The sequence below is a fragment of the Monodon monoceros genome, unplaced genomic scaffold (assembly GCF_005190385.1).
Source record: "Monodon monoceros isolate NGI ecotype Baffin Bay Population unplaced genomic scaffold, NGI_Narwhal_1 Super_Scaffold_16, whole genome shotgun sequence".
Lineage (NCBI taxonomy): Eukaryota > Metazoa > Chordata > Mammalia > Artiodactyla > Monodontidae > Monodon > Monodon monoceros.
The window spans coordinates 19,004,236-19,287,137 of record NW_021703772.1 but is presented as its reverse complement, the minus strand read 5'-3'; the positions used below and the strand labels follow the sequence as shown (position 1 = coordinate 19,287,137).

General features: G+C 44.1%; 10 protein-coding genes and 1 pseudogene across 33 annotated transcripts in view; 7 read left to right on the top strand and 4 right to left on the bottom strand.

Moving 5' to 3' along the window:
• The window catches only part of USP37 (ubiquitin specific peptidase 37), an 89,690-nt gene extending 37,695 nt beyond the window's left edge, over nt 1-51,995 (bottom strand). Inside the window, exons 1-14 of one of the 6 annotated variants that reach the window (XM_029225058.1) lie at nt 51,842-51,995; nt 47,689-47,829; nt 45,142-45,215; nt 43,272-43,496; nt 39,304-39,475; nt 34,658-34,758; nt 31,790-31,968; nt 31,370-31,447; nt 22,911-23,008; nt 21,280-21,364; nt 15,308-15,469; nt 10,525-10,656; nt 10,242-10,365; nt 4,080-4,270 (exon numbers count right to left, since the gene is read on the bottom strand). In XM_029225058.1, coding sequence (XP_029080891.1) covers nt 4,080-4,270; nt 10,242-10,365; nt 10,525-10,656; nt 15,308-15,469; nt 21,280-21,364; nt 22,911-23,008; nt 31,370-31,447; nt 31,790-31,968; nt 34,658-34,758; nt 39,304-39,475; nt 43,272-43,427 — 1,478 coding nt within the window. In that variant the 5' untranslated portion in view covers nt 43,428-43,496; nt 45,142-45,215; nt 47,689-47,829; nt 51,842-51,995. Of the gene's footprint in view, nt 1-4,079; nt 4,271-10,241; nt 10,366-10,524; nt 10,657-15,307; nt 15,470-21,279; nt 21,365-22,910; nt 23,009-31,369; nt 31,448-31,789; nt 31,969-34,657; nt 34,759-39,303; nt 39,476-43,271; nt 43,886-45,141; nt 45,216-46,178; nt 46,498-47,688; nt 47,840-51,656; nt 51,690-51,841 lie in introns of those variants that run through there. The other 5 variants (XM_029225059.1, XM_029225061.1, XM_029225060.1 and 2 more) reach the window with 5 other exon arrangements.
• A 231-nt stretch (nt 51,996-52,226) lies between these two features.
• On the top strand, nt 52,227-86,771 carry CNOT9 (CCR4-NOT transcription complex subunit 9). Of its 2 annotated transcripts, none has more exons than XM_029224579.1 (8): nt 52,227-52,627; nt 62,283-62,462; nt 64,297-64,412; nt 66,327-66,436; nt 71,103-71,212; nt 76,436-76,534; nt 76,750-76,841; nt 78,266-81,948. In XM_029224579.1, the coding sequence occupies exons 1-8, from the start codon at nt 52,604-52,606 to the stop codon at nt 78,432-78,434; spliced, it is 900 nt and encodes a 299-aa protein (XP_029080412.1). In that variant the 5' UTR covers nt 52,227-52,603; the 3' UTR covers nt 78,435-81,948. The 2 variants fall into 2 exon arrangements, with proteins under 2 accessions (XP_029080412.1, XP_029080413.1); XM_029224580.1 differs by lacking the exon at nt 78,266-81,948 and adding an exon at nt 86,625-86,771 and having other exon boundaries at nt 52,480-52,627.
• A 5,738-nt stretch (nt 86,772-92,509) lies between these two features.
• Nucleotides 92,510-106,624, top strand: PLCD4 (phospholipase C delta 4). Of its 2 annotated transcripts, XM_029224578.1 has the most exons (12): nt 92,510-93,118; nt 94,236-94,371; nt 94,952-95,183; nt 98,728-98,929; nt 99,885-100,029; nt 100,662-100,814; nt 102,516-102,689; nt 104,165-104,321; nt 104,657-104,773; nt 105,006-105,178; nt 105,730-105,865; nt 106,200-106,562. In XM_029224578.1, exons 1-12 carry the CDS (start codon nt 92,595-92,597, stop codon nt 106,520-106,522), a joined length of 2,472 nt encoding a protein of 823 aa, XP_029080411.1. In that variant the 5' UTR covers nt 92,510-92,594; the 3' UTR covers nt 106,523-106,562. The 2 variants fall into 2 exon arrangements, with proteins under 2 accessions (XP_029080411.1, XP_029080410.1); XM_029224577.1 differs by lacking the exon at nt 92,510-93,118 and having other exon boundaries at nt 93,180-95,183; nt 106,200-106,349; nt 106,433-106,624.
• A 1,540-nt stretch (nt 106,625-108,164) lies between these two features.
• Nucleotides 108,165-125,812, bottom strand: ZNF142 (zinc finger protein 142). Of its 5 annotated transcripts, none has more exons than XM_029224571.1 (11): nt 125,761-125,812; nt 125,339-125,494; nt 125,110-125,227; nt 123,483-123,796; nt 120,113-120,712; nt 118,867-119,031; nt 117,124-117,948; nt 114,780-114,957; nt 111,124-114,037; nt 110,382-110,487; nt 108,165-108,705 (listed from the first exon to the last, which is right to left on the bottom strand). In XM_029224571.1, exons 4-11 carry the CDS (start codon nt 123,760-123,762, stop codon nt 108,236-108,238), a joined length of 5,538 nt encoding a protein of 1,845 aa, XP_029080404.1. In that variant the 5' UTR covers nt 123,763-123,796; nt 125,110-125,227; nt 125,339-125,494; nt 125,761-125,812; the 3' UTR covers nt 108,165-108,235. The 5 variants fall into 5 exon arrangements, with proteins under 5 accessions (XP_029080404.1, XP_029080406.1, XP_029080408.1 ...); XM_029224573.1 differs by having other exon boundaries at nt 125,339-125,525; nt 125,761-125,784; XM_029224575.1 differs by lacking the exon at nt 125,110-125,227.
• Nucleotides 125,813-125,874: 62 nt separating this feature from the next.
• LOC114896479 (mitochondrial chaperone BCS1) lies at nt 125,875-130,626 on the top strand. 2 transcript variants are annotated; one of them, XM_029224478.1, is made up of 8 exons: nt 125,875-126,133; nt 127,583-127,951; nt 128,053-128,192; nt 128,637-128,831; nt 129,136-129,199; nt 129,438-129,607; nt 129,825-129,942; nt 130,314-130,626. In XM_029224478.1, exons 2-8 carry the CDS (start codon nt 127,632-127,634, stop codon nt 130,564-130,566), a joined length of 1,260 nt encoding a protein of 419 aa, XP_029080311.1. In that variant the 5' UTR covers nt 125,875-126,133; nt 127,583-127,631; the 3' UTR covers nt 130,567-130,626. The 2 variants fall into 2 exon arrangements, with proteins under 2 accessions (XP_029080311.1, XP_029080312.1); XM_029224479.1 differs by lacking the exon at nt 125,875-126,133 and adding an exon at nt 126,226-126,639.
• Nucleotides 130,627-131,292: 666 nt separating this feature from the next.
• On the bottom strand, nt 131,293-137,985 carry RNF25 (ring finger protein 25). Of its 2 annotated transcripts, XM_029225653.1 has the most exons (10): nt 137,914-137,985; nt 135,123-135,197; nt 134,779-134,881; nt 134,619-134,686; nt 134,451-134,520; nt 133,199-133,270; nt 132,967-133,110; nt 132,537-132,629; nt 132,129-132,263; nt 131,293-131,931 (listed from the first exon to the last, which is right to left on the bottom strand). In XM_029225653.1, the coding sequence occupies exons 1-10, from the start codon at nt 137,952-137,954 to the stop codon at nt 131,353-131,355; spliced, it is 1,380 nt and encodes a 459-aa protein (XP_029081486.1). In that variant the 5' UTR covers nt 137,955-137,985; the 3' UTR covers nt 131,293-131,352. The 2 variants fall into 2 exon arrangements, with proteins under 2 accessions (XP_029081486.1, XP_029081487.1); XM_029225654.1 differs by having other exon boundaries at nt 131,296-131,931; nt 133,199-134,520; nt 134,779-134,934; nt 135,123-137,967.
• Nucleotides 137,986-138,323: 338 nt separating this feature from the next.
• Nucleotides 138,324-166,589, top strand: STK36 (serine/threonine kinase 36). Of its 5 annotated transcripts, XR_003793987.1 has the most exons (28): nt 138,324-138,371; nt 138,795-138,969; nt 139,662-139,802; nt 139,913-139,990; nt 145,104-145,234; nt 145,683-145,932; nt 147,361-147,454; nt 147,748-147,917; nt 148,077-148,264; nt 148,790-148,892; nt 150,274-150,420; nt 153,780-153,962; nt 155,130-155,227; nt 155,670-155,775; nt 157,471-157,621; nt 157,808-157,935; nt 158,466-158,570; nt 158,927-159,025; nt 159,112-159,200; nt 159,457-159,520; nt 159,716-159,826; nt 160,910-160,984; nt 161,410-161,584; nt 161,843-161,990; nt 162,222-162,369; nt 162,946-163,692; nt 163,814-163,968; nt 164,927-165,148. XR_003793987.1 is itself a non-coding variant. In XM_029225650.1 (27 exons), the coding sequence occupies exons 2-27, from the start codon at nt 138,886-138,888 to the stop codon at nt 165,068-165,070; spliced, it is 3,954 nt and encodes a 1,317-aa protein (XP_029081483.1). In that variant the 5' UTR covers nt 138,324-138,371; nt 138,795-138,885; the 3' UTR covers nt 165,071-166,589. The 5 variants fall into 5 exon arrangements, 4 of the variants coding, with proteins under 4 accessions (XP_029081483.1, XP_029081482.1, XP_029081484.1 ...); XM_029225650.1 differs by lacking the exon at nt 163,814-163,968 and having other exon boundaries at nt 148,793-148,892; nt 164,927-166,589; XM_029225649.1 differs by lacking the exon at nt 163,814-163,968 and having other exon boundaries at nt 164,927-166,589.
• Nucleotides 166,590-172,392: 5,803 nt separating this feature from the next.
• On the top strand, nt 172,393-212,249 carry TTLL4 (tubulin tyrosine ligase like 4). 4 transcript variants are annotated; one of them, XM_029225854.1, is made up of 19 exons: nt 172,393-172,651; nt 193,075-194,653; nt 195,545-195,654; nt 196,008-196,071; nt 200,912-201,033; nt 201,478-201,588; nt 201,950-202,026; nt 202,740-202,931; nt 203,032-203,114; nt 203,347-203,475; nt 204,850-204,972; nt 205,262-205,360; nt 205,694-205,828; nt 206,223-206,360; nt 207,646-207,748; nt 208,374-208,584; nt 208,725-208,795; nt 209,200-209,285; nt 209,618-210,149. In XM_029225854.1, the coding sequence occupies exons 2-19, from the start codon at nt 193,173-193,175 to the stop codon at nt 209,874-209,876; spliced, it is 3,594 nt and encodes a 1,197-aa protein (XP_029081687.1). In that variant the 5' UTR covers nt 172,393-172,651; nt 193,075-193,172; the 3' UTR covers nt 209,877-210,149. The 4 variants fall into 4 exon arrangements, with proteins under 4 accessions (XP_029081687.1, XP_029081685.1, XP_029081686.1 ...); XM_029225852.1 differs by having other exon boundaries at nt 172,411-172,651; nt 207,553-207,748; nt 209,618-212,249; XM_029225853.1 differs by having other exon boundaries at nt 172,411-172,651; nt 204,850-205,002; nt 209,618-212,249.
• LOC114896544 lies at nt 174,298-174,774 on the top strand (annotated as a pseudogene).
• Nucleotides 212,250-223,003: 10,754 nt separating the features above from the next.
• Nucleotides 223,004-266,333, top strand: LOC114896746 (sterol 26-hydroxylase, mitochondrial). Of its 2 annotated transcripts, none has more exons than XM_029225034.1 (9): nt 223,004-223,375; nt 260,095-260,285; nt 263,670-263,869; nt 263,994-264,191; nt 264,344-264,516; nt 265,120-265,286; nt 265,492-265,573; nt 265,654-265,866; nt 266,004-266,333. In XM_029225034.1, exons 1-9 carry the CDS (start codon nt 223,004-223,006, stop codon nt 266,121-266,123), a joined length of 1,716 nt encoding a protein of 571 aa, XP_029080867.1. In that variant the 3' UTR covers nt 266,124-266,333. The 2 variants fall into 2 exon arrangements, with proteins under 2 accessions (XP_029080867.1, XP_029080868.1); XM_029225035.1 differs by having other exon boundaries at nt 223,213-223,917.
• Nucleotides 266,334-273,668: 7,335 nt separating this feature from the next.
• PRKAG3 (protein kinase AMP-activated non-catalytic subunit gamma 3) lies at nt 273,669-281,960 on the bottom strand. 3 transcript variants are annotated; one of them, XR_003793952.1, is made up of 14 exons: nt 281,920-281,960; nt 281,483-281,540; nt 280,853-281,008; nt 280,103-280,506; nt 279,027-279,108; nt 278,489-278,547; nt 278,342-278,387; nt 278,093-278,147; nt 277,767-277,893; nt 277,466-277,631; nt 276,000-276,037; nt 275,675-275,821; nt 275,089-275,323; nt 273,669-274,516 (listed from the first exon to the last, which is right to left on the bottom strand). XR_003793952.1 is itself a non-coding variant. In XM_029225348.1 (13 exons), the coding sequence occupies exons 3-13, from the start codon at nt 281,004-281,006 to the stop codon at nt 275,207-275,209; spliced, it is 1,395 nt and encodes a 464-aa protein (XP_029081181.1). In that variant the 5' UTR covers nt 281,007-281,008; nt 281,483-281,522; nt 281,920-281,949; the 3' UTR covers nt 274,737-275,206. The 3 variants fall into 3 exon arrangements, 2 of the variants coding, with proteins under 2 accessions (XP_029081181.1, XP_029081183.1); XM_029225348.1 differs by lacking the exon at nt 273,669-274,516 and having other exon boundaries at nt 274,737-275,323; nt 281,483-281,522; nt 281,920-281,949; XM_029225350.1 differs by lacking the exons at nt 273,669-274,516; nt 281,483-281,540; nt 281,920-281,960 and having other exon boundaries at nt 275,207-275,323; nt 277,466-277,634.
• Nucleotides 281,961-282,902: the final 942 nt, after the last annotated feature.

The following is a 282,902-nucleotide window of genomic DNA, read 5'->3' as shown; positions in this document are numbered from 1 at the left end:
CAAGGGGGAAAAGTCGGGGGGATAAGTTGGGGGATTGGGATTTACATATACACACTACTATATAAAACAGATAACTAGTAAGAACCTACTATATAGCACAGGGAACTCTACTCAATACTCTGTAATGACCTATATGGGAATAGAATCAAAAGAGAGTGGATGTATGTATATGTATAACTGATACACTTTGCTGTATGGCAGAAACTAACAAAACACTGTATACAACTATACTCTAATAAAAGTTAATTTAAAAAAGAAAAAAAAAAAAGAATCTGTCTGCCAATGCAGGGGACACGGGTTCAGCCCCTGGTCTGGGAAGATCCCACATGCCATGAAGCAACTAAGCCCGTGTGCCACAACTACTGAGGCTGCGCTCTAGAGCCCACGAGCCACAACTACTGAAGCCCGTGTGCCTAGAGCCTGTACTCCACAACAAGAAGCCACCACAATGAGAAGCCCACACACCACAATGAAGAGTAGCCCCCACTCACCGCAACTAGAGAAAGCCCATGCGCAGCCACGAAGACCCAATGCAGCCATAAATAAATAAACAAACAACAAACAAATAAATAAAAAACAAACAAATAAAGCAAGAAAGCTAGTTTGGTCGAACAGAATGAGCAAGGGGAAAGAGTGATAAGAGATGAAGTAAGAGAGTTAACTGGGAGAGAGGGGTTGCTGAAAGGCAAATCTTATGGAGTTTTGTAGATCATAGCAATAATTTCAGCTTCTATTTTAAGGGTTATGAGCAGAGGACCGACATGAACTAATGTCCATTTTAAATGGATCACTTTGGCTAATGTGTTTAAAATAGACTACAGAGAGACAAGGGCAGAAACACAGTGATCAGTCAGAAGGTATTGCAACAATCCAGTCAACAGATGATGGTGGTTTGTACCACAGCGGTGTCAGTGGAGGTAGTAAAAAGAGGTCAGATTCTGGTTGTATTTTTAAGGAAAAGCTCAAAGGATTTGCTGACATATGGGATGCAGGGGTGCAAGAGAAAGAAAAGAAAAGTTAAGAAATACACCACACTGTTGTACTGATAAACTCTAAGTACTGAACTGTCATTACTGAGATAGGGAAGACTGCAGAAGGAGGTTTTATGGGGGATTATTAAGTACTTAGTTTTAGATGTTTTAAGTTCTTTAAATGGAGAATTCATACAAATTCTTCATATTCAAGAATATATTACTAATATATTGAAATGGCTTATAACCATCGAAAACCAGTCAATCTAAACTACAACAGTTTAAAAAAATTAAGTACATTTGGCAAACAGGTCAAACTAACTTACAGCCAGATGGGACAGAGGCTAAACATGGAAAATTACAATTCAGGGATAAGGTGTATAGAATCTTCCTTCAGCCAGAAACTATTTTATCTTTAAAGAGTTGTCTTAAAGAAAATGACTAATAAAGAAACTAAGGCAAGGCCTTCGAGGAGGTAGTTGTACTGCTGCTGCAGCCCCAGAGAACCTTGTTACCTCCTGGACTTGCCAACTCTTGGGTCACTGTTCAGTCTGGATGCCTGGCATTCAGCTTCATGCTTACACACTGTGAGCCAGGTCACTTCATGCACTGGTACACACACCTCAACTGCACACCCAATATTTGGGTGCTGCATAACTGGAATGGCTGACTGATGCTGTTGGCCCAGTGAAGCAGGCATCACTTTGACATAGCTTTCTTTCTTCCTGTGATGCCTGTGGCCATTTCTACCACAGGCAACAGAAATTTTCCTATCAAAAGAAACTTGGTTGACACCCCACAGTTAAATGAAATATTAACAGTGACAAACTGCTTCTCTCTCTGACTTGAACAAATTTTGTTTGGAAAGTGCATTAGAAGAAACGGAGGGATGGCTATCATACTGTGGGCTCTCTAGCTTTTGCAAGACGATCAACTGTATTTCTAAGACCCAGACCTTTTCTTTAAAAAATAATTTATCGGGCTTCCCTGGTGGCGCAGTGGTTGAGAGTCCACCTGCCGATGCAGGGGATGCGGGTTCGTGCTGCGGTCCGGGAAGATCCCACATGCCACGGAGCTGCTGGGCCCGTGAGCGCCATGGCCGCTGAGCCTGCACGTCTGGAGCCTGTGCTCCGCAACGGGAGAGACCACAACAGTGAGAGGCCCGCGTACCGCAAAAAAAAAAAAAAAAAATTTATCCACTGGGGGAAAAAAAACACTGAAGAAACCATGAAGATAAAAAATGTCACAGACTAATGATGCAAAACTACTGTCTTGTAGTGTCCATGTGAATGTTCAAAATTCTAGTAAAAAATATTAGAGTGTCATAGCTGGAAGAGACCTCAGTGAACACTATCATTTTGAGCAGCCTAAGAAAAATAAATAAAGGGGACTTCCCTGGTGGTGCAGTGGTTAAGAATCTGCCTGCCGTGCAGGTGACATGGGTTCGATCCCTGGTCTGGGAAGATCCCACATGCCAGGGGCAACTAAGTCCGTGTGCCACAACTACTCAGCCTGTGCTCTAGAGCCCACGAGCCACAACTACTGAAGCCGGCGCACCTAGAGCCCAAGCTCTGCAACAAGAGAAGCCACTGCAATGAGAAGCCCGCACAGTGCAAGGAAGAGTAGCTCCTGCTCACTGCAACTAGAGAAAGCCCGCGCGTAGCAATGAAGACCCAATGCAGCCAAAAAATAAATTAAAATTAAAGAAAAAAGAAAAATAAATAAATATGAAAGACAGAGAATGAAGAGCCATCATATGGCTAAATTTCCTAAAGAAAATTCCAGAATAAATGGAAGAGAAGCAGTGTGTAGAGAATAGTTTTTCTGAGCTGAAAAAAATCCCAAATCTTCAGATGAAAAAGCCCCATCATGTTAAATGCAAAATGCATGAAAAAGGGTCAATACCTAGATGTAAATTAGTGAAACTCTGAATTTCAAAAATTAAGAGTATCACAGATTTTCAGGAAGGAAAAGATTATCAACAAAATCAGACTTCTTCTAAGTGTCAGAGTAACAGGATATGATGGGACAGTATATGTAGTATGTTGAGGGGGAAGGCTGTGTCTCACTTAATAATTCTGTATTAAGTCATGTGTGAAAGCCACAGAATTAATTCTCATTTATATGTGGACTCTGAAGAATTCCACTCTCTGAAAAAAAATGTATTCAGAGATGTACTACTGATAACTGGAAGATTAATCAAAATAGAACCTTTTAATGTCAAGTACCTGGTACAGAGTTCTGATAATGAGTATGGAAATTAATTAAATGTAGAAGGTAAGTCTCAATAGTTAATGTAAACATGGTTAAAAAGCATTGCAAAAATTAAAAATAATTCACATTTTAATGTATCTTGTAAAAAAAAAAAACCAACCCATTTTTTATAAAAACAATTTGGTTCAACAAAATAAGCAACTAATAGGAGGGAGTCTTTTCAGGGAAAAAAAGACGAGGGCTTCCCTGGTGGTGCAGTAGTTAAGAATTTGCCTGCCAATGCTGGGGACATGGGTTCGAGCCCTGACCTGGGAAGATCCCACACACTGCAGAGCAACTAAGCCCATGCGCCACAACTACTGAGCCTGAGCTCTAGAGCCTGCGAGCCACAACTACTGAATTCCGCACGCCTAGAGCCCGTGCTCCGCAACAAGAGAAGCCACCGCAGTGAGAAACCTGTGCACCATGATGAAGAGCAGTCCCTGCTCGCCGCAACTAGAGAAAGCCCGCGAGCAGCAACAAAGATCCAACTCAACCAAAAATAAATAAATAAATTAATAATAATAAAAAAAAGATGAACAAGTATTCTCGAAGAGCTTGATTTTCCACACAGTGATTAAAAGGAAAAAAACCACACACACAGTAACACACACTCAAAAGGCAGAGCAAAATTAACCATTTAGCCAGCACTAAAGCATTTGACAAACTAAGTTCACTTTAGTTCTCACCCCACCAAGCATTCTTATAGATGATAAAGACACTGAACAAAGATATTTATACTCATGTTTCCCCATGACACAGGAATGAAGATAAGAATTAAAACCTTCTAGAAGAGTTGTAGTCACTTGCTGTAAAGAATTAAAAGGGAAAAGAGTTCTCTTAGAGACTACTTACGCTTTACAGATGATGGAGTGCTGAACTTCAAACTCCAAATTACTAATAACAGGGCAAGTGTATACTCTAGTAGCTGAAATATCTGGTGAATTTTCTTCTCCAGGAACAGGTTCAGTCTTCCAGGTTTTATTTAATTTTTCCATATCCTCTTTCAGCTGGTCTAAGCACTGACTTAAAAATTCATGAGCGTCCTAAGAAGGCATAATATCCTTAATAAGGTCAAAACATTTCTTGTCACAACAACAGCTTATTAACACTGTGATCTATACGAGTAAAGCACTTGCAAGTCAAAAACACGTGTGGAAAAAGGCCAGATTTACTCTAGTGATTTTGCAGTACATATTTTGTGGAAACAAAACAAAATGACAAACGACATATTTTATATTCCTAAGTTAGATTAGCATAACCAATAAATGAATCACTCCTTCATTTGTTTTTTAAAAATAGAGTGATTTTTCTAAAATAGCCTTTGTAGCTAAAATAGTCCAAGGTCCTACACTGGCAAACCACATCTATATTATTAATATATGATAAAATACACAGAAGAGTCATATTGAACCTTACCAGAAGTCCTCAGGTTTTCCAACCTGTGATGAACACACATACACAAATCTCATTTTAAAATAAAATTGGGTAACACGCTAAAATCATTTCAATTTTCCCTATCTCTAAGGTGTTTAAAAACAATTAGGCCAGCCTCTTAGATAGCTTCATCCACCAGAGAACAGACAGCAGAAGCAAGAAGAACTACAATCCTGCAGCCTGTGGAACAAAAACCACATTCACAGAAAGACAGACAAGATGAAAAGGCAGAGGGCTATGTACCAGATGAAAGAACAAGATAAAACCCCAGAAAAACAACTAAATGAAGTGGAGATAGGCAACCTTCCAGAAAAAGAATTCAGAATAATGACAGTGAAGATGATCCAGGACCTCAGAAAAAGAATGGAGGCAAAGATTGAGAAGATGCAAGAAATGTTTAACAAAGATCTAGAAGAATTAAAGAACAAACAAACAGATGAACAATACAATAAGTGAAATGAAAAATACCCTAGAAGGAATCAATAGCAGAATAACTGAGGCAGAAGAACAGATAAGTGACCTGGAAGACAGAATGGTAGAATTCACTGCTGCGGAACAGAATCAAGAAAAAAGAATGAAAAGAAATGAAGACAGCCTAAGAGACCTCTGGGACAACATTAAACGCAACAACGTTCACATTATAGGGGTCCAAGAAGGAGAAGAGATAGAGAAAGGATGTGAGAAAATATTTGAAGAGATTATAGTCGAAAACTTCCCTAACATGGGAAAGGAAATAGCCACCTAAGTCCAGGAAGTGTAGACAGTCCCATACAGGATAAACCCAAGAAGAAACACACCGAGACACATAGTAATCAAGTTGGCAAAAATTTAAGACAAAGAAAAATTACTGAGAGCACCAAGGGAAAAATTACAAATAACATACAAGGGAACTCCCATAAGGTTAACAGCTGATTTCTCAGCAGAAACTCTACAAGCCAGAAGGGAGTGGCATGATATACTTAAAGTGATGAAACGAAAGAACCTACAACCAAGATTACTCTACCCAGCCAGGATCTCATTCAGATTTGATGGAGAAATCAAAAGCTTTACAGACAAGCAAATGCTAAGAGAATTCAGCACCACCAAACGAGCTCTACAACAAATGCTAAAGGAACTTCTCTAAGTGGGAAATACAAGAGAGGAAAAGAACCTACAAAAACAAACCCAAAACAATTAAGAAAATGGTAATAGGAACACACATATCGATAATTACCTTAAACGTGAATGGATTAAATGCTCCAACCAAAAGACACAGGCTTGCTGAATGTATACAAAAACAAGACGCACATATATGCTGTCTACACGAGACCCACTTCAGACCTAGGGACACATACAGACTGAAAGTGAGGGGATGGAAAAAGATATTCTATGCAAATGGAAATCAAAAGAAAGCTGGAGTAGCAATACTCATATCAGATAAAAAAGACTTTAAAATAAAGAATGTTACAAGAGACAAGGAAGGACACTACGTAATGATCAAGGGATCAATCCAAGAAGAAGATATAACAATTATAAATATATATGCACCCAACATAGGAGCACCTCAATACATAAGGCAACTGCTAACAGCTATAAAAGAGGAAATCAACAGTAACACAATAATAGTGGGGAAGTTTTAACACCTCACTTACACCAATGGACAGATCATCCAAACAGAAAATTAATAAGGGCCACAAGCTTTAAATGACACAATAGACCAGATAGATTTAATTCATATTTATAGGACATTCCATCCAAAAACAGCAGATTACACTTTCTTCTCAAGTGCGCACAGAACATTCTCCAGGATAGATCACATCTTGGGTCACAAATCAAGACTCAGTAAATTTAAGACAAGTGAAATCATATCAAGCATCTTTTCTGACCACAACGCTATGAGATTAGAAATCAATTACAGGGAAAAAAACGTAAAAAACACAAACACATGGAGATTAAACAATACATTACTAAATAACCAGGAGATCACTGAAAAAATCAAAGAGGAAATCAAAAAATACCTAGAGACAAATGACAATGAAAACACGACGATCCAAAACCTATGGGATGTGGCAAAAGCAGTTCTAAGAGGGAAGTTTATAGCTATACAAACCTAACTCAAGAAACAAAAAAAATCTCAAATAAACAATCTAACCTTACACCTAAAGGAACTAGAGAAAGAAGAGCAAACAAAACCCAAAGTTAGCAGAAGGAAAGAAATCATAAAGATCAGAGCACAAATAAATGAAATAGAAACAAAGAAAACAATAGCAAAGATCAATAAAACTAAAAGCTGGTTCTTTGAGAAGATAAACAAAATTGATAAACCATTAGCCAGACACATCAAGAAAAAGAGGGAGAGGACTCAAATCAATAAAATTAGAAATGAAAAAGGAGAAGTTACAACAGACACCACAGAAATACAAAGCATCCTAAGAGACTACTACAAGCAACTCTATGCCAATAAAATGGACAACGTGGAAGAAATGGACAAATTCTTAGAAAGGTATAACCTTCCAAGACTGAACCAGGAAGAAATAGAAAATATGAACAGACCAATCACAAGTAATGAAATTGAAACTGTGATTAAAAATCTTCCAACAAATAAAAGTCCAGGACCAGATGGCTTCACAGGTGAATTCTATCAAACATTTAGAGAAGAGCTAACACCCATCCTTCTCAAACTCTTCTAAAAAACTGCAGAGGAAGGAACACTCCCAAACTCATTCTATAAGCCCACCATCACCCTGATACCAAAACCAGACAAAGATACTACAAAAAAAGAAAATTGCAGACCAATATCACTGATGAATACAGATGCAAAAATTCTCAACAAAATACTAGCAAACAGAAGCCAACAGCACATTAAAAGGATTATATACCATGATCAAGTGGGATTTATCCCAGGGATGCAAGGATTCTTCAATATATGCAAATCAATCAATGTGATACACCATTTTAACAAATTGAAGAAGAAAAACCATATGATCAGCTCAATAGATGCAGAAAAGCTTCTGACAAAATTTAACACCCATTTATGATAAAAACTCTCCAGAAACTGGGCATAGAGGGAACCTACCTCAACATAATAAAGGCCAAATTATGACAAACCCACAGCAAATATCATTCTCAATGGTGAAAAACTGAAAGCGTTTCCTCTAAGATCAGGAACAACACAAGGATGTCCACTCTCGCCACTATTATTCAACACAGTTTTGGAAGTCCTAGCCATGGCAATCAGAGAAGAAAAAGAAATAAAAGGAATACAAATTGGAAAAGGAGAAGTAAAACTGTCACTCTTTGCAGATGACATGATACTAGACATAGGGAATCCTAAAGATGCCACCAGAAAACTACTAGAGCTAATCAGTGAATTTGGGAAAGTTGCAGGATACAAAATTAATGCACAGAAATCTCTTGCATTCCTATACACTAATGATGAAAAATCTGAAAGAGAAATTAAGGAAACACTCCCATTTACCACTGCAATAAAAAGTATAAAATACCTAAGAATAGGGCTTCCCTGGTGGCGCAGTGGTTGAGAATCTGCCAGCCAATGCAGGGGACACGGGTTCGAGCCCTGGTCCGGGAAGATCCCACATGCGGCAGACCAACTAAGCCCATGCGCCACAACTACTGAGCATGTGCTCTAGAGCCTGTGAGCCACAACTACTGAGACCGCATGCTGCAACTACTGAAGCCCGCACTCCTAGAGCCCGTGCTCCACAACGAGAGAAGCCACCGCAATAAGAAGCCTGCACACTGCAACGAAGACCCAACACAGCCAAAAATAAATAAATAAATTAAAAAAAAACACAAAACCTAGGAATAAACCTACCTAGGGAGACAAAAGACCTGTATGTAGAAAACTATAAGACACTGATGAAAGAAATTAAAGTTGATACCAACAGATGGAGAGACATACCATGTTCTTGGATCAGAAGAATCAATATTGTGAAAATGACTATACTACCCAAAGCAATCTACAGATTCAATGCAATCCCTATCAAATTACCAATGGCATTTTTTACGGAGCTAGAACAAAAAATCTTAAAATGTGTATGGAGACAGAAAAGACCCCAAATAGCCAAAGCAGTCTTGAGGGAAAAAAACGGAGCAGGAGGAATCAGACTCCCTGACCTCAGACTATACTACAAAGCTACAGTAATCAAGACAATATAGTACTGGCACAAAAACAGAAATACAGATCAATGGAACAAGATAGAAAGCCCAGAGATAAACTCACACACCTATGGTCAACTAATCTAGGACAAAGGAGGCAAGGATATACAATGGAGAAAAGACAGTCTCTTCAATAAATGGTGCTGGGAAAACTGGACAGCTACATGTAAAAGAATGAAATTAGAACACTCCCTCAACACCATACACAAAAGTAAACTCAAAATGGATTAGAGACCTAAATGTAAGACCAGACACTATAAAACTCTTAGAGGAAAACATAGGAAGAATACTCTTTGCCATAAATCACAGCAAGATCTTTTTTGATCCACCTCCTAGAGTAATGGAAATAAAAACAAAAATAATCAAATGGGACCTAATGAAACTTTAAAGCTTTTGCACAGCAAAGGAAACTACAAACAAGACGAAAAGACAACCCTCAGAATGGGAGAAAATATTTGCCAACGAATCAACGGACAAAGGATTAATCTCCAAAATATATAAACAGCTCATGCAGCTCAATATTAAAAAAACAAACAACCCAATCCAAAAATGGGCAGAAGACCTAAATAGACATTTCTCCAAAGAAGACATAAAGATGGCCAGGAAGCATATGAAAAGCTGCTCAACATCCCTAATTATTAGAGAAATGCAAATCAAAACTACAATGAGGTACCACCTCACACCAGTTAGAATGGGCAGCATCAGAAAATCTACAAACAACAAATGCTGGAGAGGGTGTGGAGAAAAGGCAACCCTCTTGCACTGTTGGTGGGAATGTAAATTGATACAGCCACTATGGAGAACAGTATGGACGTTCCTTAAAAAACTAAAAATAGAATTACCATACGACCCAGCAATCCCACCACTGGGCATATACCCAGAGAAAACCATAATTGAAAAAGACACAAGCACCCCAATGTTCACTGCAGCACTATTTACAATAGCCAGGTCATGGAAGCAACCTAAATGCCCTTCGACAGACAAATGGATAAAGAAGATGTGCTACATATATACAATGGAATATTACTCAGCCATAAAAAGGAATGAAATTGGGTCATTTGTAGAGATGTGGATGTCACACATCCACAGACACATCTACAGACTGTCATACAGAGTGAAGTCAGAAAGAGAAAAACAAATATCGTATATTAACGCATATACGTGGAACCTAGAAAAATGGTACAAATGAACCAGTTTACAGGGCAGAAATTGAGACACAGATGTAGAGAACAAACGTATGGACACCAAGCAGGGAAAGTGGCAGGGGGTGGTGGTGTGATGAAATGGGAGATTGGGATTGACGTGTATACACTGATGTATATAAAATGGATGACTAATAAGAACCTGCTGTATAAAAAAATAAATAAAATTCAAAAATCAAAAAAAAAGAAATAGAAAAAAATAAAAACAATTAGTACTCACATTCTGCATATAACCAGAGAATCTCTCTGCTGTAGCTGAAATGGCATTTTTAACCTTCTTGAGTAAATCTTTTTTTGTCTCTGAATTACAGATATCTTTTTTAACAAGCAAGTGTGCAAAGCGCCTGGTAAAAGAGACAAGTTTAGCAGGTTTTACAAAACACTGGATGGTATTATATTTTAAGGACTGCTAACAATGGCACATAAAATTTTAAGTGTCTAATACTCCATTATTCTATAATAAATAAGGTAAAAAGGTTACTCAGTAAGTACATAACAGTTACCTGATGAGTGCGTTGAGTGGAATTTTCTTCCATGGGATACCTTGCTTGAGCAAGTCATTTGCAAATGATTGGAGTGAAAATAGAGACTGTAAAATAGCATTCATATAGCAGGTATTTCCCAAATTGGAGAAGCTGAAAATGAAGGAAATAGTACTTTTGAAGACAACAGTAGTTCCGGAAGTATGTTCATCTGAGCAGGGGTTCTCCACTATAGCATGCATCAGAATCACCTGGAGGGTTTGTTAAAATACATATTGCTGGGCCCCAACTCCAGAGTTTCTGATTCTGTAGGTCTGGACAGGGAAGGTGCAAAAAAATGTGCACTTCTAACAGGATCCCAGTTGATACTGATGCAGTATAACATTAATATAACTTAGTTTCATCTCAAGGAAAATTATACATTTTCAAATGAATGCTAAAAAGGACTGGGGACTTACCCAGAATATATATATGCTTAATGGGTACCGCCAAACATTATTCCAAAGTACGTATTAAAAAAAAACTTTTGTTTGGAAATATTCTCAAACTTTCAGAAAAGTTACACAGAATAATATTCTTTACCTAAATTCACCAATTGTTAACCCTTTTGTACTCTGTGCTTTATCATTTAACACCTCTCTCTATACATTTTTCCTGAACCATCTGAGAACAGGCTGCATAGATCATATCCATTTAGTTCTAAATACTTCAAGGTTTATTTCAAAAGAACGAGAACATTCTCTTATATAACCAGAGTACAGTTACAAGCATTATAAAATTTAATGCTAACATAATACTCTTATCTAATATACCTTCTTTAATCCAATTTTGTCAATTGACCCCATGTTTCTTCACAGCATTTTTTTCTCCCTAAGCACAAGATTCAGTCCAGGATAACATAATGCATTTAGTTTTCATGTCTCTTTAGTTTTCTTCAATCTGGAATAATTCTTACATTTGGACTCAACTCTGTCATGTTGTTATAATTTTACTTATCTATTTGGTGTGTTTTAGAAATATTTCTTTTGGTTTTAAGAAAGGCTTTTTTTAAAGTGGTTATATCTGTATTTGTACTTTTTTATAGTGCTCATAACCCTTGTTTTTTAAGCTTTTTTTTTTTTTACTATCTAGTCTGTCCATTTTAAATAGTACTCTTCCCTGTAACCAGTAAATAGCCCCTTCCCTGTAACCAGTGCTGCAAACAACCAAGATCCAGACCTATATTCAATATTTAGAAACTTAGTATTTGAATTTCTCTTTCTGAGAGTGATTTTTTTCTGTGCTTCATCTAAGTCTTTTACTCCTATATATTCTTTTTTCATGAAATCTCTTAAGCCTCTTGTCCCTGACTCTCAGCACCCACAGGCTTAAAGCGGTGGGAAACAGGAACACTGCTAGAATCTGCTTTGCTTCTCTACCTAGAAAGTAGTTTAAAGGTGATGGTATTCTTTGTCTCCTAGAATGCTAAAGGTTATATGTGTTTTTCTTTGAACTCCTCATACTTTTTATGTTTTGTGGGGGATTTGTGAGGAATACTGGAATTAGGTGGCCTCCATTATCCTCTAGACTTGGCAGTTTTCTACTCGGTATTTTTGTTTATTTGTTTGTTTTTTAAGGAGTTCTTAGTCCTGGGTATTTAGCTTACTTGAAATACTGCACTCAAATTCCTGCAAGAAGTCTGAAAAAAGGAAAGTTGGGTACAGGTAGTATACAGAAATTAAAGAAACACTGGAGGTAGAGAGGGAGCCTGGAGCACCAAGGGTAACTCAAGGATATCAAAGGACTCAGAAGGATATGAATGACAGAGACCAAAAGTACACTATAAAATACATAGGAGGAGGCACTAAGAAGATGGGCCAAGTAAGATCAAGGTAGATAGAAATAAGATATGGATGAAAAATGGTCACAAAATAGGACAGACTAATATAAAAACGTTGTCTGGTAAGGAAGCAGCAAGATAATAATTTGAGGCAGAACAATTAGAGTGAAGAAGAAAGGAAATTAAGAATTAAACTGGAAGGTAAACATTTTAGAAGACAAAGCAAAAAAGAAGAGACTCAGAGAAGAACAGTAAGTAGAGAAGAAAGTGAAATGTTTTCACTACAAGTTTTATGTTTTTTTCTGCTAAAATATGAGGCAAATAAACTACTATGGATAAACCAAACTGGCAGACACCAGTCACTCAAGTAAAAAGGTAATCCAAAAGCTGGGGAAAAACAGTAATCTGAGTGAGATTGAAAACAAAAAAGCTGGTAGGTTTTGGGAAAGCAATGTGGTAAGAGTAATCAAAAATTTCAAAGTGCCTCTCTTAGTCTTAACAATTCTATTTCCAAGAATTTTTCCTATAGAAAAGTTCTAACAAATATTAAAAACACATGTGTAATAAATGTTCGTTTTAGCCTGGATTATAATTGGAAAAAAGGGGAATCTAAATGCACACTAACATGGTTAAAGGTTATGTACTAGCATAAGAGGATGCCCATAATTAATGTGGGGTAGAAAGAAATCAGGGAACAGAGAAGTAATATAGCATAGTGATTAAGAATGCAAGTGAACATGGTGATCATTTTGAAATGTACAGAAATACTGAATCACTATGTTGTGCACCAGTACTAACATAGTGTTGTAGGTCACTTATACTTCAAAAACAAATAAATAAACAAACAAACTCACAGAAAAGATCAGATTTGTGGTTACTGGATGTGGGGAGTAGGGGAAGGGGGAACTGGATGAATGTGGTGAAAAGGTACAAACTTCCAGTTATCACATAAATAATTACTAGGAATACAATGTACAACATGATTAATATAATTAACACTGCTATATGTTATATAGGAGAGTTGTTAAGAGAGTAAATCCTAAGAGTTCTCAAGGATTCTTGAGAAAGGAAAAAATATTTTTTCTAGGGAACTCTCCTACACTGTTGGTGGCTATGTAAATTGGTGCAGCCACTGTGAAAAACAGCATGGAGGTTCCTCAGAAAACTAAAAATAGAATTACCATATGATCCAGCAATCCCAATCCTGGGCATATATCCAGACAAAACTATAATTCAAAAAGATACATAAACCCCTATGTTCATAGCAGCAACTATTCACAACAGGCAAGACATGGAAACAACCTAAAATGTCCATCGACAGATAAATGGATAAAGAAGATGTGGTACATATACACAATGGAATATTACTTGGCCATAAAAAAGAATGAAATACTGCCATATGCAGCAACATGGATGCAACTAGGTATTACCATACTAACTGAAGTAAGTCAGAAAGAGAAAGACAAATACCATATGATATCACTTATATGAGGAATCTAAAATATGACACAAATGAACCTATCTATGAAACAGAAACAGAACCACAGACATAGATAACAGACTGCTGATTGCCAAGGGAAAGGGGGCTGGGGGGAGGGAAAGAGTGGGAGATTGGGGTTAGCAGATGTAAGCTATTATATATAGAATGGATAAACAACAAGGTCCTACTGTATAGCACAGATAACTATATTCAAGAGCCTATGATAGTATGATAGGGCTTCCCTGGTGGCACAGTGATTAAGAATCCACCTGCCAATGCAGGGGACATGAGTTCGAGCCCTGGTCTGGGAAGATCCCACATGCCATGGAGCAACTAAGCCCGTGCGCCACAACTACTGAGCCTGCGCTCTAGAGCCTGCAAGCCACAACTACTGAACCCGTGTGCCACAACTACTGAAGCCCGCACGCCTAGAGCCCATGCTCCACATCAAGAAAAGCCACTGCAATGAGAAGCCTGTGCACCTCAACGAAGAGTAGCCCCCCGCTCACCAAAACTAGAGAAAGCCCATGTGCAGCAACGAAGACCCAACACAGCCAAAAATAAATAAATTAAATAAATTTTAAAAAAATAGCCTATGATAAACCATCATGGAAAAGATATTAAAAAAACAATGTATATATATGTATAACTGAATCAGTTTGCTGTATAGCAGAAATTAACACAACATTGTAAATCAACTACACTTCAATTAAAAAAATATTTTTTCTTTTTCTTTTGTTTTATATCTATATAAGATGATGGATATTCCCTAAACTTATTGTGGTAATCATTTCATGATGTATGTAAGTCAAATCATTATGCTGTACAATTTAAACTTACACAGTGCTGTACATCAATTATATCTCAATAAAATTGTAAGGAAAAAAATACAAGTGCAGTCCAACTGCCTAGATTTACTACTGCTGTACTACAACACCTCAAGTAAGTTAATTAACTTCTCTAAGGCTTAGTTACGTCATCTATAAAAACAGATTTTTTAATACGTCTAGCTCAGAGAGCTACTGCGAAGATTTAAAGAAAAAAATTCATTTAAATGCTTAGCACAGTCTCTGGCACATAACAAACACTTTAGATAAAGCTGCTATTATTATTATAGTTATTATACCATGGTCTCATTTTTGGGTGTTTAATAAGAATATAAGCATGAAGGGGCTGGGAAGGATATAAATAAAATTAATGTTGAAGTATCTCAGGAGATGACATGTATGGGACTTAAGAATATGCACTTTCTGCTTTATGACAAATGTTTATATATATATATATATATATATATATATATATATGCATATATATTTTTTCAAAGTTTGAAAATTAGAGGCCAGATAATGGACTGAATTTTATGGATGTGATAAATCTTTAATAAGTGAGCAAATATTTGAGAACTAAATTAATATGACTCCTTTAATCATTTTTTTATACCAAGTAAAACATACTTCAGTTGAATCACTTTATAAAAAGAAAGCGAAATAGAAGAATTTACCTACCCCTGCAGTTGCTGCTGCTGGTGAGAGGAAAGGGGCACTCTTGGTTTGTTCCAGCCGGTGTAATCCTGGTTACACCTCAGTTTTTTAACAGAAAGAGGAGCTGGCTGAGGAAGAAATCCCAAACTTCTTTTGGCAGAGGGAGTTTGGCTTGAAATATTAGTCCTATAAAAAAGAAAAAATGAAGAAGCATAACAATTTTGAATGTTACTTTTTTCGCCTAGTAGATTCAGAGAAGTCAAGGTCTAAGGGAAAAAAATCCTAAATTTGAGGAAATATCAGTAATAATGATCACCTGGGAGAAAATTTCACAAATGTAAATCAGCAAATCTGTTGATAGGGAGCTGAAGGCATAATACTGTACCTACATAACCTATAATCAAAATAATCCAAGTTAATGGCTTGAGAAAAGCCATAAATAGTTTTACTTCTTTATTCACTTTTATCCACTTAATGACTATCATACATTAGTTTACCTAGTCTTGAAAACATTTAGGCAGTGAACTTTTTCCACTGTTAGACAACAAATATTCTTACCCAATCTCCTTGAGAACTTACTCTAATTTATATGCTTAGCAGTGAAAATGGTAGGAGTATTTTCATTTAAAGTTTTCCTAGATAGTGACTGTTTTCCAAAAAGGCTGTACTAATTTACATTTCCATCAGTAGTGAATTTCCCTTTCTTTACATGGTCTCCATTACATTATTATCACTCTAATGAGTGAAACATGATCTCATTGTTATTTTGTTTTATATTTTCCTGATTACTACCAAAGCTGAACATATCAATCTTTTCTTTATGGTTTCAATTTCTGTGTCTTAAGAATCACTCTGTAGGGACGTCCCTGGTGGCGCAGTGGATAAGAATCTGCCTTCCAATGCAGGGGACATGGGTTCGAGCCCTGGTCTGTGAAGATCCCACATGCCACAGAGCAACTAAGCCCGTGCACCACAACTACTGAGCCTGCGCTCTAGAGCCTGCAAGCCACAACTACTGAGCCCACGTGCCACAACTACTGAAGCCCGCATGCCTAAAGCCCATGCTCCACAACAAGAGAAGCCATCGCAATGAGAAGCCTGCACACCGCAACTAAGAGTAGCCCCCACTCGCTGCAACTAGAGAAAGCCTGCACACAGCAACAAAGACCCATTGCAGCCAAAAATAAATGAATAAATTTTTTTAAAAAAGGAATCATTCTGTAATGTAAGGTCAGAGAAATGTTTTCCTATATTTTCTTTTAAAAGTTTAAAATCTTGTTTTCCCTCCTACTCAGGTCTTCAAGCTGTTTGGACGTTTACTTTTTGCATCTTGTAAAGCAGGAATTAGGATTTACTTTTTTATAAGGAAAAACCAAGTGTCCCCAAACAACTTGTTGTCTGCCTAGGCCATCTGTTAGCCAGTGTCTGGTTTTTTACTCAAGAAAAAAAAAAATTGTGAAATAGAATACAGAAAAATATATAAAAATCAAATGTGTAACACTGTGGTACAGGATGTTGATACTGAGGAAAGTTTTGTGTGTGAGGGAGGATGGGGGTATTAGGTACACTTTGTACTTTCTGTTCAATTTTGCTGTGAACCTAAAACTGCTCTAGAAAGAAAAGTTTATTAATTAAAAATCAAGCGTGGAGCTTAACAATATTTTTATAAAGCAAACACATATGTAAACAACCATTAATGTCAAAAACCTCCAAGTACCCCTTCCCAGTCACAACCCCGTGCCTCTACCCTAAAAGTTACCATTAGCTTTCTATCAGTTTTATTTCTTACTATGTACTCCTACATATTGTAGTTTGGACAATGAAAGGTATATCTGTTTTCATCCTTTTGCTTTCAACCTTTCTCCATCTTTATGCTGTAGTTGTCTTTTAAACAGCACATGGATTATTATTCTTCCTTTAAAATCCAGTCTTTCTCTTTAACTGAAATATTTAGTGTATTTATATTTAATGTCATTACTGATTTAGGTTAATAACTCAAAATCTTTGTCTACTAATTCTATCATATGTGTCATTTCTGAGTATTTATTAATTTTTCTCTTCTTATGAGTTATATTTTCCTGTTTGTAAGCTTAGTAATATTTTCTTGGATGTCAGACATTGTGAATTTTATCTTGTGGGGTGCTGTGTATTTTTTATTTCTATAAACATTCTCAAATTTTGTTCTGGGATGTGCTGAGGTTACCAGGAAACAGTTTGATCTTTTTTGGTCTTGCTTTTTTTTTTTTTTTTTTTTTTTTTTTGCGGAACGCGGGCCCCTCACCGCCGTGGCCCCTCCCGCCGCGCAGCACAGGCTCCAGACGCGCAGGCCCAGCGGCCACGGCCCACGGGCCCAGCCGCTCCGCGGCATATGGGACACTCCCGGACCGGGGCACGAACCCGTATCCCCCGCATCGGCAGGCAGACTCCCAACCACTGCACCACCAGGGAAGCCCTGATCTTGCTTTTAAGGTTTGTCATGTGGGAAAAGAGCAGCAATTCGTCTAGGGATAGTTTTTCTTCACTAATGAGGTGAGACCTTTCTTAGGCATTCAAATTGCTGCTATTAGGAACAGGAACTATGCCTGGCTTTATGTATACTCCAAGTATTATTCCCTTACATCCTTTTGGATGGTTCTTTCCCTGGCCTTGACTAGTTTCCTCACCTGCATATGCTGCTCAGCACTCAAAATGAATACTCAAGGGGACCCTCTGCAGATCTCTGCAATTCCTTCTCTGTGCAGCTTTCCCCTCTGGTACTCTGCTCGGTGAATTCTAGCTGCCCTTGGCCTCCCTGGACTCCTAGCTCCAGTTCTTCAACTCAGGAAGAGCACAGGGCTGGCTCTGCATGGTTCCCCCTCCTTGTGTAGCAACCTGGAAACTTTGACTAGGAAGCAAGCTGAGGCAGTCATAAGCTTAATTTGTTTCCCATCTCTCAGGGATCACTGTCCTTCACTGACTCATGTCCGATGTCTCAAGATCCATTGTTTCATACAGTTTGCCCAGGTTCTTAGTTGTTTCATGAAGGAGGGTAATCTGGTCCCTGTTATTCCATCTTGGCCAGAAGTGGAAGTCACCTTTAACTTTTTAATATGTCTATGTTAACTGTGGCCTCCTCTCAAACAAAAAATGAACTTAAAATGTTTTAATTTCCCTGTACTTTTCTCCACTCCTTTATTTCTTCTTATTGTATAATATTTTATTAATTTTTTGTTTTTAATTCTATCATCATTTTATAAAAACTATCAAAATGTATTTAGATGCATAGAATAAGCCTGGAAGGATATTAGTAACAGTAGTTGCCTCTTGAAAGAAAATGAACAAGCAGGAGTTAGGAGAGATTTATTTTTCACTGTATGCACCCTGAAACTTTTGAAGTTTCTACCATATGCCCTTATTACTTATACAAAAGAATAAATTTTAAAGGTATTTAATTTTTAAATATGCTTAACATTTTTTTTGCTCACTGATTTTTCTTACTTCTACTCCTTTTGTTCAGTTTTCTTCTTGCTAAATAAATCCTGTCTTTGTATATCTAAAACCAGCAATTTTTTAGAAGTTGTTTTCATCTTTTTTTTTTTTTGCGGTACACGGGCCTCTCACTGTTGTGGCCTCTCCCGTTGCAGAGCACAGGCTCCGGACGCGCAGGCTCAGCGGCCATGGCTCACGGGCCCAGCCGCTCCGCGGCATGTGGGATCCTCCCGGATCAGGGCACGAACCCGTGTCCCTTGCATCAGCAGGCGGACTCTTAACCACTGCACCACCAGGGAAGCCCTGTTTTCATCTTTTGAACTTAATAAACATGTCGTTCTTTTTTCTTTTTTTTTGGCTGCACGGTGCAGCATGCGGAACTTCCCTGACCAGTGATCGAAACTGTGCCCCCTGCATTGGAAGCACGGAGTCTTTCTTTTTTTAATTAATTAATTTACTTATTTTATTTTTGGCTGCCTTGAGTCTTCGTTGCTGCGTGCAGGCTTTTTCTAGTTGTGGCGAGCGGGGGCTACTCTTCGTTGTGGTGCACCGGCTTCTCATTGCAGTGGCTTCTCTTGTAGTGGAGCATGGGCTCTAGGCACGTGGGCTTCAGTAGTTGGCAGCAAGGAGTCTTAACCACTGGACCACCAGGGAAGTTCTGTCTGCATTCCTGAATTAAAATTTAGCTGGATATGGAATTCTTTGATATTATTACTCCAGTGTCTTCTGTTTCTATTGTTGCTAATGTCAGTTTTCCTTTTATAGACAATATTTTTCTTTCTCTTAGCTTTTAAAATTTCTTTACCCATCATCTTCTACAATGTGGATTTAAAAAAAATATATTGGCTGTTTGGCATTTGTTGAGGCATTTCAATGTGGACTTCCATCATTTTCACCCATTCTTTCTTTGACAAATTCCTTGCCTTTATTCTCCAGTCTTTTTCTTTTTTTTCCAAAATGCTATTAAGACATGGAGGGTAGACCAAGGAGCCCAACATAATTCTCTTAATTTCATTTACATTTACCATCTCCTCTCTGTGCTACATCCCATGATCATGCATTTTTGATGTGTTTAGTAGCTGTGTCAGTCTGGACCTCTAACCTGCATAGGACTTTATATCAGGGGTTCAGAATTCTTGCCCCTATGCAGGTAACACTACAGCAGATGCCAATCATTGCAAATCCCATTTTTGGGTTTGCTCTCTGTTTAGGGAGCATCAGGCAAGCAGCATATTTATGGTTCCAAACTCAGGTAGTTACACAGAAGTGTTGCGCCTTGGTTTACTAGCACAGAGAACAGTTCTAGATACCCAGCTTCACGTAGCTTCACATAAGAAATCAAATTCTAGTCTGGGGTCATGTTCAGTTCCCAATCTCATGCTGGTTTTGAAGACCCAGCCCTAAATACTTGACTCCAGTCTGTGTTTTGTAAGTGCTTTATGGCTTCAGCCTTTACTCAGTATTAGTTTGCTCACCAATCTGGAAATTTTCACCTTATCCTTGAGTGCAGCTTTGCATTAAAAGAAATTTTTATTTCCTCAATCATTCCTAGGTGCAATGAATATTCTCATTCTATTATTTTGAGAAGAAATTTGTATTGTATTTAATAAATCATTTGAAAACCAAATTTAGTTCTTTTTTTTTCAACTTAGATTCCTTTAAGATTCTTCTAATAAGCAGAAATGTCAAGCTTCCTCTGCCTTAAATTCAAAAAACTTAGTTACCACTGCAGTCACAAAGTGCTTGATAGATACCACCCAAGGTTAAATATACCTAAATATACAATATCAGATTCTTTATTTCGCCTTAATCATTTAATGCAAAAAATCCAGATGTCTTTACCACTTTGAATTAAATTCTAGTAAAAAACAAAATATGACTTAATAGGTCATTACACATCGTATCTATTATACACCATTACCCTCACTTTTTATCATTATCATTGCCCCTCTGTGCAGCATTCCATGATCACACCTCCTTGACAAGTGCTTAGCAGCTGCCTTACACATTCATACCCAATAAACCTCGAAAAATTTAATCTATATCTCTAGAATCAGCAGTTAAATTTCTGACTAGCCTTTTCCAGTTAAAGATACCTACTAATGTGAAACTTTTGCTTTTTAAAGAAAATGCCTTAACTTTTGGTAGGTAGCTTAACAAATACACAGGCAACAAAGGCAATTTTAAAATGCCCCAAAGGACAGATCATATGTTCATCACTCGGAACAATGGAAAATACACTGGTCTAGTATCTGATCACACTGCCAGTCATAACCTGTGGCCTCAGTACAAATCTTCCTACACATCAGTTTATTCTTGTGTTGAAAAACATAAAAAATAAGAGTTTGAACTAAAACATTTCTAGAGTAGTTTCTAACTAAAATGTCATGAATCTATAATTCTCATCAATTTTGTTATTTTAAATTAGGGTATTCATTTACAGCACAATGCACAGCCCATCCCATCATTTAATATTCTGAAGAAGAAAGCTCTTCAAGTTCTTCACAAGGCATATAACCAATGCATACCTGTCTAGGTTAGTGCTGCCAGGAGAGTAGTCCTTGGATGCAGCTCTGCTACCATAAAAAGATGATGACTGCAAAGGTAAAAGCCCTAAAAAATGAACAGACACAGGAAACGTTTAATTCCTAAATCAACCATTCAAGTTCATTTAATAATAAAATTATGCATTGGGCCTGTTTATATTTAAACTCTTTTTTTCCCCTTCTTTTCATCAAAACAATACATATATACACATGTTAAAAGATCGAACACTGTGGAAAACATTATAACAGGTCATAAAAGAATACTCTCCAGCCCTAAAGCTCCACAAATTTTGCTTCCAATTTCTAACCATTTTTTGAAACTTAGTTTTTCTGATTTCCTCCATAACATTAAATAATGTTTCTATAATTTCTTGATTTATTCATTTTTAAACAATATCAGCTGACTCCCTTTTTGAAAAATTAGAAATAATTTCTTATTTACATCACCCCTACTCTTGTTCTCCTCTCTCCAACCAATTACCAGTTGTGTTATTTATTTATTTTTTGGCTGTGCCACGTGGCTTGCAGGATCTTAGTTCCACGACCAGGGATTGAACCTGGGCCCACAGCAGTAAAAGCGCCGAGTCCTAACCACTGGACTGCCAGGGAACTCCCCATCAGTTCTGTTATTTTAGTTCTACTGATTAACTTTGCAACTTTAACACACTTAAACTTTCTACATTTTATTCCATGAACCTTTTTATCACTTGACCGTTTACTTCCTTCTCTCTCTCCTCTTCTACATCAACTTTTGTAAGACGTACCTTAACTTCAACAGTATTAAGCATCATTACATCTTTAAGTATTCTGTTTTCTAACTATAGGTTGATTGCAAAAACTTAAAACCAATAAGTGGAGTTTACATAATGTATTATTATTTCAGAGATAAGAATTATATTAGAGATACTTCTTTCTGTAGGAGTCCAATGTTACAACTCTGAACCACTAAAAGGAGACCGTTCCTACAGTCCTGATCAAATGAATTCTCGTAAACTCCTAAATTATCAAAATCATGCCGTATTTTAGCTTGCTTCAATTTAATTTCAAGTTGAACACAGTATTCAAATCAATACCAGATACTTGAGTCTTTAAGGAGTTTAGAGGATCAGAGAGATATGTTAAGTATAGGAAACACTAATAAAAATTCAGGGACAGTCTAACTTTTAGTTTTTGTAAAAACAAGGAACAAGTGAACTTAAACAACTGCTTCAGGCAATAATTTCAAGATCTTCTGGAACTTCTAATAAGTAGCAACACTGATGAACTTTAATTTCAACCGCTTTAACTCCTTGGATTCATTCCATGGTTCAGGTACTTTGACAATGGTTCAGGTACTTTGACAATGAAATAATTTAATTCTAGGTAGTTAAACAGGGGAAAAGGCAAAGCTTAAATTCCTTGCAAGCAAAATAAAAATTCCCTTATAGTTCTAATATTTTAAAAAATATTTTAGCCAAGTACTAGATACAAATTGGTACCTGATAACTAGTACTGAATTACACAGTATTCCTGAATAATGTAGAGAAATATGCCCCAGTTTAGGTTTCTATTTCTAGTCTAATACCATCCATCATACAATAAATGAGTATCTTATAAAAAGACCAAATACTTACCTGATGTCCTATTCTCTTCTGACTGTTTCAAACTCAGCTGCTTCTCTCTACTGCTGGTTAAATACTTTCTTGAGGGATCTGTCATAGCCTTGTTGTTCCTACAGTTAATAATTTAATTCAAATATATATATATGTATAAGGATACAATTCTTAATTTTAAATAGTCATTAAAAATCTACATTTCAATTGCCAAATTCATTGATTTGCTGGAAGTTAGGTTACAAGGTGTCAAAGCCTTAAGCAAATGAGGATCATAAAAATAAGCTTTCATTACCTAGTCAAAAGCCAATTTAATCCATAACCCTGGTAATTAGGCAAAAATGAAGGAGTATTTTCTTTATACAAAAGTCAAACCAGAGACAGCAATATTATATAGGTTTTCTTAGCCGAAAGCAAGGCCAGATGAAATGATTCAGCTACTAAGACCAAAAGAATCAAGAACTAAGCTAAAAAAATTAAAATTAAAAAAAATTTTAAATAAATAAAATTTTAAAAAAAGTAAACTATTCAAGCTTGATACTGAATAGGTTTAAAAAGTAAAACAGGACTTCCCTGGTGGCACAGTGGTTAGGAATCCGCCTGCCAACACAGGGCACATGGGTTCGATCCCTGGTCCAGGAAGATCCCACATGCCACAGAGCAACTAAGCCCGTGTGCCACAACTACTGAAGCCCACGTGCCTAGAGCCCGTGCACGCAAGAAAGAGTAGCCCCCGCTCAACGCAACTATAGAAAGCCTGCACGCAGCAACGAAGACCCAACGCAGCCAAAACTAAATAAATACATTTATATATATATATATGAAAAGTAAAACAAAATTCAAAATGTTCTTAAAGTTTATGTAATTTGAAATACTATTTACTAAATGTCAACATTTCAATTCACAGTGATTAAACAATTTTAAGTTCATGAACACAAAATTAAAATTTCTTAAGCCCCCTTTTCCCCCTCTATTATTCCCAAATACCTGGACCTATATTAAGTAGAGTGGGTCCATTCAGAAACATGCTCATGCTTTGATTAAAAGTGCTAATTTTAGGAGAACCATCATGAATAAAGCCTGTAAGCAGACAATGTAGACGCTCCACCCAGATGCCCTCTGGCCCCATTTTTGTGTCCTCTCGTCCACACCAATTTAGGTATTTTTTGTTTGTTTTCAATTTTTTTTTATATTGGAGTATAGTTGATTAACAATGGTGCGTTACTTTCAGGTGTACTGCAAAGTGATTCAGTTATACATATACGCATATCTATTCTTTTTCAAGTTCTTCAATTTAGGGTTGTTTTTTTTTTTTAATTTTTTGATAGCCTATACCTAGGGTTCTTCTTCACAGGATTGCCCTCAAGCTACTACAGAGACTTTGCCTGCACTCTCAGAGAGTCACAAGTAAGGTCAGGTGCTAAAGTACAGAAGCCCAGCTCCCCTGCCTTGGATTAGAACAGTTTTAAGGTGAAATTTATATAACAGATTTTCCTCTCTGGGATTAGGATGAATCCTAACCTCTGCATTTTTCTGCTCAGAGATCAGATCTCTGTCTGAGATCACACGCATTCTTTGTTTCTTGCACTTCAATATCTTGCTTCCCCCACCCCCTTCCTGGGTATCCCCCGGGAATAATTCCTAAATAAATCACTTGCACACTACCCTCTATTTCAGGGTTTGTTTCTGGGGAACTTGATCTACAACCGTTAGTGCTAGAAGTGGGTCTAGGAAGCATACTGTCTAAGGACAGGATTCTGGAATTGGATCGATTGTTTGGCAATGGCAACAGAAATTCCATTCCTGGTGGTAAAATTTTTGGTATCCTATAGTGTTACACCACCAAGATTTTTCATATGTAGTGAACAACCTGGATAAAGTAGAAGAGAATATGGCTCATGCAATCTCTCCAGCATTTGAAAAATGTGGTAGAATGCACAATGGATCGTTAGGGTTATAGAAATGTTCTAAAACTGGACTATGCTGATAGTTGCACAACTCAATAAATTTACCAAAAATACAGAATTATACATTTAAGACAGGTGAATTTTATGGTGTGTAAACTGTACCTCAATTAAGCTGTTTAAAAAATGTCCCAAATTATTCCCTTCCTTGTACCCAAGTCCCCTATTAAGAAATGCAATCTATTTCCCCAACCCTTAATGAGGCTGGCCTTGTGATTTCCTTTTCCCAAACGAATGTGACAGACATAACAGCACATAAGTCCTATGCTAAGGCTAAAGGCACCCTGCAAATTTCCACTCATTCTCTTGGAACCCTACCACTGCTTTATGAATAATTCCAGGGTAACCTGCCAGGTGACAAAAGAAAACATGGCCAATCTCCCTCATCACTCCAAGCACTAGACAGCCAATGGCCAGTCATACAAGTAATGCCACCTTGGACCAGCCAACCCTTAGCCAACCTACCAACTGACCATGGATGCATGAGAAAATGAGAGAATCCAGCCACAACTGGCCAAGCCAGACCCAGATAAACAGAACCACTCAAGTGACCACTGACCCGTAAGCGATAATAGTTACTATTTTAAGTATCTTGTTATATAACACTAGATACCTGATACAGTGATATGGGGTAAATAATAATCATAAAGACTGTGAGTCATCAAGGGACTATGCAACCAGAGCAAGCCATCATGAGCTGGGTGCTATCATACCCACAAAGCTGATCAGGAAGTTACAGCAGTAATCCATCATAAAATGTGAGTGGTATATCCAAGCAAATAGGAATAGATAATGAGAACAGACCTATGAGCATTCTGGTGACCAGCTGGAAGAAGAGGAAAAAAACCTGTGCCTGGTTCATGGATGGATCATCTTGGTACATTGGTACAAGCTGAAAATGAACTGTTGCTGCACTGTAGCCCCACTAAGGGACTGCCCCAGAACACAGGAGTAAGACAAAATCCTACACTGTGCAGAGTTTGAGGAATGCACCTCATTAACCACTTTGTGTGGAGAGAAAAGTGGGTCAATGGACCCCTGGATGGTGGCAAATGGTTTGGATGGATAGTCAGGGGCCTGGAAGGAATGACTGGAAGATCAGGGAGAAATGATTTATGGAAGAGGTTTATGGATAGTCATATAGAAGTATGTACAGGGCATCCCTCGTGGCGCAGAGGTTGAGAGTCTGCCTGCCGATGCAGGGGACACGGGTTCGTGCCCTGGTCCGGGAAGACCCCACATGCCACAGAGCAGCTGGGCCCGTGAGCCATGGCCGCTGGGCCTCTGCGTCCGGAGCCTCTGCTCCGCGGCGGGAGAGGCCACGGCAGTGAGAGGCCCGCGTACTGCAAAAAAAAAAAAAAAAAGAAGTATGTACAAAGGGTGAAGATCTGTTTCACATGTTAATGCTCACCAGAGAACTCCACTAAAGACACATTAAGTCTCTTAATGTCTCCACTTAAGAAACAATCATGCAGGGTAACTTGTCCAGGAGATGTCATTCAATTTCTGTACTCAGCCATCCAAGTATTTCCACAAAAGGGCCCATGAATAACAGCCATGGTGGCAGAGATAAAAGCTCTGAATGCACCCTACAATAGGGGCTCCCCTTCAATAAGGCTGGTTTAGCTACTGATGCTGCTGAATGTCCAACTGGTCAGCAGCAGAGGCTGATCCCCAGCCCATGATTGAGTACTATCCTTTAAGGAAATCAACCAGTCATTTGGTGATAAGTTGATTACATTAGACACCTTCCATCCCAGAAAGAGTAGCAATTAATTCTGGTTGGAATTGGCATATATTTTAGGTTTGCTTTTGCCTTTCCTGCCCACAGTGCCTTGGCTGCACTGCTATCTGAGGACTCATAAGAGTATATGATTTATTAACATGAAATCTCACATAACACCATCCTGGAACGAGAAACCCACTTTATACAAAAGAAAAGGAGGTACAATAAGGGCATATGACCAAAGGCTCCATTGGTCCTACCACATACCATATTACCTCAAATCTGATGGCCAACAGCCTTTAAAGGTGCAGCTTACAGATGATCTCATTAGGAACTGGGTGCCCTTCAAGACACAATATATAGCACAAACCAACAAGCCATTACATTTATAGAGAATACATGGGTCTGGAAACCAAGAAGTAGAAGTAGGAATGCCCCCACTAAATATCACTCTTGATAACGCTCTTGTGCTTCTTGTCCCCTCAATTTAGATTCTGTGGGTCTAGAGGTCCTGGTTTCCAGAGTGGGGACTTTTTCAACGGGGGGACAGGAAGAGTCCCATTTAATCTAAAGCTATGGCTGCTACCTACTCATTTGGGGCTTCTCATGCTGGCAGATCAACAGGCAAAGAAAGGAGTTACCATACTGTAACTGACTTTGATTATTATAAGGGGCAGGGTTGCTGCTATATAATGAGGGCAGGAAGAATATGTTTGGAATAAAGGAAATTCACCAGGGAATCCTTAGTGCTCTCATGCTCAGTTTTAACTCTGAATGGGCAATTATAGCAATCACAACCTGAGAAGTACACAGTGACCAGGGGCTCAGCCCCCTCAGAGAAGAAGATCTCAGTCATACCACCAGGCAAACCATTAAGACCAGCAGAAGTGTTAGTGGAAAATGCAGTGAATCTAGAATGGATGGTAGAAGTAGATAATAATATCAGTTATAGCCTCAAGGCTATTTGTAGCAATAAGGACAAAAAGAACTGCAGCTTATCCCACTAACCCTCCTTTTTTTAATATTCTCACCCAGAATGAAAAGCATCAATGTGAAGAATCTATAATAAGATGGAATGAACTTAATAGTGATGCTCTATCAGAGCCCCCTCAGATTGCTGTTTATACTTCTCACGCATCTAGACTATTATGTCTTCAACTGCCAGCACGTGCAGTTCTTCAGAAGACTGCCTTTGGGCTATTTCAAATATTTTACACATCTAGGCAGAGCCAAAAGCCCCAAGGCAGCTGTTAACCAAAAACAGTGCAGTATGGAAATATGAAAGCTCATCTTCCTTACTTCTAGTTGAAAGAAGCCCAGACCTCCTGCTGGATCAAGATGAGGCCCACTCTCTGTGGGACTTTTATCTAAGGTGACATCCTTAGTTGGCTTCTTCCCCTTCCCAGTCCTGCTTTCCTTACTCTGTTACTGGTCTCGCCTATGAGTGCTTCCTTAATAAGGCGCTTGCAGAAGTATGTTCATCTAGAGCCTGCTTCTAGGAAGTCCAAACTTTAAAAAATTTAATTGTGATGGTATAAAAAGTATTATTAGCCCAGAACAAGGATTAGAAATTTAGGGTTCATCAGACAACTCAAAGTGGAACAACTGAGACTTCCCCAAAGTGTGGTGAATAAGGTGGACTGGCGTGCAAAGTCCATTACTACCACCTTTCAGTGTACCTCCCTGTTCTACAGAAGCCAGAAAGCTAAAAAACTACATTTCCAAGTTAGTGTTCAAGATTTAAGGTAAATTACATATACTTGTGCAAGATATGGGAAATGGAAATAGGGAGAGGTCATGTGTTCTGCTACTTCTGGTGGTTAACAACGTGAGGGTATCTACTTTTCCTGTAGAGGATTTCCGCATTTGGCAGTGGCAGCACAGTTCTAGAGATAACAGTTTTCATGCCAGCTTCCAATTCAGCTGTTCACTTCATGACAGCCAGGAGCATCTTTGGTGACCTGATCTGGGGCATGGCTCTCAAAATCATTCCTGAAAGCTTAACCCAGAGTCTACATTTTCAGCTTTCCTAATGATTCTGTAAGCCATTTAATGCTCTCTGTATGGAAATACCTTTGTGTGTAAACTAGCTAGAGTGAATTTTGTTCCCTACAACTGGACTCCAAATACACAAATTTTGTTACTAGAAGTGGGATGCTACCATAACAAACCTATAATATGCAGAACTAGCTCAGTAGGAAGGTAGAGGGTAAGAACACAGATATTACAGACTGGAAAGCTGGTGACTATTGTTATATTTCAGCAAAATATTTACAGAACTGTTGTCTGTAATGTCTTGGGAGGCAGACCTCAAAGGAAAAGGTTGAGACAATTAAGAACACTGGTCTTTCTTACTGCTTTCAGTGAGGTTCTATTCAAGACAGATAAATCTGGGCAAGAACTAGCCAGCTTGCAATCAAGGATGAAAAGGAATACATTTCTCTGTGCCAATGGCCTAGAATTAAAATTGTGTGGTAACTTGAGACCATATGGGACTAAAAAAATCCAACTGCTTCTAATTCTCAAATTGAGGCAATGATAAGAGGTAACTGGAGAAGTAGTTTTGTGAAAAACTGATGTTAATATTAGGGAAAACTGCGTGAGGGGTATACAGGTACATTTTATACTATCTTTGCAACTTTCCTGTAAATCTAGAATTATTCCAAAATTTAAAAATTTATTAAAAGAACCAAAATAACAACAAAAAAATTGGCTCTAATTCTTTCTCAAGCCTATAAAAGCCTGCTTGTTCTACCTTTAAAGAAACTTCTAGACTTCTAAAGCTTACAGATTTCTAACTTCCAGAACTACACCAGCATGACTTAGGCTACAAAAGCTGAATGGCTCCAAAGAACATAGTCTTCAAAACCCCCTTCAGCTATGGCCTTGAAAGATAACAGACAAAGGAAATCAATCAAAGGGCAAAGCCAGGAGTCGTATGGAGTAAAATGAGCAAGTGTTTCTCCCAGAGGATAGGACAGAGACTGCTACATGGGCTAATGAAGAACTTATTCCACTGCTTTCACTGTCTTCACAATTTCTGCCTAACAAGATTTTATCTCTGCTATAGACCAATGACTCCTCAGTTTCCTATTCTTATCTTTTCTAAATGGTAACTTTTACTGTGGTTATCCTGTGCCTACTCCAGCAATGTATAATGAATGATATGCATATGGAGATGGAAGTGAGGAATGCAGATTAACCTGCCTCTTAGTTTTTATGTGTCAGACCATGAGGGGCATGGTCCAAGGCACACCTGGACCTTATGGAGAGAACTGCACATAACCCAGAGATCCTGGACTCTGAGCTGGATACAATGACTAAATGAGACATGGAGGTTGTCTCCAGCAGGGTGAAGGTAGGAGTACTCTATATACGGGAAGAATGATAAACAGAGGTAATTCTGTGGCTAGAAGAGTAAATATGGCAGACTGTTAGTTGTCCCCAAATAACCATTGTAGTCTTCTGCCATAATAGTAGAATTTGGGCTAGGCATTTCCCAGACCTTCTCATAACTTGATATAACCACATGACTAAGTTCCAGCCAATGTGATATGTACAACAGTGGTGTGTACAATTTTCAGCCTACACGAGAGCAGTATGCCCTCCCTTTGCTCCTTTCCTCCTTCCCGATAGGAATACAGACATGAGAGTGGAGGCTGAAGCTATCCTGGTTCATAAAATGGAAGCTACTTATTAAGAATGGCAGTTCAAGAAGATAGAAGGAACTTGAGTCCATGGTCATTGTAGTTTAAGATACCACACCAGTCTTATCACCTACGTAGATTTTTGTATCTGTTACAGCAACAGAACCAAGAACCCAATTACTATATAAAGTTTCTTTATCTTTTTCACAACTCCTTTCTGGTGACCCTTTGATCTCGAACACCAGTTAACTGAATAGCAACTGATTTCTGTTAAGGTATTACCTGGCAACTGTGTAATAAGTTTTCTCTCCCAAAAGACAGACAGACAGACAAACAAACAAAACCCACAACCCACCCATTATGAGGAAGAGAACTGTGAGCTGGTGACTATCCTATTACAGGTATGCCCTTTTGTTCAACACAAAAAATAGCTCCAAAAGATTGATGCTCCTTGCCTAGAACCTATGCAAGGTTTTATTTTTTTATTTTATTGGAGTATAATTGCTTTACAATGTTGTGTTAGTTTCTGTTGTCCAATGAAGTGAATCAGCTATATGTATACCTATATCCCCTCCCTCTTGGACTTCCCTCCCAGCCCCCCATCCCACCCATCTAGGTCATCACAGAGCACCAAGCTGAGCTCCCTGTGCTGTACAGCAGGTTCCCATCAGCTATCTATTTTACACATGGTAGTGTATTTATGTCAAACCTAATCTCCCAATTCGTCCCACCCTCCCCTTCCCCCACTGTGTCCACATGTCTACCTAAGCTAACTTTTCACATGAATAAGGTAAAAAAAATTTTTTACAGGTAAAGGGAAGAGGGAAGGAAGGGGGTCCATGCTAAAAGAGCAGCCAACAAGAAACACTTATCTAGAGTTCTTCAGCTCTATCCTTCTTCTAAGTGCTGCAAATAAAAAAAGCTAGGATGGGAAAAGTGCACAGAAATGACCAAAGCAGTACTAATGGCCAAATCCTCTCCCTATTGAGCCCACAACCTACTGTCACCAAAATACTCTAAATCCTGTTCTTCTATCTTTGGGATTCCCATAAACTGAACACCATCCCAATCTTCTCTAGTGGTTGCAATTACCAATATAAGAAACACTGATCTAGTGCCATAAAAGTTCTTAAAGCAACTTACGACGATGAATCATTTTCTTTAGGGTAATCTTCATTCAGCTCTGAGCCAGATGACAGCATTCTTTTCCTCTTTTCAGTCCTATAGAGAACAGAGAAAAAATGTTATTTTTAAAAAGTTGTAATTCATACTATTAAAAAGTATAAACCAACATACTCAAGAACAAGAACCGTGACTACTGCTATCTAATTCTCTACACCACATTTAAATTAATATACTGTGTATCTGCAAGCTCTATACGTGTCACTAACATAAATCACAAGACAAATACTAATTATCTCCAAAAAACACACTTCACACTTTCTTCTTCTAACTGGAAAAATCTCCTTCTTTTTCTCAAATTATTGGTCTTTCTAAAAGGCCTGAAAAACATTTATAAACAGGCAGAGCTAATGACTAAGAAAGAAAAAAAGTCTTTCATACCTATTTTCTAATAACCCTGATCTAAGAGGTGTGGATGCAGATGTCAAAGAGGGAACTGTCCGGGTAGCAGTTACTCCACTTCCTGCTGCGGCCTTAATCGATCCTCTACCTGGATTACCAAGAACTTTTCGAAATGGAATATCATCTTTAGTTTCCAAACTTCCTCTTTTTGAAGAGACCTATAAGAATAAAGTTTAACACAGCCAGTTCTTCAAATTAATTGGCATACTTTTAGACTGGTGATCCTCATATAGGGAACTTTTAAAAAATACCCACAACTGGAGACCCAACTCCAGAGATTCTAGCCTATCTGGTATGGGGGTGAGGCCCATTCATCAGCACTTTTTTTAAAGCACTCTAGGTGATTCTAATTTACGGTCAGTGTCAGAAATTAAGCTTAACGCATATTTTCCTATAGTATTCTTGTAAACTTACAAATTCCACAGCATTCCTGGAAGCAGAAAGGAATTTGCTTCGAATTACTGATTAAAAAAAAAAGGACTCACATACACAAGACAAGGTTCTAGTGACCAGCATGAAAACACAGCTTTAGGGAAAAAAATCCAATTTTGATAATTTAAAGTGACATAAATGTGAGAAAAAGGAGCAATAATGACATTTGGTTGCCACAATTTAAATGCCAAGTCATATGTACAGCATGACTTTTGAGGGGGTTCTAGTTTGGAGAAATGAAACAAATATATATAACAATGGAGAGACTGAAAGTGAAATAGAGCCTACTGGCAGAAGATGAATCAAAGAATCTACCCCCAAAACACATTAAAAACATTCAGAGTTAATGCACACTTTACACATATTAGTTGGGAAACAGTGCTTTTGACCAGCATTGTGCCAGTTAAGTTTTATAACTCTACATTAAGAGCTATGTGATTATCTCTATGGAAAATATTGCCAATTACCTTCTACAGAATTACAATCTTAGAAGAAGAAAGAAAAAATCTCTGAGGTCATCTGGATGAACGATTTAAAAGTTAAATTTATTTTCAAATGGGTAAATCATTCTCAAGATTCAAAAAAAATAAAAATACTATTATAAAAGCCATATACTGAGAAGTCTCATTATCACCCCAATGCCATTCACCCAGTCCTTCCACTTCCCATCCTCCTACACCTTATAAGTATTCTATTGTTTTTTTATGCAAATGAAAATCAATATTTTATTCTTGTTATACAAACAGTAGCATACTATATGCATACTGTTTTGCATATTTTTCAACCTTTTTTGACCATGACCCCATAGCGAGAAATATTTTACATCACAACATATTACACATACACATAAATAAAACCAGAAGTTTCAGAAACCAATACTTTTCCTTACTATGTATAATACCTTCTCTATTGTTTTCTCCTCTATTCCTTTTTTATTTAATGCTAGTCACAATCCACAAAATTGATTTTATAATCTCACTAATGGGAATCATTATTTGTGAAAGTATATTTGCTTCTGCTAGATATAATGTTAACATCTGCTAGATGTTAACACTTATAGTTTAAATATTCTAACACGTTAAATTTCTACCTGTAAATGGATCAATCTCCAAGTAATTATAATGAGTGAAAAACCCAGACAAAAAAAATTATACACTGATCCCATTTATATAAAACTCTAGAAAATGCAAAGTAATCTAGAGTGACACAGAGCAATTCACTTGTGGCTTAGGGATAGGGGCCAGACAGGGAGCTAGAGAGAAGGATTACAAAGGGGGGTGAAGAAGCTTTTAAGGGTTATAGCTATGTTCACTAGGTTATGGTGATGATTTTTGCGGGTATGTACATAAGTCAAAAATGTATCAAATTGCACACTTTAAATATGTGCAATTTACTGCATATCAATAGTATCTCAATTAAAATGTAAAAAAAAACAAAAAAACCCCAACTTGTAAAAGGAAATTAACAAAAATGAAATCTTATTCATTGATTGCTTAGTCCAGTAAATGGTTTAAGTAATCAACCTATCTGCACAGCCAAACAGAATTCATGCTTTTACTTACAGGGGAGCTTCAAAGTTTCTTTTCACACCTGGTTTACCTTTGTTAAGACAAATTAAAAGAGACACAGGACTGCTAAGCCGCAATAGTGCACAGTAAGTCTCATGGCTGGCTGAATATTTATGAAAGAAAAACTGTTTAAAAACCAAACAGGGGCTTCCCTGGTGGCGCAGTGGTTGAAAGTCCACCTGCCGATGCAGGGGAAACAGGTTCGTGCCCCGGTCTGGGAAGATCCCACATGCCGCGGAGCGGCTAGGCCTGTGAGCCATGGCAGCTGAGCCTGCGCGTCCGGAGCCTGTGCTCCGCAACGGGAGAAGCCACAACAGTGAGAGGCCCGTGTACCGCAAAAAAAAAAAAAAAAAAAAAAAAAAAAGCAAACAGAAGACCCAACAAAACAGTCTGGTATCATGTAGTATAGAGGCAAAGTTCATAATGTAGAACAGACCCAAAAAGCATCACAGAAATAATAGCAGCAAACATTTATGGGGTTGTTAGTATATGGTATCACGGGCTAAGCACTTTTACAACATGCATTATCTCATAACAACCCTTAAAATATTATTGCTGTCTTAATTTTACAGATGGGTACTAAGGCTCAGGGTACTTAAGGAACTTCTCCAATGACCTACAGCTAGTAAGTGGCAGCACCAAGTCTCAAACCCACATCTAACTTCAAAGCTATGTTCTTAAAAATTACACTGTGGTAAATTTCAGATATGTGGAAAGTACCCTTGAGATAACGCAAGAATTACTAGACATTACAGTCTAAATTCTACTTCCTGCAACTACTTTATAGAATGTCTATCTAAGATTATCTTTTTTTTAAAAAAAGCTAAAACGATTCAAATAAACATACCTGATTGTCTGAGTAAGAGAGCTGCCTGTTGGTTTCCTTCTGTGAGGTCCTGCTGCCCAGAATAGCTCCAAAACTACCAGAACCCTGAGAAGGTTTCATGGCTGGTGGGAAAAAAAAAAATCTCAAATCACTTACTTTAATAAAGAGATGTCATTATTATTATTTAATCTTGAGGAAACAGAAACAGGAAAAATAAAAAAAATCTAAGTGCTTATCTGACAGAAATTAATTCTGATATATACAGTAACTAAAATTTAGAACTAGGATCAAGCAAAAAATTAAATAACAATGCAAAAATCTGGAAACATGTATTGATGATAGAAGGGTAAGTTTTTAAATGCAAAAAGAAAATGCTAGAAATTCTCCTATATAAATATTTGGTAATTAACACTATAGAAAAGTTAGTCACTGTGTATCTATGGCATGAACATGGACACTGGATGCTAAGGACATGTGTCAGAACCAGTGACTGATATACTTCCAGTAATGTATATGCCAAAACACTCTCTGTAAGTTCAGCAGACTAAATGGCTTCTATTCTAAAGAAATCAATGCTAGTTTAAAGAACATGCAAAGTAATGTATAAATATGAATTTTTATACACTTTAAAAAGTATTTTGGGCTTCCCTGGTGGCAGAGTGGTTGAGAGTCTGCCTGCCGATGCAGGGGACACGGGTTCGTCCCTGGTCTGGGAAGACCCCACATGCCGCGGAGCGGCTGGGCCTGTGAGCCATGGCTGCTGAGCCTGCGCGTTCGGAGCCTGTGCTCCGCAACAGGAGAGGCCACAACAGTGAGAGGCCCGCGTACCGCAAAAAAAAAAAAAAAAAAAAAAAAGTATTTTAAGGGAATTCCCTGGCAGTCCAGTGGTGGTTAGGACTCTGTGCTTCCACTGCTGGGGGCTGGGGTTCAATCTCTGGTCGGGGAACTAAGATCCCACAAGCTGTGGCGTGGCCCTTCCCCCCCAAAAAAAAGTATTTTATATTTTAATTTCATTAATTTCTCACTGATGATCATTTGGAATGTTTTAATTTAAAAACACTGCAAATAATGCCGAACATCCTTTTACATATCTTCTTGCACTAATGGAACAACTTTCATAGGATAAAACTCTTTAGAAAAAGAATGTTGGTGTAAAGGATGTACAATTTTAAACTAAACTGATACTATCACTATTCCTCAAAAAAAAAAAATCTCGGGACTTCCCTGGTGGCACTGTGGTTGGGAATCCACCTGCCAATGCGGGGGGAAATGGGCTCGAGCCCTGGTCTGGGAAGATCCCACATACTGCAGAGTAGCTGGGCCCATGTGCCACAACTACTGAGTCTGTGCTCTAGAGCCTACGAGCCACAACTATTGAGCCCGAGTGCCAGAACTGCTGAAGCCCGTGCACCTGGAGCCCATGCTCTGCAACAGGAGAGGCCACCGCAATGAGAAGCCCGCACGCAGCAACGGAGAGTGGCCCCTGCTCACCGCTACTAGGGGGAGCCTGCGCACAGCAACAAAGACCCAAGGCAGCCAAAAATGAATAAATAAATGTATTAAAAGAAAAAAATCTCTAAGCTCCTACCAAGTATATGAGAGTATCTTGCCTCCCCTCACACTACTGCCAATGTGACAGTAAGAATCTGAATTTAATTACTGGTGAAGTTGAGAATTTTTTCGTGTTTATGGGCCACCTGTTTTTCTTCCTGAATTTCCTATATGTCCATTTCTCTACTGAATTGTCTTTTTTCCTACTGATTTGGAAAGTCAGTATTTATATATTAGCAATATTAACTCTGTCACTGTGGCTAAAGTTTTCTTCGTTTTTTCTTTTTTCCTTGTCACAGAGATCACTTAAATTTTTTACACAGTCCAAGTTATTAATCTTTTCCTTTATTTATTTTAAAAATTTATTTATTTATTTTTATTTTTGGCTGCGTTGGGTCTTCATTGTTGTGTGCGGGCTTCCCTCTAGTGGCAAGCGGGGGCTACTCTTGGTTGCGGTGCACAGGCTTCTCATTGCAGTGGCTTCTCTTGTTGCGGAGCAAGGGCTCTAGGTGCGCGGGCTTGAGTAGTTGTGGCATGTGGGCTCTAGAGCGCAGGCTCAGTAGTTGTGGCGCACGGGCTTAGTTGCTCCGCGGAATATGGGATCTTCTTGGACCAGGGCTCGAACCCGTGTCCCCTGCATTGGCAGGCGGATTCTCAACCACTGCGCCCCCAGGGAAGCCCTCTTTTCCTTTATTGATTCTGGTTTTATGTCATACTCAGAAAGGTTTTTTCCATCCATATATTATGTTAAAATCCATTCTACCCTTCTAATAATACTTGTATCACCTTTTTTTTACATTCAAATCTTTGATCAATGTAAAATCTATTTAGATGAAGGAGTAAGATAAGGATCCAGTTTTATTATCTTCTTAAATGGTTAGCTGGTGGTCCTATTTATAGACAACAACGTTCATCTAATATTAGTCTTTTTCCCATTCATTTCAAACACCACATATTATACTTTAAATGTTTCATACTTTTCAAAGTATTTTTATATTCATTAGCTTACTCTAGTCTGTAAAGTACATATTATCACTTTTGGGCAGCTAAGGCAACTTAAACCTAAAGATTAAAACAACTTGCCTAAGAGTACAGAGTCCACAGCTAGCCACTCTAAAAGCAGTAATGACTTACTGAGTGCCTATCATGTGCCAGTCATGCTTTACGTTAATGAGCTCTAATTTTTTATTAAGCACTGAAATTAAGGTGATAAAACATTCATTTTAGAGATGAGGAAACTGAAACTCAGTTATTAAGGGAGCTGCCCAAAACCACACAGGAAATAACAAGTAGAGCTAGGATTCAAACCCAAACCTGTTTAGGTCCAAAGCTCATGTTTTTCCATTATGCCATGTTGTTCAGACTCAAACTTGGGCCCCAGTCTACTGTGCTTTCCACTCTAATGCGTTTATTTATTTATTTGTTTTTAAAATTAATTAATTTTTAAATTTTTGGCTACATTGGATCTTCGTTGCTGTGCGCGGGCTTTCTCTAGTTGTGGCAAGCAGGGACTACTCTTCACTGCGGTGCGTGGGCTTCTCATCGCAGTGGCTTCTCTTGTTGTGGAGCGTGGGCTCTAGGTGCGTGGGCTTCAGTAGTTGTGGCGCGCGGGCTCTAGAGCTCAGGCTCAGTACTTGTGTCGCACAGGCTTAGTTGCTCCGCGGCATGTAGGATCTTCCCGGACCAGGGATAGATCCTGTGTACCCTGCATTGGCAGGCGGATTCGTAACCACTGCGCCACCAGAGAAGTCCCCTCTAATGCATTTAGAGACATGCTTTCCTTACACACATCAATTCTTAAAACAGTGATTCAATTAATATGATGGAATAAAACAAATATAGAAATACAGACATAATCCCTGATATATTCTAAACTTTCAAACAGTACTCAATTCCTTGATTCTAAAATTCAATATTTAGAAGACTGACATAGTTCAGATTTGGTAACATGAACACATAATGAATAGAAACCAAATGGCAAACAACCATAAAAAATTTTTTAAACAAGAAAATAGTGTGTGAAATAGAGGTATTAATTAAATCCAAGCAAGGCAGCATTGCTACATCTTCATTTTTAAAATGTTTTTAATGTGTTATATTTAAGTTAAAAAACTCAAAAGTTTGTCAACTGTAAAATATCAGTAATAACAAACTACTGATGATGATAAAGCTGGAGACTAACAATAATAGTGGAAAACTCATTTTAAGCAACAGATTATTCCTCATTTTAAGCAACAGATTATTCCTAAAAATTATTCCAGATTATGCCTAAAAATTATTCCAGATGCCTATAAATATATATTTTTAAAAAATCAAAACATTTTAAATGAAAGGGGTTGGAGGAGGTAGGGGAATCTTATCATACTGTGTGATTTTCTATAGTACCTTCTGTTTTCATAGCAAGAATAAAACCTCAGAATAAGTTTCATATAAAAAAGTAAGTATATAAGATTTATGTAACAAGGTAAGTTTTCCCAATTGTAATTTAAATCCTACTGCTTTTCTAGACACACTCTTTCGTGGAATCTTTAGGGTGTTCTACATATAAGATCATGTCATCTGAGAACAAAGATAAATTTACTTCTTCCTTTCCAATTTTATTTCTTTTTCTTGCCTAAGTGCTCTGGCTAGGACTTCCAGTACTATGTTGAATAGAATGGGTAACAGAGGGTATCCTTTCCTGTTCCTGATCTCAGCGGAAAACCTTTCAGTTTCCCATCATCGAGCTATCTGCTGTTCATATAAGGCATTTATTATGTTGAGGTAAGGTAGTTTCCTTTAATTCCTACTTTGTTGAGTGTTTCTATCATGAAAGAATGTTAAATTTTATCAGACACTTTTTCTGCATCAAGATGATCATGTGGTTTTTGTCCTCCATTCTGCTAATTTGAATAATCACATTGATAGGTTTTTTTCATATCTTGAACTATTCTTGTATTTCAGAAATAAATCCCGCTTGGTCATGGAGTATAATTCTTTTAATGTGCTGTTGAATTAGGTCTACTAGTATTCTGTTGAAAATTTTTGCATCAATATTCATGAGGAATACTGGTCTACTACCTAGTAATATTTTTTTATAACTGCGAATGTCAGACCCTGGGAGGATTAGTGCTCACCTGCATTAAGTCTGTTTTGATGAACTGCATCTAGAAACAACCTCATTTCCTCTGCATCCTTACTTGGTACTTTATCAATAGATAAGAAGCTGTTATCTTGTAGAGTTAACATTAGGCGGCTTTGTTTTGCTCCACTGGGTCGAAGCACCACATTTTTAATGTTATGACTTAGCTGATCAACACAAAAGGAAAAGTATCATTAAAAACGAATTATAATGAAGCAGAAAAAGTTGTATAATGAATACTAAACTTTATACTTTCTAAGTTACACATTTCTTACTTTTTCCCATATTAATTTAGTTGTGTTTTTTTTCCCCCAACCAAAAAGAGTTTCCATTTTTGACACAATTTAAATCAAAGATTTCACTTCTAGGAGAGGCAAACACATACTATTAAAATTTTACACAGTAATCCTAACACTCTTGATTTTTTTGGTAGGAAACTGCATATTTTCAAGTATAGTTATAAAGTTATAAAAACTAATAAGTTAATTTACAGAGCCTTGATGGTTATACCATCACCAGTTTAGAAAGCCATATTGGATTAGAGGCTTTTTCTTTCTTTTTTTTTTTTTTAAACAAGAGCTTATAAAATATCTAGCAAGTGGTTTAAGCAGCTGCAATATAAAAGGATATACTAATCCAGACTGTAATCCTCGAAAGAATTCCACTTCTCAAAAACACATCAACATAAACCTTTACCAGCATTAGAACATTCTTTTTTTCTTTTTTAACTGTCTAAGCAAGGTTCATTTAACTTTCAATCACAAAGGTCATAAGTACCCTGGAACTCCCTTAGCTTACTTCTCCCACTCCCCAGAACTGGTTCAATAACTTGTCTTATACTCTTCCAGACTCTGGATATGTGCTATTAAGTGATAACTTTTGTTTTCTCTTGGTTGAAATTTTTCCAAGACTAAACTAATAAATCTTGCACTTTTTTAATATAAATAATTCCTGCCAACCGGGCATCCTTATTCTCTAACACTCCCCCTCAGCAGGCATATTACAGAGGTTTCTAAAGCTGCCTTTTGCTGAAGAGATAGCCTCTGAACAGCATAAAGAAAGAAGTAATAGCTTTTCACAATTTTTTTAAATTAGGGAGAACTGACCTTTGACAATTTTTAGATAAGAATGAAAAATCAGTATTACCAGCCTTAATTTATTTATTTCAAACTTAAATGACATTTTTTAAGCTTCAAAGTTGGTCTTAAATTCATGTCCTTGAGTAGAAATTCTATCATAAAACACAATAACTAGTTTCAGATGCTTTAACTCCAAAATATTTAAATCAGCAGTTTACCGTGCAAAAAGGAAAAGAGACTGCATAAAACCATTATTTCAGTCAATATGAGAATAATCTTGAACTTTATCATTTCAACAACTGAAAAATCCTAGCTAGTCATACAATTTTAGTTACTACCCATATGGTGAGGCCTCTCAGCCTTTTCTCTAAGTCCAGATCTCTGCCGGAGCTCCAGTTTTTTTTACCAAATGCCTAGTAGATACCACTATCTGAATGCCTGACACCTCAGAAAACTCATCTCTCCCAATCCTCATGCCCCAATTCTTCCCCTCTGTCCCCTATCAAAGAGAAGATGAAAGGGACTGCCATCCACTCAAACCTAAGAATCTCCCCAGACTCTTTTCTCTCTCACCCCCCAAATCTAATGAATTAAATCTTCTTGAAATCTCTTCAAATCTACCCTTTCCTCCACTTGCTTCTCCCACTGTCTTTTCCTTCGCTCAGGACTTTCATTTCTCATCTAAACTCTCACAATAACCTCTTACACGTCCTTATTCTCCCACTAGCTCTTGAAACAAAGTCATCCGCCTAGCTGTCAAATAAATTTAAACTTAAGATTCTTGGCTCCTTAGTATCTAAGTTCCCGTTAGTATGACAAACAAGATGCTTCAAGATCTGGTTCCTATCTAGCTCTTCAGCTTCTACTTCTGCCATTCACTCCCCACTGTGCATTTATTTTAAAATAATTTTCTGGTTCCCTGAGTGTTGACTCACACTAGCATGTTTGTCCATTATAGAAATCACCTCCACCTTACCTCCACTGTGTCTGGCAAATTCCTATCTATCCTCTAAATCCTCAGAGCACAAAACACTTCCTTCTTTGTGTTACCTCAGTATCTCTGAGATAATTTTACAGCTGAGAATGTATCTGGTTACTCTTAAGTTTGAGAAGAAAAGTGTCTCATTCAGCTCTGTATTCTTAGCCCTTAGCACAGTACCCACCACGGTAATCTGTAGGTGGTTGACAAATGAATGCTGAATGCAAATTCATCTAGAACTGAGATGAAGGTGTAATCACAGGTAGATTCCTCATGCTTCTAAAGATCTATGTTTGTTTAAGTATTTAAATATTTACTCAGTGCTAATTTGGGATGAGGACTGAAAGACTGAACCTCTATTTGAAAAAAATCTTTCTTTCATTGAGATGGGCAATTAGTAGATATATACACGTGGTAGAAACTATCATTTCTATTACCCATGTCACCACCTCCAATCTATTTAAGAATATCTTTGATACATAAAATCATAATCAATGTATTTCCATAGTTTAAAAGCAAAGATAAATAGAAATTTTACTTCAGCTCTGGTTCTCAAGCATAAAGTTTTATAAATTGTTCTTCAAAAGAGTACTTTAGAATGAATATTATACTTTTATATAATCTAATTAACAAATATAGCATTTTTAAGTGCAGAAAAATGTAGGTAAGACATTAAATTCAACTCTTATCAACACAAGTAGTTCTTGGCTGCACAAGACAGAAGTGAAAACAACATAACTATCTTTTGCAGTGAAAAAATAATGAGATCCTTCAAAAGTTAACAGTTAGAAGAAAACAGCTGTAAGGATGACCTTGAATAATCATCCTTGAACGGTCTATACCACAACCTTTGGCAGGATTATTTATGAAGAAGTAATTAAGAAGACACTAATGAGTCTTATTAAAAGCTAACACTAAAAATAAAACGAAATTGAGTTATTTGTAGTGAGGTGGATGGACCTAGAGTCTGTCATACAGAGTGAAAGTAAGTCAGAAAGAGAAAAACAAATACCGTATGCTAACACATATATATGGAATCTTAAAAAAAAAAAAAAAATGGTACTGATGAACCTAGCTGCAGGGCAGGAATAAAGACGCAGACATAGTAAATGGACTTGAGGACACAGGGTGGGAGGGTGAAGCTGGGGTGAAGTAAGAGTAAGCATCAACATGTATACACTACCGAATGTAAAATAGTTGGCTGGTGGGAAGCAGCAGCATAGCACAGGGAGATCGGCTCGGTGCTTTGCGATGACCTAGAAGGGTGGGATAGGGAGGATGGGAGGGAGGCTCAAAAGGGAGGGCATATGGGGACATGTGTATGCATATGGCTGATTCGCTTTGTTGTGCAACAGAAACTAACACAGTATTGTGAAGCAATTATACTCCAATAGAGATCTATTTAAAAAAATAAAAATAAACTCAATATTGCAAGGATACAACAGTCGGGGAAATTCAAAAGACAGGACTTGGTCCTACATCAAAAACTTGAGGGATGTTTTAAGTTAAAGGCTTAAGGAATGATTCAAAAAAAAAAAAAAAAAAAGCTAACACTAAATGGTGATGAATTTATCATATATGTTGAGGGGGGAAAAATAACTGAAGTTATCCTAATGTGGTTTTAAACATAGCTTAGATAGATAGTATCCAAACTCAGTTCCTTTCAGCTTCCTCCCACCAGTTTTCTTTTCAATAATGGTGACTACTTCCTACTCTTCATTATACACCATCAACCATTTTGCTGAATAATTTATAATATATATACCTAATAGTATTAGTGTCCTGGAAATAAGAAGCAAGAAATAGTAATCTAGGAGGGCTACCATGATACTTAGTATGGCACAGAACAGCTATTCACTAAAGGATGTGACTGAAGATCTATTCCAAATCAAAATTTGGTAATACCTGAAATATCCTTGGAATTCCTCCAGTATTGTAGTGAACTACTAGGCTGACTTTATTCTCTTTTTCCACAACTTCAAAGGATCCTTCTTTCCATTTTGTAATCCCAGTCTGCATACTTCGAATTCTGATAGGACCATGTATCTTCAGAGGAGACATACTTTCTTTAAAAATAAATTGCTTCTAGCCAAATTAAAAAGAAAAAAATATACCTTCACCTGACAGATTCTAAGGAAGAAAAATAAAATAAAATAATAAGTTACAATTTACTAGTGATTAAAACAAGAGTTTGAAAGAGAACATTTAATGAACCATCTTATGTCCTTTTCTCCATTTCAATAAACTACCTCTTACTAAGTATCCTCAAAGGCTTTGGTTAGCTGGATGGCACAGGTAAGAAAAACAAATGAAGCAGTCACTGACATTCAGTGACTGAATTTACCCACCTTTTATTTTTTCTGCACATGTTCTCTCCTTTGCCGTGTACCCGTGTCCATTAGTGCCTAAATTTTGCATTTTGTACCATTAACAGCCATGCTATTGCCACTAAAGGCAAGACAATCAGGAATACTAAAGATTCCATTCTCAGTGTGAGTGCCCATGGCAATATGAGCAACTTTCACCTTCCTTCATGATGTTAAAGGATCTTGAATTTCAAATATAAGTAAAAAAATATTTTCAGTCAGCTGACTGCATTTGTTAGAATTGAGTTCCTAGCAAAACATCAAATCATATCACCAAATAATTCTTTCTACCAGTTGGTAGTCTATACATATCCATATGTGAATAAATAATAAATAACTATGAGAATAATGAGTAATTGTGAGAATAATCAAATTAGTTTAAATGAATAAATAATTGTGAGAATAATCAAATTAGTTTAACCTAAAGAATTATATTACTTCAGAAAATCATTTATTCTCTAGGGAAAACAGCCTAACCAAAAAAAAAAAACCCTGTTCCTAAGATCCACCTACCATTTATGCTTAATATTACCATCCTTGGAAAGAATATTTACCAATTTTATCTTTGACAAATATTCAAATTTCCCAAGTGAACTTCTGATACTTACAGAAATGACAGAATGTCTAAGACTCTTCAAACCAGCTTACCAGATGTCAGCAAGTAAATACAATTACAGTAACAGCAAAAAATGTTATCAAATAGTGCGTGTGTTACACATATACACACATATATGCAATCATCTAAAATTAAAACAAAACTTATACTGTAGCCTTCAAATCTCTAAAAACATTGCCTTTAATACAGATTCTTGCTTATAATTTAATAAATTAAAAATCATTAAACTTTGCCTCTGCCTAAACAGCTCAACTAGAAAAGCTAAAAGTAGTAGTATAAGTACAAAGGAAAAGCATACTAGATCTAGATATCAAGAGCCAGCTCTGTCACTTACTAATTTGTAACTTACCTTTCCTAACAACTAGTTTTCTCAACTGTAAAACAGGAATATGAAAATGCTATAGTGTTGCAATATTAAATGAAATAACACACATTAAGCACTCAACAGGCAGCAGCTTCAATATGAATGGAATTACTGTCCACTTTCTGAATTTATTCCTTGTCTGCAACACCTCTTTATCCAAAGATCCCAGACAAATAACTTGTTAACAAGGGTCACCAACTCACTGCCTATAGAGGCCAGGTAGGTGACACAAATGATTTAGGCAGGCAGAATATGAAAACTGCTACTCAAATCTAGCCGGTTTTGCCATGTAGAAAGTGAACCTAGCATTGCCAGATCATCTAATTCTTCAAGAAAATGACATCCAAATTTTCTGTCAACTGCCCATTTTAAATTGTGGGCAATGAATTCAAACTTATTTTTTAAAGCCACAAATCAAACAAAACCCACCTGTAGGTAGAATACAGCCTGGGGAATCCTAGTTCGAGGCCTCTAGGTGCTGTACATCAAACAGCTAAGAATAACTTTAAAGAGAGATATGAAAACACTTTGAATAGTTAAAGATATTATGCATTGTAAGTCCTCTACTATCACTCACTCATCTCATCAAATTTTTTGAGTGCCTAATTGTGGCCAGATTCAGATAGTATAATTGGCTGGGTGTATGAATCCATCAAAGTAATAAAGGCCACTACTGTTTACAGACCTGTTAATGTGACATTTTGCTCAAACTAGTAACTACAAAATCTGGGCCAGCAATGTGTTTGTAATGCTTTTTTTTTTTACAATTAATAATTTGGTGCTTCATCATTTAGATACAGCCTTGAGATTTTTTCCACTCTGTCTCTCAGCACTGTCAAGAAAATGTGGCCCCTCTCCTACTCCAGTTGCCCATGCCAGAAACATGAGTTATCTTTGACTTCTCTCTTGATGATTATTGGTATTGGACTGGAAATGGAAGGTAAGGTTGTCATTTCTACTTCCATATACCTTCCAGACATCTTTATAGTGAACTTCAGGTCAAATCACATCACTCTCTTCAATATCATTCAACAGCTCCCCAATGCCCTCACAATTAAATCTAGACTCATTAACATGGCATAAACACTCTTCATGATCCAGGGCCTGCTTACCTCTCTATCCCCAACAAACCCTCCAAATCCAGCCATCTGAACTACCTACAATTTCCCTAAAAAAGGCATATGTTCTCAAGCCACTGTACCTTTGCACACACTGCGGTCTACCTCTGCAGGATTTTTACCTACTCTCTCCATCCCCCACCACCCCCCTTTTTTTCTTCTCCTGGCTATAAAATCAAAACTCAATTTAGAAATTATTTTCTCTAAGAAGGCTTTCCTAGCTATCTTTCACTTTTTCTCTCACCCCATATCCACACTGACAGCATTGAATGCTTTTCTCTTCTGTTGTACCCTGTGCTTACCTCTAGTAGAGCATTTACCATATTGTATTATAAACTGTCTATTTACCTCTTTGTCTCTCTCTAGCTAGACTTTGCTGTTTGAAGACAGGGAATATGTTCTTTAATCTTTGCATCCCCACTAGGACAGTGTCTGGCACACAAGAAACAAACTCATTATTCAAGAATAATGAACAAATCAGCACTATCAACTTTATTCGATTTACTGTTAAAATATACAGCAGCAGATACCAGAACCATAAATCCCTTTTATATGGCTGATATAGGATTATGTTTACTAAGCTCTCTACAAGAGTATCACTCTGCACTGTATACCTCATCTTCTGAATACTACATATAGGCTTTTTCTATGTGCATCTGAATTTCTCCTAAATGCAAAGCTGTCCACATATCTTGTTAAGATTCAATGAGAGAAAAATCATTTATGAAAAACAAGAATATGCAGTTACAGAATGCATTATTAAAACAAAAAACATTAGTAAACTTGCCTAAACTGGGATTCATATAATTTATTGTTCAATGAAGAAACTCCACTTAAAGAAAGAGGTTTATCAAATTACCTCGTCTTTCCTTATGTCAGGGTGCCAAATTAAAAGCGAATAACATAAAACCCAATTATCTTAGTGCTTTCCTTAAAGACCAAAACACAAGTAAGGACATTGACCTTGAATTCCTCCAACAAAAACATATTTAAAAAAATTAGATTATTTAACAAGATTTGGAGGTGAAGATATGAAAGTTCAATAAAAAAACTTTATTGGTTACTTCTGTTTCCCTCTATATAATTCTCTCTATATGTAATACATGATTTCTCTAGATATAATTCTCAAACATTTTGATGCAGAGTTTTGGTTTGTATAAAATTTTACATCAGATATTGAACATTTTCTTAACCATTTCTACTAGCAATCTCTCTTTCTTCTACGAGAAAAAATGTAAAAGGTACAGGACATAAAATTGGCAGAATCAATAAGATTTTTTCTTAATGCCTCAAGCTAGTCCATTATCTGCTCTTGCACTAAATGAATTAACTATATTTACTTTTGTGCACTGATCATATTATCAGGGTTTGCCCTACCTGGTTAAGAGAAAGAACACTAAGTTTCCTTTTTGGTATCTAGCATGATCCAGTAACAGTTAAACTTTCTATGAACCTAGGACAAAGACAAGGTTTCACTGAACTCTGTAATGCTAATTCACTATCAAAGCAATATTAGGAAAACAAAGTACAAGGAAAACCAATTATTCTTTAAGTACATCCAAAGAGATTCCCCATTCCCTAAATTTCTTCACTATTGTTAAAATTACTGTTCAATTTTGAGCAGTCTATGCAAGCTCAATCAACCACACTGGCAAAAATGTTTCTATACCCTCTACAGTTATTTAAATGCTCATATTTTAGGTACTTCTTTGAAAACATTCTTATCCGGAGGGTATTCTGTGGTTTATGAAAGCATGCTAAAGCACAAAACTATTACTACAAAATAGAAGAAAACTGTCAATTCTTGCCAGTTTGCATACTCTTGGAAACATATAACCAAAATAAAAACATTACTTACTTTTCAGTGACTTTTACTGAAAAACCCTATGTAATAACAATTCACCTTTATTCTGATCCTTGTGCCAAAGGCAATGCGCTCTTCTTGGGGAACTACTCATATTCTGCAGCTATGCCAGTTCTCCGGGAGCCATCAACTCAGCTAAAGAAAATGTAAGTGTGCCTTTTTTAAAAAAAATTCATTTACAAAATTAAAATTTTTATACAATTTTACAACAAAATTTTGTTACAAAATTTTATACAAAATTAACCCTTTGACTACTTAAAAACCACAAATTACTTTATAGAAAACATTTAATGCTCAAGATACACATATACACACATACACATAATCAACAGAACTCTAGGGATATATCTGCTGTGGAAAACGAGGGACTCCAGGAGCACGCACCTTCATCAATTTGTGTCTTGTTTAATTTACTCCTGCTACATTTTGAAACTAAGAAGGCAATGAAAAAAAGAATATATCCTTTGTTGACTTTATAAACATTGTTACATAACTGGATGTCTTAAATCTTAAAATACCACTTCCATGATGTGTTGATACAAATTTCAAAAGGTGAGTAAACTTGGCTTTTACTTTTCTTTCAAAACTATCTTCATGGGCTTGTTTCCCAAATTTAGGCCTCTCAAAGCCTCAACTTTCCCTGAAGCTCTACCCAAACATTTCTCACTGCCTTCTTGAATACTATAACGTCAACTTTAAACTCCTTTGTTCACTTGGTAAAAAATCATTTATTGAGCTACTCCAATCTGTTGGCACTGTGTTAGGGATACACATGTGAACATGATACAGTCCACGCCCTCTTTAAGAGACTCCCCAGACTTCCCTACATTTGTCCTTCCACTGTCATTCAGACAAAAAGATCTTAGCATCAGCTTTAACCTCATTCTCATTTATCTAAAACAGTCTTTCCATCACTACTACCCTAATTCAGAAATGCATCACTTTGCCATTCTTCCCACCTAATATTTATTATGCAACATTTACTAAGCACAGTACTAAGCACCATACATGCAATATCTCATAATCGTCACAATAATCCTAAAGGATGGGGATTATTAGTATCTCTATTTTACAAACGAGGAAGCTGAGGCTTACAGAGATCAGGTAATTTATGCATGGTTACAGAGTCAGTAAGAGACAAAACTAAGTCTAGCACCAGAAGCCATGTTTTTAACCACTACCTTATTGCATCCCCAATGATTTGTAGCAACCACTTTCCAGTCTCCATTCTCTCAAGATTTTTCTATCCAATAAATCCTTTACCCTATAATACCCTTTCTAAAGGACTATTCTTTTTTATCTCTTACCAACTAAAGTGTGTCTCCTTAACTTTCTCTCTAAAGGGGGCAGGGGGAGGGTGGAGGGGCCCTGTCTTATTTTCTTTTGTACTCCCAACAAAATAACAGGCACTTAGTAAACGCGAAAATATGTGCTACTGATGCTAATTCCCCTCCCAAACATTAAAAAAAATTTTTTTTATTTTCCTGTGGTAAGAATACTTAACATAAGATCTACCCTCTTAACAAACGTTTAAGTGTACAATACAGTATTGTTAACTATAGGTACAACGTTGTACAGCTTATCTCTAGAATTTATTCATCTTGCTTAACTGAAACTTTCTCCCAAACATTTTTAACAGCTCATCACTATCTACAAAATAAATCCAAATGCTTCTGTGTTTGGCACTCCTACTTTTAATTTTCAATTTCTCAACATAAATCCCGTTCTACACACACAAATTACTAAATTTTAGTATTTTCTTCCATAACTACCACCAACCACTTACTTAAACATGGAATTTTCCTTTATATATTTTTGGAAACCTCATCTTCACTGGTCTCATAGTTTAACCTGTTGTTAAAATATATAAACACTGCTCTGATTTCTAAGGGCTTTCTTTCCTAAAAAGATCCATAAAACAAATGCACAAAGAGATAAAATTAGTGTGGTCGCTGAAAGTAAAGAGAGAAGTCGACCTAGATAAAGTTTATCTCCAATTCAAAGAGTCTAAAATCTGAATGATTCTATGACATAAGAATGGGTAAAATCATCCAAAGCTGGAAAACCCTTTGGTCTTTTGTGTCCTTTAATTTGTCTGCAGAGTGAAAAAAGATGTTTGTCATCAGATGACAAGAATATCAATAAGCTGGTGTTTCCCAAAGACATGATGCTTCTTATAGCAAGCTCCAATTTATTTATTTATTTAACAAATTCTTGAGAAATAGAAATGAAATAGTTCCTAACCCATATTCTAGTAGAAGACACATTTTAAATAATCACACAAGTAAATATATAATTAAAAGTTCTGAAAAATGGTATGAAGTTCGGGCATGATGAAAGATTATAATAGGGTACCTGATTTAAGGACCGGGGTGGGTTTTTAAGCAGAGAAATGATGTGTTATTGCTGAATGGAAAAGTGATGTGGTTTGTTTGGGTCTGGGGAAGAGAGTGAAAGGAGCAAGAATGAAAGAAATTAGGACAACCAGACAGGAGAGTATTGAAGTGATTCGCTTATAACGACAATTACAATAACAATGAATGCTCACTGGCTATTTACTTTACATCAGGTGCTTACCATGGTTATTTAATTTAATCCTCATAGCAATCCAATAAGGTGATTATTATTGCCACTTTACAGATGAGAATATAGGAAACATTAAGTCCAGGTGAGAGAGGACTGTGGCTTGAACTAGAAAAGTGCTAATGAAAATGTACAGAAATATATTCAAGACATATAATGAAAGTAAGAATAAACAGAACCTGAAGAGGGTATAGATACATGGGATGAGGGCTTTCAAGTTTCTACACTATGTAAATGGATAAATGGATATACCACTTAATGAAACAGGATACCGGAAGAGAAAGCATTTGCGTATGGAGAGAATTAAGACTGGTTTCAGACATGTTACATTTGAAATTCCTAAGAAAAAAAATCAAGTTGAGATGTCAAGCAGACAGTTAGCTATTTAGATCTTGAGCTGAAAACAAAAGGAACACGCTGGAAATAAAACTTCTCATCAATATACAGGTAGAATTTAAAGCACAGGGTGGAAGGGAAGAGTAAAAGGAGAACAACCTAGGACTGAACACAGATAACCATTTTACTCCATCAAACATCTCTCCCTATGATCATCGATTACTTTGACGTCAACAGGCCTTTCAGTCCTCATTCAACTTTACCTTTCAGCAGAATTCAACATTATTGATAACTTCCTTTACCTTTTCTACAAGACTTGTACTCCTCTATCCGATTACTAAACACCAAGAATCCCTCAGGTGCTCCATCCTAGGTCCTTCTTTTCTAGCACTGTACTCTGTTTAGGTAATTTCATCCACATCCATAGCTTCAATTACTATCAACATGACAGATGACATCTATGTATTATATACGTTTACCTATATATCCAGCTCAGAGCTCTCCTCTGAGCTCCAACCCAGTATATCCCAACTGCCTACTTGACATCCTCTGATAGCTTTTCCTGTTAGAGACTTGTCAGACACTGCCACCCCAAAAAAGGTATTTACACAGAGCCTAAATTTTGAAAGGATTACAAAACCACTACAGGTCAACTCTTCAGACAGAATTTTGTCGTCAATTATCATTTCCTTTCACGGATCATGAACTAAAACAGGTAAACCTGACAACCTGATCTGATGGCTAGAGATGGGGACCAACCAAAGGCACTAAAAAATACAAATCATGCCTTTCAGTGAGAAATGGTTAGGAAAGAGAAGGTGAAGAACAGCCAAGAGAGTGAAACAGTATCATATCCCAAGGCCTGATGGACGTGCGGCAACGGAAGTCACCTGAAGAGATAGCAGGCCTCTCTAAGGGACGAGTGGCGGACGACAACAGCCCCTAGCAAAGAGGGGTCAGGTTCGGGTCGCGGAGGGAGCGAGTGACGGTAAAGACCAGGTCAAAGGAGAGGAAAAGCCTGGGAAAAGACCTAAGTGGAGTACCTGTGAGGCCAGAGGGGGCGTCGCGAGGATGAGGGCGGGCTGAGCAGCAGCCGGGCGAACTCCAGAAGAGTGAACGCCAAGTGGGCGGACCGCACGGGGTGGTTGGGCCGGGGGAGCTAGGGGAGCCAGGGTTGGGGCGCCAGGGTAAAAAGGCTCAGTTGAGGCGCTCGCCGGGCCCACCTTACCTGTGCCTGCGAGTCCGGAGCCTCGGACAGGCCTGCCGGAAGCACGGAGTCCTCACGGAGGGGGAGGAGCCGGGGGTTAGGAAGGAAGGGACACCGGGCACGAAAGAGAGGGGCCGCTCGCTCCCCCAGTCAGGGAGAGCGGCTGATGGCGGGAACTGTGACCACACGCAAAGACGCACGCACGCACGCACACCCGACGCGAGCAGATGAGGCGCGTGCGCGCCAGCCTGAAAGCTCCGCCCCTTCCACTCCCTCGCCCCGCCCCAGTGCCGAGCGAAGTCTCGCCCCAGCCCTGACCGTAGTACGCATGCGCACTTCCTACTTCATTCACTTTCGCCCTCCCACCGTTTCCCTTCTACTCAGCCCAGTTGGGCATGCGCACTACTTGTCCTCCCGGGACTGCCCGGCTTTTCCCGCCCTTCACTGGCCTCCGGAGAAGGGTCAGAGTTCACGGCCTTCTCTGGAGATACCTGCTCCAAGCCGGGGACGCGGGGACTAGTAGGTGGCGGATGTCCTTCCTGTCCTGAAACTTAAGGGACAAAGGACAAACTCTAGAACTGTTAGCTCCAAGAGCTGGGAGGCGGGAAGTGGTTGTGTGGGCGGGGTCAGGGGTGAAAGGTCAGAGGGGCTGCGAAGGGGCGGAGCCAGCCGGAGGCGGATGGCGGCTGTGGCGGCTTATCTGCTTCAGCGGCAGAGGCGGTGAAGCTGGGACGCGGGTCGGGCGTGTCCGGCGGTGGGAGGAGAGCGGCGGCCGCTCCCAACATGCACAGTCTGGCAACGGCTGCGGTAAGTGACTGGGCCGCCCAGCCTGGGCCCAGAACGCCTCCTCAGCCCGGCGTTTCGGCCTTCTTTCCTAGCTCCCTGTGTCGGGCTGGGAGTCCTGCTCCTCCTGCCCTCAACCCGCGAAGCCCCGGCCCCCTTCCTCGCCGCGCTTGGCTGTGGCGGAGCCGGCCCCCGCTTTCCTCGCCGGCCAGCTCCCGCGGCCTCTGACGCCGCGTAGCGCGTTCTTTTCTGGCCCCGGGGCCTGGTCCCGCGGCTGGAGCGCCTCCCTCGCGGCCCGGACGGGCCATTCATTGATTCATTTCGCTGACCAACAGTTTCAGGGCGCCAGTTCCGTGCTTGGCGTTGGCGGGGGCGAGGGGACTTCCGCAGTCCGCCTGACACTGCCCGTGCTCTTGGAGCTCCCTGCTTAGGCACATCGCGGCGGGGAGGAAATGGCTTCTAGCTCAAACCACTTGCTTTACAGATGCAAAATCCGAGACCTGGAGAAGCGAATAGTTACCATGTCCGACTGACGGTTCTCTGCGCTTAAAACCTTTTTTCACACATCTCATTTTACCAGCGTGATCTTTTACCAAGAAAAACAGATAGTGTAAATTAACCTATGTGAAGTAATCCTGTGGTCTCCCATTGCATTGAGAGAAAATCCAGACTCTTTGCCTTGGCCTACAAGGCCCTCTGAACGTTATGTTCCTTACCCAGGTTTTCAGTCTCTTCTGTCACTTGCTCCGCAGGCTCCAGCTACACTGGCCGCCGTTACATCTCTTCTACTTAACGCTTTTCCACTCCAGGTTGCATCTCTTACACACACACACACACACACACACATACACACACCCATGTGGGTGTCCGGCTCCTTTTCCCTCAGGTCTCTGTCTAAATCTCCCTAGAGTTGCCGTCCCTGACCACCCTATTTAAAGTAGTTCTTTAACCCCCCAACTTTTCTCTGTTAGAGTACCCTTCAAAGAATTGATCTCAATTTGTAATTCTTGTATTAATTTACTTGTTTGTTATTTGTCCCCCTTTTGAGGTCAGGGACAGGGATCATGTGGATCCTGTTTATATGGTTACTCCAGTGCCAAGTCAGTTCCTGGCACCAAGTAAGGGCTGAAATATTTTGCTGAATGACGCCGTATAGATGAGGGAGGTGACTACTGAGAGCAAATAGCCGTAATGGGCAGACAGGATCTTGTGATTCGAGCATATTCTTCTGAATGCCCATCCAACTTTTTCAGTTTAACCAAGGTGAAGTGACTTAAGGAGAGAGTAATATACTAAAGTTGCATTACCAGGCAAAATAACATAAATCCTAAATAGAGGACAAAAGTTGCCTCAACTTTAAAGTCAGAAAGTGAGCTGAGTGTGACTAGGCTATAGACAGCATTGTCATTTCCAGGGCAAGTGGCATCTCTGCCTCCTGGCACCAAGTTTCTAAAGTGTTTGTAACTTTTCACAGAGAGAGGTACCTTTTATATATCTCTTAACTAGGTGACTGCAATTTCCCCAGCTTTTTTGTTTCTTCCAGATTTTACATGTAATATGGGAAGAAGCTAGTCAGAAAATGAGGTTGTTGCTGGTAGGAGGGGGGCAGGTTAAACAAAGGATTCTGCTAAGGTTGGCTTATTCATCTCTCAAAATCTGATTGTCTTCTCTAGGCTTTGATACCAAGCTTTTCTTTCCCCTGTGCCTCCCCAGACTCTACCTATTCAGTTCCTTTTCAATTGCTCCCTAATACATCTTTTGAACAGATATTAGAGCTGTGGTTCATTACTTAAAAACTCAGTATGTGTTTCTTCAAGTAAATTTATAGTGCCTTACCTTTATTTAGAAATTGAGCTTTTGATACTTTTTAACCTGTTATGCTGTTTGGACTACACAAACGCTCTGACAAGTTCATTTGTACCACTCATTCACTGGAATATTTGGTTAGTGAATCTGAAGCAAAAAAAAGTTGAGCCACCTCTTTCCCAACCCTTATTGCCTTCCATTAGGCTAAACTGCCTGTGTTATTCTGATCTGGGTAAAGGGACACTAATGGTATATATCCCTCACTAGAAATTGAGGAGTTAATAATACATGCAGCAGTGCCTGCAGTAATCTAAACAGCTTGAGAAGATGCTTACTTTTTGTCTAATGATGAAAATTTGTGTGTATCTTTATTTCTTTTTTTAAATAACAAGTAAATCACTTAAGCTAGGGAGATAGTACTATCAAAGGAGAATGTGATCACATACGAATGCAGGATGTTATTCACTAGATGGAAGAATTGAGATCATTTGGGATGTGTCTTAAATTTTGACTCTTTTCTTTAGTATTTTATTATGCCAGCAGTTTGTAGTATAGTGGACTCTTCTCATTCTTTGCAGAATACATCTTAACATCTTCATTATTGCCATCGCAGAATGTAATTTCTTTCTCACATCTACTAAATAGAAACAGAAATACCCCACAGGATTGTTTTAAATAAGAATAAGAGAGTGCTCAGTGGTTGGCTAGGTTCATTCATTGGTTAAAAGACTTGCTCCCAGACTTTAGCCTTGGGACTCTAATTCCTGCCTCAGCACAGTAACAAATCACCTGTTATGGACCTTGAAGACTGCTTCAGCTTAATAGTACCACAGATCTTCACATACAATGGGTCTTTTGTAATGAATGTTATACTAGTGATTTAAAACAGCCAAACGTAAACCTTTAGGAGGTGCATTGGGTATGCTTCGTTTTTTGTTTTTTTTCTCCACTAATTTCCAGTGGCAATTCTGACATCCTTAAACCCTTGCTTTTTCCTCACTTTCGATGTAACCAGCAGCTGTATTAGTCATTTTATATCTCTTCGCTGAAGCAGTGCTAGACCCCTCCTCTTTGGCAAGTAGAAAGAACATTAAGCACTCTGAAGGATCTAATTCAGACAGCTGTCTCCCATTGAAGATTTAAGCAAATTAACCAACTTTTCTTTGTTTATTCACTTCCATTTTTAAAAAGTTATTTTGAAGAACATCCTGGCCCGTATTTTATAAAGATATGAGGATAGTTAAGCTAATTTAGTGTTTCCCTGTGGCACTATTAAGAAAGGTGTTTTCTTGTTATATCATCATTATGTAGACACCCAAAGCCACGTGTTGAGTCATCTCCAGACCAGAAATAATCTCTATTTCAATCTAATTCCATTTTTTATTCACTATCATGTATTCATTGATAAGAAAACCAACAGCTGTTTTGGTCCTCGAACATGAAATTTTATTGATAGATTTGGCCATTTTCTGTTTAAGAGAGCCATCAACAACAATTTTTTAGTTTACTCAAGAGGGGGGATCATATTTCTTTCCCATTTATGGGTAAATGTGGATCTTTTCTAAGTTCTAAATATCTTCTTTTCACATTCTGTTAAGATTTTTCAGAAGTGGAAGACCAACTATCAGTACCCTTTGTTAGTGACACTTGGAGTTAACCATTGGTGACTCACTTTGATAAATGTCTTAAGCTTCACTGAAAGAAAAATGTTACTTGAAATACATTTTCCACATACAAACCAATAAACAGGAAGGAGGAGAATGAGTCCCTCCTAGTTGATAGTACAGACATTTTTTAACACATCTGTTAAAAGGAAAGGACCACTGACTCTAAGTAGGTTATAGCTAAAAGTATATAGTTACATGTAATTGATCTTGTTTTTGTCGTTGGAAGTGTTGAGGGTGATAACTAATAGTCCAAATCAGACTTCTCATAAATGACTTTACCTCTGGGTATGTTAATTGAACCCACTATTTACTCAAATCCAACTGTAACAGAATATCAAACTTAAACTTCTGTATTGGGTTCTTAAATAATTTCTTCAACTTGGAGGAATATTTGTGATTTCAGTCCTATAGACAAAGTAGAACTCACTGATTCTAGAGAGTAGACTAGAGTTTAAATGTAATTCTGCCATATACTTGCTTGTGTAAACTTCAGTATATTAAACCTTCCTGAACCTGTTTCCTCTTAGAATTTTGAGGTAATCCACAGTGACTGGCACATAGTATTTCAGTAAACATTGCCTCCTATTAAAAGTTCTTAGAAAAAATCAAACCTAGTCTATAGTAGAGGGCTGGGTGTGGGGTTTTCTGAAAGGAGTATAGAGAATTTGGGGGGGATAATGGAATGTCCAGTAATGTATCTTGATTGTGGTGGTGGTTACTTGGGTATATAGGTTTCTCAAAATTCATTGAAATGTACACTTAAATGGGTGCACTTAAAAGTTGTATGCAAATTTACCTCAGTAAAATTGATTTTTTTTTTTTTTTTTTTTTGCGGTATGCGGGCCTCTCACTGTTGTGGCCTCTCCCGTTGCGGAGCACAGGCTCCAGACGCGCAGGCTCAGCAGCCGTGGCTCACGGGCCCAGCCGCTCCGCGGCATGTGGGATCTTCCCGGACCGGGTCACGAACCCGTGTCCCCTGCATCGGCAGGCAGACTCTCAACCACTGCGCCACCAGGGAAGCCCAAATTGATTTTTTTGTAGCCAGTTAGATTAGTCTCTCACTTGTAACTAAAGAAAGAAATTTTTGAGATTTTAGAGCTGAGACTTTGATAATTAATTTAGTTCCCTCATATAACCAATGATAAAATGGAGGCTTAGAAAAGTAAATGATTTATTCTAGGTCACACAATGGTAAAAATGGCAAAACTGTTTTGAAGCCACTTCTAGCTCCCAATCCAGTGTGCATTCCAGTTATGTACTTGTGTAGCTACTTGCAAATCAAGGTCTTTCTTTCTTTTTTCTTTTTTTTTTTTTTGCGGTACGCGGGCCTCTCACCGCTGTGGCCTCTCCCCTTGCGGAGCAGAGGCTCCGGACGCGCAGGCTCAACTCTCAACCACTGCGCCACCAGGGAAGCCCTTTCTTATTATTTTTAATTCTTTTTTGGCGGCACCACACACGGCCTGCAGGATTTTAGTTCCCCGATCCCTGGATCAAACCCGGGCCCCCTGCAGTGGAAGGTCAGAGTCCTAAACACTGGATCACCAGGGAATTCCCAAGGCCTTTCTTATTCTTAAACTTGACAACATGTTCTTAATTCTAGGTCTGTAAAAGGGGTACAGGCAGGATCTATGAGTTCCCTGAAATTATGTATAAATTTTAGGTAAAAATAAATTATGTGCAAAACAGTTTGAAATTGTGTATTTTTCTAAGGAAAAGATCCAGAGATTTCAATTCAAGAAATGCTACCCTCTGCTTTTGTGGTAGTATCCTGCCGTTATTGTTAATGTGTTTAAGTTAGGTAGTTTCCAAAAGGGAAATCAGATAAATTTGCTTCTCTGCCACTGGACGGTGTGTGCTGGTAGATTGTATCAGCCACAGCCTCAGAAATGTATTAGTAAATTATAAATTTAAAGAATTATAGCAATTGAACTAGGAATCTTTAGAGGTAATCTTTAAATAGAGAATTGGAGGAGGAGGAAGTCTGCCCACCGTTTACTCATAGTTCCATCAGTTGTAAAATGAGGATTATAACCACGGTGCTGTGATCATTCAATGAAACCATGCTTTTTAAAAGTACAATACAGGGACTTCCCTGGTGGCACAGTGGTTAAGAATCCGCCTGCCAATGCAGAGAATGCAGAGAACACAGGTTTGATCCCTGGTCTGGGAAGATCCCACATGCCGTGGAGCAACTAAGCCCCTGTGCCACAAGTACTGACCCTGCGCTCTGGAGCCGAGCCCGCGTGCCACAACTACTGAAGCCCTTGCACCTAGAGCCCGTGCTCCGCAACAAGAGAAGCCACCACAATGAGAAGCCTGCGCACCACAACAAAGAGTAGCCCCGGCTCGCCGCAACTAGAGAAAGCCTGTGTGCAGCAACAAGCACCAAACACAGCCAATAAATAAATTAATTAATTTTTAAAAATAAATAAACAGGGCTTCCCTGGTGGCGCAGTGGTTGAGAGTCCACCTGCTGATGCAGGGGACACAGGTTCGTGCCCCGGTCAGGGAAGATCCCACATGCTGCGGAGCGGCTGGGCCCGTGAGCCATGGCCGCTGAGCCTGCGCGTCCGGAGCCTGTGCTCCGCAATGGGAGAGGCCACAACAGTGAGAGGCCCGCGTACCGCAAAAAAAAAAAAATAATAATAATAAATAAATAAATAAAAGTACAATACAGTTCCCTCTCTTTCCTTATCTACCCCACCCCCTCTTTTACTTCCCACTCCCTTTTAGGAAGGCATCAATTTTCAGATTCTAACATTTTTGTGACAGGTGTGCCTAAATGATCTTTGGGATTCAGAAGGAGAGTCAGATGCATTTGGGGTTTTTATTACCATCAAGATCTAGTAAGATGCTGGAGTTGTGCTTTGGGGCTTTATTCAGGGATGAAGTCCAAAGTATTTTATCAGTCGTCTGGTAATGTAAGTTAATATAGAAATCAGTGCGTAATTCAAAATGTAAAAATATGGGAATTCCCTGGCGGTCCAGTGGTTAGGACTCGGCGCTTTCACTGCCAGGGCCCGGGTTCCAAGATCCTTCAAGGCAAGCAGCATGGCCAAAAAAAAAAAGAGCAAAAATACTTCCTTTTTATTCTCCAAAATAACTAACTTTCCTTGTGTGTTATAAAATTACTTGTTGATGTAGGTAGGGAAGGGGTGTGTGTGTGTGTGTGTGTGTGTGTGTGTGTGTTGGTGGTTATCACTAGCTGAATTATGCCCATCTGAGCCATGATTTGACATAGGGAACTATGTCAAACTATTTCACTGACTTTTCCCATTAAAATGATGGTTATTAAGTACCTCATAATCTCAATAAGTAGAGAATTTCTCTTAGTATCAATGATATTGTTCATGGGTGTTGATTGTTTTTCAGATTCTGCTGAACTAACAGCAGTAACATTTTAATTTTTGTCTGAGATTTTTATATATTTCCTATCTCTTTTGTCTAGGTCACAGGAAATAGTTTTTTGGAAAGTTGTGTTTAGATCAGACCTAATCTTTCAGGCAAGTGAGAAGCAGCATTAGCAAGGCAGTTAAGAGTATGGACTCTGCTGCCAGACTACCTGAATTCAAATCCTAGGCTTTGCCACTTAACTTTTAAATAACTTCTCAGTTTTCTCATCTATGAAATGAGGGTGGTAATGACAAGTATTTATTTAAGACAGTGCCTGACAGAGTAAGCACTATGTATGTGAGCTCTCACTTTTATTTTAAGAAATAATTGTATTCATCCGATAACAAATAGGTATTCAGTGGGTTTAAACTAACTCCTCCTATTAAATTTGGGGCAAAATTCACCAGGGGTGATGAAAAGGAGGGTCCCTACCTCAGATATTTCCTGGTACCAAACTGCCCTAACTGCCTTCTGGTTGTTAGAGTGGCTGCAGAACTCATCTCTAAGCTTATATCTGAGGGCCACATTACCACCTACCTGACGTCCATAGCTCTCTTAGAACTAAAGTCCAATGGAGGTTGCAGAAGTTGGAGTATTACTGGCAGCAGGTGGTCATGGCCTTAGGGACCCAAGTAGGCACCAGATATTGACCCTCCAGAGTGCCAGCACCACTCCAGGGGCACGATCTCCTCTGCTGTAGTCAAGCCAGCTCTGGAAACGTCATATGTGGAGATAGGACCTGGTGTTCAGAAGCCACAACATGCTGACTGGTGTCTACCAATGCAGCCTGGCGTTGTTCACCTAGGGTTCCCCAGGACAGGATAGGGTACAGGGTGCTGGGTACAAGTCACACATTGGCTTTAGAGAGGGTGATGGAGTTTACTGATGGTGGTGTCTGGATGACAGGCCTCTAGGAATGAGTAATGACTAATCAGGATAGACACTATATTGCTGGAGCATTGTCTGTGGGGCCCTCTTTAGGATTGTGGGTCATCCAAGAGACTGTGGGCAGGAAACCCAAAGCTAAAATTTCAGCCCTTGTTTCTACTGAGCTTTTAAGGTGATGTAATACTCTAAATGTAAACATATCCTATCTTCTGGTGGGAATTACATTTCCAAAAATAATTTTTAAACTCAAGGGCCTATCTGTGGCAACATAGAAAAGTCAAGTGCTTGGACCATACTGTTTTTGCTGTTGGGAGCGGAGGGCAGGAAAACTATTCCTTCTGCATCATTTAGGAGCCTATGTTTTCCTGAGGAGCATCACTGATGGGAATTACAAAGCAACTTTTAGCAGATTACTCTGAGGCACTTAAAGAGGACTTAAATTACATGGTATTTTAGTCTGTTTAGCAGAACACCTTGTGGTTCATTCTGGCAAGCAAGAGAAATGATAAACGTTAAACTAAAAGCTTCTAATCAAGCTTCCATTTATAGAAGGCAGTTGTTCAGCTTGAGTAAACGTGACTACTCCTCAAAGTCCATCTTAGACTTCATTCTGTTCTTCAGCAAACACAGTTTTCCTTTTTGTTCCTCATTTTTATATCTGTGCGATGGATAGGTCATCATTCTGTCACACTAAGGTGTAGTGGGAACATGTGCATAGTGTGAGAAGCTGGTGTAATATGGTTCAAGAAAGATTGGAATATGCAACTTTTGTACTTGGGTGAATTGAGCAAGTTAATTCCTCTGAGCATTAGTAGTTTCATCTGTAAGTGTAGATCCCTTTTTTCTGTCTACCTACCCTATAATTCCTCATGGTTTGGGGGGAAATTAAGTGAGAAAATATTGGGCTAGGGATGGAAATCACCGTGAATTTGTTAGGACTTTAGAGCCAGAAATAGCAATGGTTATCATCTTTCTAGTTTCCCATCTTATCTTCCAGATAAGAATAGTTAAGGGACTTAACCAAGGTACAAGCCTGTTTGACAAATGTGAAGAATTATAGAAGTGCTCAAATTTTTTGGAATATTGAGATTCTTTAGCACAATAAAGAAAGCATGTTCTGTTTATATAGTCCCTACATGAGTAAGGAATGAATGAATCTCTGAGGGGTGGAGGTACAATATGTATAAGAATCATTAGAGGGGGGAGTTTTTCCAAATTACGTAGATTTTCTGCTTCATGGAGGGGGATGCTGGAATTACTGGGGAAGGAAGAGCAATGTGGGGGAGGGCTTTTTCTTTCAAAAACCATCATAGGCACATGGTTAAAAAAAAGAGTGTAAACTACATGCAGAAGATTTTATTGTATACAATGACAAGTAGGTCTCCCATATAGATTCCAACCTTAGAGGTAACTACTGTTAACAGTTTCTTATGTGTACTTCTAGAAATGTTGTATATAAATATATAAGAATATATGTGTGTTAATGGAAGCGTATATGCTGTTCTGCACCCTTTTTGGGTTTTTTTTTTTTCTTATTTAGTATCAGCACAGTATAGAGCTAACTCTTTTTTAAGGGGCTATGTAGTATTCCATATAAAAATGTACCCCTGTATATTTAACCAGTTCCTTATTGATGTTGATAGACTTCAAGTTTTCTGCTTTTAAAATAGTGCAGCAGTAAATATTCTGGTATATCTTCGGTACAGCCCAAGTAGACCTGTAGGATAAATTTCTAAACATGGAATTATTAAAGAGTGTGTGCCTTTTAGATTTTGATAGATTTAATTCATTTACATCAAGTATATGTATTTAGAAAAGCTCCCCTAGTATTTACAAAAAATATGTTCCCTCCAAAGGCTACTGCAGAGTAAGACTTGATTTGACTCTAATGAAACTCACGTTTACTTTCTTGTTTTCACTTGAAGCCTGTGCCTACTGCACTGGCTCAGGTGGATAGAGAAAAGATCTATCAGTGGATCAATGAGCTGTCCAGTCCTGAGACAAGGGAAAATGCTTTGCTGGAGTTAAGTAAAAAGAGAGAATCTGTTCCTGACCTTGCACCCATGCTGTGGCATTCATTTGGTACTATTGCAGCACTTTTACAGGTGGGTATATATCCATGAGTTGCATGTCATTCCTGTTTATCACACTTGTATCTCTCTGTCTTTGCCCAAATGATTATGAAAACTTTGGTAGGATGGTTTTTTTCTTTTTATTATTTTTTTAAACTTTATTTATTTTTTAATATAAATTTATTTATTCATTTATTTTTGGCTGCGTTGGGTCTTCATTGCTGCGCGGGGGCTTTCTCTAGTTGCGGTGAGCGGGGGCTACTCTTCATTGAAGTGCACAGGCTTCTTATTGCGGTGGCTTCTCGTTGCAGAGCACGGGCTCTAGGCGTGCAGGCTTCAGTAGTTGTGGCATGCAGGCTCAGTAGTTGTGGTGCACGGGCTTAGTTGCTCCGTGGCATGTGGGGTCTTACTGGACCAGGGATAGAACCCATGTCCCCTGCACTGGGCAGGCGGATTCTTAACCACTGCGCCATCAGGGAAGTCCTAAACTTTATTTTTTTAATTAGTTTATTTATTTATTTTGACTGCGCTGGGTCTTCATTGCAGCACGTGGGCTTTTTCTTGTGGCATGCGTGCTTTTCTACTCGCGGTGCATGGGCTCTAGAGCATGCAGGCTCAGTAGCTGCAGTGCGCGGGCTTAGTTGCAGTATGTGGGATCTTAGTTCCCCGACCAGGGATCGTACCCGGGCCCCCTGCATTGGGAGCACGGAGCCTTAACCAGTAGACCACCAGGGAAGTCCCAGAATGTATATATATTTTTTAATGTTAGCATTTGTAAGAATCTGTTTTAGAAAAGTCTAAGGTACTTGTTAAAATGCAGATTCTTGGATCCTACCCAAGAGATTTCATATATTTAGTCTAAGATGAAAAATCTATTTTTAACAGGCAGCTCCCCCACACCCAGGTGATTCCAATGTACATGGTGTAAGAGCTACACTTTGAGAAACACAACTTTAGGAGTGCTACAAAATAATATTTACTACATGGTGGGGGGGATGGAAAGGAAGGTATAAGAACTGAAAGGTATATTCTGGGGAAAGAAAATGTTAAGATAAAGGTATAACAGCTGTAGGATTAAAGGTGGGTATTCTTGTACATTGAAGAATAAATAGCTGAAATTTGGTTCTGACCAGAACGGTCATTTGTGGGGAATAAATTGATACGGTATAGTCCTAAGAACCAAGATAGAATGATCATCCTTTAAAGTATTGTCCATAATTCCCAATAATTAGATCAATTTTTTTAATCTGTTAAGTAAATTCATATTCTGTCCCTACAACACGTACCCAAGAAACTAATCTTTCTTATAGGAACATTTTCTGTGTAAAAGTTTTACAATTAAGATAAATGGAATTGTGTTCAGCAAATCATTGCCTTTCGGCAGAGAATACATATATTCCCTGCTGTTTGTACATATCCCCACACATACACCCATGTTCTTATCTCCCCCTTTTTGCAGTTGCTACCTGACCAAACAGAAACTTTTTTGTGAGTCACTGTGGTTGATTTACTAATGCTTCCTGGCTAGCTATCTCATCACTGCAACTAAAAGTAGGGTGTTGACAAAAGGGGGGATTATAAATATGAGTCCCTCAAGTGAAAGCCTCAACAGGTGATGCAGGATATAGGAGGAAGTATGGTTGACCACAGTTGCCTCCATAGAGATCTTCCTAGAGATATATGTAGAAATGTCTCAGATAGTCTCAGTCAGGTATATTTATGATGAAAGGATAGGAGTATTGTTTATTTCTTCCCCCTCTTTTAATGGTTCGCTTCTTATAGGATACGTGGAATTAAAGTTGTTTGCTTTCATACCATGGGAATTAAAGTTGTTCCTTGTTCATCTGGTGCTGATTTCCATTTTTAGGAAATTGTAAATATTTATCCATCTATCAACCCACCCACCTTGACAGCACACCAGTCTAACAGAGTTTGCAACGCTCTGGCATTATTGCAATGTGTAGCATCACACCCAGAAACCAGGTAAATACTTTGAATGAGTGTGTGGGTAGAGGTTTGTGTTGAATGTGGTCCTAACTTCTGAATGATGAGAGGAGGGTCATGCAAGTAGGGTACATGTGTGTGGGTGTGGATCTTCGGGACTCTTCTTTTACTTTTTTTTTTCCTCAAGAATTTCTGGTCTCTAATTCACCAGATTTTAGTGTAGTAACAATATGGTATTGTTTAACATGTTCTTTTATAATTAATTTTTTGCCTTTTCAAATTATGGTAAAATATAAATAATGTAAAATTTATCATTTGAACCATTTTAAAGTATACAGTTCAGTAGTATTAAATACATTCATAATGTGCCATCATCACCACCATCCATTTCCATAATTCTGTTCATCCTGTAAAACTTAAACTCTATACCCATTAAACAATAACTCCCCATTCCCCTGCCCCCCAGCCCCTGGCAACTACCATTCTACTTTCCGTCCATGATTTTGACTGTTCTGAGTACCTCGTTATAAATGGAATCTTATAGTATTTGTCTTTTTGTGATTGGCTTATTTTACTCACCGTAATATCCTCAAGGTGCATCCATATTATAGCATATGTCAGAATTTCCTTCCTTTTTAAGTCTGAATAGTATTCCATTGTCTTATTTACTTTTTACCCATTGGTAGCAAGGAACTTTAAAGGATTGGTGGTCACCTCTCAGGAAAGGTCAGGCATACAGCTACTTCTCCCTCCTGAATCCATGGTAGGCGTCACTGTGCCACGCATGAGGCACAGTGCATGGCATTTAGTAGGAGTTCAGTTAGTATTTGGACTCAGCACTTTTTTCTCACATAGTAAGCCAGATTTGGCTTCAGAATCTTTTTTAACACAGGATTTTAGGCAACCTCTGTAATAAATGAGAATTGGCATTCAAATTGAGACACTTTTGCCTTCCTGCTATATCTGACAAATTAAGAAAGGGGAGATTCTGTTCAGGAATCTGCTTTGTGACTTTTATGGCCTTAAAGCACTTAATAGTCATTTTATTAAAGCCTTTCCTCTCTTTGTCAAGTTTTCCTTATAAAATCTGGGTGCTAGGTTGGCACTGACCTTTCGGAACTTTAGAAACATTGCTAAGAAAATTACTTTTAAGTACTTAAAAATGCAAGAGTACTTTCTTAAAATTTTTGGGTGTTGGCTCTCCTGTAAGGTATAATTATAAATTATATAAAGTAATAGACTGATTCCATATTAGTTGCTGAACATATTAGCTGCAGATTGAAATGTTTTTAGGATACTTAGTGTATCTGAAAGCTCTAACCAAAAGAGTATTTAAGCATAACAGATAAACCTTGATAATGGCTGCTTTATTTTGTTGTCTTGGTTTATAAGTTTTTGTCAGCTCCTACCTGTGAATATTACTGTTGACCCATAAACTAGATGAGGGAGGGCATCTAGGAGAATCTCTTGGGCCCTTAAGTGCATTTTATGACCTATTTTTTAAAACTTGCAGTTGGATATTTTATCAATTTTTAAAGTACTTGGTACTGAATACAGGGAAAATTGTGTGTTCTCTTAACCATTGGTCTAGGCTAGGGTTTTTCAGCCTTGACACTATTGACATTTTGGGCTGGATTAAGTCTTTGCGGTGGGAGGAGGGGGATAAGAGGGGACTGTCCTGTGCGTTGTAGGATTAGCAGCATCCTGGCCTCTGCCCAGTGGATGTCAATCCCTTCAGTATGACAACCAAAAATATATCCAGACATTGCCCCTGAGGGGGCAAAATCACCCCAACTGAGAACCACTGGTCTAGACTAATGACCAGTAACAGTCTTTCCTAGAGATTCCTTGGTCAAGCAGTGTTATAGGCCTTACAGAATTAACCACCTGGGAATGTTCAGAATCCTTAGAAATTAACTCTGGGCTCTGAATGTGATTATTTTTTTCTTTTAGGTCAGCATTTCTTGCAGCACACATCCCACTTTTTTTGTACCCCTTTTTGCACACTGTCAGCAAAACACGTCCCTTTGAGTATCTTCGGCTAACCAGTCTTGGAGTTATTGGTAAGTTATGAGGATCGTTTTGCAAGCCTGGAATCATCATCATTCATAATAGTGGTCTTAGGTGTTTTGTCTGTTCTTTTATAGCTTTTGTTCACCAGTTATTCATTTTTGTCTTTGGGGTTGAGTCTAATAAATTAGTTTTTACTAATAAGTGAATATCAGAACATTATTGCTCTTACCAAGTACCATTCTGACTATTGTTAATAAGTCTATAAGACCCAGCATTTTGGGATTAAATTCAGTGTGTATGTAGAAATGTTTAATAATTGTAGGGAAAGTAAAGAACAAGAGTGTTAACAAAAAAAGATTATTATTACAGGAGTAAGAATTTGCGTTTGTTTCTTGGTTTGATTTTTCATCTTTGTCACTTCTGAGCTGTTCTCCCATAATTCCAGGGATTTACCTTGTTTTAGCTCGTTGAATTTTTGCATGCTCAAATTAATGTTTCCATGTACATTTATTATGGGAGATGTGTCTAAAACGCTATATCAGCTATTTCAGATCTTAGACTCCAGGGTAGTAAAATCTTTAGATTTGTGAAATGTAAATACATTCAAGAAGATTTCTTTCCTAAATTGCCCTTCCTTTTTTCAGTGTCTTTTTCTCATAGTTTTTGCTCGACATACTAACCAAATAATAAGAACATCAGTTATACAAACTTTGTTTTGTTTGGTTATTATTTTTATGTTCAACCTGTGTTCACATCCTTATGTTTATAAACCATGAATCAGGAAGTATAATTTAAAAGTTTGGTATTTCTCAGGAACATTTTATTCTACTTTTAAGAAGTAACTGTTATCTCATACTCCAAATGAATGTTATTGTTTTTTACATCTTCTCCCAAGTGGTACTGTAATTAGAAACATTTTTCCCAATATATTCTTTCCAGCTTGTAAGATATAAAAACGTCTCGTGTAGGATTTAAAACATCAACATGATTCCAGCCAAAAGAAAACACTTGTATTCATTATTCTAATTCAAATCATCCTACTTCTGCTGTTTTTTTTACTACTGTGGTTGGATGATGCACTTATGTGTTGTTAGGGTAAATGTTGACTGTGGTGGGGGGTGGAAACAGTACTTGGACGGTATTAAGCCAGTTGTCTACCCTTGCATGTATTTTTAGAAACTCAGTTTCTCCCAAGTCATTGAGAGTACAAGCAGAAGGTGAATGTTTGGGCCTAGACTTTTTCCTGCAGTTCAAGGGTTATCAGACAAGTTTGAATATAAATGAAGTGATACATAACATAGATTAGAAAATACTTGAAACTGAGTAAAAGTAAAAATACAACATATCAAAATTTATAGGATGCAGCTTAAAGTAGGGCTTAGAGGGAAATTTGTAGCATTAAATGCTTTTACTAGAAAGAAAGAGAGGTCTTCAATCAGTGAGCTAAGCTTTTCTTTAAGAAACTAGAAAAAGGAGCAAATTAAACCAGAGCAAACAGAAGGAAGGAAATAATAAAGACTAGATATCAATGAAAATATGAAAAGAAAATCAATACATAAAATCAGTGAAACCAAAAGCAGGGTTTTTTTGTTTTGTTTTTTGAGATATAATTGACATATAACATTGTATTCGTTTTTGGTATACAACATGATTTGGTATATGTATATATTGCAAAATGATCAGTACAGTAAGTTTAGTTAACATCCATCATCACACCTAGGCAACATTGTTTTTCCTTGTGATGAGAACTTTTTACGATCTCTCTTTTTAAGATTTCTCTTAGAAGCTTTCAAACATACAATACTGTATTGTTACTGTGGTCACCATGCTGTACATTATACCCCTGGGACTTAGTTATCTTATAACTGGACGTTTATACCTTTTAACCACCTTCACCCATTTCATCCACCCCAATTTTTTATTGAAAAAAATTCAATAAAATTAATAAACCTCTATCCAGACAGACTGATAAAAAGAAGAGAAGACACAAGTTACAAATACCGTAAATGAAAGGGGGTGCATTATAAAAGACTCTACAGACAATTAAAAAGATAATAAGATAATACTGCTAATAACTCTTTGTCCATGAATTTGACAACCTAGGTGAAATGCACAAATTCTTTGAAAAATACGGTCTGGCAGAGTGCACTCAAAAAAAAAAAAGATAAGCTGAATAGTTTTTGTAGTTAAAAACCTTCCAACATAGAAAACTCTAGGCCCAGATGGTTTCAACTGGTTAAATCTACCAAAAACTTAAAGAAGAAATAACACAAATTCTGTTAAAAACTTTTCCATAACATGGAGAGGAGGCTTCTCAACTCCTGGTGAGGGCAGCATTACTCTGATAATAAAAACAGAAAAAGAAGTAAAAAGACTATAGACCAGTATCCCTCATGAACACAGATGCAGAAATTCTCAACAAAATGGTAACAAATCAAATCCAACAACATGTAAAAAGGATCATAATGACCATGTGGGTTTTATCCCAGGAAATCATTCTGGTTCAGCTTTCAAAAATCAGCCATTATGATTGACCGTATCCACAGACTAGAGATGAAAAATCATGTGATCTTCTCTGTAGTTTATAAAAACAGCCTTTGACAGAATTCAGTATCCATTCGTGATAAAAACTCCAGCAAAGCAGCAATAGAGGGGAACTTTCTCAACCTGATAAAGTACAAAAACAAAAACAAAACCCTTCAGTTAAGATCATAGTTAATGTGAAGAACTGAATGTTGTCCCCCTAAGATTGAAAACAAGGCAAGGATGTTCATTCTCACCAGTCTTATTCATCCTCATCCTGGATATCCTTACCGGTGCAATAAGGCAAGAGAAAAAAAATAAAGGACATACAAATTAGAAAGGAAAAAATAAAATATTGGCTACATTTTATAGCTATAAATGGAGTATAATCTTTAAATATTGTGAATCACTATATTGTATACCTGTAACTTGCACAGTATTGTACAGAAACTATACTTCAATAAAAATTTTTTTTAAAAAAAGGAAAAAGAAAACTGTGTTCACATACAACATGATTAACTGCATTGAAAAGTCTTGAAGAATCTACAGAAAAAAGCTACTAGAACTAGTGAGTTTAACAAGGTTGTAAGTTATAGAGTTATTATACAAAAATCAGTTACATTTTTGTGTGCTTGCACTAAACAGAGATTGAAATTTCACCAAAACGTGAAAAACTTGGGTGTAAGTCTTACAAAATATGTGCATAGTCTATAGCTAAAAACTATAAAACAAGGACAAAAGAAATCAAAACCTAAATAAATGCAGAGATACACCATATTCATCAATTGGTTTATCGTTAAGATGTGGTTAAGATGTCGTTCTCCCCCAGATGATATATAGATTTAGAGCAATTCTAACAAAATCCCAGTAGGATTTTTTTAATAGAAATTGACAAGGTGATCCTAAAATTTTATCTGGAAAGACAAATGAAATAGAATATGCATTTTTTAAAAAGAAGGATAAAGTTGGAAGACATATACTACCCGATTTCCAGACCTACTGGAAAACTACAGAGTCAAGACAGTGTGGTATTGGAGAAAAGATAGACTTGTAGAGCAGAATGGAGAGTACAGAGATAGACCCACACAATTATGGTCAATTGGATTTTTGACAAAGCTGCAAAGAGAATTTAGTGAAGAAAGGATAGTCTTTTTCAGTAAATCGTGCTGGACAATTGGATATCCATATGCAAAGCAATGAACCATGACCTATACCTTGTACTCTATACAAAATTAACAAAATGGATTTTAGACCTACATGTAAAAAATCTAAGTGAGATAATAATCTGCCATCTGCAGCAGGCCACGTTAGTAAATTATGGTATGTGCTGTTTAGAGATGTAGCGTTTGTAGGTTGTCAGTTCTGGTTAAAGTAAATGATATTACTCTCTCCTGAAGTGATTGACTTTAGTTATTACAGGTCCAGTTAACTAAGGCCTTTCATATAAAAGCTAGTGATGCATTGGGCAGCTCAGGGAACAGTCATTTGTTTAATGGGACTCTGCCTCCCTATATGCAGAATGGAGAGGATATCAGTGAACTGTGTCTGACACCCGGTCAGTGGTGTAAGTTTAGAAACCAACAGAGTAATAGAATTGGGATGAATTTTAGAAGTCATTGGTCCAACTCTTATTTTATAAAGAAACAGAGGCTTGCAAAGGGAAGGTAACTTTGTCAAACTTAGGTAAACTAGTTGTGGAACCAGAATTGGAATCCAGGTGTGTGTGTTTCTTGTTTAGGTATGCCCTACAGTATTTGTGCTCTTTGGGAAAAGAGGGGCAATTGAATAACCAGGAAGTAATGTTTGTTTATGCCTATTGTGACTTAAGTAGGATTCAGACTGACATCGTTTCTTTGCTACCTGGGAATGTGCTTTAATACTGATGTAGAATTCTTTTCTCTTACCTAAGGTATATGGAGAAGAGATGGTGATATTATTGTATGAATGCCTACCAAGAATGATAGAAAAATTATTTAGATAGCTAAACAGATGCTAACTATATGATAGACCAGACTTGGTACCTGATCTTTTGGTGTTGACTGATAACAGTCAACCTGTGCTTTTCTTCCTTTTTTTTTTTTTTTAATGAACCACAGTTTGTGTTGTATGTTAAGTTCCACAACTAGCTGGATGAACAATTTTAGTTGGAAACCCTGACTCTGAAATAATTTTGTTTGTCCATATTTTCTTTAGGGGCCCTGGTGAAAACAGATGAGCAGGAAGTAATCAACTTTTTACTGACAACAGAAATTATCCCTTTGTGTTTGCGCATTATGGAATCTGGAAGTGAACTTTCTAAAACGGTGTGTGTTTTTCTCTTAATTAGATTCTATATTGTTGACTCTTGGGCTACTTCTTCATGGTTATCATTTTCTGCCTCTCTTCAGGTTTTTTGAAACTTCCATGAATGTTTTTTCTCTTTTAAATAAAAATTGTTATATAATGATGATTTAAAAACCCAGACCCGTCAGAAGAATATCATGTTAAAACACTAAATTTCTCCCTTTCATCTGAACCCACTTCTCACTACACAGGTGTATTATTCCAGACATTTTTTTATGCATAATCAAGTGTATATATACTTGAGCTTCTCCCTACTTTGCACTTTAACCATGGATGATAATGTGACTGGTATAAATTCTTAACCTCTATTTTCCCTCTCAGAACTCCATTGCCATAGCCCTGTTGTCTTCTGGTATTGAATGTTGTAGTGAAATCTTGGGTCAGCCTAATATTTTCCTTTCATTGGTGAACTTGCTTTTTCTGTGTGGTATCTATAAGCTTCTTTTGTAATTTTTAAGTTCATTTGATAATTTTTTTTTTCTTTTGGCTGCGCTGGGTCTTCGTTGCTGTGCGCAGGCTTTCTCTAGTTGTGGCGAGCAGGGGCTATTCTTCGTTGCAGTGTGTGGGCTTCTCATTGTGGTGGCTTCTCGTTGTGGAGCACGGGCTCTAGGTGTGCGGGCTTCAGTAGTTATGGCACGTGGACTCAGTAGTTGTGGCTCATGGGCTCTAGAGCACAGGCTCAGTAGTTGTGGCACACAGGCTTAGTTACCCCACAGCATGTGGGATCTTCCCAGACCAGGAATTGAACCTATGTCCCCTGCCTTGGCAGGCGGATTCTTAACCACTGGACCACCAGGGAAGTCCATCATTTGATAATCTTATATCAGATTTTTTTTCTGGAAGAGCGTACTCTTTGTGTCTCTTTTTTGGTTAATTTTATAGTTTTCCCTTTGATTTGTTTTGGCCTCTTGCTTCAGCAACATCAGTTATGCTATATTGTCTATTTTTCAAATATATATTTTTTCCCTCTCTACTTTCTATCTTTAATTTCATATCGTGATTTTTCTCAGGCTACTTTTCCATGTTGCTGACTATTTTTAGCAATATCTTACTTCTGCTTCCAAAGTGTATCTAGTCACATTGACTAGTCACTCTAATTTTTAATTTGGTAAATACTTATTGCTGAGTTGGACGTAAGTAGATGTAATGATTTAAATTTTTTTTGTTTTGAATACACAATACAAATAAAGTAAAAATTCAAATGCTACTACAAATGGCTATACAAACAAATGGAAGTCTCCTACCATAGCCTCTCAGTTCTTCTCTCCAGTGGTAACCAGTATTACTACTTTCTTGTAGAATCCTTCCAGAAATATTCTGTGTATACATATAGCAGTTTAATTTTGTATTAATTTTTTTCCTCTAGTCTCTGCCTCTCACTTCTCATGTCCTTTCAGCTCTTCTTTGAATTTTTTATGTTCTTTGAATTTTTTAAAATGTTCTTTAAAGTCCACATTCTCTTCAATTTCCTTGAAAATGCAGATAAGTATTACTTGTTACCCCTGTGTAGGGTATGTCTCAATAGAAGTTTCCCTGTGGGCGTCTTTTTATCCAAGATTGCCATTTGTTTAAAAATAATGGATGGAAAGAGAGATGTTATGAGCTGAAGTTGGCAGCTTTCAAGTCAAGTGTTTTACCTCTGAATACTTTTCCACCCAGCCTGCCACCTAAGGTGTGTGTGTTAGGGAGGATTTAAACCTCTCTCTTCAATTTTCTACTAACACACAAAGAATAAGTGACATGTGATCTATGTTCGTGCTTTTCTTTCTTTCTTTGTTTTTTAAATAAATAAATAAATTTATTTATTTATCTATTTATTTATTTATTTATGGCTGCATTGAGTCTTCATTGCTGTGCACAGGCTTTCTCTAGTTGCGGTGAGCAGGGGCTACCCTTCGTTGCAGTGCACGGGCTTCTCATTGCAGTGGCTTCTCTTGCTGTGGAGTACGGGATCTAGGTGCGCAGGCTTCAGTAGTTGTGGCTCATGGGCTCTAGAGCACAGGCTCAGTAGTTGTGTCTCCCGGACTTAGTTGCTCCGCAGCATGTGGGATCTTCCCGGACCAGGGCTCGAACCCATGTTCCCTGCATTGGCAGGCGGATTCTTAACCACTGCATCACCAGGGAAGTCCCTATTCATGCTTTTCTTCTCTCATTTGTCCCTTAATTTTATTCCTTTTGTTAATTTCAGTGGCTTTCCCGGACCGGATTGGAATGGTTACAACTGTATTCTGTCATTTTTTATTCATAGTTGCCTATGAATAGGGTTTTTTCAAGTTGGCTTCTTATGGCTGGGACAGAAAAAGATTCATTTCTTCTTTAGTGACATTTCTTCCAGGAGCCCCCATCCTAATGATCCCTCCCCTATTTACATTCCTTGCCCATTACTAGAATTAATTCATCCTTGATGTGTAGATGTTCCCATTGACCTTTACGCTTCAAGTAGAATACTTCTCCTATCCTACGTTTTATGGTTTGTAGTCACTTCCTGGCAAGTCTTTCTTCTTTTGCTCCATGCAAGCAGACACCTCGTTGTGTTCACTTTTTATGTACAATGCTTAGTCAAACGTCTTGCCATAGTAGACACCCAGTAAAGCAGAGGTTCTCAGTCAGAGCTGTGTGGCATGATCACCTGTGAAGTGTTCTTGTTTCTTTGGGGTTTTTTTTTTTTTTTTTCTGCTGTGTTGGGTCTTAGTTGCGGCACACAGGCTCTTTCGTTGCAGCGAGCAGGCTTCTCTCTAGTTGTGGCACGTGGGCTCAGTAGTGGCAGCACCTGGGGTTAGTTGCCCCGCGGCATGTGGGATCTTAGTTCCCCGACCAGGGATCGAACCCACATCCCCTGCATTGGAAGGTTGATTCTTAACCACTGGACCACCAGAGAAGTCCCTGTGAAGTGTTTTTAAAACATCAAGGTCCAGGTCCCATATCTGACCTACTGAACCGTTCTGCAGGGTGATAAAGTATGGACATTTGTGTTTTTTTTTAAATCCCCCTGGGTGAGTGTATAGTATAAGTTATTTTGGAAAGCTGTTATTTTGGAAAGCTGTTTGGCAGTATCCACTATAAACATAAACCTACCCTATCACCCAAAAATGTATACCCAAGAAAAATGAGCTCTCGGGAATTCCCTGGCGGGCCAGTGGTTAGGACTCCATGCTTTCACTGCAAAGGGCCCAGGTTTGATCTCTGGGCAGAGAACTAAGATCCCACAAGCCACACAGCATGGCAAAAAAAAAAAAAAAACTCTCATGGGCATCAAAACATATATAGGAGTATTTATAGCATTTTTACTCATGAAGGATAAATTGTAGTATAGTTACAAAATAAACTACACAATAGTTAAGAAGCATGAACTGCTGATACATGCAATGTGGCTGATATTATGTCAAGTGAAAGAAGCCAGATATATATGAGTTCATACCATATGACTCATATATGTATGTGAAATTCAAGAACGGGCAAGAACAGTCAGTGAGGATAAATCAGAATAGTGATTACCTCTCAGGGAAGGATATTGACTGGGAAAAGGCACAAGGGAATCTTCTGGGGTGCTGGAAATGTTCTGTATTTTATTTTATTTAAAATTTTTATTTTATTTCATTTTTATTGAAATATAGTTGATTTACAATGTTGTGTTAGTTTTGGGTGTACCGCAAAGTGATTCATATATTTTTTTTTCTTTTTTTACATTCTCTTCCATTATAGGTTATTACAAGATATTGAGTATAGTTCCCTGTGCTATACAGTTGGTCCTTGTTGGTTATCTATTTTATATTTAATATTGTGTATGTGTTAATCCCAACCTCCTAATGTTCTGTATTTTAATCTGGTTGTGGTTCACAGATGTGTAGGATGTAAAAATTAAGATACACTTAAGATTAGTGCACTTTACATATTTTACTGTGTATATGTTTGTATTAGTTTCTTATTGCTGCTATAACAGATTGCCACAAGCTTGGTGGCTCAAAACACCACAAATGTATTCTCTTACAGTTCTGGAAGCCAGCAACCGTAAATCAGTTTAACCAAGCTAAAGTCAGGGTGCCAGTAAGGGCAACATTCCCTCTGGAAGCTCTAGGAGAGAGTCCCTTTCCTTGACTTTTCCAGCTTTTAGAATTGCATTTCTTGGCTCACTGCCCCCTCTTCCATCTTCAAAGCCAGCAGCGTAGCATGTTCAAATCTCTCTCTGCTTCTGTCACATCACCTTCTCCTCTATTGTCAAATCTCCCTCCACTTTCCTCTTTAAGGACACTTGTGATGATTATATTTAGGGCCCACCTGGATAATCCAAGATGATTAATCTTCCCCTAAGATTCTTAACTTAATCACATCTGTAAAGTCCCTTTTGCCATATAAAGTAGCATCCCCAGGGTTTGGTGATTAGGACCTAGATATCTTTGGGGGCCATTATTTAGCCAACCACAATGTTATACCCCAGTAAAATAGTAAAATAAAACAATTCCCACAGTTGTTTCTGAAGAGCAGCTGAGGAAGAGAATCATAATAATAATCATTTGACTTGAATTAAACTAGTATTTTTTTAATCCCATCTATGTAAGAGTTAATGAGCTTAAAGTGAGTATATTCTTTATTACTGTTGGAACAATTTTCGAAGGGAGGCTTAAAAGTCTTATTTTCTTTAAGATCTTTTAAGAATAAGAAAAGATTTACCTAACTCATTCGGAAGAGATGAGGCATAGCTGAATTGCTAAAATCATCTTGGCCCATGGAAAAGGGAAGAGGCTCTGTGTTTAACTAGGTTTGATCTCAACTCTGAGTTAGTAGCTTTGTCACTTGGGACCTTAACCTGGCAAGTTATTGATCAACAGTTACACCTGGCACATAGTAGGTGTTCAGTAACAGACAGTCTCTCTGTTTTTAAGACTCTGATAATTACCTACCTTTTATGTAAAATGAGAATAACAATGGTACCTACCTCATAGGTTTGTTGTGAAAATAAGATAAGGCATGTTATGGCTTAAGGAAGAATTCCAGCACATAGTAAATGTTCAATATGGTAATATTTATTAATTTTTTTGTACTATGCGTGTCTCGTCAAGTAAGTTATATAGAATGCAAGGGTATTTGCTTAGTTTTCTGCTTATGGTTATTACTGGGAGAAAAGCAGACAGTTGGAAGACAAGTCTGAGCAACGTTTTGGACTCCTTAATTTTGTTTTACTCCAGGTTGCCACATTTATCCTCCAGAAGATCCTCTTAGATGACACTGGTTTGGCTTACATATGTCAGACGTATGAGCGTTTCTCCCATGTTGCCATGATCTTGGTGAGTTCTTTCATTTGCCTTCTTTGTAACTGCTTCTGATCACACAGCTTAGTCGCTTTGCAGTCGACACTGAGCTGCTTCAGTCTCCCAACTAGAAATAACAACTGTGGAATCTTGTATAACTGTTCTTGCAATATCTGCTCTCTGATATCAACTAGGATTATTTTGTGTTTTGTGTGTTTTTTTCCTATCCCACCTTGTTTTGGGGGAAACAGGGTAAGATGGTCCTGCAGCTATCCAAAGAGCCTTCCGCCCGTTTGCTGAAGCATGTAGTAAGATGTTACCTTCGACTCTCAGATAATCCCAGGTAAACATTTATAGGATTTATAGGACTTAAATACTCTGGTGAGTATTTCAGGGGAAATACTCTAGTGAGCAGTTGCCCCATCTCATGGGGTAGCTCCTATGTCTTTAGGACAGGGAAGGGATAAAACTATATTTAGCTTGTCTGAGACAGACCTTGATTAATTCCTTTTAAAATCTGAAGTGCTGAATTTAAAAATCCATCAGAGTTTTATCTCCCCACTGGAACTCCGTACCCTACTCTAAAATTCCAGAGAGTTCAGACAGTGAATCTTATGATACATTACTCCTGTGGTTTGAGCTTTCTGTTGCTACTCCAGGTGGTCAGAAAGAAAAGTATACTTTCAAAGGTCTCTTAAGAAAGGAACAGGCCCAGAGGGCTCTTGAATTATATTTCCAGTTCTCTTCCTGTAAAGTCCTTGAGCTAATTGTTTTATCTCCCTATGTTCGTAATCTTTCTGCCAGAAATCATACATTGTAGATACAATGCATTTTAGAAATATTTGACCTTTTGCTTTGTAAATCCATAATTCATGCTGAAAGCCACTTGCTCAGATTCTGCTAAACCACATAATGGGTTGATTTCTGTGTTCTTAGGAATGAGGATAACTTGATTTAATGTGAACTCAGCCTCCTGCCACTGAGGTTATTTAAGCCCTAACTATTTCTTTGACCATTTTGTCTTGTTCCTTAGTGGTTCCTGTTTTCACCAAAGTTTGAAAATATGTTTATTTAAAACTCTCCTTGTACAAAGAAACTAGGCTGAGTACAAAAGCTATAACTTTTTTTAAAAAACAGCCTTATAAATAGTTAACATTTACCTTTTTGAGTTTTCAGATTCGACTTTTACTGGTCATATTTTAAAGTAAATGAAACATTTAAAAGTTCATCTGATAATAATGTTACCATAGATTTGTTTTTACTGCTCATCTCTTATTAAGGGTTTTAACTATAAAACTGAAGCTGTTTTTGGAAAGACACAAATTTATATCAGTTTAAAATTCATTAATTTATCATACTATGAGTGAGGTCATATCCCCTGTTAATGTACTGATTTTGGAATATTTCATTTACTATATAATCCATATATTTCCAACATGAGTATTATGACAATGTTTACTGTAATAAATCAGAAAGCAGTTTGAATTGAAGTAAATTATTGCACCATTTTATTCCATTTGCTTTGTCACAAAATTCTACATTGGGGCATCATTCTGAAAATGTTTGCAGACAACAATCCTGGAGCAATCTGAGCCTATGCCTAACATAAGCTTTAAAGAATTTTAATGGCTTCTTAAAGTACCTTGACAGAACCATAGATTCCCAGGATTCTATGTATTTATATCTAAGAAAAGGGCTCTTCCCTGTCCCCCAGATATGGGTTTATTTGTTTGGTCTCCCTGGTCGGTTTGTTTATTTCTGACGTAGGGCACGTGAAGCACTGAGGCAGTGCCTCCCTGACCAGCTGAAGGACACGACCTTCGCCCAGGTGCTAAAAGATGACACCACCACTAAACGCTGGCTTGCACAACTCGTGAAGAACCTGCAAGAGGGCCAGGTCACCGATCCCCGGGGTATCCCCCTGCCCCCTCAGTGATCCTCCCCCGTCCCCTCCCACTACTCCCCCAAGTTGGGGAAGGGAGGGGGAACCTGCGAGGAATACAGCTCAGGTTTTATCGCTGACTGGGAATAGACGACCTCAATGCTGAACTGCACTGGAGAAAAGGGGCACGGTACCCCTGCTGAGGTGTATGAGCTGCCATCAGGCTGCCTTGAGGACCTGGGCTCCTTCTGCTACTCCCAGGAAACGGGCTCCTGACACAGTGTTCTGCCACCACAGCCAAGGAGGGTGTCAACACCAGCAAATGCTGTATTTGCAGCATGCCCAAGATGACCGTTCTCCCTCACCTCTACCCAGCCACTGGCAGGGAGGGGAGACAGTGGTGACAGCAGCAGCACTCTAGGCATGGTGAACACCTGGGACCAAGCCATGTGGCGTTTTCTTATTTTGCCTTCCTGGAAGACTCAAGATATGTCTCTTCATCCTCTCTCTCAGTATTTGTTTACTTTGGTTTTTTGTTTTTAATCTCAGAGAGAGGTGTATTTAGTGGACACAAGCTGTAATATTCAGCAAAACTTTGTCAGTTGGTACTGTTTACAAGTCTGTTAGATGTGTAAGCTCAATAAAAAGTTGGTCTGGGCATTACATCCCCTCTAGCAGGCCAGTAGCTGCATGAGCTGTTGGGAGGAATGGGAGGCAGGGGAAGGATATAAAGCCAAAGGACAGCAGGAACCCACCACCTGTTTCCCTTCCCTTTCCCATTCTTTTACCCCTAGTTCTGGATGCCATAAGGACCTTAACCTTGCTTTTGGCTTTAGCTGCTAGCATTTCCAAATCTCCGTGCTTTTCCCTTCTTCACTTCCCTCCTATTAAACTTAAAACAGACGTCTTAATTCATCAGGCTGTCCTGGAAGGGTATTGTATTGGGGGAGGAGAGGAGATGGTGGACGTCACCTTCAGTTCAAGTCCTCAAAGATATTTTCTAGATGACTTTTAAAAGGGAGGTGTCTGTGCTTAAGATGATAGGCTACTTGATCCTATTCTTTGCCCTAGTGTGAATCTACAGTTCCATCTGTCTTCATGATTGTACTTGAAGCAGTATTAGCTGAATGAGTTAATTTTATTCAGATTTAAGATAGAGGGCTGGACTCTGCTTCCTCACTTATTCTGTCTTTTTTTTTTTTGACACATTCCCCTATGGTCTATGGGAACTACAGGGTTGCCACTAAAATATTTTACACTTTTTCATATTGTGTCAGAGAATCCCCCTTCCTGCTCTGGAGCTTTAGGTGACTCTATTCACAATCCAGAGGCTTGAATCTGCAGTGTAAACTGCCTTGCTTTCCCCCAGTCCTTCCCCCTGCCATCACCTGCTTTCTCTGTCTCTAATCCCCATCTGCAGTCAAAGATGGGGTTGTTAACCCAACTAGAGAGAGACCAAGTATTTTTGGCCCACATCTCACACGATTGAAGGTGTCCCTGAATACATTTGGGGAGGGTTTATAAGGGGCAGGCTCAGAGAAACCTTGGCAGAGGCAGTTTGCCAACCCAAGGGCTCTTTCAAGCCGACTTTCACAAAGGGAGCCGGCTTGTTAGTTGGCTTCTGTCTCTTTAGAGCCAAGAAAGTAGTAATTAAGCAGCCTAGATGTAGAAAGGGTCGGATAAGCACTTATTCCCCTGCTTTCCAAAATGAAGAGGAGAACCAGGCCAGCTCTCACTAATCTCAAGCCTGAAGAGAAGAGGTCTTGGAGAAATCAGAGAACAGCATGGACTGGATAAATGTCTTGACTCCCTTCAGCCCGTAGTTTTGACCTGGAGAGTCCAGCTAGGGTAATCCTGATTTTTGCCAACCGCCTTCCTTCTGAGCCAAAGTTTTCTCATTCCCCCTCCTCTGGGGAAGCAGCTGAGGGCCAGGCCTTGCTCCCTGAAAAATTCTCTTCTGCATCTTCCGGTGCATTGGCCATTGTACTGTGCCAATAGTATCTTAATTCTTGTACCATCTATTCTCAGCTGGCCTTGGACCCCATGTAGGAGTTGCGGGGAGGGGTGGAAATGGGTATTGTTCCTTGTAGTTGATCCTGATGTCCTGTGTGTATAAAGAGGACCCCTCCCCCGCCCCGCATTTTCTGTGTTCCATCCTCACTCCCTCAACAGGATTGAAATAAAACATGCTTCTGTTTTTGTAACAATAATTTTTCTTTTAAACTGGAGATTTTATTTTGTCAATATCGAGGTATCTAGGCACTGTGGTCAGATGATCCTCATCAACCTTGCCTCTACCTCTGTTGAACTACACACACACTGCCAAGAGGGCAGTGATGGTTCCTTTCTAGATAGGTCCTTTGGGAGAAGATTACTGATGTATAAAAGCTGTTTGCAAGGCTGAGATGGTGCCCTTTTTCTGACAAAGTATCTCTTGCTGGGGCAGAACCTCACTCCTGGCTGTAGTAGCTAGAACAGTACTAGTGTGGGAGAGACTTCTATAAATGAAGAGGTAAAGCTTGAAACATTTTATCAAAGACTTTAATATTCATTTCTTTCCAGGGTTCAAGACTTAGAGCACATCTCCAGAGTTGTTTCCATCCCTGTTCCTGGCTCTTAATGGGAGAGAGCCAACCTCTGCTTCCAGCTTCTTTTTTCCAAGGGTTGAGGGCCTTCATTTCAGTGATGGAACAGGGCAAGGAGAGGCATTGGTAGCCTTCAGAGCTTCCTTACTGGCTATATGTATGATTCCCTTGCTCACTATTCCTGCTGCTCAAAGGCTGGGAAAGTATGAGGGGGAGGGGGGAATACACAAAGTTAATTGCTATCAAAAGTCCAAGGAAAACATTTAAAATAGGAAACCATAGAATGAAATGAGATTTTTCTTTCCAGAATGTTGTGGAATTTAAATTTTTTTTAATAATACATTTATTTAAAAACCAGATATAATAGGTAAGTTGAACAACACAATTAAACCTAGCTTAACTGACATAAATAGAACATTGTCACTGAACCAACAGTATACATATTTTTAATAGCACCAAAAGCTTTTACCAAAATTGATCATAGCTGGACCATCAAGTAAGCCTCAGGAAATTTCGAAAATAATTTAAAATAATACAGTGTTCTCTGAACACAGTGGGATTAAGCTAGGGAAAAAAACAACAACAACAACAACAACTGGAAAGTCCCTAACTGTTTATAAAACAGGCAGTAGAGTTCTAAATAACCCACTGGTCACAGAAAAAAAAGCACAAAGGAAATAAAAAAAATTAACTGGTAATAAAGATATGCCATATCAAAACCTGTGGTATACAGGTAAAGCACTAAAATATATAACTTTAAACTCACACATTACAAAAGAAAGGCTGAAGTCAGTGATCTAAGTTTTCACATCAAGAAACTGGGAAAGAATAGCAAATTCAAAAGGTAGAAGGAAGAATGCAGAAAAAAAGAAAAGCAATGAAATAGAAAACAGATGTACAATAAGGAAAATCAGTGAAGCCAAAAGTCATTCCCTCAAAAACAGTAAAACTGATAAACCCATAGACTGATCAGGAAAAAAACCTCAACATTAGAAATGAAAAAAGAGGGACTTCCCTGGTGGTCCAGTGGTTAAGAATCTGCCTTCCAATGCAGGGACGCAGGTTCAATCCCTGGTTGGGGAACTAAGATCCCTCATGCTACGGGGCAACTAAGCCCGCATGCCACAACTAGAGAGCCCGCGTGCTCTGAAGCCCGTGTGCCACAACTAAGACCTGATGCAGCCAAAAATAAAATCTTTTTTTAATGGAAAAAGGGACATCATATCTTAGAGTCACCAGTATCATAAACTTCCAGAAACTATAGAAAAGGGGAACAGATCTCAATTCACTTATTAAAAATATATATATTTATTTATTTATTTGGCTGCATCAGGTCTTAGTTGTGGCACACGGGATCTTTAGTTGCGGCATGCGGGATCTAGTTCTCTGACCAGGGATCAAACCCGGGCCCCCTGCATTGAGAGCATGGAGTCTTAACCACTGGACCACCAGGGAAGTCCCTCAATTCACTTTTGAAGCAGTATAACCCAGCCACCAAAACTATCAAAGATATCACCAGAAAGGAAAACCAGGTGCTAATCTCTCCCGGGAATGTTAATGTAAAACGCCAGACAAAATAAGCAAGTCAAATCTAGCGATATATAAAAATGATAATAGGTCATATCTAATTTGAGTTTACTGCAAAAATACAAGATTGATTCAACACTTGAAAACTAATGGATTCAATTCACACAATCAACGTATAAGGAGAAAAATCAATCTAGACAGATGCAGGAAAGAACACTATTCAACAGCTATTCATGATTTTTAAAAACTTTGAAAACGAGAAATAGAAGGGTATATCCTTAATCTCATAAAAATCTTACATATGTATGTAGGTAGGTTAAATATAGGTAGGTAGGTTAATTGATTACACACAAATATATATATGTGTGTGTGTAATCACTTTGACCCAAAATAAAATTTAATTATAATTTAAAGAAGTTAAAAGTTTCATATTCATGAAAACAAAAATAATTTTTTAATAAAATAAAAATCTTAATAAAAGCCCTACAGTAAACCTCTCAATGATAAAATATTGAAATCATTCTCCATGAGATGAGGAATAAGATAAGGATGTCCACTATCACAACTCCGTATACCATTATACTGGTCCCAGCCAGTGTGATTAGTCAAGAAAATAAAAGAAGGGACTTCCCTGGTGGTCCAGTGGTTAAGACTGTGCTCCCAATGCAGGGGGCCTGGGTTCAACCCCTGGTCAGGGCTCTAGCCTGCATGCTGCAACTAAAGATCCCGCATGCCATAACTAAAGATCCCTCATGGTGCAACTAAAGATCCCACATTGCTGCAACTAAAGACCCCGCATGCTGCAACTAAAGATCCCGCATGCCATAACTAAAGATCCCTCATGCTGCAACTAAAGATCCCATATTGCTGCAACTAAAGATCCCGCATGCTGCAACTAAAGATCCCGCATGCTGCAACTAAGACCCAGCACAGCCAAATAAATATTTTTTTTAATTAAAAAAAAATTTTAATTAATAAAAGATTTTTAAAAAAGAAAAGATTATAAAGGAACAAAAAAAGTGGTGACAACATAATTGTGTATGTAAATAATCCAAAAGGATCTACAGACTCTTAGGATTAAGTGAATTTAGCAAGGCCACAGAATACAAAGTCAATATACTGCCCCCCAAAAATCAATTATGTGTTTCTAAATTAAAATTTTTTTAATTAATAAAAGATTTTTAAAAAAGATTATAGATACAATAAATAGAAAATGAAATTTCAAAAATATGTTGTTTATAATAGGATAACAAATAGCTAGAAATATCAATAGATTTATCAAAAGATATGCAGAATCTTTACATTGAAAACAATGAAACATTCTTGAAAGAAAGACTGACAGGTGTGTGGTCAAATCATGTATAGTCAATTCACCAAATATTCTTCCTTGTTATAGGTTAGCTTCTGTCTGTTGGAAGCAAAGGGGAAACTTGCCTATGTTCTCAGCTATTTGGAAATCTCACTGTGAAAGTTTCACAATAACTTAGTTTTATTTCTTGAAATTGTATATAAGATAACATTAGATTTGAGAAGCATTTTTAACCCTGATGAAATTTCAGGGATGACTTTACGATCTGACAATAACATAAATGAATACATTTTGAAAATAAAAAAATTGAAATGCCTTAAGTGTAAAAAAAAAAAAAAAAAGACAAAGATGAAGACATATATCAACTCCATGGATTGGAAAATAATATTGTAAGGATGACAGTTCTCTCAAATTGATCTGCTGGTGAACCTCAATTCTAAGTAAAATCCCAACAGGTTTATTTTTGTGAAAATTGACAAGCTGATTCTAAAATTTGCATGGAAATGTAAAGTGCCAAAACAGTCAAGGCAATCTTGAATAAAAATGAAATTGGAGTCCTTCCACACCCAGATATCCTCCTTTAACTTTCAACATTTTAGTACCACCTTTCTGAGATATGGCTTAAAAATAGCATACACTTGTATTTTGTGAATTTTCTGAAAGTTTTACCTCTTACACCCTTTGCATTTACACCCTTTGCATTTTTAGTTCTCACTTCTATCATCTTGTTTTCTGGTTTATTTTATACCTCCTTGTTCCCACTCCCCTTGGTGGTTTTGGTGTTTTTTGTTTTGGGGTTGTTTTTTTTTGTTGTTTTTTTTTTTGCTGGAATGGAAGAGTGGCTACATATTCTGTGGTCTTTCGAAGTTATATATCTTGGCTTTTAATTCAGCAGGTGGTCTCATATTGATTTTTTAGATGGAATTTAATATTTTGAGTTGCCTTTTTGACCAACAAGAAGGGGGCTTTATTTCAGAAGTTTGAGTAGTTTGGTTGGATGGTCTGGGAAAGAGGTCTCTGAAACCCCAACCTGACTCCTGAGAAGCAGAGAAGTTTAGGGCATCTCCCCTGGGTGTCAGGAGGAGAGTTTAGGCTTGCCTACGTAGCAGTAAGAGAGTATACTGTTTAGATCTCCCTCTTTGCCAGCTGCCCCTTCATTTCAATTTAGGGCTTCTAGGCCTTTCCTGGGCATGGTTCCCAGAAAGTCCCTCTGCTGCTGCTACCCTGATCAGGTTTCTGGATCTGTTAATAATAGACAACAGTGGGGGAAGGGCCAGGATCATTATGGAAATAGGAGCAACTAAACCAGATGGACAGTTCCTATGCACAGGGCCCTGTCTGTCTGCTCCTGTCCTGTGTCTGAGGAGCATTCTGCAGTGAACATGTCTTCTAAGCCATTCTTTGGAGCCACATTAACCTTGTGAAGGTCTCCAAGTGCCTTTCCCCAAAATCAGAACACATGATCTGGGGTGCTTATGAGGACACTGAAACAGAATGTTTGAGATTCAAACTCTACCAGGAAACCCTGGAGGGGTGATAATACCCCTCACAGAACACCCAGAAGGGAAGGAGGTTGGGCCGCAATTAGGTGAGGCAAATAGTGACTCAGAGAGGCAAACTGTATGTAATCCTGGAATCCAGAAGGGGAGTGGGGAAGGGGAAGGGGAAGTATGGAAGAATAAGGACAGGATGATGTTGGAGAAGTGGAAATGGGAGAGTAAGACGAGCATGTGACACAGGACCACTATTAAGTAAAATATGAAATCAGCACAGTTTAAATCTTGATGCCTCCTAATCTTCCTGTTCTCCATGAATGGACTTCCGTCTTCTGCCTCTACTCCCTGCATACTCCTTTTCCTTTACCAAAACCTGCTCGTAGTACAGTAAACTCAACTTAGGTCACGACTCCTCCCTCCTCCCAAAAGTAACCACTATCCTGACATTTATGGTAATCACTCAGGATTTTATTTTAATGGGACTAACGATTTAGCTATAAATAATCACTGATGGTAGACTATTAGGCAGTTGAGGGATGTTTGGAGGAGCCACAAGAGGCAGCTGGATCTCAGCACACTCAAAAATCACACCACTTCGTACAGTTAGTTCCCTCTGTGCCTATGATTAAGACACACCTCACCAGAAGACGATCCCACAGAGCTCCAAGTACAGTGCTGTGCCCTATGCCCTCAGCTCCATACTGTCATCCACTGATCCAGAAAGAACCATACCCCACAGTCTTCCCAAGGCAGAGCAAAAGTAGGTCCCAGCTCACAGTACTTGGGCGAGTGTAAGGGACTGGCAGTCTCTGCTGCTGACATGTGAGGCTAGGACATGGCCTAAACTTCCCTGGGCCTTAGTTTCTCACTGTGAAGTATGGGGCCATGATAAAGCCCTTTACAATCCCCTATTCCTCACCTAACTTGGTGCCCTTTCCTCAATCTTGGTTTCTGTTTCCACTGCCTATTTATACACGCTGTAAGAAGCTCATTACCTTCCTTTCCCAGTTGGGTGTCTTTCCAGCCTTGTGCTCCTCTTTTTGCCCTTGATCCTCAGACACCATGATTCTGCTTCATTTCTACATGTACCATTATAAAAACACATATACGTCCTTGCATATTAGAGGTGCTGAACAAATGGTTGTAGAATGAATTAATATATGAAGCAAATTGTTTTCTACATTCACGTACGCATTCCTTCAATATTTAGCAAGTACCTAATATATACGTAGATACCAAGCTATCCCTCTACACAAATCATTCCTCTCCTCCTTTTCTCATCTTCCCCCTTTCCCATTCTATCTTTTTTCCTTTCCCTGAGCCATAGAGTTAGACTGAGTGCCCGGCAAGGCAGGATGCAGAGACACTTCTGCCAGTGGAAACAGACACCATGGAAAGGAGCCAGATGAAATAAGGGCAAAGACAGCTGTACAACACGCAGAGAGAAACCAACCAGAATGAAAAGCAGTGATTCATGGAGCACTGCAACTCGGATACTCCTTGGGTTTCACTCTGAGAGCTACTGCAGGACTGAGGTCAGTGAGGGCTGGCATCAAGATGAAGGACAGACAGGCTCCTCCTCCCTGGAGATGTGATGCCCGTCAATCCCTCCCCTTAATCCTCTTCTGCGCACCCCACCCCCACTACTCCCTCACACTGACCAGTGTCCTGGGCCTTTAAGAGTTGGATGGGCTGGACTGAGGAGAGCGCTCACACCTCTCCCCACCCTACTCTTTCTATCTGACTGTAAGTCTGCCAGTGACAGCAGCAAACTGCAGCAGAAGAGGGGAGGAAGCCAGAGAGTGCAAGAGAAGCAAAGGAGAAAAGGAGCCCTCCTGGGTTTCCTCGGCCCACAGCAGAAAGCGTCGCAGATCTCAGACACAGGACTCCTCTCCTGCCCACGGTAAGGGCCTGGAGGCTCAGACCAGCCTCTGCTCCAAGCTCTGGCCTGTCTGAGTCCCTAACTCTGCCCTCCACATGCTTACCCACCCTGACTAAATCATACCCTGGACTCTTTTGCCTGAACAGGCCTACAGGGCTCTGACCTCCTGGTTTTCTCTAGCTTAACCTCTTTGACTTACAGTTTTCCTGCTGGTTGTATCAGTCACCTCTTTATATGAGGACCTCTTAGCTACCCAGGCTACCACTCAGAGGTGAGCCCCACCCTAGTAAGGGAAGAGAGAGAATTGGAGCAGCCATTCTTTAGCACAAATTCAATTACAGATTGTTGAGGATTACCAAATGAGGGCCGGCCAAGACCCATGGGAAGTACAGAAACCCCTGGTAATAGGGAGAGTTGTGAGACTTCCTTGGAAAGAGCCAGGGTTTGAGTTCTATGCCTGGTTCTTAGCCTGCTCAATGACCCAGGGCAGTTTGTTGGTGTGCCAGAGTGCTGTGCTGGGAAGAGCACTTGCTTCTAGTCCTGACTCTGATGTTAACTAGCTCTGTGACTTTGGACCACAACTCCCTGATCTATGATCAGAGGGAGTAGAGGCTTCCCCAGATTTGCTTGTGTATCAGGAGTGCTTATTAAAGATAAATATTCCTGGACCCCATCCTTGGAAATCTGGATCTGGTAGATTTGAGGTGGAGCTAAGGAATCTCTATTTTAAGACACTTTCCAGGAGATATTGATATAGCCAGGAACTGCTGGATTGATGTGTTATAAAAGAGGAGTCTTCAAGCTCTAACATTCTGAGGGCTATGACCCATTCTGTCCTCTTTATGTGAACCAGGTCTGTCATAATCCTGCTCCAAAGCAAGAGAGTAGACAGAATGATTCTCTTCCTTCCTACCCTCAGAGAGACCATAGACACCTTGAATTCCACTATTAGCCATTGGCGCCATTGGCAACTCTGCCAAAGTCCATCTCTAGGTGACATGAAGCCACCTGGCAGTTGAGGACCAAATCTTGCTCGGCAGTCCTTGGCTACTTCCCACTTTATTTTGTGTCTCTATTTTCTCATCTGTGTTATAGAGGTAATTATCCATATCCTCAAGGATCTCCACATATGTGCCTAGGAGTAAACAGTTAAGACCCAATCTCTCTTACTCTCAGTCATTATCCTCTGCTCCTTGCCTTTTGCTCTTGCTCCCACTTCCAAATCCTTTTTCCCTCTTCTCCTAACTGCACCTACATCAGTTGTGACCATACTTCCCATCCTACCTTCAGGCACCAAAGGAAACACCAAGACCTAGAACACCTGGGTTCTAAGTCTCATTCTCTGGGCAGTTTGTTTAGTCAATCTCCTAGGATACAGGGGAAAATGAGGCCGAGCAGAGGGATGTGCTACTCAGTATCCGAACCCAAGTGTCCCCCTTCCAGGCTCTCAAACTCCTCACAGTGGAAGAGAACCAGAGCTATTGAGAATTAGAAGAGAAACAAAAGAGGAAGGAGTAATGAAGAGAAGGTATAAGGAGAAGGATGAGAAGAGGAGAGCAAAGAGAGGCTGACTTAAGTGAGCAAACAGGGAGGCAGAGAGAGGATGAGAAGAGTGAGCTGGGGAGAAAGGAAAAGGAAGGGGTCAAGCAGAGAATGGGGAAGGGAAAGAAAGAAAAGAAGGGCTATTAAGTGGAATACGGTGGGAACAGAAAATGATGGGGAGGAGAGACAAAACACTGATGTCCCTCATTCAGTCTTATCTCTGCTTTAATCTGCTTCCTAGAGAAAGCCCTTTCTAAGGGCAGAGCCTCAGTGAGACCTCTGAGGTGGTCATATAGAGACCTCAGTTCTAGTCCCAGCTCTGCCACTTAATTCATTAGGCGACTGGCAGTTCAGCTAGTCCTCTGTCCCCTTCTCTATAAAATGCAGTCCAGCTCTGACATTCTGTGGCTCCCTGAGTTGAAATTGGCCCTCTAATGGCCACATGTCACCTAGATACAGGTTTAAAATAGTGATTCAGGAGTGGGAGCAGGATTGGAAGAGCATGCCGAGCTCTGGGATTGGAAGAGTTTGACAAGAGAGGTTAAAATAATTTTCTAAGGCTGGTTTGAGAGGAGGTAGGGGTGTCCCAGCAAAATAGGGGTGTCCCAGCACTTGGGCTCTGTTCTCAGGCTTCCCATGTTTCAGGACATCATGGTGAGGCTCCCAGACACAGGCATAAGGGAAGGTAATTCTGTCTTCTTCCAGGGCCAAGGCCCACCCATCCCAGAAGTTTAGAAGAGAGATGAGGCAGGATGTTGGCAAGGAGGATTAGGCTTCAGCCCGGGTTACCTCAACCTCCCTTAGAGTCTGAGGACCTAAGACATTTAAGAAAGACCTGTTACTTTTCAGTCTTCATACAGCTTTTGTAAACCTCAGATTCCAAACTGTGCATCCCCACCCAGCAAAGCAGAGATGATTTTCTGTCTTCTTTTCTTCCTTCTTCAATCAGAGGTTTCTTCTGGTCTCACCCAAGCTTACACATTTGGCATCAGCCAGCAAAACCTTTCCCTGACAGTTGGAAGTGTCTCAGGGTTCTTGCTCTCCTGAGAGCTGCCTTGAGTTATTTCTTCTGCTTAGGCTCAAACTGATTCCCTGCACATTCCTACTCCTTTGGAAAGCCTTCTCTAGGCCCTGCAGTCAGGAAAGCTGTATTCTCAGTGATCTCCACATTATTCCTGAAGACTTAGTCACCCTGGGTGACTTTATAGTCTCTTCCTACCTAAGGGAGATAGGGCACTAATATGCTGTGTGACCTCAGACAAGTCACATCATATTTCTGGACTTCTGCTTTTTCATTTGTAAAACGTAGGGAGTTGAACTGCATGATGTTTCAGTGGAGTACTAACTGAATGATTGGTTTAAGGATTCTTTCAGTTTTTTAGATGTTCACCACTGTCAAAATGTTAAACTTATTAATTAAAAACCACAACATTTTTATTCAAGTGTAGATCCGTTGCTTATACAAGAGCATAGAGCTTTATGTTTCATGGGCTTGGCCAGTTTCAGCATGATTTGGTTAAGAGTTGAGTATATTTCTTCTTGAGGCAGAGCTAGAATCAAAGTGGCCACAAATCAAATCTTCTAGTTCTTTTCAAGGCAAGTTTGTTGTTAGCTATTAGGACAACCTAACCAGTCCTAAATTAGACAGCACATATTTAAAGGTAGGAACTCTTTTTTAGTAGGTAGAGAAAACTTGAAAATGCAGTTCTGAGACTATGTAACTTATCTGGTGCATTAAAACTGTGAGAATTACTTTTATGAAAAGGAGTATAAAATATACTTTATCATGTGAAGGTAGAAGTGGCTTATTTAAGTAGGTGCAGCACCAAGCGTTGTAGAAGAGACAAAAGAAATACTCTGGGGCTTCCCTGGTGGCGCAGTGGTTGAGAGTCCGCCTGCCGATGCGGGGGACACGGGTTCGTGCCCCGGTCCGGGAAGATCCCACATGTCGCAGAGCAGCTGGGCCCGTGAGCCATGGCTGCTGAGCCTGCGCGTCCGGAGCCTGTGCTCCGCAACGGGAGAGGCCACAACAGTGAGAGGCCCGCGTACCGCAAAAAAAAAAAAAAGAAATACTCTGGCTTAGCCCTTCTGGAGCTGGATGACCTACTTGGGAGCATGGGGAGGGCTTCCGGAGGAGGGAGCTGGGATGATTCCACTTGGAGAAGGGAAGGCTAGGATGCAGAGAGAGTCTAGTTTCTGAAAGGGGACAGGCAGCAAGTTGGTGATTCCTAATAATGGGGAACTGAGACGTGTGGTCAGCATTACCTCGTGGATAGCAGGATATTGGGAAGGAAGGGGTATTTGGCAGAAAGCCCTGGTGTGGCCCTGTCGGGGATGGCTGCGGGAAACAGCATAGGCTCTGGAATCAGATATATTTGGGTTTAAATTCCGAGTCCCTGTGTGACTGAGGCAAGTTTCTTAGCCTCTCTAAGCCTCAGAATCACCAAACTCAAATCAGAAGTAAAAAGAGCTACAAACTATGTAGATGAAGTAGCTGACATACAGTGTGCAATCAAGAAACACTAGCTTCCTTCTCCTCCTCCGCTGATCTGTTATTCTAAGACCCCGAGATTAACCTAAAGCCTCTTGCTGCTGCTCCTTGCTCCTTTAGGTGACTCTGGCATCAGCTGGTGAAGCAGTGGGTGATGGCATCCCTGCTGCAAGGCCGTGAGTACCCCTGCAGGAGAAGAGGGCTTGGGGAGACAGCCCAGGGACAGGGAGGAGGCTGGACCCCTGTTCAAGAGCTCCTCCTGGGCCCTCCACCCTCCCCGCCGGCTACCCAGTCCCTGCTTCTCCCGGCTCAGGGCTGCCTGTTCATCAAGACCTGCTGCTGATGCAGAAAGGCACGCTGATGCGCAAGGTGAGGTCCAAAAGCTGGAAGAAGCTAAGATACTTCAGACTTCAGGACGATGGCATGACAGTCTGGCATGCCCGGCAGGCCGGAGGCAGGGCCAAGCCCAGCTGTGAGTGATGTGGATAGCTAGGGGCGGGCACATGGGTGGATAGAACCCTGAGGACCCAGCAGCCTGAGAGCAGGGGGAGGGACCAGTGTCCTATGACGTGCCCTTGTGCTGTCCCTTTTGTGTCTGTGTCTGAGCCTGTAAAATGGAAATTATAACAGTACTTGCCTCTTAAGTGTGTTATGAGGATCAAATTGGTTATCACATGCAAAGACCTTCGAAGAGTCCTGGCACATTATAAAGCTCAGTAAATCATAGATTATATATTATTATACTGTTATTATTATTATTATTAGAGCTTGATCTCAGGCATCAGAATGTTTGGATTAAAGCCCTGGCTCTCCCAATTTCTAGCTGACTGGCTTTGGACAAGTTACTTAACTTAAACTAATATCAGTTTCCTCATCTATGAAATGGGGATTAAACAGTACCTGTCCAGTATGTTACAGAGGCTTAAGAAGTTAACGTATAAATCACCTAGCATGAGGTCTGAAAGCAGGATGCATTTACTAAATGTTAGTCATTATAATGAATACTCCTAGATATCATAAATGTGTCATAATAATGTGCATCCTATTGGCCAAACACTTTATGATCCCTCTAAAAATTTGATCACAGGACACATCTAAGAGAATCTACTTTAGAGACATAACCAAAGCTCACGATCCACACCAGCTCCAGCTGAAGAAGTGGGGGGAAGGATTTCTCTGGCTCCCTCCCAGACATCTGGAAAGAGGAAGCCCTCAAACCTGGAATGGGAGAATTGAATTTGGGCACATCATGCTTTGGTGTAACTGCTTCTACCCTGCAAGTGTGTTTCCACTTGTCAGCCCCGCCAGTCCTCCTGTGATCACCATGTAAACTGGCCATGGAGGGGACCATCCCTTATTTAAGATGAGGGCACTGAGGGGTTATGTCATTTTGGCCCATGTCACGCCGCCAGCTGGTGGCTGGAAGCCAGGTCTTGCCACTCCCAGAACAGGCCCCTTGCCATGCTGCCTATGAAAACAGCAATGACTTGTGGCATCCTGAATTCCAAGGGTCTGCATCTCCCTGTACTAAGGCTTTGGGGGTTCCAACCTGTGGAGGCTGGGGTCCCTCCTCCTGTGGCTTCAGAGAAAAGAGGGGAGTACTGGTTCTTGACCCTCAGCTGCTGCAATTTGGCGGACCCTCTTCCTCAGTGCCCGCACTTGCCTCTTCTCCGGCAGTCTCAATATCCGATGTGGACACAGTGCGTGAGGGCCACGAGTCTGAGTTGCTGCGAAACCTGGCAGAGGAGTTCCCCCTGGAGCAGGGCTTCACCATCGTCTTCCATGGCCGCCGCTCCAACTTGGACCTGGTGGCCAACAGTGTTGAGGAGGCCCAGATCTGGATGCAGGGGCTCCAGCTGTTGGTGGACTTTGTCACCAGCATGGACCAACAGGAGCGGCTGGACCAGTATCAGCAGGATGGAGTCAGAGTGGGCTCCACGGGTCACTGAAGGAGCCAGATGCTGCAGGGCTAGGGACCGGTGGGAGGGGGCACGGGGCTAGGTAAGCCCGAGGGTCCAGATGGGGTGGGTAAGGACTGCTCAGCCGAAGTGAGGCTGAGATACTGAGGGAGGAATGGAGGCTTGCGATGGCACAGGCATAGCCAGGCAGAGTTTGGGCAGGAATCAGGGCCCCCAGGATTGGGGGAAGGGACAGTGAGAGGCAAAGGACCAAACTAGGTGCTGATCCTGAGAGCTGAACAGAAGATCCCAGTGACATTAACTACAATAGGAATGGGAAGCAACTCCTTAGAGGGCTTAGTGGGGTCAACTCACTTCAACTTTCCTAGATTGTATTCACCTTCTATGCCAGTTCATTCATTCATTCACCATCTATTAAGCAGAATGTATGAGGCACTATGCCAGGCTTTAGGAATACAAAGATTAATGAGAATCAGATACTGTTTTTGTCGGTAAAGAAAATAGAATTGTATAAATAATTTAAGTACCTTAGCAGTGTTATGGTACTCTAGATGATATGTGGGTGTCCAAAGGAAGGAGAAATATTTATTTCTAGCTGAGATGGTTCTGAGAAAGCTTCAGGGAGGAAGTAGCATTTGAGCTGAGCCTTGAAAATGAATAGAATTTGAACATGAAGAGAGGAGGAGGGAAAGGTACTCCTGCCTGAGGGAACAGCATGAGTAAAGGCCCAGAGGTGGGAAACTGAAGAGCAGGAGAGAGAGTGGGACATCAGCGAGCAGGGGAGTTGCTGAGTCTGGCTGAGGTACAGGGAGGTCAGTGATGTGTTGAGAAGATGAGGTTGGGGCCAGATCATGGGGGTGAAGGAGATCTTAACTTCTATGTTAAGGAATTTGGGCTTCTTTCTGCAGGCAACAGGGAGGTCCCCGCAGGCACCTGAGCCATGCAGGGACAAGGTAGATCGGTGCTCTGGGGAGATTATTCCAGAAACTAATGTGGAAAATGAATTGGCATTGGGGAGAGACTGGCGACAAAGACAGGGGCGCAGATGTCAATGGATGAGCGTGCACACACAAACACACACTCAGTGCTTTTGCCTTGACTCAGACCTGGATGGCTGAGTGATTGGTTCCAGCACGGAGACAAAAACCAGGATGGTCGGATGAGTTTCGGAGAAGTCCAGCGGTTACTGCACCTGATGAACGTGGAAATGGACCAAGACCATGCCTTCCAGCTTTTCCAGGTGAGTCTTCTGGGGAAGGAATAGCAGAAGCCAGCCAAGGCCACATTCTCACTTGGCCGGAAGTCCTCTGACCCTCTCAAGGAACACTCATCTGGTTGAATCTCTCCTATGCACCCTAGCACTATGCCAGGCTCAATGGGAAGTGTGGGCAGGACATGGTTCTTAACCTTCAGTCTTGTTGGAAAGATGACTCATAAACTTATGAAAGGTAAATAACAACATGTTATTACATCAGACCTCAGGGATCTCTCTGCTCTTGGCCAGAATTTCACAAGTGCCTAGTACAGTGGAAAACTCCAACTGGTAGGTGAGTAAATAGGAGGAGGGATCTTCTGATCTTTTAGGGACATGTTGGGGTATTTAACTCTTTCTGGTTGAAAATTATCTCCAGTAGCAAATGGTATGGCTGAAATTTTGCTTTTTACTTACTGAAGTGGCTTCTTCTATGAACACTGAATGTCAGGAATTCTGTGGAAGCACGTTTGGCTCCACCAGTAATATTGCCCTTACAGGGCAAGTCAAAGCAAAAAATCTGCTGTTAATAGGGTCTGTCCACTCTCCTCTAAACCCTCTTTTGCAGAGAGCAGATGCATCCCAGTCTGGGACTCTGGAGGGAGAAGAATTTGTAGAGTTTTATAAGTCATTGACTCAGCGTCCTGAGGTGCAGGAACTGTTTGAAAAGTTTTCATCTGATGGGCAGAAGCTGACACTGCTGGAATTTGTGGATTTTCTCCAAGAGGAGCAGAAAGAAGGAGAACGGGCTTCTGACCTTGCTCTAGAACTCATCGACTGCTATGAGCCTTCAGATAGCGGTAAGAGGACAAGGGTGGAGAGGCACCAGACGTGGGGGCCGGATGGGGGACTGTGGCTAGAAAGGTGCAGAGACAAGCAGCCTTCTGCTTAACTAAGGGAAGGCTGAGTCCACCCCTGTCCAGGCCCCCTGCCCAATCAGCTTCATCTCATTCAACCACTCTTTCGGAAGGAGAGAGCCATTTCCTGCCCACATAAGACAGGAGTCTCCTCTGTAGTGCTGGATTTCTCAGAAGGAACATTCCATAAGTCCCCTTTCCTCCACCATGCTCATGTTTCTCATCCTTCACTTTCAGGAAGTTCTTCCTGATATCAACATTTGTCCTCAGTGGAAACGGAAAATCCTTGGTCCTCTTGCTATTTTTTAAAAAAATAATTTATTTATTTATTGGCTGCGTTGGGTCCTCGTTGCTGTGCACGGACTTTCTCTAGTTGTGGTGAGTAGGGGCTACTCTATGTTGTGGTGCGCAGGCTTCTCATTGCGGTGGCTTCTTTTGCTGCGGAGCACAGGCTCTAGGCGCGCGGGCTTCAGTAGTTGTAGCACGCAGGCTCAGTAGTTGTGGCTCGTCGGCTGTAGAGCACAGGCTCAGTAGTTGTGGCGTGCGCACAGGCTTAGTTGCTCCGCGGCATGTGGGATCTTCCTGGACCAGGGCTCGAACCCATGTCCCCTGCATTGGCAGGCGGATTCTTAACCACTGCACCGTCAGGGTAGCCCGGTCCTCTTGCTTTTGGCCTCTTCTCTAGTGCATGTGATTCCTTTTCCTCCAGCTCCCTTCATGGTTCCTGTTGGCTGTCTCTTTAAATGCTGGCTCTCTATCCTTTCCTGGGCTTTCTCCAAATTCTCCAAGTGGTTCTTGAGTCCTGAGCCCCTGAGCAGGGAAACTAGTCAGTCCCTGGCTGAGGGGGATGATGAGGTGGCCAATCATTTAGCTCTTTACAAGCACAGCTAAAATATGCCCTGTCTGCCCTCAAACCTTTCTCTTTGCCCCTTTACTAGACACCTTCCTACCCTCCATTCCCTGCAGAAAGTGAAGAATTTACATTACTAATATTAAGTGACTTACAAGGCATTTTACATCTCTTACTTCTTTTAGTCCTCACTATATCCTTGTAAATCAAACCCAATAATCTTTTTTGGGCCTTTGCTAAGTATCCCATAATGTGCTAATATCTCTACTATCTCTATCTATCTTTTCCCTTCAAATCCTTCCAACAACCTGAGGAAGTGGGATCTATTATTGTCAGTTGTACAAAAGAGGAAAACTGAGGTTAAGAAAAGTTAAATGACTTGCTCAGAGTCAACAGCTAATGAAAGGAGGAACTGGGATTCAAACCCAGGTCATCTGACTCTTACCTGGTGCCTCTCTTGAGAACAAGGATTAGAGATGGGAGGAATGTGAGCTGGACAGGTGACCCAGGTTTCCTAGGTCTCAACTCCCACTCCCTTTCATTCATTCATTCATTCCCTCACTACTTCAGCAAATGCTCACTGAGTACTTGTAACGTGCCAGGACCTATGGTAGGCACCAGAGATACAGTAGTAGGTCAGACAAGTACAGTGCCCTCATGAAACGCAGAGTCAAACAGAAAGCGTTGGAATCGCTGATTCCAGATTCATGTGGGTGCTCAGAGAAGGAAGGGGCTGTAAAGCAATCATTTCAGGAAACTAAATAGAAGAGGAAGTTGGTGGGTTAAGAAATAGGATCCTCTATTTTCGGTTCAGGATCCGGTATACATCATTACATTTATTCTACCTCCCACCACTTTTGGTGTTCCTTCCCCTTGCACTTGACTATCAGGTACTACACTCTGGCTGCAGAGTGTGGTATCAGTCAGGAGACGGGGGCTCAAGTCCCCACTATGCTTCTTAGTAACTGAGTAACTCTGGGCAAGAGTCACTTAACCTATTGGAGACTCAGTTTTCTCATTTGTAAAATAATTGGTGATCAAATGAAATAATGTACATGGGGACTTCCCTGGTGGTGTAGTGGCTGGGAATCCGCCTGCCAATGCGGGGGACGGGGGTTCGACCCCTGGTCTGGGAGGATCCCACATGCCGCAGAGCAGCTAGGCCAGTGCGGCACTACTGAGCCTGCGCTCTAGAGCCCGTGCTCTGTAGCAAGAGAGGCTACCGCAATGAGAGGCCTGCACACCGCAGCGAGGAGTGGCCCCAGCTCGCCGCAACTGGAGAAAGCCCACGCGCAGCAACAAAGACCCAACGCAGCCAAAAATAAATAAATTTATTTAAAAAAAATAATGTACTGAAAACTACCTAGTAACTATGGACTTACCCTAGCGATTTGAGTTATTACAGTCAAGAATGAAACTTTGTGCCCAACTTCTTGTCGTTTTCCACCATCCTCAGGCCTTGTCAAACCTGGAGTGAGGAAGCTGGGCATGAGAGTCAAGCTGTTCTGTCTCCCCTGCAACAATGTTACCCTCAGTGAGACTGTACAATCCAGTGGTATAGAGCGTGGCTCTGACATCTGGCTGCCTGGGTTCAAATCCCAGCTCCTTCACTTATTAGTTATTAGTTATGTGACCCTGGGATAAGTTACCTAACCTCTCAGGGCAGATCATGTTACATCCACCTGCTCGTGTTGGTGAGAGCATTAAGAGAGATGCTGCATGTAACGTCCTTGGCACAGAGCAAGTGCTCAAGAACTGTTAGCCATCATTGTTGTTATTATATGAAGCCCATGCTGAGGGGGTGAGGGCTCTGGAAGGAGCAACAGGGCCCTGCCCTCAGAGTGTAGTCCAAGGGGATGTTGGACAAACACTCCTCAAAGCACCATATGGGAACTGACGATAGGAAGAAACCCTCAGGCCATACTTGGCAGCAGCTACACAGCCCAGGGAATAAAACACAGGTATCTTGGTCTTGTCACTAACAAGTCTTTGACTTTGATCCTCTCTGAGCCTCAGTTTCCCCATCTATGAAATTAGCCCTTTGGACTGAATACTTTGCAGTCCATTATGGTAACCATGAGCTCCATGTGACTATTTAATTTGCAGTTGGCCCTCTGTATCCACAGATTCCACATTCGTGGATACGGAGGGTCGACTGCACCATGCCATTTTATGTAAGGCACTTGAGCATCCACGGATTTTGGTATCTGCTGTGGGGAAGGGGGAGGTCTTGCAGCCAATCCCCTGTGAATACTGAGGGATGACTGTAACTAAAATCAAAATTTTAACTCAGTTCCTCAGTCGCACAGCTACATTTCAAATACTCAGTAGCTTTATGTGTTTAGAGGCTATCATATCGGGCCGTGCAGAATGGAACATTTCCGTCATTGTAGAAAGTTCTGTTGGACAGCACTGGACTAGAATGATCTTAATGATTCCCCTTGTAGATTTAATGTTCTCTGAGGGTGGGGGTGATTGAAATGACAGACACTGGATGGGGCAAGTTTGGGATCTGGAGGCTGGGAGTGGACACCATTGGAAAGGCCAGGCCCTGGAGAGGGCTGGGGTGGAGAACCGCCTGTAGGTGTGCTGGGTGCTGTCACCAGAACTTCTCACTCTAGCTACTCCACACCCTAGGCAAACTGCGGCATGTGCTGAGCATGGACGGCTTCCTCAGCTACCTCTACTCAAAGGACGGAGACATCTTCAATCCGACCTGCCTCCCCATCTACCAGGATATGACTCAGCCCCTGAACCAGTACTACATCAGCAGTTCCCACAACACCTACCTAGTGGGAGACCAGCTTTGTGGCCAGAGCAGCGTGGAGGGATACATACGGTGCAGTGGGGCCGAGGGGTGAAAGGGTCCAGCTCATGAGAAAGGAACATCTGTGGGAAGTTGGAGGTTGCTGTCAGGCGATAACAGGGATTGAAAAGTTGTTGTGGGGGGCTTTGGGGCTGAGTATCCCTGGATACCTGAGAGACATGGAGGAGCTACTGAAGACTGGCGGGAGAGTGGTATGGAAACCCTGTGGGTAAATGGAGCTTCTCTCTCTCTCATAGGCTATGAAACTCTCTTGGAACTCAGAGGTCCTGACAGATTTATTGTGAACAAATAAATAAACTAAATGTTAAATGGGAGGCAGTAGAGAAGAGGAGTTAAAAACCTAGGTTCTGGAGTCAGACGATTTGAGATCAAATACTAGCTCCCTCACTTGGGACTATAGGGCTAAATACTTAACCTCTCTATGCCTCAGTTTCCCTATCTGAGAAACAGAGATGATTACAATGCCTATTCTGTCTGGGTTGTTGTGAAGATGAAATGAGGTAATCCATGTGTCAATAGCTAATAAATGGTATCTGCTTTTAATCGTGGATTAGAGTAAATAGTCAAGATATCCTTGTAGTGCCAGCAACTGAACTAGTAGCTTCAAGGGATACATGATGAATGGAACTTCCCCAGGAAGCCTAGTAGAGAAAATAACTGTAAATTTACTGAGAGTTTGAATAACTCGGGTGTTGTATAACGATTTACAAGCAGAACACCCCAAGGCAGGATGTGATGGCTCGCTAAGGGAGGATTGTGAGTTGGGCTGGGTGGGGGTGGGTGGAGATCAGTGTGAGCTGCAGCCCTGTCCCAGTAGACAGAGAAGGGTCCGTGGAGATGTAACTTGGTGGAGTCTTGATGGGTAAGTGCCGGTAAGCACTGTTCTCTTCAGGGTGGGGAGAGAGGGTCCCTAGGTGGAAGATCAGACCTTGACCCCTCCTGTCCCTGGGGGGTGGGGTTCTTGCAGGGCCCTGAAGCGAGGATGCCGCTGCGTGGAGGTGGATATATGGGATGGACCTAGCGGGGAACCTATTGTTTACCACGGACACACACTGACCTCTCGCATCCCGTTCAAAGATGTTGTGGCCGCCATTGGACAGTATGCCTTCCAGGTAGGAGCCTCAGGATGGAAATACTGATGAGGCAAGAGGATCTGAAGGAAGAGGCTCTGGGTCTGGGGAGGGTGGAGGGATGCAGGGGAGGTTACGTCAAATGGCATATGTGTAAAAGAGATTTTAACTGTGAAGCATCAGGCAAATATTAAGGGATTATTATGAATAAGTGTTAGATGTGTTACTAGTAGTCATAGAGCTAATTGCTAGAGATTAGTAATTATTACCTTTAACAACTTCTGTCACCCATCTGGGAGAGGGTGGATGAGGAAACAGAGAAAGTGGTGGGTAGAGCTGGGAGACAATAGCAATCTGGAGATGAAAGCCTGAGAGTGTAACATGAACAAATAACTGGGGGAATGGCCTGGCTTTCCCACTCTGAGCCTGAAAACGCAAAGGTCCCAGAGGGACCTGGATCAGACCTGGCACAGATCTGAGATTTGGGGTCCCAAGAGTGACTTTTAGATGTGGGGTGCCCAGACCCAGGAAGATCTCCTTGAGGCCTGGCATGGGGTTGGAGGACCTTGGCAATCAGGGTACTCAGTTGAGTTAGTAACTAGGGGGGCCTGGAGAAGCAAGGAGGTTATAGGCCTCAGAACTCTGGCTCCAGCGTGCCCTCCCCTCCCCATCAGACATCAGACTATCCAGTCATCTTGTCCCTGGAGAACCACTGCAGCTGGGAACAGCAGGAGATCATAGCACGCCATCTGACAGAGATCCTGGGAAATCAGCTACTGAGCACCACCTTGGATGGGCAGCTTCCCACTCAGCTGCCCTCCCCTGAGGTAGGACCATGCTCCCCCAGCCCAGGCTCTGCCATGACTTCCCTATTGCCCCACCTTGGCTCCTTCTTCCATGCCCATCTTGTTCCCTTCTTCTCATCCTCAGATGGACCATCTTACTCTTTAATATCCCTGGAGAGAACTTCAATTTTTTAAAAATCTGATTCAGGGAATTCCCTGGTGGCCTAGTGGTTAGGATTCCGGGCTTTCACTGCCGTGGCCCGGGTTTAGTCCCTGGATGGGGAACTGAGATCCTACAAGCCGTGTGGTGCAACCAAAAAAAAAAAAAAAAAAAATCTAATTTAACATAGAATTCTAGGTAAAGTTCTCTAAATTTAAAGACATTTATTTACTTTATTTTTTAATGGAAAATCTTTTTTTCTTGATAGTTCATAATTATAGCCTAGCCCCCCCACCATAATCTCAGCCTCTCCCATAACAGCTGCCAAAAGATTTTCTAAATGCTTATATAGACATATATGTGTATATATGGTCACATTTTTAAAAACGTGAATGGGATCATCCTTTCCACCCCTTTTATATCTCACATATAATATCAATATATATCATGAATGTCTTTTCATATATATGTATTTTCTTTTTTTTTTTTTTTTTTTTGCCCTACGCGGGCCTCTCACTGTTGTGGCCTCTCCCGTTGCGGAGCACAGGCTCTGGACGTGCAGGCTCAGCAGCCATGGTTCACAGGCCTAGCCGCTCCGCGGCATGTGGGATCTTCCCGGACCGGGGCACGAACCCGTGTCCCCTGCATCGGCAGGCGGACTCTCAACCACTGTGCCACCAGGGAAGCCCAGGGTTTATAATTTTTATTGATATATAACAAATTTTTAAATGTTAAAGATAATGTTTTGGAAAATTTTTGTTTTTGCAGTCTATTTTCCTTTTTTTTTTTTTTGGCCGCGCTGCACGGCTTGCAGGATCTTAGTTCCCAGACCAGGGAATGAACCCCGGCCACGGCAGTGAAAGTGCGGAGTCTTAACCAATGGAGCGCCAGGGAACTGCCCTTGCAGTCTACTTTTTCTTTTTGTCATTATAACATCTTCAGAGATTTTTAATCTTTATGTAGTCAAATCTGCCAATTATTTTTATGTCTTGTGAGTTTTCATCGCATGTTTTTATTTATTTATTTATTTATTTATTTGCGGGGGGTACGCGGGCCTCTCACTGTTGTGGCCTCTCCCGTTGCGGAGCACAGGCTCCGGACACGCAGGCTCAGCAGCCACAGCTCACGGGCCCAGCCGCTCCGCGGCATGTGGGATCTTCCCGGACCGGGGCACGAACCTGTGTCCCCTGCATCGGCAGGCGGACTCTCAACCACTGCGCCACCAAGGAAGCCCCATCTCATGTTTTTAAAGGCTTTACCACCTTAAGGTTATTCAAAAAGATTCTGTATTTTCTTCTAATACTCTTATGTTCTTTATATTTACATGTAAATCTTTAATCTGTGAGGAATCTTCATGTGTCAAATGTGAGGTAGGGGTCTGCATGTATTTTTTTCCTTATGGATAGAGATGTTACAGGTTCGCTTAATAGGAAATCCCTGTTGTATGTATCAATAAGCCTTCCTGTGGGAACTTCTGACCACTCACTCACTTCCTGTGCCTTTGAGAGCAGCGGGACCTGCATGATCCTCAGGAGGGTTCCAGACGAGATAGGTAGACAGGCCCCCTCATTTTTGTCCCCTAGGAGCTTCGGAGGAAGATCCTTGTGAAGGGAAAGAAGTTAAAAACTCTTGAGGAGGATCTTGAGGAAGAGGAGGAGGAGCCAGAGTCTGAACTGGAGGAGGCTGAGCTGCAGCTGGAGGCCCAGATGGAGTCTGAGCCCCAGGAGTTGAGCCCTCGCAGTAAGGACAAAAAGAAGGTAGGCCAGGAGAGTGGTCTTTCTGCTCTGGCATTTGATCAGGTGGTACCACTAGCTGAGAGCCCGCATGTGAAGAGACTGGAGCCAGGCAGGGTGGAGGGCCAAGGAGCAAAATGCTCCTTGCCTCCAATGAAAGAGGCATAAGAATGCATACATAGCATCACTATATAGATTGCCATATATAGGTACATTGCAGTGGCTTTCCAACTTCTTTGGGCTGTGAAATCTTTTTTTTTTTTAATGAAATCTTATATGGAAGCTCAGTGTACAAAATAGATAAATGCAGAGCCCTCCTGGTTGAAGCACCCCTGTGGCTCTCTCCTGGGTCTCCCAGGTGACTTCTGAGACATCTTTGTACTACTTCCCAGTCTCCTTGAAGGCTAGTTCGAAAACCACTGATGGGTACATGCGTGCATGCGTGCGTGTGTGTGTTATATTGGGTAAGTAGGGCTTACTAGAGTGACTGCTGTGACCTCAACTAAAGTGGGCTTAGTTAGAGAAAGCTTCTTGGAAAAGGTGAGTCTGAAGAGGGATCAGAAATAGCCAGAGGAGGAGCAGGAAGAGGTGGGGAAGGGGCACCACTGGTGGGACCACCGAGATCCTGCTCTGAAGTCCGCATTTCTCTCTTCTGTGCATTTGCTTGGCTCAGATGACTTCTAGCTTATCCTGTTCTCTCTGGAGCTGTGTTGTCTAACCTGCTCCCATGCCCAGGGATGGAAATGGGGATTCAGGAGAAAAATCTATAGATATTACTCTGGGACTCTCACATCCTTCCAGGTGTGATTTTCATGACCATCTGCATACCTTGACGTATCTGTCTGGGCTCATGTGCATTTTTTTTTTTTTTTTTTTGCGCTACGCGGGCCTCTCACTGTTGTGACCTCTCCCGTTGCGGAGCACAGGCTACGGACGCGCAGGCTCAGCGGCCATGGCTCACGGGCCCAGGCGCTCCGCGGCATGTGGGATCTTCCTGGACTGGGCCACAAACCCGCGTCCCCTGCATCAGCAGGCGGACTCTCAACCACTACGCCACCAGGGAAGCCCTCATGTGCATTTTGATAAAAAATTACTTATTTGTTTTAAAAGATGAGAGGTAGGGAGTATGACATCTGTTTAATAATAATAATAATAAATTAAAAACCTGTTATTTACAAAGTAATCCTTCAAGCCCAGAGGCTGAAACTGATCCCATCAGTATACATAGACTGCCTTTATTGCCATTCCCATCCTCAGGTTGTGATGTGCCCACTGTTGTGTCCGCCTATGTGTTGTCAGATTATGTCCCAGGCTCCTATTTCCAAGCCTGGGTTCCTTCTCTTTCCAAAGCAGGTGAGGCAGGAGGGAGAATACAATGGGGAGGCAGTGGGCAGAGCCTTAGGTTGGGTGGAGAAGTTCAGATCTTGGCCATTGGCTTCTTCCCTCTCAGATTGCTAATGGTTCAATTCCATCTTCCTCTCTACTTTCTCCTTTTCCAGAAATCCAAGCCCATCTTATGTCCATCCCTCTCTGCCCTGGTCGTCTACTTGAAGGCTGTCACGTTCTACAGCTTCACTCATTCGAGGGAGCACTACCGCTTCTATGAAACGTCATCTTTCTCTGAAGCCAAGGCCAAGAGCCTCATCAAGGAGGCTGGTCAGGACCAAGAGGGAGGGACGCGGAAGGAACTGGGATGGGTTAGGGTCAGGTCTGATGGGCAGGCAGATGAGTCCCAAGAGGAGGAGGGAGCGAAGGAGGGATGGTGGAGCCAAGGAACTCCTCAGACCGGGTACAGGGATGGGAGTATTAACAGTGGGCTCAAGGCTCTAGGAGTAAGACAGGTGTGGGAGATGGTCTGCATGGAGGAGAGATAGGCACAGCCTTAGGAGATGCTGCAAAGAATGAAGTGGGTGGGCAGGGTCCTTGAGACCAGGGAAGTGGGAGGATCCACCCCACCCACTACCATCTCCCTACCCACACCCTCTTTGCAGGCAATGAGTTTGTGCTGCACAATACCTGGCAGTTAAGCCGCGTATATCCCAGTGGCCTGAGGACAGATTCATCCAACTACAACCCCCAGGAGTTCTGGAATGCAGGCTGCCAGATGGGTGAGGGGGCAGTAGGGACAGGGAAGAGCGAGTGGAAGAGCTACGGGTGGGAAGTAAGTCCCTGGGTGGCTACGGGGCCAGGGAGTGCTCCGAGAGGAGGGCTAGGCTGAGAAGGATGCTCTCCATCGTGTTCCCTGCAGCCCTTTTACACCCAATATGTCTGTCTAGCTCCATGAAAGATGGGCTGGATGGCCCCCACGGTGAATCTTTCCTTTTCTCCCCGGGCCCTCAGTGGCTCTGAATATGCAGACTGCAGGGCTTGAGATGGACCTGTGTGATGGGCTCTTCCGTCAGAATGCTGGCTCCGGCTACGTGCTGAAGCCAGACTTCCTGCGTGACGCCCAGAGTTCCTTCCACCCTGAGAGGCCCATCAGTCCGTTCAAAGCCCAGACCCTCCTAATCCAGGTATAATGGAAAGAGAAACCATTGGGAAGAAACTGGGATCACTGGGATAAAAGCCAGGGAGGGTGGTGGGTGGAAGGGGTGAGGGGTGGGTGGCTAGGACTGACAGGAGTGTAATGGGGGAAAAGTTCCTCATGAGGCAGCATGGACTTTGGAGCCAGTTGCCTAGGTTCAAACCCATTTACTAGTTGTGTAACGTTAGGCAAACTCCTTAACCTTAGTCTCCTCACCTGCAAAATTGGGGTAACAATACTGCCTACCTCTCAGGGCTGTTGTGATTAGTTAATCTGAAGTGCTTACAACAGTGCCTAGGGCATAGTAAGTGCTATAGAAGGGCTGCTGTCATAAAATACCTACTTTCAAACCTTGCTAAATTTCTACGTGGATGCATTTTAAATAGCAGGTGAGGTACTAGAATATATTACCCATGAGAATTAGCTTTGCAAACCCCAAAGCTATAGTGCAAGGTCCTGTGTCTCCCCCGCAAGGGTGTGAGAGCTGGACGGGGGCTGGGCTGAGCAGGAACTAGTGAGGTTCCAGAGCTCTGGTTGCAGGTAATCAGTGGGCAGCAACTCCCCAAAGTGGACAAGACCAAGGAGGAGTCCATTGTGGATCCACTGGTAAGAGTGGAGATCTTTGGCATCCGCCAAGACACAACCCGGCAAGAGACCAGCTATGTGGAGAACAATGGTGAGACTGGGCAGTGCTGGGGGAAAGTGGGAGGAGCATGGCTGTTGTTTTCCTACCATCCAGCCCTCCATTAAGCACAGTCCATCACCCCTCCCGCCACCTTCATGGGAGGCAGTGTGGAACCGGACAAAGAATAAGGACTTGGGACATCTTGGGTCTGAAGCCAGGCCTCTCACTTACAAGCTCCAGTGACTAAGCAAACTGCTTACCCACTCAATCTCCTCACTTGTAAAATGCTATGAAAATTAAGCGAGAGAACATGGGGAAAGCAACCCAACATGGTCAACAATGTCTGTTCCTTCATTTCTTCCCTCACTTACCCTCCCCCACTCAGGTTTTAATCCATACTGGGGGCAGACGCTGTGCTTCCGGGTCCTGGTACCTGAACTGGCCCTGCTGCGTTTTGTGGTAAAAGACTATGACTGGAAATCCCGAAACGATTTCATTGGTCAGTACACCCTGCCTTGGAACTGCATGCAACAAGGTGAGCCAGTCCTCCCACCCCTGGCCCGCACCCCAGCTCTGGGCTGCCTTCCTAATACTGTCCCCCGCCCCCCCGCTTTCCAGGTTACCGCCATATACACTTGCTCTCCAAGGATGGCATCAGCCTCCATCCAGCCTCCATCTTCGTGCACATCTGCACCCGGGAAGGGCTAGAGGGGGTTGAATCTTAAGGTGGGCACTTCACGGGAAGAGTGGGTACATCGGCTTTAGACGGTAAGAAAAGCCTGGAAGGATGCTCCAGAAAGCAAACAGAGGTGGTGAAAACCAAGCTTTGGACTGTGCATTCCTAGGCACAAAATTACTTCATCCTTCCTGACAAGCAAATCTAGGACCTGATTTTTCACTTTCTTTCTTTTCCCTTTCTTCGTTTTCACCAGCCTTTGGTATCATTCCTGTCCTTACCCTCTGCACACTCTACGCTGGAATTCCTTCCTTCCTTCCTCTTGCTATAGGTTCAATACCATACCCAGATCTAGGACTACACTTTCACACCAACTCTGGCTCAAAGGCAGATTGCAACTAGAAATCCAGAGAAGGGCTTGGGGCAGACAAACCCTCAGAGGCACTATCTCCTCCACCTCTAACTTCCTCAAAGTCTAGAGCCAAGGGAATGACAAATCAAGCCCCAAGGCTCCCCAGGCAAAGGCTGGGGAAGGAGATCTGACCCCAAGACTGTATTACGACTGTCAAGAGAACACTACACAGCCCTCAGAGTCTCCACTGGACTGCTGCTCCCTAGCCCCTCTGGTATAAATAGAGCTTCTCTCTCAATTTGGCTTGAGTACAGTCTCTCATTGTTGGGCAAGAAGGGGAGATATGAGGGTTGGGGGACATTTGGGATAGGGAAAAGGTGGAAAAATAGGGTTTCCAGGGCCCCCCCTGCACTTACTACAAGTATGGCTTCTAAGGGACAGGGCAAAACGAGGAGACAAAGAGTTATGTGATCCCAGCCCTCCTAAAGAGTATGCCTGGAATAGTCCGGGTTTATGTCTGGTGTCTCAGCATAATTATTAATAGTACCCTCTTCAATTTTCCCAGTGTGTCCCAGTTTAGATGATTAATTATACAGTCACTGTGAGGCACTGACAGAATCCTGGGTTAGAGATTTACCTTCCCAGTTGTCTGTCTTTCACCCTATCCTTGTGCTTTAACTCTAGTGCAGCAGCTGAGCCAGTCAGGATGGTGCCGAATTAAAGCTGCTTCCACGAGGAGGCTTAGTGGGTGGCAATCCTCCCTCTACAGGTAGACAAAGGGACTCAGAAATAGGGCGCAGGGCAAGGGCTGATTCAGGCTTGAGAACAGACAGAAGGCAGACCTGGGCGTTTCAGAATCAATCGCTCAGTGAAGATGGAAGGAGACAAAGGAGAGACAGAGGCCTGAGAGGGGGCAGGGCAGACTGAGATGACAGCCTGGCAGTGTTAAGTCAGGGACTTGGACGAGTCTATATAAGCTACTAATCATTTAACCATGCTTTATAGAGCAGTGGGCACAACAGCACATGCGGTTAGATACAACTGTTCTGAGGATGCTGAAAGAAAATAGGACTTGACGTAGTAAGAAGGAAAGAGAAGATGAAATGGGTAAGCCACGATCTTATAGCCAGGGACTCTGGTGGAGTGATGGTGAAGACATTAGGAACTCACGGGTTAAAAACACAATGTGCCTCAACAGAAGTCAATCTGTGGTCCAGGTCTCTCTTTTATATCAACTTCCAAGTACTACAGCCAGATTCCCAGGAGGGTTCCAGCCTCTCTGACACCCTGAAGCCAAGCCTTTCCTCTGGCCCTGAGCTCCTCAGGCTAGCTCTGGGTCCAGTCTGCACACCTGGGCCCACACCCTCTTCTTGTCGGGAGGTGGGGGAGGCCCTCAGCCCTCAGGTCCAGTGGGGGGAGCAGCAGGAGCAGGGGGGCCGGGATCCTCCAACTGCACGTCATGTAGGTGCACCGTGGGCGTGGTGGGGTCCTTGCCCACGCCTTGGTTTGGGTCAGCCTGGTCAGGGTGGTGCCTGCGCACGTGCTTGACCACCTGAAATTTCTGCTTGGCCTTGTAGCTGCAGAGGCGGCAGAAGAAAGGGTGGCGGTCGGTGTGGGTGAGGGCATGATGGCGCAGGCCGGCGGCCCAGCGGAAAGCACGGTGGCACACGTTGCACACGTAGGGCTTGGCCTCGCTGTGCTTGCGGAGGTGGGTGCGCAGCAGGAAGCGTGTCTTGAAGGCCTTGCCGCACTGCTCACACATGAAGGCCCGTGCTTCCCGGTGCCGCGTCTCCTGGTGCACGCGCAGTGCGTCGGCCCTGTTCGTGCAGTACTCACACTCGGGACACTGGTATGGCTTCAGTCCTGTAGGACAGGGCAAGGACAGGGAACACATCACCATGGAAGGAGGTGGAACAGGGATCAGTGGACCAGAGGAGTCACTGTGATCCTGGGACATAAGGAACACAAGCAGCAACCTAAGGACCATGTCTTTGGAATGTTCCAATCCTGTCTGACATTGGTGTGTCCTATTCTCAACATAGCCCCTTGTATACAGTGGGTGCTCGATAGATGCCAGTAACTAACTGGACCCCTAAGTAGCCAACTGACAGCAATAAATACTCAAATATGACAGGGTTTCTACATGGGGAACTCCCACCCCTTTTTGGTCATGGAGTACTCATGGAACTGGGAATCCACTGAAATGGATCCCTTGTTCAACACAAGAAGTAAAAGAAAATGCTTAAGAGGGAAGCGGGAGAGGCAAAAGAAGGGGTAGAGGCAGAGGGCCTTGAAATGCATCTGGTTAATTTCTTTAGTTGGCGGGGGCCATATGCAACAATCACAGGCACACCATCATTAACCCTTCTCTGAGAACCTGTGGTTCATGGACTGTACCCAGGAGAAAAATAAAGGACAAGTTAAAACAGGTGAGGGGGGCTTCCCTGGTGGCGCAGTGGTTGAGAATCTGCCTGCTAATGCAGGGGACACGGGTTCGAGCCCTGGTCTGGAAGGATCCCACATGCCGCGGAGCAACTAGGCCCGTGAGCCACAACTACTGAGCCTGCACATCTGGAACCTGTGCTCCACAACAAGAGAGGCCACGATAGTAAGAGGCCCGCACACCGCAATGAAGAGTGGCCCCCGCTTGCCACAACTAGAGAAAGCCCTTGCACAGAAACGAAGACCCAACACAGCAAAAATAAATAAATTAATTAATAAACTCCTACCCCCAACAACTTCTTAAAAAAAAAAAAAAAAGCCCACAGTCATCTTGATAATACTGTATGGGGCCTCTGATTCTTTAAAAAAAAACAAAACAAAAAAAAACAGGTGAGGGACTTCCCTGGTGGCACAGTGGTTAAAAATCCCCCTGCCAATGCAGGGGACACAGGTTCAAGCCCTGGTCTGGGAAGATCCCACATGCCGTGGAGCAACTAAGCCCATGCGCCACAACTACTGAGCCTGCGCTCTGGAGCCCATAAGCCACAACTTCTGAGCCCACGCCTAGAGCCCGTGCTCCGCAAGACGAGAAGCCACCACAATGAGAAGCCCTCGCACCGCAACGAAGAGTAGCCGCTGCTCGCTGCAACTAGAGAAAGCCTGTGCGCAGCAATAAAGACCCAACTCAGCCAAAATAAATAAATAAACAAACAAACAAACAACAGCTGAACCCTCTACTTTCTCCTCCTCACTCATGATAGTTCCATCCTGTCTCTGTAGGGACCAGGCAGACCTGCTCAGTCACTCATGTTTGAGTTGGAGGTCCTCAACCGGAGGTGGGTGACCTTGTGCCATAATACCCCGCGAAGCTTTCGCAAAGTACACATGTCCAGACTCTCAGGTTCACCTCTGTCCTGATTCTGATAGGCTTTCAGTGGGTTGGGAAGCTCTTCTGGCTTTTCAGTCTACCTACTACCCTTGATGTGAATACAGCTGTGCACCCCGAATCTGAGTAAGGACATACACCACCTCAGGGAGGCTGGGTGTGCTAGGGCACAGGGGAACCCCTCAGGCCTGTCAAAACCATGCAGACTCACCTGTGTGCTTGGTCATGTGGTACTTGAGCTGGTTGACCCACTTGCACTTGTAGCCACAGTCAGGGCACAGATACTTCCGCTCCTCCTTGTGAATCCGCATATGGTACTGGAGGAGGGAAGAGCAAAGAGTACACCCAGAAAATGTGTACCCTTTGGTACTCACTGGATGTGGAAATAGAGCAAGCAGGCAGAGAAACTGTTGGCAGATAATCCGGTTCCCTGCACCGATCCTACCCATTCTCCCCCACTGCCAATGAGGTCTCCAAGGCCAGTCACTCTGACGCAACCCTAACCCATTCGGCTGACCCCAGGTCTGCCCTATCTCACCTCTGCCACTTATCAGCTGTGTCTTTGGGCAACCTTACCCCTAATTCTCAGTTTATTAATCTGGAAAATGGGAAACAGTAAAAGTATATCTCATATTTTTGAAAGGATTAAAATTAGTGTCCGACATACAGTGTAAGTACTCAGTAAATGTCAGCTGTTATCACCTAGGTTATCTATAACCTATTATACGCCTTTATCACATGCCAAGCATGTATTATGGAATTTTATCTCTGTAGCAACCCTATGAAGTATTATCCCCTCTTCACAGATGAGGATCTGAGGTTTGGAGAAGTTAAGGGACTTGACCAAAGTCACAGAGCTAATTTTCAGAAGAGTCAGGATTAAAGAACCCAGGTAGTTTAACTCTGCAGCCTGCATTCCTTCCATTCCCAGACCCCCTAGCCCCTGACCTTACCTTGAGGCGAGAGGGGTCAGCACAGGCATAGGGACAGAGGTGACAGCGGTAGGGCTTTTCCCCAGTGTGGACGCGGCTGTGCCAGGTGATCTTTTGCCGGTTCTTGGTGCTGTAAGCACAGTCAGTGCACTTGTAGAGCCGGGTGCCCCCGTGCCCTTTCACGTGGTGATCTAGCACCAGCTGATGGCGGCACGCAAAGTCACAAAAAGGGCAGCGCAGAGGGGGCTGGCCAGCATCCCCAGCTGAGGACGCCGCTGCTGAAGTCTCCTCGTGCTGTTCCAAGTAGTGCTTCACCAGGCCCACCCGTTCCCGGGCAGCAAAGTCACAGAGCTGGCAGCGGTGGCTGAAATGCTGCTGCCTTCGGTGCTCGTCCAATGCCGGCCGGCTGGGGAAGGCCTCCTGACAGGCCCCACATTCGAGCCGTGGGTGCTGTTTCCGGGTGTGCCCTCGCAGGCTGGCAGGGCTGGGGCACAGCAGCCCACAGCGGGAGCAGTGCAGTGGGCCCTCAGTGGCCTCTGTGGGAGAGCCAGGGACAGGGGGCGTAGGCTCGGGATGCCGGCGCAGAGCATGCTGCTTGAGTGCTGTCTCGGAGCTGAACTGGGCCTCACACTGGGGGCAGGCAAAGGCTGGGGTGCCCTGGTGGCAACTGTTAACGTGGCGAGTGATGTCATGGCGAAGGTAGCCACTATAGTCACAGAGTGGACAGAAGTGGGTGGGTGTTTTGTCGTGTACCCTCAACCGATGCAAGCGCAGTTTTGAGTTGGTACCAAATGTCTGGGGACAGGAGCTGCAGGGGATGCGGCCAACACCCGTGTGTCGGGACTGGTGAGCCTCTAACCGGTACCGTCTGGTGGTGGAAAAGTCACAGAAAGGACACTGATGTGGCTTCACCCCCTCATGCTTCAGCCGCCGGTGCTGCTGTAGGCACCGGCTCTGTTTACAGGTGAAGCCGCAGTCCCCACACTGAAGAGGGGGCCGGGGGCCATGGGCTGCGGCGGGGTGCCTCCGCTTCTGGTGGAGCCTCAGGGCAGCAGCAGCAGGAGCGGTGAATGGGCAGAGGCCACAGCGCAGCTCTCCAGACTGCTCAAGGGGGCAGCCCCGGGCCTGGTGAGTCCTCAGGGCCCGTTCCTGCTGGCAGCTAAAGGGACACGTGGGGCAGGAGAAGCGAGCCCCCTTCTGCTTTGGAACCAGAGCTGCATCCCCATCACCAGGGCTGCGCTCTGCACTCCCACTGCTCAGGGGAGCAGAGTCCCTGCTGCTCAGCAGGGACACAATAGGCTGGGTCTGGGAGGCGCCTCGCTTTCCTCCCCCGCCACGTCCGCCCCGGCAGCCTTCAGCCACGTGAGAGGTGATGGAGGAAAGCCGAGAGCAAAGGAACATGCATGAGTTGCAGTGAAACTTGCCCTGCTCGAAGTGGAACTTCTCAGGGGCCTCTGTGGGCGAGGAGTCTTCTGCAGGAGGGACTGTGGAGCCAGAGAGTGTGGCAACAGGCTCCTCTATGTTTTCTGGCTCCCCAGGAAGCTTGGAAGGAGCATCTTTTGGGAGCATGATCTCTACTTCTAATGGTGCAGGTGGGGGCTTCCCACCTGCTGCATCCTCTGAGGCCGGCGTGCCCGGGGGCCGAGGATGCAGAGGGATGGGTGAAGCTGGTCTGGGCAAGCCCTTGTTCTTTCTGAGGAGAACAGGGCACTTCTTCAGCAGATGGGTGCTAAGGCCACGCTGTTGCTTGAAGCTGGCTCCACACTCAGGGCAGAGGAGGGGCTCTCGGTGGCCCTGGCACCCAGTCCTGGAGTGCAGATTCAGGGCCTTCTCCCGGCGGGTGATGAAAGGGCAGTGTGGGCAGCGGAAAGCCCGCCCCTCTCCCTGTATCACTACCATCTGAACCCGCCCCTCCAGCACCAGCGCCTCTGCCTGTTCTTTGTCCTGCCTCCTTAGGGCCTTGAGTAATGACTCTGATTCAGGGAACTGGGGCAGGGGTGCTGTCTCAGTGGGTGGATTTGCCTTGAAGGTTCCCACCCAGCTGTTAGGGGGCTCCTCTGAGGAAGGGGGATTTATAGGGGGCTCAGAGACTGGCTTTTCCAGAATGGACTCTTCGGCACCCAAGCCGGAAGTTCCAGCACCTTCAAAGGTAGACAGCTCTGTCAAAGTTCCATCTGGCCCTTCCAGTCTCAGAGGCCCTGAGGGATCCAGGGCCCTGAACTCCACAGGAGCTGTTTCGGTGATCTCCTCAAGGGGCGGGTTGCCCACAGGCTCCAGCTCCACTCCCAGCGCCTCTAGGTGTAGCGTGCAGCCTCCCTCATCTACCTCCGCCGGACTGGGGCTGCCAACTAGGTCATGCCCCTGGGGAACCTCACCGCCGTCCTGTTTCCCAGCACTGTCCTCCTCACTGGTCTCTGGCGGGGCCTGATCCAAGCCGGGGTCCACCACCGTCCCTGGGTCATGGTCCGGCCCCTCAGGCTGGGCAGACAGCTGACTTGAGGGCTCTGAGTCTGGTGGGGGTGTTGGGCACTGCCCGGCTCCCTCTGGCTCCCGGCTGGCACGGCGAAGCTGCCAGACCTGGTCCCCGGGCACGTAGCCGTGGGCTTTGCGCTTGTGGAAGAAGAGGGCGGTGTTGCTGAAGGTGCGATAGTCGCAGAGGGCACAGTGGAACTCTCGGAGGCGGGTGTGCTTGCAGTTCTCATGGCTCAGCAGGGCCTGCTTGTGGCGGCTCTGGTAGCTGCAATAGCGGCAGGGGTAGAGTGGGGCGGCCGTGCCGGGGTGGTGCTGGGAAGCCATGTGCTTCTGCAGCTCGTACTTCCGCTTGCAAGCGAAGGCGCACACCTCGCACATCAGGGACTTGCCCTGGTGCCGCAGCTTGTGGCTGCTCAGCTGATCAGCCCGGTGGCAGCGATAGGAGCACTGGTTGCACTGGTATCTGGTGAGGAGGGAAAAATCACAATCATAAATTAATCACAGCAACTACCAGAAACTGTATAAATACCTACTATGGGCCAAGCTCTACACTCAGTGTTGTACATGCCTCATCGAATTTAATCGTCTTAGTGAGGAGACTAAGGTACAGAAGTTAGTAACTTGCCTCGAGTTACAAAGGAAGTGAAGGGCAGATGGTCTAGCTTCAGGGCTTGTGTTCTACCTCCTACTCTACATTGCTTCCTAAAGGGAGGGTATCATGAATCAGTCAACCTCTGTGGACTTCTGAGGAGCTGACATGGCTACAGCCCCACGGGGCAGGTTTCTGTGCCTAGATCCCACTCCCCCACGGAGACGTGAAAGCCACGGAGAAACCCCCTAGCCAGCTGTGCCCACAGGTCAGAGGGGAACTTGCCTGGATTTGGACGTGGCCAGGATTGGAGCCACAGGCGTAGCCCATCTAATTCACCAGGACTGGACTCAGAACTCAAATGACACCTTAGTCTCTGGGCCTCTACTCTGGGTCTACACCCCCTTCCCTGAGCCCAGAGAGCTCACACAGTGCACACTAGGCCACAGGCAGAGGTCAGCTAGAGGCAGCGGAGCTGAGATGACAGGAGCAGAGGGCCGTGCGGAGGAGTCTCTCTGGGGCCAGAAGAGACATGGGGCCAGAAGCTGACTTTGAGAGGCGGCTAGCTTAGCTCCAGGTCATTGGGTTAGGGAGGGAGGCACGCGTGTGCTCATACCTGAGGTCGCCCGCGTGTTTCCGCATGTGCACGCTGAGGTAGTGCTTCCACTTGGTGACGTAGCCGCATTCGGTGCACATGTAATCCTTGGTGTTAGAGTGGGTCAGCATGTGCTTGGACAGGTAGCTCACGTCTCGACACGTGAAGTCACACAGCTCACACTTGTGTGGCTTCTCGCCTGTGGGGATGGGGGTGAGCGGGGAGAGAACACAAGTCAGACACAGACCGAGGGAGCGACAGACCGTCCTCCCCGGCAGGCTCGCCCTGATGCCCAGCAGGAGTGGAAGCTGAGGTGCTATTCGCAAAAGTCAATGCTGCCTCACAGCCCTCTGGGACGACCACTCTTCCACCCTGACACCAAGGAAGGTAGGGGGAAAGTGAAGACCTAGCTTTCCAAAAGTAGCTTCAAAGTCCACTCTGGATTTGTTATACAGCTTACTGGCACTAGTGGCCAACTGCTCCACTTAGCCCAATTCGTTCCAGTTTTGTGGAAGAGGAGGAGAAAAAATTAGGCAATACAACACAGTGGTTAACAACTCTGACTCCGGAGTCCAACACAGTAATAAATATATTAATAGCCGACATTTATACTGTGCTCACTACGTGCCAGGCACCTTTCTGAGCACTTTATAAAAATGCCTTCTCTTACTGAATCCTCACAACTGCCCTTTATTACCCCATTTTACAGAGGAAGAAGCTGAGGCACAGAGAAACCATAGAGCTAGTAGGCAGTGGTTCAAATCCCAGTTTACTACTGTGTGTCCTCGGGCAGGTCACTTAACTCCTCTAAGTCTCAGTTTCCTGGTCTCCAAAAAGGGGGCAACAAAAATACTGACCTCACATGGCTGATCTGAAGATTAAAGGGCTCAATGACAAGCTGTCCCTGTACGTTGGTCGAGACCTAGCGCTAAGAGGTGAGGCTGGGGCCATGTTCTTTCAGGACCATTCCCTGTTATCCCTGCCCACCCACTCAGCCCCTCTCCTTATGGTGAAAGGCAAGCAACGTGGTGTTCTGGCTCTGCTTCTGATACCAGCTGTGTGATCCTGAAACAGGCCATTTAAGTGTTCACCGTTTCTCATCTTTACCTGCCTTTCTTACAAGATCGTTATTATGGATTAAATGAGGTAATATATATGAAAAAACTATAAAGCACTACACAAGCATACCTCAGAGAGATGGTGGGTTCAGTTCCAGACCACCACGATAAAGCAAATATCGCAAGAAAGCGAGTCCCACAAATTTTTTGGTTTCCTAGTACACGTAAAAGTTATATTCACACGTTGCACGGTAGTCTATTAAGTGTGCAATAACATTCTAACAAAACAGTGTACATACCTTAATTAAAAAATACTTTATTGCTAAAAAATGTTAACTATCACCTGACAATGCAGGGTTGCCACAAACCTTCGACTTAGAATAAAACACAGTATCTGCTAAGAACAATGAAGTGCAATAAAAAAAAAGTATGCCTGTATAGATGTGAGGTTTTAAGAAGCCTCAGAAAAATGAGATTTTGTGACTAAAGCCTGTATAGAAATGAACTGTTTAATGGAAACAACAATGGCTTTGCCACAAGCTGCCTAAAAACTGTCCTCCCAAACTAAAGAATCTTTGATGAGATTTTTTAGTGTCTTGTCAATCCACCAATGCTTACATAGAGATCACAAATGGGAAGATGCTATAGCAGGAAGCCTGGTTTGGTTTTTACTCAAAGCATCAGTAATGCTGGTAACCAATTAAGAGCCTGAGTTGAAAACCCTGCAACTTTCAGGTCACCAGACGTGATCATGTTTCAGTGTCACGGCTTTCAAGGCTATAATATATATGGATGGCTCCGTTCCCTCACCGGCTATCTCTCACAGCACATCACAAAACTTGAACTGCAAAGGGAGGTATCTGTCCTGGTCTGGGTTTCTTTGCTTTAACAGGCTGGGTGTTGACCCACCCATGCCTGATTAGGGGTGGGCAGAACCTGACAGGGCTTTAAAGGTGAGGCACGGGACTCCCCTGGTGGTCCAGTTAAGACTCTGCACTCCCTGCAGGGGGCCTGGATTCAATCCCTGGTCAGGGAACTAGATCCCGCATCCAGCAACTAAAAGATCTCATATGCCTCAACTAAAAAGATCCCACATGCCGCAAATCCTAGCCCGGCCACTTTACTAGCTGAGTGACACTCAAGGCTTATTTGTAAACTGCAAATACTAGATTTATCTCTAGGAACACTAGGTCAGATGAGTCCTACGCAATGTACGCAAAGCCCTCCGGGTGTCTGGCACACAGTAAACGCTCCCGTTTGCCATCACCACCACTATTACACTGTTGGAAGGGTGGAAGCCATCTCACCGGTATGCAGCAGCATGTGGCGGATAAGCACCCTCTTGTGGGCGGTAGCAAAGCTGCACTCAGGGCACTGATGGATCTTTTCGTGAGCATGCATCTTGCCCACATGGTCCTGGTAGGCCACCGGGTTGAAGGTGGCAAAGGGGCAGAAGGTGCAGCGCAGCTCTTCACTGCCAGGGTGGCCCTGCTTCTTATGTTTACGGAACAGGTGCTTGTTGGAGCAGGCGAAGTCACAGTGGGGGCAGTGGAAGGCATAGTGGCTTTTGTGGTGGGCCTCCATGGCTTCTGCTGTGGCGAAGAGCATGGGACACGAGTGATGGCGGCACTCCACGGCCCGCACACCGTGGGTCTCCTTCAGATGCTTTACGAAGGCCTTGCGGTCGGGTGCCGTGTAGCTACAGCCCTCCTGAAAGCAGCGAAGGGGCAGCGGCTCGGCCGCAGCTGCTGCGGTGTGGCTCTTGAGGTGCTCCTTAAGGGCCTGGCTGAGGCGGAACTCCTCCCGGCAGACAGGACAGGCATAGGTATCTGAGTAGAAGTTGGAAATATCCTCATGCATGCTGGCCATGTGGCGGTTGAGGGCATTCCTCTCCACTGCACTGTAGTGGCACAGTGGGCAGCGGTGGGCCTTTTGGCCCAGCTCCCGCAGCAGGTGGGTCTTGAGCTTGCTCTTACTGGTGAAGAACTTTTGGCAGTTGGGGCACTGGAGACTGGGGTCTGGGAAGTGGAGGTGTAGGTGCTCCACCAGATGGGTCCGCTTCTTGAAGCAGCGCTTGCATTCTGGACACATGTGGGTCTTGAAGAGGGACTCGGTGCCAGAAGCCACAGCGCCTGGGAGAGGGAGAGGCAGGGAGGGTTAAGAGTGAGATTCTTCGATAGGTCAGGGGCTGGCCAGTTAATGGGAGAACCACAATTTGCCCAGACAAATTATGCATGCGTGCATGGCCTTGTTCCTTTCTTTCTAAGAAACCAAACAATAGCATCTCAAACTTTGTAGCCTCAAAGAAGAGAGAAGTCCTTCAAGTATTTAGAGAAACAAAATCACAAGGACTTCTCTGACCTTGCTGTGACCTTTAAGAAGTGCTTCACCCCGCCACCCACTATTCTTGAGCTTCTATTTAGAAAGGCTCAAAAGAAGAATCTTGATGGAGCATTCTTGTTCTTCCTGTCCTTGACCCGGAGGGCAGGCGGAAGAATCAGTAGGGTTGGCTGGAAGGAAAAGAACCCCACAGGGAGTGAGCAGAGGGAAGAGAAGGTAAAGTACTCCTACTTCTGAACCCTGGGGGCATAGAGAGCTGATAATAAATATAATCAGGTCCTTCCTGGTCACCTGACGGGTAAATATGCTCCCTGTGGGATGGGTTTCAAATGCTGCTCTCCTCAGATGGTAAACTGGGAAGCAAGGATTCAGAAAAACAACCTTAGGGGGCTCCATGTCAGACAAGACAGGCTGCCAGTCAAAAACCCCTGGCATCTTCATACTATGAATATCACCCTCCCCCTCCTCACAAAAGAGCTTTCTGCCTGGGGAAAACCAGCCCCGAGAGCAAACTCTATTTACTCTTACCCTGTGTCACCAGGGTCTGTGCCCATTTATCACTTTCCCACTAGACATGTCAAAGTGGAATGTTAGGAACGGAAGGATCTGAACCAAAACTCAGAAAACTAAACCCCAGAGCCTCAATACCACGCCCCCCACAGTCCGTTCCTCCCCACCACCAAGAGGTTCAAGCCCCATCACATCATTACCCTCCAACCGCTGAGCCCCCTGGCCTTTCTCCAGGGCTTTCTGGGAGTTCTGGCTGCCACTGTCCTCTTCTTCCTCTACGTCCTCCTCTTCAGCTGACTCCTGCCCAGGCAAGGGTGCTCCTACTTCCTCTGAAGGCTCTCCCTCTCCTGGGGACACTCTGAGAGCTGAAGATGCAAAGAGTTTGATGACTAGAGGAGCCAATGCAGGGCTGAGTGCCTGTACTTCTCACCTCCCACCATTTAGCATAAGGGAATCCGGGGTTCTAAGTATATTAATTTACTCCCACACAAGACAGGGATAGGAAGACCAGGAGCTAAGCTGTCAGTGATGCTCCAGTCTGAAGTAAATCAAACCTCAGATAACACCAACCTCGACCCCTTGAAGGCAAGATCTTTGAGGTCACTGCAGTGGGGGGAGGGGGCAGAGAGGTAGAGAATGGGTGGACTAGACTGTACTTCCCTGGCTCAGGTCCCCAGGGTTAATGGCTGGTGGCTCAGTGTGGGCGAACATCCCTGACCTCTAAACTTCTACTGAGAAACCCAACTCAGCAATTCAGGATCACATCCTGTGCTCTCAAATCCATTCCTTCTCTCCCTCAGTTAGAGGCAGCTGCCTCAGTAAGGCAAAGATGTATGACTTTTTCCCAGGAAAGAGGAATCTTCTCTTTGTACCAGAGCACAAATCAGTCTTAGCGAGCCAAATTCTCTCATCAGAACCCTGGCCTCTCCTGGCCTGGTTTCTCTATTTCCTCCTGCTCCTCTGCTCACCCCACACTCTTTCTGAGACCAAGAGGAATAAGAATCATTGAAGCACCACCTCCCTTGAGGGTTTCTTTTTAAAATAACCCCAGCTTCTCCTGCCCAATCCCACTTGCTCTAACAGGGAGTCTACAGGCATTCTACCAATGGCTACAGCCACTGATGGGCAGTTTAGCTTTTGCCCTCAGAAAGTTCTGAAATGCATCAGAAGAGACATTGGTTAAGTAACTTCAAGGCCACAGTGTAGCTCAAGCCAAACTTCATTCGTTGTCATGGACAAAGACTTCTCTTTGTCCCATATTTTCTGCCTGGTCCAGGGTGTCTAGATGCCTTCCCACGTCAGCCGATAATCCCGTCCTCCTGAGCCACTACCCCAGATTCTCTTCAATTCAGGCTTACATTCATGGCATTAGTAACAACTGCCTCTGCTACAGACCAATTGCAGCTGCAATCCAGGCAGGATACTGCTGGGTCCTTGGCCTCATACCTGGCAGCAGCTCCTGCGATGGAAGACCCTGAACAGCAGACAGTTCTCCCTGTGTCCCGGCCCCGTGACTCCGCTGATGCTGCCGGAAGAGTTTGATGTTGGAGCCCACGAAGCTGCAGTGGTTGCAGTGGAAAGGGTAATGGGCCTGCCGGTGCAGCTCCATGCCCTGCTGGCTCCCGAAGAGCAGGGGGCAGCCCCGGAAAGAACAGGGCACGGGAAGCGCTCTGTGGGTCTGCCTCAGGTGGTGCTGTAGACCCTTGCGATCTTGAGCAGAGAACACACAGCCAGACTCTGGGCAGGAGAAGGCGTCTGGAGTGCCCCGGTGAATCTTGAAGTGGCTCTTCAGGGCCTGGGGCTGGGCAAACTCCTGTCTACACACAGGGCATGGCAGGGGGCTATCTGGTGGGCTCTGGCCCTGCAGAGGGCCAGGGAGAGTGAGGTTGCTGGGGGGCAGCTCTACAGAGCAGGGGGGGCTAGCGAGGCCCTGCACAGGCTGTATAACGGTCTCAGGGCACTGGTGCAGGGACAGCAGAGTGGGCTCTGCGAAGCTCTGCTCACAGCGCTCACAGAAGTACACCTCCACCACCTTTACCAGGACACCTGCAGGCAGAGGACCGACAGAGAAAGGCACAGAATCAGACGGAACAAGACTCAGAGGAGTTAGTTACCAGTAGAAAATGTAGGTGAACCTTTTAACATTCGTGGAATGGAGATGGACTTAAGTCTGATTCTACACCTTAAGTCTGATTTTCAAAGCCCCCTAAGGTCAAAGATGGTCTATCTTGCACGTGTGTTTGGATTCCCAGTATCTTGCACAATACTTGGCACAAAGTAGGTACTTCATAAATATTTGTGAAATGAATGTAACACGTATTAACCAAATCCAGAAAGCATTAAGAAAAGGCAATATGTTCTGCCCAAATAAAAAATCAGAAGCTTCCAAAAGAAGAAAATGACAATCTGAGGAAAATATCTGCAATATACATGACAAAGCGTTGTTTTATATTCTGTGAAGAGATTTTCAAAGGCACAGTAATTCATAAAATGGAGGACATCCTTTCTGAGATGAGCCAGATCACATTCATAAGAATTGCTGCCGTTTCTTTTTTTTTTTTTTGATAATTTTTATTTTTTAAATCAATTTATTTATTTATTTTTGCCTGCATTGGGTCTTCGTTGCTGCGCTCGGGCTTTCTCTAGTTGCAGCAAGCGGGGGCCACTCTTTGTTGCGGTATGTGGGCTTCTCATTGTGGTGGCTTCTCTTGTTGCGGAACACAGGCTCCAGGCGCGTGGGCCTCAGTAGTTGTGGCTTGCAGGCTCTACAGCGCAGGCTCAGGAATTGTGGCGCATGGGTCTAGTTGCTCCACTTGCTGCCATTTCTTAAGCAACTGGCAGGACCTTGACAAAGAAAGGCTTAGGAAACACTTTTGCTTGGTCCTCCAACTGCCCTATGAGAAGAGGGACCTGGGATGCTGCAAGGTTAAGGCCACCATGCCTGTTAATGGTGGAGCCCAGGTTTGCCCTACATTTATTCTGGTGTTTCTTTTTCTCTTTATTATTTTTTTGTTTAAATAAAAATTCAGTGCAACAACAGAACTATATAAAGAATAACCACCTCCCACCCTCACACACATAGTTTGGTCTATATCCTTTCAGACCTGTTGGGGTCATTTTTTGGCAATTTGCTTTTTTTTTAAGTTTATTTACTTATTTATTTTTGGCTTTGGGTCTTCGTTGCTGTGCGTGGGCTTTCTCTAGTTGCGGCGGGCGGGCTTCTTATTGCAGTGGCTTCTCTTGTTGCAGAGCATGGGTTCTAGGTGCACAGGCTTCAGTAGTTGTGGCTCCCGGACTCTAGAGCGCAGGCTCAGTAGTTGTGGCACACGGGCTTAGTTGCTCCGCAGCACATGGGATCTTCCCAGACCAGGGCTCGAACCTGTGTCCCCTGCAATGGCAGGCGGATTCTTAACCACTGTGCTACCAGGGAAGCCCCGGATATTTGCATTTTAAAAAATTATTTTCACTTGCTATATATCAAGGATATTTTTATCTATGAGTAGGACATTTAGATCTACCTAATTTTTTTGGTCCAGTTCATGGTACTTCAGAGCACGGGTAAATCAAAATGAAATTTTGCTCTTACTAATAGATATCTGGGTTGTTTCCAACCATTACAAATAAAGCTGCCCTACACATCCTTATTCCTGCATCCTTGTGCATGTGTGTGACTCTTTCTATAGGACAGATCCCTAGAAGTGGAACTACTAGGTCAGAGTACATGTCTTTTAAAATTTGTTTCATGGATAAATTGACTTTCAAAAACTTATGCTAATTTATACTCTATAAACTATAAGATAGTGTCTGTTTCCCCCATAGCCTCACCAACACTAGTTTTATAAAAATTGCTTAATTTCTGCCAAAGTTGAGAAACAATAATGGCATCTTATAGTTAAACTGGAATTTGTGTGTTAGTGAGATTAAATATACTTATGGTTATTAACTATTTTCATTTCTTCTTTAGTAAATTGCACATAGATTTCTTTTCTCCCTTTCTAAAAAAATACTGTTTCTTTTTCTTATTGTGGAGCTCTTTGAATTTTAAAGATATTAACTCTTTCTTATATATTGCAAATGTTTTATATATTGCAAATGTTTTTTCCAGGTTCCTTTTTATTTATTATTTCTTTCACCACATCAAAGTTTAGAAATATTATACAATCAAACTAGCTAATCTTTCCCAGTATTCTTTGTACACTACCAAGGAAAAATGGTACAACTGTAGCTGGAAGACGACAGTTACAAAACAGGGAAGTTACCTAAAAATAAGAAGTTGAGATGTGGGAAGATTAAAGGGAGGACTCTTTCTTCTAACGTAAATATAAATTATTCAACTCCCACTCTTAACGGCATGCCTTGGGTGATTTAAGTATGTTATCCGCAAGAAACTAGAGCAGGGAAATACTGCTAGGAAGCCCTGCCAAGCCCTGGGTGGTGGAGAGAGGCTGGGCCTTTTGCCTAATCCCTGGCTGCAGTTCCTGGGTGGGAGGGTCAACATGGAGAAAAGAATCCTTGAGGACTATAGGAGTAAGGACTGGGCAGAGGTGTCAGAAAGGTCTTCCCCTTCTGGATTACCGCCTAGCAGACGTGAAGCCCTCGCAGGGATAGACTGCCAAGAGCTTGGTACAAGTTGTGCACCACCTCGCCAGACTTCAATCAACATTCACCAACTGCAAATCAAATTACAACATCTCTAAGTATAAAAATAGGATGCTACCTTGTGTCTTCATCATATTTATATACAACGATCAAACACAGCACAGACAAAAACTCAGGGTTGCTTGTCTCACTGGCCTGCTAGCAACTGTGTTGGTACCTGGGGCCTCTCCAGGAGCACCTGGGGACAGGTTTCCAGCTACTGCTTCCACAATGATCTCCATGTTCTCTGTGTCCTCTTCAGTTGCTGTGGTTTCTACCAGCAGGCAGCCTGGGTCAGCAGGCAAAGGTGGAGGGTTCCCAGAAGGACAGGGGCTCTGGACAGGCTCTAGGAGTCCACGGTTAGAGAGAGGTCGGGGGATCAGCAATAGCTCAGGGCACAGTCCATCCATCTCCCCAGTGCTGTTGGCTGGCTGTGAGTCCAACACAGGGTCTGTCATCACCACCAACTTGTGTGCTATGTCCTCTTACGTGCTGATAATCCAACCAGAAGAAAAACCAAACAACATATAATTAGATCTCTCACTTTCTTCCCACTTGGTGTGGGTGCACAGCCCAGTGCCTGCCCAATTAGGCATTTCCGTGCATGGCAGCATGCCATACGTAATTAACCTAGAAATTTTCTTTTTATGACAATGTTTAGAACAAAAAGCATAAACATGTTAATAGGGATCAAAATAGGAAAGAGACAAGAAGTTGTAGCCAATATATTAAAGACTGTTTCTTGGAGCTAAGTGATGTTGGACAAATTACTAAGCAATCTGGGTCTCAGTTCTCTTACCTGCAATAAAATTGGGTGGGACCAAGGGATCTCAGAGGTCCCCTCCCCTCTTAACATTTTATGAGCTCACTATTCCTTAGCTCAAAGCCCTTCCTTCATGATCCGGCCCCTGCTGACCTCTCCAGATTCACCTTCCACCTCTCTCCGCGAAAGAGCTCTGATGATTCAACTTGTCATTGATTTGCCATTCCCCAGACTCACCACATTCTCTTCTGCTTCGATAACCTTACACATCCCTCTCTCGGCCTGATGGGCCTTCTCCCCTTTGCCATCTCTCTTGTCTGGCTAACCAACTCCTAACTATCCTTTAAGAATCTACACAAATGTCACTTCCACTAGGATGGCTTCCGGACACCTTTCATCTAAGTTTCTCTCTCTGAGGTCCTAATGGCACATTGTACATAGCTCTGTCAGAAACTGTGTCACACTGCACCGTCATTTACCTATCAGTCTCCCTCCCTAGACTTGGAGCTTTCTGAGTGGAGTTTATTGATGTTATCACTTCACTGAACCACAACAGTCTATACAAGTCAGACAAATAAGGGAATTCTAGTGAAGAACTCCAGACACAGAAATGCATCAAAGCAAATTTAGGCTTCTACTAAGATATCAAATCAGTGATGCCTTACAAGTTAACACACCTGGAGAAATTTCTAACAAATTGACTATGGCCTCACATTGAACACTGGAACACAACTGAGAGATGAATATCAAGTAAATTGCATATCTTGTTATACACGGCTAAAATTAGTCTAAGCTAAATAACTAGGAATTAATAAGAATGACAGTAATCATTTCATGAAATTGAGTCATGGAGGTCGAGTAGTGGCCTAGGGCTAGGAAATCAGGTTGCAGCTGAGAATTCGGCAACTCAAAGCCTCAGATCACGGAAATTCGGAAGGTGGCAGGGCAGGGCACTTCCGCCCTCAGAGGATTCTCTGGAAACCACAGCCTCCACTTATCATCGCTGCTCTCGGGAGTCTTCCAGCTCGGGCAGTATACTTGCCTTAGAGGGGAGCCAAGGAGGACGCGGTGTCGTCTAGATTGAGCCGCTGGAAGGCGGAGTGAGGTGGGACATAGGTGGGCACAAGAGAAGAAATGAGCTTATCCTTGGGGCACGGGTACTGAGAAAGAGAAAGGACAAATTAAGGCAGAGAGAAGGCCTGGGAAAAGGATGAGATCCAGCCTGGGGACCAAGGCACCCGGTTTCCACTTTCCTGTGGGCTCTGACTCACCGCGTGGCCTTGGACAGATACAGTCCCCTCGCTTCTCGGGGCCTCAGCTTTTCTATCTTTAAAGTGGAGGCGATGACAGACAGCGTCCACATCGTTGGGCGGGAGCGGGAATCACAAGTGCCAGCAAATGAGAAAGCCGTTTTGTAACCTGCAAGGCTTAGGATGGAGCATCGTCATGCTTATGGTCCTAAGGAGAGGCAGCGGGTAACCGGGCGCGGTCTAGGGCAGTGACGCGACCGAGGCACCGGGGCGGCTGATGTGATGCGCCGGGGCCTCGCTCGTCGCCGTGCTCCCTCCAGCACTTATCCCGAGCGCTCCCACCGCCCAGGCCCACCCCTCACCCTGGTGCTCGAGAAACTTTTGCCTCCGGCCTGCTCCACCCGCACTCCCTACTAATTCCCGCCCCGCTGCCGCTCGCTTACCTCCCGGCCCTGCGCGGGCGGGAGCCTCACCTCTATGGTCGACCAGCGGCTAGAGTCGCCTCCCGTGACTCCTTTTGTGCGACCGCCTCCGGCCCAGCCGCCTCTAGCACCCGGGCATTTGGAGGCCGCTCTCTCTTCCTCTGTGAGGCTGGCGGAGTACTCTATGGTTCTGTCGATCGTTCCTCACCCCCACACCCCCTCCTGGCCTCGAGGCCCAAAGAGTACCATCGAGAGTTGTGGAGCAGAGTGGCATAGCCTTCTTGGTGGGTGTGGCGGGAAGTAGATGAAACAACTCGGGGGCCGGGCGAAGCGGCACTTCACTGAAGAGCGAAGGGGTGAAACCATCGAGAGGGAGGGCCAGAGAGTCATGGCGGTAAGGGGCGGGGGAGTGACTGATTATTCCAAACCCCGCTGCTGGAGGCGCGCGCTGGGGTGTAGAGGGCGTTCGGGAGGGGGCTTCTGGGCGACCGACAAGGACCGGGAGGGGGAAGGGCTTTGTCTGTAACCTTCCACGCATACGAATTTTGGAATTCTGGATCCTCTTCTGAGCTTCAGCGGAGGTCACTGCTGTCAGTTCACCAAACTGCGTGCCAGGCGTAGAGCAAAGTGGCAGGGGGGCGGGTGAGGTGTGCTAGAAAAGATTTGACCTCCTACCCTTCGGGATCTTACAGTCTAGAATCAGGTCCTGTCACATTTTATTGGGGGTGGAATTCGAGGAAATCTCCTTGGAGAAAGTAGCAGATGGGCGGGACTTCAACTGGAGAGAATGGAGGAAATAAATTTAAATGGGCATTCCGAGTCAAGAGAACTGCTTGAGCAAGGAAGAAGGAGGTTTGTATATTTGTTCAACAGAGAGTATTAGGAGCTAAGCCATTAAAGGTAGGTGGGCCCCGTATTGTGGAGGCAGAGAAGTTTTTACCTAATTCAGGGACCTGTTGAGAGCCAGTCATTGGAGGTGTTGGAGTAGGGAAAGTAGTGGGATTCAAGCATATCCTTATGAAGAAAGATCTGGACCCCTGTGTAGCAGTTTGGTGAAGCAGGATGTGGAGACCCATTAAGATGCCACTTCAAGAACTAAAATTAATTTTTTTTTTCTTTGCGGGCCACTATTGTGGCCTCTCTCGCCGCGGAGCACAGGCTCCGGACGCGCAGGCTCAGCGGCCATGGTTCATGGGCCCAGCCACTCCGCGGCATGTGGGATCTTCCCGGACCGGGGCACGAACCCGTGTCCCCTGCATCGGCAGGCGGACTCTCAACCGCTGCGCCACCAGGGAAGCCCCTAAAATTAATTTTGAAGAGACAGTTTAGGTGGGAGGTAATAAAAAGCTAAACAGGACATTAGCATGTAAAGGAGAGGAGAGGATATTTGAAGTACGTGACTCAATAGCAAGGCATGAGGTTACTGACAGGTTGACAGAAGACAGTAGCTTCTTCATCCCCTCCTAACTCTGGCCAGTGGGCCCCTTTCTAACTCAGCTGGTCCCAGGGACCACAAAAATTCTGTCCATCCATTATCCTGATGTGAAGCCGGTTATATGGTTCTCTCAGGTTTAAGGAATCTCCAGACATAGTCGTCTGGCAAGAAACAGGTATGAACAGGATAATGAAAGGCAAAATGGGGCAACTGGCCCAGAGTCCCATCCCATTCCAACGCCAACCCCACCCCACAGAGGGAGGATATTGAAGCACACAGTAATGCTGACCTGTCCTTCCTGCTCCCAGCTTCTGCAGGGGGGGAGGGGTGTGTTGAGGAGGAATTTCAGAGTCCATTTTCTAAACTAATCTTGTGCTTTGTCCCATCTCCACTGCTCCCCACCCCCAGGTCTTGAAAATGCCTTGGGGCCAGTAAGATTCAGTGTTTTCCTTTCAAGATGCCCCTCTCAGACTTTGTTCTGGCCCTGAAGGACAATCCCTACTTTGGGGCTGGATTTGGGCTGGTGGGTGTGGGCACAGCCCTGGCCCTGGCCCGGAAGGGTGCCCAACTGGGTCTGGTGGCATTCCGGCGCCATTACATGATCACACTGGAAGTCCCTGCTCGAGACAGGAGCTATGCCTGGTTGCTTAGCTGGCTCACTCGCCACAGTACCCGAACTCAGCACCTCAGTGTCGAGACTTCGTACCTTCAGCACGAGAGTGGCCGCATCTCCACTAAATTTGAATTTGTCCCCAGCCCTGGAAACCACTTTATCTGGTAAGGTTGGGAACCAGAGAGGGCTCTGAGAGTAGAAAAGGAGAATGAGGGGAGGTGGGTTTGACCCATTCGTTCACCTCATTTTGACCATTCTTATTCAGGTATCAAGGGAAGTGGATCCGGGTGCAACGGAGCCGAGAGATGCAGATCATAGACCTGCAGACGGGGACCCCCTGGGAATCTGTCACCTTCACGGCTCTGGGCACTGACCGAAAGGTCTTCTTCAACATCCTGGAGGAAGGTGTGGGATGGCACAGACAGGCTTTATGGGGGCAGGGGGTGGTAGTTGCAGGGATGGGGTCTTCGACATCAAAGGAAGAGAAGCTTGGAGAGGAGGAACAGGAGGCTCTGAGACCATGGTAGCACTGGTGGCTAGGGAAACTGTTTTGGTATATTCTTTTTTTTTTTTTTGCGGTACGCGGGCCTCTCACTGTTGTGGCCTCTCCCGTTGCGGAGCACAGGCTCTGGACGCACAGGCCCAGCGGCCATGGCTCACGGGCCCAGCCGCTCCGCAGCATGTGGGATCTTCCCGGACTGGGGCACGAACCCGTGTCCCCTGCATCAGCAGGCAGACTCTCAACCACTGCGCCACCAGGGAAGCCCGAGGGAAACTGTTTTGGCACAGCTCTGCCTAGTAGCATGGCAAAGAGAAATTATTGGCTTTGTCTCATCTCCCCCCTCCCAGCTCGAGAGCTAGCCTTGCAGCAGGAGGAAGGGAAGACCGTGATGTACACAGCCGTGGGCTCTGAATGGCGCCCCTTTGGCTATCCACGCCGCCGCCGGCCACTGAATTCTGTGGTTCTAGAACAGGGTCTGGCTGACCGAATTGTCAGAGACATCCGGGAATTCATCGATAACCCCAAGTGGTACACTGACAGAGGTGAGAAGCAGCTGGGGTCTTCGCTAGGTTGTTTTTGATGTGGTATTAGAACAGGAGGGAACAGGCTGGTCTTTGTGGCCAGATATAAAGCTGTGGGCTAGCGCTTTATATTTGTGGGCAAATATAAAGCTCTAGCCTAATTCCCATAGACGAAGCGGAGAGAAAAGTTGTCTACGGGAATGATTTCTTCCAATGCCAAAGTCATCAGGCCTCCAAGGAGCAGAGTTGGGCATGAATGTGGACATCTGGGGCAGAGTACATGATTCATTTTAGGTCTTGACAATCATCCCGGCTGTATTCTTAGGCATTCCCTACAGACGTGGCTACCTGCTTTATGGGCCCCCTGGTTGTGGAAAGAGCAGTTTTATGTGAGTAGAGTCAAACTTCCCTTAACCCTCAAACTGGAGAGAAACTGGACTGGTGGGGTTGGAAAGGGAAATGAATGTGGGGAACAGGAACCGGGATAAACATGAGACATGTGGAACACTAGCAGGGTATGGTGAAAGGTTTAGGCCTCCGAGACAAAACTAGTACAGTGAGGAACAAGCAGCTGGGCCCAAGGACCAATTCCCAGGTTGCCCATTACCTGTCATCCCTCCTCCATAGCACAGCCCTGGCTGGGGAACTGCAGCACAGCATCTGCCTGCTGAGCCTCACAGACTCCAGCCTCTCTGATGACCGGCTCAACCACCTGCTGAGCGTGGCACCGCAGCAGAGCCTGGTGCTCCTGGAGGATGTGGATGCTGCCTTTCTCAGTCGAGACCTGGCTGCGGAGAGTAAGTGAGGGAAGTTGACGGAAGGGGGAGTGTTTCTAAATGAGGAACAGTGGAAGAAAGGAGAAATCCAGGGAGCTGATGGAGGACACCTGGGTTAGCAATGAGAGGCCACAAGACGCATTGATAAGTAGGGGGACATGGTAAGTACGGAGTAGAAGGGGATGCTAATTTTAAGTAGGGCTATGATCACTCACGCTTTATCTCTGCCTTCTTCCAGACCCAGTGAAGTACCAAGGTCTAGGTCGTCTCACTTTCAGCGGCCTGCTCAACGCCTTGGATGGCGTGGCTTCCACTGAGGCACGCATCGTGTTCATGACCACCAACTATGTTGACAGGTGAGGAGTGAGGTACTCAAGACTGTGAGGCAAGATTCCACCCCCTCACTATCTTAGGAGGATCAGGAGGTTCAGCGGGACCTTTTTTTTTTTTTTTTTTTTTTTTGCGGTACGCGGGCCTCTCACTGCTGTGGCCCCTCCCGCTGCGGAGCACAGGCTCCGGACGCGCAGGCTCAGCGGCCATGGCTCACGGGCTCAGCCGCTCCGCAGCATGTGGGATCTTCCCGGACCGGGGCACGAACCCGCGTCCCCTGCATCGGCAGGCGGACTCCCAACCACTGTGCCACCAGGGAAGCCCTAGCGGGACCATTTTTGGGGGTGCTGGTGGCACTGCTGCTCATGACTCTGCTTTTGCTGCCTTCTTCTCTTAGGCTCGACCCTGCCCTGATACGCCCTGGGCGAGTAGACATGAAGGAGTACGTGGGCCACTGCTCACGCTGGCAGCTGACCCAGATGTTCCAGAGGTTCTATCCAGGGGAAGCAGCTTCCCTGGCCGAGACCTTTGCAGACCATGTCCTTCAAGCTACAACTCAGATCAGCCCTGCCCAGGTGCAGGGCTACTTCATGCTTTATAAAAGTGACCCTGCAGGGGCAATTCACAATGCGGAGTCTCTGAGGAGGTGACAACTGGGCTGTGCCCAGCCCTCTCCTCCTCTAGGAGATCAATAAACACCTGTCATGCTACTGCGTTCTCTGACCTCCCTCCTACCTTCTGGTGTTGGCACTTGAGGAAAAAGCAGGGGCTATAAACACAGATGCCTTCAGGGGCTATCAGGTGTCCACATATGCAAATGCTGGGGGCACAGCCTGCCTTAGACAAAGGGGGCAGAAGAGAGACTGTAGTAAACAGGAAAGTACCATCCTCCACCTCAAGATATTCAAGTATAGACAGATAGATAGATGTGGGTGTATGCACAGTGGGTTGTGGGTCCTGCATATTCTTTTTTTTTTTTTTTTGCGGTACACGGGCCTCTCACTGCTGTGGCCTCTCCCGTTGGGGAGCACAGGCTCCGGACGCGCAGGCTCAGCGGCCATGGCTCACGGGCCCAGCCGCTCCGCGGCATGTGGGATCCTCCCAGACTGGTGCACGAACCTGTGTCCCCTGCATCGGCAGGCGGACTCTCAACCACTGCGCCACCAGGGAAGCCCATGCATATTCTTCTTAAATGTTGGCCTCCACTAGTTTTCCTTGGAATCCACTATACTAGCTGAGATGTCAGACTCCTCTTTATCCAGACCCCGATTTCTTGGGAGAACAGACTTCAGAGCAATATTGTGGCTACTCTGCCATGCTCGTCTTGCTGGGAATTTAGAAAGAGATCCATACTTCACAGGCTAGGCACTACTAAGTAAGGAAAGCCAAACAAGGCCAATCTCTTTATTGTCCCCCCCCCACCCCCCACAGTACTGCTAGGAACCATCCTCCGGTTCGAGGCTCACGGGCTCCCTTCGAGGACCAGGCCGGTAGGCTCCCCGACCCCGAGGCAGGTGGCGGTAGGAAGAAGCCGGTGTCCGACCCTTGGAGCGCTCCCAGCGGGCACAGTCGCGAGTCCTGCGGGGCGGGGGACCCTGCCAGTTGCCATGCCCCTTTTCTTGGGGAGGACCTTCAACCCCTTGGTTACGGGACTCTGGCTTTAGGTCCATAGGCTCCTTGAGGGGCCCCTCAGGAGGTGGCAGTTCCTGGGTATCACTGGTACCTTTGAGGGCATTGCACTCCCCTCCTTTTAGGTGCCTCCGTTCGGCTTGTCTCCAGGGACCTCGACTGGCCCGGGGAGGATCTAGCATAGCTTTCTGGGTCTCGCCCAGCTTTTGCTGATTTGGCCCAGCCCCTGGAATCTTCTCACATGTGTACTGGGAGGCCACAGGCAGAGGAGCTGACAGGGTGGTCTGAGCAGTTGATGAGGTGGACTGTTCTGTGGCAAGGGTACTGGGTGGGTGGGATCCTCCAGAGGCATCTACAGCTGACTCGGGTTCCAAAGGGGCAGGAGGCTAGAAGGAAGTGAGCAGATGCAGTGAAGGGGATGCAGTTCCTCAAAGCGGGGAACCGCAGGCCCCTCACCTAGAATCTGAGCCGACCGCCATCAGCCCTCCCAGGGTAGAACAAAGCTCACCCGAGGGCCACGGCAGAGGGGTGTTGGTAGGAAGGTTGGTGTCATCAGGGGAGGAGTGGGAAACCCTTCCCTCACCTGCTGGAGGCTGATGAAGTACCGGTTACGCTCAGCCTCAAGGTCAATGATGCCCCCCCTCTCCTGCTGTCTCTGGTAGAGCCTCTTGCGCTCTTCTTGCTGGCGTAAGCTCTCTGCATCGGGCTGGTACAGCTCCTGGAGGGAAAGGAGCAGAGTGGCACAGAGAGAAGAATCAACAGGAGAAGGCAGACTCGAAACCCCGGCTCTTCTAGGACTGCCTCAGGAGATCTGCTCAAGGTTCTTGGTTTTATCCCTCAGATTGGGCTCCCGAACAGAGTTTTGGACTTCTGCTGGGGGCCATGGCTTTACAGAGAGGGCCCAGGCAGCTTAAGGCCAATTCCAGAGACCCCATTCAAAGCAGACAATATTTCATTATTCTTGGCTCAGATCAGCAGCGAATTGTCTTACCACGGGCTGCTGGGGTTCAGGGGCCGCTTTCAGCGAGGCAAGATCGTACACGAGTGGCTCTCTGCACACCGGGCACTGCACACCAACGGCCTTCTGAAAAGAGACGTGAAATCGCACCCCTGCTTCCCAGCCTAGGGTGCTTGCCAGCTGCCCAGCCTCATCTGTAGAGGGCTGGGACGGAGGGGCATAGGAATACCTGTTCAGCAGTGAGGGGGAGCAAAGCAGAGGCTGCCTAACTAGAGGTCTGGGAACCCTCTGAAACCATGTGCAATATGCTTACGTGTATGTATAAGGATGCCCCTTTTTCCTGGACAAAGGTGAGCTTTCGTTAATCTCAGAGGTACCTATGACCCTGAAAAGGCTAAGGCGGCCCTGGAGTGGAGGGATAGAAGAGGGCATGAGGTCAAGCGAGCAGGGCCAGCAGGTCAACCTGTTTGGTTGTGGCGTGCTGCCATTCCCGTTCCTGCTCCCGCCCCTGGGCCTGCAGCTCCTGCTCCATGTGCTGGATGTACCGAGCCAGGCAGTGGCAGTGGAAGTAGTGGTAACAGGTGGTTTTGGTAAAGGCCTCCTTCTCCTGGAGGGTAAGGCACTGTGTCAGAGCTCGCCCCAAGCCCTCCACTGTCTGTCACAGCCGACCCCCAGGTCCCAAGAGAGTAACCCACCTGGAAACCATAGAGGCAGATGACGCACTGGCCATGGGGGATGTTGTTATCTGTGAGAATTTCCTTCCCTTTCTGAGAGGAGAGAAGATACTGTTCAAATAGGGAGGCAGGAGCCAGAACTGTGAGTGAAGCTTGTTGACTACTCCCAGGAGTGACTGGCGGGCCGTCTCCCACCGAGCCAGTTTGCCTTGTGTTCATGCATTTCTGTCTTGGTGATGCTCCCTCTGCTTGGAATCAATCCTCCTCCCTGCCCACACCCCTCCCCCCAAATCTACCCAGCTTCAAAATCCAATTTAATTGTTTTCCCACTCATTAAGTCACTTTTAACACATCTTGGGGATGAAAATAAAACACCTTCGAGAGAAAAAAAATGTTCAATTAAAACTCACATCTTCTGGGAGGCCTTTCCTGGTTATCCCCCTTTGAATATCACTCCCTCAATGAGCCTGTTCTGGAGTCAGCTTTCAGAAAGAAAGTGAAGGCATGGACGCCCCAAACGGACAGAGAATTCAAAAGGCATCAGGTTGAGCTATGAAATACGCATCTGCACTGTTGTTTAATAGCTAATACTCTGGAATTCCACAAAGTTCAAAGCTGCATCGTGGAGGCCTGACTTAGAAATGCTACAGTGGTCTATGCCCAGTCTGACTCCAGGCCACCCACCTTCATTCTTTTCTGAACATTTTTCTTAAAAACTCAAAGTAGAGGAAAACAAGACTGTATTTGTGTTTTTGATCTCAAACAACAAAAGTTAGCTGTGTATATTAACTTGTAGCTCTAGGCATAGTTTCATGTGGGTCGTTTCCTTTACTAGGGTAGAAACTCTTTGAGGAAAAGAACCATGACTTTTTCTAGTCAGCTCCAATGACAGACTAGCCTTCAAATGTTCATTTATGGCTAGACCCTCCAGGTAAGATCTCTTGCCATTTTCAGTTGCCAATGCCAAGAGAACTTGGCATTGGCAATTGAAATGCACTGATAATGAAGCAAGAAAAATTCAAGTTAAAGAGGAAAAAAATTTTTCTGTCACGATGCTGGAATAGGCAACTTGGAGAAGCTATGGAACTGTCTTTGGGGAGATTTTTTGAAACAGAAGAGAGTCTCACCTTTCTGGGGCAGTTTAGGCTTACCTAAACAAGAACTAAATGAATGTCTCTAGACATATTTAAGATTCTAGGCCCATGGCCTCCCTTGAAAGAAACTGCTCTAGCTGGAAGGTAAGGACATTTCCCCAGGCTAGCACACCTCTCACCTCGATGAGTTCATAGAGCATGGCAGTACCCAGCCCAGCCTCAGCCATGTGGCTCAGCGCCTGTGAGATCCTGTGGGGAGAGGGCAAAGCAAACATTAGGCCTGCCCCCTTCCCCCACCAGACTGAGCTGTATCCCAAATTTTCGCTGCACTGACCAGCCCGACTTACTTGTGGATCTGTTCATCTGAGAGTCCTCGGGGGTTACGGATAGAGATCTGTGGCACCTCGTGGGGATACTAGAGAGAGAAAATACCACGCTACTGCTAATGCACTCCACCCCAAGGCCTCTCCCCTCCCTCCCTTTGCTGCCATAAAGTAGAGGCCTCACCTGTGCTGGGACCCGAAGCACCAGAGTGAAGCAGACATACTGTGAATCCTGGTCTTCTGCAGTGGCGGGGTGCAGGGTGATGCAGATCTCCCATGATGATGATCTGCAGGTGGATGAAGTGGAGACCTGGGATGTGACTGGGCAGGGACTTGAGAGCTGGGGAGGATGGGGGTGAGAGAGTAAAGCGGGCAGAGGAAGTGAGCATCAGGCTCTTTCTTTGGGGTGATTAAAGGAATAGACTGTCTACATGACAGAAATATTATCTCAAATCAAGGCCCACAGATACTGCATGGAATCCTCTTACTACCAAGGGGACTCCTGCCCACCTCTAGTTGAATACGTACCTGCCATTTCCTTTGACCACCTGTAGTTCATCCAGATAGATAGACTCTAACACTTCAACTTCAGAGGGAAGGACCCTAGAGAGACAGAGGAGATTGACTTACCATTACAACTTTCCCTAGTAAAGCCTACTAAGGCCCATGAAGGCTGGCTTTGTAGAAAAATGGCAATCTGCATGAGTGCTGGCAATCTGCATGAGTGCATTCTCTTGCTAACCTCCATAAAAATGGGGGAAACATGTTTCCTTAATTTGTCAAGTGGCCAGGTAGAAAGCACAGGAATCAGTTTTACAGATCATTTCTGCCAATAGATGAGGAAACAGATTCCCAAGAAGGTGAAAAGACTAGCCCAAATCTCAAGGCTTGAGGCAGGACTGAGACACAAGCTAGGTTTCCTGACTCCCTGTTTAAGTTTCATTGTACTGTTGGTTGTTCCTTAGTGGCCATCTCTCTGACCCAGAAATATGACATCTATTGATTAGCATTAAGGTTACCAATACCACTCCTGGCTTTCCCTACACCGTTCATGGATCCCAGTGTCTACACACACTGCCAATACCAGTCACTGTAAACCTCCTCAAAGGAGATACCAACCTGAATAGAACAGATCTACATGCTGTAAAGGCTGTGCTGTAGTGGAAGAGCCATCAGCCTTGGAATGAGTAACAGGTACCAATCACTTACCAGCTATGTGATCTGAGTAGTTACTTATATCTGTAAGCCTGAATTACCCTGTCCACCACATATAGATATTACCACTCACTCTCCACAGTTATCGTGAGGATGACAGGTGATTTGTTTATGTCAAGTGCCTAATAGTATCTTTGCCATAGTAGCTAGTCTGTGTTCTTTTTTTTTCCTATTTGTATTAACCTTCTCCCTTAAAAGGAAAGAGAGAAGGTTGTAGTTAATATTCAATGTATTTATGATCCCTGCTGTCTGACTGATCTAGATCAACTTGTGCAGGTCAGGATCCAGTGGCCCCTCCACCCACCCGCTCCCCAGTCCAGAACTCTCTTAGGAAGAGAGGTCAGTGTCTCTGCCATCCCTCAGAGGACACACATGTTTAATCACAGAAAGAGCAGTTGTAATGCCACTGAAGATGAGTTATTGGCTTGAGGCCACAGCTTTACCCAGATAATACATGGAAAGATACATACTTGGTTTGCTTTCTTATAGTTATATTGCCCCTTCTTCACCAAGAGCAGGGCTGCCCTAGTGTGACATACATGTGTGTGTGTGTGTGTGTGTGTATACATGTGTATGTGTATATATAGAGGGTGATTCTCCAAAATTTTTAAAGTCTTTTAAAGTCTTAGGCAGACACCTGAAAATATAAAATAGATAACGTAGGTAACAGTTGAGTACTTCTGGTTGACATGAGCGTTGGAGTCTTAGAGCACTGCAGGCTGGCTGTACAATCATTACGGCCCTCACCAAGGCACAACGTGTCCCCTCAGAATCTTAAATTCCCCTGAATAGGTTGAAAACAGCAAGTCTGCATGGTCTCAAAAAAGGCCAGCACTGGCTGGGCTCCCTGAACCAATGAAACACTGAGGTGTAGCCTCCATCAAGAAGCCCTTCAATACTTCACCCACCCTACCTGTGACTTGGGCCCTGGATGTGAGATATGGAATGGGATGGTGGTAAGATGGTGACAATAAAAAGGGGAGGGCTTCCCTGGTGGCGCAGTAGTTGAGAGTCCGCCTGCCGATGCAGGGGACGCGGGTTCGTGCCCCGGTCCGGGAAGATCCCACATGTCACGAAGCAGCTGGGCCCGTGAGCCATGGCCGCTGAGCCTGCGCGTCCGGAGCTTGTGCTTCGCAACGGGAAAGGCCACAACAGTGAGAGAGGCCCGAGAACCGCAAAAAAAAAAAGGGGGAGGTGGAACTGTACAATGTCCTAGAACTAAGAACCTAAGGTTTGGAGTCTGACAACCTGGATTCCTAGTCATAACTATGTACCTTTTGGCAGCTCATTTTACCTCTTCAGGCCTCATTTAGTCTCCTCAGGTGCCTACACCTCAGAGTTATTAATGAAAAGGAGGCTTAGGTATGTTACAAATCCATCTTGATCCTCTCATATCCTTCTCTGAGGTGGATGCCACACCCACTTTTTTTTTTTTTTTTTTTTTTTACAGCTAAGGACACTGATTCATAGAAGCTAGGTGGCCTGGTCAGCATTACACAGCTAATAAAATATGATGTGAACCCACATTTATCTATTTCCAAATCCCAGAGTCCTTCCATGTTCTGGTCCCTTGTGACGAATGCTTGAGAGAAGGACTAGGAGCGCTTTCCGTGAGATGTAAAGCTTTATTCAGACAACAGCCTCATTAGTGCTGTCGGGAAGGGAGAAGGTTGAGAAAAGCCTCAGAGGAAATAGTCTGATCCGAGGGGAAAGGGGGACGGGAATTGGAGGACATTGGTTCTGGGAAGTAAGAGGGACGGGGAGGGGGGCGGAGATCTGATAAACAGGCATCCCCCGGGACCCTGAGCAAATCCACTTCAGAAGGCGAGAATGGGACGGGGTGAAGCCGGAGGATCGAACCTGATAAGGCGCGGCCCGAACCAGCCAGGTCGGCGCTGATGCGGTCTCCTCCGGGTCAGACCAGTGACCCTCCACCCACCCAATCCCCAGTCCAGAACTCTCTTAGGAAGAGATGTAAGCGTCTCTGCCATCCCTCATCCCTCGCCCAGCCCCCACGCGCCCGCCGTACGGACCGTCTGCGGCTGCCGCTAGTCCCCCGGACCGGATCCAGGCGGTCCTCCAAAGCCCATGACCCCAAAGTTACCAGTCCTCCTCCCCTGCAGCTGCCGACGCAGACGCCGCCATGTCTTCTGCGGCCCGCAAGCGGAACCGGAAACAGCCTCCGGGCAGTCGGAGGCGGAAAGTAAAGCAGGGGAGGGAGAGTAGCTCGCGGCCGTTTCTAGGCAACCTCAGACTCCCGGTCCTTAGATGGTCCTGAGGGCCAAGGGATGGCTGGGAAATGCCCTAGGAAGTGCCTATGGGCGGCCCACCGTCTCTCCCACACCCCTGAATGCCTATTCCTCCGAACCTCTGACCAGTTCTAGCGAGTAAAATTGGTAACAATGTGAGTCTAAAGAGACCGGCAGTGGGGGGGGGTGGGACGATAAGTCCCACGATAAGAACGATAAGTCAGGCAAAATACGAAGGCACCCAGAAGGGGCGGGGCTGACGGCCAGGGCCGGCGTCCCTCGGCCTGAAGAGCTTGAAGCTCCTAGGCTTGGGGTAAGAGAGGCGCTCCTGTCCGCTAAGCCGGCGGGCCGAGGGTGTGGGCGGGGGTGCTGAGAAGGTTGTCAGTGGCAGGAACTTTGGGGTGGCTGGAAGGGGCGGGGTCGGTGGGCGAGGCTGGATGGAGGGGGCGGGGTCGGGTGGGTGAGGCTGGGTGGAGAGGGTGGGGTGAGGGGGAGAGGCTGGGTGAAGGGGGCAGTGGTCGGGTGGGCAAAGCTGGGGGGAGGGGGAAGGGGGACACGGGGTCAGGTGGGAACAAGGTTGGGTTGGGAGACAGGAAGAGGACTACGGAAGGCACTCTGCTCCAAGATCTCATCTTTCCATTCTCTACCCTACCTTATTTATGAGGCCTGGATTGTTATGAAAAAAAAGGAAAAGGCAAGGCGGCTAACGTTAACCTTTCTTCCATGCCCGAACCAGGCCTCCCAGATGTGTGGAACTGTCCCTGGAGCTGTAGCCCTTCACCACCATCTCTGTCTCCTTCCTTCTGAGGGATCCTGAAATCTCTGTCATGGAAAAGTACCACGTGTTGGAGATGATTGGAGAAGGCTCTTTCGGGAGGGTGTACAAGGGTCGAAGAAAATACAGTGCTCAGGTGGTGAACAAAGAGGGATATCTCTTGGGTGGTATCCCACACCCTCAACTCCAGTGGAGAATGGGGCCAGAATACTGACCTGTATTCGTAGGACACTGATTCCTTCGTAATTATGGAATATGAGCTCTGAAATTGGATTAATTGGGTTCAAATCGCAGCTCCACCACTTTCTAGCCTTAGAACTATAGACAAGTTACTCAACCTCTCTATGTCTCAGTTTTCTCATCTATAGAATGAAAATAGAACAGCGTCTTATTGGGGTATGAGGATTAAGTGTGATGTCACACTGAATCACTTAGAGCGGTGCTTGGCACCTAGTAAACAGCAATTATAATTATTATTAATATTATTATCTATCATACCATGAAGAAAGGGATAAACCACCTGAACTCTATTCTTCCCTCTTCATTTTTTCTTCCTTCCCTTTCCCCTAAATCCCTTAAATCTTGAGTTCTTTATCCAGTTCTTCTCCCAGAATCCACCAAAGGGATCTATCTGGCAGAGGCTCTTTCCTCCTAGGGTGAGAGCAGGGGAAACCTGGGTAAGGCCAGGGTACCATGGGGAAAGTCGAGTGGGAGACTAGCAAGTATAGTGAGAATTGCTCAAACAATCTGAAGTCTGAGTTCTGGAGCTTTGAGGCTAATGTTTCAATAGTGTGGTTAGGCCTTGACTCTTGACCTTACCGCTGACAGGTGGTGGCCCTGAAGTTCATTCCAAAATTGGGACGCTCAGAGAAAGAGCTGAGGAATCTGCAACGAGAGATTGAAATCATGCGGGGTCTGCGGCATCCCAATATTGTGCATATGCTTGACAGCTTTGAGACTGACAAAGAGGTGCGCTTTGGTTTTGGGTCACTTCTCGCCAAGAAGAAGGGTCCCAGGAATTTCCCATCCTCAAAATGCATAAATGTGGAGCCATTAGTAGCATTGCCTTCTCCCTGCAGGTGGTGGTGGTGACAGACTATGCTGAGGGAGAGCTTTTTCAGATCCTAGAAGATGACGGAAAACTTCCCGAAGAGCAGGTATTCCTGGCTCAAACTTCTTCTACCCATGACCTCTTCTCAGTTTAAGGACTGGTAGCGAGAGCTGAGGGCACTGAGAGTCTCCAGTTTGAAAACTCCCAAGTAAAATATAAGAGTCTAGGTATATGTAGAGACAGTGTGGTGTGACAGTAAAGTATGTGAACGCTGGAACCCAAATCTCTGAGTACAAAGGTTGGGTCTTCCACTTTGTAGCCGGATCTTCTTGGGCAAGTTACTTTAACTTCTCTTCGTTCGCTTTCCTCATTTTTTTTTTTTTTTTATTTCCATTACTCTAGGAGGTGGATCAAAAAAGATCTTGCGGGCTTCCCTGGTGGTGCAGTGGTTGAGAGTCCGCCTGCCGATGCAGGGGATACGGGTTCGTGCCCCAGTCTGGGAGGATCCCCCATGCCGTGGAGCGGCTGGGCCCGTGAGCCATGGCCGCTGAGCCTGCGCTTCCGGAGCCTGTGCTCCGCAACGGGAGAGGCCACAACAGTGAGAGGCCCGTGTACCGCAAAAAAGAGTGTGCTTCCCATGTTTTCCTCTAAGAGTTTTATAGTGTCCAGTCTTACATTTAGTTCTTTTTTTTTTTTTTTTTTTTGTGGTACATGGGCCTCTTACTGTTGTGGCCTCGCCCGTTGCAGAGCAACGGGGTCTTTTGTGTCTCCATACAAATTTTAAGATTTTTTGTTCTAGTTCTGTAAAAAAATGCCATTGGTAACTTGATAGGGATTGCATTGAATCTGTAGATTGCTTTGGGTAGTAGAGTCATTTTCACAATATCGATTCTTCCAATCCAAGAACATGGTATATCTCTCCATCTGTTGGTATCATCTTTAATTTCTTTCAACAGTGTCTTATAGTTTTCTGCATACAGGTCTTTGGTCTCCCTAGGTAGGTTTATTCCTAGGTATTTTATTCTTTTTGTTGCAATGGTAAATGGGAGTGTTTCCTTAATTTCTCTTTCAGATTTTTCATCATTAGTGTATAGGAATGAAAGAGATTTCTGTGCATTAATTTTGTATCCTGCAACTTTACCAAATTCATTGATTAGCTCTAGTAGTTTTCTGGTGGCATCTTTAGGATTCTCTATGTATAGTATCATGTCATCTGCAAAGAGTGACAGTTTTACTTCTTCTTTTCCAATTTGTATTCCTTTTATTTCTTTTTCTTCTCTGATTGCCAAGGCTAGGACTTCCAAAACTATGTTGAATAATAGTGGTGAGAGTGGACATCCTTGTCTTGTTCCTGATCTTAGAGGAAATGCTTTCAGTTTTTCACCATTGAGAATGATGTTTGCTGTGGGTTTGTCATATTTGGCCTTTATTATGTTGAGGTAGGTTCCCTCTATGCCCACTTTCTGGAGAGTTTTTATCATAAATGGGTGTTAAATTTTGTCAGAAGCTTTTCTGCACCTATTGAGATGATCATATGGTTTTTCTTCTTTAGTTTGTTAATATGGTGTATCACATTGATTGATTTGCGTATATTGAAGAATCCTCGCATCCCTGGGATAAATCTCATTTGATCATGGTATATGATCCTTTTAATGTGCTGTTGGCTTCTGTTTGCTAGTATTTTGTTGAGGATTTTTGCATCTGTATTCATCAGTGATATTGGTCTGCAATTTTCTTTTTGGAGTATCTTTGTCTGGTTTTGGTATCAGGGTGATGGTGGCCTCATAGAATGAGTTTGGGAGTGTTCCTTCCTCTGCAATTTTTTGGAAGAGTTTGAGAAGGATGGGTGTTAGCTCTTCTCTAAATGTTTGATAGAATTCACCTGTGAAGCCATCTGGTCCTGGACTTTTATTTGTTGGAAGATTTTTAATCACAGTTTCAATTTCATTACTTGTGATTGGTCTGTTCATATTTTTTTATTTCTTCCTGGTTCAGTCTTGGAAGGTTATACCTTTCTAAGAATGTGTCCGTTTCTTCCACGTTGTCCATTTTATTGGCATAGAGTTGCTTGTAGTAGTCTCTTAGGATGGTTTGTATTTCTGTGGTGTCTGTTGTAACTTCTTTTTCATTTCTAATTTTATTCATTTGAGTCCTCTCCCTCTTTTTCTTGATGAGTCTGGCTAATGGTTTATCAATTTTGCTTATCTTCTCAAGAACCAGCTTTTAGTTTTATTGATCTGTGATGTTGTTTTCTTTGTTTCTATTTCATTTATTTCTGCTCTGATCTTTATGATTTCTTTCCTTCTGCTAACTTTGGGTTTTGTTTGCTCTTCTTTCTCTAGTTCCTTTAGGTGTAAGGTTAGATTGTTTATTTGAGATTTTTCTTGTTTTTGGAGGTAGGCTTGTATTGCTATAAACATCCCTCTTAGAACTGCTTTTGCTGCATCCCATAGGTTTTGGATCGTCATGTTTTCATTATCATTTGTCTCTAGGTATTTTTTGATTTCCTCTTTGATTTTTTCAGTGATCTCTTGGTTATTTAGTAGCGTATTGTTTAGCCTCCATGCGTTTGTGTTTTTTATGGTTTTTTCCCTGTAATTGATTTCTAATCTCATAGCGTTGTGGTCTTCATATTATTTCAGTTTTCTTAAATTTACTGAGGCTTGATTTGTGACCCAGGATGTGATTTATCCTGGAGAATGTTCCGTGCACACTTGAGAAGAAAGTGTAATCTGCTATTTTTGGGTGGAATGTCCTATAAATATCAATTAAATTTATCTGATCTATTGTGTTATCTAAAACTTGTGTTTCCTTATTAATTTTCTGTTTGGATGATCTGTCCATTGGTGTAAGTGAGGTGTTAAAGTCCCCCACTATTATTGTGTTACTGTCGATTTCCTCTTGTATAGCTGTTAGCAGTTGCCTTATGTATTGAGGTGCTCCTATGTTGGGTGCATATATATTTATAATTGTTATATCTTCTTAGATTGATCCCTTGATCATTACATAGTGTCCTTCCTTGTCTCTTGTAACATTCTTTATTTTAAAGTCTATTTTATCTGGTATGAGTATTGCTACTCCATCATTCTTTTGATTTCCATTTGCATGGAATATCTTTTTCCATCCCCTCACTTTCAGTCTGTATGTGTCCCTAGGTCTGAAGTGGGTCTCATGTAGACAGCATATATATGCGTCTTGTTTTTGTATCCATTCAGCAAGCCTGTGTCTTTTGGTTGGAGCGTTTATTCCTTTCACGTTTAAAGTAATTATCAATATGTATGTTCCTATGACCATTTTCTTAATTGTTTTGTGTTTGTTTTTGTAGGTCATTTTCTTCTCTTGTGTTTCCCACTTAGAGAAGTTCCTTTAGCATTTGTTGTAGAGCTGGTTTGGTGGTGCTGAATTCTCTTAGCTTTTGCTTGTCTGTAAAGCTTTTGATTTCTCCATCAAATCTGAATGAGATCCTTGCCGGGTAGAGTAATGTTGGTTGTTGTTCTTCCCTTTCAACAATTTAAGTACACCATGCCACTCCCTTCTGGCTTGTAGAGTTTCTGCTGAGAAATCAACTGTTAACCTTATGGGAGTTCCCTTGTATGTTATTTGTCGTTTTTCCCTTGGTGCCTTCAATAATTTTTCTTTGTCTTTAATATTTACCTATTTGATTACTATGTGTCTCGGCGTGTTTCTCCTTGGGTTTATCATGTATGGGACTCTCTGCACTTCCTGGACTTGGGTGGCTATTTCCTTTCCTTTCCCACATTAGGGAAGTTTTCAACTATTATCTCTTCAAATATTTTCCTGGGTCCTTTCTCTCTCTCTTCTCCTTCTTGGACCCCTATAATGTGAATGTTGTTGCATTTAATGTTGTCCCAGAGGTCTCTTAGGCTGTCTTCATTTCTTTTCATTCTTTTTTCTTTATTCTTTTCTGCAGCAGTGAATTCCAGCATTCTGTCTTTCAGGTCACTTCTCCGTTCTTCTGCCTCAGTTATTCTGCTATTGATTCCTTCTAGTGTATTTTTCATTTCATTTATTGTGTTGTTCATCTCTTTTGTTTGTTCTTTAATTCTTCTAGATCTTTGTTAAACATTCCTTGCATCTTCTTGACCTTTGCCTCCATTACTTTTCCAAGTTCCTGGACCATCTTCACTATCATTATTCTGAAATCTTTTTCTGAAAAGTTTCCTATCTCCACTTCATTTAGTTGTTTTTCTGGCGTTTTATCTTGTTCCTTCATCTGGTGCATAGCCCTCTGCCTTTTCATCTTGTCTGTCTTTCTGTGAATGTGGTTTTTGTTCCACAGGCTACAGGATTGTAGTTCTTCTTGCTTCTGCTGTCTGCCCTCACTTTCCTCAATTTAAAATGGAAATAATAATAATGTCTACCTCATAAGGCTATTGTGAAGATTAATGAGTTAATTCCTGTAAAGTGTTTGAAAGAGTGCCTGGCACAAGTGTTCAATATATCTAGCTATTTTTAATGCTGTTGTTATTGTTAGGCACCTCTAGGTAAGAAGGCCCAGTGTGGTGGCACCAGAGAGGCAGGAAGGGATAAGCGTTGTGGTTAAGGCAGGATTCACCACCAAGGCACAGTGGTTAGCCGTAGGGTTTGGTTGAAGACATTGTCCAGCCATATTCATTCTAGGGATTTCTCTGTACTCTAGCAAGTAGGCCCCCTTCAGGACTTCCTGTCACAGCATTCTGTTTCCTTCCAAGCATTCATCATTATTTGTGAGCCATCATCTTATTTGTTTTGTCAGTCTTGTTTGTTTGTCTGGCTACTTCTCTTGAGAGAAGGGACTTTGTCTTATTTAATAACAGCTAATATATATTGAATGCTAAGTGCCAGGCACCATTCTGAGCAATACGTTACTTTACATGCTTTATCGCATTTAAATCCTCACAATGATCCTATGAAATAAGTAGTATCGTTATTGTCGCCTTATGGGTAGATGATGACTCTGAGAGCCATAAGATAATTCGCATGTGGTCATGCAGTTAGTGAGACTCAATAAATTTTCCTTGAACGAATGAATGAACAAATGAAAGAATGAATGAATAGGGGAGCAAGAACTAAGGAAGGTATCTTGTGAAGCTCTGGAAGAAAGGGAAGGAAGAGAAGATCACATCAGTAGTAGTATTAGGGTGGAGTCTTTGGCTCATCAGCAGACCCCTTCCGCTGACTTCTCCTTTCTTCCTCTCACCTGACTGTTTGACCCCTAGGTTCAGGCCATTGCTGCCCAGTTGGTGTCAGCCCTGTACTATCTGCATTCCCACCGCATCCTCCACCGAGACATGAAGCCTCAGAACATCCTCCTTGCCAAGGGTGGTGGCATAAAGCTCTGTGACTTTGGGTGAGGTGCCTGACCTTCTGTCTCTGCTTCCAGTTCTGCAAGGAGCCTTAGATCATATGCTTGACTTCCTTGGGCCTCATTTTAGAACCTGAGCTGGAGACTGGGATTCCTGCTGGGTCTTGGAAGATGGTCTGTTTGTTCAGGTTGGGGATATCTCGCACAGTGACAGGTAGCAGTGACCAGCTCTAGAGTTTATTATTTCTCTATTTCTCTATCTGTCTATCTATCTCACACAGTGACCAGCTCTAGTGTTTATTATTTATTCATTTATCTATCTAATTTTTGGCCCTGCCCCACTGCATGCTGGATCTGAGTTCCCCGACCAGGGGTCGAACCTGCGCCCCCTGCAGTGTAAGCACAGCATCTTAACCACTGGACCGCCAGGGAAGTCTCTCTTGTTTTTATTGAATATCTTCTTTTTCCATTTTGATTCCATCATCTACTGCAGATTTGCCCGGGCTATGAGCACCAACACGATGGTGCTGACATCCATTAAAGGCACACCACTCTACATGTCTCCAGAGCTGGTGGAGGAACGACCATACGACCACACCGCGGACCTCTGGTCTGTGGGCTGCATACTGTATGAGCTGGCAGTGGGCACTCCTCCCTTCTATACCACGAGCATCTTTCAGCTGGTCAGCCTCATTCTCAAGGACCCTGTGCGCTGGCCCCCCACCATTAGTCCTTGCTTCAAGGTGATGAATACTGAAAGACTGCTTTTGTATCAGAAACCTGTCTCCCTCTGCCCTGTTCCCTTTTCCACAATTTTTTTCCAGAGCTGGGGCTGCACTTTGCAGTTACTTAATTGATGCAGGAGCTGGGGCAAGCTGCCTTGCTTTTGTACTGCAGAGCCTTATTCTGGGAGGGTGATCTAAGGTGTGCCCAACTTGGGAGTAGCAGCCCCTCCTTGGGTCAGGCTGTCCTTTATCAAAATGGAGAGGTAATTTCAAGACACCAGAAACAGATATTGGTCCCTTTACACACTCTCTATTCTACTAATTTCCTATCAGATGCAATGGCCGAATGATTTCCAGATTTGCCAACACAGCTGTCCTCTTCCTGAAAGAATCTTTAGATATCCAAATGGCCATAGCTGATGGGGCTAGCTCACTGATTAGGGGCAGAGGATAGAGATGGTGCCTGTCTTTTGCAGTTAAATCTCAGCAGGCCCGGGTGGGGGTGGGGGGAGGGAGGAAAAGGAATTGACCTTTTTTATTTTTCATCTAGGGCAAGATTTGAGCCTTCAATAAAATTTAAATGCAGCCTTCTCCCAGGGTAAAACCTCATGATAACTTTCCTTTGTTTTATCTAAGATGAAAAGAGACTAGTTTCTCCCCAACCTATTTAGCTGGGGGTGGCCCAAATAATTATCAAAAAGAACCTAAACAAAGGAAGCATAATTGGGTGATATACATAAGATATACATTCTCCCTTAGGGCAGACATGCAGGTATCTCCAGCAAGAGCCAAGGTGTAATGATCACCTTGTTTTAGAACAAGGGTTGTAATCTACTAGTACCTTCTATTCCTATTTCAGGCCCAATTGAGGATTTCCCCAAGGATACCTTATAACAGATGTACCCTTTTCAGACAGCCTCCCTGCCCCTCCACCATCTGAAGACTTGCTGAAAGATTTGTTTTTGAGTGCTCCCAAACACATCTTTACACAATGACTTATGCGTGTGAGTGTGCTTTTAGCTGTAAGTGCCTTTGTTCCTACCCAGCACAAACCAACCACAGTCAAAGGGAGGGCAAAGTGAGCAGTTTGGGAGCCCCTTGAATGTTCGCTTTCTGAAGATGATTGTGAAGGTGACATCCCTCTCTTTCTCTTCGTTTTTTTTCACTTCTTCACAAAGCTGTTGACATTGAGATTTCTGGTTTTACTTTTGGTGTTCCAAAATGTCCATGGACAGGAATTGGGGCTCCCCAGAAGGTGAGGCAGTGAGGTCTGTTCATGATTTCAGCCAGGGAAATGAGGCCTAAGGATAGGATTAGAGAGGGCGTGATTAAGACCAGCCAGCCTGTTGTAAGAATGCACTCAGGAGTCTTGGTTGGCCGATTCTGATGAGTTTGAGAGAGCCTGTGGAGAAGTGAAGGCTGATGGGGTATCCTTTCTCTCCACAGAACTTCCTTCAGGGACTGCTCACCAAGGACCCCCGGCAGCGTCTGTCCTGGCCAGACCTGTTACATCACCCCTTTATTGCTGGTCGTGTCACCAGTGAGTCCTTAGGGTTCCCAGGGCTCTTGCACTTCCCTAGTACTCTACCCAATGCAACCCCTGACCCCAACGTCTGGATCCAACATATATTCGTTTCCCCACCAGCTTGAATTTTCTCCCTAGCCCTTTGCATGACCCTTGCCACTTCCCTTGTAACCCTAGTCCCTCTTTGTCATTTTGTCAAAAGGGTCTCCTTCCACAGAAGCCTGGAGATGCTGAAGTTGTCTCCGGCCAAATGGAAACAGTGGCGCAGCTCCAGTGTGATCACCTGTCCCCCTCTTCTCTCCTTGCAGTATTAACTGAGTCAGCAGGCCCAGATTTGGGTACCCCATTCACCAGTCGCTTACCCCCAGAACTTCAGGTCCTAAAGGACCAACAGGCGCATCGTCTGGCCCCCAAGGGCAATCGATCTCGCATCTTGCGGCAAGCCTATAAGCACATGGCTGAGGAGGCCAAGCAGAAGGTGTGTGGGGCAGAAGGGCATGTATGACATAGCCAGGCTAGTGACTGGGGGAGTTGGAGAAGGAGGGTGACTTTCTAGGGTTGGGAAAGGGCCACGAATAGGATTCATAGTGCTTTATGACAACCAAGTAGTTCTGACTCAGTGTCTCATTTCCCGCAGAAACACCAGAACACAGGACCTGCCCTCGAGCAAGAGGACAGGACCAGCAAGGTGGCTTCTGGCACAGCCTCTCTGCCCAGACTAAAGGCCACTCCTCAGGAACCAAGCCTCTTGACTGGGGTCTTAGGCTCAGAAATGAAGAGCAGCTGGGCTGAGTGGAGGGCTGGAGAAGCTCCCCCTGCACCTTGGTGAGGAGGGTAGAACCAGGGATTTATAGGATGAGGTCGCTTGCAGATCTTTGGCTCCAGTCAAAGCAAATACAGCATGGTCCCTGTCACTCACTACTGCCTAAATGTAGACAGGGCCCTGGGAGTCTTGAGTCCTGGGTGCCTGAACCCTAATTCCAGGTATTGATACTTTCCTGATTCATCAGGAAACGTGGAAACTTTCCTTTCTCTGTGTCTCAGTTGTATTGATTCATTAACTGAAAAGGAAAGAATCATCTCCACGCAAAATTAAAGATTATTTGAGTTGAGACCTACGGGTGAAAACCGCCAAGGTAGCTTTGAGAAGAAGATCCAAAGTGGGAGGGCAGTCAAGGATATGCGTGTAGTGGACCTATCCTGTCCTGGCCAGATCCTAGAAGGAGGTCTCCTCTAGCCAATCCTATATGGCTTATTTTTCATTCCTATCCTGGATGTAGAGGGAGGGACAAGTTCATGAACTCTAAGCCTCACAGGTCTGGAACTCATCTTACTCCCTGCTTCCTCTAGCAGGGAAAACTGGATCACCCAGGATTGTGAGCAAGCATTCCCAGAGCTGAGGCCAGAGGTGGTGGGCCAGCAGAGCCTTGATGCAGTGGACCTAGAAAATGAGGTGAGACCTAGGGGCTCCTCCTGGCCTTGTCCCTGCCATGGGATGTTGGGTCTTGGTAGATGTTTTCTAGAACAGTGATTCCCAACCCTCCAATGAATAGCTCCCTTTGTGTTAAAAATTGCTTTCATATTATTTATAGATTTTAATTGCATAGTATCTGAACATTTAATTATCAAAAATTGGAGTACATAAGTAAAAAGGAAAGTCCCTCTTGAGCCTTATTTCAGTCCCGGAGGTGTCTGTCTCCTTCCTTTTTGTGCTTTTACATATATTTATATATATGTCCACATAGAATATATAGTTTGGCTGTTTTTACATTACTGAGTTCATACCATATGTATCATTTTGCCTCATGCATCTCTTACATGATCTGTTCTAGAGATCTTTCTACATCTACTTCAATCTTTTGTTTTTTTAAGGTTTTAACTTTTTATTTTGAAAACATTTCAAACTTAAAGAATAATTGTGAAAATAGAACCAAGAATTCTTATATACCCTTTCACCCAGATTCACCAATTGTTAAAATTCTGCCACATTTGCTTTATGGTTCTCTTTCTCTATATGTGGACACATCATCTTTCTGAATCATTTTAGGGTAAGTGCAGACATGCCCCTTTACTGCCAAATATACTTTAGTGCGTATTTGCTAGGATCAAGGTGATGCACTTGCACCACCTCAGTGCAATTATAGAAGTCAGGAATTTGACACTGATATGATTCTGTTACTTAATCTACAGTCCATATTTAGATTTTGCCAATTGCTCTGGTAATGTTCTTTATAGCAAAAACATGTGTTTCCCCCGGTCCACAATCCAATCCAGTGTTAAGCATTGCATTTAGTTGTTATGCTTCATTAGTCTCCTTTAATCTGAAACCATTCCTACTCTTTCTTTGTCTTTCATGCTTGATAGTTTTTAGGTGCACAGGTCAGTTATTTTGTAGAATGTTCCTCAAATTGATACTTTTGCGTAATTAGATTCGAGTCATGCATTTTTGGTGGGCACACTACATAAGTGATGCATTGTCAGTACTACAGTCTTTTTAACAACTTCTTAGTATGTCCTAATGTGTATGTGCCATGGTTGATTATTCCCTTACTGACTGGCTCTATGATGTTTCCAATTTTTTGTATTATAAACCACGCAGTGGGTATCTTTCTAGGTGTCTCTTTATGCACACCTGCCAGTGTTCTCCAAGAGACTTTTCAAGACCCCTCATTTACTGCCAACTCTACCTTTTTAAACGGGTGGCTGAAAAAAATACATCTGTGCCAAAGGAGTCACTGGCCTTTTGCAGTTACTTCATGATTCCCCAGGTTGGGAGCTACTACCCTTGAACCTGACACACTCCTCCTGACCTCCTTCACTCCCTGATGCCTCAGGAGCCAGACAACGATGATGCTGAGTGGCGGCACCTGCTAGAGACCACTGAGCCTGTGCCCGTCCAACTGAAGGCCCCTCTCGCCCTGCTGTGCAATCCCGACTTCTGCCAGCGCATCCAGAGTCAGCTGCATGAGGCTGGAGGGCAGGTAATCAGCAGAAGCATACCATGGATGAAACTGGAGACTGTTTTCACAGATGAGGCATTAAAAAACGTTGATTGACATAAGGAGAAAGAAAGTTTGTCCCTTTCCTATTCTCTTTCACTCCGTCTGTTTAATTCAAGGAGATTTGCCAGCCTCCTTTAGTAATACAGAAAGAGCACACCTTGGGTTTTTCTTTCTGAAGGGAAAAGTATTCCTCTAGAGCAGGGATCAGCAAACTTTCTGGTGGAACTTTTTTAGGCACTGTTGTCCAAGAGGAAAAAATGAAGGATATCATGTAACTACTTCTATAATGAGAGAAAACACATTTCCACAAAATTTTTGACAAAATTAAAAATATCTAACAATTTAAGTGTGTAATATTTTCTAATGCAGGTATACTAATGAGAAGAATGAGATTCTTTTTTAGGGGATAACATCTTGCTTAATTGGTGTTCATAATTAGTATTTTCTCCTACAAAGCCTTTCCTTGTGTCTCTGAAATGGTGACCTTCTTTCCTGGGAACTCACTGAAGTATGTTGCGTGCATCTCTCTCTCTTTTCTTTAAAGTTTTTTTTTTTTAATTTTATTTATTTATTTAGGCTGCGTCAGGTCTTAGTTGTGTCATGTGGGATCTTTCGTTGCGGCCAGCGGGCTTCTCTCTAGCTGTGGCGTGTGGGCTCCAGGGCGCGTGAGCTCTGTAGTTTGCAACACGTGGGCTCTCTCGTTGAGGCGCACGAACTCAGAAGTTGTGGCGCGTGGGCTTAGTTGCCCCGCGGCATGTGGGATCTTTGTTCCCCGACCAGGGATCGCACCCGCATCCCCTGCATTGGAAGGCAGATTCTTTACCACTGGAAAGAAGTCCCTTTTCTTTAAAGTTTTAAAAAATAATTTTTAGTAAATTTACCAAGTTGTGAAATCATCACCATAATTCAGTTTTAGAATATTTTCATCGCCCCAATAAGATGATTCTTAACTATTTACAGTTAATTATCATTCCCACTCTTAGTAACAGGAGACTACTTTCTGTTTATTATATTTGTGTTTTCTGAACATTTCATATAAATATGATCATACAATGTATAGTCTTTGTGTCTGACTCCTTTCTCTTAGCATAAATTTTTTTTTTTTTTTTTTTGCGGTACGCGGGCCTCTCACTGTTGTGGCCTCTCCCATTGCGGGATGCGCAGGCTCAGCGGCCATGGCCATGCGCCCAGTCGCTCCACGGCATGTGGGATCTTCCCAGACTGGGGCATGAGCCCGTGTCCCCTGCATCGGCAGGCAGACTCTCAACCACTGCGCCACCAGGGAAGCCCTTAGCATAATGTTTTTGAGGTTCATTCATGTTGTAGCGTGTATCAATACTTACTTCCTTTTCATTGCTGATTAATATTCTGCTGTACGGATATATCACATTTTGTTTATCCATTCCACTAATTGATTGAAATTTGGATTGTTTCCAGTTTTTGGCTTTTATGAATAATGCTGCTTTGAACATCCATGAGGAAGCCTTTGTGTGGACATATGTTTTCATTTCTCTTGGGTGTATGCATAGGAGTGGAATTGCTGGGGCATATAGTAAATTTATGTTTAAGATTTTAAGAAACTGCTGGACTATTTATTTTCCAAAGTGGCTGCACCATTTTACATTCTCACCAGCAATGTATGAGGGTCCTCATTTCTCCACCTCCTTGCCAACATGTATTACTGTCTGTCTGTCTGAGTGTAGTCATTTTAGAGAGTGTGAAATAGTATCTCATTGCCATTTTAATTCACATTTTGCTAATGACTAATGTGAGCATCTTCTCATGTGCTTATCAGACATTTGTATTAATATTTCTTCTTTGGTGAAATATCTAATCATTTCTTTGGCTCATTTTTAAGTTGGGTTGTTTTCTACTTGAGTTGTAAGAGTTCTCTGTATCTTCTGGATACAAGACCTTTATCAGATGTATGATTTGCAAATATTTTCTCTCAGTCTCTAATATGTCTTTTTATTCTCATAAGAATGTCTTTTGAAGCACAAAGGTTTTAAATTTTGAAGTCCAGTTACCATATTTTTCCTTTGTGGATTATGCTTCTGGTGTTGTATCTGAGAAATCTTTTTTAAACCCAAAGTCTTGAAGATTTTCTCCTATGTTTTTTCTAAAAGCTTTCTAGGGCTTCCCTGGTGGCGCAGTGGTTGAGAGTCCGCCTGCCGATGCAGGGGACGCGGGTTCGTGCCCCGGTCCGGGAAGATCCCACATGCCGCGGAGCGGCTGGGCCTGTGAGCCATGGCCGCTGAGCCTGCGCATCCGGAGCCTGTGCTCCGCAACGGGAGAGGCCACAACAGTGAGAGGCCCACGTAAAAAAAAGCTTTCTAGACTTTTAGCTCTGACATTTAGGTCTCTGACCCATTATGAGTTGATTTTTGTATATATTGTGAGGTAGGGATATAAGTTCATCTTTTCGCATGTGGTTATGTAATCATCCCAGCACCATTTGTTGAAAAGACTCTCCTTTCGCTCTTGAATTACCTTGGCACCCTGCACCTCTCTTTTGGCCCTTATCTGTCCTCCTTGTGTTGGATAATTTTTCAGTGGGGAAAGAGGTTAACAACTCTGCCTCCAGGGTAAAACTTTCTGAGTTAGAATTCCAGCCAAACTACTGTGTGTGATTATTGACTACTTACTTAACCTATCTAGAAGCTTCAGTCTCCTTGTCTATAAAATGGGTAATTGTATTTACTTTACAATCACTAGGGTTATTGTAAAGATTAAGTGAGTAAATAAGTGAACAGATTCAGAACAGTGAGTAGCATATTGTAAAGCACTTGATGTAAACGTTAGTCTTCTTTTGAAGAATAACCTTTTAAAAAATAACCATTTAAAAATATAATACTGTCCTGTATAAAAATAAGTGGTGGGTAGGATCTGGCCTGCAGGTCATATTTTGTAAACCCCTGACCTAGAGTTGAATAATATTGTTTTGTCTATCTGGAGTTGAGCAACATTGTTTTGTGCCCATTGTTTCTAATTTTCAGAAATGTGTGTGTGTGGTTTCATTTTGTTTTAAGGTGAAGGGCTGGAGAAGGGAGGGAGCAGATAGGAATGTCACTGGGTCTGTCACTGACTGAGGGGAGGTGTTCCCCCCTCCCCCCGGTTTGGTCACCTCTAAGTCAGGTGACCTGGCCATCTATATTCCCCTTTCCTGGTACACTTTCCCTGTTTCTCTGTTCTCCTTTTCTGGGTTTTAGATTCCCAAAGAAAGGAATGAGAACATTTGGTCTGCTTTGTCAACATCTTGGGGACACTTGGTATCTGTGACTCTCCTTCCTTTACCTCTCATAATATCGATTACTGTCTCTTTCCCTTGTGTCACCCAGATCCTGAAAGGCGTGCTGGAGGGCGCTTCCCATATCCTTCCTGTGCTCCGGGTCCTGAGCAGTCTTCTGTCCAGCTGCGGTGGTGACTCTGTTTCCTTGTACTCCTTCTGCCGTGGGGCAGGCCTCCCCCGGCTGCTGCTCAGCCTCCTCCGACACAGCCAGGAGAGCAGCAGTATCCAGCAGGTAAGCTCTGCGCCAGGAGCCTCTCAAGACTTAGCAGAATTTCCTCTCTTTGGATTTCTTTTCTTTGAATTGCCATCTCTATTTGGCCCAACTGCCTTTTCTTTTCTTCTCCTCCTCTCTAGTTAGTAGATCATGAATTGCAAATTCTCATGCCTTCCGAGGCCAGGCAGATAATGTCATCAGTGAAGTAGACTGTGTGTGACTATATGAATCAGTGGGAATGTGAGAAACTGAGGTCTCGTGCTCAGTCGGAACAGGGCATCCTCTCCTCAGCGCCAGCTCACTGTTGTTAGGGGGGAATATGGGCTCAGTGGTGCCAGATCCTGCAGTTTTCCAAGAAAAGCTAGAAATCCAGATTTTTATGTGCAATTTCCCAATATTTAAAGCACTGTGTTTTTGTTTGTTTGTTTGTTTTTGCGGTACGCGGGCCTCTCACTGTTGTGGCCTCTCCCGTTGCGGAGCACAGGCTCCGGACACGCAGGCTCAGCGGCCATGGCTCACGGGCCCAGCCGCTCCGTGGCATGTGGGATCTTCCCGGACCGGGGCACGAACCCGTGTCCCCTGCATCGGCAGGCAGACTCTCAACCACTGCGCCACCAGGGAAGCCCAGAGCACTGTGTTTTGAAAGGTAAAATCCTAGGCTTTACAGGCCTGATTTTATAGAGCAGGGTACTGAAATTCAGAGATTAACTAACTCACACACAGGCACTGCCTTGTCAGTGGTCATGGAGATGATAAGCGGGAGAGCTAGGAGTGAGTCTCAGTGTCCACGTCCCTGTGCTGTGTCCCGACGCAGCTGAGCTGGAAGGCCGGAATGCAGAAATGTTTGACGTGGCCAAGGCTTGGCGGCCGGAAGCTGCACTCTGCTGATGAGCGTTAGTCTTGAGAGTTTTTAAGGAATTTAGAAAAGAATTTGAGCTATTTTGAAAAATAGAACCTCCTAAACTCCAAAATGCTGTTCAGGCCCAAACAAGACACATTTTCTGGCTGTTTACAGCCCGTCGGCCGCCACTTTGTTACCTCTGGATCTCCTCTCTCTGTCCAAACACTCTCTTCCCTCTGTCCCTTTCTGTTTGCTCAGGCTGACTGGGTATCTGACACACTTTTCCCTTAGTCTTTGTTTCCATCCCCTACATTGCCCTAACTCTCTGTCCTCTTCCCTGGCAGCAACGTTGGTATGGGACCTTCTTACGGGACCTGATGGCTGTGATTCAGGCCTACTTTGCCTGCACCTTCAATCTGGAGAGGAGCCAGACAGGTGACAGGTGGGATGAGAGGCATTTTGCTCTGTTGGCCAGTTTGGCTTCAGTTTCTACCCCCATTTCTTCCCATCCCCATTAGGAAGAGGCTAAGTAAGGAGAAGCCATGATTTGTGCCAGGTTTAGGGGTCAGCTGAGTGACCTCTTAGAGTCCACCTAGTCCTCTTAAGGACCCCGAGACACCTCCAGGTTTGCGCACGGAATTTCAGGTTCTCAGCATTAGCAGTCACACTAAATGGAAGGCTCAGGGTGTGAATAAGCTAGAGAAAATGACAAAGAGGTCTGGAGGTGTGTGCGTGCAACTGTGTGTGTGTGAGGGGAGAGAAGAGAGAGCACTCTGATGTGTTCCTTTGCAGAGATTCTCCTACCTACCCTGAAAGGACCCATTCACAACATGTGGGCTTTTAGTAGAGAGATGAGAAGAAACCACGGACTCATTTTTTCCTAGCCTACAGGTATTTCAGGAAGCTGCCGACCTCTTTCTGGAGCTCTTGGGGAAACTACTGGCCCAACCAGATGACTCCGAGCAGACTTTGCGGAGGGACAGCCTTATGGTAATCTGCTCCCCCTTCCAGATTTCTGTCTGTGGTTTTCCTTGTGTTTCTCCCATCCTCTTTCTTATGGCTCTGTAGGGTTAGATCGAGGTAATACAACAAATGTTTGTTGAATGCCAGCTATGTGTCATATGCCATCTGAGTAAGAGAAAGTCCCCATCTTCAAGGGATCAGGGCTAGTCTAATAGGAGAGATGTGATCAAGGACAACAGTGTGAAAAGTACATTAGAACTTCATGTAAAATGTAGAAGCACCACTGAAGAAGACTAACGCTACTTGGAGGGTCATAGAAGAAATCTTTTTTTTTTTTTTGGACCCGCCACGCATTATGTGGGATCTTAGTTCCCTGACCAGGGATTGAACCCGCGCCCCCTGCAGTGGAAGCACGGAGTCTTAACCACTGGACCACCAGGGAAGTCCCTAAGAGTCATAGAAGAAATCTTGAAGGAGGAAATCATCTCTGCTAGGATTTGAAGAATGAACAGAAGTTTGCCAGGTGGATGAGGCAGGAAAGTAGGGAGGACATTCCGGGTAGAAAGAGCAACCTATATTAAAGCCCAGAGGCATTAAGCAGTGTGGCCTACTTTAGGGAACCACAAATAGAAGTATTTCTTCTTGAATAGACTTACAGATCAGCTAGTATTCCCAACCTTGTTTGTCCTATAGACTAGTAACCTATGTGGGTTCTCTCTCCTGGACTCTGGAGGTGAGGGATGGGAAGGGAGGCTTGAAAGAGAAAATAGTTGAGTTCTGACTGATCTCAGAGGAGACAGAGAGGAACATGTTCAAGGAGGGAAACAATTGCCTGGTCGTTGTTCAGACTGGAAACTGGGAGCACAGATTTGGGCTACATTCCCACTTCCAGCTAGCAGCTAGCAGCCCATTCAGTCTCTTCTTTTTTTTTTAGAAAAAAAAAAAAATTTATTTATTTCTGGCTGCATTGGGTCTTCATTGCTGCGCACGGGCTTTCTCTAGTGGCAGTGAGCGGGGGCTACTCTTCGCTGCGGTACGCGGGCTTCTCATTGCAGTGGCTTCTCTTGTTGTGGAGCACGGGCTCTAGAGCACAGGCTCAGTAGTTGTGGTGCTTGGGCTTAGTTGCTCCCCAGCACGTGGGATCTTCCCGGACCAGGGCTCAAACCCGTGTCCCCTGCATTGGCAGGCAGATTCTTAACCACTGCGCCACCAGGGAAGCCCAGTCTCTTCTCTTCTGAGAGCCCATTTTAACATCCCTCACCCTTTCTGGTAAGGAAGCTTTTAACATCTAATGTACATTTTGGCCAGTAGTGACTCACATTATTGGTCAGCACTTCTCATATGTCACTGTGCACTGAGTAGCATGGGGAGTTTGGAATAAATTCCCCACCTCTCGAAATTCTGAATCAATAAGACTGGGTTGGGAAGGACCCATGAATCCCCAGGAATTCTTATACTCAGGGTCCACAGATAATACTTTGAGAAACATCATCTAGGGAGCAGCTGATCAGAATAAAAGGATTGACACCTAAAATTCCTGTCCTTGAAATGTGAAGGCAGATGTATTGCACTTTCTGTGTGAGGAATCCTTAAGAGTCCATCAGCTGGTCCCCCTGGGTTTCTCTCCTCCTTTCTCAGGTTCTCTGGGCACTCCTGCTCCTTATGCTAAGTCCAGTCAGTTTTCTGATGTGCCTGCTGTTAACCCTGCCTTGTCTCCCTTAGTGCTTTACTGTTCTGTGTGAAGCCATGGATGGGAACAGCTGGACCATCTCCAGAGCTTTCTACTCCAGCCTGATGACCACACAGCGGGCTGTGTTGGATGGGCTCCTTCATGGCTTGACAGTTCCACAGCTCCCTTTCCACAGCCCCCCAGGTAACTGGAATGGGAAGGTAAGGTTCTCTCAACCTACTTGTTGAGTAGGTCCAGCTCTGCTCTTTCTCCTGCCATTACCTAGAATAGGCCTGGCATTTAGTGAGTGTTAAATAACTACGAACTGAGAGAAAGAATGGGGAATCTTAAACAACCAACGCCTTCCTGCGTTCTTTGCCTTTCTCGCAGGAGCCCCCGAGGTGAGCCAGCCGCTTCGGGAGCAGAGTGAGGATCTGCCTGGAGCCCTCTCCTCGGCACTGGCAGCCTTATGCACTGCTCCTGTGGGGCTACCTGGCTTCTGGGAAGCCAAGGAGCAGGTCTGAGCTACAATTTTTTTGTTCCTGTCCTCCCTGTTGCCAGAGTAGGGGAGGCTGGCCCAGCTTTTCAGAAAGGCAGAAAAACAAGCTTTTATGCCTCCCCTTACTCAGTACTTCCAGAAACAGATGCTCCCACTAGGTTTGAGCCACTTGTAGAACATGATGTAGCCAAAATCCCAGAGCGCTTGGCCAGCTGATTAGAGAGCTCAGTGACAAACTGCCCGTGTGGTGGGGTAGCTGATCTGAAGCCACCAGTGATGCTTCCTCAAGGGTTCCAGATTCAAATTTCCTGCTCCCTTTTGGCTAGCAACACTTTCCTCTGTACCTGCCTGCAGTGGGACTTACCTAGGCCTTGCCTTTTGGTTCTCCACTGGCCATGAAGACTGGCAATGGAATGGGGGCTGAGGTTCCTGGTGAATCTGGGGAAGAGTGGCTAGCAGGGGGTTGAGAGTCCTGATTAGTTGGAGATATGAGAGGAATGGGATTGGAATAATGGGAATGGGATTGAGTCTTCAGGTATGTCTCTACAGATCTCTCGGCATTTGGCAAACCAGCTCACTGAAGACAGCAACCAACTGAGGTCATGCCTCATCTCTGGCCTGCAGCATCCCATCCTGTGCCTACACCTTCTCAAGGTACTGCCTGCCCATTAACTCTTGGCCTTTCAGACTTCTTTTTCACCCCAAGGACGAAGAGAGAGAGAGAGAGACACTGAGAGAAATGAGAGACTCCCCCCTTGGAGGACCCCTTTCTGCTTTTAAAATTGTTCAGCTGAGATGACCGTACTGTCAGCCAGTCCTCAGCAGAACCGAGAAGTGTCCACATCTCACAGTCTTTCAGCAAGAGGCACAAGTGGCCTGAATTTCTCTAATATCCCTAGTTGTGGATACTAGATCTGTCGAGAGGCTAGCCTGCTTTCAGCTGAGCCTTTCAATCTAGGAGCCCAGGGGCTTCTCTGCCTCCCTGACAGACTCCTTCCCACTCCCTTTAGGTTCTCTACTCCTGCTGCCACGTCAGTGAGCCCCTGTGCCGTCTTCTAGGGCAAGAACCCCTGGCCTTGGAGTCACTGTGGAAGTTGGTCCAGGGCAAGGTAGGCCAGCAGCACGAGTGGGCATCTCTTGGGGGCCCCACCATCTCAATCAGAGGAGCCTCTGGTATCTCGGGTTTCCTTTGTAGGTAAAGGTAGTGGATTGGGAAGAGTCTGCTGAAGTGACACTGTACCTCCTCTCCCTTCTTGTCCCTCACCTCCAAGATCTGCCTTCTGGGTGAGTCATAAAGCAGGGTCTCTCCACTGAAATCTTCCACCCACATAGCTCACCCAGACATGGATTGTGGGGAGTGACACCCTACAGCCTATCCTTAGGAGGGATTGGGACAGAGGGTGTGAGGGTTTCTGTACAAAAGAGACCTAGATTCCCACCGACTTTGTGCCTTGGAGGTGGACATGCAGCCTAGGTGGAGAGTGCCATCCAAGGGAGAGGGCAGGCCACGCAGCAGCCTTGATGCATCTCTTTATTCCAGAATGGAGAAGCTAGGCAGTGAGGTTGCTACTGTCTTTACCCATTCACACGTCGTCTCTCTTGTGGTGAGTTTTCAACCTTCATCTTCCTCCACTTTTCACCCTATCATCCCACCCTTCTGCAAGCAGGAGAGTCATTTCCTAATTTGCAGCTGTTTGTGAGGCATTCTTCTGGACCAGGACAGAGAAATAAATCCTCTCTGCCTGTCCCGAGTACCATTCAGATGCGGACATTCCTCCACCTTGTCTAACTCTCCACAGAGCGCGGCAGCCTGTCTGTTGGGACAGCTTGGTCAGCAAGGGGTGACTTTTGACCTCCAGCCTGTGGAGTGGATTGCAGCTGCCACACATGCCCTGTCCGCCCCTGCGGAGGTGAGCTCTACCAGGGAATGCAGACACGCATTTTCTTGGAGTCAAATAAGATCTGCGTTCAGGGAGAAAGACTGAAATGCCAGCAAGCCTAGAGGAAACTAAGGAGTGCGAGAGAATCAGGGCGTCTTTCCTGTCCTATCTTTCTGCCCTCGGATAATAGATCCCTCTGAGTCCAGACGGTGGAGGGGGAGGCAGCGTGTTTCTCTCTCTCTCTCTCTCAGTGAGCTTTCTTAAAGGAAAACCTGCCCATTTGTTCAACCGGTAATTATTTCACACATAAATATAATAGTGAGTACCAGGCACTATTCTCGGCTTCGAGAATACAGTAGTGAAAGGAGAGACACAAAAATCTCGCCCATGTGGAGCTTGTGTAAGTCCTCAGTGGCTTCCCACGGTTTCTGGGTTAATGTCTAAATTGGTTAGCAGGCTACTCAAAGCTCATCTGTTCCCTCTGGGCTTTCTAATCCTGCTCCACCAAAGAATTAACATTTCCAAAGTTCACTGTGGTCTCTCACGACCTGCCTTTATGGAAGCTTTGACCTCTCCCTTCCTCATCTCCCTTTTATTTTATTTTTTTTTAATTTTATTTATTTAACATCTTTATTGGAGTATAATTGCTTTACAATGGTGTGTTAGTTTCTGCTTTATAACAAAGTGAATCAGTTGTACACATATACATATGTCCCCATATTTCTTCCCTCTTGCATCTCCCTCCCTCCCCCTCATCGCCCTTTTAAACTTTTAATCCCATCAGTTTCCTACCTCCAGGAGGCAGAGTTAGCGCTCTCAGCTGTGTCCCGTTCCCTCTCCACAGCCCTCGCTCACAGCCTCTCGTGTAGCAAAAGCATCTTCCTAAACCCTAATGGTTTGTCTGCCTGCTCACCCTACTGACTGTGTGTCTTTAGGACAGAGTTAGTCATTGAACGAATAGGCAGGAGCCAAGACTCCTAAGTCCAAAAGAGCTCTCCCCACTACACCAGGCTGAAGAAGAACTCCTTCTGCCTGACTTGGAGTTGGGAGCACAGGCCTGTGTGGTCACCTCACCCCTCTCAGATCTGCTCTCTTCCCACCTCTCTCCGACAGGTCCGGCTGACTCCACCGGGTGGCTGTGGATTCTATGATGGCCTCCTCATGCTTCTGCTGCAGCTGCTCACCCAGGTACAGCTGCATCCTAGGACGGATGGGAAGTAAGGAGAGCTGCTTTGGGGAGCCACTGGCCAATAGGAAGGAAGAAGCAACACAGTCACCTCTCCTCTCACACCGCCTGTGATGGCCTTAAATTGGACCCATCTGCTGTCAGTACGGACCCTTTAAGGGGAACCATTCAGCTACATCCCTTGGGATTCAGTGGGAAGAAAGTTGTAATTCCCTGGTTTCCAGTAGACATACACATGGGTTGAGAGGTCAGGAGTTAAGATGTGATAAGCGAGGGAACTGGGACAACAGGGAAATCCTAGGTGGGAAAACAGAAGGAATTATTTCTGGGACTCCTCTTCCTCGTAGGTCAGGGACAGGAGTGAAAAAAGGCGTTTTGACTCCTGTCTTGGACCTCCTCGTTTACCCTCATTCAATTTTGTCTCTAGCAGGGGAAGGGTAATCCAATAAGCGTCGTGGCTAGCTCAGAAATGTGGACCGTTCTGTGGCACCGCTTCTCCATGGTGCTGAGGCTCCCTGAGGAGGCATCTGTACAGGAAGAGGAGCTGTCACTGTCCAGTCCACAAAGCCCAGAGCCAGACTGGACGCTGATCTCACCCCAAGGTATCTTTCCAACAGCACGGCCCCTTTTGCTGGGCCAGTGTGTTGATTCCTCTTCAAGAGGAAACAGCCTAGAACTGGGTTAGCCCATGGAGGTGGCTACTGCTGCTGCCGCCTGGGGAGAGGGTGGCAGAGTCTGTGCTGGAGCTGCTCAAGGACAGGGAAGGGACTGAACAGGGGGTAGCCCTGAGAGCCTTGGGGACGCAGGGGCATCCTGACCTCTTGCCTGCTCCACTGGGTCTCCATTCTTGGTGTTTCCAGGCATGGCAGCCCTGCTGAGCCTGGCCATGGCCACCTTTACCCAGGAACCCCAGTTATGCCTGAGCTACCTGTCTCAGCGTGGAAGTATCCTCATGTCCACCCTGAAGCATCTGCTTTCGCCCAGCTTCCTGCATCACCTGACCCAGGCGTGAGTTGGAGCTAGAGGAGGGAGACCAGAAAATTCAATGTTGGCTATTGGGGGTAGGAGGAGGGGAAGGCAGGAGAGAAAGAGCTGACAGCTTGAGCTATGAGGCAAGAAATGGGATTACTGAGGTTGGGGAAGGAGAGCTGGACTAGGGAATTTGAGAAGAGTCGGGGGAAGAAAGCTAAAGGTTGGGTGCACCAGACTGAGTATATCCTTCCACTCTCCCCTCCTTAGGCCCCGGGGGCCTGAGTTTCTCCCTGTTGTGGTGCTCTCTGTCTGCCAGCTCCTCTGCTTCCCCTTCGCCCTGGATGTGGACGCTGACCTCCTTGAAGGTGTCTTGGCTGACCTCACAGACTCAGAAGTCACAGCCCACCTGCTGCAGGTACTGGGGAAGCTACCCAGGCAGGAAGGTGGGAGAGGAAGGTGGCCCAACCCTGTGTACTCAAATTCACTTCCCGACAGCTCCGGGGCTCTCGCAGGCCCCTGTAGGAGTGCAGCACCTGGTTTGGTCTAAGAGTTGAGTGGAGAAAGCATTCGGGCCTGAACAGAGGCATGTGGTTGGAGCTGGGCTGGTGCCTCTTCTCTCCATCAGTCCGATATCTGGATTCACTTGGAACCCAGTGGGATGGATATCTTAGTCTAGGCCCTGGAGACTCAGCTCCTCAGCTGGGAATCACTTCCTTGGAAATTGTTGGCATTAAGCAGTGAGCGGGTCTCTGAAGCAGAGAGACTAAGTCCTTGCGGAGCAAGGCATGGACTTGGGAAGGACCTGTTCTCCTGGGCTCCACGTTGTGTCTCACGTGCGGTGCTGTGGCTCAGGTCTTCCGGCTGTCTGTGGTATTCTCACCAGAGTTTGGCTTTTCTCTCTCCCAGATTGTGGGCTCCGTCTCAGTATCTTGCTGCAGTGTATTCTCCCTCTCCCTGAGCTCTTTTGCCTGCACCCCTCCCCCTTCTCCAGGTCTGCCGCCACCATCTTCCACTGACACAAGCCGAGCTGCCCATCAGTCTTCTCACACGCCTGGCTCTCTCTGAGCCCCCCTCTCTCAACCAGTTTGTGAGCACAGTAGCCGCCTGCCCTACAACCACCATCTCATTCCTCTCAGCTGCCCTCCTGGGTGACCAGCCGCTGCTGACCTCTGACCTTCTCTCCCTCCTGGCCCACACCGCTCGGGTACTGTCTCCCAGCCATTTGTCCTTTATCCAAGAACTCCTGGCTGGCCCCGATGAATCCTATCAGCCCCTGCGCAGCCTCCTGGGCCACCCAGAGAATTCTGTGCGGGCCCGTACTTACGGGCTTCTGGGACACTTGCTCCAGCACAGCGGAGCCCTGCGTGGGGCCCTGCAGAGCCAGCTAGGGCTGCTCAACCTTTTGCTGCTGGGGCTTGGAGACAAAGACCCTGCTGTGCGGCGTGGTGCCAGCTTTGCTGTGGGCAATGCAGCCTACCAAGCTGGTCCCCTGGGGCCTGCCCTGGCAGCTGCGGTGCCCAGTATGACCCAGCTGCTTGGAGATCCTCAGGCTGGTATCCGGCGCAATGCCGCATCAGCTCTGGGCAACTTGGGGCCTGAGGGTTTGCAGGATGAGCTGTTACGGTGCCAAGTACCCCAGCGGCTCCTAGAGGTGGCGTGTGGAGACCCCCAGCCAAATGTGAAGGAGGCCGCCCTCGTTGCCCTCCGGAGCCTCCAACAGGAGCCCTGCATCCATCAGGTACACCTGAGGGGACTTCGGAATCACCATGATGGGGCTGGTTTTCACAACATTTTTCTGAGATAGTCTTTAAGGAATTGGGACATCTAGAAACCCAACCTGTATCCTTCTCTGGGAGCAGGAAACCCAGGGGCCGTGACTTGGTCATGAGTTTTTCATCTAACATTTCACACCTGGAGAAGGGAGGGGACCTGGAAGAAGGCTCCATTGGGCTAGAAGATGCCTGGGATCTCAAGGACCAGCGTTTCTTTCTTCTGGAGGCTGTGCAGGAGGGAGGTGAGGGAAGACTAGACGTTGAGGTATAGAGTGGTTTCATTCTGAGGGCCACGAAGGTGCTAACTATCTTTTTTAGCACTTACCATGTGAAAAGTACCATGCTTAGTATTTTACCTTTATTATCTGGTTTAAGCTTTACTTCTCATTTTGCAGGCAATGAAACTGAGGCACAAAGAATTTAATAACTTGTCCAAGTTACAAAGCTAATATGTAGGATTGGACTTTTGAACTCAAGAGTCTAAGTCCAGAGCCCATGCTCTTTTTTTTTTTTTCCTTTGGCCGTGCCACACGGCATGTGGGATCTTAGTTTCCTGACCAGGGATTGAACCTGTGGCCCCTGCAGTGAAAGCATGGAGTCTTAACCATTGGACCACCAGGGAAGTTCCTAGAGCCCATGTTTTTAACCTGCTTTACTCTGTTTTTTCTTCTTTCTGCTCAATTTTCAGTATATAAACAGCCCAATGGAAAAATCATACGTCTACCTGTGATAAAGCTAAACCTCCAAATTATAATAGTTCAATGTGGCAGCATCGGGTGGTTCATGCAGAAGAGAGGTTCTGACAAGATGGTTATGATATATATTAGAGTTTTTTGGCAGTCCGTGTGGGGAAATAATAAAAGGGATTCTTGGTAGTAAGGAGGTCCAGACCCACTGGTCTAGATCCACAGCTGGGAGTCTCACCTTTTGGCTTAGTTTTACTGCTGCATTTATTACCTCTTCCTGGGGACAAGTGCATAGGTCCTTTGGTGCCTTGGTTTCATGGTCTGTAACCAAAGAGAATGGAAATAGACCTCTGGTCCTGGTGATTCCTGTCCCCAAGGTCCGTCTTCTCCCACACAACCTATTTTGAGTCCCCAAGAGCTCATTTTCTTTTTCTTCCTTTTCTAGAGTGGGAATTGCTGGGCCAAATCACAGTCCTCTGCATGTCATGTTCTGTCATCTCTCTCTATCCCACAGGTGCTGGTGTCCCTGGGTGCCAGTGAGAAATTAGCCTTGCTCTCTCTGGGGAATCAGTTACTGCCACGTAGCAGTCCCAGGCCGGCCTCTGCCAAACACTGCAGGAAACTCATTCACCTCTTGAGGCCAACCCACAATACATGACCCCAGATTCCTGGGGTCCAGCCTCCAACGTTCATTGCCCTACTGTTGCCAACCCTTCCTTTTTCTGCTCTACAAGCCACCAACTCAACCAAGAGCTAGAGAGACTGAAAGAGATAAGCTGCCAATCAACTGATTTGGGAACGAGAACCTAGAAGAGACTTATGTATAAAACTCCTTCTTTCCTCCAGATTCAGGATGATTTCAGCCAGTAAACTTCATTGTTGTTGGTGCCAGAGGAGATTCCTTTCTTCTCTACATCAGGGGGTCTTTTCTCCAATAATGTGCCTTTAAACCCAAGGGACATGCCTCCTGGACCTTAGGGAGACACCTTCTACCTGAGAGGTCTCTTCCTTTCTGGAGCTCCTGAAATCTTCCCAGCAGGTTCTTGTTTTAGATGCAATGGTCCCAGACAGTGATGAAGACAGAGCCTGCCTCTAGGGGATAGCCTGCTGTGGGGATAAATGCCATCAGTCCCTGTTATGGAGGGCTCCCCAGCCTGTAGCCCCCATTCCCATCCATTGGTGGGGGTGGGAGTGTACCTTTTCTTTCTTCCTTCCTTCCTCCCGTCCTTCCCTTCCCTTTCCTCCCTTCCTTCCTTCCTTCCTTCCTTCCTTCCCTCCCTCCCTCTCTCCTTCCTTTTTTCTTTTTTTTTTTCTTAACCCTACTTGGAGCTGCCAGGGTAAAGAGTTGAGAGGTTCAGCTCTTTTAGCTGATGTGTGATGCTGGAAGCACTGGTTTTCTGTTCACAGAAGATCCTGGTTTGGAAGCTTATTTATATCTTTTCCTGCCTTCCAGCTTCCTCCATCCCAGATGAGCTGCATGTGATCACCTACTTCCAAGCCAGGGCCAGTGGAGCTGAAATAGGAAAGGATAGGTTTAAACAGAGGGGTAAATTGGATTGCTTTCTGATCTCAGGCTTAATGACTAGTTTTAATATTTGGTGGAGTTTCAATGTATAGGGAAGCCCAGCTGCTTTAGAAGGATGGCTGTTTATGGAGATTGTGCAGTTTACCAGAAAGGGATGTTTGGCAGGCCCGTTGGTTAGAATCATAATCCATACTGGAAAGCTTAAGCCTTCACTCACTGGATAGCTTGCAACCAGCTTCCCAGAGCCCTAATTTCTCCATCTGTGACATAGGGAGACTACTTTTTGTCCTTCCTTAAATTCCACTTGTTTTAGAAATGAAAGATGAGTAAGGTGCCTTTATTTTTATAAAGAATTCATTTAGACCTCATTTTCATTGCCCACTGTCTGTGTTTATATTTTGGCAAAAATAACATTTTTTTCTAGAGACCGCCATAATTTCTTCCTATCCAGATTATTTCAGTTCAGTTCAATATATATTTATTTATTTGTTTGTTTTTTAAAGTTGTTTATTGAAGTATAGTTGAATTACAATGTGTTAATTACTGCTGTACAGCAGTGACTCAGTTATACATACATATATACATTCTTTTTCATATTCTTTTCTATCATGGTTTGTCACAGGATATTGAATATAGTTCCCTGTGCTATACAGTAGGACCTTGTTGTTTGTCCATTCTATATATATCAGTTTGCATCTGCTAATCCCAAATTCCCAATCCAACCCTCTCCCAGGCCCCTCCCCCTTGGCAACCACCAGTCTATTTTCTATAACGTATATTTATTGAGTCCTTTCTATACGCCAGATACTATTCTAGGCACTGGAGGTAAAGCAATGCCTGTTGGTCATAGAGTTTCCATTCTGGTTGGGGAGACAGTGGGCTTATTAAAATGAGTGAATTGCGGACTCCCCTGGTGGCGCAGCGGTTAAGAATCCACCTGCCGATGCAGGGGACATGGATTCGAGCCCTGGTCGGGGAAGATCCCACATGCCTTGGAGCAACTAAGCCCGTGCGCCACAACTACTGAAGCCCGCACGCCTAGATCCCGTGCTCCACAAGAGAAGCCACCGCAATGAGAAGCCCGTGCACCGCAACGAAGAAGTAGCCCCTGCTCGCCGCAACTAGAGAAAGCCTGCGCGCAGCCAACCCAGCCAAAAATAAATAAATAAAATATTAAATTACTTAAAGAAAACTTAAAAAAAGTAAATTTTTTAGTATGTAGGAATGTGATAAAAGCTCCAGAGAAATACAAAGCAGGAAGGGGGGGATGAGGAGTGCTGAGTTGGATAGCCAGGGTAGACCTCACTTAGAAGGTGACATTTGAACAAAGCAGTGCAGCTCTCTGAGGGAAAAGACTATGCAGGGAGAATGGTCTTCAAAGGCCATTGGAGTATGGCCATATGGAAGTATGCCTGGAGTGCTTGAGGGGCTATGAGGAGGCCAGTTTGGATGGAAAAAGTGAAGAAGGGGGAGAACAGTAGGAAACGAGGACAGGAAGGTAATAGGGACCAGATGTAGGCCTTAAAGACCTTACATTTTACATAGAGTAGGGATCTATTGGAGAGTTGGATAAGAGGAGTTCTGAGATCTACTTTATGTTCTAAAAGATTGCTCTTCATTCTTGTATTGTGATGGACAGTGAGGAATGGGGGAGGATGGGAAGTAGTGTGGGCAATTAGGAGGCTATTGTAATAATCCACATGAGAGATAATGGTGTCCTGGACTGGAGTGGTACCAATGGAGTGGTACCAGAGTGAAAAGTAGTCAGATTTTGAATGTATTTTGAAGATGGAACAAATAAGTTTTCTTGACTGATTGGATGTGAGAGTGTAACAAAGGAAAGCAGTCAAGGGTGACTCCATGGTTTTTGGCCCGAGCAATTGGAAGGATGGAATTGCCATTAACTGAAGTGAGGAAGGCTGTTAGTGGAGTGGTAGTGGGTGGGAAAACTCTAGTTCAGTTTTGAACGTTAAGTCTATTAGCTGGAAATTTTCAAACATACACAAAAGTAGAGAGATTAGTTCAGTGAACCCCATCACCACTTCGATAGCTACCATATTTATTCTTTTTTTTTTTTTTTGTGGTACGCGGGCCTCTCACTGTTGTAGCCTCTCCGCGGCATGTGGGATCCTCCCGGACCGGGGCACGAGCCCGTGTCCCCTGCAACGGCAGGCGGACTCTCAACCACTGCGCCACCAGGGAGGCCCTATTCTTTTTTTACTTAAGTATTTTGGAACAAATCCTGGGCAACATATGTTATCCATGAGTACGTCGGAATGTATCTCTGACAAATCAGAAATTTTGTTTTTGTTTTTCACAAAACCACAGTACTTCACTAAGACCTGTCTGATTAACACAAATATGTATACAGTATTGTGTTTTTAAATCTGGATTTTTTTTTCCCTAGAAGGTAAACTAGGGGGAATTACCTTGTAAAGGAATTATTTGCTTTTTCCAAATAATTTGTTAAACACTAGCTTGAAATATTTTGCTTATCTGGTATGTAAACAATTTAATGTAGAGAAATTAAATTTACATCCAAACTTTTTAGGCTATTGCATCAAGCAATAATTAATTTTTTTTTTTTTTTTTTTTTGCGGTACGCGGCCTCTCACTGTTGTGGCCTCTCCTGTTGCGGAGCACAGGCTGCAGACGCACAGGCTCAGTGGCCATGGCTCACGGGCCCAGCCGCTCCGCGGCATGTGGGATCTTCCCGGACCGGGGCACGAACCCGTGTCCCCTGCATCGGCAGGTGGACTCTCAGCCACTGCGCCACCAGGGAAGCCCTAAAACCTGTATTTTATTCAGATTTCCTTAATTCTTACCTAATTTCCTTTTTCTGTTCCAAGATCTCATTACACATCATTTAGCTGTCCTTGGGCTCCTCTGGCTCTAACAGTTTCTTAGAAGTTTCTTGTTTTTGATGACCTTGACAATTTTTTTTAACATCTTTATTGGAGTATAATTGCTTTACAATGGTGTGTTAGTTTCTGCTGTATAACAAAGTGAATCAGCTATATGCATACATATATCCCCTCCCTCTTGCATCTCCCTCCCACCCTCCCTATCCCACCACTCTAGGTAGTCACAAAGCGCTGAGCTGATCTCCCTGTGCTACGCGGCTGCTTCCCACTAGCTATCTATTTTACATTTGGTAGTGTATATATGTCCATGCCACTCTCTCACTTTGTCCCAGCTTACCCTTCCCCCTCCCCGTGTCCTCAAGTCCATTCTCTACGTCTGCGTCTTTATTCTTGTCCTGCCCCTAGGTTCATCAGAACCTTTTTTTTTTTTTTTAGATTCCATATATATGTGTTAGCATACGGTATTTGTTTTTCTCTTTCTGACTTACTTCACTCTGTATGACAGACTCTAGGTCCATCCACCTCACTACAGATAACTCAATTTCGTTTCTTTTATGGCTGAGTAATATTCCATTGTATATATGTGCCACATCTTCTTTATCCATTCATCTGTCGATGGACACTTAGGTTGCTTCCATGTCCTGGCTATTGTAAATAGTGCTGCAATGAACATTGTGACCTTGACAGTTTTGAGAGGTACTGGTCAGGTATTTTGTAGGATGCTCCTCTACTGGAATTTGCCTGGTGTTTCTCATGCCTAGACTGGAATTATGGGTTTGGGGGAGGAAGATCACAAAAGTAAAATGCCATTTTCATCATATATCAAGGGCATATACTATCTACATGACTTGGTGTTGACCTTGATCACCTGGCAGAAGTGATGTTTGTCAGATTTTTCTACTGTTACTACTTTTGCCCTACTCCACCTCCCTTTCCATACTGTACTCTTTGGAAAGAAGTCACTCTGCACAGCCCAAACTTGAGGAATGGGGGTTATACTCCCCCTCCTTTAGGGCTGAGTATCTACATAATTTGGGGGGAATTTTTCTGCAAAGGAGATTTGTTTTTTTATCACATTTGTGAATATATTCAACCATTTATTTATATCAGGGACTCATGGATATTTTATACTTCGGGTCATAAACCACTATTTATTTGATTTTATTGCTCAAATTGTTCGAGCTTTGGTCATTGGGAGTTCTTTCAGTTAGCTCCTGTGACATACACCCACCAATCTGTTTTTTGTTTGTTTTAGGAACACTTTCTTTCTGGCACTACCAGATGCTTCAGGCTCATTTTGTATATTTCCTGTTCCGGTCTGAGAATCAGCCATTTCTCTAGGGAGCCCTGGTTCCTTGTAATGTAGTGGTATTAGAAACTAAGACCTGGATGCTACCTGTGCTCGTTGCTACTAGGGTGTTTGCTGTAGTATTTTTTTTTTTTTTTTTTTTTTGCGTACGCGGGCCTCTCACTGTTGTGGCCTCTCCCGTTGTGGAGCACAGGCTCCGGACGCGCAGGCTCAGCGGCCATGGCTCACGGACCCAGCCGCTCCGCAGCATGTGGGATCTTCCCAGACTGGGGCACGAACCCGTGTCCCCTGCATCGGCAGGCGGACTCTCAACCACTGCGCCACCAGGGAAGCCCTGCTGTAGTATTTTAAAGCAAAAGCAACCCCCTAGCACCATGTTGTTTAATACCTTATAGTGTCTGTAAAGAATAAGGATATCTTCTTAAAAGATGTCAAAATGTCAAAATGTCCTGTGGCTGCCAGAAAAAATTACCACAAATTTAGTGACTTAAAACAACAGAAATTCTCTCACAGTTCTGGAAGCCAGAATTCTGAAATCAGGCTGTCTGAAGAACCCCATTCCCTCAGAATGTTCTAAGGAAGAATCCATTCTTGCCTCTTCTACCTTCTGGTAGCCCCAGGCGTTCCTCTTCACTCTGATCTGTACCTACTTGGTTACACTGCCTCTTCCTTTTTTCTGTGTATTCTCTGTGTCTGTCCCAGCTCCCTCTGCCTCACTAGGGACACTTGTTACTGGGTTTAGGGCCCACCCAGATAATCCAGGAAAATTCCTTAATCCTTTCAAGATCATCCTCTCAAAATCCTCAATCACATATTTTGTCATATAAAGTAATATTTACAGGTTCCTGGAATTAACACAAGGATATATTGGGGGGGGGTCACCATTCAGTAAACTACAATAACTAAAAATATTAATAATGATTTCTTAACGTTATCTATGTTCTTAATATTCCCCCATCCATGTTCAGATTTCTCTATTGTCTCAAAAGTATCTTTTTTGTTTTGTTTTTTGCAGTAGGCAGGCCTCTCACTATTGTGGCCTTTCCCGTTGCGGAGCACAGGCTCCGGACGCACAGGCTCAGCGGCCATGGCTCACGGGCCCAGCTGCTCCGCGGCATGTGGGATCTTCCCGGACCGGGGGGCACAAACTCGCGTCCCCTGCATCGGCAGGCGGACTCTCAACCACTGCGCCACCAGGGAAGCCCAAAAGTATCTTTTTTGCAGTTGGCTTATTGGCATCAGGATCTAAACAAGGTCCACTCATTGATGTAATTATGTCTCTTAAGTCTCTTATGATATAGAACACCTCACTCTTTTTTTATACTCTGAAATTGTCGGAGAAATTAGGTCATTCCCCGATACATTGGCCTACATTCTGGATTGGTCAAATGGCTTTCTTGTGACGACGTTTCTCTTTATCTCCTGAAAACTGGAAGTTGGAGCCAAGAGTTTGATTAAGATTCAGATTCAACTGATTTTTAGACAAAAATACACTACTTCCTAAGTATTACTGTGTAGTTCAAATTGCATCATATCATGAGACATAATTTATAGCTGCCCCACATTTCATGATCTAAGAGTGATTAAAATATACAAGTGATAGCAAATGTCCTTTCAGTGTAAAAATCCCCCATCAACCCTCTAATGATTTTAGCATTTATCAATGACTGTTGCCTAAATCAAATATTTATTAAGCATCTTTGTTCTGGTCCCGATTATTTTCCTTAGGTTAGTTTCATCTTTTATTGTCCCCTTTATTTCTGTAGCAGACTATTTAGAAAAGTTCTTTTCACCCTCCATCTCTCTTGAGATCTCCAAATCCATTAGGTCTAGGGACATCTGAGACTGAGGGGGTACAATCTGTCTTGCCTGGCGAGATAATTAACTGAGTCAGTGTTTAAAGTTCACACTTGGAGCCCAGGAAGCAGGTGGTTGTAATTGGAGCCTGTTGGGTGGGTGGGGTTAGGGGAAGGTGGGTAGACGGAAGCATGGCGGATCTGGCGATCTATCCTTTCCTGGGGTCAAACTCAAAGGCTTACTGGAAGGAACTACAAGAAAATCCTTTAATAAAGCCTGAGCTCTTTGATTTTAGAGGAGCGAATTAAGGCACGGCCGAAGAAAGAGTCCATAGGGGTTAGGTAGAATCAAGGTATAGCGGGTCCTGGAGCGCCAGAGCTTAGCCTTTAACGGATTTAACCTTGAGACTACATCTCCCAGAATTCCACTCGACGAGTCCCACCCCCGGTGAAGCGATTGCGTGTGCGCGAGCCCTGTGACCGCCTGCCCTCCCAAACTCCACAATCCCCGAGATTCCGCGCGCCTGCCTCCCTCCCGCTGGGATCGCCCCTTCAGGCCCTCCGTCCGTCCGCTGGGGGCGCGCGCAGTGCGTGGCTGGTGGCAGCGGCGCCGGCGGCTGATAGCGCGGGTCGTGTGGCCGTGCGTGGTTGCTAGGGGCGCCTGAGGCCGCCCGCTCGCCCGGAAGGCCAAGGGAGGAAGCAGCCCGGAGCCGGCGCCCAGCCGGGGCGAAGCTGAGTCCTCTGGGTGAGTGTGGCCGTGGAGCCAGGAAAACGACCCTCCGCCGCCCCGACTCTCCCGCCCCTCCCTCTGCCCGAGTCCTTTCACGCGGCCCCAGCCCTCTGGCCGCTCCTGTCCCAGCCCTGCTTCCTGCCCGCCACCTCTCCATCCCTTGGGAGGAGAGGGGGCCGCGTCCTCCCACCCTGCCAGGACTTCGCGCCTCTTCGGAACCCTTCTCCACCTCCCCCCTCCGCCCCCTTCCCCGCCACGCCCAGTGAACTTAGTCGCCCCGCCTCTGGGTGCCCCGAACCCTGCAGCATCCTCTCACCCTGGGCCTCCGTGCCTCGTCTTTCCCGCTCCGCTGCAGTTTAAATTCTCCCTGCTTGGGTGTAAGCCCAAGCTCCTCTCAGGCCTCACGGCTGAATTTTACATGGATACCCACTTTTTAACTTCCCCATCTTCACTATCTGTAGAGAAATACTTTCTTAAACTAGGGATTCAAACAGCATCCGAGATGCTGTGGAATTAAATTCTTCATGTATCCATACATCCATTACTTCATTTAATCATTCAGCAATTTTTAATAAACATCGACAAATATTTAGTGAGCCAGGGCACTGTGGAAGGCCCGCCGGGGGTCGGATACAGTGGTGAGCAAGGCAGGCGTGTTTTCACAGAGCTTATAGTCTAGGGGAGATTTTAATCAGGTAAACAGCATTTGCTGTATGTGTGGTGTGTGTTCTGGTAGAACATTAGAAGGATATTTAACCCAAATTTACTTGGACAACTATATTATCCCCATTCCCTGGTCTTCACATTCCCAATCTGGATCTAGGAAATGTTTTAATCCTTCCTTCCTTAGGGAGTTATCCCTGCTCTCTCAGTTACTCCAGATCCCATCTTCCTTAACGTCATTACCTGTTGATTTAGCCAGTCAACGAGTAGCTGGGAGACCCTTTGGGACAGTGTTCTATCCCATCCTTAATTTCTTGCAATAAATACTGAGGCATTGTTTGCATAAAAACCGCTCACTTGGTGCCCGTAAAGTTACCAGCTGCTTATTAATTGGGCTGAATGGAGCATTGAAAAATTATCAAGTGTTTTCTGGGAATAAAGAGGTGAGAGGACATTCCAGATACAAAGTAGCTTTAGTAAAGATACTAAAGTAGCTTTAGTAAAGGCCTGAAAAGAGAACTGGAAACAGTCGGATAGACCTGAGCTGTGTTTGGAGGGAACCAGCCCGGGACAAATAGGAATAGGGAAATTAATAGGGGTTAGATCACAAAGGGCTTTGGATGTTTTGCTGAGGAGTTAGAACTACATCCTCCAGAGCAGTGGTTTTCAAGCAGGATATTCAGGGGCCTGAGACTTCCAAGGGATAGACATGCACATATAGTTTTAGAAGAATCAGTTCCCAGATCCTCAACTTCCAAATGAACGCTTCTAAAACTGACCTTACAAAAAAGGGGTGGAGAGTGTCATCTCTCTCACGCTCTCAAATTTTACTATAGCATATTTTTCTGAGTATAAAAACCTCAGGTTGGCAAACGGAATATTTTGGAAATATTAATTTCAGGGGGGCCTTCTTTGCTGTTTGATTAAGTTATCTCAAAAACCTAGAAGGGCTCCAGCGGCCGGCGCCGGGGGATAGCACGCATGCGTCTTCTCTTTAAATGGGTGGCACCCTTATCCTCGCGGCGGAGGCAGGAGCCGTGGCCGTGCTGCTGGCAGTGCGGCTATGGGTAGTGCTGCGTCCCCGCGCCGCTGTGCCCCGGCGGTCTCTCAGCCTCTTGGTGGTGGCTGGGTCCGGTGGGCATACCACTGAGATCCTGAGGCTGCTCGAGAACTTGTTCGATGCCTACTCTCGTAGACATATCATTGCTGACACTGATGAAATGAGTGCCCGTAAAATAAATTCTTTTGAAGTAAATCTAGCTGATAGAAACTCCAGTGCTACGTTTCCCGAATACTATATTCACCGCATTCCCAGAAGCCGGGAGGTCCAGCAGTCCTGGCTGTCCACGGTACTCACCACCTTGTACTCTGTGTGGCTCTCCCTTCCCCCTGACTCACCGAGTGAAGCCAGATTTGGTAAGAAAACTGAGCCATATGGGAAAAAATTGACTTGCCCAAAGTCTGAGGGCCACTAAGTGGATCCAAACCCGGAAAGCCTGAGACTGCAGCATCTATACTGTAATCATTGTACTATTCTACCCTTCTGTTTGGGACATAACTTGAATTCATGAATAAATTTCCTAATAGGGTCATACAGATGAGACCACCCAGAAAAAACAAACAAACAAACAAACAAAAAAACCCTAGAAGTCTTCCTGTCTTCCCATGTGTAATACACACTGCTGTTAGAGTGAAGCTTGTTCCTTGTTGGGATATTCTGAATTCAGAAGAACACAACAGTTGGAGACTTCCCTGGTGGTCCAGTGGTTAAGACTCCACCCTCCCAATGCAGGGGGCCCAAGTTCGATCCCTGGTCAGGGAACTAGATCCTGCATGCTGCAACTAAAAGATCCTGCATGCAGCGATGAAGATCCTGCATGCTGCATCCAAGACCCGGTGCAGTGAAATGAATAAATAAATATTAAAAAAAAAAAAAAAGAACACAACAGTTAAATGTGTCTAAAATGTTTTTTGGGACCACAGATTTTTCAAGCTGTATTGGATAGAAGTTGCATAAATTTTTTTAAAAGAGATTTCTTTTAGTTTAGATGTGTTAATCAGATAGTTAAAACTCATTTTATTAAATCGTCATGAAATGTTTATTTCAGTTACAGTTAATCCTTACCTTAGTTCTTTCTATAAAATATTTAGTATTTTCTACCTCCTCTTAACAAAAGGATAAGCTTGTTTAAACTTGTGATGAAAAATTTTAGAGTTCAACTTTAAGATGTGCAAGGAATACATGGGTTTAATTTTTTTTTTTTTGGCTCTACCGCATGGCTTGCAGGATCTCAGTTCCCCAGCCAGGGATTGAACCTGGGCCATGGCAGTGAAAGTCTGGAATCCTAACGACTAGGCCACCAGGAACTCCCCACGGAATACATGGTTTTAAAAATTCCTAGGGGAATACATGAGTAAAATCATCAGAAGAGTATATTGCAGGAAGACCATGGAAAGGTAATTAGCGGGAAGGTAACATCAGATTTGTGCTTGAGATTACTACTGTAGTGTCAGTGTGCAGTTTGAATAAGTAAGATTTTAGACTGAAGGCAGGGAGCCAATGAGAAAACTAGAGACCAGACTAGAGAGGATGAGGGCTTTATAGTGGTTGCAGTGAGAGAGAGGGTTTAGAGAGAGATTAACAGCGGTAGAGTGGACAAAACCTGGTGGCAAAGTAGATGTAGGGAGTGGGACAAAGAGCAGTCTGGAATGATCCTTGTTTTCTGACTTCAGTGATTAAGTGGGTGGTGATGCAGGAGGAACTATTAGGAGGAGGGCTTTGAGGAGAAAGATAAAGGAGTTTGGGCATGCTGAATTGAGGTTCCTGCAGCACATCAAGGTAGAAAGGCCTGGGAGGTTGTTCTGTAGGTCTGAGTGATGAAAGAAAGTTGAGAATGTAGGAGATGGTTGAGGCCATGGGATAAAAGAGGTTGCTTTGGGAGAGTTTGTGTTAATAGTTGCAACTGACATTTATTGAGCGCTTACTATGTGCCAGGCAAAGTGAGAAGACTGAGCACAGAGGAGCACCAACTTTGAGAGAGTAGGTAGGGGAAAAGGGACAGAAGAAGGGAGACAGAATATTTATAACCAAATCCAAAAATGAATATGTAAATGAAAAATCCCTTGCTGAAAAACTATTTTTTTCTCTGTTTTCTACTATTTTTATTTATTTATTTTAAAATTTTATTCTATTTATTTATTTTTTATACTGCAGGTTCTCGGTAGTTATCCATTTTGTACATATTAGTATATATATGTCAATCCCAATCTCCCAGTTCATCCCACCACCACCGCCCCACTCCCATACCCTGCTTTTCCCCCCTTGGTGTCCACTTTTGTTCTCTACATCTGTGTCTCTATTTCTCCCTTGCAGACTGGTTCATCTGTACCATTTTTCCAGATTGCACATATATGCATTAATATACGATATTTGTTTTTCTCTTTCTGACTTACTTCACTCTGTATGACAGCCTCTAGGTCCATCCACGTTTCTACAAATGACCCAATTTCATTCCTTTTCATGGCTGAGTAATATTCCATCGTATATATGTAGCACATCTTCTTTATCCATTCATCTGTCGATGGGCATTTAGGTTGCTTCCATGACCTGGATATTGTAAATAATGCTGCAGTGAACATTGGGGTGCATGTGTCTTTTTGAATTATGGTTTTCTCTGGGTATATGCCCCGTGGTGGGATTGCTGGGTCGTATGGTAATTCTATTTTTAGTTTTTTAAGGAACGTCCATACTGTTCTCCATAGTGGCTGTATCAATTTACATTCCCACCAACAGTGCAAGAGGGTTCCCTTTTCTCCACACCCTGTCCAGCATTTATTGTTTGTAGATTTTCTGATGGTGCCTATTCTAACTGGTGTGAGGTGATACCTCACTGTGGTTTTGATTTGCATTTCTCTAATAATTAGTGATGTTGAGCATCTTTTCATGTGTTTGTTGGCCATCTGTATGTCTTCTTTGGAGAAATGTCTATTTAGGTCTTCTGCCCATTTTTGGATTGGGTTGTTTGTTTTCTTGAGATTGAGCTGCATGAGCTGCTTGTAAATTTTGGAGATTAATCCTTTGTCAGTTGCTTCATTTGCAAATATTTTCTCCCATTCTGAGGGTTGTCTTTTCATCTTGTTTATGGTTTCCTTTGCTGTGCAAACGTTTTTAAGCTTCATTAGGTCCCATTTGTTTATTTTTGTTTTTATTTCCATTACTCTAGGAGGTGGATCAAAAACGATCTTGCTGTGATTTATGTCTAAGAGTGTTCTTCTGATGTTTTCCTCTAAGAGTTTTATAGTGTCTAGTCTTACATTTAGTTCTTTAATCCATTTTGAGTTTATTTTTGTGTGTGGTGTTACGGAGTGTTCTAATTTCTTTCTTTTACATGTAGTTGTCCAGTTTTCCCAGCACCATTTATTGAAGAGACTGTCTTTTCTCCATTGTATATCCTTGCCTCCTTTGTCATAGATTAGTTGACCATAGGTGCGTGGGTTTACCTCTGGGCTTTCTATCCTGTTCTATATTTCTTTTTTTTATGCCACTACCATATTGTCTTGATTACTGTAGCTTTGCAGTATAGTCTGAAGTCAAGGAGTTTGATTCCTCTAGCTCCATTTTTTAAAAATTAATTAATTAATTAATTTTTGGCTGTGTTGTGTCTTCCTTTTTGTGTCAGGGCTCTCTTTAGTTGTGGCAAGTGGGGGCCACTCTTCATCACGGTGCGTGGGCCTCTCACTATCGCGGCCTCTCTTGTTGCGGAGTACAGACTCCAGACGCGCAGGCTCAGTAGTTGTGGCTCACGGGCCTAGTTGCTCCGCGGCATGTGGGATCCTCCCAGCCCAGGGCTCGAACCTGTGTCCCGTGCATTAGCAGGCAGATTCTCAACCACTGCGCTACCAGGGAAACCCCCTAGCTCCGTTTTTTTCCCTCAAGATTGCTTTGGCTATTTGGGGTCCATACAAATTTAAGATTTTTTGTTATAGTTCTGCAAAAAATGCTGTTGGTAATTTGATAGGGATTGCATTGAATCTGTAGATTGCTTTGGGAAGTACAGTCATTTTCACAATATTGATTCTTCTAATCCAAGAACATAGTATATCTCTCCATCTGTTTGTGTCATCTTTGATTTCTTTCATCAGCGTCTTACAGGTTTCTGCGTACAGGTCTTTTACGTCCTTTAGGTAGGTTTATTCCTAGGTTTTTATTCTTTTTGTTGCAATGGTGAATGGGATTGTTTCTTTAATTTCTCTTTCTGATCTTTTGTTGTTAGTATATAGGAGTGCAAGAGATTTCTGTGCGTTAATTTTGTATCCTGCAACTTTACCAAATTCATTGATTAGCTCTAGTAGTTTTCTAGTGGCATGTTTAGGATTCTCTATGTATAGTATGTCATCTGCAAACAGTGGCAGTTTTACTTCTTTTCCAATTTGTATTTCTTTTATTTCTTTTTCTTCTCTGATTGCCAAGGCTAGGACTTGCAAAACTATGTTGAATAATAGTGGTGAGAGTGGACGTCCTTGTCTTGTTCCTGATCTTAGAGGAAATGCTTTCAGTTTTTCACCATTGAGAATGATGTTTGCTGTGGGTTTGTCATATATGGCCTTTATTATGTTGAGGTAGTTTCCCTCTATGCCCACTTTCTGGAGAGTTTTTATCATAAATGGGTGTTGAATTTTGTCAAAAGCTTTTTCTGCATCTATTGAGATGATCATATGGTTTTTCTTCTTCAATTTGTTTATATGCTGTATCCCATTGATTGATTTGCATATATTGAAGAATCCTTGCATCCCTGGGATAAATCCCATTTGATCATGGTGTATGATCCTTTTAATGTGTTGTTGGATTCTGTTTGCTAGTATTTTGTTGAGGATTTTTGCATCTATGTTCATCAGTGATATTGGTCTGTAGTTTTCTCTTTTTGTGACATCTTTGTCTGGTTTTGGTATCAGGGTGATGGTGGCCTCGTAGAATGAGTTTGGGAGTTTTCCTCCCTCTGCTATATTTTGGAAGAGTTTGAGGACAGGTGTTAGCTCTTCTCTAAGTGTTTGATAGCATTCGCCTGTGAACCCATCTGGTCCTGGGCTTTTGTTGGTTGGAAATTTTTTTTTTTTTTTTTTTTGGTGGTACGCGGGTCTCTCACTGTTGTGGCCTCTTCCGTTGCGGAGCACAGGCTCCGGATGCACAGGCTCAGTGGCCATGGCTCACGGGCTCAGCTGCTCCGCGGCATGCGGGATCTTCCCGGACCGGGGCACGAACCCGTGTCCCCTGCATCAGCAGGTGGACTCCCAACCACTGCGCCACCAGGGAAGCCCCTGATGGAAAATTTTTAATCACAGTTTCAATTTCAGTGCTTGTGATTGGTCTGTTTATATTTTCTACTTCTTCCTGGTTCAGTCTTGGAAGATTGTGCTTTTCTAAGAATTTGTCCGTTTCTTCCACGTTGTCCATTTTATTTGCATAGAGTTGCTTGTAGTAATCTCTCATGATTCTTTGTGTTTCTGCGCTCAGTTGTTACTTCTCCTTTTTCATTTCTAATTCTGTTGATTTGAGTCTTCTCCCTTTTTTTTCTCAATGACTCTGGCTAATGGTTTATCAATTTTGTTTATCTTCTCAAAGAACCAGCTTTTAGTTTTATTGATTTTGGCTATTGTTTCCTTCATTTCTTTTTCATTTATTTCTGATCTGATGTTTATGATTTCTTTCCTTCTGCTAACTTTGAGGTTTTTTTGTTCTTTCTCTAATTGCTTTAGGTGTACGGTTAGGTTGTTTATTTGAGATGTTTCTTGAGGTAGGATTGTATTGCTATAAAATTCCCTTTTAGAATTGCTTTTGCTGCATCCCATAGGCTTTGGGTCGTCATGTTTTCATTGTCATTTGTTTCTAGGTTCTTTTTGATTTCCTCTTTGATTTTTTCAGTGATCTCTTGGTTATTTAGTAGTGTATTGCTTAACTTCCACGTGCTTGTATTTTTTACAGATATTTCCCTGTAATTGTTATCTAGTCTCATAGTGTTGTGGTTGGAAAAGATACTTGATACGATTTCAGTTTTCTTAAATTTACCAAGGCTTGATTTGTGACCCAAGATATGATCTATCTTGGAGAATGTTCCATGAGCACTTGAGAAGAAAGTGTACTCTGTTGTTTTTGGATGCAATGTCTTATAAATATCAATTAAGTCCATTTTGTTTATTGTGTCATTTAAAGCTTGTGTTTCCTTATTTATTTTCATTTTGGATGATCTGTCCATTGGTGAAAGTGGGGTGTTAATGTCCCCTACTATGAATGTGTTACTGTCGATTTCCCCTTTTATGGCTGTTAGCATTTGCCTTATGTATTGAGGTGCTCCTATGTTGGGTGCATAAATATTTACAATTGTTATATCTTCTTCTTGGATCGATCCCTTGATCATTATGTAGTGTCCTTCTTTGTCTCTTGTAACACTCTTTGTTTTAAAGTCTATTTTGTCTGATATGAGAATTGCTACTCCAGCTTTCTTTTGATTTCCATTTGCATGGAGTATCTTTTTCCATCCCCTCACTTTCAGTCTGTATGTGTCCCTAGGCCTGAAGTGGGTCTCTTGTAGAAAGCATATATACGGGTCTTGTTTCTGTATCCATTCAGCCAGTCTGTGTCTTTTGGTTGGAGCATTTAATCCATTTACATTTAAGGTAATTGTCAATATGTATGCTCCTAATACCATTTTCTTAATTGTTTTGTGTTTGTTATCATAGGTCTTTTCCTTCTCTTGTGTTTCCTGCCTAGAGAAGTTCCTTTAGCATTTGTTGTAGAGCTGGTTTGGTGGTGCTGGATTCTCTTAACTTTTGTTTGTCTGTAAAGGTTTTAATTTCTCCATGGAATCTTAATGAGATCCTTGCTGGGTAGAGTAATCTTGTTTGTAGTTTTTTCCCCTTCCTCACTTTAAATATGTCCTGCTACTCCCTTCTAGCTTGCAGAGTTTCTGCTGAAAGATCAGCTGTTAACCTTATGGGTATTCCCTTGTATGTTATTTGTTGCTTTTCCCTTGCTGCTTTAATATCTTTTCTTTGTTTTAATTTTTGATAGTTTGATTAATATGTGTTTTGGCGTGTTTCTCCTTGGATTTATCCTGTATGGGACTCTCTGCACTTCCTGGACTTGATTGAATATTTCCTTTCCCATGTTAGGGAAGTTTTCAAGTATAATCTCTTCAGATATTTTCTCAGAGCCTTTTTTTTCCTCTTCTTCTTCTGGTACCCCCATAATTTGAATGTTGGTGCGTTTAATGTTGGCCCAGAGGTCTCTGAGGCTGTCCTCAATTCTTTTCATTCTTTTTTCTTTATTCTGCTCTGTGGTAGTTATTTCCACTTTTTATCTCCAGGTCACTTATCTGTTCTTCTGTCACTAATCTGCCTCAGTTATTCTGCTATTGATTGCTTCTAGAGAATTTTTAATTTCATTTATTGTGTTGTTCATCAGTTTGTTTGCTCTGTAGTTCTGCTAGGCTCTTGTTAAATGTTTCTTGTATTTTCTCCATTCTGTTTTCAAGATTTTGGATCATTTTTACTATCATTACTCTGAATTCTTTTTCAGGTAGACTGCCTATTTCCTCTTTATTTGTTTGGTCTGGTGGGTTTTTTTTTTTTTTTTTGGTTTTTTTGTTTGTTTTGTTTCTTTTTGCGGTACGCGGGCCTCTCACTGTTGTGGCCTCTCCCGTTGCGGAGCACAGGCTCCGGACGCGCAGGCTCAGCAGCCATGGCTCACAGGCCTAGCCACTCCACGGCACGTGGGATCTTCCCAGACCGGGGCACGAACCTGTGTCCCCTGCATCGGCAGGCGGACTCTCAACCACTGCGCCACCAGCGAAGGCCGGTCTGGTGGGTTTTTACCTTGCTCCTTCATCAGCTGCATATTTCTCTGTCTTCTCATTTTGCTGAATACACTGTGTTTGGGGTCTCCTTTTTGCAGGCTGCAGGTTTGTAGTTCCCATTGTTTTTGGTGTCTGCCCCCAGTGGGTAAGGTTGGTTTAGCGGCTTGTGTAGGCTTCCTGGTGGAGGGGACTGGTGCCTGTGTTCTGGTGGGTGAGGCTGGATCTTGTCTTTCTGGTGGGTGGGGCTGCATCCAGTGGTGTGTTTTGGTGTGTCTGTGAACTCAGTATGATTTTAGGCAGCCTCTGCTAATGGGTGGGGTTGTGTTCCTGTCTTGCTAGTTGTTTGGCATGGAGCATCCAGCACTGGAGCTTGCTGGCCATTGGGTGGAGCTGGGTCTTAGTGTTGAGACAGAGATCTCTGGGAGAGCTCTCGCTGATTGATATTACGTGCGGCTGGGAGGTCTCTGGTGGTCCAATGTCCTGAACTCGGCTCTCCCACCTCAGAGGCTCAGGCCTGACATCAGGCCAGAGCACCAAGACCCTGTCAGCCACATGGCTCGGGAGGAAAAAAAAGAAAGAAAGAAAAATAAATAAATAAATATAAATAAAAATATTTTTAAAATTATTACAGTAGGGCTTCCCTGGTGGCGCAGTGGTTGAGAGTCTGCCTGCCGATGCAGGGGACACGGGTTTGTGCCCCGATCCGGGAAGATCCCACATGCCGCTGAGCGGCTGGACCCGTGAGCCATGGCCGCTGAGCCTGTGCATCCGGAGCCTGTGCTCCACAACGGGAGAGGCCACAACAGTGAGAGGCCTGCGTACCGCAAAAAGAAAAAAAAAAAATTATTACAATAAAAACGTAATTTTAAAAAAAAAGAGAGAGCAACCAAACCAATAAACAAATCCACTAAGTGATACAAGTGCTAAAAACTATACTAAGGTAGACATAAAAATCAGAAACAAGTTGGTGGCAGACGGCAAACCGCAAGTCTCCAGTTGCTCCCAAAGTCCACTGCCTCAATTTTGGGTTGATTCATTGTCTATTCAGGTATTCCACAGATGCGGGGCACCTCAAGTTGATTGTGAGGATTTAATCCACTGCTTCTGAGGCTGCTGGGAGAAATTTCCCTTTCTCTTCTTTGTTCGCACAGCTCCTGGGGTTCAGGTTTGGATTTGGCCCCGCCTCTGCGTGTATGTCACCCTCAGGCTTCTGTTCCCACCCAGACAGGACGGGGTTAAAGGAGCCGCTGATTAGGGGGCTCTGGCTCGCTCAGGCCGGGGGGAGGGAGGGGTACGGTAGTTATAATTGGAATGCGGGGTGAGCCTGCAGCGGCAGAGGCCAGCATGATATTGCAGGGGCCTGGCGTGCCGTGTGTTCTCCTGGGAAGTTGTCACTGGATCACGGGACCCTGGCAGTGGTGGGCTGCACAGGCTCCTGGGGGGTTGGGGGGTGTGTGTGGATAGTGACATGTGCTTGCACACAGGATTCTTGGTGGCTGTAGCAGCAGCATTAGCGTTTCATGCCCATCTCTGGTGTCCGAGCTGATGGCCGCGGCTTGTACCCTTCTCTTGAGCTTGTTTAGGCGGTGCTCTGCCTTCTGTGGGCAGACAGGGAAGGAATCCCCTCTCCTTGTGCACCCTGAAACAATGGTCTCTTGCCTCTTAGGCAGGTCCAGACTTTTTCCCGGACTCCCTCCCGGCTAGCCATGGCGCCCTAACCCCCTGCAGGCTGTGTTCACGCAGCCAACCCCAGTCCTCTCCCTGGGGTCTGACCTCCGAAGCCCGAGCCTCAGCTCCCAGGCCTTACCCGCCCCGGCGGGTGAGCAGACAAGCGTCTCGGGCTGGTGAGTGCTGGTCGGCACCGGTCCTCTGTGTGGGAATCTCTCCACTTTGCCCTGTGCACCCCTGTTGCTGTGCTCTCCTCCGTGACTCCGAAGCTTCCCCCCCGCCCACCCCCTGTCTCCACCAGTGAAGGGGCTTCCTAGTGTGTGGAAACTTTTCCTCCTTCACAGCTCCCTCCCAGAGGTGCAGGTCCCATCCCTATTCTTTTGTCTCTGTTTTTTCTTTTGCCCTACCCAGGTACATGGGGATTTTCTTGCCTTTTGGGAAGTCTGAGGTCTTCTGCCAGCGTTCAGTAGGTGTTCTGTAGGAGTTGTTCCTCATGTAGATGTATTTTTCATGTATTTGTAGGGACGAAGGTGATCTCCACATCTCACTCCTCCGCCATCTTGAAGGTCCCTCCTAGGTGTTTGTTCTTTAATTCTTCTAGGTCTTTGTTAAACATTTCTTGCATTTTCTCTATCTTAGCCTCCATTCTTTTTCTGAGGTCCTGGATCATCTTCACTATCATTATTCTGAATTCTTTTTCTGGAAGGTTGCCTATCTCAGCTTCATTTAGTTGTTTTTCTGGAGTTTTATCTTGTTCCTTCATCTGGTACATAGTCCTCTGCCTTTTCATTTTGTCTGTCTTTCTGTGAATGTGGTTTTCGTTCCACAGGCTGCAGGATTGTTGTTCTTCCTGCTTCTGCTGTCTGCCCTCTGGTGGATGAAGCTATCTAAGAGGAGGGACTGGTGGTGGGTAGAGCTGACTGTTGCTGTGGTGGGCAGAGCTCAGTAAAACTTTAATCTGCTTCTGTGCTGATGGGCGGGTCCTGATGCACACACTACTTTGTGTGTGCCCTCCAAGAGTGGAGTCTCTGTTTCCCCAAGTCCTGTCAAAGTCCTGCAATCAAATCCCGCTAGCCTTCAAAGTCTGATTCTCTGGAAATTCCTCCTCCCGTTGCCGGACCTCCAGGTTGGGAAGACTGACGTGGGGCTCAGAACCTTCACTCCAGTGGGTGGACTTCTGTGGTATAAGTGTTCTCCAGTGTGTGAGTCACCCACCCAGCAGTTATGGGATTTGATTTTATTGTGATTGCACCCCTCCTACCGTCTCACTGCAGCTTCTCCTTTGTCTTTGGATGTGGGGTATCTTTTTTGCTGAGTCCCAGTGTCTTCCTGTCGATGATTGTTCAGCAGTTAGTTGTGATTCTGGTGCTCTCGCAAGAGGGAGTGAGTGCACGTCCTTCTGCTCCACCATCTTGAACCAATCCTGTTTTCTACTGTTTTTAATTCTTCACCCAGCTCTCACCTGCAAAACTTAGATGAACCTTTAACTTCAGGATCTGGTACTCATGATGTGGAGTTGAGTGTAGCTTTCCTGCTAGATTCCTTCTATGACCTTGGAATTGTCTGGTCATAGGCTTCCTGTATTTTAGCATGCAATCAGATGCTTTGATCTGTTAGTGAAATGCAGAGAAAACTTTTCTTTAATGCCCAGAACTTCTCATCCTCTCTTCTGGCAGAACTGGGAAGCCAGACCTGGTATTTTTGGAACAAATACTGAGAGTGCTAATTTCTGTTAGGCCCTGAAATACAAAGGGCCTTGCCTTGGGAGCCTCTTGGACATCCTGGACAGGCAGTGCTATTCTAGACCAGAGGTTCTCATTATTTGCAGGGTTTTTTAAAAATTAATTTATTTATTTTTGGCTGCTTCAGGTCTTACTTGCAGCCCGCGGGATCTTCACTGAGGCATGCGGGATCTTTCATTGTGGTGCGTGGCGTGTGGGTTTTCTCTTCTCTAGTTGTGGCATGTGGGCTCCAGGGTGTGTGGGCTCTGTAGTTTGCGGCATGTGGGCTCTCTTGTTGAGGTGCGGGAGCTCAGTAGTTGTAGTGTGCGGGTTTAGTTGCCCCACGGCATGTGGGATCTTAGTTCCCCGACCAGGGATCGAACCCACGTCCCCTGCATTGGAAGGAGGATTCTTTAGCACTGGACCACCAGGAAAGTCCCTCTCATCTGCACTTTTAAAGCTCTTTGGGGTCTTCAGTGTTATTTTTTAATGTGGGATATATATCTACTCCATACTAGAAATTGAAGTATTTATTTATTAATTCATTTAGAAATTATAATAAACCCATTACAAGTAAACATATGTAGCATTTTTAAAAATGGAAAATGTGGTTGTTTCAGAAATATTAGTGAGAAGAGTGGCATTGTTTTTGAGAATCTGGTTGTCTGGCTTAATAGAAGACAGCTGGATTCTCATATTTGTTTCTGCATTCAGTTGGTTCGATATGTTGTTGTGATTGAATGATGACGAAAATCCAGCCTCACATAGATAATTAGTTGGAAAAGGGAGGAATATTTCTGTGGCCTTTTCAGACAATAGTGGATATTCTTCTTTGGTACTACACAGAAGTTAACAAGGGGTGGTTTTATGCAGTTTAGCTGCAATGGAATCTGAAATGTTATCAGTGAGCTTTTCATACTTTGTTTCATTAGAATCCATTGGTCTGTCTCTGACTTTGACCGGACCTTTTACCCGTGCCTGATTCTTTGACATTGTGTGATAGATATTTAGAAAATACTGGTTCATTGAGTTATGTTGATCTTACATATGTTGCCACATTTTCTTTTACAGTATCAAAAAACAATATATTATCACCACACTCATCAGAAAGATGGTTAAGTATTGGGAAGCTGTCAAGCTCATGGTGGCAGATACAGTTTTGCCAAAATTATAATTTTCTCTTGGAAGCTCAAATTTTATCATTGGCAACAAACACTGTCAGCTGTTTTCCCTGAAGCGACAGGCTTACTCTGTTTCATCTTCTAGAGAATGCCTGCCAAGTATCAACGTCTGAATAACCATCACTTTTGTGTCCTTCATTCTTTCAAGTAAACATGATGTTCCACAGAGAAGTTTTGCAATTCAAACAAGTGCTTTATTTAGAAACAACCATCGTCTTCTGTTTTATGTGTACTTCTCATTTTGTAACACAGAATATTAAAAAGATGTACTTGAGGATTGAGATTTCATTTTTATTGCATCATCAAGGACATTCTTAAGTAAAGCTGGCATTTCTTCTTTCACTGTGCAGTGAAGGAGTGTGTGGTGGTGAAGAATCTCGCTTGGTGCCATTGTCTCGACTCCTACTCAGGAACCAGCAGTTTGACCCACTATTGCTCTTGCACCATCAGTGGAAAGGCTGGCACAGTAAAAAAAGGCAAATCACATCTTAGTTTTGTTATGAAAATAGTTTCAGCTAGTGGAACCCTTGAAAGAGTCTTAGGGTTCCCTCAGGGTCTGGGACCATACTTCGAGGACCACTGCTTTAGAGAGCTCACCTGAGGTTTCTTTCAGAAGCTGCTGAAGGTCAAGGCTTCAGGAGAGCTAGTCACTTAATTATGTTAAGCCTTCAGCTGTTTTCACTTTTTAGTAATTTGCAGATGGCTCTCCCTCAGCTCTAGCTGCTGTAAGCTGTATTTTTTCCTGAGGTTTACTAACTACTCTGACATAACTGTGTTCTACAAGAGCTGCCCTTCTCAACTTGTGGTAGTGACCCTTCCTTCTCATTAGGGTTGGGGTATTGGCCTTCCTTTCTTAACAGGACTTTAAAGAAGTTCCATGCTCCTCCAGCTTTCTTTAGGGAGACATAGTTTAGGATTTATCTCATAAGAGAAAATGGGTCTGATTCCTATACTCATTCTGTTTGATTTCAGACAAGTCAGTTCTACCTTCTTACATAACTGTTGAGCAACTAAAGTAATTTCATCAGAGATCTTATGACTGTAGACTCTGAACTGTTTCCGATGTCCTGAGTTCCCCTGTGACTGAGGGAAACACTTAGATGGAGGAGGAAGAGGAAACTTCAGATCCCAAGAGCCACATACACTCCTGTAATGTAGGAGAGTGATACAGTCAGTGTGTAATGAATAATTGCTTTCTGTAGAAATAGATACTTTGTCCAAGTTGTTCTGGGCCTGGCCCCTGGTGACTTGATGGTTTGAGACAACAGTCATAGATTTTCTAGCATAGACTGCTCGTCATTCACTCTCACTTAAGGAGGAAACTTGAGGCAAAATGACCCCACAGAGAGTGGAAGGCAGAATGAGATAGACAGCTTCTGAATGCTGTCTAAAGGTGGCCAAGCAGGATGTTGAGATTCCTGAGACTGGATGCTTTAGAAGGAGAGAGGCTGGATCCAGGGACGTCAGGCAGGATGCTACTGCAACAGCCCTGCACTTGGTGAGGGGGGTGAGGGACTAGGAATTGGACTGAGCCGGTCATGCAAATAGAAAGAAAAGGATGTTTGAGGCCATTTTGTTTATCTTCAGAATGTTCAGCAGTTCTTTACCTTCCTTTCTTATCCCTTTAAGGGAAAAAAAATTGTTTCTTTTTTAACAGCTTTGTGGAGGTATAACTGACATTGAAAATATTCATCACCCTCAAGTCAATTAATTTTTAAACTTTGTTCTAGGGAGCCTTAATATCTCATGACGTTTTGCGGGGAGGCTTGGGTAGCATTGCTGAGGAGGAGGCCAGACTAGGGCAGTGATCTTCCTCCTTCTACTCGCATAGCTGTGCATTTATCTGTTACAGAAACACAAGATTTTCCTGTAAAAACCATCATGGAGCTTATGAGGCATATTCATATGAGAAGAGAACAGCGGTAAAAGATAGCCTTTACAAAGTATCCAATTAGAGGAATAAATTACACAACAGATATTCATGGGTAGGATGGAGCTTGAGCTGGGCCTGGAAAAGGTAAATAAAATATGATAAGGGTTCGGAAGGAAGAGGCTGAGTGGAGTAAGGGCCTGCAGACCGGTTTGAAAGGATTAGTACAAGACCAGAACAGGTCATATAACAGAGTTAAAGGTGGAAGGAAATGGAAATACACCTTAAAAAAAGACTGAAGCCAGACTCAGGCTAAGAAGTCTGGAATTTATTTATTGACTTACATGAGAATCATCTAGAAGCCTTGTTTAAAATACAGATCCCTGGCCCTACCTCAGACCCACTGAATCCTCTCTGAAAGTGGGGCTCAGGAATCTGTACCCCAGGTTATTCTGATGCAGGTCGTTGGTGGGCTACTGTGATATTAAAGAAGGACTCATGGAAAATTTTTGGAAAGGTAACTGATCAAGTAATATTTAAGCAAAGTTAACCTGGAGGTTGCCTGCAGAATGGAATTAGGAAGGGCAGACCCTGGAGACACAAACTTCAGTGTGGAAGCTGTTGCAGCAGTCCAGATCTGGGATGGCGGTTGAAATGAAAGGAGGAGGCATGCTATGAAGAAAGAATCTCTTAAGTTTTGTGACTGGTCTGGCTTTGGAGATTAAGAGAAAGGAAGAAATCAGAAGTGACTTAAGTTTTCCTCTTAGGTGACTGAGAGAAAGAAGTTTCCACTGAAAGAAATTGGAACGTCAAGAGTGCAGAGCTAGGGAATTCCCTGGAGGTCCAGTGGTTAGGACTTGGCACTTTCACTGCCGGGGTCCGGGTTCAGTTCCTGGTTGGGGAACTGAGATGCTGTAAGCCGTAAGGCGCGGCCAAAAAAAAGAGTGCAGAGCTGGTCTGACAAGCTGGGCTGAAGTGTTTGGACTTGCCTGTGGAAAAGGTGGAGAAGACAGTTGGCGATGAGGACACAGAGCTTGAGAGAAGCCGGGTCTGAAAAGTGACTCGTCTCCTGCAGGTAGTAGTTGAAGTGGTGAGAGCAGGTTGGTTTGATGTGGGAGAGAGGATAAAAGAGAGGAGCTGTGGAGGATTTTGGAGCGGACCTCTGGAGGAAAAGGCACTGTTGAAGCAGTTGGGTGTGGCTGTGGCAGAGTTCCTACACTGAGTAAAGTAGCAGCAACAAGGAGATGCTGGTAGCACCCCAGTGTTCACTGCAGGACTATTTACGATAGCCAAGTTATGGAAGCAGCCCAAGTGTCCAGTGATAGACGAATGGACACAGAAGATGTGGTACACATATACAGTGGAATATTACTTGGCCATAAAAAGAGAAATCTTGCCACTTGCAAAAACATGGGTGGGGGACTTCCTTGGTGGCCCAGTGGGTAAGACTCCGTGCTCCCAATGCAGGGGGCCCGGGTTCAATCCCTGGTTGGGGAACTAGATCCCACATGCATGCCGCAACTAAGAAGCCCACATGCTGCAACGAAGATCCCGCTGCCACAACTAACACCCAGGGCAGCCTAAATAAATAAATATTTAAAAAAAAAAACAACAAAAAAAAACATGGGTGGATCTAGAGGGTATTATGCTAAGTAAGATAAGTCAGACAAGGAAAAACAAATGCCCTGTGGGAAATGGCCATTGCAGACACATACAAGATCTAGAATCCTGTTAAGTCACAGAGAAGAGAATCCACTTTACTCTGGCACTAGCCCAGCAGGCCACCCGCAGCTTCTGAAGAGGGTGGGAGTATATCCTTCGCCTTCCTCTTCCTCATTTGGATTAAAAGTGAAGCCAGCTAGATGCCGGTCCACTTGCATCCAGTGTTCCTGGCACCAAGGATGCGTGTGGAGGGATGCAGAGAGGCAGACATTGAGCAATGTGTGCAGAGAGGAGGGTTCTCTTCACCCAGCCCCGAGGTGTGCAGTGGGTACCCATGTCTGTGAGGGAAAGTGGGCTTGCCCGCGGTGCAGGTGAGGATGCAGTGGTGTGCTCTTGGGCACTTCACCCGCAAAGGGGGCTCAGTATAAACAGTGGAGGAGTGTTTCCAACCTGCCTTTTGTCTTGTACCTGAAGGTTAGGGATAAGTGAGGGAACAGGGCCTAGGTGTGTGTTTCATTTCTATTTAAGAGGCAGCATGGAGTCAAACTCAGGTTTTAATCTAGCCACTCCTTGTTGGTTGTTTAATTATAGAAAAGTTACTTAGCTTTACTGAGCCTTGGATTCATATCAGCAAATTGAACATAGGGTGTTTGTGAGGATTCAGTGAGCATAGTACCTGGTATTTATTAGGTGCCCAAACTAGCATTCATCAGTTCTAGTGTATTTCCCCTTTATTTACTGTGATTTTTTTTCAGTTTATTTATTCAACAGAATATCGAGCACTTATTGTGGGTGAGACCCTATACTGGGGACATCAGGGGAGGGACAACATGCTCCTTGCTCCTAGTCAGATGAGTAGTCCATTATTAAAGCTCAGTGTAATACAGACAGTGATGGTGGCGAGCACAGAGATGAGGCATCCTATTTGAACTGGGGAGTCCAGAAAGGCTGCCTGGTGAAAGTGATATTTGAGCTGTTTATTTTTTGCCTGGTGGAAGAGAGGGAAAGGCTTCTAGGGAGCGATACTTGTAGAGACAGGAAGGTCTGAGATAGGAGGATGCACGTGACGAGCCACAAGTTGGGTGATATTCAGGGAGCGCCAGCCTGAAATCTTGTTTCCTTAGCCCTTTTCGCCATCACTTTGGTGAATCTCTTGTGCTGCATCAGTGGGGAAAGATGTAGATTCCTGAAAGATGACTACGTGAATTGGGACGTGAATCTGTTGAGTGTACGTGACACACACTCAGGTGTGTGGTCTTAAAAATCACTAGCAGGATTTGACCCTTCCCTTTGTGTGTGCTTCTCTACCATAAGTGCACAGAGTATAACTGTCCCCCGCACAGTATTTCCATAGTTTGGACTTGGTGGAGGTCCATTTTCTGTTACCTTAATTTGCGGTTACTGGCATCATATCTGGTTTTAGCCCTTATGCTGTCTTTTGCCCACTATCATTTTGAATATTGGCAGTGATTTTTTGGTACTCTCCTTGAAAAAGAATCCACGTGGGTCAGCCTTTTCAGGAAAAGAGGGTGACATCATGTGGCTTCTGCAGGCTTTTTGTTGGTAGACAACACCAACAGTTCCTGTAGCTGTAGACAGGAATTCTCCTATCAAAATACAAAGTCCTCTTCCCATTGACTGTGTCTCAAATGAAACTTGAGCAAAAAAATTCTCTGCTAATTCCTTCCCTCTAGCCACTCTGAAAACACTTGATGAAGACGCCAGGATTTCATTCAGCATTATCCCAGATGAATGACTTCTTATAAAAGGGTCTTGTATTATTTTTCCCCTGGATGCTGTCGTGAAAGCAGACCCACCTTTCCCTGCAGGTGTGAAAACTGCATAATATTTTGTGAATTTGGTTTAGAAAGCAAGAGACCATACTAAACTGACTGTTGGGAACCCAGAACTACAGGCTGGTTCAGAGGTTTTGCTTTAGAGGAAAGATTCAATGAGGAAATGTAAGAGACACGCTCTCCTTCCCCCAAATCAGCTCAAACTGAAGGCTGGGATTTGGAATAAAGAAAGTTTCTCTCCTCTTCTCGCCTCTGTATTCTACCCCCTGACCTTTCCTGTCCCATTGTGGCTGCTGGAAATAAAGTCACCTTAACTATAAAGAATGTTGGTGTCTAGTTCCATCTTGTTTCTTCCAACACGTTGGTTGGAATTTAAGCCTATATAGTTGGCAAGACGCTTGAAGAGACGAAATTACTGTCTCAGCTCCAGAATGCACTCCAGAGGTCAGCAGGAGAAATCTCTGCTCTTACCTGAACTTTTCACATTTAACTGTGAAAAGCAGACCACATCAGGGGCAGCTGAGAATTGGTGAGGGAGCAGCAGATGTAAAATATGCTTCTCAAATGATCTTTGACCATTCAGAATTGGTTGATGAGGAGGAAGGTATTAGCTGGTTTCTCTGCCACACCCAGACTTGCCTCATTCCTAGGCACACTCGTGTCAGGTGAGGGAAGGAGGCCACTTGTGTAAAGTTGTGGATGATGAGACAGAAAGGTGATTTTTTTCTTTGGAGAGAGAGGAAAGAGCTCTCTGAGTGAGAGGGTGGAAACATGTGAACAGACTTACACTGGTGGCTCCTTAGTGTCCCAGTCCTTGATGGAGCCAGCTTTGGTTGCATGAGGGCAGCAGGAAGTCCACTGAAAACACCCTAAGGATCTATTGTTCTTCTCCCAGGGCCCCAATTGATGACCAAGACTGGTTGCCCAAGAAGTGCTGAGGTGGGGCTCTTCCTTGACTGGGCACCACTGTAGCATTGTGTCTGTCCTTCTAGGACTGTAACATTCCCAGTTGTCTCTCTGCCCTTCAGGCTGACGGACCTCAAGGATGCGGCTGCTACTGCTGGAGGTACGAGGCACCTTACCTGAGCTGGTCCATGAGGCCACGTGGCCGTGATGTGGCCTCCTCATGGCCTCAGCAAGAACAGAGCACTACACTATTGGCCGGGGAAACAGCTTTAAGCCGAGTGGGCCCTCAGGCACAGTGCCTACCCCGCCACCTGAGAAACCCTCTGAGGGCAAAGTCTGGGCTCAGGGTCGTCAGCAGGTGAAGCCAATCTGGAAGGTGGAGAAGAAGCACGTGGGAACACTTTCAGCAGGGTTGGGCCCAGGCCTCTTGGGTGTCCCACCGCAGCCCGCATACTTCTTTTGCCCCAGCACTTTATGTAGCTCCGGGAGCACGGCTGTCATTGCAGGCCACAGCAACTCCTGTTACCTGCACTCCCTCCCGGACCTGTTCAGCAGCACCCTGCTCTACCGCCACTCCAACTACGGCCACAGACCATACCAGCAGCTGGAGTCTTTCTGCTTGCGTTCAAGCCCGTCAGAAAAAAGACCTTTTTCTCTCCCTCAAAAGAGACTCCCTATCAGACTCACTGCCAATAAGGCGACTTCTTCCAAGGTCTCCCCCATGGCATCCTCATCCACAGAACCATACCTCTCACTGGGAGCGGCTGGGGAAAATCCTTCAGGGAAGAGCCTGGCCTCTGCCATCTCAGGGAAGACCCCGTCTCCACTCTCCTCTTCTTCCTCTTCCTACAAGCCCATGCTAAATAACAACTCCTTCATGCGGCCAAATAGCACTAAAGTGCCTTTATTGCAGGCCACAGAAGGCCTGAAGCCAGTATCCTCACCGAAGGTCCAGCTTGTCTCCTGGCATCATTCAGGGGGCACTGGAGACTGTGCACTCCAGCCTGTTGAGCACAAGGTGCCCAAGAGCAGTGGCACTGTCCTAGATGATGACCCTTCCCACAGCACCCTGTCTACGCCCAGTTCCTTAGACGCTTCCACCACCAGTGCTGCCTCTCCCCACTACAACTGGAGTAACTTAGCCACGGGGGCAGAGCCACATCCCTGTGGCCTGGATGGGGACTCTGTTTCCCAGAATCTGACTAAGGAGGTTCGGTTCACTGAGGCTGTGAGGAAGTTGACTGCAAGAGGCTTTGAGAAGAAGCCAAGGCAACGCTACCATTTTGAACAGTCTTATTTCATGAACCCCAGCTTGCAGTGGGATGTCCTCAACAGGAACAGGTGGTGGAAACCAGCTGTGGTAGGCCAGCAGCTCCCTCAGGAGAATGCTGGAGCAGACAGTAGGGTCCTCCCTGGAGCCTCAGACACCATGGAGCTGGACAGCACAGTCTTCCGTACCAAACACATCAGTATTCACCTCCTTGCCTCACACGCCAGTGGGCTCAGCCGCAGCCCTGCCTGTGGATCTGCGATCGACTCCCCACCTCTCGGAGAAGACAAAACTCCAGCTCTGCCTTCTCCCCCTCAGCCCCTGGGCGTGGCCGAGGTGGCCACCCGCCTCTCTTCCATCCATCTGGGCAAGCTTGGGAGGGAGGAGCCTAAGGAAGCCAGGAAGCTGGACTCACCTGCTAGGGATATTGGGTAAGTCGGAGAAAGTTTTTGGTTCATTTAAAGCAGTAGAATGTATACATGTTTGGTGACACTGACCGTCTGTCTCTGGAGGTTGGTTTTGTTTCTTAACTGCCATAGAAGTTTGGTTGTCACTTTAGAGCAGAGGTCAGCAAGCTACACTTTGCAGGCCAAATCCCACCCTCTGCCTGCTTTTATAAATAAGGTTTTATTGAAATGCAGTCTTACTCCTTCATTTACTACTGTCTGTGGCTGCTTTTTTGTCATAACCGTAGGGTTGAGTAGTTGCGACAGACTGAATGGCCCACAAAACTGAAAATATTTACTGTCTTGTCCTTTAGAAGAAGAGTTTGCTAAGCCTTGCTTTAGGTTATAACCAGGGAAAAATAAGAATTCCAAACATCATGTGTTGTGAACTGTGATTTCTCTACTTAATTCCAAACCAAATCAGGTTCTCAGTCAGTCCTGGTATGACAGCCGTTTCAGAGTTAGGGCATACACATACTTGGCCTCTTCTCTTGTGCCTTGTTACTTCTCTGGAACCGTGGTCCACCAAGGCCTTGTTCTGAGTTCCCAGAGAGAAGTCTAGGGACCTTTGATGTCTATTACCACACATTGATTGATGGTGTTTTGTATTCAGAATTTTGTTTTTATATGCCATGAGGGACGTCAAAGAAGATGGAAGACATAGTGCCTCTCTGCAGAATAGGGGATGTAGGGTTGAGGAACTATGGCTAGACCTAAGCTCTGAGGACAAGAGGAGTAGTTGTAAGGCCCAGGCAAGGGCCAGCAGATTGGTGACTGGGGAAGAGACAAACATTGGGAGATGATGAAGGAATGAGAATCCAACTGTGACCGCTCTTATGGAGTTGGCTGGGCCGGGGGCATGATTCTTTCTTATAGTTCAGCTACTGACCTCCAGCTAGACCAGGTTGAAGCTGAAGATCTGGAAGAAGAGCTAATAGATGGTTTGGAAGACTGCTGCAACCATGATGAGAATGAAGAGGAGGAGGGTGAGTAGGGGACCCTCTCACCTCCAACTGGGCATGGGTCACCACCGCTAGGGAAGGGGACTAACAATTGTGTACCAGATCCTTAACTCACTTTGTCACCTACATTCATCATTCGCCTTGGGGGTCTAAGGGTAGTAGTGGCTTTTGGGGGACTTGCTCTCTAGCCCCCCATCCCCCGAGTCTTGCCTTCTCCCTGCTGCTGTCCAGCTTCGGGGGGGCCATGCAAGGCAGCCGCGGGTGCTTGTGGCTCTGTAAGAAGGCTGAGCCAAGATGTCCGAGGAAGAGCTGCCTGGGCTTGGTGACTTTGTGTGGCAGCCTCTCCTAGCTGGGACTTCTCTGCTTTTCACCCCCAGGAGACTCAAAGTGCTCCTCATGCAGTGCTGTTTCCCCCAGCGAGTCAGTAGCAGTGATCTCTCGGTGAGTGCTGGCTGTGTAGATCGTTGGTAGAGGCCCATTTTCCGTCTCCTTAAGATTATAAAGAGATTAATCACCTAAGGCATTAATTAATGGCCCTGTTAACCGTAACTCATTTTTACCAAATTTTTACATTAGGACTTTCGTTTTTAAACAGGAAACAGTGGAAGGGAACAGAAGCATATTTTATCAGTGGGGCTTAAAAACAGTACCAAGTTTCTTAGGCTGCAGTTTGGTCTTTAGGCTTCAAGCAATTGTTCAGGTAAAAAGCAAATAATTTCAAGAAGTATTTAGAAAATTAATAACTAATGAAGACCCATATTGTTTGAGGTAGATTCTTAGTTAGGCTACCCACTTGAGGGTAATTGCCACCTTGCATTATGAATGTGTCCCACAGGCAGAAACAGTTCTGAGACAGATATACTGCTAATTGGAGCTTTTTGCAATGCTCTTCTGCTCCCTTCAGAGGCTAGTTTTATAAGACTGATGTTGACCTTAGTAATAAGAAATTGAATTTAAAATTCGCTAGCTTTAATCTAGATTATTTTGTTGGCTGCCCTTTGTGGAATCTGAGTGATACCCATCTCTAACTAGGGAACCAAGAAGTCAGCCTCTTAATGTAGACCCTTCTTTTGTAAATCAGATAGTTGTAGAATGCTGTATAACTGAGATGGGGAGTCCAGGGAGAGGAAGGAATGCAGGACTAAGAGGAAATTACTGTAAATGAGGACATGTCATTGTGCTAAAGAGTTTTAGAACTTGCTTAAGGATCATATAGGTCAACTTTCTGGGTAGAAAGTTAACATTCTTCAATATAATCTTCCTTGTTTCCCTCATCACTTCCAACCTTGTCTCAATATGAAGCTCTGTCTTCATTAATTATTATTAGATATTAAAAAGAACCCTCATGGGCTTCCCTGGTGGCACAGTGGTTAAGAGTCCGCCTGCCAGTGCAGGGGACGCAGGTTCGAGCCCTGGTCCAGGAAGATCCCACATGCCACAGAGCAAGTAGGCCACAACTACTGAGCCCACGTGCTGCAACTACTGAAGCCCGTGCGCCCTAGAGCCCGTGCTCTGCAACAAGAGAAGCCACAACAATGAGAAGGCCATGCGCCTCAATGAAGAGTAGCCCCCGCTCTCCGCAACTAGAGAAAGCCCACGCGCAGCAATGAAGACCCAATGCAGCCAAAAATAAATAAATAAAATAAATTTTTAAAAAAAGAAAAGAAAAAGAACCCTCACAAAGTACTAAACATTAAAGTTTTTTTCTTTTAAAAAATAATTTCTACTGAAAATGTAAAAAAAGCAAAATTTCTATTCTAATTTTAATTAAAATCTGGCCATATGTGTTGAGGCTTGCCTAGCATGTGGAGCACCCAGATTCTGGTTGCTTTCCTTTGTGTCAGTTGTGCCTTAGATGAAGCTAAGAGGAAAAGTTAGCCTCACCTAAGGTTAGTATGGACGAGGCAGGCTGCATGTCTGCATGTGATGGTGCACATTCACATGGTGCAGCGGCCGTGCTAGCTTTAGAGCCCCAAACTAACAAGGCGGAGAGGGTTGTTCGGAAAGCGGAGAGACAGAATTGGGACTTGCTGTGACGATTAGTAGAAATCCTGTCATAGGTATCCTGAATCTGGTGCATAAATTCTGTTACTTTAAGCCTAACCCATTGTTCTTTCAGAAAAGCAAAACTTCTCCTGGTCATATATACTGGATGTTGACTAAGCACCTCCACTCTCCAGAAGAGAAATGTATTTAACATTTAATTGACTCGGAACCCCTTTTCCACACTTAAGGGCGATCTAGGTTTGTCTTCAGGCCTACTTCAAGGCAGCTGAATAGCCCTTTATTTAACCTTTCTGATTTATAAGATAAAATTCACAAAAGGTGTTTGTTAATTATTTGCCCATTAATTAATTTAACTTCTACAAAATATACAGTCTATATGAAGCTTAAAACATGAGTTCAAGCAAATGGAGGTTGATGAATTCTAAACTACTTTGCATTTTGACTAAAATCAGAAATATTTTTGGATTGCAAAATCTTATTTTCTCCCAATTATGAAAGATTTATATATTTATTGTAGAAAGTTTTGCAGTCACAGAAAGATCATTGAAAACACTACCTCTGCTTCTCTATTCAGCAGTAGTTTATTACATTTCCTGTTCCATATTTTTTTTCTAAGAATTGTGTAAATTTAGAGATGGTAATCATCAAGTCCAGCCTCTTTTTTTCAGACATGAAAATTGAGGAGAGAAGTTAAGTAACTATTTGCAAGGTCAAGGTCTCCAGCACTGCTAAACCAGAAGCCAGACCCATTGAGGTTAAGTTCAGTACTCTTGAGAGGCAGCTGACAAAGATATTTATTTTTTTAATGAAACTTTTGAGACATTTGTAGATTTCTATGCAGTTTTAAGAAACAATACAGAGATTTCCTGAATTCTTTACTCAGTTTCCCCCTGTGGTAACATCCTTTTTTTTATTTTGGCTGCATTGGGTCTTCATTGCTGCCCACGGGCTTTCTCTAGTTGCGGCGAGCCGGGCTACTCTTTGTTGAGGTGCGTGGGCTTCTCATTGCGGTGGCTTCCCTCGTTGCAGAGCCCGGGCTGTAGGTGCATGGGCTTCAGTAGTTGTGGTGCACAAGCTCAGTAGTTGTGGCTTGCGGGCTCTAGAGCACAGCCTCAGTAGTTGTGGCGCAGGGGCTTAGTTGCTCCGTGGCATGTGGATCTTCCCAGACCAGGGCTCGAACCCGTGTCCCCTGCATTGGCAGGCGGATTCTTAACCACTGTGCCACCAGGGAAGTCCCTCCTGTGTAACATCTTGCAAACTGTAGTACAATTTAGTACAATCAAGACATTAACATTAGTGAAAATGTAAACATTTCCGTCACTGCAAGAATCCCTCCTGTTGTCCTGAGAGCACACTTCCTTCCTTCCTACTCCCATCCCCTTCTTAACCCCTAGCAACTGATAGTTCTGTTATTTCAAGAATGTTATACAAATGGAATGATAGCCATATATAGCCTTTTGAGATTCGCTTTTTTTACTCAGCATATTCTTTGCAAATCCATCCAGGTTGTTGCATGTATCCATAGTTCATTCCTTTATATTGCTGAGTAGTGTTCCATGGTATCAGTGGACCACAGTTTGATTAACCAGCCACCTGCTGAAGGATATTTTGTTTGTTTCTAGTTTTTGACTATTACGAGTAAAGCTGCTCTAAACAACTGTGTACATATTTTTGAGTGAACATAAGTCTTCACCTCTCTGAGATAAATGCCCAGGAGTGTAATTGCTGGGTTCTATGGTAATTGCATGTTTAGTTTCTTTTGTTTGATTTTTTTCTCTTTTGGCTGTGCCACACAGCATGGGGGATCTTAGTTCCCTGACCAGGGATTGAACCTGAGCCCCCTGCAGTGGGAGCACAGAATCTTAACCACTGGACCGCCAGGGAAATCCTGCATGTTTAGTTTTTTAGGAAACTGCCAGAACTGTTTTCCAGAGTGGCTGCACCATTTTGCATTCCTGTCTTGTCTTTGTTTTTAAACATTAACTCATTCTCCTTGATTTTCAACAATCTTAAATTCTGATACTCAGTAAATGAAAAGCCTTTAAAGTAAAATATTTTGGAAATGAGGAATAGAGTTGAATTAATTGGATTTATTTAATTAGGAATTAATATTTAACTTGACCCAATAAAATGCACTAAAAATCTCTAAGGTTTGAAACACTGAAGTGTTTTACATACAGTGCCTATTTCTGTCGTGCTGCAAAATAACAAGTAGAGGGCTTCCCTGGTGGCGCAGTGGTTCAGAGTCCGCCTGCTGATGCAGGGGACACGGGTTCGTGCCCCGGTCCGGGAAGATCCCATATGCCACGGAGCGGCTGGGCCCGTGAGCCATGGCCGCTGAGCCTGCGCGTCCGGAGCCTGTGCTCTGCAATGGGAGAGGCCACAACAGTGAGAGGCCCGCATAAAAAAAAAACAAAAAACAAGTAGAGTGGCTCTTTATAAGCTAAAAATTAATCTTAAAAAATATTTGTGGATCATATAGCTCAGTATAGAGAGTAATAACTACTCTCTCCACTTTCAATGCTGTTTGAAGAAATGGTCTGGGTCTGTCAATAGATAGTTGAGGTTTTCACTATTTTGAGACTCCTTGAGCTAGCCTTGGCCAAGACATTGTTGGAATAACAGTCGGGACCCCATGGCCCACTGCCGCAGATTCCCAGACATGTGTTACCACATTGTTATGTAAAAATCTGATGTTAACGAATCATTTTCAAAACAGAGAAGAGCATTAATCAACCATATATTTTCAGATAAATGTAAAATGAGTTAGGAGTAGCACTACTTCTTTTCTTTCTGTTGCCTTTTCCCCCCTTTTCTTTTTAAAAATCTCTATATCTCTTCTTAGTGCTTTTCTACCTTTTCTGCTTCTCCTCCTTTTTAGTTGCCTATATCATTCTTTTTCTCTCCTTGTTATTTCTCTTAGTCTTTGTGTAGTATATTCCTCTACTATTATCCACTCAAACTCATTACCTGCTCTCTGAGAACCACTCTTTTCAGGAACCTCCTCAGCCTGTGGCTTGTCACAGGAAATTTTGGAGTTGTCTCACAGAATGAAGTATTGGAAAACTTTGTCTTTAGGTGATTTTTAATGGTGTGACTGTGTATAGGTTAGCCGTAGCACCTTATGGATTAATATTTGCAAAATAATTATTGAGCACTTGTTTTTGTAGAATCAAAGTGTAAAAGATAGCGCCCTGGAAGAAATATGTAATAGTAACAGCACTCAGGGCTGTGGCTTTCCCTTTCTCTACCACATTTCTGTTTTTCGTCTTAGGAACTGTATGGAGATTCTGACCAAACCCCTTTCCAAAGAGAAAGTTGTCCGACCAGCCCTCATCTACAGTCTCTTTCCCAACGTGCCCCCTACCATCTATTTTGGCACTCCGGATGAGAGAGGTAAACCTGGCCAAGTGTCAGCCCAGAAGAACCCCCAGGAGAAGGATGCTAGCGAAGTTGGGAGGGGGTGGCAATAGGGTGGAAGGGGCTTTCCAGAATGGCTGTATTGGTGCTTGGTTCCCCGCCTGGCTCACCAGTCTGGTGGGGGATCTTTATCTTGTCCATCCTTTGGCTGACCCTCTCAGCCCCATAATTTCATGATCATTCTTGCCCTCTAACCTTGTGTCTTTCCCCTTTCAACCGCCTCTCCTCTCTGTTTTCCTCATTCCTGTGCAGCCTCCTTTCTTCCCCAAAGTGTGCTCCTTTCAAACTCTGATACGGGACAATACTTAGTGACTTGCCTACCCAGGGAAGGCTGAGCAACAGTGCCGTCTTTTACCTCTTCTCACCATGACTTTCCTGCTCTTCTCCACACTCTCCCCCCACCTCCCCGCTTTCCCCCAGTGGAGAAACTTCCCTGGGAGCAGAGGAAGCTGCTCCGGTGGAAGATGAGCACAGTGACCCCCAACATTGTCAAGCAGACCATTGGACGGTCCCACTTCAAAATCAGCAAGAGTGAGTCACTTGCCTTACTTCGAGCCTGTCCTCTGCCCCAACAGATGGGCTTTGGGCAGGAACGGAGCCCTAGATACCTCCTGTTATGTGGGGACCCTGTCCTGAAGTTTCCAACTTCATAGGAGGACATAGGTCTGAAATCCCTCTGGGCTGGAGTCTGTTCCTCAAAATTGCAAGACAGAGGCCCATTGTTCTAGTCCTGACCCCAGGGCCTCATGTAGGACAGCTCCATGGCAACTCTTAGAAAACCGGGGCTGGGAGCTATGCCCAGGCCCAGTGGTATTTCTGGGGCCTCTGAGCCTCTGTCTGTCCCAGGGACTGAGCTGCCAGCAGGACTGACTTCCTGATGTGCCTTCTGTAGGGAATGATGACTGGCTGGGCTGCTGGGGTCACCACATGAAGTCTCCTAGTTTCCGATCCATTCAGGAGCATCAGAAGGTAGGGGGGCCCTTTCTGAGCCATTCTTCCCCTGGACTCTGGATTGGGCAGGAGGAGGCTGGTATTGGAAGTGGGGGAAGAGGAGGATGACCATGGAGAAGTCAGGAGGGTTCATAGGGGAGTGGAGGAAGTGTAGGAGGCAGGTGCGGGGTGAGGCCCCAGCAGATCACGCATGTCTAGTAGTAGTTCAGCTGCGGTGTCTTAGATAGTTGCAGCCTCTAAAAGACACTTTTTCCTCTAGTGTCTTGAGATGCAGTGTCAGTTTTCAGTTTATTATGTTTCTCCTGTAACCGCTGCGCATTGCCTCCATTCCTCCAAGCTGAATATGTGTAAAGAGGACTTTGGTCTCATGCTGGAATGAATAGTCCCTTTTCCCCAGGAAAGCCAGGTAGTTTCCTGTCTTTGTCCTACAGGCATGGAAAAAGACTTAACAGCTTTTTCTTTGCTCTTAAGGTGAATATTATGTCTGTCTTAGTTACTATTTTATGTCGTGAACTGTTGACTCCTAAAGGGCACTCCGTTTTGCTGTGTTTGTGTTTGAATCATTTTTTGGTGAACGCTCGGCAGCTGAATACTTAAGGACCTTTAGACGGTGATAATCAGATGGAACAGGAGCTTTGAATGTTGAAATGGTGTAGTGAATCTTGCTGTCTTCCTTGTGGCCTCACCTGGACTCTCTCTCTCCCTACTCTCACCCTTTGTCCCTTCTGTAGCTAAACCACTTCCCAGGTTCATTCCAGATTGGGCGAAAGGACCGACTGTGGCGGAACCTGTCCCGCATGCAGAGCCGGTTTGGCAAGAAGGAGTTCAGTTTCTTCCCCCAGTCCTTCATCCTGCCCCAGGATGCCAAGCTTCTGCGCAAAGCCTGGGAGAGCAGCAGCCGCCAAAAGTGGATTGTTAAACCAGTGAGTGAATCACGGCAGGTGGCAGGCCAGGGCCTGAGGGTGGGAACAGCAGAGTGTCTGGCCAGGTAAACAGCTCCTTTCCTCTCCCCTTGACCTCCAGCCGGCATCTGCTCGAGGCATTGGCATCCAGGTCATTCACAAGTGGAGTCAGCTCCCCAAGCGAAGACCCCTTCTGGTACAGAGGTGAGCCGGTCTCCAGCTCAGATCCCGCTCCCCGTTCCCCATCTTCTCAGCCTGGAGGTTCCCTTTTCATGATGTTCTTTTGTCCTTTGTCCTCCCAGCCAAAAAACTTCCTCAGCCAGCTGTTTAAAGGTCTTTGTCCTGGAGACCGTTAGCTGGCTTTTGCCATGGCTCAGTTACCTACCAAGCCCTATCTCATCTGTCCTGTCCCTGAAGCTGGCCTTTCCCTGTGTAGGTATCTCCACAAACCCTACCTCATCAGCGGCAGCAAGTTCGATCTGCGAATCTATGTTTACGTCACCTCCTATGATCCTCTACGGATTTACCTCTTTTCAGATGGACTCGTCCGCTTTGCCAGTTGCAAGTATGTGGTAGTGGTGAGGCCTCATGCTGACAGCTTTGGGGATTTGCTTTCCCTCCAGGGAGGGAAGCCAGAAGACACCAAACAGGAAAATAACCAATATTTTGGTAGGCTTTGTTAGCAAAGGAGAAGGTAGGGTGCCTTTGGGAAAACCTAGTCTTCTTTTCTCCTGTGTGTCTCCTTTACTTTTACATCAAACACTTCACTTCTGACACTTCTGGTCACCAAATGTGTGGGTTTTTTCCCCCACACGAAGCAGTTCTACACAACACCAGGTGAGTGTCCTACAATTGAACTCAATTCTGACACTGTCTACCTGGAGATAGCATCAGATCCCACAGGTTAAGGACTCAGTCTCATCAGGCTGCCCCTCTCTACACCACCTCAGATGCCAGTTGCAAGTTCAGGGTGCCGCATGTGTTTCTGACCAATTGGTATAAATCAGAGGTTCCCATGACCCCCTCCTTGGGGCTGGGGCTGAGGGGTATCAATTTGATTAATTTGCTAGAGCAGCTCACTCAACTCAGGAAAACAGTTTACTTATGTTTACTGATTTATGAAAGATGGATGTGATAAAGGGTACAGAAGAACAGCCAGATGGAAGAGATGCACAGGGCAGGGTATGTAGGAAGAGGCACGGAGCTTCTATGCCCTCTCTGGGCTGGCTGCTCTCGCAGCACCTCCAGAGGTTTACCCACCCGGAAGCTCTCTGAACCTCATATTTTGGGGATTTTTATGGAGGCTTCATCACTTAGGCATGATCGATCATTAACTCCATTTTCAGCCCTTCTCCATTTTTAAGAGAATGGGAGTTGAGTGGGGGGAGTTGAAACTTGCAACTGTCTCATCATGGCTTGGTCTTTCCAGTGACTGTCCCTCATCCAGAAGCCACCCAAGAGCTTACCCAGTGTCGCCTCATTAGAACAGAAGACGCTCCTATCACCCGGGAAATTATAAGAGTTTCAGGAGCTCTGTGTCGGGAACTGGGGTCAAAGACCAAATCTGAGAACAAAGATGCTCCTTGTACTCTTACCACTTAGGAATTTACAAAGGTTTTAGGAGCTCTGTGTCAGGGGCTGGGGGCAGAGACCAATATGTATATTTGTTATTATAAATCACAGTTATATGTGGAAGGGGCAATAAGGAGGTCCTCTGCTTCACTGAATAGGGAGGGTCTTCCTGCAGGACTGAGGTGGGATAAATTGGGAGGTGAGTTTATCTGTGGTGTTTGGGAAATCTTACCAGTAGGTGTACTTCTCAGACCCTTGTGCATCTGAAAAGATCTGTCCACTTGTCCTTTGCCTCCTCAGGATGTGGGGAAATGTTTGGACCGTTATCCATCTGCCATCTCACCTCTGCCTTTCCTCTCACTTCCAGGTATTCCCCTTCCATGAAGAGCCTTGGCAACAAGTTCATGCACCTGACCAACTACAGTGTCAATAAAAAGAATGCCGAGTACCAGGCCAATGAAGATGAAACGGCCTGCCAGGGCCACAAATGGTACCCAGGCAGTGTCCCCATCAAGTGGAGGTCTAGAGGAGCACAGGGTTCTGGGGTTTGGGGAGGTTTCGGGGGGGTGGTGAGTGGAGGATTAATATAAGACCCAGAGATTATGTAAACACTTGGCAATTTAGAATTGGTCTGTTTGCATCCAACTCATTTCTGTCTTAATTCAAAACATCAAAAGAAGATACCTTTGGGCCTCTCATTCCTTTTTCTTTCTCTTTTCTTCATTGCTCATTCATAGACTACAACCTTAAATTCTCCCTCCTCCTCTCCTGCCTTACAGGGCACTGAAGGCTTTATGGAGCTACCTGAGCCAGAAGGGAGTCAACAGTGATGCCATCTGGGAGAAGATAAAGGACGTTGTTGTCAAAACGATCATCTCGTGAGTCACACTGCCACCCTGGGTGTGGGGCCTGCCACTGAACCCCCCCTTTTCTTATGGGCCTCCACCCTGCTGTGCTCCAGACTTTTGACCATGCTGTCAAAAGTTCCGTTTCTGAGGACAGGGTTTAGGAAGGAATGGATAGACTTAAATTCTGCTCTTCTACTGAACTTCATCCCCAGAAGCTGGCTCCAGATCACAGACATCTCTTGAGAGCTTCTTTTCCTGGGTTGCTTCTGTCCTCCTGTCTCCGAGCCACTCCATTGGCAGGGCAGCTCTAGGTGGAGCCTCTGGGAGGAGCTGAGCTGAGTACTTTCTCCGCCTTGTGACTAGGTCGGAACCCTATGTGACCAGCCTGCTGAAGATGTACGTGCGGCGGCCCTACAGCTGCCACGAGCTCTTCGGTTTCGACATCATGCTCGATGAGAACCTCAAGCCCTGGGTCCTGGAAGTCAACATCTCCCCAAGGTAGGTATTCTCAGGGCACTCACAGTAGAAGCCTTTCTGTGTCCTCAAGATCCTGTTTCTGCTCCAGTCTTGCTGACTTTGGGAAAACCTTTCCTTCACTAGAATATGTGTTTGCCCTTCATGGTCTGTTTACGCATTCCCTTATTCTTTGCCGTTATCTCAGGGTTCTCTGACATTGGAGACAGATTGTTAAAAGTTACTCTTTTAAACTTGATGCCTACTGCATGCTTTTCCCTAGCAAGGTCATGGGCAGGAACCACCCTGTGTGAGGTTATTCACTATCCGTGATGGTGCTCATGAGTTGGGTGTACATGGGGCTGGCACTGACTGGGACTTGGGACTGGAAACAGTTTTGGCATCTGCTTTTACCACTCTTTGCATCCTTTCCCTGAAGCCTCCACTCCAGCTCTCCACTGGACATCAGCATCAAAGGCCAGATGATCCGTGACCTTCTGAACCTGGCGGGCTTTGTTCTGCCCAGCGCAGAGGATATCGCTTCCAGCTCCAGCAGCTCCAGCAGCTCCACCACCAGGTCGGCCTCCGTGCTTGTCTGCAGCTCGGCTGGCAGCATGAGCAGCCCCATAGGGACTCTGGAAGGGGTGGTGTCTGGGTGTTCCCTCCTGCTTGGTCTCCCTTACTGCTCGGTCTGCCCCTGCAATCTACTCACACACCACTGCCATGTCAGTGCCCCTAAAAGCCTGTTTGCTTAATTGCTCCCCTGCCCAGGAATCCCCGCAGAGCCTGGGGGATCAGCTTTAAATTCCTCAAGCAGGGGATTCCCTGGCAGTCTAGTGGTTAAGACTCCACGCTTTCACTGCTGAGGGCCTGGGTTCAGTCCCTGGTTGGGGAACTACGATCCCACCAGCCGCGCGGCACAGCCAAAAACAAAAACTTCCTCAAGCAGACATTCAAGGCCCCAGCCTCTTTTTCCCAGGCACCCCTCCCTTAATTCCTCTTCCCAGCTCCTGTGCTCTGACAAACTGGATCGCTCATAGAACCTCAAGGCTGGAAGAATCCTTAAGGATCAGTTAGTCTAGTCTCCTCTCTGAAATGTTCACTGCTTCTCATTGTTCCCCTGTGGTGTCCCCTCCTCTGCTCATGGGGTTTCTTCCTCCTTCCACTCAGCAAGACTTCCCTGTTTCAACCTCACCCATCCATCAAAGCCTAGCTGAAGGCAGCATCTTCATGAAACCAGCTCAATGTGGGCTCTCTCCTCCACACCCCACAAAGCACTCAGAACCAGTCTTGAGGAAAGGGAGCTCAAGTTTTTGGTAACAAAACTTGCTTTCCCCACTGTACCTTGTAGACTTATATTTGGCTCTGTGCTATAGTTATTTGTCATTTGACACATGCCATCCTGTGAGCTTCTTGGAGGCCATCTTTGTGTCTCTCTCAGCAGTAATTGTTGTAATGTGGGTGATGAAACTGAGGTGCAGGGAGGTCAGGGAATTTGTCCAGGATCACATAGCCAGTAGGGCCAAGCCGGATATTTATTATAGTAAGTGTTCACTAAATTAAGCTAAACTGAAATATATACAGTGATTGTTCCATGGTCCTCCTTTTTTTATCATTTAAATACAACTTAAAGAGTGTGCTTTGTACTCTTTTAGTTCTTACATGGTACTTCATCTTTGAGTCTCAGGCTACCGGAATGCAGTGCATTGCAGTCTGATTTACTCACGTAACGAACTTCTGTCCATCCTTGTTTGTCTTCTCTTGAGAAGGGTGTCTTCCTGGGCTGGACCCTCTCTCTACATGTCCTCAGGATGTGAAGCTGCTGACCTTACCCTTTGCCCGCTTTCCACCCTCTGCCTTAGCCTGCCCAGCTCCCCCAGGGACAGATGTCGAATGGCCCCAGAGCACTTCACTGCACAGAAGATGAAGAAAGCCTATTACCTGACCCAGAAAATTCCTGATCAGGTAGGAAATTGCCTTCACCCCAGTGCTAGTAGAAAGCTTCCCTGGTCAAACCTGTGGAGCCCCAAGGCAAGCAGTTTTTCTTCCCTCTAGGGCAGGGTTTCCTACATCCCCTGATGTGCAGGGATTTGTTGGAATGTATGTCATTCCGGAGAGAGTTGATGGCCCTTATCACATGTTCAACAACCACTCCTCTTAGCAAAGTGCTGTACCAGCCCACCCTTCTTGTAGAGCTGTAGACCCTTGGGTTTCTTTCCCTGAGGGGCACTGAGCTCCTGGAAGGCTTGACTTTCTCCGAGCAGATGAGGGAGTCAGATGGAAGTGTGGCAGACACAAGGCTGTGGCCAAATCTGGATTCTGATCTTGACTGCATCCAACAAATCGCTTAACCTCTGTGCCCCCTGTCTCCCCTCACCCCAGCCAAGAGTCTCTTCATCCCCCGAATAAGCTCAGCAGACTTGGGAATAGATGAGGCCCAGAGTGGGCCCACCAGACTGCCTTGGTGGTCCTTTGGTCCTGGAGCCTTAGGACCCCAGAGCTGTACTCCCCATCCCCCAGCTTTTTGATTCTCTGCCTCTGGCTTACACTCTTTGTCATACCCTTCTCCCCCCTGTTCCTTGGGCCACAGGACTTCTATTCATCTGTGCTGGATGTCCTGACGCCAGATGATGTTCGGATTCTGGTTGAGATGGAGGATGAGTTTTCTCGCCGTGGTCAATTTGAACGAATTTTTCCTTCTCGAATCTCTTCTCGCTATCTCCGCTTTTTTGAGCAGCCGCGATATTTCAACATTCTCACCACCCAGTGGGAACAGAAGTACCATGGCAACAAGCTCAAAGGTGATGTGTCCTCCCTGCCCACATGCCATGTTTAATAAGAGATTAAATCCCAATAGACCAAGAAGTGGGCCTCTGTGGCAAGAAGAATAGGCCAGTTGGTTCCACCCTCTTAAGTCCCACCCTTGTTAATCTTGTCCTAGGAGTAGATCTGCTTCGGAGTTGGTGCTACAAAGGGTTCCACACAGGAGCCATCTCTGATTCTGCTCCAGTGGTGAGTAGTGCCATTGGGGTGAAGGGGGACAGTCCTACTTCAGGCCCCTCCCTCTTCCACCTTAAGAGTGCAGCATGGGTTGGGTGTAGGCCCAGACCCTCTCACTTCTTCCCAAGGTTCTGCAGGTCTCTGTGTCTCAGGACCATTCCCTTTCAAGGGAATAATTGCCTCCAGGATTCCCTGGATGCCTTTCTTTCAAGGATCAGATGCTTTGTAGCCTCAGCTTCTTATCTGAATCAAGAGAGGACCAAGACTTCTCCCCATATGGGCCCATTTCTGCAGGGTAGGGAAGGGAAGAGCCCTTTGATCACTCAGAGGTAGAGCTGGGAAAGAGTCCTAAGACCCAGACACTCTCCCCTGACCTCTACCTCGCCCTTTGGCCTCATTGCTTCCTTTGCTTTTAGTGGACTCTCCCGACATCAATTCTGACTGTCCCAAAGGGTGATGTGACGCTCAATGATTTCTCCAAATCGGAGACTGGCAAGCTGGGGTGAGTGCTGCCTGGGCAAGGGAAGGGTGTTGAGTGTGAATTCGGGGAGTTTTCCTCCTCCCTCTCTTCCCGGAGTATGATGAGATCAGCGTCCTCCAGTTGGGGGTTGGTGGGAACATCAGAATATGCAGCCACAGTGTCTTCTGGTGGCTCTTGGTATGCCCAGTAAAGCTGAGCTGGAGCACAGACTCATCCGCAAAAGCAGCCACTTTCAGCCATACTGAAATGAATACGGTGAATGCCTGCTCTAGACTCTGAAGGTAGCAGGTCGTGGGTTAAAGTCTCAGCTACACAATGTCTCAGCCATTTCTTCCTCCCTCTGTTCCCTTCAGAAAACATGGCTCCTCCAAGGGAAGCATACCACTCTCTGGAGATGGGACCATGCCCAAGCCCACGAAGACCCAAGCTGGCCTTTCCCCTTTCCCCAGGAAACCCAGTTCCTCAAAGGACAGTGAGGACACCAGCAAAGAGCCCAGCCTCTCCACCCAGACGTTACCCTTGATCAAGTACTCTGGGCAGACTTCGAGGCTTTCTGCCTCCCCCACCTCCCAGTCAGCTGGTGACTCCCTCCTGGCTGCTGTGAGCCTGTGACGGGCCTGCCTCCACCAGCCCCTGCCCAGGCGCACCAGCCTTAGCTACCTCATGGGAACCGGCTGGCCGGCCAGCCTGAGCTCCCACCCCTCCACCTCGCCCCACCTCAGAGTATTTTTTGAAGTGGTTGAGTTGTAGAGGGGGGTGTCTGGCGGACTGGAGGGGTGGTGGGGAGGGGAACAAGGTGAGGAAGGTTCACTGGCTGGCACCTCATATCTCAGTGGAGAAGCCAATGATGGCCACTCAGCCTTATAAAGCAGGGTTTGGTTTCTACTTTTAGAGAGCCATGTGTGGTTTGTTTTAGGCCTTGGTGCAGTGACTGAGTTATGGCTCAAGAGGAGAAAACATACTGAACATATTCGGGCCTGAAGTCCCTTGCTCTCTATATAATTGAGGAGGTTCCTCTGAGGGTCCTTATTTCCTCAGGTCTCACCCTCCTGCCTCCCCAACCCCCTGTCCTGAGGAGTCACTTTCAGAAGCCTTCAGACCTCCTCAGTAGATAAGCAGGCAGAGGCCATGACATGCTGAACCCATTTCCCATCATCCTGGTCTTGGAGGCATCCCCACCTCCAGACCATTTCTCCTTTCGTATACCCACCCAGCCAGTAGCCCTAGGTCTTCCTATTCTGACCTCACATCACTACTTGTTCAACCTTCTAGACTTCTCTCTCATGGATGTTACCCCTTCAGCTCTTGTCTCCCTGTGAGGTGAGAGGCTTTATGAACTTTGTGAATTTCCCATGGCTGCAGTAAAGGAGCCCAGATAATCCCACTTGCTGTTGCCTGTCTGGGTCCATATATCAAAGGACGCAATCCAAGGGGAGGGTGGAAGGAGCTGTGGTTCCCCCTTCACACTCTCTGGTGTTCGGGGTCTGGCTCACAGGTCGCTAGGGCATGCAGACTCTGGTGGCCTGGAGGGCGGGTTTCAGGAGCAGCCACCATTGTAGGATGGGCTTCCAGTCAGGCTCCTGACTAAACCTTGTACTCTGAACTGGATCTACCTCCCCAAGACTCAGTAAACAGTGAGTGTTCAATAAATGTTGACCACGTGAACTGTACGTACGGAGGTCTCACAGGACACAAACACCTAAGCCAGAAGCTCTGCCTCTCTCTCTCCTGGGCCCAGGGGGAAGCCAAGGTGGGAGGGTTTGGATCAGAAAGGTTGTTTTCACTTGAACGATGCTCCTCCTTAACCTGGCACTTCCTGGTTGCTGCTCGCCCCCTCCCCAGCCCTACAATCCCTTTACTTCATTTCATTTTTCTGTCAGCAGGGCCCAACAAGAAGCCAACTGGCTCCTTGACTCAGTTACCCAGGTTTTCCCTTTGGTGCATCAGGCAGGATGCTCTGCTCACGGTCTGACCCCAGGCTTTCTCTGCCTTCATTCTTGAGCTTGGGAGAGATATCCTGCTTTGTGGCTCCAGGAGTTCTGTGGTGAGTTGGGAGGGAGCCCTGGAAAAATCACTGAGAGGCCTGACTGCGTTCAAGGCCACACAGTTGATGTGTGAAGGCCATGTTGACAGTTGTGAAGAAAGCTTGATGGCAAAGTCCTGGGTCACTTCTGTGCAGTGGTAAGGACTTCAAAGTCAGGTCCGTAGGAGAGGTCCTTGACAGTCCTGTTAAATCTCTTCTGCTAGACTTGAAGCCAGCTCCCTCTTGTTCTGCAAGAGTGGGTACAATATTCTAGTGCAAATGTCAAACCTTGTGACAAGGGCAGGAAGCAGCATTCCTAGGAAAATTAACCACCTGCTTAAGCAGTTTTGTTGTGGCTCATCCTCTGGTGCAGAGGCTTAGGTGTGGAGGCCTGACTGAGCTGTGCCACTCCCTGGGAACCAGCTTCAATACTTTGCCTTCTGAGAATCCCCAGATGGACGGCACAACCATTCCCATCCCCGTAACTGGAGAAGGGACCGCAGCATGATGGGAAGCAGGGGAGTGGGCTGTGGGGAAATTAAATGAGTGATGGAAGTAGAGTGTTCTTAGTAGCTTAAAACACGTTTATACTTTTAAAGTTTTCATCACCTTTGAGTATCTGGTATGTGTGTGTGTGTGTGTGTTGCTGGGTTGGAGAAAGGAATGAGGCTAATGTGTCATACTTCCCTTTCAGCCTTGAAAGAAAATGAAATCTTGCTTATTAAGAATACAGCATACATACTTAACAATGCATACCCACAGTATGAGATATTCAGCTAAATAAGGAATTTGGGGGAAGTAATGAGATTTTTGGGAAAGTTTAAATTTGAGGGTATAGTAGAGTAGATGTTTGTCAGAACATGTCAGTTTTTCCCTAACTTGATAACGTACCCAGTCCCTGTTTGGAGAAAGGGGAGAAAGTGCTCCTGAGTCAAGGAATGCAGCGTACAGGGGTATTTCTGAAGCACTGGAGTAAGGATTTGGGGGTGGGGGCCGGGGTGGGGAGCGGAAGGAGGGTGGTTACCATTTCTGTTTACTTCAAATTCACTCAAGCTTGATCAGACACTAAGGAACTTAGAATGAATACTTAATGGAGAGGTGGCATGGGGATAAGAGAAGAGCGTGAACCTTGGAGTTTGACCTAGGGCTCAAATCTCAGTTCGTTTGTGTAGCCTTGGGCATGTCATCTAACTTTTTAAAGTTTTTAAGTAATATGAATTTAATACCTACATGGTAAGGTTGTGAAAATTAAGTAAAACATAGTAAAAGCACTTAGGACATAGGACTTAATGCATGGTTACTCCTTTCTCCATTTCCTATCCAAGCCCTGTTCCTTGATTAGGGAAAGGCAGGCAAGAAATGTAAAACCCTTTCCACTAAGGAATGAGGCAGCTATAGAGACATTTTAGAAGTGAAGAAGGCCAGAACAGGGTTTGGCCTGGGTGATACCTCATCACCCCTACCTTCACTGTATCACCATTATTCATTCTACTGTTTCACACTTTGTTGGGGATTTATTTCTTTAGTTAAATATTTCACAGACAGCATGCAAATTAAAAGTATGTGAATTGGGCTTACTCAGTCCTATTCAGAGAGAAGCTTTGATAAGAAAGGGAGCGTAAGGGAGCAGTGGATGCCTGGGGGCTGGAGAGGGGAGGAGCAGGGCACAGAAAATAGAGACCTTGAACTGGAGCCAAAGAACATGCACCAACGTAACAGCTGTGCCGAGGGGACGCTTGTCGTTACAGGTACATTCTTATGATTTGAGGCTATTTAGTTGAGGGTGATTGTGCCTCCTGTGACCCTATCGAAAGGACACACCTTATTGCCCTCTGGGACCATCCAACAGTGGGTCAGTGCAGGAGGTTGATAATCCAGGTGCACAGTCTGCTCCGCTTCCCTCCACAGCTGAATTAGTTACCCAAATAAGGTAGTCACCAAAGGCAGCCGGGGGATCTCCTCTCCTGGCTTCCTCTGGATTTGTCCTAAGACTAAGCTCTGTTTACAGTATGGATTCCCCAACTGCTTTGAAACAGTGATGGTTTTCAGAGGTGTGTAGTTGAAGGAGCTCCATTTCATGCTACTTGAGACTCTAATCCAGCCTCTCGGACAACACTCGGTCATTTAGATCTCCCTGTAGCAGTTTGCATCCTTGTTAATGTCAGGCTCATTTGACTTGACTGTTCATCAGCTTTGGAGCATTGAGAGCTGCAAGCAGCCTTTATGTTGCTCTTGGCAGATTTCTCATAGGTGAAAGAATATGAGAAGGATCAATAGCAAGGTGGGTGTTTTCTAAAACCCATTTGTGCCTTATTATAATGGACTGAGACACATGGAATGCTACGGACTGTCATGGGGAAATCCAACACAATTTTAAAAAGATAATAATCTCTAAATCTCAACTAGTAAAATGAAGAGACCAGAGCTTACCTTGTAGGGTAGTTATGAGGGTTAAGGGGGCGGGGGGGGCAGAATATACATGAAGCACCTAGTAAAGTGCCTGATATATAATGCAGACTAAAAAAAATAAAAAACAGTTAACACCACCAAAACCATTTTCATAAAGTAACAGTAACACCGTGTAACACAGCATGTTACTATTATAATGGTAGTATGATACTATTATAGTAGCATGTTGCTCTTACAAAACTGTGATAAACATGGAACGGCAAACTGGTGATTTAATCAAGATAATTCATTTAGAAAAATTGAAGCCCTTAACATTAGTTGTCAGAGAAGTGCGGTTAAAACTATAATGAGGGCTTCCCTGGTGGCGCAGTGGTTGAGAGTCCGCCTGCTGATGCAGGGGACACGGGTTCGTGCCCCGGTCTGGGAAGATCCCATATGCTGCGGAGCGGCTGGGCCCGTGAGCCATGGCCGCTGAGCCTGCACGTCTGGAGCCTGTGCTCCCCAAAGGAAGAGGCCACAACAGTGAGAGGCCCGCGTACCGGAAAAAAAAAACAAAAAAAAAAAACTATAATGATACAGGCTGAGGAGCCAACGGGGAAAAGCTACCAACTGTGGGATTATGACTGAACCTCTAAATAAGAATCCCAGCAAGACAGAACCACAGGGCAGTCATGGCTAAGCCTCCTTGGCTGGTCCCGCAGTCCCTACTGCAGGCAGGCGGCCAAGTGCTTCCCTCTCTCCCCCGTGAGGCCCATAGCACATGCAGGGCAGGGGCCTGAGCCGAGAGCCTCTAGTTCAGAGAAAGGGGGGCTGCCTCCTTGCATGTCACGCAAGGCACATTCCTGGGGAATCTGGTGTTAAACCATTCGTAGACAACCTGCTTCTGGGTCAGGGTTGTGTGCAGCTGAACAGCTCCCTCACTGCAATCTGTTGAAAGTCAGCCCTCAACATAAGCATTTGGAGAAAAAGAAAAACTACAAGGAGACACCACTTACACAGCAGAATGGCTCAAATGAAAAAGGCTGAAACTACGAAGTGTCTGCAAACATGGAGCAACTGGAACACATACATTGCTGGTGGGAATGCAAAATGGTACATTGGAAAATAGTAGGTTCTTATGAAGTGACATACACTCAACATATGACCCAGCAATTCACTCCTGCTTGCAAATGTTCACAGCAGTTTTATTCATAATAGCAAAACCCTGGAAACAACCCAAATATCCAGCAACTAGTGAATGAATAAACAAATTGTGATATATCTGTTCAATACTACTTAGAGGAGGCCAAAAAGAGGAGTAAACTGACGCGTGCAACAACATGGATGAATCTCAAGAGCGTTATGCTAAGTGAAAGAAGCCAGAAACAAAAGACTACGTACTTTATGATTCCATTTATATAACATTCTAGAAAAGGCAAACTAGGGACAGAAAGCTTATCAGTGGTTGCTAAGGATTATAGATGACAGAGGGGAGGGACAGTTGAGGGGCAGGTTGGAAATATCCTATACCTTGATCGTGATGGTGGCTATATGGCTATGTTTGTTGAAACTCATCTAATTATACACTTACGATAGATGAATTTTCTTATAAGTAAATAAAGCTGACTTTAAAAAGGCCAAGGAGAGGGCTTCCCTGGTGGCGCAGTGGTTGAGAGTCCGCCTGCCGATGCAGGGGACACAGGATCGTGCCCCAGTCCAGGAGGATCCCACATGCCGCGGAGCGGCTGGGCCCGTGAGCCATGGCTGCTGAGCCTGCGCGTCCGGAGCCTGTGCTCCGCAACGGGAGAGGCCACAACAGTGAGAGGCCCGCGTACCGCAAAAAAAAAAAAAAGGCCAAGGAGATAACCATTTCATGATGCATATGTATATTAAATAAAAGTACGATGAGATGACACTAGAATAGTTAACATTTATGTATTTTTAAAAAATATTTATTTGGCTGCGTGAGGTCTTAATTGCAGCAGGCGTGCTCCTTAGTTGCAGCTTGCAGGCTCCTTAGTTGCAGCACATGGGCTTCTTAGTTGTGGCTCCAGGGCTCCTTAGTTTTGGCATGCAAACTTAGTTGTGGCAGACATGTGGCACCAGGGATAGAACCCGAGCCCTCTGCATTGGGAGCACAGAGTCTTATTCACTGCACCACCAGGGAAGTCCCTAGAATAGTTAAAAGGCAGTCAAGATTTAAGAATCCGCCTGCCGATGCAGGGGACATGGGTTCGAGCCCTGGTCCAGGAAGATCCCACATGCCACGGAGCAACTAAGCCCGTGAGCTTAGTTGCTACTACTGAGCCCGTGAGCCACAACTACTGAAGCCCGTGTGTGTAGAGCCCATGCTCCTCAACAAGAAAAGCCACCGCAGTGAGAAGCCCGCGCACTGCAACAAAACAGTAGCCCCCGCTCACCGCAACTAGAGAAACCCCGGACGCAGCAACAAAGACCCAACACAGCCAAAAGAAAAGAAAAAGAAATTGTTGCAGCTACCTTTGGAAAAAACAGTGTCCCACGTTAGCCATCAGGAAAATGCAAATTCTAAATATACCATGTATATCATAATTATTGCAGAGAGCTGCATACTAAGACTGATAATGTCATTATCACAGTATAATCAGTAGCTCATCTGACCTGGGAACGCCACTCCTAGGAATATGCTAGTGATGGGGTGAATTGTGTGCCCCCAAATACGTAGGCTGAAGTACTGATCATATTGTGACCTTATTAGGCAATAGGGTCATTGCAGATATCACTACTTAAGATGAGGTCATACTGGAGTAGGGTGGGCCCCTATTCCAATATGACTGATATCCTGATGAAAAGGGGAAATTTGGACACAGATATGCGCACAGGGAATATGCCATGTGAACATGAGGGCAGAGATTAGGGTGATGCAACGAAGAGTAGCCCCCACTAGCGGCAACTAGAGAAAGCCCATGTGCAGCAACGAAGACCCAATGCAGCCAAAAATAAATAAATACAATAAATTTATATTAAAAAATTAAATTATTATTAAATTTGGTGTGTATATTTCCAATTGTGTGTGTGAGAAAGAGAACCAACTGTTGAAAGGGTTTTGTAATTTGTTTTTGTTTCTTAATGAAATATTATGAGCATTTTAATAAAACTCATGCTCTTTTCACTGAATCATTCTGCCTCTTGTTTCCATAAATTCTTTTGTTTCAGGATAGAGAGCCTCATTCAAGTGTCAGATTATAGCAACAACCCCAGCTGCTCCCTTGTAATCGAGTGGCCCTCCCACATTAAGGAAGCAGTGGTTGGAGCGTTTCATCTCATTCCCTTTAGGGAAAGACTGACACAGCAGAGAACAAAACAGTTATTTGCTTTGCGAAAGTTGAACTTCAGACAAATGCTGAAATATTTAAAACAAAATATTTGATTACTGAGAGCCAGGATTTTCTGCTCTGAGAGCAGAAGAGTTACCTTAGCTGGTAGAAGGGAAGGCAGCGATGCTGAGGTCTATGGAAAAGAAGGCAGTACAGATCATTCATAATCACTGGGACCCCAGTTCCTGAATTCTGGCTCTGACTTTACTAGCTGTATGACTTGAGAAAATTATTTTAAATCTCTGCCCCACTGTTTTGTAAAATATTAGGATAATAGCATTATTAACTCTCAGAGTTGATGCAGGAATCAAATGAATTAATATTAGAAAAGTGGTCAGAACAGTGCCTGATACATAGCGAGTCCTCAAATGTTAATTCTTCTTCCTTCTCCATTCCCCTTCTTCTCTTCCTCCCCCTCCTCCTTCTCCTAGGCTGATGTGTGTCCCTGATATAGGGGCCTGTGTCCTGCACTTCTCCTCTGCCAATGACTGAGAATCTGAGAACAAAAAAGACCTATACCTGCTTCCTGGAAGGGAAGTCCCAGACGTTTCCTCATGCCAAGTATGAGGACATCTGAGACATGTAGGCAGATAGGCCTGAGATGACCTCAAAGTTCTCGTGAAGCCAGGTAGAAATGAAGATGTTTCAGTTAATGGCAGCATAGGCTAATAGTAGCTGAGGACCAGTTTGGGGCCCTCACATGTGTTAGGCACAATGTAATCCCTCAAAATTAGAACCAACCACAAGGAAAGGAAAGGGCAAGTGCAATACTGCAATTCTGACACTAAACCTGGAGTTAGTGGAGACTACAGTTTGAAGGCATAGTCCCCAACTAGACTGCCCTCACTTCAGATGCCAGCCACAAGTCTGGAGGTCCCCAGGCTACCTGTAGTTTTCACCAACTGGCCACAAATTCACATGTTCCTGCAACCCCCTGAGGTTTGATAATTCACTAGAATGATTCACAGAACTCAGGAAAGCTCTATACTTAGAATTACAGTTTTTTTATTATGCTTATGAATCAGGACCAGCCAAAAGAAGAGACCTATACCCTAAATAATAGCCAGGATATAAAGAACAGACAACCAGGAGAAAATACTTGTAATATATGTAACAGAGGTTAATCTGTTAATCTAAGTCGAAAAAGAACAACAAACTAATAAGACAGAAAATCCAATAAAAAAGATCAAAGGATATGACTAAGGACTTCATAGAAGAAATAGAAAGGGTCAATAGGCATATTTTTTAAAAAACAGCCCTAAGCCTTTATAATATTTAAGGGAATTCACATTAAAATTTCAACATGCTTTTTTCAACTACAGGTGAAAAAAAGTTTATATAAATATAGAACAAGGTCTGGAAGATTATGCACTAAATTATGAACAGTACTTCACTTGGAAGGAATATAATTGGGGAAGCAAAGCAGAGGTCTTTTAATTTGTTCCCTTATATAAGTGGTGGGATTATGGGTGATTTTTACTTTGGGGTTGTTTTGCTGTATAATTTAATTCCTTGGAAAGCAATGTAAACATAAATTCTCTGTGTTCAGGAGGCTTAGAAAGTTTTTATTTGTTTATTTTAATTTTCAAAATCACAAAAATGTATGAGTTAATTAAACGAAAGAATCAGACCAGTTTTTTAACCTACTCTGAAATCTCAAACCAATTTTTTTATACACACTGTTTGTCCTTGTACTTAATTCATGGGTATCTTCAAATATACATTTTCCCCAGCATACTTCTTTCTAGATACCTCCCTCCCCTGAAATAGAAAAGAAAGGGGAAAAAAGAAAAGAAAGAAAAAATAAGGTACTATATGTATGTACAGGTTTAATTGTTTTAATACATTATTATTGCTTTTACTAAATTTTTTGGCCCTGGTAAGGTCCCAAGTGACCAAGTTACCTGATAGCCAGACATCACTTTGAGACACAAGTTTCCAGAAATGTCAAAAGAAGATGTTTTGCTATGTGACTTTTGAATAAGCCACTTAAAAAAACCCTGACATATTGCAAGTACATACTACACAATTCTAAGAGCCAAGAGAGCACGCTGTGAAGTTGTGTCCCTGTCACCTTTGTCCCTGAGGCCACTACAATTACAAGGTTCTTGTGTCTCCTTCCAGAGATATTCTATGCATGTGCAAACACTGGCATAATTTTGTCGTAGCCTACCATACCACTGCTTTGCATCTTGCCTTTTTTATTTTATATCTTGGAAATGGTTGTATATCAGTACACACAGAGCTGTATCATTGTCTTTTTAAAGCTGCAAATGATTCCAATGCATGAATTTACTATAATTTATCTCATTAATCCCCTACTGATGGGTTCAGGTTGTTTCCAGTATTTTCTTTATCTGTACAAACAATGCTGTAATATCTTTGTATATTTGTGATTTTACGAATGTGCAAGTATATTCGCAGAAAAAAAAATCCCTACAAGTAGAACTGCTGGCTCAAAAGTAAGTGCACTTTAAATTTTGAAAACTCTGCAGCAATTTGTACTTCCTTAAACCATGACTGAGAGTTTGTTTCCCTATACCCTCAAATACATAGTGGTATCAAACTTTTAATCTTTTTCAATCTTATAGGTGAAAAATGGTTTCTGATGTAGTTCTGATTTGTCTTTCATTGCAAGTAAAGTTGAACATTTTTGCATGGGCTAAAGAGCCATTTATAGTTCCTCTTCCATGAATTATCATTCATTATGGTTTTTTTAAAAAAATTATTTATTTTTGGCTGCTCTGGGTCTTCGCTGCTGCGCACGGGCCCCCTCTAGCTGCAGAGAGTGGGGGCCACTCCTTGCCGCTGTGTGCGGGCTTCTCACTGCAGCGGCCTCTCCTGTGCAGCACTGGCTCTAGGACTTCAGCAGTTGTGGCTCGCGGGCTCTATAGCGCAGGCTCAGCAGTTGTGGCGCACAGGCCTAGCTGCTCTGCTGCATGTGGGATCTTTCCAGACCAGGGATCGAACCCGTGTCCCCTGCATTGGCAGGCGGATTCCCAACCACTGTGCCACCAGGGAAGTCCCACCATTCATTATGTTTAAATTTTTTATTTCATTTCATTTATTTATTTTTAAACTTTCATTCAAGTTATAAAAATAATTTTTGCTATTTAAAGATTCTCTTGTTAGGTAAGAAAAAAATCCAGCTACACGGTATTTATGAGAGATACTTCTAAATCAAAATAATCTAAAATGACTGAAAAATAAGAGGGATGAATAAAAGATGTATCAAACAAATTCATAGGAATAACAATAGTAGGAGTAACAATATTAAAGTCAAACAAACTAAATCCAAAGCAATTTAATATTCTAATATTTCAAATTTATAAAAGGTGCTATATAAGAGTATATAATAGTCAAGAATATATAGTATATAATAGTCATGAACCTTTATGAACCTAACAGCAGATCTTCAAAATATAAAACCAAAGCTGTTGAAAAGACACAAAAAAATTGACAGATCCACAAATCCGTAATATTTGGGGGATACTTGAACATGCGTCTCTCAGATACTAACAAATCAAGTAGACAAAAATAAGTAAGGCTACAGAGGGTTTAAATAACAAAATAAGTTAATAAACAAAATACATATTTTTCAAAAATACACATGGAATATTCACAAAAATAAACAAGTACTAGACCATCAAAAATGTTTTAGTAATTCTAAAAAGCAGATCATTAATACTCTGACCACAATGTAATAGCATTATAAATTAATAGCAAAAGAATAGTCCCTTTCAAAACAAAACACAAAACTACAACTATTTAAAAGTAAATAAAAACACTTTCCTGCATGACTTAGATTAAAAAGAAAATCAAAATGGAAATTACAAACTATTGGGAAATGAGTGACAGTGAAAGAAATTGCATATTTAATCTTATTGGATATGGCCAAAATAGTATGATGTGAAAATGTGTAGCATTAAGTCCATTCATTAGGAAATAAAATTTCACTAAGCAGTCATTAAAAAAAAAAAAGTTAAAAATATAATATATCAAGAAAATGAACCCAGAGGGGGGAAAAAAGAATTAATAAAGGTAAAAGCATAAATTGGATTTCCACTTCTCTTAATACCTGACTCAGTCCTCTCTCAAAGGATAACTTGAAAAGCTGAAGAAAATATGACCAGCATTTACTTGAAGGAATCAGCATAGAGAACAAACAAGGTAATAAAGATCTATCAGACAAGAACCAAGAGAAGACAGAACTCCAGAGGTAAGTTAGGCATTAGGTACCACTTTCCTATTAGTAGCATTTCCCATTTTCAGAAGAGGAAGCCGAGAAGTTGAGTGGTTTAGCCTCACAGGGCTGTGTGAAGAATAGCTGGAGTCCGTAATCTCTTATACCCAAACTTTGGGTTGGGACCCAAAAAGATTAAGGACTGGAAATAGACTAGCCTTCTAAAGAACTGCAGTTCAGCTTCAAAGCATCTCATTCCCTGAAACTGAATTATGGTGATTTTGGATTGTGGGTGCCTTTAGGCAACTGTCAGAAATAAAAGTAAATCTTCCACGGGGAAAATGAAATCATTCTAAACTTCAAATTAGTTCCACTAGAAACTTAATGAATACATTTTCTGGTACACAATCAAAAGAAACAAGGCCCAGGAAGAAACATGGCAATATGCACAAAACAACCAGAAATAATGGACAATAGAAATCGTCCCACATAGATTCCATGTATTGGAGTTATTGGTCATAATCCTTAAAACAACTATGCTTACAAAAGTAAAGGGTATAATAAAAAATAACATTGGGCTTCCCTGGTGGAGCAGTGGTTAAGAATCTGGCTGCCAATGCAGGGGACACAGGTTCAAGCCCTGGTCCGGGAAGATCCCACATGCCAGTGGAGCAACTAAGCCCGTGTGCCACAACTACTGAGCCTGAAGCTCTAGAGCCCGTGAGCCACAACTACTGAGCCCATGTGCTGCAACTACTGAAGCCCATGTGCCTAGAGCCCGTGCTCCACAACAAGAGGAGCCACTGCGATGAGAAGCCCGTGCACCGCAATGAAGAGTAGCCTCCACTCGCCGCAAGTAGAGAAAGCCTGTGCATAACAACGAAGACCCAACGCAGACAAAAAATAGATAAATTTATTTTTTTAAAAAGTTAAGAATTTTGGCATAAAACTAGAAATATTTTAAAAAGGACAGATTTGAAAAAAACTAAAGTTGAAAAACTGAGAAATACAATAATAGAAATTTAAAATTCAGTGGATAGATTTAACATCAGACACAGCTGAATAGAGAATGAGTTAGAAGAGACAAAATGATAGAACAATACAGAAGAGAGGGTAAGAGACAGGGAGGATACAGTCAGAAAGTCTAACATATATATATATATATATATATATATAATTTGAAGTCCTAGGAGAGAAGAAAAATAAATGGGGTAAAAGGAATGTTTGAATATCTGAAAACTTCCAAAACTGATGAAAGATATTCAGTCACAGAGTCAAGAAACTCTCTGACCCCTAAGGGGATAAATAAAAAGAAATCCACACCTAGCTACATCAGCTGTCAGTCTAATTGTTGCCCCTTGAACTTAACATGCCTTTTCTGCCTCTGACTGCCTGTAAATAACCAATTCTTCAAATGGTCTTAGAAAAAGCTTTATCATTCTGCTGGTTCTACCTCTAATGGGTTGAATAAGCTTCGAGCTCGTGTATGAGTCATGTTTTTAACTTTTTGAAACTTGCACTTTGAATATACATATATGAAACAAAGAATTCATGAAATAATACTTTTCCTTCTTGCAATATTTTCTGTACTATTTTGTTCTTTTCCATCTTATTAAAAGATAATTTTGGTCACATTCACTAAATCTGGTCTCAACCTGCAGTTTGAGAAATCCTGCCTCAGCAGACCAGGGGGTATGTGGGTGGTGGGGAGGGAGAGGGGTAGAACTGCATTTTTTAAAAACCCTAATATTTAAATTTGTTTGTTTGGCTTCCTCCCTCCAGGAATCAGATGACCCTGGAGACAGGGTCGGGTTTTTTGCTCTTTGCTTTTCTGCACAGGGGGATTTTTTGCTCTTTCCTCGCTCAGCCCTCAGACTCCGGGATCAACACTGGAGGCTATCAGGAAAAGCCAGCGGCCGGTTTAATCTCAACAGCCGGTTCCTGGTCCCTCCGGGAAGTGAGGACAGCTGAGACGCTGGCGTTCTGGGATGGCGAACCGGCCTCCCCGTCTTGGAAGGCTCCCGGGCTGCCGAGAACTTTGCCGCACTCCCGCCGGGAATTGAGACCAAGCGAGCTTCAAGTTCTCCTCGAGAGTTCGCGGAAGTGCGAGGCGGGGGAGTCGCGGAAGAGGCGGCCATCGTCAGCGCTCTGTGGGTCTCCCGTAAGTCCTCCGTGCATACTCTGCTTTGGCGTTGTCCGGCCCCTCCCCGAGCCAGGAGGCTTACAGTTGGAAAGGGTGACTTCTGCGAGTCCCTTAGGTCCTATTTGGAGGGACTGAAGACCGCAAGGAAAAGTGAGCAGCAAGGGGCCTGGTCAACCTTCGTCCGGCCCGCCCTGCGCTACCGGTACCCTTGAACCCGCCCCTGCTGTTTTGTCTCTGGGCAAGTTCCAGGCGCTCTGCATTCGCGATCCAAAGGCGTGGCGGCGCGAGCCATGAATCGTATGGGTACGCTGGGCTGCGCCAGGCTGCGGTGGGCGCTGCTGGGGACGCGGGTGGCTCTCCCTGGCCTCGGCTCCCACGGGGCCAGAGCCAAGGCCGCGATCCCCAGCGCCCTCCCTGCGGCCCAGGCAGCCGGGGCTCCCGGAACCGGGCCTGGCGATCGGAGGCTGCGGAGCCTAGAGGAGCTTTCAGGGCCAGGGCGGCTGCGTCTCTTATTCCAGCTGTTGGTGCAAGGCTACGTTCTGCACTTGCACCAGCTCCAGGTAACCGAGCTGGGGGCCTCGCGACCAGGGGATGTGGTGCGCACCCGGACAGAGAAGTTGGGGATGGGGAGACGTTGGACAAAAAGTGAAGGACACGTTTAGCTCGGGACCGACTGGGGCTGTGGTCATACCTTGGGAATCTGTAGGGACTATGAACTGAAATGAACAGGTCAAGGGGTGGTATGAAGCAGGAGGGCACTGGACTAGAGGTGATTTGGGAGGCTAGGTTTAAAGTGGACAGAGGTTGAGATGCAGTCTCATCTCCTTGACTCCTCTTTTCACAGTGGGTACTCCACCCATTCTAGACTTCTTCCAATTCCTTAAGTCTAGAAAGTCCTTCCCCCACCTTAGGGTCTAGGAGGTTCCCTCTGCCTGAACTGTTGTCTTCACCCTTCTACTTAAACACTTGTTTTTGTCTCTGTGAGTTCCCTGGGCTGGGTTAGACACCTGTTAAAGTGCTCCTGTAAAGCACCATCTTCTTTCTCTGTCACTTCCTCTGTGTTATATGTTTTTTAAAATTTATTAATTTTTAATTTATTTATTTTTGGCTGCTCTGGGTCTTCGTTGTTGTACGCAGGCTTTCTCTGGTTGCGGCGAGTGGGGGCTACTCTTCTTTGCAGTGCGCGGGCTTCTCATTGCGGTGGCTTCTCTTGTTGCGGAGCACGGGCTCTAGGCGCGCAGGCTTCAGTAGTTGTGGCTCGTGGGCTTTAGAGCACAGGCTCAGCAGTTGTGACTCACGGGCTTAGTTGCTCCACGGCACGTGGGAATCTTCCCGAACCAGGGCTCGAACCCCTGTCCCCTGCATTGGCAGGCAGATTCTCAACCACTGCACCACCAGGGAAGCCCCTGTGTTATATGTTTATAAGTAATATAAACATTTCTTTAATATTGCCCTCTTGCAGGAATGTAAGCCCTGTGAGAGCAGGGGTCCTCCTGTTTGGCCTGTATCTCCAAGCCTGGCACTTGTAGATGCTCAAATATTTGTTGAATCAAAGAAAAGTCCATATATATATATATATATATTTTTTTTTTTTTCGGTACGCGGGCCTCTCACTGTTGTGGCCTCTCCCGTTGCAGAGCACAGGTTCCAGACGCGCAGGCTCAGTGGCCATGGCTCACGGGCCCAGCTGCTCCGCGGCATGTGGGATCTTCCTGGACCGGGGCACGAACCCGTGTCCCCTGCATCGGCAGGTGGACTCTCAACCACTGCGCCACCAGGGAAACCCGAAAAGTCCATATTTTAATTGTATCCTCAGGCCACATCATTTAAAAATGAAGTGATTGATTATATGATCTAATACAACTATCAAATGCTTTCTTAATAAAATTAATATTTCAAACATTAAAAAAAATAAAGTGGACAGAGGTTGGGAGAGAAGGGAGCTGTCTTGGTAATAGAATAGCACATGCAAGTATATAAGCTGCCAGATGTTATAGAACCGCTATTTATCTGTGGTGATATCTATGGTGATATCATCTACCACAGACTTCTTCCAGAGGAAATGGCTTCTGCAGGATTACAGAGGTTTGGCCATTTGCAGGGTAAATTTCCCCTTAATGGAGAAAAAGATGTCATTGCTCAGAGAGTGAAAGCAAAATCATAGACATTAAGGAAAAGGTACGTTTTTGTTATTAAGAAATCAATGTCCAGTAAGAAGGTTTTATCCAGTGGAACACTGATATGAGGCAGGGTTGGATGGATCGCCCACTGTCAATGGACAGAGACTGGAAAATCCAATGTTGGTTAAGTTGGAGAGGTTTTAGGAAGTGAACCAAAGAGATTCACGTGGAATTTGTCTTTCTGATGACTATTAACAAATATTAACGCACCCACTCTGCCCTAGGCATTTTTCCAAGAGCTGAGCTTCAGTGAGATGTGGCCAATACCCACATGGGGCTTAAATGCTTCTTTGGGGAAGAGGGGTAACAAGGGAGTAAACAAATCAGCAAACAGCTAATTTCAGAAAGAAAGCTGAGTGCCCTGGGAGGAGAAGCCAGTCCAGGGCTGGGGAAGGAGTGGGACCTTTGATTCGAGCGTGCCATCCAGGCACATGTGTGGTTGTCAGTGATTGACAGGAGTAGACAGGCCTTGGGCTGGGCTGATGAACAGACTGGTCACCAGGTGGCTGTGCTGGGCAGGAGCTGTGGGGACTTGGGATACAACAGGCCTTTGAGGAGGATACTGAAGGCCAGACTAAGGGCCCTGGTTCTTCTGAGGAGCCATGGTGAGCTATTGAGCAGGCATGGGGTGAAGATGGCCTCCAAGGGACTCTGTCCAAGTTATGGTGTGTACAGTAGGATGGATTGGACAGGAGAGGCAGAGAGGGCCTCGGGTGACAAAGGGTATGGCATTATCTGAGCCACCCCCCAGGGAAAGTTGGACTGGGAGTTAATGATGAGAGAGAAAATGACTGTGAGGGTTTGAAGGTCCAGACTGAACACAGTTTCTCTGCACCTGCCTGGGCTGCTGCCATCTCCCCTAGGGTCTTCTCTGTTGGGTTCATGTTTCTGAGGCATGGTGGGCAGGTCACTAGGCACTCGGAGATGGTTAAAAAAAAATTATTCCCTGTGTGCTCAGCTCCAAGAAGCCAAGTAAGCCAAGAAACCAGAGTCCTGAAAGCTTCCCCTTCTTGATTTAACCTCTAGAAATGTGAGCAGCCCAGTGCCCCAAGGGTGGGGACTAAGGATTTCTCACCATTTTTCAGGGAAAGTTTATTGGGAAGTTTTGCCCAGGACTATCTCTGCAGTGGTAACTACCAAGAAATTCTCGACTGCCCTAGGAAGTGGAGGAGGAAGCAGGAGAAAGCCAGGAGTGTGTGTCCATTTATTTATTTTTCATTTTTAAAAAATATTTATTTATTTATTTGGCTGTGCTGGGTCTTAGCTGCAGCACACAGGATCATGGGATCTTCGTGGGGATCTTCATTGCGGCGTACAGGATCTTTTTAGTTGTGGCATGTGGGCTCTTTTAGTTGTGGCATGTGAGATCTAGTTCCCTGACTAGGGATGGAACCCAGGCCCCCTGCATTGGGAGCACGGAGTCCTAACCATTGGACTACCAGGGAAGTCCCTGTTTGGCCTTTTATTTTATTTTTTTAAATTAATTTATTTTTGGCTGCATTGGGTCTTCGTTGCTGCGCTCTGGCTTTCTCTAGTTGTGGCGAGCGGGGGCTACTCTTCGTTGCGGTGTGCAGGCTTCTCATTGTGGTGTCTTCTCTTGTTGTGGAGCACGGGCTCTAGGCCTGTGGGCTTCAGTAGTTGTAGCATGTGGGCTCAGTAGTTGTGGCACATGGGCTTAGTTGCTCTGCGGCACGTGGGATCTTCCCGAACCAGGGCTCGAACCCGTGTCTCCTGCACTGGCAGGAGGATTTTTAACCACTTCGTCTCCAGGGAAGCCCCCCTGTGTGGACTTTTAAAGGAGAGGCCAGACTAGAATTTTGCAGAGCCTCCTGGCTCCAGCCTTTGTATCCCAGAGATCTGGAATCACATGAACCTGGGCTGCTCCATGGGAAATATATTAGCCCTTCCGACTACATGTGGCTGGTGTGAGTTAGTAAACAGCAGAGTGCTGCACATCTATAAAAGCCAGTTAATACCCCTATTGAGAAAGAGGATGCTTCCAGTGACCCACTTTGTATCAGTTCAAATCCATTTGGTTGCCACTCTCACCAGCTTAAACTATAAAGCAGCTTTATTGGTTCCTATAATGGAAAAGTCTAATAGTTGTGTGCCCTTCAGGTATAGTTTGCTCTAGTGATTCACGAGACCATCAAAGCCACAGTTCTGTTCTGCAGTTCTCTTGGCTCTGCTGTCTCACAGAACTTAGTTAACTGGCTTGGATTAATTGCCCATTCCTGAATCCATCATAGTGGCCATAGGTGTACTCTAGCTTAGACTCATGCAGGCTTACTCCTAAAGCTGGGGTTGGGGGCCCTGCCGCCTAAACAGGCGCCTGCTGCACAAGGAAGAGGACAGGAAATGATATAAGGGCAGCTGACCATAATGTCTCCTGCACCCTCAGTTGTCCAAAACGGCGTATCACACATAAAATTAATAAAATCAGCTTAGGGAAGCATTGTAGGACTTCAAGGGGTTGGAGTGGGAATTGGGACATGTGAAAGCCTTGCTAGTCCATAAATGCCAGTTCCTTTCTCTTTTCTAACTAAAATAATGACAAGAGTGCTGAGAAAGTAAAATGTGAACATATGTTAAATTTATATGTAAATTTATGTAACAAACTGATATCTTTCAAAGATGTTGACCCTGAGAATGATGAGATCAGCTGTCTATTCTGTAGCTCTCATTGTGGACTACCTGGGTTGGTGACCCCTCCTGTGTCTCCCTAATGCTTCCTGTACATATTTGTCATTTCATGTTTCTTTTTTTATATATAGTTGCAAAATTTTTTTTCTTGTGATGAGAACTTTTAAGATTTACTCTTTTAGTAACTTCCAAATATACAATACAGTGTTGTTATAGTCACCATGCTGTGCATCACATCCCAGGATGTAATCTTGTAACGCCCACTTATTTATTTTATAACTGGAAGTTTGTGCTTTTTGACCACCTTCATGCATTTTGCCCTCCTTCCATGCCCACCTCTGGCAACCACCAATCAGTTCATATGTATGAGTTTTGTTTTGGTTTGTTTAATTTTTAGATTCCACATACACATGAGATCATTCAGTATTTGTTTTTCTCTGTCTGACTTATTTCACTTAGCATAATTCCCTCAGGGTCCACCCATGTTGTTGTAAATGGCAGGATTTCCTTCCTTTTTGTAGCTGAATAATATTTCTGGGTGTGTGCGTGCGCGCGTTGCATTTTCTTTATACATTCATCCATTGATGGACGCTTAGGTTGCTTCCATGCTTCCATGTCTTGGCTATTGTAAATTCTGCTGCAGTGAGCATGGGGGTCCATTTATCTTTTTGAGTTTAGTGTTTTCATTTTCTTTGGATAAATACTCAGAAGTGGGACTGTGGGATCATATGGTAGTGCTATTTTTAATTGTTTAAGAAACCACCATACTGTTTTCCATAGTAGCTGCACCAATTTACACTCCCACCAACAGTGCACGAGGGTTCCCTTTTCTCTACATCCTTGCCAACTCTTATTTGTCTTTTAGCCATTCTAACGGTGCAAGGTGATATCTCATTGCAGTTTTGATTTGCATTTCCCTGGTGACTAGTGATGTTGAGTACCTTTTCATTTACCTGTTGGCCACCTGTATGTTGTCTCTGGAAAAATGTCACATCAGATCCTCTGCCTGTATTTTAATTGGATTTCGTTTGTTTTGCTATTGAGTTATATGAGTTCTTCATGTATTTTGGATATTAACCCTTATCAGATATATGACTTACAAATATTTACTCCCATTTGGTAGGTTATCTTTTCATTTTGTTGATGGCCTCCTTTGCTGTGCAGAAGCTATTTAGTTTAATGTAGTCCTGCTTGTTTATTTTTGCTTTTGTTACCTTTGCTTTTGGTGTCAAATTCAAAAAATCATCAAGACTGCTGTCAAGGAGCTTACCACCTATGTTTTCTTCTGGGGTTTTTATGGTTTCAGGTCTTAAGTTCAAGTCTAATCCATTTTGAGTTAATTTTTGTGTATGTTGTAAGATAGTAATCCAATTTCATTCTTTTGCATGTGGCTATTCAGTTTTCCCAACACCATTTATTGAAGAGGCTGTCCTTTCTCCATTATATATTCTTTGCTCCCTTGTCATAAATTAATTTACCATGTATGTGTGGGTTTATTTCTGAGCTTTCTATTCTGTTCCACTGATCTATATGTGTGTGTTTATGCCAATAGCATACTGTTTAGATTACTATAACTTTGTAATATAGATTGAAATCAGGAAACATGATGCCTCCAGCTTTGTTCTCCTTCCTCAAGATTGCTTTGGCTATTCAGAGTCATTTGCAGTTCCATACAAATTTTAGGATTGTTTATTTATTTCTGTGAAAAATGCCATTGGAATTTTAGTAGGAATTGCATTGAATCTGTAGATTGCTTTGGGTAGTATGGACTTTTTAACAATAGTAATTCTTCCCATCCATGAGCATGGAGTATCTTCCCATTTATTTGTGTCTTTAATTTCTTTCCTCAATGTCATGGTTTTCAGTGTACAGGTCTTTTACCTCTTTGGTTAAATTTATTCCTGGGCATTTTATTCTTTTTGATACAGTCATAAATGGGAGTGTTTTCTTAATTTCTCTTTCTGATAGTTTGTTATTAGTGAATAGAAATAAACTGATTTTTTGATTTTGTATCCTGCAAGTTTACTGAATTCATTTATTAGTTCTAACAGTTGTTTTGGTGGAGTCTTTAGGGTTTTTGATATAAAGTATCATGTCATCTGCAGGTAGTGATAGTTTTACCTCTTCTTTTCTGATTTGGATGCTTTTTTTTTTTTTCCTGGCCCAATTGCTCTGTTTAGGACTTCCGATACTATGTTGAATAAAAGTGGCAAGTGTGGCCATCCTTGTCTTTTTCCTGATCTTACAGGAAAAGCCTTCAGCTTTTCAGCATTGACTATGATGTTAGCTATGGGCTTGTCATATATGACCTTTATTATGTTAAGGTTCATTCTCTCTATAACCAGTTTTTTTTTAAATTAATTAATTAATTTATGGCTGCATTGGGTCTTTGTTGCTGCACACAGGCTTTCTCTAGTTGCAGTGAGCAGGGGCTACTCTTTGTTGCAGTGTGCAGGCTTCTCATTGTGGTGGCTTCTCTTGTTGCGGAGCATGGGCTCTAGGTTCGTGGGCTTCAGTAGTTGTGGCTTGTGGGCTCTAGAGCGCAGGCTCAGTAGTTGTGGCACATGGGCTTAGTTGCTCCACGGCATGTGGGACCTTCCTGGACCAGGGCTCGAACCCATGACCCTTGCATTAGCAGGTGGATTCTTAACCACTGCACCACCAGGGAAGCCCCTATACCCAGTTTTATGAGAGTTTTTATCATAAATCGATGTGGAATTTTGTCAAATGCTTCTTCTGCATCTATTGAGATGATCTTATGATTTTTATCCTTCATTTTGTTATATGTTGTATTACATTGATTGATTTGCGGTTGTTGAACCATCCTTTCATCCCTGGAATGAATCCCTCTTGATCATGATGAATGTTTTTTTGTTTGTTTGTTGTTTTTTATGTATTGTTGAATTTGGTTTGTTAATATTTTATTGAAGAGTTTTTTTCATTTATGTTCATCAAGGATATTGGCCTGTATTTTCTTTTCTTGTACTTGTCCTTGTCTGGTTTTAGTATTAGGGAAATTCCAGTCTCATAAAATGGGTTTGGAATTGTCCCCTCCCCTTTTTTTTTTTTTTTTTGGAAGAGTTTGAGAAAGTTTAGTATTAATTCTTCTTTAAAATATTTGGTAGAATTCACCAGTGAAGCCGTCTGGTCTTTGACTTTTGTTTGTTAGGAGGTTTTGGTGACTGATTCAGTCTTTATACTAATAATTGATCTGCTCAGATTTTCTGTTTCTTCATGCTTCAGTCTTGGTACAATGTATGTTTCTAGGAATTTATCCATTTCTTCTAGGTTGTTCAATTTGTTGGCATATAATTGTTCACAATAGTCTCTTGTGATCCTTTGTGTTTCTGTGGTATCAGTTGTAATGTCTCTTCTTTCATTTCCGATTTTATTTACCTGAGTCCTCTTTTTTTCTTGGTGAGTCTAGCTAAAGGTTTGTTTATTTTGTTTAGCTTTTTAAAAAGCCATCTCTTAGTTTCAGTGATCTTTTCTATTGTCTTTTTAGTCTCTGATTTATTTCTGCTCAGATCTTTGTTATTTCCTTCCTTCTACTAACTTTTTAAATTAATTTTTATTGGAGTATAGTTGATTTACAATGCTGTGTTAGTTTCTGCTGTACAGCAAAGTGAATCAGCTATACATATACATATATTGCCTCTTTTTTGGATTTCCTTCCCATTTAGGTCACCACAGAGCACTGAGTAGAGTTCCCTGTGCTAAACAGTATGTTCTCACTAGTTATCTATTTTATACATATTATCAATAGTGTATATTTGTCAATCCCAATCTCCTAATTCATCCCCCAGCCCTTTCCCCCTTGGTATCCATACTTTTGTTCTCTACCTCTGTGTCCGTCTTTCTGCTTTGCAAATAAAATTATCTATACTATTTTTCTAGAGTCCACATATATGCATTAATATATGATATTTGTTTTTCTCTTTCTGACTTACTCCACTCTGTATGACAGACTCTAGGTCCATCCACGTCTCTGCAAATGACCCAATTTCATTCCTTTTTGTGGCTGAGTAATATTCCATTGTACATATGTACCATATCTTCTTTATCCATTCCTCTGTTGATGGGCATTTAGGTTGCTTCCATGTCCTGGCTATTGTAAATAGTGCTGCAATGAACATTGGGGTGCATGTGTCAATTTGAATTATGGTTTTCTCTGGATATATGCCCAGTAGTAGGATTGCTGGGTCATATGGTAGTTCTATTTTTAGTTTTTTAAGGAAGCTCCATACTGTTCTCCATAGTGGCTGTATGAATTTACATTCCCACCAACAGTGTAAGAGGGTTCCCTTTTCTCCATACCCTCTCCAGCATTTGTTGTTTGTAGATTTTTTGATGATGGCCATTCTGACCAGTGTGAGGCGATACCTCATTGTAGTTTTGATTTGCATTTCTCTAATAAATAGTGATGTTGAGCATCTTTTCATGCTTTTGTTGCCCACCTGTATGTCTTTGGAGAAATGTCTGTTTAGGTCTTCCAGCCATTTTTTTTTTTTTTTTTTGCGGTACGCGGGCCTCTCACTGTTGTGGCCTCTCCCGTTGCAGAGCACAGGCTCCGGACGCGCAGGCTCAGCAGCCATGGCTCACGGGCCCAGCCGCTCCGCGGCATGTGGGATCTTCCCGGACCGGGGCACGAACCCGCGTCCCCTGCAACGGCAGGCGGACTCTCAACCACTGCGCCACCAGGGAAGCCCCCAGCCATTTTTTGATTGGGGTGTTTGTTTTTTGGATATTGAGCTGCATGAGCTGCTTGTTTATTTTGGAGATTAATCCTTTGTCAGTTGCTTCATTTGCAAATATTTTCTCCCATCCTGAGGTTTCTCTTTTTGTCTTGTTTATGGTTCCTTCTACTAACTTTGAGGTTAATTTGTCCTCCTTTTTCTAGTTCCTTGAGGTGTAAAGTTAGGTTATTTGAGATCTTTCTCTCTCTCTCTTTCTTTCTTATTTTTTTAAATCTTTCTTATTTCTTAATGTAGGCATTTATTGCTGTGAACTTCCTTCTTGGAACTACTTTTGCTGCTTCCCATAAGTTTTGGCTTTTGCCATTCTTTGCATCTTTTCCCTGAAGCCTCCATTCCCACCCTCCACTGGACATCAGCATCAAAGGCCAGATGATCCGTGACCTTCTGAACCTGGCGGGCTTTGTTCTGCCCAGCACAGAGGATATCGCTTCCAGCTCTAGCAGCTCCAGCAGCTCCACCACCAGGTCAGCCTCCTTGATTGTCTGCAGCTCGGCTGGCAGCATGAGCAGCCCCATGGGGACTCTGGGAAGGGGTGGTGTCTGGGTGTTCCCTCCTGCTTGGTCTCCCTTACTGCTTGATCTGCCCTGACAATCTATCCATGCACTCTGCCATGTCAGCGCCCCTAAAAGTATGTTTGATTAATTGCTCCCCTGCTCAGGAATCCCTACAGGTCCTGGGGAAATCAGCTTTAAATTCCTCAAGCAGATGTTCGAGGCCCCAGCCTCCTTTCCCAGGCACCCCTCACTTTAAGTTTTGCTATGTTGTGTTTTCCATTTTCATTCATCTTTAGTATTTTTTTAAATTTCTCTTTTGACCTAGTGTTTGTTCATTTCCAAGATGGCTTCTTCAATTGCATGTTGGATGCCTGGGCTGGTTTGGCCAGAATGGCTATTTCTTTCACCACATGGCTAACCTGGGCTTCCTCACAGCATGGGGGAATCTTATACCCCATCACATGTTGTTTAATCTCCACATATCTGTGAATTTTCCAGATTTCTTCTTGCAGTTTATTTCTCTTTTTTAAAATTAATTAATTAATTAATTAAATTATTTCTGGCTGCATTGGATCTCTGTTGCTGTGCACGGGCTTTCTCTGGTTGCAGCAAGCAGGGGCTACTCTTCATTGCAGTGCACGGGCTTCTCATTACGGTGGCTTCTCTTGTTGCAGAGCACAGGCTCTAGGTGCACGGGCTTCAGTAGTTGTGGCACGCGGGCTCAGTAGTTGTGGCTCGTGGGCTCTAGAGCGCAGGCTCAGTAGTTGTGGTGCATGGGCTTAGTTGCTTCATGGCATGTGGGATCTTCCCAGACCAGGGCTCAAACCTGTGTCCCCTGCATTGGCGGGTGGATTCTTAACCACTGCGCCACCAGGGAAGTCCTTGCAGTTGATTTGTAGTTTCCTACAATTGTGTGGGAAAAGATGCCTGATTGGATTTCAGTCTTCTTAAATTTATTAAGTTTTGTTTTGTGGCCTAACATTTGATGTATCCTGGAGAATGTTCCATGTGTGCTTGAAAAGAATGTATTCTGTTGCTTTTGGGTACAATATTCTGTATATGTCTGTTAGGTTCATCTGGTTTAATGTGTCATTTAAGGCCAATGTTTCTGTATTGATTTTCTGTGTGGATGATGAAGTGGGGTATTAAAGTCTCCTACTATTATTATATTGTTATCTATTTCTCCCTTTAAGTCTGTCACATATTTAAGGGCACATGTTTCTTACCATTACCTGTTAATATAACTTAGAGATTGGGCTGTGAACCTCTGAGGGCCTATGCTTTTTCCAGCTCTATGTCCCCCAGCACCAGGCACAGTTCTGGGTACAGGGGAGGTTCTTGATAATGTTTGATGAATGAATACATTTCATGTACCAGTCAAAGGGCTATGAGTGGTACTGAGCAGTAGCTACATCTAGTGGTAAACTTCTTTGTGAGATTCTTCTCAGCTCCCTGATCTGAGTTGTTTGACATAAGATAGAGTGAAAAAGAGACAGTGAGGGAGATGGGCAGATTGATCAAGCTGGCCCATCAGGTCTTAGCTTTCTAGGTTCAGAAACTAAATTCTGTCAGTTCATTCAGCATGGGTAGACTATTGGGGGCTGACCCATATTGGCCAAACACACAGAAACAAATTGTGGATTGGAGTATTTATTTACAAAAGTTAGCCCTCCCAGGGATCTTATACCCCATCACATAGAAGCCCCCTATTCTAGTTATTCCTACCTAACAAATTATCCCAAAACATAATGGCTTAAAACAACATTTTGTTATACTCATGATTTTGTGAGTCAGGAATTTGTGCGGTGCACATCAAAAATGGCTTATCTCTGCTTCACAGTGGAGTGGGGCTTTAGTTTGAGTGGCTGAAGATGGCTGGGATGGCTCAAGTGGGGCCATATGTTTAGGCCTCAGGTCTGGTTTTTGGCTGGCTTCCTTAGCTTTTCTCCATGTCACATCTGCTGGGGCTGGAATTTCCAAGATGGCTTCTTCAATTTCATGTTGGATGCCTGGGCTGGTTTGGCCAGAATGGCTATTTCTTTCACCACATGGCTAACCTGGGCTTCCTCACAGCATGGGGGAATCTTATACCCCATCACATGTTGTTTAATCTCCACATATCTGTGAATTTTCCAGATTTCTTCTTGCAGTTTATTTCTCTTTTTTAAAATTAATTAATTAATTAATTACATTATTCACAGCATGGGAGTCTCTGCATAGTCAGACTTCTTACAGGGTCCTGGTTTCCCCCAGAGTGAATATTCCAAGAGACAGAAAGTGGAAGTTGCCAGTTTCTTAAAGCCTGGTTCTGGAAACTGGCATAGCATCATTCCTGCTGTATTCTACACATCAAAACAGTTACAGAGCCCACGCAGATTCTAGAGAAGAAGATGTAGACCTGACCTATTAATGGGAGAGATGTCAAAAAATATGTGGCCTTCTTTAATACACCTAACTTCTTCCTAGAATCCACATACCTAGGGAGAGAAATTAGTAACTACATTAGTGGACCGCTTGGTGTGCAGGGACCCCAGAACTAAAGCAGTAGAATTGTATGGAAAAAAAATTTCATCTAGGCCTTGGAGAAAGAAACCTGGTTGAATGTGCTTCTCTGGTGCCTGTCCATTAGATTAAGTATCTCTCTCTCTTCAGAGATAAATGCTGCCTATTTTTGCTCTTTGGCTCCTTCTTCTGGGTTTTGTAATGGCCACTCCCATCCTGTTAACACATTCTTTCTTCAGTTTGGCTAATACCATTGATCAGATGGATTTTCTTTCCCAGTACTCATGTTACCATCAAGCCTTCCAGAGATTATCCTCCAGTTACCTTGACTTGCTTGAGTGTTTTTCAGTCTCATCTGGCAGATGTTTACAGACTGTCCTTGAGACGCTGGTGGAATCTAATGTAGCGCTTTAAAGCCTCAGGGGTGGGAAATTTGAAACTAGGTATTAAGGTATAAAGTGTGAGTCGTACCAACTTAGCAAATGCACTGCCAGAATTTTTATCTTACAGATAAAATTTGTGGTCCAAGAAATATTACACACTTTTCAAGATAGCAATATTTCTGATTGGGAAACGTTAGAATGACTTATTTTCAAGATAGCAATATTTCTGATTGGGAAACGTTAGAATGACTTACCTATCCCAGTAGGGAACTAATTAAATAAATTACAGTACATTCATACAGTGGAATTTTACACAACCATTAAAAATAAAAGGGGCAGGGCTTCCCTGGTGGTACAGTGGTTGGGAGTCCGCCTGCCGATGCAGGGGACACGGGTTCGTGCCCCGGTCCGGGAGGATCCCACATGCCGCGGAGCGGCAGGGCCCGTGGGCCATGGCTGCTGAGCCTGTGCTTCCGGAGCCTGTGCTCCACAGCGGGAGAGGCCACAGCAGTGAGAGGCCTGCATACCACAAAAAAAAAAAAAATAATGATAAATAAATAAATAAATAAAAGGGGCAGATCTATGTGTATTAATATGAATTGCTTGGTAAGAGATGGGAGGAAAGTAAGGTGCAAAACTATATAATATGCCATCATTTGTGGATAAAAAGTATGAGGGGTATATTCGTATATATATATATATTTGTATGTGCATAAAATATCCCTGGGAGGACACACAAGAAATTGGTAATGATGATTGCCTCTCTGTAGGGATCTAGGAATCTGGAGATGAGAGTTAGGAGGAAGACTTACTTTTTTTTTTTAATACATTTATTTATTTATGGCTGCTTTGGGTCTTCATTGCAGCATGCAGGCTTTCTCTAGTTGTGGTGAGCGGGGTCTACTCTTCGTTGCGGTGCACAGGCTTCTCATTGCAGTGGCTTCTCTTGTTGCAGAGCACGGGCTCTAGCCACGTGGGCTTCAGCAGTTGTGGCTCGCAGGCTCTAGAGCGCAGGCTCAGTAGTTGTGGCACATGGGCTTAGTTGCTCTGCGGCATGTGGGATCTTCCTGGACCAGAGCTCAAACCCCTTCATTGGCAGGTGTCCCCTTCATTGGCAGGTGGATTCTTAACCACTGCGCCACCAGGGATGTCCCAAGACTTACTTTATATTGAAAGACTGCTATGGACCTCCACCAGAGTTTCCTCTGGCTTCATCCTGCCCAGGCATAGTTCACCATCTTTTGGGTCTTTTTGTATCCTTTGCATTTTAACAGTGTACATATATATTGCATTTTACAATTTTAAAAACAACAACAAAAGAATGGAGAGCAAGAGATAAAGCATGGCTGACCTAGTGCTTCCTGGTCCAGCATAATATTTTGAGATCTGATGGCCTTTCCTCTTATACCCCTGTTTGACTCTGGGTCCTTACTTTTGATGTCCACTTCTGCATCTGCATCCTCTTTTTAGCTCTGCGTCCATTGCTGGTCATCTCCTCCTTGTTCTTGAATACTCTCATTGTTCCAGTCCAGACCATCCCAGCTTGCAGGCAAAGGTGCACAGCTTACTGAGGTTTGCCTCTGGGTGTGTGAGGGGTGCAGGTTGGGGGTGCCGCTTCTGTTTTCCTAACAGCCTCTCTGAGGGCGTCCCAGGCAAGGCCTTTTCTTGGATTACCCTTAGATCTGCCTCTACCCTCAGCCCATTGTTTCTCTCTGGTACAAAATCAGAGGAAAATTCCTACTGTCCACCTATCTGGTACATATCTTTGTAACTTTATGACAGTGCTTCTGTCTTGCATAAAAGCAGACATTTTTATAAATGTTGAAGTAATGGCTGCACACATGCACAAAACAATTTTTTTGCAGCTTTGTTTGTAAAACCAAAAATTCAGAAACATGTTAAATGCCCATCAGCAGGATAAATAGATTGTGACATATTCATACAATGGAACACTATGCAGTAGTCATAATGAACGCACAAACTTTTTATATCTCAGTATAGAACTTGGCGGGGGGGGATAAATTAGAAGTTTGGGATTAACAGATATACACTACTATATATAAAATGGGTAAACAGCAAGGACCTACTGTGTAGCACAGGGAACTATATTCAGTATCTTGTGATAACCTATATGAGAAAAGAATCTGAGTTATTATATATTACTGAATCACTTTGCTGTACACCAGAAACTAACAGAACAGTGTAAATCAACTATACTTCAATAAAAAAATTAGAACTCAGAACCAAAGTTGAGTATAGAATTATATGTACTGTAGAATACTATTTCCATAAATTAACAACCACATGAAAATAATATGGGCTATCATTGTGATGCAGTAAAATTATATAAATATTGACAGAAAGAGCACATTTCAAATTCAAGATAGTGGTTGCTCTGGGGAGGGAGGGCAAAGGGAAAGATAAGAAGAGGACTTTGAATCTGAAATGTTTTCTTTTCTTTCTTTTTTTTTTTTGTTGACGTATTTTTTTTTAACATCTTTATTGGAGTATAATTGATTTACAATGATGTATTAGTTTCTGCATTATAACAAAGTGAATCAGCTATACATATACATATATCCCCATATCCCCTCCCTCTTGCGTCTCCCTCCCACCCTCCTTATCCCACCCCTCTAGGTGGTCACAAAGCACTGAGCTGATCCCCCTGTGCTATGCGGCTGCTTCCCACTAGCTATCTATTTTATGAAATGTTTTCATTTTTTAAAAAGATTTGAAGCAAATATGACAAATATTAACAGTTCTTAATTCTGGAGGGAGGGTACATAAGTGTACACATTCTGGAGGGAGGGTACACATAAGTGTACATGAGTGTTTATAATGTTATTTAATTATCCACATTAAAATCTTCATAATAAAAATACAAGTAATTCTGCTCATTATGAGTTCAAATGGTGCCTCTGGCTTGGTCTGATCTTAGAGAAAAGTATTCAAGACAAGGTTCAGAGCAAGCAGAACTTGGGAATGCTGTTAGTTATTTAGCACCCTCTGTCACTTGGAAATATGAATTCCACTTGTTGAGGGGGTTGGGGCTAAACTCCTCTTGACACTTGGACAGCACTGAGTCATGGCTGTGCCAGCTGGATTCCTCGTCACCTTTGACCCTGAATGATGTCTTCTTTCTGGCATTCGTCAGTGTAGGCAAAAGAGAGGCCTGGGCTTGAAGTTACATCTCTCCTTCTGTTTATCCACCTGATGGCTGCCAGCTTTTCGTGCCAGGTTTGTTGACACTGGCAAAACAGTACTTGGTATTTGTGGGTTCACTTTTGTCCTCAGGACTATTTACTTGCTGTTTTAGTGTTGTTTTTCTGTGCTGAGAGCCTTCTTAAGGAACCCACTATCAGTAAACCAAACAGCCCTCTAAGTAGGAGAATAAAACATCGCAATGCAGTATCAATTTTTTTGAGGGGAGATGTTAGATGATTATAATGTTTTTTTTTCTTGTAACAACTTTATTGAGATATAATCACATGCCATACAACTCACCCATTGAACAATTAAGTGGCTTTTAGTATATTCACAGAGTTGTGCAACCATCACCACATCAATTTTAGAATATTTTAATCACCCCAGAAAGAAACCTCATACTCTTTGGCAGGAGCTCCCTGCTCCCCATTCCCTCATCAGTCCCTGGCAATCACTAATCTACTTTCTGTCTCTATGGATTTGCCTGTTATGGACATTTCATATAAATGGACTCATTCAATATGTAATCTATTGTGAAAGGCTTCTTTTATTAGCATGATGCTTTCAAGGTTCATCCATGTTGTACATATGTCAGTACTTTATTCCTTTTTAGTGGATGAATAATACTGCATCATAAGGATATACCCCACTTTGTTCATCCATCCATCTGCCGATGATATTTGCATTGTTTCCACTTTTTGGCTCAGTGTTATATTTTGAGTTCTTAAGGTCCACACAACTGTCAAAGATAAGCACAGTTGGGCATTAAAGTGGTGAAAACAGATTCAGGAACTACTGACAGTAGGGGAAAGAGATTATTGCCTTTGCAATTTGTGCAGAGGTGACTGGCGTTTTAAAGGGAGAGTGAGGGAGTGGGGTGTGGGATGGCAGGGGCCTGAAAAGAGTCAGGGAAGTGAAAAATGACAAAAAGCAGGAATTGGGGTGGGGGTTGGTCCATGTGAAACTCATTTGGGTTTGCTAACTGGTGCTTATCTTATCGATAAGCACCCTTCCATGGAGACTGGGAGACAGGGGCTCTATCTTCAGACGATGGCTGGAACAAACAGGACATTCCTTGGCAGCCTTGAGTTTTCTCAAGTAGGCACTTTAAGGAGGGTTTCATCCTAGGGATGAAGGTCACTCTAGGGTTGTGACTTTGAGCTGTTAGAAACTATGTTAGTGTGTTCAAGTCTTTAAAGGCCAATGTTGGTGCAACAAAAAGAATAAAATACCTAGGAATAAACCTACCTAAGGAGACAAAAGACCTGTATGCAGAAAACTATAAGACACTGATGAAAGAAATTAAAGATGATACAAACAGATGGAGAGATATACCATGTTCTTGGATTGGAAGAATCAACATTGTGAAAATGACTCTACTACCCAAAGCAATCTACAGATTCAATGCAATCCCTATCAAACTATCAATGGCATTTTTCACAGAACTAGAACAAAAAATCTCACAATTTGTATGGAAACACAAAAGACCCCAAATAGCCAAAGCAATCTTGAGAAGGAAAAACGGAGCTGGAGGAATCAGGCTCCTGGACTTCAGACTATACTACAAAGCTACAGTAATCAAGACACTATGGTACTGGCACAAAAACAGAAATACAGATCAATGGAACAAGATAGAAAGCCCAGAGATAAACCCATGCACATATGGTCACCTTATTTTTGATAAAGGAGGCAAGGATATACAATGGAGAAAAGACAGTCTCTTCAATAAGTGGTGCTGGGAAAAAAGCTACATGTAAAAGAATGAAATTAGAACACTCCCTAACACCATACACAAAAATAAACTCAAAATGGATTAAAGACCTAAGTGTAAGGCCAGACACTATAAAACTCTTAGAGGAAAACGTAGGCAGAACACTCTATGACATAAATCACAGCAAGATCCTTTTTGACCCACCTTCTAGAGAAATGGAAATAAAAATAAACAAATGGGACCTAATGAAACTTAAAAGCTTTTGCACGGAAAAGGAAGCCATAAACAATACGAAAAGACAACCCTCAGAATGGGAGAAAATATTTGCAAATGAAGCAACTGACAAAGTATTAATCCCCAAAATTTACAAGCTCAATATCCAAACAACAAACAGCCCAATCCAAAAATGGGCAGAAAACCTAAATAGACATTTCTCCAAAGAAGATATACAGATTGCCAACAAATACATGAAAGGATGCTCAACATCACTAATCATTAGAGAAATGCAAATCAAAACTACAGTGAGGTATCACTTCGCACCAGTCAGAGTGACCATCATCAAAAAATCTACAAACCATAAATGCTGGAGAGGGTGTGGAGAAAAGGGAACCCTCTTGCACTGTTGGTGGGAATGTAAATTGATACAGCCACTATGGAGAACAGTATGGAGGTTCCTTAAAAAACTACAAATAGAACTACCATATGACCCAGCAATCCCACTACTGGGCATATACCCTGAGAAAACCATAACTCAAAAAGAGTCATGTACCACAATGTTCATTGCAGCTCTATTTACAACAGCCAGGACATGGAAGCAACCTAAGTGTCCATCGACAGATGAATGGATAAAGAAGATGTGGCGCACATATACAATGGAATATTGCTCAGCCATAAAAAGAAACAAAATTGAGTTATTTGTAGTGAGGTGGATGGGCCTAGAGTCTGTCATACAGAGTGAAGTAAGTCAGAAAGAGAAAAACAAATACCATATGCTAACACATATATATGGAATCTAAAAAAAAAAAACATGGTTCTGAAGAACCTCGAGGCAGGACAGGAATTAAAGACGCAGACGTAGAGAATGGACTTGAAGACACTGGGAGGGGGAAGGGTAAGCTGGGATGAAGTGAGAGAGTGGCAAGGACATATATACACTACCAAATGTAAAATAGATAGCTAGTGGGAAGCAGCCGCATAGCAAAGAGAGATCAGCTCGGTGCTTTGTGACCAACTAGAGGGATGGGATAGGGAGGGTGGGAGGGAGATGCAAGAGGGAGGAGATATGGGGATATATGTATATGTATAGCTGATTCAGTTTGTTATAAAGCAGAAACTAACACACCATTGTAAAGCAATTATACTCCAATAAAGATGTTAAAAAAAAAACATGTTCTGAAACTAAGTACAAACTATAAAAAAACAAACAACAACAAAAAAATGGCCAATGTTGGGGCTTTGTTGAGAAGAGTGCTGAGGAGCCTGACTAGAATTTGGTAAAGGAGAAAAATCTTTATCATAGCCTACAGCTGTGTTTCCTAAATTTGTTTAGGTCCCCCACCCTTTGAAAATCTGAAAGCTATGGCACTTCTCTGCAGCAGAAATTTGTGTATATGCACAGCATATTGTGTAGGATTTCAGCTCTCCATCCCCTCCACCCCCCAGCCTGTCTACACACCCAGGTTACCACCCCTTGCCCTGGAGGTGGATTAGTGTGTTCTAGGCACTATACCTAGAATTTGGGTAATGGTTGCCAGGAGCTGCTTTGTGTTATCTACCTTAACATATAGGCTAGCCACAGAGCACCTCTGGAATCAATTAGTAGTACAATTCCCTTGTTTAACTGATGAGAAGATGTCGAGCCCACACATACAAGACAAGGCAAGGCTAAGGCCTGACTGATTCAATCAGTAAAGCTATAACAGCCACTTCTAGATTTAGACATTTTATTGCTCACGTAGTGAGGATGAGAGAGGCAAAGGCGCCAGCTCCCTGTGATGCTGTGCCACACCCTCGAAGGACAACCCCGAAACTCTTTCAATCAGTTGACTGTGCTGCGAGTTGCAGGGTACCCTGTTGCTGAGGAGACCCTTCTAGACTGTAGCTAAGGAGTTTTATATTCTGCAGCTCTTTTCTGTGTGGGCTTTCTGCCCACCCCTCTGCAAAACCCGGGCAGTGATAAGAAACTGTCTCCTGACAGCCTCCCAGATGAGCTAGGGAGGTGAGTGGGAGGTGGCCTCAGAGCAGCCCCTTCTAGGTTGCAGTGAGGAGGTTTTATATTCTGCAACTCTTTTATAAGGAGGGCGGACAGAACGGCCACATGGGTCAGAACCCAGAGGCGAGGGGAAACTGTCTCAGGACACAGGGACTTATGCCTATCAGGGGACATAGGAAACATAGGGAGGGAGGTAGCCCCGTGGCAGCTCTGTGTAGACCTCCATTCCTGTGCCGAGAGGATCGAAGGGCATTCAGCCCTGAAGACTCAGGGAAGGCTGGTGTGGACGAAAAATGTCTCCTGCCGTATCAGTTGACACAGGATGTTGTGGTCATCAAGCCATCGGCCAATGGGGCTGCCCCCAACGGCCCGCTGTGAGGGAATTCAGGATGGAAAAGAACAGGATACTGGCCCTAGATAGCTAAGGTGCATATCAGAGGAATTATTTCACTGAGCCCAGATTCTTGCATACATAGGAAAGCACTAAATTCATTAACTTGAGATGTCCGGTTCTCTTTAATAACAGTAAGCTTTTGATGTTCCGACTACCTGGTTTTTGTTGCAGACTGCTACGTGTCCTGGCTCCTCCCTCACCTCTTTGGAGCTGTCCCTCAGAGGTAGCTGAGAGGCTGCCTCCTGGGCTTAAGTCCTCAGAAAGTTTGCCGAATAAAACATAATTCTCAGCTTTTAGGTTGTGCATTTTTTTTCAGTTGATATTGGCTTCAAGCCTTTGTGTCTGTGGATACATGCAAGGTCGGGAGCATGCCACCACCCAGCTATTACCCAACAAAGTGACAGAGCCAGTTTTGCTGGGTCTGGAACTGGGACAAAATCTCCTGCCAGGCAGTCCCTGAGCTCTCAACTGAAACCGCCAGATGTGGATGACTGACTTGAGATAAAAACCCATGACAACGAGACAGGCACTTTTTTTCCTATAAAAATGACTCTTGTTCTAAAAAAAAAAAAATCACATAAATACGAGTTGCGTGCTAATTATTTGTGATTACATAACACATTTAAGAGAACGTCATTTCAACCTAGTTGAAATAATTTGCGGAAGTAATACGTGTTTACTGGAGAGAAATCAGAAAGACACAGAAAGAAGAAAATCCAAATCTTCCACAATCCCAACACTCTGTACATGTTACACTGCCTCGCACACATAGCTGTTACTAAACATTTGTGAAATGAATACATAAATACACACATGCTCTTGGGGGTAACTAAGCATTATCCCCGCTTGCTTGTCCTTGGTGAATAGGCTTCCATACTTCCCCCATGTGTCATCCACATATATATTTTTTAAATGAAAGCATATCATATACTCTCTTTTATAACCTGCCTTTTACTAAAAGATAAATATGAACATCTTTCTACATCAATAGTCACTTCGTTAACAATTTTTAATGTCTGAATAGTGTTCCACTGTATGGCTACACTAGAATATACTGAAGCTTATTGTTATATATTCAGATTTTTGTATGTATAAAGATTTGATAAATACATCTATCACTAAATATCATGCGCATCCTGAATTAGTTCCCTAAAATAAATCTCTTAAAATGGAATTGTTGCGGTAAATGATTTCGCTCAGGCCTTTGATATGTATCGGCTGCCAAACTGTCCTCCAGAAAAGTTACAAGGGCAACAGTTTTGTGCAATGGAGGGCATTCCCATTTCTAAAAAAAGAGAGACTCTGCCAGCGTGTTCTTCCCAGAGCAAATGAACAAATGAGTAAACACCCCTTAAAGCTTGATCTCTAATCCTGGGTTAGGAGCTGGCAAGGCAAAGGAAAGGTTGGTCTGGTCCTCTTCTTGATCTACAAGAGAGGAAGCATGGAACCACAGAAGAACCAGCTCAGGGGAACCTCCCTCACTCCCTTTCTGTTCTCTCTTTTCTGAGGGGGCCCATCTTTTGTTCACAGCAGGCTTCTTGCTGAGGCTCTGGAGGCTTTAAATATCACAAACTTCTTCTAGGCCTTTTTTTAGGGGAAATTCACAAACTATAATACAATGAACCATTTAATTTAATTAATTTATTTATTTCGCAGCACCTTGTGGCATGCAGGATCTTAGTTCCCTGACCAGGGATCGAACCTGTGCCCCCTACAGTGGAAGCGTGGAGGCCTAACCACTGGACCACCAGGGAATTCCCTCAGTGAAGCATTTTAAAGTGCACAATTCAGCAGCATTTAGTGTATTCTTAATGTTATAAAACTACTACTTCTCTCTAGTTTCAAAACTTTTTCAGTACCCCAGAAAAACACCCTGTCATTAGTTACTCCTCATTCCCCTCTCCTGTCACCCCTTGGTAATCATTAATCTGCTTTCCATCTTTATGGATCTGCCTATTCAATATATCATATAAATGGAATCATACAATATATGACCTTTTGTGTCTGGCTTCTTTCACTTACTGTATGTTTTCAAGGCTCATCCAAGTTTTAGTGTGTGTCACACTTTGTTCTTTTTATGGCTGAATACTATTCCATTGTATGCATATACCACAATTTGCTTATCCATTCATCAGTTGATGCCATTTGGGTTCTTTCCACCTTTTGACAACTGTGAGTAATGCTGCTCTAAACATTCCTGTACAAGTCTCCGTGTGGCATATGTTTTCATTTCTTTTGGGTATATACCTAGGAGTGGAATTGCTGGATCATATGGTAATTCTGTGTTTAACTTTTTGGGAACTTGACAAATGGTTTTCCACAGCAGCTGCAACATTTCTGCTTTCCCATCAGCAATGCCCAAGGGTTTCAATTTCTTCACACAGGTTGTTTCTCGCCAACAAGTTGTTATTTTCAGTTTTTTGGATTTAAGTCATCCTAGTGGGTGTGAAATGCTATCTTATTGTACTTTTGATTTTCATTCCTTAGTGACCAATGATGTTGAGCATCTTTTCGTGCCCATACTGGCTATTTATATATCTTCTTTGGAGAAATGTCAAATCATTTGATCATTTGAAAATTGGATTGTCTTCTTGTTGTTGAGTTTTTAAAGAGTTCTTTATATACTCTGGATATTAAACCCTCATCAGATGTATGATTTGCTAATATTTTCTCTCATTGTGTAGATTGTCTATTCACATTCTTTTTTTTTAACATCTTTATTGGAGTATAATTGCTTTACAATGGTGTGTTAGTTTCTGCTTTATAACGAAGTGAATCAGTTATACATATACCTATATTCCCATATCTCTTCCCTCTTGCATCTCCCTCCCTCCCACCCTCCCTATCCCACCCCTCTAGGTGGTCACAAACCACCTAGCTGATCTCCCTGTGCTATGTGACTGCTTCCCACTAGCTATCTATTTTACGTTTGGTAGTGTATATATGTCCATGCCACTCTCTCACTTTGTCACAGCTTACCCTTCCCCCTCCCCATAACCTCAAGTCCATGCTCTAGTAGGTCTGTGTCTTTATTCCCATCTTACCCCTAGGTACTTCATGACCTTTTTTTTTTTTTCTTAGATTCCTTATATATGTGTTAGCATATGGTATTTGTTTTTCTCTTTCTGACTTACTTCACTCTGTATGACAGACTCTAGGTCCATCCACCTCACTACAAATAACTCAATTTTGTTTCTTTTTATGGCTGAGTAATATTCCATTGTGTATATGTACCACGTCTTCTTTATCCATTCATCTGTCGATGGACACTTAGGTTGCTTCCATGTCCTGGCTGTTGTAAATAGAGCTGCAATGAACATTGTGGTACATGACTCTTTTTGAGTTATGGTTTTCTCAGGGTATATGCCCAGTAGTGGGATTGCTGGGTCATATGGTAGTTCTATTTGTAGTTTTTTGAGGAACCTCCATACTGTTCTCCATAGTGGCTGTATCAGTTTACATTCCCACCAACAGTGCAAGAGGGTTCCCTTTTCTCCACACCTTCTCCAGCATTTATTGTTTCTAGATTTTTTGATGATGGCCATTCTGACCTGTGTGAGATGATATCTCATTGTAGTTTTGATTTGCATTTCTCTAATGATTAATGATGTTGAGCATTCTTTCATGTGTTTGTTGGCAATCTGTATATCTTCTTTGGAGAAATGTCTATTTAGGTCTTTATTCACATTCTTGATAATGTCCTTTGATGTGCAAAAGTTTTAAATTTTTATGAAGTCCAATTTTTCTTTTATTGCTCACACATTACTGTTCAAATCTAAGAATCCCATTGCCAAATCCAAGGTCATGAAGATTTACCCCTATGTATATTTTTAAATTTTTTATTTTAAATAAATTTATGTATTTTATTTATTTATTTTTAGCTGCGTTGGGTCTTGGTTGCTGTGTGCAGGCTTTCTCTAGTTGCCGCGAGTGGGGGCTACTCTTTGTTGCGGTGCATGGGCTTCTCATTGCAGTGGCTTCTCTTGTTGCAGAGCACAGGCTCTAGGCACATGGGCTTCAGTAGTTGTGGTATGTGAGCTCAGTAGTTGTGGCTCGCAGGCTCTAGAGCACAGGCTCGGTAGTTGTAGCACACAGGCCTAGCCGCTCCGCGGCATGTGGGATCTTCCCGGACCGGGGCACGAACCCGTGTCCCCTGCATCGGCAGGCGGACTCTCAACCACTGCGCCACCAGGGAAGCCCAGTATTTTATTCTTTTGGATGCTATGTATTAGTCTACTCTGGCTGCCATAACAAAATGCCATAAACTGGGTGTCTTAAACAGTAAAAATTTACTTTCTTGCGGTTCCGGAGGCTGGAAGTTCAAGATAAGGGTGTCAGCATGGTTGGTTTCTGGTGAGAGCCCTTTTGTAATAGGGGTAGAGTGAGCACACGCTCATTAGTGTGAGACCCTTAGCATGGGGGTTAGAAGTCAAGCTCAACCAACAGGAAGCCTTGCAGTGGTCCTCGTAGCAGTGATTGCAGTGAGAGGCAGATTGTGGCCTTCTCCCCAGGGCCCTCCAGGCCCTCCAGCCTCAGGGCTGGTGGGTGAGCTGAGGGGCCTGGAGACAGGCTGAGGCCTATGTCCTGCAGAGCCCCAGAGCCAACAGCCACCCACTGGCTGGGCCCAGGCCTTGAAGCAGCAGTGAACCTCTCCGCCATCCCCACCTTTGTGACCTAATGGCAGTGGCAGTCTCTATGGGTCGCAGTCCGTGGAGGCCTCGCAACTGGAGTATATGGACACTGCCATTAAGGTAACAGCTTCAACCAGCTTCAGTTTCTCCGTTCAAGTTTCAAAAATTGGTAGAGCTTAGATCAGTTGTCTACCCCTAGGAGGTGGCCAGATGTCAGGGTTAAGTTGCAATGACATGGCACATCATTATTTCCAGTCCACCTCTGTGGTTGGGGCTATTCTCAAAGAAGGGCAACTGTTGTGAGCTGGGAACTAACCTAATTGGTATTTGTTGCAACATGTATTCTTATTGATCCTATACAAATGAATCTCTCCAGTTTAAATGAAAAGCCTGAGGGCCGGCTGGGTCCTGGGCACCTGGCTCCCTCAGTGATGATGGCTGGGCAGGGTCTGGGGACCTGGCTCTGAGGGTGCTGCCAGTTGAGATCTGCCTCTTTATTTGGGCCTGGGCACTAGCGGGAGGACCCAGACTGGGTTCTGGACAAACATTCCCAGGTAGGGTAACTGGCCTGCGCAGGGGCCCCCTCCCCTTAGCCAGGGCCTGGACCTCAGAGGGTGAAAGTTGAGCCTTGGGACCTTGCACTTTCTTGTCAGAACAGAGAATAATATTTGTTTCAGTGGAGGTTTACAGGAACATTGTGACTTGACCTCAAGAACAGAGGATCTGACACCAAGAAGTCTGCAACAACTAACTATGCCCCTTCCTCACCTTTCCTATAAAAGGGCTTCACTGAAAGCTTTCAGGGAGTTTGGGATTTTTAGGGCATGAGCCACCTGTCTCCTTGCGTGGCCCTGCAATAAACATTCCTCTGCTCCAAACTCCAATGTTTTGGTATTGTTTGGCCTCACTGTGCATTGGGCACACAAACTTGGGTTTGGTAACAATTTTCCTGGCTTGCAGACAGCCACCTTAAATGGTCTTTCCTTGTGTGTGTATGCTTGTGTGTGCACACACATGCACACACACACAGAGAACTCTCTAATATCTCTTTATGAGGATACTAATCCTATTGGATCAGGGCCCCACTCTTTTTTTTTTTGAATTTTATTTTATTTATTTTTTTATACAGCAGGTTCTTATTAGTTATCCATTTTATACATATTAGTGTATATATGTCAATTCCAATCTCCCAATTCATCACACCACCGCCCCCACCACCACCACTTTCCACCATTGGTGTCCATACATTTGTTCTCTACATCTGTTTCACTATTTCTGCCCTGCAAACTGGTTCATCTGTACCACTTTTCTAGGTTCCACATATATGCGTTAATATACGACATTTGTTTTTCTCTTTCTGACTTACTTCACTCTGTATGACAGTTTCTAGATCAATCCATGTCTCTACAAATAACCCAAATGCGTTCCTTTTTATGGCTGAGTAATATTCCATTGTATATATGTACCACATCTTCTTTATCCATTCGTCTGTGGATGGGCATTTAGGTTGCTTCCATGGCCTGGCTATTGTAAATAGTGCTGCAATGTGTCTTTTTGAATTATGGTTTTCTCTGGATATATGACCAGTAGTGGGATTGCTGGGTCATATGGTAATTCTATTTTTAGTTTTTTAAGGAACCTCCATACTGTTCTCCATAGTGGCTGTATCAATTTACATTCCCATCAACAGTGCAAGATGCTTCCCTTTTCTCCACACCCTCTCCAGCATTTATTGTTTCTAGAGTTTCTGATGATGCCATTCTAACTGGTGTGAGGTGATACCTCATTGTAGTTTTGATTTGCATTTCTCTAACAATTAGTGATGTTGAGCAGCTTTTCATGTGCTTCTTGGCCATCTGTATATCTTCTTTGGAGAAATATCTATTGAGGTCTTCTTCCCATTTTTGATTGGGTTCTTTGTTTTTTTAATATTGAGCTGCATGAGCTGTTTATATATTTTGGAGATTAATCCTTTGTCCGTTGATTCATTTGCAAATATTTTCTCCCATTCTGAGGGTTGTCTTTTTGTCTTGTTTGTAGTTTCCTTTGCTTTGCAAAAGCTTTAAAGTTTCATTAGGTCCCATTTGATTATTTTTGTTTTTATTTCCATTACTCTAGGAGGTGGATCAAAAAAGATCTTGCTGTGATTTACGTCAAAGAGTGTTCTTCCTATGTTTTCCTCTAAGAGTTTTATAGTATTCAGTCTGAAATTTAGGTCTCTAATCCATTTTTTTTCTTTCTAATAAATTTATTTATTTATTTATTTTTGGCTGTGTTCGGTCTTCGTTGCTGTGCACGAGCTTTCTTTAGTTGTGGTGAGCGGGGGCTACTCTTCGTTGTGGTGCACGGGCTTCTCATTGTCGTGGCTTCTCCTGTTGCGGAGCACGAGCTCTAGGCACGCGGGCTTCAGTAGTTGTGGCACATGGGCTCAGTAGTTGTGGCTTGCGGGCTCTAGAGCTCAGGCTCAGTAATTGTGGCGCATGGGCTTAGTTGCTCCACGGCATGTGGGATCTTCCTGGACCAGGGCTCGAACCCGTGTCCCCTGCATTGGCAGGTGGATTCTTAACCACTGCACCACCAGGGAAGCTCTCTAATCCATTTTGAGTTTATTTTTGTGTATGGTGTTAGGGAGTGTTCTAATTTCATTCTTTTACATGTGGCTGTCCAGTTTTCCCAGCACCACTTATTGAAGAGACTGTCTTTTCTCCATTGTATATCCTTGCCTCCTTTGTTATAGATTAGTTGCCCATAGGTACGTGGGTTTATCTCTGGACTTTCTATCCTGTTCCATTGATCTATATTTCTGTTTTTGTGCCAGTACCATATTGTCTTGATTACTGTAGCTTTGTAGTATAGTCTGAAGTCAGGGAGTCTGATTCCTCCAGCTCCGTTTTTTTCCCTCAAGACTGCTTTGGCTATTTGGGGTCTTTTGTGTCTCCATATAAATTTTAAGATTTTTGTTCTAGTTCTGTAAAAAATGCTATTGGTAATTTGATAGGGATTGTATTGAATCTGTAGATTGCTTTGGGTAGTATAGTCATTTTCACAATATTGATTCTTCCAATACAAGAACAGGTTATATCTCTCCATCTGTTGGTATCATCTTTAATTTCTTTCAACAGTGTCTTATAGTTTTCTGCATACAGGTCTTTGGTCTCCCTAGGTAGGTTTATTCCTAGGTATTTTATTCTTTTTGTTGCAGTGGTAAATGGGAGTGTTTACTTAATTTCTCCTTCAGATTTTTCATCATTAGTGTATAGGAATGAAAGAGATTTCTGTGCATTAATTTTGTATCCTGCAACTTTACCAGATTCATTGATTAGCTCCAGTAGTTTTCTGGTGGCATATTTAGGATTCTCTATGTCTAGTATCATGTCATCTGAAAAGAGTGACAGTTTTACTTCTTCTTTTCCAATTTGTATTCCTTTTATTTCTTTTTCTTCTATGATTGCCATGGCTAGGAGTTCCAAAACTATGTTGAATAATAGTGGTGAGAGTGGACATCCTTGTCTTGTTCCTGATCTTAGAGGAAATGCTTTCAGTTTTTCACCATTGAGAATGATGTTTGCTGTGGGTTTGTCATATATGGCCTTTATTATGTTGAGGTAGGTTCCCCCTATGCCCACTTTCTGGAGAGTTTTTATCATAAATGGGTGTTGAATTTGTCAAAAACTTTTTCTGCATCTATTGAGCTGATCATATGGTTTTTCTTCTTCAATTTGTTAAAATGGTGTATCACATTGATTGATTTGCATATATTGAGGAATCCTTGCATCCCTGGAATAAATCCCACTTGGTCATGATGTATGATCCTTTTAATGTGTTGTTGGATTTTGTTTGCTAGTATTTTGTTGAGGATTTTTGCATCAATATTCATCAGTGATATTGGTCTGTGATTTTCTTTTTTTGTAGAATCTTTGTCTGGTTTTGGTATCAGAGTGATGGTGGCCTTATAGAATGTGTTTGGGAGTGTTCCTTCCTCTGCAATTTTTTGGAAGAGTTTGAGAAGGATGGGTGTTAGCTCTTCTCTAAATGTTTGATAGAATTCACCTGTGAAGGTATCTGGTCCTGGACTTTAGTTTGTTGCAAGATTTTTAATCATAGTTTCAATTTCATTACTTGTGATTGATCTGTTCATATTTTCTATTTCTTCCTGGTTCAGTCTTGGAAGGTTATGCTTTTCTAAGAATTTGTCCATTTCTTCCAGGTTGTCCATTTTATTTGCATAGAGTTGCTTGTAGTAATCTCTCATGGTTCTTTGTGTTTCTGTACTGTCAGTTGTTACTTCTCCTTTTTCATTTCTAATTCTGTTGATTTGAGTCTTCTCCCTTTTTTACTTAATGAGTCTGGCTAGTGCTTTATCAATTTTGTTTATCTTCTCAAAGAACCATCTTTTAGTTTTATTGATCTTTGCTATTGTTTCCTTCATTTCTTTTTCATTTATTTCTGCTCTAATATTTATGATTTCTTTCCTTCTACTAACTTTGAGTTTTGTTTGTTCTTCTTTCTCTAGTTCCCTTAGATGTAAGGTTAGATTGTTTATTTGAGATTTTTCTTGTTTTTGAGGTAGACTTGTATTGCTATAAACTTCCTTCTTAGAACTGATTTTGCTGCATACCATAGGTTTTGGATCATAGGTTGTCATTTGTCTCTAGGTATTTTTTGATTTCCTCTTTGATTTCTTCAGTGATCTCTTGGTTATTTAGTAACGTATTGTTTAGCCTCCATGTGTTTGTGTTGTTTATGGTTTTTTTCCCTGTAATTGATTTCTAATGTCATAGTGTTGTGGTCAGAAAAGATGCTTGATATGATTTCAATTTTCTTAAATTTGCTGTGGCTTGATTTGTGATCCAAGATGTGATCTATCCTGCAGAATATTCTGTTTGCACCTGAGAAGAAAGTGTAATCTGCTGTTTTTGGATGTAATGTCCTATAAATATCAATTAAGTCTATCTGGTCTATTGTGTCATTTAAAGCTTGTGTTTCCTTATTAATTTTCTGTATGGATGATCTGTCCATTGGTGAATGTGAGGTGTTAAAGTCCCCCACTATTATTGTGTTACTGTTGATTCCCTCTTGTATAGCTGTTAGCAGTTGCCTTATGTATTGAGGTGCTCCTATGTTGGGTGCATATATATTTATAATTTTTGTATCTTCTTGGATTGATCCCTTGATCATTATGTAGTGTCCTTCCTTGTCTCTTGTAACATTTTTTATTTTAAAGTCTATTTTATCTGATATGAGTGTTCCTACTCCAATTTTCTTTTGATTTCCATTTGCATGGAATATCTTTTTCCATCCCCTCACTTTCAGTCTGTATGTGTCCCTAGGTCTGAAGTGGGTGTCTTGTAGACAGCATATATATGGGTATTGTTTCTGTAACCATTCAGTGAGCCTGTGTCTTTTGGTTGGAGCATTTAATCCATTCAAGTTTAAGGTAATTATCGATATGTATGTTCCTATTACCATTTTCTTAATTGTTTTGGGTTTGTTTTTGTAGGTCCTTTTCTTCTCTTGTGTTTCCCACTTAGAGAAGTTCCTTTAGCATTTGTTGTAGAGCTGGTTTGGTGGTGCTGAATTCTCTTAGCTTTTGCTTGTCTGTAAAGCTTTTGATTTCTCCGTTGAATCTGAATGAGATCCTTGCCGGGTACAGTAATCTTGGTTTTAGGTTCTTCCCTTTCATCACTTGAAATATATCATGCCAGTCCCTTCTGGCTTGTAGAGTTTCTGCTGAGAAATCAGCTGTTAACCTTATGGGAGTTCCCTTGTATGTTATTTGTAGTTTTTCCCTTGTTGCTTTCAGTAATTTTTCTTTGTCTTTAATTTTTGTCAATTTGATTACTATGTGTCTCGGCATGTTTCTCTTCGGGTTTATCCTGCCAGGGACTGTCTGCACTTCCTGGTCTTGGGTGGCTATTTCCTTTCCCATGTTAGGGAAGTTTTCGACTGTAATCTCTTCAAATATTTTCTTGGGTCCTTTCTCTCTCTCTTCTCCTCCTGTGACCCCTATAATGCAAATGTTGTTGCATTTAATGTTGTCCCAGGGGTCTCTTAGGCTGTCTTTATTTCTTTTCATTCTTTTTTCTTTATTCTGTTCTGCAGCAGTGAATTCCACCATTCTGTCTTCCAGGTCACTTATCCGTTCTTCTGCCTTAGTTATTCTGCTATTGATTCCTTCTAGTGTATTTTTCATTTCAGTTATTGTATTGTTCATCTCTGTTTGTTTGTTCTTTAATTCTTGTAGGTCTTTGTTAAACATTTCTTGCATCTTCTTGATCTTTGCCTCCATTCTTTTTCTGAGGTCCTGTATCATCTTCACTATTATTATTCTGAATTCTTTTTCTGGAAGGTTACCTGTCTCCACTTCATTTAGCTGTTTTTCTGGGGTTTTGTTTTGTTCCTTCATCTGGTACATAGCCCTCTGCCTTTTCATCTTCTCTGTCTCTCTGTGAATATGCTTTTTGTTCCACAGGCTGCAGGATTGTAGTTCTTCTTGCTTCTGCTGTCTGCCCTCTGGTGGATGAGGCTATCTAAGAGGCTTGTGCAAGTTTCCTGATGGGAGGGGCTGGTGGTGGGTAGAGCTGGGTGTTGCTCTGGTGGGCAGAGCTCAGTAAAACTTTAATCTGCTTGTGTGCTGATGGGTGGGACTGTGTTTCTTCCCTGTTGGTTGTTTGGCCTGAGGCGACCCAGCACTGGAGCCTACATGCTCTTTGGTGGGGCGAATGGTGGACTCCGGGAGGGCCCACTCCAAGGAGTCCTTCCCAGAACTTCTGCTGCCAGTGTCCTTGTCCTCAGGGTGAGCCACAGCCACCGACCCCTACCCCCCGCCTCTGCAGGAGACCCTCCAACCCTAGCAGGTAGGTATGGTTCAGTTTCCTATGGGGTCACTGCTCCTTCCCGTGGGTGTCGATGCACACACTACTTTGTGTGTGCCCTCCAAGAGTGGAGTCTCTGTTTCCCCCAGTCCTGTTGAAGTCCTGCAATCAAATCTCGCTAGCTTCAAAGTCTGATTCTCTAGGAATTCCTCCTCCCATTGCCGGACCCCCAGGTTGAGAAGCCTGATGTGGGGCTCAGAACCTTCACTCCAGTGGGTGGACTTCTGTGGTATAAGTGTTCTCCAGTTTGTGAGTCACCCACCCAGCAGTTATGGGATTTGATTTTATTGTGATTGCACCCCTCCTACCGTCTCACTGCAGCTGCTCCTTTGTCTTTGGATGTAGGGTATCTTTTTTGGTGAGTTCCAGTGTCTTCCTGTCGATGATTGTTCAGCAGTTAGTTGTGATACTGGTGCTCTCGCAAGAGGGAGTGAACACTCATCCTTCTACTCTGCCATCTTGAACCAATCTCCCCAGGGCCCCACTCTTATTTAATCTTAATCACTTTCTTAGATGCTTCCTCTCTAAATACAGCCACACTGAAGGTTAGGGCTTCAACACATGAATTTGGGGGAGATGCAACATTCAGGCCATAAAAGATGCTATTGCAATTGTATATTAGAACTATTCTCTTAATTTCCTTTTGAGATTTTCCTTCAGCCTTTTAAAATTAATGCCTACCCCAGTGGAGCCACTGTTACCAGTTTCCTATGTATCCTCTTCCCTGCTTCTTTTCTGTCTCTGTCTCATCATCTTTGTATTATCTGCAACTTGTTTTTCTTCCACTTGATTCACTGGCAATTGCCAAGTATTTATTGAGTGTCTCTAACGTGTTTAGCAGTGTGTTAAGCAGTATGGGAAGTATAAAGAAGTACGACAAGGTTCCTGCCCTTAAAGATTTGCAATCTAGTTGAAGAGACAAGATATGTACAAAATAATTAGGGAATAGTTTATAAGCATATGTAATCAAGTTCTCAGCTGTGTGGCTTATGCCCTAGGATGTAAATAAACTGTCTAAGTGTAGGTCACAGCAGTATCCCCAGCCCCGAGATCAGCATAGGAGGAATAGAATATGAGCTCAATAAATGAATGTTGGATGAATTTAACACTGTCCATCTTTGGAATCTCACCTGGCAGAGGCTAGCCCTCCCATTCATCTTGGAAGATGATCCCTAGGGAACTCTGTTCTGCAAAGGGGCACTTAGCACCTATCTGAAAACCTTGGGGCTCTCTAACTGGTTCAGGTTACAGCCTAGTGGTAGGCTCACAGACATAGAACACATTTCTCAGCAAGTGCTCTGGTGTCTTTCTAAAATAAGTTCTTACATAAATAGATCCTTGTTAAGTTCCACCAAGTAAACTGAGGAGTATGAAGGAAGAGGGAAGAAAGCATGGCCTAGGCATGGGGGGAAATGTCCCAGAAACTTCCAAACTGACAGCCAGGAAGTGGTGCCAGAGGCTTTGGGTTCCAGGCAAGAAGCTGGTGCCCAAGGAAAGGTTATTGATCTAGTCCTTTAAAACGTGGTTTTTTTCCCCGATTCCAAGATCAAGGTAGAAAACTTGAAAAACAAATCAGTGTAAAGAAGAAAGTAAACTCTCTATAAACCATGACTCAGAGATAACCATTGTTTGCATCATTATAAAAACATTGCATGTAATTTTACATGAGCTTAACAGAAGGAAAAGAAACCAAACTTCAGATAAATATTTCTTCAAAGTTAGATATTATTTCTTAAAAGGAGTCTTCTAAGATTAAAGAAGTAAGAGACATTTTAAGAGGTTGGGGTTATTACAGAAGTTCTCAAGCTGGGGTGATTTTGCCCCCACCCCCCAGGACATTTTGGCAATGTCTAGAGACGTTTTTGGTTGTCACAGCTTGGTGTTGGTGTCACAGCTTGGGGTTGCTGCTGGGGTACAGTCTAGGGGTGCTGCTAAACATTCTACAATACACAGGACAGTCTGCCACAGCAAAGAATCATCTAGCCCCAGATGTCAGCAGTGCCATGAGAAACCCTGGGTTACAGCAGAGTTGTGCTGGGTTTAAGCAGCACATTTTTAAAAAATATTTATTTGTTTATTATTTATTTATTTTGGCTGCATCGGGTCTTAGTTGCGGCATGTGGACTTCTTAGTTGTGGCATGAGAACTCTTAGTTGCAGCATGCATGCGGGATCTAGTTCCCTGACTTAGGGATCAAACCCGGGCCCCCTGCATTGGGAGCGCAGAGTCTTACCCACTGGACCGCCAGGGAAGTCCCTTAAGCAGTACATATTTTTAAAGAGCCTAAGTTTGTTTTCAGTTAGTAAGGCATAGTCAGCTTTCTCGGGGATCAGTGGAGTAAGCAGTTGTGAGCATGGCCTCCAGCCAGGTGGTCTGAGTTTGAACTCTGACTCTGCCACTTACTGGCAAAGTGACCTCGGGCAACCTCTTTGGGCCTCAGTTTCCTCATCTGCAAAACTGTGGTAATGTTACACCTGCCTCATGCAGCTGTAGTGAGGGCTGAATGAGCTAGGATAAGCAAAGCGCTTGGAACAGTGTCTAGTTTACGCTAAGCTCCACAGAAATATTATTATTATTATATTAATATCTTAAACCAAACTAGAAACACAACTTAAGCTTACTTTTAGGTTAATTCGCCTAAGGAATTTAGTAGAGAAAAATAGACATATAAGTATTATTTTCTAATGGAACCCTTAAGAAAAATAAACAAAATGAGTGCAGCGAGGGGCCACTTATAAATCTAAGTACATGAATTCAGAGGTTCAGCAAGTCTTTCCTGCTTTCTGGAATTACTTGATCAATGGCAGGTGACTTATTGCTTCAGAAAACACTTTTTTCCCCCTTTAGATTAAAAAGTTTGAATACATTCTCATAGTTCAAAACTCAAAACAATGTACCAATAAAACGTCACACAGTCTCATTCTCACTGCCGTCCTCCCCACTCTCCCATAGGTAACCACTTTAATTCATTTCTGGTGTATCAGTCCAGTGTTTCTCTACGAAAGCAAATGCAAATGCTATGTATTCTTATTTAGCTCCCCACGTTTTTCCATTCAACAGTCTATCTTGGCTATCTAGCTATCTTTCCATATTACAATCTATCTTTCCATTTTAGCACACAAGGAGCTGCTTCATCCTCTTTTAAGGTGATATAGTATTCCATTATGAAGATGACCCACACTTTGCTTATAAATGTTTTGTAATTATTAATAAATATTAACAAATTGTCCTCCATGTAGGGTTGTGTCATGTTAGACTCCCACTGGCAATGTCTGAATACGCTTATTTTCCTCCAGGTATCACAGTCGTTTTCAGACAATTAACCATTCAAAATTGTACCACACTGGCAGGTATTACTGGGAGGTAGAAGTGGGAAACAAGGCTAAATGGACGTTGGGGGTTTGTCAAGGCTGTCTTCCTGGGAACAGGGAGAATCAGCCATTAGTTCAGGGTGGATTCTGGGCAATTGGGTAATATATGAAGGGCAATCAGGTTGCACTGGTCCTGGGAGAACCCTGTATTTAATGCTGACAGTAAGACCCAGTAAAATTGTTGTTTTTATGGACTATGAGTTCTATAATTTGAATAATAGATCTCTTCTCCATAATTTTAATGTTTCTTTTATAGAAGCCTTTTGGCCTAATTTCGATACTGAAACAGATCTAATCCTCTTAACACTTATTCAGTAAAAAGATTAAGTACTTGGGCTTCCCTGGTGGCGCAGTGGTTGAGAGTCCGCCTGCTGATGCAGGGGACACGGGTTCGTGCCCCGGTCCGAGAGGATCCCACATGCCGTGGAGCGGCTGGGCCCGTGAGCCATGGCCGCTGAGCCTGCGCGTCCGGAGCCTGTGCTCCGCAACGGGAGAGGCCACAACAGTGAGAGGCCCACGTACCGCAAAAAAAAAAAAAAAAAAGATGAAGTACTTGGGAGACCACTATGCTTCATTTTCTTTCAGTTTGTAGGTATAACTTAGCCAGTAAATTTAATCTTAGTATTTCTGGATTCTTTTTAAGTTTTACCCCCACCGAAACCCAAAATACATTATTTTCTCCCTTATTTTCAACAACTATAAAAACATCATTGCAATGTCAATTTCATAGATGCTATGGGTCTCAACTGTCAAGTGCTGTAGAAATTCTAAGATAAAATATTTGAGAATTGCATTCCTTAACATAGCTAATAAAATTTTTTATTAAAAAAATTCATACCACATAGTTTACTTCATATTTACATCTTGACTTTCTCATTCAGCTTCTGTTTTTCCTGGAGTTTCTAATTGTGTTTCTTTTTTCTTGTTCGTTACACGAGATATTTATCTTCGTCTCCTCGACAGTAAGCTGCAGGAGATTTAAATGCTTCTATGAAGGAGTCGTAGACATTCTACTATACCTCATTAAAGGGCTCAGTTTCCCTAAAACCCTGGACCCCAAATATCTATACCTCAACATACCCCAGTTTGCCAGGTATCCCATTTTTCCAAAATTTCGTTCCTCCAAGACCTCAGTTCTGCCAGTTCCACCAGATACTCATTGCTCTCAATATTCTAACTTCTGTGTAACCTTTTTTTTTTTTTTCCAGTGTTCTCCTTTCGAGACTACAGGCCATCCCAGCACCTACCTCCTACACAATGTGCTTTTGCCCAGCTCACTTGCTCTGGTGTGGCCATAAGACGCTCCCTTATCCTGCTTCCTCTCCAGGAAGTGCCTGCCTAGCTAGGCCATGGTTATTCAGATTTGGTTGAACTCCACAGGTGCTGAACAAGGCCAAGTATGGTCCAATATGGATAAACCGCTTAGGGCCTCAGATCCATGTGAACCTGGCCAGTGCCCCACTCCTGGAGCAAGTGATGCGCCAAGAGGGCAAGTACCCAGTACGGAACGACATGGAACTATGGAAGGAGCACCGGGACCAGCAGGGCCTGACCTATGGGCCCTTCACCATGTGAGCTGGGGTCTGAGGGACTGGAACAGGCCCCCAGGGGGCCAGGCCCAAGGACAGTGGCACTGGGCAGCCAGTGGATAATGGGCAGGGTAGGATCTCCCTGTGTCCTCTGAGCCTGAAACTCGTCTAGAAAGTGGTGGTTGGGTTGGGCTGAAGCCCATGGACCATTCATTGGCTTTTCCACTAATGTATCGTATGACTATGAACAAATGAATAATTTCCCCTTCCTTGGGCTTATGTTTCTCATGTGTAAAATGGGAAGCTTGGATTAGAGTATCTCCAAGATATCTCTAAGAACTTTCAAGCTCCGTTATTCTATATTATGGTTGAAAACATACCAACTCAAATCATAATGGGACATATTTACTTGTAGTTGAAAAAAACATCATCACCATACTAGTTGGGAGGGTTCAATTTAATTAAAAATATTTTCCAAGTTATGTATTATATGCTTGTTGTTGGTTATAACTTTCATGGATGCTCTCCACTCACAGAGATAGATGTAGGTTTTAGCCTTAAAGTTATACCTAGAAAAGTTAAGATTATTCTGGCAGTGACAAACTGAAAGATGGGATGAGTGTATTATATATGCATATATCAATTAAGGTAAATAATTGAGAATCATTGGTGATTCTCAGTGCCACGGCTTGTAATTGGATATATTACAGGCTTCTTTTTACTATAGTGTGTTAAAAGAGCTCCAAAAACAATGAATGGCTTTTGATTTTCCCTAGTTGCTTGATATCCATGTTTTTTAAAGTCATTTTTTAAGGGATTAAAGTTGATCCTGGTGGTGGAAGTAGTAGCAGCAACACTGATGATAACTAAGTATGTGTTTATAACATGCCAGGCATCAGGCTAGTCTCTTTACATTTATTATTTCATCTTATCTTCACAACAAACTCATGAAGTAGATAGTATTATTATCCCCATTTTATAGATGAAGAAACGAGGCCTAGAAGGGTTTTTGCACCACTTGCCAGAAGTGACACAACTAGTGAGTAGTGGAATAGATCTCTCTGATTCTGGAATGCAAGGACCTACTGCCATGACATGTTTGGAAAGGAAACGGACTGGTTGGAAGGTTCATTTTATCTGTCTTTGATGCTTATACATTCATTCTGTCATTGCATGTCTTTCTTTCTTTATTCCTGGTTCCTTCACAGGTGGGTGGTTTCAGAGCTTAATTTCTGGGCCCTTTTTTCAAGGTTCTGGGAAGAGAATAGAGAATGTTCTTCAAGAGCTCTTTAACCTGATGTCTGACCCTGAGGGCAAGATTTGTGTCTCAGGTATGCTGTACAGTATTTGAGACCCAAATCTTGCCAAGGGAGTAAATCCTGGAAGTTAATTTTTTCTGGTGACGGATGGTAACTAGTCTTATTGTGGTGATCATCTCGCAATGTATACAGATATCAAATCATTATATTGTACACCTGAAACCAATATAATGTTATATGTCAATTATACCTCAATAATAATAATAAAAAACATTTGGGTCTCACAGGTTTTCACAGGTCAGGCCATCATTGGACTTGATTGTTCAGACTTAGAACTGGAGCTAAACATGATATATAGCCCTTTGTGATCTATTTATAACTGTTTACTCTAAAGCCAGTTTCCTAAATATGTTATACCATATATGTCTTTAAAAGCTATTTTGCTAACCTGTGATAACCTTTTTTGTTTTAACATATATACTTTTTAAATCTCATTTTTTGAGTGACCGTCGTTTCCCCAAGAAATATTTTAACAACCACAGAAAGTTTCAGATTTAAGTCCTGCAAATCCTACTGTTGGGAGAGTTTTACTCTTGGAGAAGCACCTAAAACCTGAAGTTCCAATAAATAGGTCTATTCTGGTTTTTATTTTCTTTCCAACAACACTTTTAGTTTATCTTTTTTTTTTCATAAATTTATTTTATTTTATTTATTTTTGGCTGCGTTGGGTCTTTGTTGCTGCGCGCGGGCTTTCTCTAGTTGCAGCGAGCGGGGGCTACTCTTTGTTGCGGTGCGCAGGCTTCTCATTGTGGTGGCTTCTCTTGTTGTGGAGCACGGGCTCTAGGCTCGCGGGCTCAGTAGTTGTGGCACTCGGGCTTAGCTGCTCCACGGCATGTGGGATCTTCCCAGACCAGAGATCTAACCCGTGTCCCCTGCATTGACAGGTGGATTCCTAACCAGTGCGCCACCAGGGAAGTCCCTAGTTTATCTTTTTGCAGGTTTTCCCCAACATAATAAAGAAAACTCCTGGGGTTTGAGGTTCATTTATTTATTTATTTAGCTTGTTTTTTGAGGTTCATTTAAATAAAAATATATTTTAAAAATTTATTGAAGTGCAGTTGACTTATACTTCAAAATAAAAAACCTGAATTTTGCCTTCAGACTTTTTAAACGTTTTCCTTTTTAAAATACCTTATTGGTTTTTAAAATTCAAAAGTAATACTTATTGGAAAAATTCCATCCCATCCTCCTAAGTAATTCTCATCAGTAATTTGGTGTGTATTCTTCTTCCCTCCTTTGTGCTGAAACATGCAGATAGGCATGTGGATATGTAGGATTTCCTCTCTTCCTCTTAAAATTGTACCATATTATACTTATTACTCTGCAACTGGCTTTTAAAAAATTGACCCATACCCAGCTTGCTTAGAAAGGTAACAGGTTTGGGGGACAGCTGAGGGTGGCAGCAGTCCCTGTTTGGGAAGCATGTTTCCACCCACATGAACATCCCTGCCTAACCGGGGTGAGACCCAACCACCTACTGGATGGCTATGGCAAGAGAGCCTGGAGATCAGCTTGGTAGCTCTCTCTGTCCCCTTGGCCTACGGAGCTAAGGTCCAGAATCTGAGCACCCCAAGAACCCTCATTTGCTCCTCCTTTATTCCTCATCCTCCACACAGAGGGACTGGAACCACCGTAGCTCCATAGCTCATTTCACATACAGAAGATTCTGGAGTTGTATCATCCTAAGATAATCACAGTAAACATTCATTAAGCATTCACCATTTGCCAGGCACTGATCTAAGCACGTTAATTATCCTGCTAAGATAGGCACTCTTACTATTCCCATTTTACAGAAGGGGAAACCGAGGCACAGAGGATTTAAGTCACCTGCCTAAGGTCACTCAGCCAGTCATCATCTGACCTGTGATTTGACCCTAGACAGACTGATTCCAGATGCCCACCTTAACTACTTCCTTTATGCTGTTAGTGAGATTCTGAAGTTGTGTGATTCAAAGATTTTGTTATTTGAAAGTCTGTGATTCTTTAATTCTAGGTCTAGGAGTCTGAGATTTTCCTCGAGCCCATAGGGGTCTCAGGGTGGGAAGATACCATCTAATCCAGTCCCCCCCAGATACCTACCCTGGTGTCTCTCCTGCATTCTCTACAGGCAAGGACAGCAGTGGTACCGGCTCCGCCAGGCTCTGAACCAGCGGTTGCTGAAGCCAGCTGAGGCTGCGCGCTACGCAGATGCTCTGAATGAGGTGATTGAGGACTTCATGACTCGACTGAACCAGCAGCGGGCAGAGAGCGCCTCAGGGGACCATGTGCCCGACATCGCTCACAATTTCTACTTCTTTGCCTTGGAAGGTACCCTTGTGGGGAGAGGGGCTGGGTGGGCGTGAGTCGGGTAGGTTGTGCTCTCCTCCTCGAAGCCCCCTGGACTCTGTGTGCCGTGGCCCTGCCTCCTGTGACGGCCCCTGTGCACCGCCAGCTGTTTGCTACGTCCTGTTTGAGAAACGTATTGGCTGCCTGGAGCGCTCCATCCCCCAGGACACCAAGACCTTCGTCAGATCTGTCGGGCTCATGTTCCAGAACTCGCTGTACGCCACCTTCCTCCCCAAGTGGACTCGTTCCCTGCTGCCCTTCTGGAGGCGGTATCTGGATGGCTGGAACACCATCTTCTCTTTTGGTGAGGAGTCCAGGGAAAGAAGTTGGGGCGTGGGTCCCAGGGCCTGTGCGGTAACAGCCCCCTCAGGACCCTCTCCCGGGATCTTCTCTCTTGGTCGTTGGGAGAGCATGACTTTTGACCTCATCCTCCCCTGTTCTCCATTGTCCCCACAGGGAAGAAGCTGATTGATCAGAAATTAGAGGAGATAGAGGCCCAACTTCAGACAGGGGGCCCAGAGAAGGCCCAGATATCTGGTTACCTGCACTTCCTACTGACCAGTGGACAGCTCAGTCCTCGTGACGCTGAGGGCAGCCTGCCCGAGCTGCTCATGGCTGGAGTAGACACGGTGCGTGAGAGGGGCAGGCGAGGAGACCAGGGCCTCCCAGCTCCCATCCTGAGCCAATTCCCTACTCTACCCCACCTGAGCCTGACCTTCATCAGATACCTGCTTCTCTCTCCGTAACGTGGATGTAGAGCTGGAAGGAAAACAGGGTGGTCATTCAGCCTGGTGGAGGCGGGCAGGGAGTGGTCCTTGTGTAAGAGGGATTCCCTCACGCCCTGGAGCCTCTGTCAGACAGCTGGGAAGTTTCATGTCACATCTAACCCACTCCCTCGTGCTGTCAGCTAAGCACAGAGTTGAAGAGCTTGCCCACAGCACCTTCTCAGTGGGACCTCTTTCCTGTCCTTTCGTCACATTGGATTTCTCTGTCACAGTCTTCTCTGCTGTTACAGTGCAGTTCTCCATCACATTGGTCCTTAGCCCACTGTGAAGTCACGTGGAGCGTGGAGGGCGAGCCCCATGAATCCCTGAGTCTAATCCTGCCACACTCGTGGCAAATTAATTTTTCTCCCACATTTTGCACGCATGCACTCACACACCCTCCCACCACCTTAACTGGCCTCTTTCTTAGAGATCTTTCCTCACTTCATCTCTTACTCTACCTCCCAGACGTCCAACACGCTGACGTGGGCCCTGTACCATCTTTCAAAGAACCCAGAGATCCAGGCGGCCCTGCATGAAGAAGTGGTGGGCATGGTGCCCGCCGGGCAGGTGCCCCAGTACAAGGACTTTGCCCACATGCCCCTGCTCAAAGCTGTGCTTAAGGAGACGCTGCGGTAGGATGCTGTCCCCGGGAGCAAGGGTCTGTGTGTGGACGAGGACTCAGAGACAGGACTGGGAGTGGGGGCTGGTAGGCTGCGGCCTGGGCTAGGGATGAGATGGGAAGAAGGTCCCGGGGGACCAGAGGGGTGTGGCTGAGGGGGTGGGCACTCTGCCCCTCCTTGGATCCAGGGGCAGATCTGCACGTTCTTTTACCTGCAGTCTCTATCCTGTGGTCCCCGTGAACTCCCGGGTCATAGTGGACAAGGAAATTGAAGTTGGTGGCTTCCTCTTCCCCAAGAACGTGAGTAGGGCTGGAGAGCCAGGGTTCCCAGGGGGACCCTGCAGCCCTCTGCTGATGTGCCACCCATTCTTTGTCTGCAGACCCAGTTTGTGTTCTGCCACTACGTGGTGTCCCGGGACCCTTGCGTCTTCCCTGAGCCGGACAGCTTCCAGCCCCAACGTTGGCTGAGGAAGAGCCAGCCTGATGCCCTCAGGGCCCAACACCCATTCGGCTCTGTGCCCTTTGGTTACGGGGTCCGGGCCTGCCTGGGCCGCAGGATTGCAGAGCTGGAGATGCAGCTGCTGCTGACAAGGGTGAACGGGGAGAGACAGGAGGGCCGCGCGGGCCACGGGTGCCGAAGGAGGCGGGAGGCACGGGGTGGGAGCGTGTGGAGGAGGGCGGTGCATGGAGGCCACAGACTCTAATCGCCCGTGCGCCTTTTACTTCCCAGCTGATCCAGCAGTACGAGGTGGCCCTGGCCCCTGAGACGGGGGAGGTGACAAGTGTGGCTCGAGTCGTGCTCGTTCCCAATAAGAAGGTGGGCCTGCGTTTCCTGCAGAGACAGAGCTGAGCCTCCTTCCCACCCTCCCTGGCACATGAAGAAGGAGAGGAAGGGGCTGCCAGGTGCCAGAGGTTGGAGAAACTCAGTGTAGTTCCTGTAGAACCCTGAGCTTTTGCCACTTTCATCATTTTGAGCATCTCCCTCTCAGATAAAAAGCCGCCTCCGTGGCACGTCGCTGACCTTGGGGAAAATATAGAATAAAGGGGCTTTTATTCATAATTGGAGACCTTTGTGATTCTTTCTGACAACCCAGCGTCTGAACCTCTTTCTGTGTTTGGGGAACACCCTCTCCCCACTTAGCAAACCTGGTGGGAGGCAGAACCGCCTCCCTTCGTGGAAGCTGAGAACGCCGTATGCTTTCCCAGACCTCACAGAGAAGCCTTAGCTTCACCTGGCATTGGCTGAGGCCCTGCCCAGGTAGAAGCTGCAGAGCCATTCCCCAGGCACCGAGAGGACACCCTCTTTTGAATAGAAAGTGCTTAGATACAGGCAGTGACATGCTATAAAAATGGTCGGAGGAATTCTAGGCCAGGCCTACAGGAATGACTCTAGGGACACCACTGGGGGGCTGATCAGTCTGGAAAGCCCCGTGTTGGTCACACTCAGGAGAATGAGAGTTGGGAAGCTGTCACTGCAACTATTGGCCCCAGAGCTACTCCATGTCTCCCAGGTCTATGCTGACTAAAGAAAAAAAGAAAAGATGCCCCCTCCTCCCAACTACCCCTGACAACAGGAAGAACAGGAGCAGCCGAGGGTGGTCTCTGTCTCACAACCACCTTCCAAATCTCTCACGTACAACTGAGAGGTGGAGCCTAAATCCCACCTGGAACTTCAAGAGAGTCTGGGGATTGTAGTTTCTAACTTTCCAGCCTCTTCAGTACAGGAAGCCAACAAGAAGGAAAGTGGGTTGGCATCGAGATCCAGTGTACCACAACACAAGCCTGAAAAGTCAACAAATCCCAGCCTCAAGGAGGCCCAGCCCTAGTGGGAAATTTCTGCTGAGTCATAGAAAACTAAAGCAGAATTTCTTCTGTCTGTGGGGATTTGAGTTTGAGCCTATTAAAAAACTCACGTCATTGCCCTGATTAAAATCCTTCCATGGCTCCCCTCAGTCCTGAGGCAAAGTCCTAAGTGGCTTAGAAGACTCGGTGTTCTGGCACCCTGGCCTCCACACTCCCCTATCCCCCCTCCACCCTTCCACAGCTGAGCCCAAATTCCTTGTATTTCCCTGAGCACATTATGCTCTTTCCGGCCTCAGTACTTTGTACTTAATGTCTGCTGTCCTTGGAACACCCTCTTCACCAACTGGCCTGTCGTCTCACAGAACTTGCTCTTCCTCTAGACTCGGCTCAAATGTCGCCGCCTCTGCAAAGCCTTCCCTGACCTCTCAGGGTGAGCCTGAGCACTTCCTCTTGTGCTCTCCCCCGTCCACCCCCTAGAACCGAGCGCTCAGCCCGGTCACCGTGTCGTAGGCCCGACTGTCTCCCCAGCCAGCTGGGAGCCCCATGGAGGGCATAATCCCAATGTCGAACTCTGTGTCTAGCACAGAGTTAATAAAGGTAACGCATACATGTTTGTTGAATGCGACTGGAATAGGAGGAAGGGAAGGGAAGGAGAGGGGGAAGATACAGAGCTTTCCATATTGAGAAGAGAAACCTGGAGAGAATTGGGCAGGATGCCTGATTATAAGGCCACGGCTCTCGAACCCACCTGTGCAGGGGTTCACTGTAAGAACTCTTTATAAATGTAGAGGACGGGGGCTGGGCGCCAAGGGTGCTAGGATCTCTGTCACAAAGTCAACCAGGGCAGACTGCTGCCTTTCCCAGTATGCTCCTCCTCAGACCACCAAGGGTCAGCTGCCCAAGCCATGTGAACGCCTCAGTGCTGGCACGCTGGGTGGCGGGAAGTCCGTGTGATGTGGCTTGGGATTGAGGTTTTGTAGAGCTGTCCAAGAGTGTCAGTGTCCATGTCTGCAGCTCAGTTTATGAATTTATAGGCTAATCTCACATCAAAATCTGTGAAGATCTTGTATATCCATAGGCTAGAATATTATTGAGCCATAAGAAACGAATGAAGTACTGAGTCATGCTACGTCATGGATGAACCTTGAAAACATTATATTAATGAAGGAAACCAGACACAAAAGACCACATCTTGTATGATTCCACTGACATGAAATGTCTGGAATAAGCAAATCCATAGAGACAGAAAGTAAGTTAGTGGTTGCTGGGAGAATGGGGAGTGATTTTCAATGGATACGGAGTTTCTTTGGGATGACAAGTGTGTTCTGGAATTAGTGGTGATGGTTGCCCAACTTCGTGAATATACTAAATACCACTGAATTATACACGCTGCAAGAGTGAACTTTATGGTGTGTGAGTTATATCTCAATTTAAAAAATCTGTGAAGATCAGTTTGGTAAGATTATTGTAGAAATAGCTGCCAATGGAAGCCATACCTCCAGAGGCGCCACAGGAAATTGTGAAGCAGCAGTGCCCTGCTGTGCATCTGCAGGGCCTAAAATCCAGTCTCTAATCAGAAATCAGCAATGCAGAACCGAAACAAGAGCTCAGAGGACTGGTGAAGTAATGATGTCCTTGTGAGGATTAATCAAAGAGCAGGCTATATCCCCTTACATTTTGATGAGGTGTAGCCACAACCTCAGAGGCTCCCCACCAAAAGTGACAAGCGACAAGCTGTGTTCTAAAAGATACAAAAGCTGAAGAGCTATTAACGCAGCTATGAAACCTTGCCCAGAGGTTGCTACTGGAAAGCCCACAGACACAGCTCTGGGAAGAAGAGTCAAAGACTCCTGCTCAAAACAGAGAAAAGGGACTTCCCTGGTGGCGCATTGAATGAGAATCCGCCTGCCAATGCAGGGGACACAGGATTGAGCCCTGGCTCGGGAGGATCCCACATGCCGCGGAGCAACTAAGCCCGTGCGCCGCAACTATTGAGCCTGTGCTCTAGAGCCCGCGAGCCACAACTACTGAAGCCCGCGCACCTAGAGCCTGTGCGCCTAGAGCCCGTGCTCCTCAACAGAAGCCACCGCGATGAGAAGCCCACGCACCGCAACGAAGAGTAGCTCCCGCTCGCCGCAACTAGAGAAAGCCCGCGCATAGCAACGAAGAGTCAACACAGCCAAAAATAAAATAAATTAATTTTTTTAAAAAAACAGACAAAAACAAAATACAGCACGGTCAAAGAGGTTTTCTCTTTATACCCGAGGTTCTTTAAAAAAAAATTTAAGATATCTATTGAAATATACCTACAGAAAAACGAATATGCCATAAGTGTACATGAAGTTCCTCTGCTTATATTGGGAGTTGAAAATGGCCTCTGTCTGTTTATTTTCCATCACATTGCCTGGACAAGACATTTAATGTAAATGGAAAAAATTACTTTCTTTGGCAATGATTCATTCAAATACATATAATAGCTATAGGATACAATATTGTAAATCAACTATGCTTTAATTTAAAAAAAAAATCCAAGGTTTAGAAAACACACAGATAGCTGCAGGATGGATGTGATGTAATACGTGGGCTCTTTCCCTTGCAACCTTCTCTCTGGAGAGTGAAAGCATCAGCCCTGGTGTGAGGGTTGGCCCAAAGGCCATCAGTGGCCAGTGATGGGGTGCATTTCCAGGGTCTGGGGGCTCAGGAACTCTGGACTGCCCCCGTAAGTCACAGTGCAGGGATGTCACAGTGAGGCTCCCTAATAACCCACCTGACTGTATAAGGAAAGAAGAATAGGATTTAGGATAATCACTGAAGAGTAGACATTAATTCAGCACAGCAGCTACATCTTTGACTGAAAAGAATGTGCACATTTCGTTACTCCTAATTCCAGCTAATTTGAATTTGTTGGCCAAATTAGGATCCATGTTTCTGGGTACGACTTTGAGAAAACAGCTTGCCTTCTTAAACACTATGCAGCGCTCCTGGGAATAAAAAGAGAGAATCCAGTGTTTTCTGGCTATCCACATACTCGTGTTTTATAGAAGTTTTAGCCCTGAATGTATTTTGGCTTGGTAATACCGGTTTATTTTCAGGTCATTATTTATGACTCCACTTTTTTTCCCCAAAGTTAATCACTAGTTTTATTTATGTTTTTCATTGTTTGGTTTTTCTTTTTTTGTTTTTTTTACACCTTTATTGGAGTATAATTGCTTTACAATGGTGTGTTAGTTTCTGCTGTATAACAAAGTGAATCCCCTATACGTATACATATAACCTCATATCCTCTCCCTCTTGCGTGTCTCTCCCACCCTCCCTATCCCACCCCTCTAGGTGGTCACAAAGCACCGAGCTGATCTCCCTATGCTATGCGACTGCTTCCCACCAGCTATCTATTTTACATTTGGTAGGGTATATATGTCAGTGCAACTCTCTCACTTCATCCCGTCTTACCCTTCGCCCTCCCTGTGTCCTCAAGTCCATTCTCTACATCTGCGTCTTTATTCCTGTCCTGCCCCTAGGTTCATCAGAACCTTTTTTTTTTTTTCAGATTCCATATATATGTGTTAGCATACGGTATTTGTTTTTCTCTTTCTGACTTACTTCACTCTGTATGACAGACTCTACATCCAACCACCTCACTGCAAATAACTCAATTTCAATTCTTTTTTTTTTTTTTTTTTTTTGTGGTACGCAGGCTTCTCACTGTTGTGGCCTCTCCCGTTGCGGAGCACAGGCTCCGGACGCGCAGGCTCAGCGGCCATGGCTCACGGGCCTAGCCGCTCCGCGGCATGTGGGATCTTCCCAGACTGGGGCACGAACCCGTGTCCCCTGCATCGGCAGGCGGACTCTCAACCACTGCGCCACCAGGGAAGCCCCAATTTCATTTCTTTTTATGGCTAATGTTCCACTGTATATACGTGCCACATCTTCTCTATCCATTCATCTGTCGATGGACACTTAGGTTGCTTCCATGTCCTGGCTATTGTAAATAGAGCTGCAATGAACATTTTGGTACATGACTTTTTGAATTATGGTTTTCTCAGGGTATATGCCCAGTAGTGGGATTGCTGGATCATATGGTAGTTCTATTTTTAGTTTTTTTAAGGAACCTCCATACTGTTCTCCATAGTGGCTGTATCAGTTTACATTCCCACCAACAGTGCAAGAGGGTTCCCTTTTATCCACACCTTCTCCAGCATTTATTGTTCGTAGATTTTTTGATGATGCCATTCTGACTGGTGTGAGGTGATACCTCATTGTGGTTTTGATTTGCATTTCTCTAATGATTAGTGATGTCGAGCATCATTTCATGTGTTTGTTGGCAGTCTGTATATCTTCTTTGGAGAAATGTCTATTTAGGTCTTCTGCCCGTTTTTGGATTGGGTTGTCTGTTTTTTTGGTATTAAGCTGCATGAGCTGCTTGTATATTTTGGAGATTAATCCTTTGTCAGTTGCTTCATTTGCAAATATTTTGTCCCATTCTGATGGTTGTATGACTCCACTTTTAATATGCATGTCCAATAAAAACTAGCTCAACTGTCTTCATGGAATGGATTGTACATGACATTGTACTGAATTCTTCTGCATTTAAGGATGTTTGAAAGAAGAGTAGTGAGAATACTAACAAATCATATATCTTTTATGTTGTGCCATTACTCTTAGCCAGTGCTTCTTGTAGATCTTAGTCATAACAAATTATAGATAGACCCGATAATGTGACAAATGATTTTACTAACCATGAGAAGGAGGCATCCTTATTTCTCAGCATGCTGTCATGCTCCAAGTGTTAGTAATTGTAAATCTCTAGTTTCTACAGAAAATAAATACAATTGCCCAGGTTCCATGCCCAAGTCAGGAAACTAGTATTTCCAGGAATGGAGGCCCTGGAATTTGCATTTTATAAAGCTTCCCAGGTGATCCTGTTGCACATCCAGGGTTGAGAACTACTGAGAGGGTAGGGAGAGGAGAGACGGGTGATGCTAAGGAGGCTATGGGAATCTAGCCCGAAGGCCACAGAACCTCTGGGGGGCCTCGGAGGCCAGGGGAGGAGTTGGACAAATGATGCCGGGAGAACTTGATCAGAACAGGTTCTAGCGCATGAGCAGACAGGACAGCAGGGCAGGGTTTCACTCTTTCATTCTGCGCTTGGGTGGGAGTGGTTGCAGTTCCCAAGGCAACTCTTGGCCTCTCTTCCAGCAGCCATGGCGGGAGGGCTGGGCAAGAGCTGAGGGCTGGGCTGTGGTCAGAGCAGGGCTTCTGAGGCAGAAGGGTAGTACAGTCCCTCACAGAAGGGCCTGAGGGGGCAAACTGCTGGGTCCTCTGGATGGGGAGGTGTCCAGAAGGGTGGAAACTTACCTGTTTTCAACGGGAGCAGAAGGGGAAAGAGTGCTTTCCTCAGGCTGCCCTTTCCACCCACAGCCTGTGCTGTGACAGCTGAACTACTGTTCACACAAAGAGCCACCCGGGACAGCGCCTCGAAGACACCCTGCTACACTTTGCTTAGAGCCAGTGGAGACAGCCCACCCCAGGCTCCCCAAGGACACTATCACTTGAGACAGCCCTGAGGGCACCCCCATCCCATCCTCCCCCTTGAACCCAGGACCTTCCCAGGTAGGGCCAGAGCAGAGCCAGCACAGACCTATTGGTTACGGCACGACTGGAAACAGAAGTTGAGTGTCTATGAGAAAATGCCTTCACTTACTGCCTGACTCATCAAGCACAGATGGCCCCACTCTGTTGGTCTGTGAGGTAAACGGGGTAGATCATATTTTAGAAATATTAACCTACCCTCTCTCCCTTGGACAGCAGATCTGCAGTGTCATTATCACGGGGGAGGGGGTGACACAGCAGAAGCCCAGTCTTGGCTTTGGAATTTCAAAAGCCTGACTCAACAGGGTAGGTAGCAAGAACTCAAGACACGTACAATGGATTTGGAAGACTATATGATGGGCTAGAGAAAAAGGCCCCCTCTTTCCCTACTGCGTAAAAATTCCACAGGCTGCTGGGTATTGGGGAAGCAAAGAGACTGTAGACATTTGGGGGGGCCCTGAGAAAAGGGCCCTGACAAGGGAGCTGTGTCTGAAGTGAGAGGGGAGTATGACAAATACCCTAGAAAGGTTTGGAGATGATAAGGGTAGAAGAGCCCTGGGCCCCATGTTTCCTGTGTAGAGACTGGGAAAACAGCAAAACACAGGGTAGACCAGGCCACTTGCTGTCTGTCTCAGCAGATGGGCTTGGGATAGCCCCACAGAGCTTCCTGAAGTCCAGAGGGGTACAGGGCCCGGAGCTAGAATGTCCCTATGCCCCAGGAGCAGGCAGGCCCAAAGAGGCTTCGTGGTAGGGAGTGAGGGAGCACCTAGCAGGAGCCATGCCCACCGGTGACCAACCAAGTGACGACTACATGGGAATGGGGATGTTTCAGCAGGTGCTGGCACGGGTGGATGATGGCTGAGGAAAAAAGTCTTGCACCACTTAAAGCCTCCCCCCATCACTGAACTTAACCCCAAGAATAGGAGGGAGAGGAACCCCAAATTGGCTGAGACTAATTTCTACAACCTGGTAAAATGGAGTTCGTAATAGAAATTACATTTAGTGTTAGAAAAATTAAGTTACGTTTCTTACATATTAGAGTTTGTGGACTGAGTTGTACCCACTATGTAAGTAACTAACATTTTCTTCAGAGTTTTGCTGTAAATAAAAGATGAAAAAGAAATTTCGGTGGAATAACACTCCACAAGCAAAGGAAACGCCACTTGCAGTGTTTGTCAATTACAGATTTTCCTTCGGGTGTCATTGAATTCAGAAAGGACAGGGATCTTGCCGCAGGTTCAGATCAAATGACCATAGCACTTTCTGAGTGAAAGTTATAAAATCTAAGTTCACGGGCTGTTCTTTTTCTTTTTGTTTTCTCGATGGTTCATCCTCAGTGATCCAAACACAGGCCCTCCCTGGGGACTGAGAACACTGCTTGCTGGTGAGAGCTAAGGATGAGAAAGGAGGGGGGACTTCTCCAACAGGCAGCTCTACAAAACTGCTGCTCTGTGGGGACCCATAGGCAGCCCTGAAAGGCAATGCTGGGGGAGCAGGAGGGCAGTGGCAAAGTTGTGAGGAACCGCTAGGGCAGTTTCCATGGGGGAAGCACACCTGGGACCCCCAGCAGCTGGGGGCACGGGTGCCAGGTAGTCCAGAAGCTGAGGAATCCAGAACCCCTTCCTGAACCCAGGGACTGAGGGCTCCCCACCCCACCGGGGCCAGGTAGGGGGAGAGCAGTGTGGGTGGTACAAATCAGTCAGCCCTGGGGTAATCCTAGTGCCTCTGGTTCAGAGACCTCCAGGCTTGACTCAGCTGTTCTTAATTTCATCATTCCATGGTGGACCAGGCATTCCTGAGGGCTTCTGGGAGCACAGGCAGGGCAGGGCAACTGGGGAGGGCTGCAGAAGCCTGTGAGGGAAAGAGAAAGGAAGATTAAATGGGGAGGGGAGGTTGCCTTTCCAATAGGGGAACCTCAGTCTTGCCATCCTTGCTAAGCAGGTGGAATCTGCACCTCCACCCTCTGCAAACCCCCAGCAAATGTGCTACCAGGAAAGAGCCTGAGACCACGTCAAACTGACTGCGATGAGTACTTAGAGAGAAGCTCTCTCCTTTCAGCCTTAGTTCTTATCGAGTGTGGAAATTCCACTCAGCCCAAGTTTGGTAACTGGCTTCCTTCCAGTGGAAGTCCAAGCAGGCGGGAATTGACTTGTGAAAGGGCAGGTCGATCTCCTGGGAGACCCTGAAGTCACATCACTGCCTCCAGCCCCTGTCCACCCCTCTTATGAGGGCCTCCATCACCTCAGCTGAGAATGGGACAAAGCAGTGGCCCCGCAGTGAGTCCTGACACTTGTAGCTTTCACGAGGCTGCTCAGCTCTGAACTGGGCCACTCCTATCCTCAGGGGGGCCCCAATCTGAGATCTGGGTGCCCAGGGAGACTGAGGGGCTGGAGCTGAGGTCAATGGCCCAGGGCAGAGCCTACCTGAACAAGAGCCGAACCAGCAAATGGGGGGTGGGGGGAGGTGAAGGCCAAGTCCCCCAGCTCCCTTCGCTGGCTTCCGGGTGTGGAAGGTGGCCTAAGAGTGAAGACTCTGATGCTCTCATGCCCCGAGGGCGTCGATGCCAGCAGGGCTCAGCACCAGAGCCTGAAGGATGTCGGAGAGGGACACCACACCCAGGAGGTGCTGGGTCTCATCCACGAGCACCAGCCGGTGCACCTGTGGGTCCACAGAGGCTCATTGAGGGGGCAGCGCCATGTGGCTACAGCAGCCAACGAGGTTGACACTGAGAATTAGGGGCAAACAATTTAACGTAACTGTGGGGGCAAGAGAGTGCCTCCTAGAAACCAGTTAGCGGTGGCTCTGCCTGCCCTAGGGTGGTCAGCTGGCTGCGGCCCTTGGCCCGAGGACCCCAACAACAGGACCAGTCGCCGGCCAGTGTGCACACCAAGAGCTCGGCCATGAGATGGGAGGACAGGGCAGGTGCCCAATGGATAGGGCTAGCTGAAACTGCTCATGAGAAGGACTGGGCCCCATGTGTTGGGAGCATGTACGAAGGGGTGTGGGTACCTGCTCCTGGACAATCCGGTCGATGACTTCCCCCAAGGTCTCGTGGGGCTGGCAGGAAATGACTTTCTCCAGACACAGCGTCCTCTGCCTCAGTGCTTCTCCCACACTCACATCCAGGTGGTTGTATGTTTGTTGGGCTGCCAGGTGCTGGGCAGGAAGGAGAACCGCTCTTAATCAGCCCTTGGCCAGGCTCCAGCCCCACAGATATCTCCCTCTATACACTTGTAAAGGCCCGCCTGGTCCACAGATACCCACCCACACCGATCCCCCCACCTCAGCCTCCCTGTGGCACCCCCAGCTCCCCTCTATTCCCCCAGACACTTACAATCACATCAAAGCGGGAGTAGAGGCCCACGACCTGTCCTGCAGGGGTTGGGGGGCCGGGGAGGAAGGTGAGAGAAAGGGGAGAGGTTCAGGTCAGAACCAGGATGCTGTGTAGGGGCCCGGGGCGGGCCTGCGGAGTGCACTCCTCAACATCCTCCCCACCCCCGGGCTACTGGCTTTATAATGAGGCATCAGGCTGCCACCACCCTGAACCCACAGATCAAACAGTATCTCAGAGACACCTGACATCATGCCTCCTGATGTGACAAAATATGAGTACAGGGCATCACCTCTGAAATATTCTAGCCTCAGTGTATAGCCTGGGGACTTCCCGGGTGGTGCAGTGGTTAAGAATCCGCCTGCCAATGCAGGGGACACGGGTTCAAGCCCTGGTCCGGGAAGATCCCACATGCCGCGGAGCAACTGAGCCCGTGCCCCGCAACTACTGAGCCGTGTGCCACAACTACTGAAGCCCGCGCGCCTAGAGCCCATGCTCTGCAACAAGAGAAGCCACCACAATTAGAAGCCCGCACACCGCAACGAAGAGTAGCCCCCACTCGCTACAACTAGAGAAAGCCCGTGCGCAGCAACGAAGACCCAACACGGCCAAAAATAAATTAAAAAAAAAATAAGTATAGCCTGAACCTGATCGAGACTTTAGAACTAATTTCCAGTTTACAGGAAACACAGGAAGAGAGGAACAATGTACAGGCCAACTGCAGAAAACAGAAAAACCTCTGGAAGTGGGACGTTCTACAGGACAATAGACCCAGGCTTCTCATCATCAACGTCATGAAAATTAAGTGGGGAGGGAACTGTTCTAGGTTAAAAGAGACTTAAGGGGCAAAAGAAGCAAATTCAAAGCAGAGACCTTAATTGGATCTTGATTTGAACAAATCAACTATAAAAAAAAGATATTCTTGGGGAAATGGAATTAGGATTGAATATTAGATAGCATTAATAAATTATTCATAATTTTGTTAGGTGATGTAGGAAACATACTTATTTTAAGAGATTCAGATGAAGTGTTAAGGGGTGAAATGACATGATTCTATAATATAATTTACTTTAAATTACTTCAGTGAAAAAAAAAAGAACTGGTTAATGGCAATGTGTTAACAGTAGTTAATCCGGGTGGATAGGTGGGGTTTGTTACAGAGTTTTTTCTACCATTTTCACACATTTGAAATTTTTCATAATCAAAAAATAGATTAAAACACTTCTTGATATTCAGCTTCATTATGGTGATTTTTAACTTTGAAGCAGTTTACAGCCATGGCTCCTTTAACCCTTTTTCAGAGCAAGAAATTGACGCTTGGCTCAGAGAGGCTAAGTAACTGATCCAAGGCTCAAAGCAGGCAGAGACTTGTAGCCCTGACTCCATCCTGGGCCGCGAGCTGATGTCACATAGACCCCTGCTACCCCCAGTCCCACCCCAGCCAGAGCCCCCATCTTGGGTGTAGGTACCAGCTTCGTTGACCACAGGCAGTGCAGACACGCGCCGGTCCACAAAGATGTCCAGTGCGGTCAGGATGGGTGCCGTTTCTAGCACCATGGCCAAGTCTCGGTATGTGCCGATGCCCACATCTTGGATGGTGCAGGAGAGGAAGGAGGGCCTGGGCAGCAGGGTGCCCTGCTTGGGTTGGGGCCAGGTAGGGATAAGGGTGGAGTAGTCCCCAGAGGGCTCCCAGCTGCTCCCTCCCCAATCCCTAGGGCTGAAGACTTCTCTGCCCCTCGGGTCTCCCCCTGAGGCTGTGCCCAGGCTCACAAAGATGTGCAGGAACTTGAGCAGCCGCTTGTGTGTGAGGATGTGGAGCACAGCGCCTGAGACTGGGTCCAGGACCGGCAGGCGGTGGATCCGGTTCTTGATGAGGGTATAGACGGCTTCGAACAGGCTGCAGAAGTGGGAGCAGTGAGGCTGGGGCAGCCTGGGGAGAGATGCCCTTCATCCCAGCCCCCAGAAAGGAGGACAGGGTGCCAAGGCTGCCTTGTCCGCAGTTTGCCGACGGTGAGCCCGTGAGTTCAGAACTGAGGAGCTGGGGAAGGGGTCTGTGCAGGGCAAGGAGGCCCAAGTGGGTGGCTGGGGACGCTTACCTGTCACTGGGAGAGATGGAGACCAGAGGCTTGAAGGAGCCTTGAAGGTAGATCTCTGCAGGAAAAACTGGAGTCAGGGCAAGGGAACTGACCACCCTGCCTCACCCAGCAGCCCCCAGCCCCTCGGGCCCCCTGGACTCCCTATTGCCTTCTCCCTGCTCCCCCCAGGAGATCCCCACCGCCCATCCTCTGCCTGAGGTCCTTAGCCCTACCCTCACCCTCACACCCTCGGCCCCTTTGCCCACTCACCCCTCCAGGTCTCAACCTTATGTTCTTCAATCTCATAGATCTGGACCTAGAACATCAACAGAACTCCTGAAGTCAGACTTGGGCCCCCTGAACTCCCTCCACCCCAGCACAGATGGGTGCCGCCGGAACCCCCAGCCCACTCCTCACCAGGGGGGACCTGTAATAGCGGTGCAGCACCAAGATGAAGTCTGTGATGGTCAGCATCCCTGCGGGGTGGGGGTGGGGGAACGGGGGTCAGCCTGGGACTTGGGGTGGAAGGCAGGCTGAGGGCTCAGCACCCCTGCCCCACCTGGCCAGTGTCCTCGGACTGAGACATAAGTGGGGTTTCGGAAGGAGGAGGGTAGGGCAGCTCCTCCCGTGCCTGAGAAATGGGGTTCTCCCTTTTATGCTTCCCCTGTAATTTCTCTCCTTTCCTCCCCACTTTTTCTTTTCTCCACATTTCTTCCTCTTCCTTTTCTCTTTTCCTACTTAGCACCTATGACATGGGACCACGGGGTAGTAGAGCTGGAGGGGTCAGCTGGTCACAGCTATCCCACAGATGGGGTCTCCCAGCTCGCACATTTCCCCCACGCCAGGCCCCTGCTCAGCTCAAGCCCGTGGTGTGTCAGAGCTCAGCCCCAGAAGCGCCCCACAAGTTCCCCCCTTTCCCTTCCCCGCCACCTCTGCCTCCCCAGCCCCTTCTCACCCACAAAGCTCTGCTTCTTGCTGTCCCACAGAGGTGCTGCCCGGACGCCATTGGCCACCAGGGCGAAGAAGGCCTTCTTGATCTGAGCACCGGGGAGAACAGTCGAGGGTGAGTTGCTCACTGCCCCTCAGAGTCCCCTGTCCCAACCGGGGTTCTTCCACAGGGCCTTCTCCCGGGCCCTCCACTACACGAGGCTGCCTGCCACTCGACATGACCCTTGTCGGCACATTTGCTACAGAGATAAGGCTGCTGGTGGCCAGAGGCACTGAGGTGACCCCTTACCAGGCACACCAGGGTGTAGGAAACTAACTTAGTGTTTCTACACCAAAGTCATATGTGTACATATACACACAGGATAGTTTTGGCTAATCTAAGTACTAGAGGTGTAATTATTTATATGTTATGTACGAGATATTTTTTTCTAAATAAATTTTACATTGACTCATTTTGGCTTCATCCTAAACAATATTATCTATACAGGCTGGTTGTATTTTTCTAATACGTACCAAAATAAATACAAAACTACTAAATTAAATATATTTGTCTATATACTGCTAGAGTCAAATAGTGAACTGTGGATCATACATATACCCTGCTTCTTCTCTACACTACACACTGCTCTCCTATACGCGGCGAGAAGAAAGGGATCAGGTGTTTCGCAGCCTAGCCTACTGGAAGAGTGGGGACCAGAGCTCATCCTATTTTTCTCTTTTCAAGAGTTCCCCGCTCTTTGTCCTAAGCCACCCTGCAATGTTTTCCATACAATTCGGGGTGTGCAGAATGCTCCCTCTCATCCTGGGTTGGCCCAGGACTCCTCTGAAACTTGTAGGGTAAAGCAGGCCTTCCTATCCCCATTTTAGAGATGAGCGAAGCACAAAGACCTACTCCAAGCCCTATAGATACTGAGTTGCAGAGCTGGGATGACAATTAGGGGGTGTACACAGAGAGAAAAAGCCCTCCTCCGCTGGTCTCCATGGTGCTAAGAAGGAATTCTGGAAGGGGCTTGTAGCGGGGCAGGGCCGGCAGGGCATCCTGGGGGCTGTGAGGATGGAGGTGGGGCAGAGCTGTGGCCTCACCTGCAGCATGGTGTCGAAGATGACTATCTTGGAGCTGGTTGCCATGGCATCGTAGCAGGTGTGCTCCTGCATGAAGTGCATGTAGACCTGGGCCCCTGGCTTCTGCAGCTCATCGTCCCAGCCCAGCCTGGGTAACAGTGCCTGCGGGGACGGGCACGGGGCCGGCCTCTCTTCCACCAGGCCGAGCTCATCGCCCCAGGCTGCTGTGGCTGAGAACTCTATGCCCACATCCAGATCGTCTGTGCTGGAGCCGGAGGCTGAGGCTGCACGGTCAGGGGGGAGGATGTCCCGCTCTGCTGTGGGGGAGCCCACCCCAGCCAAGGGAGCAGCTTGGGTCCAGGGTGTGGCCTTGGGGAACGTGGCCTCCAGCCCGATGAACTCAGCAGCTGGCCGGGACTGGAGGCCTGTTCGGGGGGAGGGGACAGTAACTCCATCTTCCAAAGCACTCTCTCATCTGCTGTCTCCGTTCGTCTCCACAGCAGCCTTGGGAAGCCTGGATGATGAGGCCCCCATTTTGCAGGTGAGAGAGCTGAGCCTCAGAGAGTCACACAGGATGGTGGCTCTGTCCTGAGTTGGCCGTGCTGGGCCCCTGGGTCAGCAATGCAGTTGTCCTCTCCCATGTGGGGAGACTGAGGCCACACGATGTCATGTGTCTGTGTTATGGGGAGATCCAGGGCAGAGCCTGGCCCCAGGATCGGGGACTTCCCACTGCCCCCAGTCCCTTCTCGCCAGAACTGGCCTTGGCCTCACCTTCCCCCAGGCCTGGTGGCTCTCCTTCCTCTACATCCTCCTGCCTTGTCCATCTTGAAGCCTTGGTCCCCTGTTCCCCATGGCTTCTTTCTGAGCTGGTGGTCATGGCTGGTGACGGCCATGAAGTGCTATCTCCTTGCTCTGGGAAGCTCATCTCTGGAAGGGGGAATGGGGCCTGTTTGGTTACTGGGGAGTAACACAATAAAATCAATTAAAATGTTATGAGCGATAATATTTAATATTTGCAAGCTTCCAAAGGGCTTTTCCACCAACATGTTTCTCATTCAAACCTCATAGCAATCTTATAAGGGAGGCATTATCATCCCTATTTCACTAACAAGGGACCTGAGATCAGAGAGGTTAGCAATTTGCCACATATCACACAGCTAGTAAGTGATAAAGTCAGGAGGGTCCAAATCTTCAGACTCAGATCCCCCCTTTCTTCTTCTGAAAGAGGAAGGAGGAGGTGAGGTAAAAGGCGGAAGAAGAAACAAAGAGGAGCAAAGAAGGAAAAGGCGAGGAAGACAAAAGCCAGACTAGTAGAGTGGGGGAGATTGGGGGCCTAGAGACACGGGAGAAAAGGAAGTGGGAGAAGAGGTTGGGCCCAGGAGGAGGGCCAGCTGCACCTACCTTGGTGCTCAGGTCCCAGGAGGCTGCTCCAGGAGGGGATCTGCAGGGAGAAGAATGTCTGAAGGGGTGGGGAAAATGCCCTACACTCTGAACCAAAGGGAGCTCCCCTTCCCACCACACACACACACACCACAAACACACACACACAAACACCCGCCTCACAAACACACATAAACACACACAGCCTACCCAAACACTTTTACGCACTCAGAAAGCCACATATTCAACACTTCCCAGACACACACAGGACCACATAGACTCACACAAAGAATATACACATGCAGACACTCTCATGCTCACATACAGAGAAAATCCTGGTCAAACACACCCACACGCACGCACACGCGCACACATCCACGCGGTGGTGCGCTCCCGGCCCTCCGGCCTCAGCGGCTCCAGCTCCCGCCACCCCACCCCCGACCGGGAACCCCCCGTACTCTGCGCAGCGCGTGCTCTGGCTCCGGCGGGCTCCAGGAGCGAGTGCGCAACACTGTATCTGGGCAGCACTATTCTGGGCCCGGCCCCTGGCACCCTGCGCTCCCGTATCGGGTTCTCTCTGATTGGGTGTCGGGCAGTGGGAAGGAAGGGGTCCAGCCGCTCAGCTGCTTCAGCTCGGCAACCTGCGGGCCGGCGGGAAAGGGTGGGGCGCATGTGGAATCTCGATGCCTGCTCATGGGCTGCCTCCTGGGTTTCCGAGGACAGGGGAGAAGGACCCCGCTGTGAGGGCACTGGGGTGGGAGGAGGTGGAGTGTCAGAGTCCTGGGTTTCTTCTCTGAGGGCCTCTGTCATCTTTGTCAGGCGCCAAAGGAGGGAAAACAGAGGCGCGCTGAGCTGAACTCTCTTCCTTTTACAGCTTCGGTCGTGGGTGGTGCTAGAGTTAGAAAGGGCAAGTTGCAGCTGGGAGGCTGGGGATAAGAGGTTTGTGGGTGGTCCCGGGAGAGTGGCCAATGTGTGTCCAGATGTCTCCATTTGAGTCCCAGGGGCCCGTCCCTCTCTTTGGTGGAGGAGCTGGAACTGGATGGTTAGGGCAGGTGGGGAGTTGTGAGAATTGCCTTGAAGGAGTGAGGTGGGCTTCCGCTTGTCTACAGTGTGAGAGGCACCTATTCTTTTCTTTTCTTTTCTTTTCTTTTGTTTTTTATCCAACCATTTATTCTTCAAACAATTAAGTACCCACAGAAGCTAGGCTCTGCCTTTTGGGAAGCTCCCAGTCCTAAAGTTCAGAGGAATTTAATACAGGAAGAGACCCTAGGGATCATCAGGTCCAGTGTCCTCAATGCAAGAATCCCTTCAGAGACAGCTATTTCTACCTGTGGAGGTACATCCAGGTGTGCAGAAGCCCCAGTCCCCCCATCCCGCTGTGTGTGCTGTCCCTACATCTCCTGGTGCCAACAGGATCCCAGCCAGCTCTGGTGGCTGCCCA

Coding starts and splice junctions, on each gene's coding strand:
- PLCD4 (XM_029224578.1), top strand. CDS start 92,595: ATGTCATTTTGGCCCATGTCACGCCGCCAGCTGGTGGCTGGAAGCCAG. Junction 93,119..94,235: donor CAACAGGAGCGGCTGGACCA/GTATCAGCAGGA, acceptor GCCTTGACTCAG/ACCTGGATGGCTGAGTGATT. Junction 104,774..105,005: donor GAATGCAGGCTGCCAGATGG/GTGAGGGGGCAG, acceptor CCGGGCCCTCAG/TGGCTCTGAATATGCAGACT.
- CNOT9 (XM_029224579.1), top strand. CDS start 52,604: ATGCACAGTCTGGCAACGGCTGCG. Junction 71,213..76,435: donor GAAGTGAACTTTCTAAAACG/GTGTGTGTTTTT, acceptor GTTTTACTCCAG/GTTGCCACATTTATCCTCCA. Junction 76,842..78,265: donor CGACTCTCAGATAATCCCAG/GTAAACATTTAT, acceptor TTTCTGACGTAG/GGCACGTGAAGCACTGAGGC.
- TTLL4 (XM_029225850.1), top strand. CDS start 193,173: ATGGCCTCAGCAAGAACAGAGCACTACACTATTGGCCGGGGAAACAGC. Junction 201,589..201,949: donor CCACTTCAAAATCAGCAAGA/GTGAGTCACTTG, acceptor TGCCTTCTGTAG/GGAATGATGACTGGCTGGGC. Junction 206,361..207,552: donor TCCAGCAGCTCCACCACCAG/GTCGGCCTCCGT, acceptor TCTCTTGAGAAG/GGTGTCTTCCTGGGCTGGAC.
- STK36 (XM_029225649.1), top strand. CDS start 138,886: ATGGAAAAGTACCACGTGTTGGAGATGATTGGAGAAGGCTCTTTCGGG. Junction 148,893..150,273: donor CAGTGGACCTAGAAAATGAG/GTGAGACCTAGG, acceptor CTGATGCCTCAG/GAGCCAGACAACGATGATGC. Junction 159,827..160,909: donor CCCTGTCCGCCCCTGCGGAG/GTGAGCTCTACC, acceptor TCTCTCCGACAG/GTCCGGCTGACTCCACCGGG.
- LOC114896746 (XM_029225034.1), top strand. CDS start 223,004: ATGACCCTGGAGACAGGGTCGGGTTTTTTGCTCTTTGCTTTTCTGCAC. Junction 264,517..265,119: donor TCATGGCTGGAGTAGACACG/GTGCGTGAGAGG, acceptor TCTACCTCCCAG/ACGTCCAACACGCTGACGTG. Junction 265,574..265,653: donor GCTTCCTCTTCCCCAAGAAC/GTGAGTAGGGCT, acceptor CTTTGTCTGCAG/ACCCAGTTTGTGTTCTGCCA.
- ZNF142 (XM_029224571.1), bottom strand. CDS start 123,762: ATGACAGACCCTGTGTTGGACTCACAGCCAGCCAACAGCACTGGGGAG. Junction 119,032..120,112: donor ATCGCAGGAGCTGCTGCCAG/GTATGAGGCCAA, acceptor TTGCATCTTCAG/CTCTCAGAGTGTCCCCAGGA. Junction 117,949..118,866: donor GGGGGCTCAGCGGTTGGAGG/GTAATGATGTGA, acceptor TCCCTCTCCCAG/GCGCTGTGGCTTCTGGCACC.
- RNF25 (XM_029225653.1), bottom strand. CDS start 137,954: ATGGCGGCGTCTGCGTCGGCAGCTGCAGGGGAGGAGGACTG. Junction 133,271..134,450: donor TGCTCTATGAACTCATCGAG/GTGAGAGGTGTG, acceptor CTCTCCTCTCAG/AAAGGGAAGGAAATTCTCAC. Junction 131,932..132,128: donor ACTTCATCAGCCTCCAGCAG/GTGAGGGAAGGG, acceptor ACTTCCTTCTAG/CCTCCTGCCCCTTTGGAACC.
- LOC114896479 (XM_029224478.1), top strand. CDS start 127,632: ATGCCCCTCTCAGACTTTGTTCTGGCCCTGAAGGACAATCCCTACTTT. Junction 128,832..129,135: donor CAAGTGGTACACTGACAGAG/GTGAGAAGCAGC, acceptor CTGTATTCTTAG/GCATTCCCTACAGACGTGGC. Junction 129,200..129,437: donor TGTGGAAAGAGCAGTTTTAT/GTGAGTAGAGTC, acceptor CCTCCTCCATAG/CACAGCCCTGGCTGGGGAAC.
- PRKAG3 (XM_029225350.1), bottom strand. CDS start 281,006: ATGAGCTTCCCAGAGCAAGGAGATAGCACTTCATGGCCGTCACCAGCC. Junction 278,388..278,488: donor GCTATTACAGGTCCCCCCTG/GTGAGGAGTGGG, acceptor TTGATGTTCTAG/GTCCAGATCTATGAGATTGA. Junction 278,148..278,341: donor TAAGGTTGAGACCTGGAGGG/GTGAGTGGGCAA, acceptor TTTTTCCTGCAG/AGATCTACCTTCAAGGCTCC.